The following is a 231,685-nucleotide window of genomic DNA, read 5'->3' on the forward strand; positions in this document are numbered from 1 at the left end:
TTCCCACCCACAACAGGGTTTTATGATGGCATTAAACTCAATGTTCCCAGCACCTCTGGGAGTGCAGGACCTGCTCAGAAGGGTTATTTCAGCCTGAAGGGCAGATTTACCACAAACAAATCCTAAGGGAGAAGCAGCCGTGGGGTTTTTGCACCTTCTGCCAAGAAATGCCAGGGCCTCCAGCATGAGAGGGGCACAACTTGTTCCTTCCTCTCTCTTTTCTCTTTCTTAGGAAATTAAAAATAATGGGGGTAGATGCCTCTTGGCTTAATCCTATCCCACCAGAGCAGATTCAATTAGCAGCTTCCCTGAGTGGCAGAGGTGTGATTTACTCCCAGAATGGGATGTATTAAGATGCAGGGCAGCAGGAAGTTCCCATCTGCCCCCCAACCAAATTCCCCAAGCATTCCCACACTGAGGATCAGATAAGCTCTCCCGTTTCCCTTCCTCATTAATGGGTTTGGGAGGTGCAGCCTGTGGTTTTGTTAAAGAAGCCTTGAGGACACGTTCACCTGGGAGAGCTCACACCAGATTCCTTTCTTCACACATCCATGGGATGCTCTCCTCATCCAAAACCATGTCAGTACCCACCAGCTGGGCACAAGGAGCTTTACACCCTGAGCTGGCAGCTGCTGCTGACACTAAAACCACCCCAAAACACCCCAGGCCCAAAGGGAATTCCCATGACAGAGATGGGCAGCTGAAGCCTTAACAGGTCCTGTATGAAAACAGCACCGTGCCCCATATGAGGGGGTTCAGGCCTCTCAGAGGACCCAAAACTCAGCTGTTCCCTTTCCATCCACATCCCATCCTCCTGATGCCCAGAGATGGGAGCTGCTCCCTTTCCACAGCACATCCCAGAGCTGAGTGCTCAGTGTGGCACTCCTGCTGCATCCAGGAGGAGAGAACGATGCTCCACCATGAAGCTCCACACCACTCACACCAAGCCCCCTGCATCCCACAATTCCCATTTGATTCCCCTTTAAAGGGGCTGTAATGCAGCGTGTATTTATACTTCAAAACAGCTTGTTTGTGTAATTGCCAAAAAAATGTTAAAAAAAAAGAAAAAAAAAGACACAAAACAGCCCTGCTACAATGACTAATTAGCTCGCTCCTGCCTCGTCCCCTGTAAACAAATGTATTTGTAACCAATTTGCAAGCACTTTGCATAAGGGGCCCAGAACACTCGTGCCTGTTTGATGCATTTTGACATTAATTTGATAATAGCAGCTTAACAAGGAATCCAGGCTCCCCAGCTATAAATATGCTGCTTTTCCACTTCCTTTTATCTGCACAGTGAAATAATGTTTTTCCCCCTGCTGCAATAACCACCATCCAACCCTTTCATGAATGCCCTTTATGTCCTTTAGCATTTTCAAGGCTGCTTTGCTTTTTTTTTTTTTTTTTTTCCTCCTGCTGGAGAAAGTAAAAGGGTTTTATTAGTTGTATTTTTAATTCCTGTTCATTGGTGGGGGAAGGAGAAGAGAAGACAGTAATGGTGCTCTGATAATGTAGCTTCCAGGAGACAGGGAGGAGAGAGTTATTTGTTCAGAAATACTGTTCCATCTATTTGTGCTTCCTAGGAAGAAGAAAGCTCATCCTTTTCCTTCTCTTCTCCACTTGCCATGGCTCTCTCTTGCCTTCACCACCACACCAAAAACCAAATTCAAGCACTGTGAAATGGGAATGGGACCCTGGAGTCCACTCTGGAGGCAACCAAAAAGCACATAAAGAGCTGGATCATAGGGCTACAGTTCATCCATGCCCTGACTCCATCACTCCTCCTCTCCTGATCCTCCCCAAGACTTTCCACCTCTCCCCAAGGTCAGAACCTCACTCACACACTGGATCTCCCTTGTGCAAGGCAGGAATCCTCCAGCTCTGCCCCATCTGCCAGCCCCTGGGAGAGGCCAGCTCTGGGGCTGGGAAGCACCAAGATCAAAATTAGCACCTTGGGAATTGTCAGCTGCATCCTGTGGCCACAGACATCCTTCACCTCTGGGAGTTGAAGTAATCTCTCTCCTCCACACTCCCTCCTCCCCTGCCTCCACGATGGTGCCAGGGATGCACAAACTGCTCCCAAATTGACCTGGGGGTGAAGCTGCACTTGGAGCACAGATCCAGAGGACCTTTCCTCCTGCCATCCCATTCCTGGAGACCTCCCAGAGAATGTCTCAGCAGTGGAAGAACCATGGCTGTGCAGGGGAGGGCAAACCCAGAAACACTCTGAGACATCTGAGCAGAAAATCTCTCCCTGTGCCAAGTTGAGCTCTGCACCCTCAGCATTCCCACACCTCCACTCCAGTTCTCCTGCCTGGAAACTGAGTCAGGTCCCTCCTTGCCAAGAGATAAGCTGGCAGAGGACATGAGAGCAGTACCAAAAGGGAAGAGGGATGCTCTGCACAGGCTATCCCTGGGTTTCCTCCCACCAGTGTTTCATAGTGACCACAGCTCTTCCAGCCATTTCCCCTGAGTCCTCCCCTGGGATCATGAATTCCAAAACCCCACAGCAAGTCCCAGCAATAAGATGGAGGCTTAGCAGAGTCCAAAAGCACATTCTTTCCTCAGCCTCCTCCCTCCTTATCTCCTTCCTCCCTCCCCCCAAAGCACATTTAGATAAATGTTATTGGAACAGTAAAATCTATAACTTAAACACAAGCACGGGAGGGATGGAAGGAGGGTCTGCACTCCATGCCTGGGTGAGCAGATCTGCCAGAACAGAAAAACAGAGGACAGCCCACGATCTCCTCTGGGAATAAAACTTTGGATCACTGCAGGCAGAGATCCCAGCACAGAGGCTCTCCTACAGTCCCACAAGTCCTGCAGACTCACTCACCTTTTAAAACTGATGACACCCCAGTTCTGAGGCTTTTCTCTACTTCACCTACCTGGGGTGAGTTGACTTAAGCACATGAGTACATGAGCTGCACCGTTTTGCACCAAGCTGCTCCTCCTGTGTGTTTATTTTGTGCATTTTCTTAACTCAAAGAAGGTGCTGAAGCTTGGCTTCTCTGCGAACCACCATCCCTGGGAACAGCAACACAGAGACAGCTCAACAGGGTGCACATTTTCTTGAGCATTGATCACACAGACGAGCCCAGCACATCCATCCCACTCCCCTCCAATCCTCAGTGTGGGTGGCAGTGCCCTTTCAGCCACCACTGCAGAGCTCCAGGATCCAGGGAGCAGAGGTGGCTGCCAGGGCAGAAGTGCTGCTGCCAAGGAAGGTTAATGCCTGAGTTTCCTTTACCACGAGCAGCCCATCCTGCCCACTCCAACATCTCAGCTTCCCCTTCCTGCAGCATCAACCAGCCCAGCCCAGCTAAATCCATGCAGTCATGGTGCCAATGATGGCATTTTGGCCATCCCAATTCACATTTCTCCAAGCACCTGATTTTAGCCCTTGGCTTCACACAGAGCAGTGGTGCAGGTCCTGTCTGCTGTCCAGGGGCTGGAGCTGTCAGAGCAAGGTGTGGGTGGTGGCTGAGGATTGCTCAGAGAAAGGGATCTTCCCCGAGCCACTGTGAGTCACTTACCCAGGGATAATGGTTACAGAATCCCAGAATAGCTCAGGTTGGAAGGGACCTCAAAGCTCATCTCATTCCAACCCTGCTGCCATGAGCAGGGAACCTTCCACTGGACCAGGCTGCTCCAGTCCCAACCAACCTGGTACTGAACGTTCTGTCCCACCTCAGCACAGCTCAGCAGTCAGATGTGCAGAGATCCAAGGAGGAGAAGCATTTCCCAAATACAGAGTAGCTCCTTCTTCAGCTGAGCCCACAGCCACAAACACCACAGAACAGCATCCCCAAACCCAGGAGAAGAGGGCTGTAATCCCAAAGTGCTCATCCCAGCATCCCAGTGACACTCCACAGCTCCCAGTGCAGCCTGGGGCGGCACCTAGGCACAGCCCTGCCCACACACACCTTACCTGGCACTCCCCATCAGAGGGAGTTGGGCTTTGGGCTCCACATCGAGAGGGAAGCAGGAGGCAAGAAGACAGAGCTGGTTCCAAATGTTCCACTCTTTATTTGAAGTTTTACATGCCACCAGCGTACATGAAAGTTGCACATTCAGAACTGGACTCACTACGAGGACAAAGGGCCAGATGCAAACACAAGTGTCAAACGAGCGCACGGGCGGAGGAGCCCCAACCCAGGAGCCTGCAGGGATCTGTGACCAGGCTGTCACCCTGATGGCACTTGGGATGTCAGAGATGAACCTCCAGTTTTAGTACCACCTCCCTTTGCCATCCCCAGAGCTGTGAGCTGGGTCTTCTCTCCTGGTGTGGCACCGTTCCCTTTCAAGGAGCTAAACAAGAATTTTTGGTAACATCTCTACCAGAATTGAGGGTGTTTGGAGACCAACTGCCCATTTAATGCTTTCCTGAATTCCCCTTTCTATCAATGCTCGCAGTTTTTACAAGGAGAAACAATTTCCACCCCCTGCTTAGAGGGAGAGACGACAGAAATAGGGACTCTTACACTGACATTTTATTTTCAAAGAAAGTTTTGATAGAAAAACATTTTCCCCAGCAGCCTTGGGCAGGGAGTTGCAGCTTCCACTTCAAAGGACAAACTTCAAAAACAAATCCAGTGTCCTAATGGTTTTGTGCTACATTACTTAATTGTCATACAGCTAATTAGCAATGCCTGATTTCACATTCTCTGTACATAGATGAAGTTCACAAAAGAAGGGGCTACTTAAAAGAATAAATAAAACAAGGCACCAGGCAGCCAGGCTCCGACAACATTAACATAAAATGTTACACTTTACTATTTAAAAACTGAAATAAAACCCCCATCATGATTAAACCTATATTGATCTGCCTTCCTTCAGATCTCAGAGCTTTGGATCTCTGCAAGGAAGGGGGGAGAACACAACATGGCAAGCGGGGGCTTAGCCTGTGCCTCTGTGTATGTATTTCACCAGCGTGCAGCAGAGATCTTTAAAATTCTAATTATTTCCCTATCACCAAGTAAGATGGGGATCAATAGATGGTACAGACTGACCCCTTTCCTCCAGTGTCAGGGGGAAATTAAAAAAAAAGAAAGGGGAGGGCGAGCTGAGAGCGTCAGAGGTCAATGCCACAAAACAATAGATATTGATGTCTCCATTCATTTCAAACAGCGGAAAGGTCAATGCCTCCCTTGCTTCATGTTTTATGGCTGAAATCCTGCTGCTAACAGCAACAATGTTAGTAGTCAGACCTCATCCATCCTTTTTTATTATTATGATTATTTCTAACCAGGTTAGCCATTTTGAAAATTTGACGAAAGCTGGGAGCAGCAGTGGGGGGCTGGGTAGGAGGAGAAGAGGGGAAGCTGCCCTGGAAATTAATGGAAGAGATGGTTTCCATTAGTTTTCAAGTCTCCCTGTCCCCCTACCTGTGCCCCAGTTTGTCCCTCACTGCCCCCTAAAAAATGAAAAGGGCCTGAGGCAACATCCCTTCACTATTAATCATTATTCCCTGTACAACATCCCAATTGGTTTCTATGGAAATGATTCTCCTGCTGGAGTACCCTGGCTGCCTGTGCATCTCAAAGAGGCAGGAGAGCTGCAGTGGAAGGAGATTGGGCTCTGCAGCACCCAGCACAGCTCCTGCGCTGCTCTCCCAGCTTTGGAGACTCTGCTGGGACCAGCCAAGAGGGAATTGCATCCCCCTCAGACAGGTGAAACAACCCTCCTGCACTGGTTCACTCCACCAGTGGGAAAGTCCCAAATTTCTACAGCCCTATCCTACAACAGCACTGCTGGAAGGAAGCACCCAGCACCTCACAGGGATGGTCCCACACACCTGCCCATTGTCCCACAGCTCTGAACATCCATGTGAGGGGACAGGTCCTGCTCTGCTCCCTGGGACCCCACACTCCTGACAGAGGAGGAGGCAGTGATAGGAATTAAACCCCAGTGAGTGGGGCTGTGGCTCTGCTGCTCTCAGTGCACACCAGCCCCAGGTCTGCCCTCTGCTACCCTGTGAGCAATACCTCACCTGGAGGGGAGGGTTCAGCACCTGGGGAGCCTCCTCTCCTTCCACAAGCGAGCAAACTGGCCAAGCCTCAGGATGTGTGTCTGGCTTCCAGAGTGAGATCCATGACTCCATCCTGCCCTGCCTCCTCTCATTCCCATCTTCTCCTTCTCCCTGACAGAGAAGTGACCACAGTCAGAGCTCTCCTGAAGAAGAGACAGTCACCACACAGCCCCTTCTCCTAACAGAGCAGTGGATACACTGCCATTTCCTAAAGAGACCATGAAATCAGCCTTGCAAACAGCTGAAGAAGCAGTCCTTTAACCTACCCTCCTAAGAAACCCATGGGAACACAGATGACTTAGCCCCTCTGAACTCCTCACACCAGGGTCACTCCAGACCCTCCCAACCTGCAGGAACCAAATGCCACTTTGCCAAACAAGACTTTAGACATGAGCAGAGCAGCAATCTACATCGAGTTTTACACAAGAACAGAACTGTCCCAGAATATCCATCTCCCACAGAACCATGGACACTTTAGGGGTGGTCAAAGCAAAGATTTCTGCTGCAGTTCCCAAAGATTGGAGGTCTGCTTTGGAAGGCAGCAAGGAACAGGCCAGCAGGGGCTGGGATCCTGCAGAGGCACTCCCTGCAAGAAGGGCACCTTCTGGAATTGAATTCATTTGTTTTAGACTACGGACAGCAGCATCAGCAGGCTCAGAGATCACCTCCTTAAATGCTCACAGATAGCAGGAGGGAGATTTCTGGAGAGATGGGGACAAAGAAAAGGAGGGGGGATTTCATATTAAATAAAATCCAGGAGCAGAACACCCCTCTCTCTGCTCCTCTCTCTTCCTCTACAGCTGCCTGCCTGAGTGCTGAGTGGGCTCCGAGTCCCATGCACTGCTCTGCTCAGAACATATGGAGCTGTGTTTAATAGCCCAGCTCTGCCAATTGGGTACTATTAGGGTGGGTTCTTTTCCCAGTGTAAATGTTGCAGAATATAAATTGTAATTAACACCGATGCCAAAATAGCACTTAGAGAAAATAAGCACATTATTAACATCTGGTGAATCCTGCCTGGAGTGCAAAAGCAGCGGAAATTCTCACTCACCATAAGAGGATTTGGAGTAGAGATATCAAGCACTGGCCCGGAGTTGGGGAGCTGGGGGTGGAAGGAGATTTTAGCTCTTTATTACTGTTTGGGATGCTACCTTTATCACCTGGGGGTGACCCTTCTTAGCCCTGCTTACAACTGGCAGCATCATCAGGACTTGTGACCCACTTGCATGAATACAGATGCCCAAACATCATACCCCTGGCAAGAGAATAACAGCAGTATAAAACATCCCTGGCTGCTGCTCCCATCCAGCAGCACACCAGGCAGGTGGATATGGATGTGCCAAGCCAAGTGTACAGCATGTTCCACCAGGTGATTGCAACCCCAAGAGCAAAGGTTTCACACCAGAATCAAGCAGCAGCTGGTTTCTGCACACCACTGTCCCCCAGTCCAGGTTTTCCAGCGGAACAGGAAGAGGTGAGCTGGCAGCACTGCCAAGCTCCTGCTGATGCCACAGCTGTTTATGCAGGGGAAGTCCCCGCTGAGGGTGGGAATGGCCTCACTCAACCAAACATCAGGATTCCTTCACAGGACTGAACAGGTTCCCTAAGGCATCAGAGAGCTGCCACCACACCCTCCACCTTCCCTCTGCCCTGAGGCCAGTGGCACAAGCAGGACAAAGCAACTTTGCCAGTGCTTCCCACAAGGAGGAGAAAGCAACTTTGCAAACACCCTCTGCCCAGTCCTGCTAGTTATCCCGGGAAAAAACACGGACAGAAACCAGGCAGAGCTGAAGTGTCCTGAACTGGACAGAACAGCAGCTCGTGCTCCTGCCAAAAAGCACATCTGATGTGCTGAAGAGAGGGAGAGAAGAGAGGGGATTCAAACGGGAGTAATATGACAAGAGGTAGAAAGAACGACCTCAGGGGGGAGAGGGGGAGGGAAAACAGTGGCAGGAGCAGGGCAGCAGCTCCTCACACTCAGCTGCATGGAGCTGAAGCTGAGGCAGAGCCTCCAACACTCCAGGAGTGCTCACAGCTCAGCTGCAGCATTCCCAGGGGAGCTGGCCTCAAATTCCTGCTGCCAGCTGCACTCCAGAGACTGTGCTGGCTCCCTGTCCTCAGAGGGGAAGGATGAGAGCCTCAGGAAAGACAGCAAACCACCAGGGTTGGTCTCAGCAAGGCACAGACCTGTGCTAGCAGAGCCTGACACTTACCTGCTCTTTACTGTAACCTCTATGAGCACAAGGGTTGTCACAGCCTGGCTCAAGATTTACACCTGTGGGACACAATTCCAGGCAGGCTCACACGTGGCTGATTGGAAAGCAAGGACAGAGAGTCCTCCAAGGCTGGGAGATGCATTTTGTTCTCAAATCTATCCCATCAGACCAGGCTTCCTACTAACACTGAGGGCAGAAGAGCATTTGGGAGAGGGCATCTTGAGTAGGAAATGCTGACAAGGAGATGGACACATCATCTTTGGACGACTCTGGGCCTCCCCAGAAAAGCAGAGCTCAACACATTCGGGATTTGGGTGAAGTTAGACAGCTCTGGTCAGCAGCTGCTTTGCAGAAGACAGACCTGGTATGCTACCAAGGAAAATTCTGCCACCCAGACTTGTAGCTCCAGGAATTTGTAACTTGGCTTTTGGTACAGCTGTCTGATGCTTTTAAAAGTGCTCAGTAAATAAGGCAATATGAAAGTGATCCAGACCACTACTGATGCCTGAGGAAGTTCTGTGGAGCAGAGAAGCTGACTGAAATCACACTGTGAAAATACTTCATAACATCTCTAAAATTAGCATGAGCTCAAGGCATGGGATATAAGGACAGAACCGGAACACTATATTCCCATCTACACTGCAAGACAGACTGCATATAAATCAGATCTGAGCCTCAACTTATTCACTGTAGGCACCATCTACCCTAGGACAAGGTTTTCTAGAAGAGATGAGAACTTCTTCCACAAGACCAACGGAAACAGCACCAGCAGGAACATACCATGGTCAAGGTGTTAATGACCTTAATTTGTTATTAAAAAATAAAGAGTCCTTGTGGTACTTCTCAGTCAAAAAAACACCCTTTAAATATCTGTGACTGCATGTGTGTGACTACAAATGCCTATTTGTAACATAGAAAAGATGTGATGCACTTCAATTGAGCAACACATTTTTGTGCCTCTGAGCTGGCCTAGGCTTTCTACTTTGCCAAAAACAGACTGAAGCAAAGAATGATTTCCATCAAAACCACAAAGCACACTGCCAACGTACACAGGGGCCCTTGGGACAGACACCAGGGGACACAGGGGAAAGAGCATTGTTAAGTCAGTTTCTCTTACCTTTAACTTCAATAAAATAACAAAAACGATTCATATTAACCGCAAGGAAACACTCATCAGATTCCACAAGCCTTTGAGACAGGATTTTCAGATGCAAGCAATATCCAATAGATGTTTCCCCACTGTAAAGAACCAGCTTTTTTTATTTTGAAATTGCACCTGGTTGAAGTGATTGTACAGCATCCAGTGAGGTGGCCAGGAGTCAAGGATGGGAAATCCAGGCCAACAAGAAGCTGCTCCATGGGTTCACACTGACTTGTCCTTTCCACGCTGTGGCAGTCACCACCACAAATTGGGAGGTTCCTCAGCCACTCTGCTTTTAAACAAGGTAATTTCATCCAAGTGCCTCATGGGGACATCTCTGATGACCTCTGTCAAGTCCTCGTGAAGCAGAGGGAAAATGACGACGTTTAATGCAGGGCGTTCTGCCTGGAAACTAAATCAGACACAGGTGATTAGCCAAGGAAAAATACCAGTTCTCCAGTGCAAGGGAAGGGGATGGCCTGGGCATCAATCATGCAGGATGGGGGCAAGGAAGGAGGAGGCAGGAGGGGCAGCTGGAGCTCCAGGTCTCCCACTCTTCCCTCACTGTGTCAGCAGGGAGCTCAGGCTGGGTTTGCACCCCTTTGCAGTGAGTCTGCTAAGCTGGCACAAGCCCAAATTGCACCTAAAATCGGGAGGAAGAGGTTTTTAAAAAATTAATAAAAAATAAATCAAGACAGGTAGGTATTCTTAGAGGATCAGAGATCCCAAGAGCTCTGCCCAAGCTGGGCAAGGTGCTCAGCGATAACAATTTAAACCACCTGCAAACCAGAGGCAAGTTGCAGAGCCATTAGGAAAATCAGGCCAGAGCAATGTCAGGCATTCCCTCGGGGCTGAGCCTGGGATTATCACTTCAGGCTGGGTTGTTCTGCATGCAGAGTCTACACTCTGCAATTAGAGCATAGGCAAGTTTAGAAAGCTCAGATGTGCAGATAAGCATTTAAGTGTGCTCACACTCACACACTGCAGCCTTCTTTTCAATCCAGGCTGCAAAGCAAAGGAAGAGATTTGCACAAGTCAAAGCCATTAAACAATGTAGAAAGAACCGTACAGAAAAAGCCCAAGTGCCCACCAGCAAGTACTTTACATGACAGCAACCTGTGAGGAAGAGAAATGGTGTCATTCAGTGCAATGTAACAAGAGTTCAGTCTTTTAAAGCTGGGGGGGGGGGTAAAACTGCAGCATAATTACCCTTAAGAGTTACACCTTAAGATGAAAAAGATTTGTGACTCTTAGTCCTGTGCCACCAAGGTGTTTCCTCGGAAGGGTGTGGCAAAGAATAGTTCATTATCACTCACGAGGAGGCAGAGTCACACTGGCAGCACCAGTCCCTGGAGGCTGAACCAAGCTGTGTTGGGCCCAAAGAAAAGCTCTCCGCTCGACAAACTTAGACAGGTGTGTGCCTGGAAGATTCCCAGCTCATCTCTAGCTCTGAAATGGCCAGATTTCTGTCACACACTGAGGAAGGGTTGGAGATCCAGCTGCTGGAAACAGACATGAAAATCCCAGGTAGCAATACAGCCAGCTGAAGAAAGCAACACGAGAGACTGGCATTTCCTGGGAGACAGAGAGGACATTTCCATCCACAAACGATTTGGAGTAGAGCTGCCAAAAACACAGCAGAGAAACTTCTATTCCCAGGCTAGCTGCTCAGTCTTGGTGGGTCGAATTAATTTGCCTGAACCTAAGTAGCTGCAGGAATAAGAATTTCCAGCAACAGAACTACCTGGGGCAATTTTATATCTCTCTGCATCACAGACCTGCCCTTCATGCCTCATGCCTAAGGGCTGGCAGAAAAGGACACGGCTCCCTGAGTAGATCTGGGGACTTGTGTCAGAGCTGTGCAGCTTCTTACTTCCACAGCACTGCCCTCAAGAAATCAACCAGCAAATAACTGCTGATCTGGGAGGCAGCTGGTAAAGTCTGCAGTGAAATCACATAAAATACAGCCAAATGTCTCTTTGATAGTCCCTGCTCTGCCTCAGCTCTTCGTGTTTCTTATCCAACGCCACAGTCCTGCAGAGAAAATCATGTTAATAGACCAAGTTTACTGAAGTCCAGCAAAGGAAGAAACTGCCATCTCCCCAAGGGAAAGAAACTGCTTCCTTCTTTGTATATAGACTCTCCCAAATTGGACCTGAGTGCTGCCTTCTCACCATGTACAAAACTGTAGTTTATAAGCAGCCTTTACATGTAGCTATAAAAACAAGAACCCAGACAAGTTTACATGATGAACTGCCACCGAGACAAGTGAAAAACCCCAACGCAGTAAGTGTCCCTCCTAAAGAGGCTGGGCTTATACCAGGGGTTTGAACTTGATCTTAAAATAAGAGAAAAAAAAGAAAGCTTTGTGATTTTCTCCCCCCCCCCCAACAGGAAACTGTATGTTACTGCAAACCTTGTAAATTCCATACCCCAGCAAGTTGACGCCGGAGAATTCTTTCCATGTACAATTTGCGTGATTTAAGGAAAAAAAAACCAATCAAATGCACATGGTTCACTATTATTCTCAGTTAAATGTGCGTGCAAAGCCTCTCCTTTAACTGCCTGTTAAAAAACACCCTGATTTTAACGAGCAGCTGTCATAATGTTAAACTGGGATTAGCAGTTCCCAAAAGCAGCCTCCCTCTGCAATCTATGCTCCTTTAGTCCTTCCCCGGAAGGCAATTCCTTTCTTCATACACCTGTCCAGGTGGGCTAGATTAAGTGAGAGGCACTTAGAGCACTGCTTCGAAAGGCCCCAGGCATGGGGAGGAGATAACAAGAAGGGGAAGAGAGTGAGTTAATGAGTTGCAGAACAGCTCCTGTAATCTTCTTGAGGGTTCTTTCCTCATTCCACACCTGGATGGACTTCAAACTCCATCCACCTCTGCAAACGCATGGCTTGTAAAATTAAAACCCGAAGGACAGAGAAGGATGTTGACCCAGGGAGACAAAAGAGCTGCAGTTTCAGACATGAAGCCCTGTTTTTTTTGGTTTGGGTTTTGGTTTTTGTTTTTTTTTCTCAAGGGAAAAAAGCCAAGGATATGCTTGCCTGCTCTCTCCTACAAAACCTCCAGACTAAACTCATCATTATTAATTAAATGAAAGCAAGTTTTCTAGGCAACTGACTAGCAGCCCCTTCAAAACAGATCCTTTAATCAGAAACAACCACTGGGATAACAAAGAAAACACCCCCCTCTTCTCCCCCTCCATGTATATTTTCAGCATAACCTCTGGTCCAGCAGAATCAACACCTAACCACCAAACCAACCACCACCCAGCAAGAATTTCCACAAGGAGGTTTCTGAAGTGTCCTCATGTGGATGTGGACACAGAGCAGACCTGGCCTCAGCAGCTGGTTGGAATCATCCACAGAGCTGGGAAACAAATGATGAAGCACACCCTGTGTCACAAATTCCTCCTGGCATCAGCATCTCTCTGCTCTTAGATCTTGAACTGGTTGTATGTGGATGAAAGGGTTAATGATGCTTTGCTATTTGTCTCCAGAATTCTCCCAGAACAGGTGTGGACTGAGCTCAGTAAGGTTATTTTCAAGTGAACAGCTTGGTAAATAGCCTAACACTACACTCTCAATTACTTCCAACCACCGTGGCAGGATCCAATATGTAGGTCAGGGACAAAGTCAAAAAGAAAGAGAAGAAGTCTAAAGCAAGGCTGCACTTTGATCAGATTTCCTCGATTTTAGCAAGACAAAAGAGACCCTCCCTGGAATGCAGTTATCTCCTGGCAAACATTGACATGCCTCTCCAGAGAGGACAGTGAGTCCACAGGAGATTCCACCTGCTGATAGATCCAAAGGGTAGCCCAAAGCCATGGGGAATCTCCCCAGCCAGGCTGGGAAAGATGGATTTCACCCACCCCCCTGCAACTCCCTGCACCACAGAGACTGGAAGGTGACAGCTCTCTGCATTAGGGGCTGCTCAAACCTCCTTTACTTGTCAGGAAAGGATAAGGCATTATCTAGGGCTGAAGAATGTTCTTCCCCTTGAGATTTCCACAGAAACCCAAGGAAAGTCCTAATCCAAACGAGACATTTCAGCACATCCCACTTCACAGAGGCTGGCAAGCAGGACCCAGGGCACGCAAGGAAGGATAATTAAACACTGCCAACAAAAGCAGCACACAGCAGATGAAGTGAGGAAATACAGTGTATCAGGAATGGATCAAGGGCAGATCTCTGACCTCCACAAACCAGGCTGAGCTTATGGAAAAAGAAGCTCTAGAGAAGGAGAGGAAGGAAGGGAATGAGGAGAAGTTTGATTTGGGGGAACAGAGCACAGCAGGGACAGAGTAGATGTGGACTCTGGTTGGCACAACCCTCACAAATGCAAACCAGCCTCTGCTGCAGTCACACATCTTCTCCCCTCTCCGTTCTGACCTTCCCCACAGGCTGATGAGCTGTTTGGAGAGGCACAAGTTTCTAAAGAGCAGAAGTTTCAGACCAACTCACTTTCTGCCCTGTATGCAGCTTTCTCACCTACACGCACAAAGCCCTGTTAATCCTCTGCCAGGCACAGCCTGTTTTTACTGGAAGACTTGCTCACACCTTGAAGTTCAAGTGTGGCATCTGTCTTGAAAGCTTCAGCCAGCATACCTGAGCCAGCCTGGAAACTCCCTTCCTGCAGCATGGCACAGTGGAATGGAGGAAGTGCCAGGGCAAGCTGGAGCAGCTGGCAGCAGCATGACCCAACACACACACACTCACACTTTTCTCATCTTCTCAGGGATGGCCAGGCAAACACTTAAGATTTGTTCCACTGGCCGTGCCCTGACCTCAGTACAAGGGAGCTGAAAATCTCTCCCTGTTTACAGTGACTGCCAAAGAAACTTCTGCAGGAGCATCCTCCAAAAAAGATTTGGCCTCACCAAAGAAAATGTAGGTGGGATTCTCCCAGGCCCCTTCCCCTGGGAGCAGGGAGAACCTCTGTCTCCCACTCATACCCCAGGAGCCTCTCAGGGAGGTCCACACCCTCCCCACACTGACTCTAAAGCAGATCCATTCCCTAGTGCCATTCTCCCTTCCAGCCCTGCCAGAGCACCAGTGCCAAGCAGACTTTATTTCCAAACCTCAGAAATGGACTTGAAAAGCTCCCAAGGAAAGATGTTCAGATTCCTCTGGTTGCTCTTAACTCCACACAATGAGATATTTTTGCTATAAAGCGTTTTCCTTTAGGAGTATCTTCCATCCCTTCATGTCTACATAGACAAACCAACATTCTCCCACAGCTGCTGATTTTTGCACACTGAGTCCCATCACTGCAGTCTCCAACCTGAGACCAAGGGGTGTAGATGGGACTCTGGAAATCACTCACACACATCACTGCCAACTCTCCCATTATCCTGAATGCAGCTTCTTCATTTGCCACTGCATTGAGCCACAGGGAAGGAGCAATAACACATCAGACTCATCCCGAGCCGAGGCAAATTACATCTCTCTGCTGTGGTTTCCCTGTAAGGCATGAATGGCACTCTGCTACTTCTCCTGTGAGCTGAGGTTTGTATCAAACACGCCTGCAGACTGAGGTTCCTATGTTATTTTGCCAGCTGAACTCTGCATCACTCAAATGTGACCGGACAATTAGAGGGGGAGGGAATAAGAACCCAAAGAGCGATGCCAGAGCGCCCAGGACACGTCCTAGGGGAGTGCTCTGCCAGAGCAAGCTGAAAGTTATTTCCTAATCTCTTCCACAAATTAAAAAGCTACTGCAATAACTGCTCAATTAGATTTATTTTACTATGGAAATGCTTTAAAGCTGCAGTTAATGCTTCCGTTCAGCCTTTTACACCCTCATGAAGAGAAAGCACGACAGTGCTATTCCAATATTATTTCTCAGCCAAGAGAGAGAGGACAATCCTTGAAAGTTATTTCATGCACAAACCAATCTGCCTGCTGAGGAAGGTTTCAGAACTGAATTCCTTTCAAAACACATGAGCTGGCAGTTAGAACGAGGCATTTGGGTCAGCCACAGGAATGCATTTAAAGAAGGGGGTTTGTGAGTACCCCCAAAAAAAGATAAATTAGTATGGCAAACTGGGGATGGTCCCACAAGCCCTGTTGGCTTGTAAAGTATTTAAACCCACCCATAAACAACATCCCTGGTAGAAGCAAAGGTGTCTGGGCCACACCTCATGAATTCAACCTTCGCCAAGCCCGCCAAGGAATCCTTGGGCAACGCAATCTGACAAGGATGCAGTTTGTTATTCAGTCTGTGACAGAATGATTCAGGGGTTTCCAAGAGCAGGAAATGAAACAGACAATGAAAGCTTGAGCAGGATGCTAATGATTCACTACACCAGCCTGGTGATACATTAAGTCCTCTGCAATCCCACTTGTGCGAGGCTGGAGCCCTCGGCATGCTGGGGCTGGCAGGGTGGGATCAGCAGCCACTGCCAGCAGCTCTGGGGCCAGGAAAGCCAGCAGCAGACAGGGACTTCTTCAGGGTCAGAAGGAAGAGAAGGTGCTGAAGGGATGCAAAACCAGCTCGAAAATCTTGAATAAGCCCTAGGTGCTCACAGCAGCTTTTTGCAGTGTCAGTAGGACTGCAGCGGTCAGGTGGGCAGCACAAGATCGGCTGAATTCAAAGATGATCTTGCAATCACCTACTGCCCCTAGAGCCCCCTCCAACCCCTCTAAGAATAAAAGGGATTTTATGAGCCTGAGACCACAATGAGAATCCAGGTGAGCAGAATGCTGCAGGGATATCCAGGGCAAGGGGGATTACTTAGCCCTGAGGTGAGCAAAAAACTCATCTGTGATAACTCAGTCCTGTGCTAAATGCCAGGAGAGGGACTGGCTCGTTCAGCAGTTTCCAATACTCCATTTCAGCCCTGTGCTCCCACCTGGAAGCCCTGTTTCTGCAACTGAATCCCAGGAGGCTGCTTCATCCCTTCAGCAAGCTCACAGCCACACAGGGCCACTGGAATCAGCAGTTTAAGAAAAAGGGAAGATCCAGCCAAGAGTTTCACGTTAAAAAAGGACAATAACAAGCATGGGGAAATTTAGGTAATGCTACAGAAGACTGAACAAGAAGATCTAATTTAGGCTGAAAGCTCTTCCTAGAAAGTGGCAGGAATCTTATAAGGAAAATCACTTCAAACCAAGCAGTGCTCATACCTGACACAGGCACAAGGCTGGGTAAGTTTGTGTTTCTCTTCCTCTGAGTTTGGATTCCCAGAAAAGTGAGAATGTCCTAAATGAGAAAAATTCTCTGCACTTTCCAGCACTGGTTAACCCAAGAGTGACCTGAGTCACAGAATCACAGAATTGTTTAGGGTGGAAAAGCCCATTCACCATCTCCCAACTGCTCTCAGACTCCAGGAGTTTACAGCAGCCCTTTTGGGAGATGTGAACAGCTGAGCCCAGCTGCCCACCCAGCACCCCAAACACACTCCAGCTGCACCATGGTTTTTCCCTTGGATTCATTTCTATAAATCACAGCTCACCTCTACACCTTGACACTTTCCCCCTTCTTTATAAAGAATCCCTAATGACGCCATGTTCTCAGAGGTTTTTTGTTTTGCTTTGGGGGTTTTGTTTGTTTGTTTTAATTTTATTGTAGCTTTCTTGACCTTTTTCCAAGGTGTTTTTCCAAGGACTTTTCACTGGCTAGTATTGTCTGGTGTTGTAGAGTCCTTGAAATCACTACAATGATAGGAGCTATCTAAACACTTCAGCTAAAACCGACAAAATTCTAAAGGCACACAGTGGAAAATAAAAATCTGTCCTTGAAGCCAAGGGGATATTTGCCCAAGCATTTCCCATCCCCTCTTCCAGCCTGTTTTCTGATGGCAAGGAAAGCACCAGGAAAGCAACTTCTCCTGCACGACTGTGAAGTGCCTGCTAACCCCATGTAGCTGTGCAAGCCTGAAGTCATCCAAATTCCTTGCCCGCAGGATTTTTGGGGCAGAGACATACCAGCATATAAATACGATTATTTAGCATGCAGCCCGTTGGTAAATGGTGGGACCTTCCATGGGTCACAGCTCCATCTACTGACTCTTCCACAAAATAACACTGTGGAAAAGACTGGGAAAGCTCCTGGAAGGCTCAATCCCTTGGACCTGCCTTGGGACACACGGGTCTGTGCAGGAATTTAGAAACAATCCCAGCACGGCAGCTCAGCCCAAAATGGCAAAGCAAATTTACCTTTTCTGCAAAGAAGTCCTGGCACAGCAGCAAGTCTGGGGTCACACCTGAACCTCCAACCACAGGGCCTCAAATTGTGGTATTTCAGTGTTTGTGGAATTAGTGCTGCAGTGGTTTGAACAGAAGAGTTATTTAAACAGGGATAACACGTGCTTGGAGCTGAGTGCTCCAGCAAAGTTTGGGTCCAAGCATTAAATGGAAAACATTGTGTTCATTGGGTCTGCTGCTATCTGAAGTGTGGCAGCAGCTGAGCACCATGTGATGGGGGGAAAAAAAAAAGTCAATTTACACAGAAACTGAGACTAGACCAACGTCACATGTGAAACCTGCGGAAGATCAGGGAAGTGGATATGGATCACTCGAGCCACATCTCCTGCTCTAACCACTACGCCCTTCTTATGTGCAGAGCATCTCCCTGAACCATAAAGGAGCTCCCCCCTCCCATCCACACTGAAGGAAAAAGAATAAAGAAAAACACTGCAATGATTTATCTGCCCAGAGGGAAACAATCTTTACAGTCTTCTCTACAGCTCAGAGGAGACCTTGCCCTTGCAAGCCTCCTGTTTGCTGATGAGGCTCCAGATGAGCCCTGCTCTGCTTATTGTGTTTCATTGCAAAAGAGCCAGAACTGAATCAGAGGCTTTTAATGACTCAAATACACGAATCAGTTTGTCCCAAATAGCAGCAAACTTCAACCAGAAACTGCTCACCAGAAAGCTGGACACCACAGGGTCTGGTTCAAAGCTGTCACAAGACTAAGAGACATGAGAACAACCTCTCTTTTCAGGCCAGTGGAACAGAAATATATAACACTAACCTCCTTTTCCAGTAAAAAGGGACAGTTTGAGAAAAAGTTCAGGCTTTAAGCCATTGCTGTGATGCAGCAGATTTAATTCCCAAGCTCCCATCACCACACCCTGTATATTCACCATCTTCCACTACAATTCCACAGCTGAAACCAGTCTGTCCTCCCCAGATAGGTTCTGGCTTCTTCTGTTGCCCAAACCCTCCTGTGCCCCCACACTTGAAAAAGGACTGCCCTGCACTATATTGCATTTTCAAGCCCTCTCAGCTCTACCTCCTGCAGCAAACTCCTGATACATGGCCAGCCCTGGGTCCTTCCCATTCCCACTCACATTTCTTCTCTGTTTTAGATGCATTGGGAGAAGGTGAACCACTTTGGCCCCATTTTGCTGTTTAAAACTACCTCTTGTCCTAAAAAACCACCATTACCACAGCCCTAAAACAGGAACTCTGACCCTCAGTAGGACCTGAAGAATATGGATCAATTGTCCCAGCTCAAGAAAGGGAGCAAACAAAGGCTCGAGGTCCCTTCTCTCACCTCCTCCCTCCCACCCACTCCCCATGTAACACACAGAGCATCCACACACATTCCAAACAAATGGAAAAAAAAATAAGCATAAATCCCCTCATTTCATTCTGGCACAAGGATAGATAACTTCCAACTTGCTGCCTGGTGTAAAACTTGGATTAAAGAGACACCAGCTGCACACTCTCAGAGGAAGCCATGCTGTGTGAATTGGAGCCATACCCACGGGTTTAAGCTCACACCCAGATTTTACTGCACATCTCTCTGCCTTGGAGTAGCAGACAAAATGCAGTCAAGAGCAAGTCAATTCCTGACCCCATCCCAAGGCACATTTGTGCAAGGATGAGAATGGAATTGCTGGAGAAGTCACGTGGTTAAAGACTCGCTGATGGCTCATGGAAGACTCCAGGCTTTGCTTACACATCATTTTCTGTATTTTGTTTCTTCCATTTGATTACTAGAGACAGTTGCATGAGAACAGGATCTTTGTTGCTTAGGAGAGCATCTGCTCCCACTGCTTATCCTCCTCCTGAAGTCATAATCTTACATGACATCAAAATCGTTTCCAGAGCCACCAATTACAATGTCACAGAGGATTATGACTTCAGGTGTAGAATCTGCAGAAGGAGCAGATGCTCTCTTCAGCAGAAAATAACCCCAAAACCCAACCTTCAAAAAACCCTGTTTTCATACAAGTGTCTCTATTAATATAATACAAAAGAAGAAAATAAGTTTGACAGCCAGAACTGTAGCTAAATATAAAAATAGTTTTTAACATTTCCACCAGGCATCAGCTGCTCTTTAGAAAGTTCCCAGGGTTTAGATTATAAAGAGGTAGAAAATGTAGTGAGAATCAGTCCACGACAGAGAAAAAGAGGGAGAAAAGACTGCAGAATGGTCTATTTCTGCTCAATAGGTGGACGCTAAAATTTTGGGCAGCACTGCAGCAGCACCTCAGAAGGGAGGGAAAATAAAAAATGGGAACTGCAGATTTCTGGTTCTTTCCAAGGATCCCCAAAGCACAACTTAAATCAACCCAGTAATGCTTTTACAGATATGAAGCCCTGTGTAAAACAAACTCAAAGAATCCTTGTCACATCACAAGGAATTTACTCAAATGTTTCCAACAGTCCCCATCCCAGAAGGACACAGAGGCTTTCAGAGGCAGGAACAATCTCAGGAGCAGTTTGGTAGGGAGCTAATATAGTCACAGCCTTCTCTGGATTTGATCCATGGAAACAAGCCAAGTGTAATAAGTTAGTTTGAAGCTGGAGGAAGGCTGGGGGAGAGGAGCACCTTTCAGGATGCACTAATAACGCCGTGTGATTTGAAATTTTTATTAGAGCTTAACAGGGCACAGCAACAGTAGGTGACAAAGAAAACAGGCTGAAGGTGGGGAAATAGCCTCATAGAAAAAAAAAAGATAATAATGGAAAGTCTGCTGCATGGGAAATATTTTGTAAGATGACTGCCATTATTAGAAGATTTCCAAATGCCAAGCGTAATTAAAAGCTCTCTTTTCAAATGCAGTTCACGGCTCACACACAAACGTTTCCCACCACGTGAGCCTCAGAACGCTGCAAGGGGCCAAGCAAAATGCATTTAAGAACTGCCAAACGTGCAAAGGCAGTTTGTACCGATTCTCCCCCCTCAAGCACCCTCCGAAGAAAAAACCCTTCACGACAACCCTTTAAAGGCTTTGAATTGCGCTGCCAGGGGATTATCAGTAAGTGACATTTACAAGTGATTAGAGGACAGAGAATTATCTTAGTCACTTGTGGGAAAGGAGGAAAGCTTCAAGGTCAAATCTCTCAGTACTTAAATGTCGGCAGATGTTTTGTTTACACAAAAAGTGTCATTTGATTTATGATGGAGCTCTGCATCCAGAACTTCAACTCGGCCAGCAGAACTGCAGAGAACATGGGTGGGAATGGAATCAAGAATTCATATAATACCTTCAAATATTTCACTGATTCACTCTTATTAAAGTAAGAGGCTGGCTCATGTGCCAAACAGTTACACATTACCTATCAGCTCCTTGGAACAAGAGCTCCAAGCCATATAAACCTTGGCAGGCCAGGGAACGGAGATAAATCTCCAAGAGCTCCAGAAATCCCACATCCACCCTTTTCCGCACTCACCTCCGGACAATGGACTGCTGGAGATTTTTGCAAACGGTAAGAGACTCTCCCATAAACATGTGGCACATGATGACCTCAAGGCAGCTGGCCATGAATGACATCACTGCGTCAGACTGCAGAGTCCCACTCCGGGAGACGATGCAAAGCCGCTGGAGAGAGGAGCAGTGACTCAGTGCCTGGAAGAACTGGGCACCCGCACAGAAGTAGGGCTGTTCCAGCCTGCAGGAATAAACAAAAACAACTCAATGGGCAATTCATGCCTGGGATGCTCTCAGACAAGAGGGAAAGACACAGCACATTCACGGGGGGCTGGCAAATGGACCCTCCAGTCCTGAAGGACAAGGGCACAAATAGGCAGGAAAGCCCTAAACTGCATCATTTTGGTGCTCACAGGGAGTGACCTTGGAGTAACCCTGGTTTTGCAAGCTTCCCACAAAGTATGGTGGGTAAGACAAGCAGCAGATCCGTTCTGATCTTAAAAGCACGGCCTGGCTTCTGTACCTGACTTCCACCGAGCACTGGAGCAGTCTGCTCCAGTGTACAAACACTGCCCAAACTGGTCATATCTTCAGTTTCCTCCCTGGGGAGAAGCAGGCATGAAAAATACACAGTGCACATAGGCTGATGCAGAACTGGGGCCAACACAGCGACCACAACCAGCCCTGGCAAAGGACCAAAGCTACTGCTCTCCCACAGGAACAACAACCATCATCAACCCAACCTTTACCTTAAACACCTGGCTCAGGGAAGAGAGACAGCACCCTCTGTCACGGTGATCCAAGAGGACAATAAAATGACCCAGTGAAGCCATACCTGGCCAACAAGAGGTCTGTGTTTTACCCAGCAGCATAAGTGGGTGACTCCCTCACAGAAGCCAGCCTGCAGGGAGCTGAACCTGCTTGAGGCCTGTGCCACCAGGACAGTTCATCTGCTTAGTGCAGATTTATTACCAGGCTTCAGAGCACTTGGGAATCTCAGTCATTGGGTCAGGAAAGCCAAGAGCTCCAGGAAGGTTAATCCAGGAGGTGATAACAAGCTGTCGGGCCCAACCTGCTCTGGGTAATCTCTGCACAGGCTTTGTAGTATGCAGGGGTATCTCAGCAACTTAATCCTGTTAATTGATAAATTCTGTTTCAGTCTCAGCTTAAAACTGCTGTCAGGTGGCATTGCCTGAAGAGATCCTAAGAGCATATCTACACTTTGGGTAATAAGTTAAAATTCGTATCAAGAGAATGGGCTGCCTCTTCAATTTTTCAACATCATTACTGGGGCACTGTAAATTTAGGACAAAAAGCACAGAATCTGCAGGATCCAGGTTTCCAGGTGAATCTCTGGGATGCACCAGCCACACCTGCAATGCCGCCCTGCACTCGCTAGATGGCAATGTTGCTTTGGAATAGCCCCTTAAACGTGTTCCTCAGCCTGGAAAACTGGGAAGGGAAAAAAAGGGCGGAAACAGCAGGGAATTAGTCAAAGCAAAAGGAAACTACGTTATCAAGAGGAAGTGCTAATTTCTAAAACCATCTTAAGCCAATATAAAACCTTAGACTTTACTCAGGGAAGAAGAGTGACAGCTTCCACCCAAATGAGTACAAGGAGAGAGCCCTGATGCAGCCTTCATCCCAGGCTCTGTGCTGCCTCCCATCTCTATCGCTCTTGGCCTCCATTTCAAAGCCTCAGGAAGCTACAGGGCCTCGGATGAGCAAAGCAGCATTGCACAACCCAACCTCCTTCCCCAGCCCTCAGCTCCTCCACGGCTATTTACTCTCCTCAAGGTTAAAGACACATTCACATAACCCAAGACCTTGAGCAACTGAATTCCCAACAGCTGCCACCCCTTGGATGAGACCAGCACACTCCTCTCCCATTATAAATGGAAAGTGGTGGAAAATGAAAACCCTCCTGAGATGTTTCAGCCCCCCTGGCTCCCCTCACTAGTGCAGTGGATCAGGGACAGGCACACAAACACCAGTCTCAGGTGATGAGCAGTAATTTCAGCCACAATAACTGTGACCTTGCTGTCTCAACTGCACAGCACTTTGGAGCTTTGTGAACAAAGGGGGACAATGGGACTGACAGGTTCTGCAGTTTCACTGAAAGAGGCTGATTTTGGGAAAAAAAAAAAGAAAAAAGAAAAAAACCCATTTCCCTAAAGTGATAATGTTTGTGTTCATATGGACTAGTGCAAGGAAACCATCACACTTTCACAAGCACATTTTGGCTACCATGAAGCTCCTTTGTGCACTCTTCAGGATCAGACCCTTGGTAGGGTCCTTAAAAGCCTATCAGGAGAGAAACACCAACAGGATAAACTCTAAATCTGGAATGTTTTCGGTACATTATAAAGAAAACAAATTAAAAAATAAAGAGGCAAGATTTTCATACAAACCCAAGGCAGACAAATAGCTCATTGAGAAACCCAAAGAAAACTCTACATTATCTAGACAGTGTAGGAGTCTCTTCCTTCCTGGAAATTTAAGAAGTGTGCATGTACACAAAGCCAAAAAATCAGCAAAGGCACGCAGTATTTAACCAGCCCTGACAAGCTGCTAGCTCCCAAATAAGCAGCATGCACTTTTCCTTATCTTAAAGGAAGGCAGTCCCAGCACTTTTTGCTTCTGAAACACTGGTTAAAGGGCATATCCTGAGCCCTCAAGGACAACATGCAATGCCTTCCCATCCTCCACAAGTCAGGAAGGAAAATACTCAGTTTTCAAGGCATTGCTTGTACTCTGGACCGGAACACTTTTAATAGTAGCCACAATAAACCACACACCACATTTCTGGAGATCCACAAACAAAATGGGAGATGTTCAAGGGCAGCCCCTCACCTGAGATCTCTCAAACACTTGCAGTGTTTCAGCATGTCCATGAGAGCAGACATATAGACCACCTTGCCCATCATGCCCAGGTTGGCCAAGGAAAGAGTCCGCAGGTGCTGGCACTGCAGCCCAATGTTGACGAGCCCAGAGCCTGTGAGAATATTTGGCAGCTGTGCTAAGGTGAGGCTCTGCAGGTAAGTCAATTGGCTAATGGCAGCCACCTCTGAATCCCCCACGCTCTGTGCCCGGACACAGGGAGGCAACGAGTTCCGAATTGCTGGCTCGTTGCGGGGCATGGCAGAGGAGAAACTGGACCCAATTATCTCCAAGGTTTCCAAAAATCTGAGGCTTCCCATCAGAGCCCAAAACACTGAAGACTCGATCTTCTGATTTGTCTGGTCCCCTAAGTTCCTTGGATATGTCTGTACCCCAATGCGAACTTTCCTTCCAAATGTTTGGGGCACTAAATTAGGTGTGGTGGGAGGCTTCTCCACGCTTGCACCAACATCTGTGATGGAGCAAACTGGTAGTGCTAATGAGAGCAGGTGCTTTAGCCTGGAGAGGAGCTGGCACAGATGGTTCCCTATGCTTTCAGAGCTGTGATGGTGAGCTGCAGAGAGGTTCAGGTGTCTCAGGTTGCAGCAAGACACTACCAGGCTTTCCAAAATGCTGCTGTCGATGTCATCTTCTGCTTTCCGAAACAAGGACTCTGGGGCCAGGCAGTGAACGCAGCCACTGAGGTTCAAACTGGTCAGGCTTTTAAGATCCTTCCCACCATTAATGACCCTCTGGATGAGGTGCCCGCCAGATAAGGTGCATCGGCTAAAGCTGAAGTAGAAAGGGTTGTTGAACTTCAAGTGTTGCAGGAGCCCAGAGCCGTTAATCCAGGCTTTGGGCAGCTGTAAAGCATCCAGACGTACATTTCGGGCCATGGAGTCCAGGAGGTTTTTGGTGGCTCCCGTCTCTGCAAAGCTGCCGGGGGCAGAGATGAGGAAGGCGTGGAGGTTCTCAGGTGTCCGATCACTCAGTACTGCCAAGTACAGCCTCACCACCTCCTGATTGACATAGCCAGGAGCCAGCCTGGCGTAGAAGATGCGGAGGTTCTGGTAATGGGGCACGTTGCTCTCGCCCACCATCAGCTGCCCAGAGAGCATAAACCCCTCCCGCGAGCGATCGAGGATCTCAAAGTAGAGCAGCAGTTTCTCAAGGCTGGTGCAGCACGGCACGACCCCGTAGGAGGGTGTGTAAAGAGTTTGCTTCAGCTCCGAGACGCGGCTGAGGGTGGCTTTGCACTCACTGCTCAGCTGGCTGGCATCAAAGCCCGGGTTCACGTCGATGGCCAGGGAGCGCAGGTGCTGCAGCGAGGAGAGCATCTTGGAGAGCCGCAGGGAGGTGATGTGGCACCCGGACAGGTTCAGCTTCACCAGGTTCTTGCACCGTGTTACGTGGTCGATCGTGGAGCTGGGCAGCCAGTAGCACCCAGCCATGTTCAGCTGGTAGATCTCCTTTCCAATGTCCCTCATCAGCTGCTTCACTTTGTCTTTGTTTACCTGCACCCAAACAAAAGCACATTCAGTGACAGATACGGCACTGGTGGGCACTGACTCAGTTTCCCAGCTGGAGGTGGGGATAAGAGTGGCTGGGACCTGGATTATGTGGCTCATCCAAAAGTTTGGGGATGGCAGCACAGCCTAAGAATTACCACACTGCTGGCAGCTCAGTCTGCCATGCTTTGGACTCTGGGGATTACACTTCCTTTTGCTTCTGCAGTTCTGCATTACAGACTGCTCAGCAGCTGAGTGGGGAAGGGAAAACCACTTCAGTTTTCTACCAGCAAAGCTATTTCAGCAGAACTGGCTATGTGAAGAAACTCAAACTGAAAGAAGAATTCTTCTTCATTCTTCTTCATTCAGCTTCCTCTTTTAGAAATGAGCATAGGGTGCTTTCCTCTGCTGCACTGGCTGATACAGTTCTCACTGAATACATCACCCCTCCTTCCCAAGCTTTATTGTTGTTATAACATGCACACAATTTCTGCATTTGCTGACTGCATGCCTGACAGCAACCTGCACGAGATTTTTTTTTTGCACAACAACACGGAAAACCTATTTTGGGAAAATGGTAACTTTATGGTCATGTTTACTTTCATTTTTGCGGCCAGAAATATGGAGAAGTTAAGCTTTCACTGACAGTATTTTATATAACTAAGGGAGCACAAAGCTGTTCTAACAAAGCATACTGGAAAATAAATGCTTTTATGAAACAGCTTGCTGTGTATTTGATTTCAGAGTTCAGGAGCAGTCTATTTATGCATACACATTGAAAAGTTCCACTTCTTGGCATTGTTTTTCAGAAATCAGATTTGTCTTCACAGCTAACAGAAGAAGCAAGCTACTCTCCCCACCTTATAGTCCTTCTGAAGCAGGACTGTATGTGTTAGACTCTTGTCAAGGCAAAGTGTTGCAAGTTTCCTGCAGGTTCTCCTGACATTGAGGACCAGGTCTGTGCAAGGGACATAGCTGAGGATGTGCAGAAGGATTTCATCTGAGAATTCCATCAAGTTGACTCCATTGCTTTCCTCCTCACTCTCCTCACTTACGACCTCCTGATGGAAAAGAAAAAGAGGAAAAAGAAAAGGAGAATATGGAGGTAGTGCAAGACTTCACATGAAATCATGCTACTTTCACTTGATCTTTCACCATTGGTGAACATTTCCATTCATTCTACTTACTTTGCAACTGGCAAAGCGACTGTCCATGATCTTTTCCTAAATATAACACAGCAATCTCTTTCTACATCCTTCCTCCAAGCGCCACCCGTTTCAATAACCTTTGGAGTTACATAACCATGCATATATACATATAGACACGGCTATATATATCTGTTTATACATACAGACACACACCAACACTGCAGCCCAACATCACCGCCAGCTCTTGTGCAACACACTCACACCTTAACGGCGAAACCAGAGCCCAAACCGGCACTAACGCCAGGGCAGCTCCCTGCTGAGGGCAGCGGGGCTGCTCCGCCTCACACCCCCGTGAGCCCCCCGGACACACCCGGCGAGGGCGATTCCAGCGCCCTCCGTGCCCCCGAGCCCGGCTGCCGCCCTGAGGGCTCCGGGCTCCCGCAGCCCCGCAGCAGCCGCCGTTACCGGCGCCCCGAGGGGCCGCTGCCGAGGGGAAGCGCGGGGCGAGCTGAGTCCCACAAGCCCCCACTCACCTCTCCGCAGCGCAACATGGCGGCGGCCGCACGGTCCCGCCGCAGCCGCAGCCGCCGCCGCCGCCACCGCCTGGCCGGGCCCCGCTCGCAGCGGCCGCGTCCCGGGCTCGCTCCCGCCGGCCCGGCCGCTTCACGGCTCTTCCGGCGCGGCCATGACCCGGTTCCGCGGCAGCGCCCGCCCCACGCCGCCATCTTGAGCGCGGCGCGGCCGCGGCGCGGCGCCATCTTGAGGGCGGCGCCGCCATGGTGGGAGTGGCGGGGCCGGGGAGTCGGAGAGCACCGGGATCGATCGCGGTGGAAAACGGCTCTGAGTTCATCGAGTCTGATCTATCACCGAACACCACCGTGTCAACAGAGCAGAGCACTGAGTGCCATGTCCAGGCTTTCTTTAAGATCTCCGGGGATGGTGACCACCACCCACGCAGGCACCCCCATGTAGTATCTGACAAACCTTCCGGGGAAGAAATACTTCCTGATGTCCAACCTGACCCTCCCATGGCACAGTTTAACACCATTTCCTCTCATCCTGACCATTGCTCCCTGGGAGCAGAGCCCGACCCCATCTCACTACAACCTCCTGTCAGAGAGTTGTGCAGAGCCAGAAGGTCCCCCCTGATCGTCCTTTTCTCCAGGCTGAGCTCCCCCAGCTTCCTCAGCTGCTCCTGGTGCTCAAGACCCTTCCTCAGCCCCATTCCCTTCTCTGGACACGGTTCAGTGCCTCCATGGCCTTCTGGGATTGAGGCACCTGGAGCAGGACAGAGCGCTCGAGGTGTGACCTCTCCAGTTGTGAGTACAGGGGCAGAATCACTGCTACCGGACACACTATAGGATACTAGAATGGTTTGGGTTGGAACTTAAAAGATTGTCTTGTTCCACCCCCTGCCATGGACAGGGACACCTTCCACTGTCCCAGGTTGCTTCAAGCCCTATCCAGCCTGGCCTTGGCCATTTCCAGGGATGGAGTAGCCACAGTTTCTCTGGGCACCTGTGCCAGGGCCTCCCCACCCTCATGGCAAAGAATTTCTTCCCAATATCACCATCCTACCCCTCACTGATATGCAGAGGGCCATGCAGAATCAACCAGGGCTGCTGTGACTGCTGCTGTGACCACAGCCATCGCACACGGCCATGTCCAAGGGGAGCAGCTGGCTCCAGTAGAGTAGCTCCACATAGCTCCTATCCCAAACCTCAAGTACAGACAGGACCAGAGCGCTGGAATTTCCAGTTACGTGTATGCTTCAGGAATTTTGTTCATAGAAAATGTGTTTTAAAGATGACCCATAAAGGAAGATTAATAAGTTGCTATTTTCTTCCTGCTTGATTGTTGCCATTTAAGGCCGTGAATTACATTAAGGGTAAATTGGGGGTTTCACTTAGAAATAGCAAGTGCCTCAAGTCTTGATTATGTATTTTGCTTCTAGGTTTGTGAGAGAGCTCTGGAGTCAAAGAGGAAAACCATTTTTAGCTCTTAGATGAGAGAGAGCCTCTGCAGAGGATCTGTACCTGCTTTGTTTGTCATGTGTTTCACTTAAATAAAAGGTAATCACAAATTAAATCCGGAGGCCTTTCAGTCAAGACCGACTTGTTTGACATCTGGGAAAAACACCAACCTACCATATTTGCAGTCACCAGGGAAAGCAGAGACCAGGGTGGAGGAGACCTGCATTTCCAATGCAAATGATAAATAAAACCAGTGAGTCCCAAAGGCAGAGGGAAGGCCCTGCCCAGAGAGCCAGGGTGGCTGCTGCAGCCGGTGTTTAGAGTGGCCGTGGGTTCCCTCCAGCCCTGGGGTGTACAGCGACCACAGAGCAGCTGACAGCCCCGAATAAGGACTGGGAACAGAGGGTGGAACTGAGGAGAAACGAGGCTTTGTAAGAGGAGCTGCATTTGGACTTGTGATCCACCAAATAAATGAGCAGTGTGTTGGTGCAGATCAGACACAGAGGTTGAACATGAGGCAGAAATGAGCAGTAAAGAAGGAAGGAGTTGAACATCTACACTGAACTCTGGCATTTCTCTTCATGGCCCCGGGAGGTGGCCCGACAGTGATAGAGGAAACCCTCCTTGCTGTGCCTCACTTCAGGAATGCTCTTCATGTGGGTAGACTTTGGTCATCATACAACCAATACACATTTTCCTAGCCCAAACAAGGCAAGGCAATATCATACTGTCCCAGTCCAGAAAGGCAAACAAATTAATCCCACTATCAAGGTATTTTAAAACAAAATGTCTTAACATTCAAGGCCAGTCTGTCCTGGGGATTTTGTGGTTTTTTTCTCTGAAAAGGCTTGTCTCAGTTCTCTCCTCTGATTCTTCTTAAGATTGATACACCCTGAACATCTTTTTGTCAGATTGACTAAAGCACAGCAGGGCTGTAGCAGCCACAGCACTTGGTATGCTTGGGTGGATTGCTAGCTCCACTGCTGGAAGTGATTCTCAATCCCTGATATGGTTTAATACTGTAAGGCCTGCTAAAGTGGATTACAGATGGGTATAATGCACGTCAGGGCAGGCTCCAGGTCAGCAGTCCTGCAAAGAACGACTTCAGAGACCAAGGCTGCTCCTCTGAGCACGGCCAATACCACAGACCCATCACTGAACAGGTACCTTGGAATGGCCATTTTCTAAGGCTAGTGCTTTGCATCCTCCAAGGGGACCTCTGCAAGGAGGCCACTTTAGTTTGAATGCTCTGAGATTCCCTGGGATTTTTCCACACAGCCAGCTGGCACCTCTCCTGGAGGAGCACATGCTCACTAACGAGAGAACAGGACCCTCCTCATCCAAGGACCGTTTCTGGTCAACTGTCCCTGACACAGCTGAGAGACAATGAGGCCCTTCAGGGCTAAATCCCAAGAGCTTCAACCATCTCCTTTGCCAAGGACATCACTAATTCCCGGCGGTGGCTTGATTCCATAAGCAGCTCAGTGAGGTGACTTTCCAGGTCATCAGCTAATTGCAGGTGAAGTGCCAGCGACTGTCTCCAGCAGGAGGGAAAGTTGGGAACTCTGAGGGAAGAAAGGGTGTAAAACATGTTTGCTCAGCTCTCTAGAGCTGAGCCATCTCTCCTGGGGCAGCTACAGGGAAGTAGGAAAGGGCTGGATGTCTTGGAAGGATCTGGAGCCAAGTTCCTCTGCAGCCTGAGGAGTCCTGGAACATCACCATGGCTGAGCCAGACAGGGGGACACACTCAGCCTGGCCTGTGGGTGGACTTATTAAAGCTTCTGGTCTCCCCACATCCCCTGGCTATTTGTGTGCTAGAGAAGAGGAGGAGATAGATCACTGATTACTCCCCACACAACTTCTCCTTTGAGTCTAACAAAGCCAGGACATGGCTCCTCTACTGCCCTCCCTGACAGGCCTCTCGGCATTTCCCCACCTCTGTGAAACAGTGAGGGGTGAATAGAGCCCTGTGAAAGTCCATGGCAGAGAAACTGTGCTTTAAAAATCCCCTCTTTTCCAGCACTCTACATTCTTGAGAGGAAACAGCTCTGGGCTCCCCCGTGCTCACTGGAGATGGGAGCAGTGAGTAATGCTTGCAGTTGTCCCTGCCCGGTACTGCATTCTTTTCTCCAGCATGTAATGGCCCAGAGGAGGGATAAAGGGAGCCTTGCTGGAGCAGCCTGCAGCATGGCTGTGCACACCATGGCCTCACTCTGGACAGGCACCAGGAAGGGCTGTGGAAGGCTCAGCCTCATTTTACTGGGGGGCTGGTTACCCAAAACAGCAAGTGAAATGGGAAGAAAGGAGAAAAAGCCCTGCCAAGTGTTAACTAACAGCATACCGCCGTTGGCTGTGGAGCCAAAATCATCAAAATCATGAAAATCATCCCGACTGCCCTGTGTCCAGCAGCTCTGCACCAGTCTGCCTGTGCCCACACCTCTGCTCACCTGAGCTGCTCTCAGCCCCAAGCATTTTGCTGCTCACTGGTTTCTCACCACCACCAGTTTCTTTTATTCTTTGTGTTTCAGTACATTTTCCCACAGTGATCAGTGACCATTTCAGAAGAGGCTGAAGAAAGGCACCCCATTTCCCTATTGCTGTCATCTCTTCTTGGCTGCTGGCCTTTTTCCTACCCCACTCCCACCAACTCCCTCCCCAGGAGCTGCCATTGCCTCTTCCTCACCCCATTTCCCCAGGTTATAAGCTCAGTTTGGGCCTTACTCCAACCAGTTTCACCTCCTCTCCTGCAAACTGGTGCTTCCAGTACTCATCAGCTCAGCCCACCATCTGCACCTCCAGCCCTGCCAGGCTCCCACAGCACCCAGGAGGGATCCTGGGGAGATGAAGGGCAGAAACCGGCAGGTCCACCCTGAGTAGAGTACGATGCCAGAGCAGGAGCAGGCCAGGCAGAGGATTAAAGAGGAACTAGAGCCTGTTCCCTGCCTTTCATCTGCTGCGAGCATGACACAATCACAGACATTAGCTCTTCAAAGGCAGGCGAGGGTGGCAGAGCCTTGGGAAGCTTCACTCTTGAATAGGCTCCCAGGTCTGGTCTCCCAGAGCTGGCAGCAGTGTTACCTGGCTCAGCTTTTCCTGGTTCCTGACCCAGTAGCCTCAGTCTTCTGTCTCTTTTCCACAAATGTGACTCCAGCTCTGGGGACTTGTGGACATCACTGTACCCAACAGGGTTCCAGCTTTGAGGATCACCCCGTTATCTTCCACAAAGCCAGCAAAGTTGATCAAACAAGGCTGAAGCTTCACAGCGGGGTTGGAAGCTCAAAGGATGGGTAGAGTCAGTAAGCCCAAAACCTTCCTGGCAAAGGCTGGGCTGGAGGCAGGTACCACCACTGGAGTTGTGTCACTCACCCTGCCAAAGCTTCCTCCTTCCTCCCTGCACCTTGTTCCCAGCCCCACCCATGTAACACTCCAGTAGCCCGGCTCTCTGAAGTAAATTTTTTCCACTTCACAGGACTTTCTCTTGCTTTCACCTGAAAGCTGCTCCACACCCAGCCAGCACACTGCCAGGGTATGAGTCTCTGGCCTGAACCCACGCCTCCCTCCCAGGGCAAAGTGGGAGCAGGACAGGCAAGCTCTGATACCTGGAGCAGGGAGAGGTAAGGACATTGCCCCATACAGAGCTGCAGACTAGTCAAAGGAATCTTGGTGGAGGGAGAAGGCAGCTGCTTTGGCTTTTTTATGGGATCAGCACACCTCACTTGCTTCCATCAGTCCAGCATGAGACATAAAACACTGAAGAGGGAGACACACACACAGAGCAACATTTGGGAAGGTGCAGGTGACTTCCCCAGTAAGCCCAGCTCCTCCAGCAGCTCCCTGTTGCACACGCTGGCAGTATCTGGAAAACTCCAGCCCACAGCAACCTTGGAGACCCACAGGTTTGGCAGGCTCAGTTCTACCCCTCTCATATCACCCAGAGCCATCTGCCTTATGCCCTAAAGCACCAGCATCCCCCCAGCCTGATAGCAGAGCTATGCAGCCTGGCAGGGTGAGATCCCAGCAGGGAGCAACTGTCAAAAAATGGCATGAGAAGAAAGAAAAAGAACAACCAACACCAGTCAAGCCTCTATGGTGTGCACTTTTATTTCAACTGGTCTTAAGTCAGTGTACAGGTAGCCCCTCCCTCCCCCACATACTGGCACCACTTCTAGACCCTGTGGGGGACTGTAAAGCCTTCATTCACATCTATCACTGGGGAACACAGGCTGCTTGCTTGACAAATCGAAGAGTAAAAGGATCAAGTGTGTTTTGTTTTTAAGGCGGCAAGATACAAAAAGACACTTGTCGGGTTACATAATTTACAGACAAGCAATTATAACCTAACACCAGCTGTAACTGGTGGACTCCCTCCGAGCTGGGCTTTGCCTTCACAGAGGCGAGTAACTTCCTGTAACAATGCATTATAATATTTGGAATGACTATTAAAAAAACCAAAAAAATGTACAATCAAAGTCCTCAGATGCATTGTAGAACTTTGGGGGCGTTCGCTCCGACATGTTTCATTTTAAGACTGCTGCTGACACCTTCACCGTTCCAGTTTTTTAATCCTGAGTCAAGCGCCAAAAAAAAAACAAATAAAGCCATGCCAATCTCGTCTTGTTTTATGCGCATTTATGGGTTTTGTTTCATCACAAGGGTGTGGGTGTTGGAAACAGTCCGGTTTAGAAGCATTTGCGGTGGACAATGGAGGGTCCGGATTCATCGTACTCCTGCTTGCTGATCCACATCTGCTGGAAGGTGGACAGGGAGGCCAGGATGGAGCCCCCGATCCAGACAGAGTATTTGCGCTCAGGTGGGGCAATGATCTGCAGGGAAGAGGAGCAACCAGTCAGACACAGCATCATGCTACGCTCACAGCCCACGCACAGCCCTGCAACATGGGGCTGCCTAATTCCCTTATCTAACCTTGGCCAAGATACCATGAAGTCTAAACAGGATCAAGACACAGCCTCACACACCCACCTCCCTCCTCCTCTGCAGTCAGTCTTTAATCCCATTATTCACGCAGTTGGGTGGGTGCCACCCCATCCAGCCCAAGGCCATTAAGGCTGTTACCAGACAGACATGGTTTGTGTCTTTTGCAGCACGACTCCAGCATACCATCCTCCACGTATGCTGCATATTTCAGCCCAACAGTGGTGGTGAGATGTTCCCAACTCCATCCTACCTTGATTTTCATTGTGCTGGGTGCCAGGGCTGTGATCTCCTTCTGCATCCTGTCAGCAATGCCAGGGTACATTGTGGTACCACCAGACAGCACTGTGTTGGCATACAGGTCCTTACGGATATCCACATCACACTTCATGATGGAGTTAAAGGTAGTTTCATGGATACCACAGGACTCCATACCTGTGAAGAAACAGAAGTTTCAAGTCAACAAGAGCTCAGACAAAGTCAAGGAAGCCTAAGAAGATACTACAGGCAACCAAGAGACCAGCAGTCCTTTTAGCAGGAAGGCACTACAGAGCCACGGCTGGGACAGACTCAACCTGGCTCTACTGACTCAAGTTCCTCAAGCAGCCTTAAGCTGTGTAGGACGTGAGGCTGACTGGTGAGAAGCACAAGCCTTGCTACAGACCAGCAGTAAAAACATGGTACATCACTGCCATGGTCTCCAGGTCACCCTTCACAGAAGGAACATTAAGGGGCAACAGAGTATCCTAGAAAAGCTTGACTTACCCAGGAAAGATGGCTGGAACAGGGCCTCAGGGCACCTGAACCTCTCATTGCCAATGGTGATGACCTGGCCATCAGGGAGTTCATAGCTCTTCTCCAGGGAAGAGCTAGAGGCAGCTGTGGCCATCTCCTGCTCGAAATCCAGGGCGACATAGCACAGCTTCTCCTTGATGTCACGCACGATTTCCCTCTCGGCCGTGGTGGTGAAGCTGTAGCCTCTCTCTGTCAGGATCTTCATGAGGTAGTCCGTCAGGTCACGGCCAGCCAGATCCAGACGGAGGATGGCATGGGGGAGGGCATAGCCTTCGTAGATGGGCACAGTGTGGGTAACACCATCACCAGAGTCCATCACAATACCAGTGGTACGACCAGAGGCATACAGGGACAGCACAGCCTGGATGGCTACATACATGGCTGGGGTGTTGAAGGTCTCAAACATGATCTAGGAAGAGAAAAGGAGGGGTTGAGTCAACAGCAAAACACAGGGTTCTTGCTACACACCTATACCAAGTCCATGCAAATGGTCTTACTTTTGCCCCTAGATAAGAGGCATCTCTACACTTCCCCTCAAAGTCCATGCTTATCTCACCTGGTCTCCACCCACACCTGCCAGATCAGAGCCTGAGCAGGGACACCACTGCTACAGACCCATCCACATATCACAGCAAGGAACAAACAAATGCCAAGTAAGCTATAGTACAGTCACTCAAGGGCTGTAAATAGATTAGTGTGCCTAGTCAGAAACAGCAGTTAGACAAGTTGCTAGTTCAGTCTCAGAGAAAGCCAGCTTAGAAGAGCAAACAAAACCTGTCAAGATCCAGCAAAGAGGAGACTCAGGTCAGGAAAGGAAAACCCTGTAAAGATGGCAAAAAGGGAGAATAGTGGTGAAGAAGGAGAGGACAACATGGAAGAGGAGAGCTGGCCCACAGCCATTATTTGCTGTAGCTCCAAGCTGCAAAGTTCTACACACCTGTGTCATCTTCTCTCTGTTGGCTTTGGGGTTCAGGGGAGCCTCTGTGAGCAGCACAGGGTGCTCCTCAGGGGCTACTCTCAGCTCGTTGTAGAAAGTGTGATGCCAGATCTTCTCCATGTCATCCCAGTTGGTGACAATACCGTGTTCAATGGGGTACTTCAGGGTCAGGATACCTCTTTTGCTCTGGGCTTCATCACCAACGTAGCTGTCTTTCTGACCCATACCAACCATCACACCCTGCAGAACAAAGACCATGTGGTAAGTACAGCTGAAGAGTGCATAACTCCCTTTTACTCAAAGCTAAGCCTCCAATTATTGTCCCTCTGCTGTCACCTATCAGGAAAGACATTCACTCAGCTGCTCTGACACACACTGCACAAAGGCTCTGCAAGAGGCTGGATTCCCCACCAGCTGTGCTGCAGTGCACAGGCCTCTCAAGGTACAAAGAAAAATAAAAGAGCTTCTTGCCACCTCAACTCCTCTCTTTTGTTAGACAACAAGCACAACCAGCCACCTACCTGATGTCTGGGGCGACCCACGATGGATGGGAAGACAGCACGGGGAGCATCGTCCCCGGCGAAACCAGCCTTGCACATACCGGAACCATTGTCAACAACGAGCGCGGCAATATCGTCATCCATGGCTAGCTGCGGGAGGAGAGGAGAGAAGGAGACATGAGCATCCCCACTCACACGGCGAGCCCCGTCCCGCGGCGGCAGACGGGAAGGGAAGGCGATGGCGGGAAGCGCAGGCGATGCCGCCAAGGCCTTCCCCACCCATTTCCTTCCTGCCGGCGCCGCTCCGCTTCGCCCGGCGCCCGCTAGAGGGGGCGACGCCTCCCAGATTTCGGCACTGCGCGGATTTGGGACAAAGGAAGTCCCTGCGCCCTCTCGCATTATTACCATAAAAGGCAATGGATGGAGCGCGCCGCGCCTCGCCCGCCACCGGCTGTCGGGGGGACGGCGGCGGCCACTCCCCGGAGCGGGCGGGCGTGGCCGCCACACCCCAGCGCCCCGCCGCGTCCCGCCCAGCGGGGCTCGATGCCTCCGCACAGCCCCGCCGGTCACGCCCGGTGCCCCACCTTGAGCCGGCCAGAGGGGCTCAACACCTCCGCACAGCCCCGCCGGTCACGCCCGGTGCTCTCTTCAGAGCCCCGCCATGTGCCAGTCAGCGCGGCTTGACGCGCCCACCCAGCCTAAGGGGTTACACCCGGTGGTCGCCGTGTGCCAGGCACCGCCAGCGGGATGCGACCCCTCTGCACAGCCCCCAAAGCCTCAGCCGGCTTCTACAAGGAGCCGCAGCAGGACAAGCGCTGGCCACCACGCCCAGTTCACTAGTCAAGCGTGACCGGGGCTCTGCCCCACCAACCGGCAGCACCACAGGCAGGATTAGAGCCAGCGTCTTATGCAATTACCGCCCGCCCAGGCTCAGCCCCGGCCGCGCCGGTGTAATCCGGTGGCGGGGGGGGGGGGGGGCGGCAGCAGCTGCTGCACATGTGCCGCCCCACACGGGCAGCCTGGGAAGTGTAGTTGGAGCGGGCAGCCCGTCTGCACCTGCGCCCCGGGCACACGGGGGGGTCCCCCCTGCGCCCCCCAACCCCGCATTGTTCCGATCCAAAGCCTCGCCCCATGTAGGGGTGCCGCCCCCTCCCCGCCAGCAACAGCCACCACGATTATTCGTATGTGCGAGGCGGGGGCGCCGCGCCCCTCCTCACGGGGGACAACGCCCCCGGGCCCCGACCCCGGCACGGGCGGCTCCGCGGAATAGACAAAGCCCCGCGCCCCCCGTCCGCGCCGCCGCTCCCGGGACACATCAGCCGAGCCGCTCGCTCCCCCCGTCCGCACCAGCAATCCTCTTACGGGGCAGATTAGCCCCACGGGTGGCAGGGGCGCGACCCCCCTCCGCAAGCATCACCCCGAAACCGGCCTTAAACCGCGACCTGCGTCTTATCCTTTAAAACGCGGCAGCGCGCTACGGCGCCGCCACCCCGCCAGCGCACAAAGGGCGCGCCATGTCCCAACAACTCCGATCACACCGAGATTCATAATAACACCGCCTCGTTACTGTTCTCGTTAATATTATTACTGTCCTATCCCCCATTGTCGCGGTGCCGCTCTCACCTTTGGGGAGTTGGCGCGGTCGGAGCCGGGGCGGGCGCGAGGCGGCGGCGGGAGCGGGGCGCGCGCGCAGTGAGAGCAGGCAGAGCTCGCGGCGGCTCCCGCCCGCCGCCCGCGCGCGCTTTATATCGGGCCGCCGCCGCCACCGCCTCGCCATAAAAGGAAACTTTCGGAATGCGCCGCTCCGATTGGCCAGGTCTGACCACGCCCCCCAAGCCTCGCCCCGCCCCGCCGCCCCGACACGGGGGAAAATATTGGGGTGAGGGGGTAGCGAACGGGGCTGAGGCGGGGTGCGGCCCCCGCTGTCCCTGCGCTGCCCCGGGGACCGGGCCCTACTCGCGCCCGCCGCGCTCCGCGGCGCTGTGCTGCCTCCGTGCAGCCCCCCCACGCTAGCCCTCACACAAAGCCCCGCGGGTGGGGGTCCCGGCCCGTTCGCCCCCCCGTGTCTGTGGGAGCCGGGCGGATGCAGCCCCCGAAGGAAGGGGGTGCGCGGGGGCAGCGCGGTGTGGGGTCCCGGGGGTGCTGCTCGGCCCGCCTGCGGCGCTGCCCGGCGCGGGGCACGTGGAGCGCCCGTCACCTGCACCCCTGGGCCGGGCGGGCACCGGTGACCCCGGCCGGGAGCGGGACGAGCGGGACGCAGGGCCAAGTTCACTGCTGATGTCAGCAAGCGGCGGCGACAGGCTCCTGCCGGCCGCCACCAGGCCCTCGGCCCTTGGACCCGCCCGGGCAACCGGGAACGCCGCCGGCGCCACTGGGCACTGTTAATGTCCGTGTGCCTACGGTGGCAGCGGGACCGGGGAGAAGGGAACGCTCCGCTGGCTCTGGCTCAGGCATCGAGTCAAGCACGGGACCCTGGTCCTTGCTCTCCATCCTGCCCGTGCTGGCAGGGCACACCACGGGAGCAGTGGTTTGGTCAGATTTGAGCAATATTTGTTTCTATTCTCTGCTCCAAACCTTGCTGGAGTAGGAGACGTGGCTGCTCCAGTCCAGGCTGCCTTTCTGCAATTGCCTTCTTGCCTGTGACCATCCGACACTGGTCGGGAATAAAGGGGAGGGCAGTGGCCACAGAGCAGCCGGCAGCAGCAACCAGAGGGCTTTGCGTCTCCAGAGTATTGTGCGAATACAGGCTGATTAATCAAGTTAATTAAGCAGTCCTGTAGGTAAAGTAGCAGCAGCCACTCGCAATCTGTTGCCGGCTGGAAGCACAGAGACTTCAGCGTGGGGACCTTGGATGTGTAATCTCAGCCGCTTAAAAACTGTAGTGACAGGTAAAAAAAAAATTCTCTGGGAGAAAAAGGCTCAAAATGCCTGTTCTCCATGGAATACCCCTTGTCCAGCATCATAGAGGCCGGAGTCAGGCCTGCAGTCTAGGTCTTGCAGGCCACACCAGCAAGCTCTTTGTCATCAGGGAGCTGCAGAGATCACAGTGAGGATGAGGATGGGGCTCCCTCCCCAAGCTGCCCATATGGGTGTCACTGGAGGGGACCCAGGCATTATTCCACCCCCTTCATTACTCCTGCTGTGGGATGAACAAAGGAGGAGAGCAGCAGGAGGAACCTGCAAAAGCTTGTTGAGATGGAGATTTGCAATTACCTAGGGGGATGGGAGGCAGCGGGACACCAGGCATGAATGGGAATACAAGAGAAACCCTTTTCCTTTGGATGGCATCCCCTTCCCCAGGAGTGCCTTGTCCTGGTGAAGGTGCCCCAAAATTCAACACCACGGGTGCACTCAGGTGGGTGCTTTGGAGGGGGTGTTACAGAGGGGCAGGAGACCTGTAGGATCTTCTGGGCCACCCCAGGGCCATGCCTCATCCCACAGGGCAGAGGTGGCAATGGTGTGCTGCCAGGCCACTTTGGGACCAGGCCATCCCCACCGTGTGGAGATGGCCACAGTGATGGATGTGTCCTGCCAGGACACTTTGGGATTATGCCATCCCCTCCTCGCTGGAGATGGCCACAGTAATAAAGAAGGGATAGCCCAGGAGAGTCCCCACAGGAAGCCCTCAGTGGAAGGGGACCCAGCCTTGGGTTCCTGCAGGGCCAAGCTGGAGCAGAGCTGCCTTTGCCTGGTCATTCCTCTGTCACCTCGATGTGGATCGTGCAAGATCTCTCTCTCGCAGCTTCCCTGGCAGTAAAATGGGAGTCATGGCTGTTAATTACCTGCCTCGTGGGGAATTAATTAATGTTTGCATTCCACTTTGAAAAGGCTGATTATTAATTAGAAGATTATACGTCAAATAAGGGGAGCCACAAGGCATTGGTAGAGCTGATGGCCCTCGTGGCTGGGAAGTGTGGTCCACCAATGTGCTGATAAAGCAGGAAAAACTCCAACAGTACCACTGGGGCGATGGGTTTGGGATGGGGAACATCAGGTCAGGGCCAGGTGGAGAGGCCACCAGGGCTCATGGGGGTCTTGGGCAGATGGATGGGGCATGTGAGAGATGGGTGGGATGCTGTGCTCTGCTGCATCCCTGTGAGCAGGCTGGGTGGAGCCAGGCTGGGGAGCCACGATGGGAGACAGCCCATTAGGCAGGGAGGGAACTGCCAGGCAATTACTCTTGATTATTGGACTGAATCAGAAGGCAATCAATCTGCCAGCATCCTGAGGGCAGCAGCACCGGCCTCGTGTCTCCTGGCTTTAGGGGCAACGAGGTCTGGCCTCAGTAGGATGGCAGGATGTGGCCTCCAGCACATGGCTGGGTGCCACCACTTCCTCCCAGGCTGAAGACACCTTGACAGCAAAGCCACCAGCCAGTCACCATATTCACCACTGTGTGAGGGGCCTGGCCACCTCCCTAGCCATGGCTGGGGCTCTCTTCCCATCTCTTCTGGGATGTTGCAAAAGCTGAGAGGAAAGAAAGGGGAACCAAGCAAAAAGCTCCCTGGCTGTTGGGTTTACCTTGGGGCAGACATCACAAGCTCCCAAGTTCCCATGTTTTGCTTCATCGCTCCCTGCTCGTCCTTGATTCCTGGCTCACACCGACTCTGGACAAAACTATCTGAGGGAGGATCCTCCTGCCCTTCACCAGCTGATATGGATGGGCTTGAATTGCTGCACTTGTGGGACAATGTGTGAGCTCTGCTTTTCCCTTGCTGCTCCCAGCCCTTCCCCTAGTGCAGCAGCCCTGTGCCCATGCAGGGATGGCATCTGCCACGCTTTTGGGGAGAGGAGGGTCAAAGGGGGGAAATATTCCTGGGGAATTTTTGGACTGGAGTTTCAGCTTGGATTTCTGCACGTTCCCTTCAGTGCCAGCTCTTCCATCTCTCTGCCATGTGCTCAGGCCTCCCTTCTCTCCCTCCTGCTGTTGTGACAATGAGAAGAGAGGTAGAAACTTCTGAGACCACCACAGTCTCTTTGAATCACCCTCACACAAAAATCATGGATGTTTTTTGAAGCACTGCCTTTCCCTTCCCTTCCTGCTCCCCAAGGGGAAGAAGGAAAGGTGCTGACCACATCCCCTGTTTCACAGACACAGGGACCATCTCAGCACCTTCCTCTTTCAATTTTCTCCTTGCAGCATCAGCTGTAACGGGAATTTGCCGGAGGTAAAATCTAAGCAGGAACCCCAGGCCCTTCAGTCCCTTTGGAGATGTTTGGGGGCCTCACTGCAGCCCCCACCTCTCCCTTTATGGGAACATATTCAGCATTAAACCTGAAGCAAAACAGCCCCTGACATTTTCCTGGCTCGCTGCGTCGCATCCCTGATGCCAGCTCATCCCTGACAAGCTGCAGACTCGACTCTCCCCCTTTAAGCATCATTCTCCACTCCCATACACCCCTCCCCGAGGTTTCTGCTCCTTTGTATTGATCCTTGAGCTCTCTCTGATCTATCAGTCCTTTTCCAGAGAGACAGCCTTTCCCTTCACAGGCCTCCATGTGCAAGGTGTTCTCCCCTGATCTGCTGCATCCGCATAGACGGGCTAACAATGCATTGAGCATCCCTCCCATTCACAAGGAATGAAAATCATTACATTGTATCATGCTGCAAAACTGTATAAATCCCCCATTTTCCATTTTCAAGGCACAGACAAACAATCTGTGCCAGGGTTTGCCGAGGCTGTTGGAAAGGGCCCAGCCCTGCCCAGGTAGCCAAGGTGCTGGCAGGGCACACATGCCTGGTTTACAGCCTGCTGTCCCTGATAAGTGGACTTTGCTGGAGGGGTTGAAGATTTTTCTCCACCTATTTCTCCAGCCCTGCCTGTCCTTGCTGCCCCCAGCCTTTTCTCAGTGCCCCCATGCCTTCCCCAGCCCTTTCATTGTGTATCCCTGAGCTGATCCTGTGCCAGCATTCCCAGATCCTGATGCTGACCCCAGGGTTTCCCAGCTCACACAGGCAGCAGGAGGCCAAGGTGTCATTCCCAGCCTCGTGAGCAGTCAGGTCAGCATCCATCAGCCAGTGCCCAGGCTGGCACCCTCTGCCCATGCCCATCCTGGTGCCCCACAGCTCTGCCACCCTCTCACCCTCCCTGGGCTGTGCTGGCCTGGCCAGAGCAGAGCAAAGCCCTTCCTTCCCCCACTGGTTAAACGTGCTGCCAGGGCTGTTTTGGTTGACCTTGATAGACACAGCCTTTGAGGCCCGAGCGTGGAATTGTTTTCAGCCCAAGGTCATTCGGCAGCACAGCGCGATTACACCGGCACAGCCAGAGCCTGGGGCCATGCCGGCCGGGCTCCCAGCTCAGCCCTGCCCTGGGCATCTCTGGAGTCCACTTCTTCCCCAGCAACGGGACAGGTGTAAGCTAAATCCTGTGCTGGAGCTTCCCTGCAGAGACAGAGAATGGTGGAGCAGCCCTCCAGCCAGGCTTGGCATCAGTTTCAGGGGATGTTTCCTCCAGCTAAAAACAGAAGGGGAAGAGAAAAAGCTGATTCTCCCTGGGTTTTTTCTGCCTGTCTCAGCTCTCTGGCCCCACTCACGCCTCCCCCATGCTATTAAGCGACCCCAACCCCTTGGTTGTGATGCACCTCCAAGGGGGATCCTTCCTCCAAGGATGCTCCCTGGGGTTCAGTTACCTGTCTTGGCAAAAGCCTCCCGCAGGTGTTACATGGCACTATGCCGAGCCATACGGTGCATTTTCAACTGCTTCTTAATTACTTTGAGAATTGATTTTTCTTGGTCTCTCATGATAAAGGCAGGGGAGCAGCTGGATGGAGTTTTCTGCTCGTACAGTACCTAGGAAATGAAACAGATCCTGAGCTACCCAAGCATGCTGGGAAATTCGCTTTGATCTTTGCCAGGCTAATGGCACTTTCCATCTAGGGGCTTTGAGCCTTTGACAGAGGTGACCTCTCCTACCTTGGAGAGAGTGGGAATAATGCTGCCTTTGTTTCGTGTCAGAGAAACAGAGGCAGGGAGAGCAGGCCATTGCCCTCAGCCAGGGTGACTCTCCTGCCCATGCCAGGTGATGTAAAGCACTTGTGACTCTGCAGATAATTTGGGGCATAAGCCCCCTTTTACTCCAGCAGCAAGTCATGGGGGTCTGGCCACTGTGCTGGTGCTGCTGTGGGTGCACCCAAAGGTGGGGATCCCCCCTCCAGTGAACCCAGAGCTGCACCAGCTCCCATCCCTGCAGGCACAGGGATGCTCAGGGAATGAATGGGCGAGGCAGGGTTTGCCCATTCCTAGAAGGAGGGATGCAGAGGAACCCAGGAACTGCTCTGGGCCCTGTCCCAGCCCCATCCCTGCCCGGGCTGGCCCCCGGCTCTGTTTGCACAGCCGGTGCCGAGCCGTGACGCAAGCAGCTCTCCCCGGGGGGAGGAGTGGGACCGGCTCTAGTCAATGCCCCATCCACTCCTTCGGGTTTAAATAAACCTTCAGGGGTGATTCAGCACTTACACAGCACTCAGCCCTTTCACAGAGCCACCAGAACTGAAGTTCAGTGACGGTCCATCTCCCCCCACCTTGGAGAGCAGGTGCATGGGAGGACAGCCAGGCAGCTTTTGGCTGGTGCCAGGCTTGTTTGTGGTCCACGTGGCTGGGGCACAGTGGGGTGATGCCATTCACGATGGGCTGGCAGTGGGGACGGAGGGAGCACAGGCTTTCTGCAGGGTGGTGCTTCTTCCAACCAGCCCCTCTGGTCCAGCTCACATTGAAATCTGCAGCAAACCTGGGAACAAGCCAGCAAGTTTGCAAATATATCATCCTTCTGATATCATCCTGAGTCCACTCACACACAGACTGGGCGTGGGAGGAAAGCACCACCACAAAGCCCAGATGCAGAGGCACCGAGCCCCCCTGCATTTCATTTCCCTCCCAGCCCATTGCCCCCAAAGTTTCCATTCCTCACTCCAGACAGTATTTCCACATGTGCTTTGTTTGGCTCATTTCACACATTCCTGCTGGCAGGTGATAAGATCTCAGGAGAAAGGCAAACCAAAGCCCTGGGTGCCAGGCACTGGCTGTCACTCCCCTGACTCATTAAGGTACCCTGCTCCCTCCTCACCTGCTCTGATCTGGGAGCTCACATCCATCTTCATTCCACCAGAGGTGGACTTTGGGGTGAGAAATTGTGGTGGGACTCGGGTAGCTGTGTGAGTTGTCGGGTTCCCTCCAGCTCCTGAGAAGGACTGCAGAGCTCTGCTCTCTCAGGTGCCTGTGCCACCCTGGGATGCCCACTCTGCTGTCCCATGTGGGTGATGTGTGCCTGGGTAGGCACTGAGCCCCCCTCTGGAGCAGCAGAGGTGTTATCAGCTCTGAGAATATTTGAAAAATGCACTTGAATGCCATTAGAACCTCGAGTACCTGCAGGTGGCACTTACTGGAGCAATGCCACAGCCCTGGGGACTGCCTGGCCCAGGTGTCCCCAAGGCACCCTTTGCTGGTATGAGCAGGGTGGGGTACGAACACACCTCTCCCTCCTCCAGCCTTTCACAATAAATGGGGTTAAATCTTCCCCATTCCTGCTCTCTTCCCTTCCCCATGCCAGAGGCAGAGCAGTGTGGGGTTGCAGAGGTGGCTTCCAGAGCTCCTCCTCTGCTGGAGCACAGAGACGCCAAGTGGGTACAGAGGCCACCAGGGCCTGGTGGAGCTCAGATGGACACAAAGAATGGCCACTGTCTTTAGGGTTTCTCAGCCCAAAGAAGAGGCAAGGAAGCATGCAGAAAAAAAAAAAAAAACAGGGAGTGATTTTCCTATGGGGCTTTGCAAGAACCCTTTTGGTTCCCAGATCACTGCCCAAGGCTGTGAGAGGACTGCACAGCACATCTCATTCTCTGGGAACCCTTGCTCATGTTTTGCAAGAGCTTGGGGTAGATGGGGACAAGCAAGAGGAAGAAAAAAAGCAAGCAGCTGTGGTGACAGGAATGAGGAAGCCCAGAGTGCAGGGCAGCTCCAGCCCCAGCACAGCCTGGGCTCAGTCCTGGAAGGGCCAAGGGTGTCCCAGCTCCACCCTGGCACTGCTCAGCTCGGGTCCCTCACTCAGAGCTGGATCAGTCGGACCAGAGCCTTGTGCTTGGGACCTGTCACCTCTGGGACCAGGAAAGGTTTTGTCCTGCCCATCTAAGACCCGGCACATCGCTCCACAGATGAACCCACACCCCCTCCCTTGGCTCTTCTGTCTGCCATGGAGAGCAGTGAAAGAAAACATGGCACAAAGGGATGGGGAGATAGTGAGGGGTCTCCCTCCCCTCCCAGAGGAGCCACATCTCCCTGGGCACACATTGTAATGAACAGCGAGTGGCCCAGGGACCGTCCCAGGCAGCTCTCGGCACAGCCCAGCCTGAGGAAATCAGCCTTAAATGGCAAAACCTGGCCCTGTCTGCGGTAACCAGCTGGAGCAAGAGGCAGAGAAACCGGAAACCAGAGAGCAGCTGAGGCCCTCCGCTCCCCTCCACGGCTTTGTAACCTAAATTCACCAGGAATATACCTTAGAAATTATCTCCTCCCTCCTCTGCCCTGTACAAGTGCTGGGGGTGCCCTCCTATGGGATGGGTGCCCCAGCTCATCCTGCACCCCAATCCTGAGGCAGGCACAGGGAGAGAAAAGTTCTCTGTATTCCCTCTCCCTTGTGCATCAGCTCAAGGAACAATGAGGGACAGGAGCCCCCTCCCCAACCTCCCATTGTTACTTTTGTAGGTTAACTCCCAGCAGATTCCAGGGCACAAATTCCTTCCAAGAGAACTCTCTGTGCTCAGCAGTGAAAACATTTCTGAGCTCTCCCAGTCTCCATGTGCTGGGATAGAGGGAACTTGGATGCTCACTCCTCAGGGGGATTTTGAGGTACCTTTCAGGCCCAGCTGCTGTAAAGGAGAGCCTTGGATCTGCTGGTAATCTGATGTTCTTTTTTTGGGCTGTGGGCAAGGAGGATCTCACAGTGCAGGATGAGCCCACCAGTAGCATGAATTTCTTCCCATAAATCACCAGTCTCACTTAATGAGCCCTGCACTGGTGCCTGGTATATTGGGAGCTCCCAATATTTGCTTTGGCTGGGTTGTTGGCCAACCCACTTTTTTGGGATGAATTTATTCTTTTCACTTGGCCCAATCACATCCTGATAGCTAGCAGGCAGTGGGCTGTCAGCAAGCTGCTCCTGGCTAATGCTGGGGTGGAGCACAAGGTCCTTCACCCAGCAGCTGCCATGGATGGGACAGAGCCTGGAAAGCTGAGACTTGCTGCATTACCATTTCCCAGCACGTTTCTCCAGGAGCACTCTGCCAGCAGCCTCATTAGCTGGGACATCTCATTAAAGCAACCATCCTTGAGGGAATTGGCTGGCACACAGGAGCACTGGGATTGGCGTGGCCCTTTTCCTCCCCACCTTCAGTCAGGAGAGAGGATGGAGTGCTGGGAGAAGCCCCATCCATTGGGATACTCACAGCAGCTTCCCTGGCTGCCAGGGAAAACTGCAAAAGGAAAGAGTCAGAGGGAGAAATCTGCACAGCTCAGAAAGGAATCAGCTCAGCAAAGTCACAGTTATTTAAAAACCCCACAGACAGTCAGAGCTCCCATTGAGCCTGGGGAGAAGGAGGCTTTCTCCTGTGCCAGGACCGGTTTCCCAGCTCGCCAGCCCAGTGGGAATGAGGCTCTGCCTGCCAGCCCCGCTGTGTCACAAGGTCCCCACCCTGGCTGGCCAGGGGACAGGGAGTTGCAGCACCTACAGCCCCTGGACTGGAGAAGCATGGAAATAGCCAGGAAACTGGCTCTGGGTGGATTTAATCCCATCTGATTTCCTCTTATGTGAGCTTTTTCCAAGTCTTCTGACATTGTTTCCACTCCTAAATAAATACCTTCCCAGCCTGGGATATGCTCTTCTTCATCAAACAGGGAAGGACCAACCTCTTCATCTCCCTCTGCTCCAAAAGTCCCAAGCTTAAGGCAAATAGAACACAACCATCCTTGGGTGGAGATGTAAATCCCACAATTCAAAGATCAATTTTAAACAACAAAATGGGGTTGTGGGACACCAACAGAGCTGTCAATCCCTGCAACCATCCAGGGTGGTTGATTGTCACCATTAAAGGTCATGCTGCCACCACCACCTGGCATCACTGCATCACTTCCAAGCTGCTTCCCACTGCTCAATCTTCCATAAAAATCACATAAAATCAGGGTCCAGGGACTAAGATACCACAGTCTGCATGAAAAGAGTTTCCTCACCTCTAACCCACTTCTTTGCCACTATCAGTCCAGCCCAGGATTTCTGCCATTGCCCACAGAGGACAAAGTGGTCCCTTCCTCCACACCTTGCCTAGTTGTGTCTCCTGCAACTTCCTTTCTCCAGCCAGATAAAGAGAAGTAGAGATTTCCTACAACCCAAGCAGTGCAGCTGCTCAGCATGTCCTAGGGCAGGGGAGGCTTTCCCCAGCCCATCCCAGCTGGCTCTGCAGCCCAGGTCTCCCAGCCACCCTCACCCTACCTTATTTATAATACTTCACAACTGGGGGGGGGCTGAGCATGAGCAGCTCAGTGAGGAGAAGAAAAAGATTTAAAAGGACTTTAAACCACTTCAGCCTAACTTTTTCAAGCCCTAAAGAAGCCCAACCCCCCTCAGCATGAGCCCTTGCTCCTAGGGGGATGTCATTGTCCCACCAATGCAGGCAGCAGAACCAACTCACAAGGAAAAAAATAAAAAAAGGACTCCAAGCCCCTTCTCCATGGTTTTATTTTTCTGCCAGCAGCTGCCAGGAGGAGTCATGCTGCTCAAGGAGGTCAGAGGGTATTTTTTCCCCACGGATTGCCTTGACCAGGGTTGCATGAGCCCTGCCCTGCAGCCAAGCCCAGCTGCCGCAGCCGCAGCCGGGCCGGGCGCCCGGGGGCTGCGGGGACCGGCCCGTCCCCGTCCTGTCCCCGCCACGCCGTTCCCACAGCCCTACCTTCGAAGGTTTCACCTTCTCCAGGCAGAGCACTGCTAATGACAAGTGAAGGATGCTGCCACACCTGCACCAAACCATTTTTGGAAGGACACCTGGGGAAGAAATGTTTCCCATGTCGCTGCTCTGTAATTAGCATTAATTACCAGGGCTTGTGAAACCTCTTCCCCATTTAGTCCAGGCAGCATCTGACGGAAACTGTGGGAATCCTACACGGCTGAGTCAGCCACGAGCAGGGGAGGGTCGATGGGCCCCCACAGGGTGCAGGGATGAGGCCCCAGGGTCCCTCCCTTGGCCCCTCAGCCCATGGGGACAGAGTTTTGGCCAGGGGGCTGCAGGCCTGGTTAAAACACCAAAAACCAGCTGATATTCATTCATCTCAGCCTTCCCCACAAGGTGCCACTGTCCTTCCCCAGCCAGGGGACAACCTGGGACATGTCAGAGCTCAGGGGGGCTTGCATGTACTGCCCTTTAAAGCATGGCAGAGTGGGAGGATCCCCAGCAGCACATTTCCTCGGGTATTTGCCTCTCCCTCAGCTCGCTGCTGTCAGCAACACCCCAAGGTGTTATTATAGACTGGGGAAAATCCACCCCAAAAACCTAACCCCAAGCAGCCACTTTGTCACCACCCAATGGCAGAGTACTGATGTCTGAGCAATTCCTTCTGTTTTTTTTTTTTTTTTTTTTTTAATAATATTAATGATTAGAATGAGTCAGGATGTTTCATCATCTGAAGTGGCTTCGGAGTCATCTCACCCTGCCCCAGTGACTCCTCAGAGCCTGGGGCTAGGGACACATCCAGCCACCCCAGGGTGGGGTGCAGCTGCTGCAGCCTCACCCCCAAACTGGCAGATTTTGGCTTCAAAACAAAATGATAAAACAAGAAGAAAAAAAAAAAAAATCCTCCTTAGCTGCAGGGCCTGTTTTCTGCTTGCAGCACCTCAGGGTGCTCCAGCGTCCAGGGGGGACAGGTGACCCCAGCCACCACCCTACCCTAGGTGGGGGTCCCAGTGGTAGTGGGCATCACCATGGGGATCCCAGGGCAACGCCCAGGTGCCCAGGTGACCCTGGACTTTCCACACACCATCGTTGCTGTGACCTCCAGGGGTGCTCACAGCTCCCAGCACCACGTGGGACCCCTGTCCCTCCCCAGGGACCCGGGCGTCCCCTCGCCCTCCCACTTGACCTAACCTCCTGTCCATAAATGGAGAGGTTTGAGAGCTGTCCCCGGGGTGGAAGAGGAGGAGAAAAAAGGAGAATAATGCCAAGAATGCAGGACACAGCTGAGGAGCCCAGTCCCAGCCCCTCGACACGGGCTGGGGGCTGTGGGACAGCCAGCCTGGGTGCTGAGGCAGCCTGGCCAAAGCCAGTCCTGTCCCTGCAAGCCACCCCACTACAGTCACTGCAAAGGTGCTATTTTTGTTTCTCTTTCTCTGCTTTTCTCACCAGCTGGGGACTTTCCAAGGCTGGGCTGTCCCGTTTCCATCTCAGCACCATGGAGCAGCTCTGAGGTGCAGAGCTGTGCCCCCACACCCCAGAAATGTCCCTTTGCAGCAATGTGTCACCTTGCTACAGCATGTCCCCCAGCAGACGATGTCCCCACCCCTGCGGCAGTGTCCCCTTCCAGCGAGGTGTCCCCCTGCAGGGACACATCCCCTTTCACCTCTCTCTTCACTCCATCACCTGTGGGAAAGCCACACTGAGATGCAGGGTGGCCCCAGAGCGGGTGGCACGGAGGGTGCCAGCAGCCACACGCCCCGGCTGGCACCGCGGGCCGGGCCTCCGCTGGGAGCCAGAGCCCAGTGCCTTAAAATAGAAAGTGAAAACATTCGGGTGCCCCGTCCGGATGGGAGAGGGGGGCCCACCCCTGCCTCTACCAGCCGAGCGCCGCCCCAACGCCCCACGACCCACCCTGCTCGCCAGCCACCCTTTCCCCAGCCCGGCAGTGCCCATCCCCAAGGTCAGGGTGGATCCCTTCGGGTTCTCTCGGAGAATTGCTCCAGCGGCTCGCTCAAATCCTCCATAAAAGGAAAAACAGCCAGCAGGTAGCACTGCCAAACTTAGTCATCCCCAGTCCGGAGCTCGCAGCTCCGTCAGCAGCAATTTCCTCTCCGCGCTCCGCTCTGCGCGGGGGGGACGGGGAGGAGCGGCCGTGCCTCGGCCAGGACCGTGCCCAGAGCTCCGGGCTTGGCCCAGGGCTGCTGCCGGACACGCTGCGCTGGGCAGATGCTGCCGTGCTCCCAGCCAAGAGCCAGGGGGGAAATGCACACGGTGGGAAAAAGAAAATTTGGCGCCCGGTGCAGCAGTACCATTGTTGGTCAGGCAGCAAAATCTCATTTTCTGCAAAGAATTTGTTCCTGAGCACAGATGTGTGGATGTACCTGGGAGCACCTTGAATTGGGTGGGTAAAACCTGTTTGCTGCCCGTGGGACAGGGACCACAGAGCCTATCACTGACCTAAGGGACCTGCAGCCCCTCCAGAACACAGGGTCTGGGTGCTGGTCCCATCCTTGATGGCTCCAAGGGTGACCTGTGAGCAGGACATGGGACATCCCTGAGTTCTCTCCATGGCACCTCCTCCAGCCCCGGCTCTGCCTCGATTTCCCCACAGAGGAAGTAGGGCTGACTGCCTGCTCTGCCCCAGGGTGCTTTATTGAGCTTGAGTGACCAGGGCTCCTCATCCCTGCAGGATTGCCCACAGTATGGCACAGTCACCCTGGACTGCGTCACAGGCAGAAACGCCCTGGGGTCTGAGGAAGTGACATCTTCTGCTATTGCCCCAGGAGACAGCCTCGGTGTTGGTTCAGGTGGCTGTGTCACCTACAGATCCCTGTCACCTCACCATGGGGACACAGCAGCACTGCGAGGTTTGAAGCCCTCTCTGGACCAAGGAGGGGAATCAGACTGGTGGCATGCCCACTGCACAAAAGGGTGGGGTAAACACCTCAAAACACTCTCACAGGGAGGCTCTGCACAGCTGGCACCAGGGTTTTGCAGACAGGCTGGCTGCTCCAGTAAATGATTCACCCCAGCAATAAAGGACTGGAAATGTTCTGGTGACATCTCTCAGCACCAAGGCGTGTGCAGGGCCATGGGGTGTGCAGTGTCCCCAGGGCTGAAGGGAGTGACAGGTCTGTGTGGGGGCCAGGTGCTCTCCAAGTCACAAAGAAAGGTTGAGATGGATGATGCTGAGAGGGTCATGTGGGGTCTCTTGTCCCTGCGCTGGGCACCACGATGTGGGTCAGGCTGTGATGGAGTGACTGGTTACACCAGCACTTTGTCAGCTCAGTGCAAGGTGAACCAGCCTGAATGGACAAGCTGGAGTCTGCTGTGAGCAGCACCGAGCCTGTAGCTTCACCAGCAGGGATCTGGTAGCACCGGGGCACCCATTTCCCCGTGCTGTAGTGCCCACTCCCACCCTAACCTCAAATCCTGCAGCACCTACTGCCAGACAGAGCTCTGGCTCGTGTTCCCAAGCAACGCCCGAAACAAGCGACCCGTCCGCGGACAGACAGAACATCCAGAAGGGGCCCAGCCGCACTGAGGGGCGGCCGGAGAGCCCCCACCCTCGCTCCCTCGGCGCTTTGTTCGTCTCCACGCCGTCCGTCCTTGCGCGGATTGCCGGCGCCGCCCGTCCCGCCGCAGCTGGGTGGTGCTGTTGGGATGCGCACTGCCGCGGCGCGCCGGGGGCGCGCACCGGGACCGCGCACCGGGGAACAGAGCGCGCGCGATCGCGCACGCCGGGACGCGCGGCGCACAAGGGATCGTGCGCGCTGCACTCAGGACCGTGGGCACCAAGGTGCATGCTGCACGTGGAGTCATGCATGCCAAGATGCACAGAGCGCACGGGATCATGAATGCCAGGATGCACAGAGTGCATGGGATCGTGCACACCATACACAGGAGCACATGCACCGAGATGCACCCTGTGCACCGAAATGCATCCTGCACTTGGGATCTTGCACACCAATGCATGTGGTGCACACAGAATCGTGCACACCAATGCATGTGGTGCATACAGAATCGTGCACACAGAATCGTGGGCACTGAGATGCATGTTGCATGTGGAGTCATGCATGCCAGGATGCACAGAGCGCGTAGGATCATAAATGCCAGGATGCACAGAGTGTGTGGGATCATAAATGCCAGGATGCACAGAGCACACGGGATCATGCACACAACACACAGGAGCATGCACACCAAGGTGCACCCTGCACGTGGGATCGTGCACACCAATGCCTGTGCTGCACACAGGATCGTGCATGCTGCACATGAGAACATGCACATCGAGGTGCCACATTCATGCATGTGGGGTCACTGTGCCAAGATCCACATGCTCCATATGGGATCGTGCTCATGGCACACAAGGCCATGCATGGTGAGGTGCACCGGCTGCATGTGGGGCCATGGATGAGCCACACACTGGGATCACACACGCTGCTGCATGCAGGTTCATGCACGCCAGGATCTGTACTGGATGTGGGATCATGCATGCTGAGATGCACATGACTGACATGTGATCTCACACACACACACACACACACACCGAGGGTGCAGACTGTGCACAGACACTCCAGTGTGATCCTAACACACCTGAAATCACAGCCCAACACACACACTGCATGGGATTGCACACAGCAGCACACCTACTGCACGAGGAATTGCATGAATGACACATGGAGTTGCACACACCAACACGGCCTGTGGGGTCGCACACGCGTGCACACCCCACATGGGATGGGGCACACCGAGGTGCACCCTGCCCGTGGCATTGAACATGGCAAAATGCAGCTGTGCATGGCCTGGTTCAGCAACCTGTGTGTCACACAAGGAATTGCACACAACAACACGGCAGTGCACACAGCCTGCACACGGATTGCTCCTGCCAACACACACAGCACAAGGAGTCATGGGCTGCTGTGGATTGTCCACTGACCAAGGCCCCCCACCAAAGGCCTTCCCTCACCCCGCAGAGCCGCAGCCACCCCTGTCACTCCCAGGGACCCTCAGGGTGGCTCTACACAGTGCCTGCCCCAGGCTGCCCAGTGTCCAGCCCAGTTTTGGGCACACACCCTGGTCCAGGGGCTGCTCTGCTCCCCGGGACCCCAACCTCACCTCAGTGGGGTGTTCTCCTTCACCCTCCATTTCCAGCTGGGAATGGCTGTATGTAACTCCATCTGGGGGATGGCAGGAGGGGCTGGGGAGGGGGCTACCAGCACCTTCACCACAGGGAGGCAGAGCCCCCCCAGCCCCAGCTGCCCACAGCCCAGGGCCCCCCTGCCCGCAGCGCCGGCCGGATGCCCGGAGCAGGGCCCCTGTGCCGAGGTTTTGGGTTTCAGAGCCACCCCCTGCCTGCATTCCTGCCTTCCCAGGGCCTCTCAGAGCCAGCCTGGCCAGAGCCCCCCAGCCTGATCCCTCCTTGTGGCCATTTGCCCACAGACAAAGCCAGCCTGTCAGCACTGGGGAGGGAAGGGAGCTGTGGGACCGTGGGGATGGGGGGGTCAAAAGCCCCCCCAGCTCTCACTGGCACTGCTTTCACACCTGCAGACACCAGGTTTCCTGAGCTGGAGGTCAGATCCAGCCCCTCTTTGCAGAGGACACAGCAAATAATGAAATTTGTGCCCAATGGAATTACCCTCAACTCATCAAAGGGCTCCTGATTTTGGGACTCCCCCCCCCCCCCCCCCAGCCACCACTTCTTGCAGATGCCACAGGAAGAACATCTTCAACTTTTAGCCCAGATGTGGTTTCCCACAAACCAGATGGCAAACACAGCTGGACTCCCCCTGCCTCAGTTTCTCCATGTGCAGAGCTCCCTCCAGCCCCCCTACAAGGATGCACAGGAAGCCCAGACACTGAGGAGAGATGGGGTTCTGCTAACCCCTTCTGACCATGGGGTTCTGCTCCTGGGAGACTTTGCAATTCCATGAGAAAATGCAATGAGGACCAGGATATCATGTCAGCTGGGGACTCAGCTCAGTTTCTTTCTCTGCTTTCCACATCTCAGCCCAGTGGTTCAGTTACAGTCCCATTCCCTTCTGCATCCAAAAAATCCAAAAGGACTCCAGTGCCCCAGACCAGCAGCCACAGGAATCAAGGAGGGCCAGGTGGGAGGTGCAGGGCTAATCCCCAAAGGCCCCGTTCCTAATCCTGACTAATGGACTCTTTTCACTATTGACAAAGGAGTTATCCATCTGGAAGGGGATCTCTGGGCCCAGGAAGGCACAGCTGGTGGAGCCAGGGCTGGGCAGGGGGCGTCTGACCCCTCCCCCCAGCCCCAAACCGCTGCTTCCAGCCCCTTCCCTGGCCAAAATCCCTCCTCCCCCCTGCAGGTGAGGGCACAGCTCTGCTGCCCCACTGCATCCCACCCCACAATGCCCCAATACCACCACCAAGGAGTCAAACAACCCCCTCACCTCCTCTCCAAGTCACAGGCTGTAAAAGGCCCCTGCCCCTCTCAGCCCTTTATAGGGATCCCCCGGGGCATCCCAGCTGGCTCCTATTACTGCTCCTATTACCAATACCTCATCCTTGAAGAGATGCCCCCCTGACCTGGGGGTGTTGGGGGCAAATCCCCTGGTCCCTCTGTTTCTCTCCAGGCTGAGCTTCAGCCCCCTGACCCCACCAGGGGGGATTTGTGCACCTGTGGGTGCTGCACCAGCATCCTGCCATGTCCATGTCCCCCTGCATGCTGTGGGAAGCTGGGGAGATGGCAAACACAAAACCAGGAGCTGTCACCTCCTCCTCACCCCCCACCCACACTGGCTTGATCAGAGTCTGCTTGTCCCCGTTCCTGACATCCCCCTGCTGCTCTCTGACTCATTTCCAAGCTCTTCCATCCCTCTTCTGTCCTCTTTGGGATGCACCCTGCTCCATCTCAGGGTGAGGATGGGACAGCTCTGTGGTGTTGTGTCCTGCCAGAGGAGAGGATCTCCATCCCAGCAATGCCCTGACCAGCTTTGGGGATGCTGCAGATCCAGAGAGCAGCTGTGCCCTGGGAACGCAGGCAGTGAATGCCTGAACCTGCCCTGATGTCCCTTCCTCTGCCCACCAAACCCTCCAGCAGCCTGGGCGAGGCCCCGAGCAGAGGCAGCATCGGACACAGAGCTGGGCTGCAGTGGGAAACGTGGACGAGGCACGGCCGGGTGAGGAAATGCGAGCAGAGCGGAGCTGCTGTCGCTGCTGAGTCACCTGCTCCGCCCCGCGCTGCCAGCGCCCGGGCCGGGCTATTTTGGAGCTGCGTGGGAGCCGCTGGTAACACACTTTTCTTCTTCCCTGCAAACTCCTCTCTGCTGACTCTGCGCTGCAGCAGGGAATTAAACGTGGGGACAGGTAACAGGGCTGGCACTGGGATCTTCCTCTGGGCCTCCTGCTTGGAGTCTCATGGCTGCAAAACCCCCAGGGCTCTCCCTTGCTCCGCTTGCAGACTGGGCAAATTTTCCTCTTTCCTGTTTGTTTTTTTTTTTTTTTTTTTTTTTAAAGGCTGGCAAAGATCCCCTGGTAATGGATTATTTTGTCCCACAGATGCCCTGTGTCTCTCGTGTCCTGCTCCTGGGCACTTGCACAGGATTACAAGAGCCTGGTGTCCCAGCAGAGCCCCCGGGGACCCGGCAGGGCACTGGCTCCAGGACAAAGAGCATCGTCCCCACCACAGAGGTTAATCACTGCTACACAAAAGGTCTTTTAAGCTTTCCTAATAAAATTCCTTCTCCTGCTGGATGAACCAGCTCCAGCCTCCACCCCACCTCCGCAGGGTCCTTGGGGGAGACAGAGGAAGGAGCAGGTTTTCACTTTAGTTCCTGGTAATGTAAAAACCACACCAGAAAACACCAGAACATGAGCTGGGGCGGGAAGAGAGGGACGAATTCCCAGTGCAGACTGTCCGTGTGCACTCATCCACTTCCTTCCTCCATTTGCTGGTGTCCAACATCCAAACTGCTTGAAACAAGGAGCTTCAAGCTCTTCCATCCCTTTTTGCTCTCTGGATGCAATTAAATTATGCTAAGGGGATAAATCCAGCTAATAGAGCTGAGCAAGCCACATGACCAGTGCCGTGACTGATCCTGATGTCCAGGAAACACAGGAGCATGGCTGAGCCCCCATCATACTGCACCACTGTCCCTTGCTTCCTGAGCAAACCCCTTTGGGGCAGCATCCCATGGGAAAACATCCCTGGAGCACGATCTGCCTCCCTGAGCCCCTCTCTGAGGGCTGCTCTTTGTTTCCCCTGGTGCTGCTGCTTTTTTTTTAAAATACAGCCTAATACAATTTTAATGAGGCTGGGGCGCCTGCCAACTGTCGGGAGGGCCATCAGAGAACCTCTGCTGAGCTGGCTGGTGGCATATGGCAGTGAGGCTGGGCACCCTGGGGTGTCCCTGTGGCCCCCAGCAGCAGCAAGGGACAATTGGGGACCTGGGGAAATGCAGCTTCCAGCCAGGATTTTGTCTGCACCTGGGACTTGTTCCCAGCCCTGGTCCAGTGGTCTTTGATCTCCTGGTGGTTTTGGCAGAGCTTTTTATCTCACTGGAGGACAGCTTGGTGGCTGCACAAGGTCATCTCATCCTGCCTCATTGTCACCAGCTCTGTCCCACGTGGGATGGAGGTGGCTGGAGAGGTGGTGACCACCAACACTGCATCCCCAATCTCTGCTGAGCCCCTCCAGGGGGTGAGTGGGCATCTGCATTGTGGGGGGACTTCCCAGGCCAGCCTTGGCCATCTCACAGACACTGCCACCACCACTGGGACATCAGCACCCCCAGATGGGCTCCTGTGTGCCATGGACCCTGAACAGTGTGTGGGTGTCCCAGGGAAAGCACCTGGCTTGTGTCCACTGTGCTGGGGGGTGAAAAACACCAGCAGCCCTCTCACAGTGAGCCCCCAAATTTGCTCCATCAAAGAAGAGCAAGGAGGGCTCAGGCCAGGCTGGAATCCTTGAATCCACAGGACAGATGTGATCCAAAGGAGGGACCTGGGACACCAGCTTCAGACAGTCTGTGACACAACTGTGCCCGAGGCTCTGTGTGCTTTGGAGGGCAGGATGGGGCTGGACACAGCTCAAACCATCCCTGGCTGCTGTGCCTGGGGCTGGAGCTGCTGCCTCCACGCTGCCCCTTGGCCTGAGGACATCCCTCTCTGCCCTGGGATGTCCCCACTGCCCTCCTGGGGACACAGGGCTGGATCAACCCACTGCAGGCTCAGCCTCTTCAGCAGACACTGCTGTGCACTGCACTTGCTGTCTCTGTCCCCTCCGAGCCCCCGTGCATCCCACCCTCCCTGCAGAGTCCGGCTCTGCCCTCCCAACATCACAGGCTCCTGTGAAAATCCCCGACTGCTCCCAAACGGAGCCGGGCTGCCACAAGAACTGTCCAGGCAAGCATGAAAATCCGGGGGCGTTTCTGTGCCTGAGGCAGGCAGGACAGGGGTCACTCCAAGACCGGGGCTCCTTTTCTCCTGGCTTTTCTCTTTTGGGATCTCTTTGAGGTCCCACAGCCCCTCCGGGGGACTCACCCCAGAGAGCCCTGTCGCGGATGCCGTGTGCCAGGATTGGATGTCCTGCAGGGCCGGCGGTGGGAGGGCTGGGGGATGACCTCAGAAGCGTTTAGTCACGGTGCCTCTCGCAAAGAGGATGAGAAATGCAAAGCACAGAGGGAAACCCAGCAGGCGTGGATGCCCTCGGGAGATGGGCTGTGGCTGCTGCACCCCCAGGTCAGGGGGGCACTGGGCACTCCTTGGCACCACAGCCACGTGTGGGGAGGTTTCAGACTGTGTTTAGGGCTCTCCCACCCCCCAGGAGCAGGGGGTGCAGGCAGGGTGGGTCAGGCAGGATGGGTGCTGCTCTGGAGGGACAGGATCTGCTGAGCCAGGCAGTGCCATCCATCCACACAGTGCCACCATCCACCAGTGTCACCCATCCATGCCACAGTGCTGGGTGGTGGGGAGAAAACAGGGTGGGTTTTTCTTTCTCTGCATAATTGCCTTTTTTTTTTTTTTTTTTTTTTTCTTTTTGAGTAGGAGAAAAGCTGTTTCTTCCCTGGCCTCATCACCATCTGCCCGTGGCGGCCGGGGAAGGCAGAGCCCAGCAGCTGTGGGTCTGGGCAGCTGCTCAGCCTCATGGCCAGCTCTTAATGCAGGGGGGCTCACAGCCAGAGCAGCAAAAGGGATTTGCTGGGCAAACATGGATCTGCCTCACTGCAGCTCAGGGGGGACCTGTTTCCAGCCCAGACAAGAGCCTGTGGGCTTGGCTCTGGTTGGCAACGGTCTGTCTGGACTTGCAGGGCTGGGCAGCAAGGATGAGCACAGGGCAGGTCTGGCCCAGACTTCCAGGAAAACAAACCCCATCCCAGCCTGGCAGGTTTGCCCTGGAGGGATTGTGCCAGTGACCTCCGGGCAAGGCGGGCGGTGCTGGCCTGGGGTGGAGCAGTGGCCCTAACCAGTACAGCCAGTGCAGAACCAGTGGAGCCTGAAGGGCCTTGGGAGGTGGGGTGGGATGCCATCCTGCCTGGGTTGGATGAGCCTGGGGGAATTCTTTGTGCCAGCCCTGAGCACCAATGTTGTGCCCTCTCACCCATGGCCACGCTCAGCTCTTCACTTGTCCTGCTCCATCTGTCCTTCCCATCTTCCCTCTTTGTCCAATTTTCTGGTTCTGCACATCCCTCCAGCCAGCTCCCCCCTGTAAGTGCACGGCTGTGCCTGAGCCAGCTTCAAATCAACCCCTGCAGCTGCACTCCCACTTAGTGGTTTGTGTCCCTGTTACAGACACAAGAAATGTCCCTGTCCCCCAGGTGCAGTGGGCAGCAGCCTTGGGCAGCACAGACAACCCTCCCCAGGCTGGATTCTTCCCATCTCCAGGTCAGCCCAGCTGGAAGTGCCACCATTACATGCACAGCAACACTGCCCACCCACCCCCTGAGAAACTGCCTCAAAATGCTCCCCTGTGCAGGAGTGCCACTGTTTTTCCTCTGGATTTGCTGTGGCAGCTCAGCTCCCCAGGGCCAGGGTGCTCCAGCCTCACTGGTGCCTGGCACAGGGTGCTGGGATGGCTCTGAGATGGCAGGAGGCCACAGCATCCGTCACACTGCTCCCCATCTGCCCCACACCCTTGTGACATGGCCAGCAGCCCAGGAGGGACAGAGGGGAGCAGAGGGGGCTCTCACATTGTCTTGGAGTGGGATGGGGATGTGCAATCAGAGGGATTCTTGCAGTGCAGGACAGAGACTTGCAGTTCAAGTGGGTGTTGTGCAGTGCAAGGGGTGTTATCATAATGGGGAGGGTCCTGCGATGCTTAGGGGGTCTTGCAAAGTGTGGGACCCTGCAGTTCAAGGAGGAGTCTTGTTTTACAGTGAGGGTCCTTCTGTGTGTGTGTTTGGGGGTCCTTCAATTTGAGGGGCTCCTGCCCGGAAGGGACTTTCCACGCTAACCTTGTGCTGGAGGAGGAGATCCTGCAGTTCATGGATGCTTCTGAAATGCAGAGAAAGGTCTTGGGGTCTTCCAGCTTATGGGGACATCTTACACTTCAAGGGGGCTCTTGATGTTCTTGGAGCAGTCTTGCCATGGATTGAGGACTGGCATTGTGTGGGGCTCCCGAACTGCAGGGAGGGCTCTTGCCATGCACTGGGGGCTGTCCCACAGTTCAAGGAGGCTCCTGAAGTGCATGGAACGATCCCGTCAAACACTGGGGGTCCTACAGCGTGGGAGGATCCTGCAGTCCATGGGGGCTTTTGTCACGCAGGGCAGGGTCTCTGCATGCCGGGGAGTCCGCAGGAGGAGGCGGGGACGCTGTCCTGGGACTCGAGGGGGCTCCCGCTGCTCCTGGCTGGGTCCGGCCCTGCCCGGGGCCCCGCGGCCGTGCGGGGGGCGGGCGGGGGTCGCGGCGGGGCGGCCCCGGCGGGCGGGGGGTGCGGGAGGCGGCGCCGCCGCCCGGCGCTATAAAGGCGGCGGCGTCGGGGCGGGCGCGGCGGCGGCTCTCGGTGTCGTTCGCTCGGTGTCGTTCGCTCGGTGTCGGTCGGCGGCGGGAGCAGGATGACGGCGAACGGGACGGCGGAGCCAGTGCAGATCCAGTTCGGGCTGATCAATTGCAGCAACCGGTACCTGACGGCGGAGGCGTTCGGGTTCAAGGTGAACGCCTCGGCCGCCAGCATGAAGAAGAAGCAGATCTGGACGCTGGAGCAGGACGGGGAGGACTCCAGCGCCGTCCTGCTCAAGAGCCACCTGGGCCGGTACCTGGCGGCCGACAAGGACGGGCGGGTGAGCTGCGACAGCGAGGAGCCGGGCCCCGACTGCCGGTTCCTGGTGCTGGCCCACGGCGACGGGCGGTGGTCGCTGCAGTCCGAGCCCCACCGCCGCTTCTTCGGCGGCACCGAGGACCGCCTGTCCTGCTTCGCCCCCGCCGTCTCTGCCGCCGAGAAGTGGAGCGTTCACCTGGCCATGCACCCCCAGGCCAACCTCTACAGCCTGGCCCGCAAGCGCTACGCGCACCTGGGGCCCCGCCGCGACGAGCTGGCCGTGGACCGCGACGTGCCCTGGGGCGTGGATGCGCTCATCACCCTCCTGTTCGTGGATCAGCGGTACAGCCTGCAGAGCTGCGACCACCGCCTGCTCCGCAGCGACGGCCGCCTGGTCCCCGCCGCCGAGCCCGGCACCGCCTTCACGCTGGAATTCCGCTGCGGAAAGGTGGCCTTCCGAGACGGGGAGGGCCGCTACCTGGCCCCCTCGGGGCCCAGCGGCACCCTCAAGGCGGGCAAGAGCGCCAAGGTGGGCAAGGACGAGCTCTTCGCCCTGGAGCAGAGCTGCCCGCAGGTCGTGCTGAGAGCCGGCAACGATAGGAATGTCTCCACCCGGCAAGGTACGAGGGGATGGGGGCTGCGGGTGGGGGGAACGGGATACCTCGGCCGTCCCAGGGCTGTAACCGCCTCGGGGAGCACTCCTGCATCCCTCGGGAATCGCCTGCCCCGAGCAGCCCCCTGGATCCCTCCGGCATCACTTTCCCTGCATCACCTCAGAATCGCCACCTCGGAGTGCCCCCCGCAGCACTGCGCCCCCGGCCCCCAACATCCGCTGCTTTCCTCAGCTGCCACCCCACAGGGTGCCCCCCCGCATCCCTCTGCCATGGCCTCCCTAATGGCGTCTTCCCCCGGCTCAAGCCCCTTCTCACACCCCTCCCCTGAAGCCACCGTCTCCCCCGGGCACCCCCTGCACCCCTCAGCATGGTTGCCCGCGGTCCCTCCCCCAAACCCCCATCACGATCCCCCTGCATCCCTCCCACATCCCTTCCCCTTCCCCCTCCCGCATCCCTCCAGCATCGCCTGCCCGGGGCCCCCCATCCCTCCGGCACCCCCATCCCCGCACCATCGCCCCCGCAGGGAGCCCGTGGGGGCAGGGGTGGCGAGGGGCCTGCCTTGGGGTGCAGGGATGGACAGAGAGGGGGCCTGGGAGGGTGTGGATGGAGCCTTCCCTCGCCGTGAAGGAGGCAGGGCTGCATCCCTCGCCTTCCTTCCTTTGGAGCTCATTGTTCGCCCAACAAAGCCTCCACCAATCTCCCCCTCCCCGAGCACGGCTGAGCCATTTGCCCAGAGGAGCAGGGAGGCTGCGAGTCCCCCCGGGGGCTCTGGTTGTCCCAAGGGGGGGCTGGAATTCCCATGGGTGGGGGGCTGGGAAGCAGCGTTACATAAAGGGCTTTGCCTAAAGTCCCGCATCCCCCCTCACAAAGGCCGCCGTCCCTCCGCGCCCGCCGCACCGCCCCCGTCCCCTCCGCTCGCCGGCGGGGCCACGGTGCCACCCACCCGCCTCGGGTGCCACCCGCCTCGGGGACCCGCTCGCATTCGGAGCTCCCCGGGCACGTGGCCGCCCGCGAGTGCCCACCGGGCATCCCGGCTCCGCAGCCAGGGCTCCGTGCTGGAAAATGGGGGGTCCCCGCTCTGCGGTGCTGGGGGTCCCGCTCTGCGGTGCCGGGGTCCCGGTGTGTGCCCTGGGTGCCCCGGGGCTCATCCCCGCCGCGCCAGGTCAGGCCGGCGCACGCCGGGTGTGGGATGGGTGCGAGCATGCAGCAAAGCCTGGAGGAACAGCGGGGAATTTTTTGGTGTGTATATGTTGTATTTCAAGGCTGCTGCTTAACCCTGATCCGTGCCTGGGCAGCTCCGTGCGGGGAGCTCCATGCTTTGCTCCCGTCCGAGGGCAAATCCTGCGAAGTAACCCATTAAAATTAATAATAAAATCTGCCGAGATGGGCAATGGGGATTGTTTTCCCAGGCACGGGGATTCGGGGAAGAGGAGGAGAGGATGGCGGTGGCGGGAGGATGGCGGGAGGCTGCCGCAGCGCCGTGGGGGAAGGGCTGCTGCAGCCCTTTGTCACCAGAGATGGGGAAACCAGATGTGGGGGGAGAGGCGAGGCATGGAGCGGTGGCGGTGGGGGACCCGTGGTGGCGGGAGACCCCATGGAGCGGGTGGGAATGCTGCTGGCCGACCCTCCGGCTTTGTCTGATTCGGAAGGGATGGGGGAGCGGGAAGGGGGGGAACAAATCTCCCCAGCAACAGAGGGCCCTGGGCTGTGCCCGGCCCCTTTCCAAGCAAAATACAGCGGGAAGGGCCGCGCTGGGGCTGCACATCCTCGCTCCGGTCCGTTTTGGCTGCAGAAGCCGTTTCCACACGGTTTGTCCTTCCCGATGGCAGTGAAAGGCTGTGAGCCGCCGCTTTCTAGGGCTCATCCTCCTCCCATTGTGAAAGCGCCGTGTCCCAAAGGTTACCGAGGAGGCAGCAGAAACAGCCGTCGGAGGAAGCCGTTTCCAGACAGCCCTTTCCCCCGCCGAGCTGATAAGCGCCGTGCTGCTGGCAGATGCTCCCATGGCCACTGGGGATGGGGGTTGTGGGATGCAGGCTGGGAATGACTGCAGCTCGGCACAGCCTGGCGGGAAAAAGGAGCTTATTCCTGTGTGGAGTCAAGGAGGGAATAGGGATGGCAGTGGTTGTCCCCCTTCTGCCCCATGGGAGGAGCAGGGAGGGGTCCATGGGGCTCTTCTGTGGTTCCCTTGGCTTGGATCCAGCTTTGGAACAGTGTTGTCCCACCAGTGCCAAGTCAGCTCCTGGCCTGGCATCTCCTCCCTGTCCCGGGGATTGCCAGCATCCCCTGCACCCCGGGGACCACGACACAAACGCCCCGGGGCAGCAGGGGATGGGTGCCAGCCCTGCCTCTGCTCCGGGGCAGGCGCTGGGGCTGTCCCTGGTCCCCCTCTCCTGCCTCCAGCCCCAGTAGGATCCCCGGGCTCCCCGAGAGTTCCCATCTCCCGTTTGCACCTCAAAGCGAGCGGAGCTGCCGGCGGCGAGCAGCCTCCTCCCGCTCAATGGCTCCTTTCTAGCCCGGCTGCGGCAACAAAGGGCGCTTTGTGGGCGCGGGGGTCCCGGGGCAGAGGCTGCCTCTGCTCCTCCCCGCTGGTCCCCTGCCACCCCCTGCCCGGCCGAGGTGTGCCCCTGCCCCCAGCCCCGTGGGCGAGAGGGTGGGCTGCTGGGAGTGAGGAATTCCAGGAAACGGGATCTGGGGATCTGGGGAGGAGGGCGAGCGAGCCTGGACGTGCCGTGTTGGCAGCGGGGAGCTCTGCCCCGGGGCCAGGAGCCCTCCCGGCCTGGGCTGAGCTGGATTTCCCCCTCCAGTTCATCTGGGTGCCTCGGCAAGGCGGGAAGATGCGGCTCCAGGGCAGGGGGCACGCAGGCTTGGATGTAACTTTTCATCTGGAGATGCCAAGTGGCCTGTTGACACTTGGGGGATACCACAAAGCCACAGGAAATCCACAGGGAAGGAGGGGTGGGTTTTTCCGGAAATTCATGTTTCACCCCTACCCGTGACCCCTTTGCAGAGCTGCACCCTCAGCAGAGGAGCTGCCGGCTCCCCGTGCTCCAGGCTGCTGGATTTAGACAAAAACCCGTTTGGATTTCTGCAGGGGTGCAGTGTAAGCCCAGCTGAAGGGCAGGGAGGGGCAGGAGCAGTCTCTGGGCACGTGTGTGGGTGCAGCTGGGTGGAGGTGCCAGAGCCCACAGGGAGCCCAGCCCAGCCCTGACCTGTGCTGGGCACAGCATCCCAGTCCCATCCTGAAATCCTGCCCTGAGGGCCTGGGGGCTCTGCAGGGTGCTGGCCCTGGGTTGTGGAGCAATCCAAGCATCCTGGGCTCGGTATTTTTACCTATAACCGGTGTTTCCAGCTGTAACCCTGGGGTTTTTGAAAGGAGTTGGAGGATGGGAAAGGTGCTCCTCCCCATGAAGCTCATCCCACTGGCTCTCAGTAGCATCCCAGCACGGCTCACGGGAGATGCTCTGTGTGAGTTGAGTGCAGAGGGAAACTTTCCTGCCTGCCCTGAATGGCCCCCACGCTGGGTCTGCAGTCCTCATGGTGTGGAGGCCACCAGAGCTACAACAAAGTCTGGTCCTTCAGAGAGAGAAGCCTGGCTCTGCAGGAGGGGCAGGGAGGTGTGTGCCTGCTCTGGGATGGCCACAGGGCTCCTGCTACATCCACAGTCCTGGCTGGAGACCAGCGAGGGCTCTGCAAACCCACGAGCCTGGGGGACTGGGGAGCCCTTTCCTGCTCTCTGAGCACCCCAAGCCCAGGGACTCAGCATTAGGAAGCCCTGGGGTGACAACATGCCTCAGCCTTCCCAACATTCTCCCCAACATCCCTGCTGCACACAGAGCCCAAGGACATCCCACACCAGGAATTTTGGGGTGTGCAGGCATACCTGCCCCTCCGTGTGCTCACCCCCTCCTGCCTCCAGCTGTAATTAGCAGCTTCATCAAGGTCAGGAAGAGCAGCGGCAGCTCCAGACTGTAAATTTACCAGGAGCGTTAATTAATCCGTGATTGCAGTGGGAGTGGCCCTGGGCTGCCACAGCAGGGGGGTGGCTGAGGGGACAGCCTGTCCTCCCCACGGGGACACGGGGACATCTCTGAGGGAGCCACCACGGTCCTGCAGCCTCACACAGAGCCCGTGCTTCCTGCAGTCCCCCCAGCCCCCGCCCCAGCCCCAGCGCATTCCTTTGTGCTGAGTCGCTGTAACCCAACCCCTCGCTGCTTTTGGGGAGGGGGCGTGAGAGACCCTCCTGCTGCTTCCAGGCAGTGGGGAAAGCCAAAGCTCCCAAAGCTCTGTGCACGGAGAGTGTGGAAAATGGGCTGGCAGTGGGGTGGGGGAGGCAGTGTGTGCCCTGTGCTCCGTGCCAGGGGGCTCTGGGGACAGGGAGCAGGGTTTGGAGGCTCCTGGCACTCCCTGTCCTGTCTCCAGCCCGCCCAGTCCTGCTCTGTGGCACACAGCATCCCCTGACTCTGCCCAGCCTGGTCCCTGCAGGTCAGTGAGTTCTTCCCAGAAAAGTCAGGGAGGGGAAGCACCACTCCCCCTCCTTCCCCCCAAACCACAGGGACCCACAGCTCTCACAAGTCTGGGGGGCCCAGGGGTGCTGCCAGCCTTGAGGGATGGGCTGTGTCCCCCGGGGTCACCTCCCCACAGCCAAAGCTCTCTGTGAGCCCCTGCAGAGCCCCTCTCTCTCCATTTTACTGCTCTGGATTGGGGCTGGAGCAGGGGATGCAAAATCAAAACCAAATGTTCCCACAACTGCCGGCTCAGCCCCCGGCAGTGCTGGGAGGAGGCGACTGTGGGATGGCTCTGGGAGCCGAGGACGTGGCCAGTGGAGCTGGGCTGGTGGCCATCAGCACCCACTGCCCCCTGCCTTGCCCAAATACCCTGGGGAGCAAAGCACCAGGGTGGCTGTGTGTCCATCAGGAGAGTCGTGGAATCAGAATGGTTGGGTTGGGAGGGATCTTTGGCAGGGACACCTCCCCCTAGACTGGGCTGTTCCAAGCCCCATCCACCCTGACACTGAACACTTCCAGGGATGGGAGCTGCAGAAGGTGCTGGAGGGTGCCTGGTGAGAGGGGGGGTGCTGTGAGCAGGTGGAAACTGTAGGTCAGTTGGGATGTGGGAGATAAGATTATTATCAAAAAAGTGGAGCCTTCAAAGCCTGATCCCTTTGGGAACAGAGCCTGATCCCTTTGGGAAAGGTGGGTGATGGATATGCAAAGCAGAGGCTGCTGCTGGGTGTTGGGATGGGGCCTGGTTGGAGACATGGACAGGTGATGTGGAGCCCCAGGGAGCTGTGTCTGCAGGACAGTTGGGTGCAGCTGGTGGGACCTCCTGGTGGCTTCCCAGAGCAGTGGGGCCACCAAGACTGCAGCCCCTGGAGCCCTTCCAGTGACTGTGAAATCCCAGCAGCCCAGAAACCGGGATCCATCATGGAGGTGTGAGGGGCTGAACACGTGGCCAGCCCCCAGCTCCCTCAGCTGCTCCTCATCAGACTTGTGCTCCTTCCCCAGCTCTGTTCCCCTTCTCCGGACATGCTCCAGCACCTCCATGTCTACTTTAGGGATAGGACCAGAACTAGACAGAATGTGCACTCCAGCCCTGTGCACCCCTTTGCAGCAGGGAGGGATGCAGGTGTGTTTGGCCCTGGAAAATTCATCCAGCTCCACTAAACTCCCATTTCACTAAGCTCAGTAGTGGGGCTGAGCTCTGCAGCCCAGCTCCCTCCCAAACCCAGCACAGAGCTCGGCCATTGGCTTTGGCTACAGCTTGTGGCTCGCATCCCCAAAGTGTTTTTAGGCTGAAATCCACCAAGCTGGAGAGCTCTGGAGCACTTTTGGCCCTGCTAGCCCTGACTAAGCAGGTTTGCTCGGGCTCAGAGGATGCACACATGGCTGGCGGTGGCCCAGGGCTGTGGCTGGTGGCCCCAGGACCAGCTGCATCCTCCTCTGCATGGAAATGCTGTCTCTGGCCCCTTGGGCACAGGGAAGAGCCATCCAGAGCTGGGGACAGGCTGGTGCTGATGATTTTGGAGTCAGGGAAAGGCTTGGCTGCCCTAGGGCTTTCCTGAGCCTCCTGTCCCTGCACGCCTCAGTGACCCGGTGGGATGTGACAATTGTGGATGAAAAACGTTGTCATGGTCCTTAAACACGCCATGAGCTGGGATTCATGGGTGCCACAGCAGCCTCTGCTAATGGCCTGAGGAACCTGGCTGTCACCTTTGGGAAAAACTGCAGCCCTTTCCCTTATAAAACATTATCTACGTTGGTCTTTGCTTGGTTGTGATGGAGCTGCTGGGTCAGGAGGGGAAGCTCACGGCTGCCCACCCCTCGTTTAAGACCTTAACACCAAATAACCAAATGAAAACCTGGATTTGAACCCCAAATGCCAGAGGGGAGGTCTGTGTGGGGGATTTGGGAGCCACCAAAGCTCACCCAGGAAGCGGGAGCCCCTCTCAGTTGGGTTTCCTGGGCTGCCCTGCACCTGGACCTGCTGGAGGGGGGGTTGTGGTCCCACCCCCCAACTCCGTCTGTCTCTGGTCTGTAGGGATGGACCTTTCAGCCAACCAGGATGAGGAGGGTGACCAGGAGACCTACCAGCTGGAGATCAACAAGGACACCAAGAAATGCGCCTTCCGCACCTACACCGGGAAGTACTGGACCCTCACCTCCAACGGGGGCATCCAGTCCACAGCCTCCACAAAGTGAGTCCCCTGCCCCCCGCAGCTCAGGGCCCTGCCTGGGCTTCAGAGCACCCTCTGCACCTTCCAGGGGAATTCAAGGGGGTTTTCCAGCTTGGGTGCTCATCCCAAACACTTCCCAGCAGAGGCAGTGCATTTTGGGAAAGCCAGGGATGGGTCGGGGCTTGCCGCCCACGATGCTCTGGAAGTCCCTGGGGCCACATAATCCTTCCTGGCCGTCTGGGGCTGTCGAAATGTTTGCCCTGCAGTTCAACCCTGAGAGCCAGGCGGGAAGCCCAGAAGTGCCTTTGGCTGCCTGCCTGCCTCCTGCCCCCGGGGCGAGGGCTTCCCAGCGGGATGGCCACCACAACACAGCTCATCCTGCACAAACAGATCGAACCAGGCTCTCCTGATCCAGCCGTGGCCCTTTCCAAGCCAGCAGGGGGGCGGTGGCAGCGTCCCCCTCCATCACACCCCCCTGACCATCCTCTCTGCCCCACAGGAATGCGAGCTGCTATTTTGACATCGAGTGGTGCGACAAACGCATCACCCTGAAAGCTGCCAATGGCAAGTATGTGACAGCGAAGAAGAACGGGCAGCTGGCAGCCTCCATGGAGACAGCAGGTAAGGGACCCTTGGGGACCCCTCACCGGGGCAGCAGGGGATGGAAAAAGTCCCCCCAGAGCCGGGCTCTTCTTCCAAGTGATGCTCAGGCAATAAGTTCTCTTAGTGGCTGTTTGACGTGCTGGGAGAGGGGTGGGTGAGAAATGGGTGAGGACAGAGCCCTTGCTCCTCCCCGCTGGCTGCCAGCTTTGGGGTCTGGCTCTGTGCCCCCGTGGCTGCTCTCACAGCCCCTGTCCCCTCGGCGCAGGCGAGACGGAGCATTTCGTGATGAAGCTGATCAACAGGCCCATCATCGTGCTGCGCGGCGAGCACGGCTTCATCGGCTGCCGCAAGGTCACCGGCACGCTGGACTCCAACCGCTCCTCCTACGACGTCTTCCAGCTGGAGTTCAATGACGGCGCCTACAACATCAAGGGTGAGTCCCCAGGGTACCCCAGGGCTGGGCATGGTGGCCTTTGGGGTCCCAGTGGTGGCTCATGAGGCCACCGTGTCCCCTCTCCTGCAGATACCACTGGGAAGTACTGGATGGTGGGGAACGAGTCGTCCGTCACCAGCAGCAGCGACACCCCCGTGGACTTCTTTTTTGAGTTCTGCGACTATAACAAAGTGGCCATCAAAATCAATGGCAAATACCTGAAGGGCGACCACGCCGGGGTGCTCAAGGCATCGGCCGACACCATCGACGCCTCCACCCTCTGGGAATATTAATGCACTTTAGGGTACCTCCCATTGCCAACTTCTCTTTCCCTTCCTGTCCTCTTTTCCTTTGGGTTCTGTTTCTCCTCTCTGTAACAGGATTTTCAGACTGGCTTGCCCTTCCCTCCTGCCATAGAGTTGGTGCGTTATGTGGGAGGTGGCTCTCCGTAAATCCCTGTAAGAACTGGAAAAGTGGTGGGGCTGCCTGCCTATAGCTTTGTAGAAGGGTCTGTCTCTATCCCCCCATCCCTGCCTCCCTCCAGGTTTGCTGGGCTTGGAAATGGTCGTATCCCCCTTCTGGGCCTGAGCATCACCTTAGGTAGTTGATTTTCCTCTCCTCAATTAAAAAAAGGGAATAAGATCACCTCTGTGCTCGCTTCTGCCATATCAGCACTGGCACAGCCTCAGACTGTGCTGCCAGTGTCCCCTGGAGCATCCCTCCTCCTGTCCTGCCCTGCTCCAGTCAGGGGTGGAGCGATGGTGCTGGGCTCAGCTGGCTCAGCTGGCTGGTCCCAGCAGCTTCTCTCCCCTCCTGGATTTCGGGGCAGGTTTATCCCCAGCTGAGCTGTAAGAGGTGACCTTACATATCACAGCATCCCTGGGGATGGGGCTGGCATGTGCCAGCACATCCCTGTGGAAGGGCCAGCAAGCTGTCCCTCCCCAAACACCTGGAAATGATTCTTTAGGGTGATCCTGTCTGGAAAGCCTCAGCCTTTCATCTCATGGAGCCCAGTGCTCCTGTCCCTCCACCCCTCCTTGTGCTTCTGGCTCCGGAGGAGCATCCCAGACCCTGATGGTGGGTCCAGCCTGCCCGGAGGCTGGTCCTGCTGCTGTGCCTGGAGGGGAGGGCGTGGGGGACACAGAGCCAGCCCGTGCCAGGGTGGGGGCTTCATCCAGCCCATCTCCAGTGGGCTTTGGTCCCAGCAGGAGCCAGGCTGGCCAACGTGATCTCCCGGGGCAGTGGCTGGAAGCATAAACTGCAGATTTTGGTTTACAGAATAGAAAAGTTCCTTAGCAAACTTTGCACAGTGATATTTGCTCAGTACCTTTGATGTTGTTTTTTTCTCTCTCATAAAATACTGGAACAGTGAAGCGAATCACTGAACACCTAATGCTTCCTAATTAGGAAGTGCCCGCTCCTGTGGGCACCCCGAGGGGGCAGCTCCTGGTCCCACCACCCCCAGGGCACCTGGGCTGGGCTCTCATGAATTGCAACCCTACTGGAAAAGGAAAAAAGAAAAAAAAGACCAAAACAGTATTTTTGTTAGTCTCTATTTATATATGCTCTCCATGGCACTGTGTGACCAGCTGTTGTCTGTACTAGGTCTGCATTAGAGTTTAACGCTGTCTGTAAGGGTGATGCTGCGTGTTCCTTAGGGTGTTGAAAGGCACTTTATCCTTTGGGGCCTTCCCAGGGCCGGTATCTGCTCCCTACAAACACACCAAGGAGCCTTTTCCCGCGTGGGCCCCCTCTGCAGAGGGGGAGTGCTGGTCCCACCCCACACCAAGGGTGCTCTCGGCATCGCTGCCGTGCCAAACCAGGGCCGGTCCCTACTGCCGGAGGCCAGGCAGGGGCTCGTCAGCCTTAAAGCCATGAGGAGGGACTCCCCTCCACAGGAGCTTGGTGCTAAATTCAGCTGGGAGAGCGAGTGGCTGTCCCCAGGCAGGGGGACAGCTCCGGGCTGGGGTCCCTCGCGGGCGCAGGGGATCCCGGCTGGGGCTCTACCTCGGCTCTGCGCTCACATCCCGGGGCTGCCGCGCCCCCCGGCACCACGTGTCCCCCCAGGGACACGCTGCCCCTCGAAGGACCGAGTGTCTTGAAGCCCTGTGTGACCCTGTGACTTGACACACACTCTCGCTGGCCTTCACCCCCTCCCCGTGTCACCTCCTCCCCATCCCGTCACGCTCCCACCCGTGTCATTCCTGCTCCGGCTTCTCCCGTGTGACTCTAGGTCAAACATCTCTCCTGTCTCCTCTTATCGGGTGTCGTGACTCTCTGAAAACATCTCACTCTGAAAATTTAAGTTTTGGGTTTGTTTGTTTTTTTTATTATTATTATTTTTTGTAAGTGCCATTTGTATAACTTAAAAAAATAGCTTCAAATGGAGAAAGATGAATTAAAAAATAAAACCTGCATTCGGATTCAACCTGGTGTGTGGTCTGTTGGGGCTGGCAAGAGCCTGAGTGTGGAGATTTGGGGTGGTGGAGCCTTTGTCTGATGGGTTGAGCTGGTTCTAGAGAGTTCTAGAGGAGATGGTGGGAAGGGAAGGGTGACTAAGAGGCTCTGAAGAGGTGTAAAGCCTAAGCCAGCTGGAGGCTGGGTCACCTCTGCAGATGCTCAGAGCCTGAAGCCACTGAGCCCAGGAGCATCTGGGGATGGGTGACCCATGGATGGGTCAGGATCACCTCATCTGTAAACCAGCTCTGCTCCCTCACAGCCAGGAGCAAAGCTGTGCCCCCACAGAGCTGCTTCTCTTGATTCAGCTGTTTCCCCTCCCTCGGATGGCCCAGATGGGAGGGAAGAGCACTGGGATGGGGCATTTGGGTGTGTGGTTGGGTGGGGGTCAGCAATCAGCCTCCTTTACTCAGGGATGTGGAAAGAGGCAAGCTAAAGGACTGAAGAGGGAAAGGGAGCCCGGACCAAGCCACATCCTGGAGCCAAAGGAGCCAGGATGTGCCCCCAGCTGAAAGCAGCCCTGAAACTCAACCAACAGCACCTCCAGCACCTGCACAGAGAGCAGCCAGAGCTTCCCTGCCCATCACCACCACAGCCTGGCTGGGCACCCACTGGCTCCTGTTTGCCTTGGAAAATGTAAAACTGATTGGAAAAAGCAAAGTTTGGGATGGGGGGCTGCCCAGCTCCCCCCAGGCACACACCCCATGGGGACAGGGGGATGGCATTGCCTAGAGGGACCTTCACCATCAGATCGTGGAGTGAGCCCTGCAAGGGCCAAAGGAAGGAAGGAAGGATGTGCAGTCCTGACCATAAACAGGGAGAAATCAGGGCAGTGCAGGAAATGCTGAGCAGCTCTGATGGCCACACTCAGCCTCACTGTGACATCTGTGTGTGCACAGACCTGCCTGTGACACCAGACTGTGACACCCAGCCAGGGGAGCAGGCAGCTCTGCCACTGGGTGCCCACCCAGGGCAGGGGCTCTGGAGCTGCAGGAAGGACTCTCCCCCTTCCCCTCTGCCCAGCTGCCAGCACACATTTCCTTTTTTCCCCTCAAGGCTGGATTCTGCACTTACCATCACTCACCACCACTCCAGCAAGAGGGGAAATCCCCTCAGCCTCCCACCCATCCTGGTTTCCATTTAAAGGAGCGACTGGAAACCATTTTCTATCCCATCCAGTTTTTCCTTGGGAGCACATGGAACAGGTTCAGCTGTTCCAGGAGGGTCAGTTGGGTTTTGCCTTACGACCTGGGGAGTTTCCACTGGCACAGGCTGGGATCTGGCCCCACTCCCTGGCATTGTCCCAGCACCAGGCTGGCACAGGCAGGATGGGAGGACAAGGTCGTGGCTGTAAGAAAAGCACACAGGTGAAAAGCCAGAGTGCACAAATTTATTTACAAAAATTCAAATTACAATATAATACAGGAACTTTTTACACACAGAATATTAGAACTGTTTACTACCAGAATGTAAAGAAAAATATTTTTTGGTTTTTTTCTCCTTTTTTTTTTTTAATAAACCACCTATTTATTTTCAGCTATTGTTATACAAAGTTGCAGAACATGCACATCTTTACAAGTCTTATTTTCTTTTAATACAACGTTTTGCTAAGTGCAAATACTAAGTTTCTCTCTCCACCTTTAAGGCAAGTAAATGGGACACTGCAATTAGCTGTAAGAAGTACCTGTTATGGGATCAGCCTGGGCACAGTAACCTCCTTGTTGCCTTCAAAACCTTTAAACAAGTTGTTCCAAAGACTGTGGGACAAGAGGGAAAGTGGGATGCAGGAGTTAGAAACCAGCTCAAGGCTGGATTGGGTGGCTCAGTAAGTTTTGGGCTTTTTCTTTCCTTTTAAAAATAAATCAACACAGATTCAGAAACAGCTTGAGATCTCCTGGGTTAGAGGGGAGAAGCAGCCACGTGCTTGGGCTGCAAGTTTTTGGTGCAATGGGTGTTTCCTTGGGGAGAGGGGTAGTGCTGGGTGTGCTGGGCATGGTGTACCTGCACATCACAGACCAGGCACTGATTTATCCTCTCCTGGACACAAATAAGCCCTTGGCTTTGGCAGGGGACCCAGGGAACCCTCTCTTCCCTCTGTATCCTCCAGGCTCCTCCAGGACCATGCAGCTGTGCCAGGGCAGCAGTGACCCTGATGGATCACAGCCACCAACCTCCCTGTGCCACCTCTGCTGACACCTCTCCAGCCCCTCTGCTCCACATCCACACTTCCCTCTGCCAAGGCTCAGTTCTCCATGCCCACCCACCCCTGCACATGCACCAAAACATGGCACTGCACCACCAGTTTTTGCTGGATGACCATCTTATCTCCTTCTTAGTTTGGGCCACACCTGCACCCACCAGGAAGGGCAAATGCCTTCGAGGGCCTGGAGGGCTCATCCAGACCAGCCCTTGAGCCCATAAACCTCAGCTATCAAGCAAACAGGATTCCCTTTCCATGAGGAAAGCCACCACTGCTTCTTGTGCCCTGGGTCTGTTTTCTCAGCAGCTGCTGTGACAAAGCTCTCCCTCCCAAGCCCAACAGGATTCCTGCTCCTGGCTGCTGCAGGAATCAGTCGTGCAAGGCAGGATTTAAACCTGGCCAAAGCCCAGCTGAGCAGCAAGTGACAGAGCTCCTGCAGCCCCCACACCCCTGCCAGGAATAAACAAATTCAAAATAGAAGATTCCAGCAGCAAGGGAACAGCAGTTGGTTATTAATGCTAGAGAGGCCACGGCACGGAGGAGCCAGAGAGCTCCACAGGGAATGTTTGACCCACAGGCAATGGGAAAAGCACTCAGCTCCAAAAGGCAGGGAAGTCCTCCTGTCTGGGAGACCTTCCTGGGGAGAACAGTCCCCAAATGCTGTCCCAGGCCCCTGTCCAGGACCATCCCACTGACAGCCTGTGCCCCCTGCACACCCGAGGGGATCCAGGCTCCTGGAGTGCTGCCCGTGGGGCTTTGGCAGAAGCTGTGAGGTGGAGACAGGGAATTTTACCTGAAAAAACAAAGAAACCCACAAAACACCTGGATGCTGAAATACAGGGGGGAATGACAGGAGGGGAAATGCACCCAGAGAGTTCCCAGCAGGACAGAACAGGATGAAGGCCAGAACAAAACATTTGGAGAACAGCACAAATGGGCTGCTAAAAGCCAGCCCAACATTCCTGGGAAGAGGATTTTTTTCCACTCCAACCATTTTCTTTTCTAGATGGGGCCTGTACCAGGCAGCACAGCCAAGGGATGTGGAGAAAGGGCTTCGTGCCACCTCCTCCCACAGCCCAGCACTGCACCCCCCACTTCTCACAAGGAAGTTTTGCTTTTCCCTCACTTTCTAAGCCCAGCAATACTCAGGTTTAACTTTTAACACACTTTTCCAACGCCAATTAAGCTGACACAGACATTTTCATGAGTTATTGGTGCTGTGGAAGCAGCCAGTTTCCTGCAGCATGAGGCTCCAGCTGCCCATTGGGTTGTGAGGGTTTGGGTACAGGAGCTCCCAACTCGTGGCAGCTACAGGGAACATTCCCAATTTTCCTACCACAGGACACATCACTGCCTACACGTCTCCCTGGGTGTCTCCCAGGCAGTTGTTGCAATAAAGGGCACAGCTTTGGCTCCAGGTGCTCCCACAGCTGCCTGAGCACTGCTGCCAGAGGCTGGGGGAGGTTTGGGATGCCAGATGAGAACAGCCAAGCAAAGGCCACGTTTCAGAAGTTGAGGGGCACACACCTTTAGGGGGAAAAACTGAGCCCTTCAAAAGGGGCAAGTTCAGTCCAGCCAAAGATTTGGGTGCCCAAATCTCTTGCCACTTCCTAACAGCCCCAAAGAGAACATGGCAGTGGGCTTCCTGCCAAGACCTGAGCAGTGGGACAGCTGCTGCCACCCCTTGCTCTGCTTGGAGAGTGAGGCACACTAAAATGCTACATTGACTTGCTTTTGAACAATTTATTTCTGCTGGGAGGTGCCAGCAGGATACAGGGATGCTGGAGAACACAGGAACCCCAGCCCTGAGCCTCAGCACAGGCAGGAGGCTGGGGCAGCTGCCTGCTGTTACCTCACTCCTGAAGGTCTTATGCTTACTCAGGTGCCAAGTGTCTCCTCCCTTCCTCCAAGGCTGACTTTGCTGCTCTGGCCAGCAGGAAGGCAGGATTTTGGGAAATTCCCCAAGGAACAGCTGTATCCCTGTGTTCTACAAAGTCTCACTTTCCCTCCCAACAGCTGCCTGAACAGGCTTTGTCAGAACAGAACATCTGGATGCCCAGCTCCAGGGTGGGGGGAATTCCACCCCTGGGAAATGTAGCACCAAACCCTGTCGCAGCACAGGTTGAAACGTTGGATTGCAAAGGTTTGGAGAAGCCCTAGAGAGGGTGCAGCACAGGGACAGAGCCCCCTGGCTGCTGGCTAGACCCCAGAGAGGCTGGAGTGGAGAGGGGATGACATTATGGGGTGGCTTTGCCCTGTGGTGACCCTGCCAAGTGCTGGGGGGGCAGGTCAGAAGCGGTGCCGGGGCTGAGGCCCAAAGTGCATTGGCAGGTTGTGCTCCAGCTGCACGTTGATCTGGGGGAAGTCAAAGTTCACCCTCATGTTGGGCAGGGGGGGCACGTAGGGAGCGGGGATGGGGCCGATGTTGAGGGGGATGTTGTTGTACAGGGGTCTCACGGGGGGCAGGGGGAACGGGGGGTGCACGAAGGGGTACGGGGGCATCCGGGGCTGGTGGAAGTTCTGAGGCACCGGCCTGGGGATGACCTCGATCCTCTGGATTTTCTCCACGGGCTTCTCCACGGGAGGGCCGATGCGCTTGAAGCTGTTCTCTGCAGGGGCAGGAGAGCAAAGAGCAGTCACCCCACCCTGAGCTCATCACCCCACCCTGAGCTCGTCACCCCACCCTGAGCTCGTCACCCCACCCTGAGCTCATCACCCCACCCTGAGCTCATCACCCCACCACCACCAGCAGCCCCATTCCAAGCACACTGCACAGCATCACTGCTGGCCCCTTGCTCCAGGAGCTCTCCAGCCCGGCTCCTTTCACCAGCACCAGCCCACAAAGGGGGAACGTGTCCTGCTGTGGGATCTGGGGCAGCCCCTGTGCCCCCCAACACCACAGCTCAGAGGTTTTGCTGCCCCTCAGCTGCTTTGCCAAGCAGAGACGTCCACAACACCGGTGCCACATGAGAGCTGGACACAAATCTTGTGCTTGCTCACAATCCCAGCAAAAGTCTGCAGGCAACAGCACTTTAAAAAGAGACAGAACCCAGTGCAGGTCCAGAGACCCATCAGTAGCTCTGTGCTGTCCCATCATCCATCCTCAGCCTGATCCCAACAGTGACTTACCCCCATTCTTCTTCCTTTGCTCCTCTTCGGCCTCCTTCTGAATCTCATGAATTATCTTCTCATCATCTTCCTAGAAATCAAGGAATACCAAGAATCAGTGGGAGAATTCCTGCTGCAGCAGCTTTCTGTTCTCTCAATGCTGCTTTTCTTTTCAGCACATTTTCATGGGGAAAACCAAAACAGATTCATTTGGCTGAATTGTCCTCGTTTGGGGCTGGCCTAGATTGACCCAAAAGCAAAGCTGTGATGGGGGAACTGCAGCAGCACAAAGAACCTGCACTCTGTGGAGTATGACCAAGATGCTTGGATCAGCTTTCCAGGGAGATCAGCACTAAAATTCATTGACTTGATGGAAACCAGAGAACAGCGACCCAGCTCCACCCCTCTGAAGAGCTGTTAATCTTTTTAATGGCAATAGTCTATTAAATATTTACATTATCCTAGCACTTGTAGAGTTTTTGGCCCAACAGCTGGAATTAACACAACTTAAATCCTGGCTCTAGTAGCTAAATGGTGCCATTTAGATCTTATCTGTAACTCTAGGAAGGGCATAAATCGAAATATGTCTCTTTAATGTCTGTCTAGAGGTTATAGCAAGAATATTCAGGGCTGCTGCTCACTGAGAAGACAAGAACAAGCCAGAAATTGAATTTGTCCTGCTGCCTCTCATCACCTTAAGCTCTCTTAACTCAAAGGAGCATCAGAGAGATCCAACGATGCAATGAAGCCTCAGGTGAGTTTCTGCATGTCTGTGGGGATGAAACCAAACCTGGAGATTTCAGGGAGAGCAGCCAAAGCTCCAGGACAGGGTTTGGAACCCTGAGCCCCAAGTACTCCACAAAGCACAAGGCTCTGCTTGTTTTAGTCACCCTAATTTCAGTACTGCCAAAGCACATAAATTTCTTCCTGAAAACTCTTAACGTGAAAAATATCCCTTATTTTGAAGAGTGCTCTGGAACTAAATCCAAAATATGCTTCGTGCATGCAGCTACACTGAGATGATTTTAAGCTTCCCAGTCCCCAGCCGACAGTCCTGCACATGTACAGCCTGGGAAGCTGGTGGAGAAATCCCCTCCTCCACCACCAGATAAGGTTTCCCTGGGAGACTGAAGTTATCTTAATGTGCAGAAAGCCAAAAACTCAATACTTCCCTCCCTCTTATTATTCTGTGAGTCAATGGTTAAAAATTAAGACTTTCCAGGACTTGCCTTTTTTTTTTTTTTTTTTTTTTTTTCCCAAGCAGCCTGCTTGCATGGGCTGTTAATTCCAGCCTATCTATCTCCACAAAAGCTGCTGAAGAAAGGCTCTTCTGAGCCTATATGGAATGCCTAACTGCCCCCCAGATATCAGTATTCCTGGCTGGAAAACCACCTGGGCATGCTCCACAGGCAGCCAAACATCCCCTGCTCTTTAGCTGCCCCAGCAGCACTCTCAAAGCTTGGTTTCAAGCTTTAAGACTTGATTTTTTTCCCCTTCTCAGACTATATTTTGCAATGCTGTTGAAAATGGACACAGCCACCACTCCCACTTTATTGCCACTTACTGGAGAAGATGCACCTGAAGGTTTATGTGACAAGAAATATATTTCAAGCTCAGCTGAGCAAGATCACCCAGTATCTCCTTTCCTCACACAAAAGATAAACCTTACCTTAAAGCCCAGAAATGTGTCCTTTAACTTAAAAAAAAAAAAGCTTTTACTTTAGTTTAAGTCTGTGATTACAGAGTAAACTCTTCCCTGGGAGGGTGGGCAGGCCCTGGCACAGGCTGCCCAGAGAAGCTGTGGCTGCCCCATCCCTGGAAGTGCCCAAGGCCAGGTTGGACAGAGCTTGGAGCCAGCTGGGACAGGGGAAGGTGTCCCTGTCCATGGCAGGAGAGGGAACAAGATGAGCTTTGAAGTCCTTTCCAACAAAAATCTATGGTTAATCCTGTGAAGTGGTGCTTCCCCTTCCTGTCAGCACCCCTGATGCTGCAGCTCTGGTCAGTCCTGCACACAAAGACAACTTTACCAGACCCTTCTGCAGGCAGGGCTGCTCCAGCCTCCCAGTTTAAACTGCAGCTGACCTCCCTCTGGGGGGGCTGGACACATCCATCTGCCCCAGGGCTGGAGCCAGCTGCACTGGCCCAAGGTGCTGCTGGATTTGATTACTGCAGCTCCCAGAGCTCCTGGGAACAGGGAACAGCAAACCCATCTGCCAGACCTCCAAACTGACCCCAGAGCTCTCCAGGACAACATAAAACACATCCCCCAAAGTGCAGCAGGCACAGACCCCCACTCAGCTCCATCCCCTCGGGGGTTTCAAGAGGGACAGAGCTCACAGCACACCCTGGGTGCAAAAACCTGCCAGGAACAGGCCAGGATCAGGATGACGAGTTCCTGACTAGTTCTGAAACCACAAATCACAGCAGAGCCACAACAAACCCCATCTCCAAGAACAGAACTTATCAGCCCTGTTGCTTCTCTGCTGATAAAAGTGTATTTTCCCACTGGAAGGTTAAGAAGTGCTTACACTTAATCTCACATACCAAGACTTAGCTTGGAATTTTTTTTTTTTTTTGCACCACTATTTCTGAAAGACTGGTACCCATTAATATCAAAAGAACAAAAAAAAAAAAAAAAACCCCACTACTGCACATTAAGAGGCTGACATTAAATTTGGCAAGTGATGAACACACAGCCTTGTTCAATACCTGCAGTATTTAGGAAAGATCCACATCCCAGATGGAACAAAAGAATTGATGATATGTAAACAGCAAGATAATTTTAGGATGTTCTGAAAGAAAGCTGATGCCACAAGTTCTGCCTAATACATATTGTGCAGGTCAGAATTAAAAAAAAAAAACAACCAACAAACAAGTCCTGGTGCTATTTTAGTGAATCTTGCAAAACACTTCTAATTCTTTGGAAGCAAAGGCTGTTTTTTAATACCACAGTAATTAGAAAGATGACAGATTAATCGAGGGGTAAAGCACCCACACCAAAAATTAAGATTTCATTAGCACACTTATGGCTGGTTTTGTGGTGAGAAACCTTTTAACATCACATGGGGTGGAGGCTGCAGAAGGATTTCAAAAGCTTCTTGTGTCCATTTCCCTGAGCGGGTTCAAGTCCCCTAATAAAGGATTAGATTATAATTTTAATGGCCTGTTCACAGGCTCTGTGGATTGAAGGCATTTATCTTGTCAAGTTAACAGTCATCTTCCTGTCAGCTGCCTTGCCTACAGCAAGACAAAAAAGAAAAAAAGAAATAAAGAAGGAAAAAGGAAAAAAGCAACCTCCACTCCAAACCCTGGGAGGAGGGGGTCTCAGCACTGGGCAGGTCTTTTGAGCAAAGATGTAACTTGGCTTTTCTGCCAGAGAGGAAATGCAGGGCAATGCTACAGGGGCCCTTCCCTACACTCTGCTGCATCACGGGAGAAGGGAGGCGGCCGAGAGGAAAATGCAAAGGATCTCTGAGATGCATCCACCCTTTTTATCTGCAGAAAGCAGCCATGGTCATTAGCAGGAGCTGTGTTTTCAAGTGCCAACACAGCACCAAGCTTTACCCCAAACCCAGCAGTAGGATGCTCTGAGCATCCCATGCTGTAGGCAAGGAAAACAAATGCTCATCCCTGGCCAGTGTGGGAACCTGCCCCTGCCATCCCCCACCTGGGAAAGGCTCTCAGCATGGCATGGAGGAAGATTTTCCTTTCAGCCCTCTGCCATTGAATCCAGGGAATGCAGGGAGCACGGAGCCAATCACAGCAGAAGGGATGGCTCGGCCTGTGGATGGATTAGCAGGAGCAGGGCTGGGTTGCTAAGAGAGGCACCTTTTCATGGCAGGGAGGCCTGATACAACAATGCTGCTGCACAGGAGCTTCACCCAGCATCCACACAGGGCCCTGCCACAAGCAGAAAGAGCTGCTGGAGAAACAAACTGCCCTTGGGAATGAGAAAATACAGCAGCAAAGGAGATAAAAGCTCAGCAAGTCACACAGAGACAACCTCCCCCCAAATAAAACCTCCTCTGCCCAGAACAAAAGTGCCAAGCAGGGAGCTTTTGAAAGCTCTGTTTTTATCTCCTGTGCTTCTCGTTATCTTTAATTATTAAGTGTCACCGGGAAGCGGCTGCCGCCTCCTGAAAAGAGGGAAAACAAGAGTCCTGGTGCCTATTTCTGGGCTCTGCAACTCCTCCCCTACTTTAGAAAGTGCTTCAGCACCACTGCCTCCCCCTTTCTGCCTCTTTACTGCTTTCTTTTTTCCACGTACGTGTGGCCGCAGCCGTTCCTAATAAACTTGAAATGATTTTTCACGACGGAGGCTTCCAAAGGACTGAGGGGTTTTGTTTCAAATCATTCCCAGATCAGCTGCGGAGAGCCTGAGCAAGAACAGGCCCGGGCTGTCTCTGGGTGCTCCTCCATGCAGCAGGAAGCAGGGATAAAAGCAGCCTGTGCTCTAAGTGGAACAGGGCATCCGCAGCACTGCAGGAAAAGGGGGGCCACCGTGGGGACCAAGCACACGCCGGCCTTCAAGAAATGCAGAGTTATTTTAGCAACAGGCATTCCATATCTTTGTGTGAATTCCCCTGGATTAACCATATGCTTATGATTGAGGCATTTTATAGCAGTTAAAAAAACCCCAAACCCACCACAAACTCCACATCCTAAATTTAGGGGAGCTTCCCTTACCCCTCCCCTTCCAAATCCTAAAGGCAGCACTGTGCACTTCATGCATTTCCTTGATGCATTTGAAGTTTTACAGAGTCTTCTCTCAACATTATCTTTTTATAACACCAGAAGGGGGGATAATTGCAAACACCTCATGATGATTAGTCTTTCTGCTTTGAACTTTAACAATGAGCCTTTGGGAGGGTTTTAAGAGTTTACTGAAAACATCTTAAAACTTTAAAGCCAAAAAAAGCCTCTGTGAAATATTACTGAGAGCCCAAAGATGAGTATTAAATTCAAAATAATATGTTTGAGAGCAGAACCTGGTTTACCAGAATGCATTAATCCCACTGCATCCCAGGATTTGTAAAAACTGGATGAAATGCACACAAGCAGCCTTAGGTTTGCTACAGATATTTAGAAATCAGGGCAAACACAGCCCCTGCATCCCAGAGCCAATTTGTAAAACCATAAAGTGTTCTGAGCTGGGAGGGATCCACAAAGATCATCAAGTCCAACTTGTGGCTCTGCACAGGACACCCAACAATCCCCCCTGTGCCTGGTGTTGTCCAAATGCTCCTGGACCTCTGGCAGCCTTGGGGCTGTGACCATTCCCTGGGGAGCCTCTCCAGTGCCCCAGCACCCTCTGTGGGAAGAACCTTCCCTTGATATCCAACCTAACCCTCCCTGACACAGCTCCAGATGTTCCCCTGGGTCCTGTCCCTGCTCACAGGGAGCAGAGATTGGAGCTGCCCCTCAGGAGGAGCTGCAGCCCCCACAGTCAATCTCCCCTCAGTCTCCTCCAGCTGAACAAAGCAAATAGCCTGAACCACTCCTCAGACAGCTTCCCCTCAAGGCCATGCACCATCTCTCCTCTGGATGCTTTCTAACAGCTTTATTCCCACTGCTCCCTCCTGAGCTCTGTCTCTGGCAATGTTGCATCAGCCTCTCCTGCAGAGCAGAGCCCCACATGGATTGGGGGACACCAGGACTTTTGGCCAAGCAGCTTCCTGGGAAGGGCTCCTGGCACCTCCTACAGGGGTGCAGGGCAGCAGTTAGCTCCAGAAGAAATGCAGGGATTAAACAATTCCTGCCTGGCCCCCCTGGAAGCTGCTCACCACAGCAGGACTGCAGCTTGTCTCAGAGCCAGCAAATATTGCACCAATACTTTTAAATCAGACTCCAGCCTGATTACAGCTTAGGGACAACATTTTAACTAACCTTTAATTATGGGAAATTTTGAAGCCTCTGCTTTACTCTCTCAAGATCATTTGAGACAAAGACTAACAGATGCTGCCATTCCTAGAGGACTGCCTTTAATTTGTTTTTAACCCAAGCTAATGAATAGGTTTACTTATACTTTCACAAGAATTGTTTCAGACTGGGAAAACATTAAACATTTGGAAAAGAACAAAGGTTCCCTATTTCCAAGAAACCTGAATTTTGCTGTAAATAATAGGGATTTAGACTCAAACCAGATCTTTCAAAGCCATGCCTTGGACGGACGTTATCCCTGGCAAAGGACAGAACACTCCTGATGCAATGGTCTTTTGCTCTTTCAAATCTGCATGTCAAGACTCAAGTTCCATTTTCCTCTTTACATCTACCAGGCTAATTCCTGTTTCCATGTCCCATTTGAGAGCACAGATCACCCTGGAGGGGTTGGGTTGGTGTCCCTAAGCCCCTTATGAGGAAGGACCATGCACACAGGTACCCACCATCATTGCAGCTTCAAGCCAACAGCTGAGTTTTGTGTTACTCTTTGCACTGCAGCAAGGACAGTCACCCAGCTTCACCTCCCCAGCCCACCAGCACTCCATCATCCAAAAAAGAATTAAATAATAAAAGAGCAGGCAGTGCCAGCTCTATGCTGACAGTGGGAAATTTTTCTTTGCCACAACATTGGTTAATTAGAGAGGTGGAAAGGGACTGGTGACAGTGGCCTCTTTGTGCTGCTTATTTATTTATTTATTTGAAAGTACAGTACGAGCTTTTTTGAGAGGCCTCATGTTTTCTCTGGCTCTGAACAAATGCCATCCCCCAGCACAATCAGCAGCCTGGCAGGAACAAGGAATGCCAGCGCTGCCGAGCCCCAAATCGCATCCTGCTGGAAAAGGAGTGGGACAGCAATCCCAGAAACTCAGAACCAGGTGTCAGAAACACTCCAGGGGTGCCTGCAAGGAGGTGGCTGTGTGTAGTTGAACAGCTCACATTGACAGGATAATTCAGGGAATAAAAGCAGGCAAGCAAAAGACTTGGAAGCTTGTGCTAGTTGTGACATTGCTGGGAGATCCCCAAGAGCCTGGAGGTAGAAAGGAGAGATTTAGATTGGTTTTTCCCTGACTGTGCAGATGCAGGATTGTGCACATTCCCTGCAGACAGGGGGGCTGGGAACAGCCTGGAAAGCTGCAGAAACCCAAGACAAAGAACCATTAGGAAAAAGGAAGTTCAGGCGAGCCCTGGGAAGGCAGATCCACATTCACATTGCTCTACGGCTTTGCTAAAATCAGGAAATTCAACTCCTGCTCCTTCCAACATTCCTGGATTTACAGTATTGAAGAACTCTATTTACAGAGACTTACTTGCTGCAGCAAGTTTTCCCAAGCCTGTCACAGATAGGAGCTGTATTAAATTACTAGAGCTTCTTTCACAGCTCACTCCATGCCTCAGCTCTCCCTCTGCAGCTGTTGACAACAGCTCTGAGAATGGACCCAACTACAACTCTGGGCTTGCAGGCACTTTTCTGATGGGTCCATCTCTGTGACAAGATTCACAGCCAGCAGCAAAATACCACAGTTCTCCTTGCCTCCAAAAGCTAAGCCATGCCATCTCAGCTGCAAAAGTAGGAGTGAGTCCCAATAATCCCAAAGCTGGCTACTGTGCCTGGTGCCAGCACTTGCCCCCCACCAGCCTCGCTCTCCAGAACAGCACTCAGTGCACTGCCAGCCAAAGCCCTCATGTGAAAGGAACTGATTTTCCTTAAAGCAACATCAGCTCCTTCCAAGCTGTGGTCAGATGTGACTGTGCTGTTGCAGGATGCCAGTGTGGTGTTTTAGCTGCCCTGGGAAAGGTAGAAGTCATGCTGACTAAAACTATTTTCCCCCAGTGGAATGTGTGTATTGCAAAGCTCCGGTGTGGATGGTGATTGAAACTGGGGTAAGAATCATTCACAAAAATCCTTTGTTACTTACTGTGGGGTCTGTCCAGAGGGAGCACTTGGCACAGTCCTGGCAGGGTGCCCCAGGAGAGCGGGGGTGCTGGCAGAAGTGGTCGTAGCCGTTGATGGCAGCCCGGCAGAGGTAGCACATCTGGGCGCCGCAGCGGCACGACATGCGGTTACAGCCCTCCGACTTAATCAGGCCAGTCCCACACTTGTGGCACTTCCTAATCCGGGCAGCTGTCATCTTCTCCTCTCTGCAAGAGCAGGGAGAATTAGCAAAGGGGTGTTCGCACTCACCAGCCTGTGATAAAATGACTTTTACACTATCCCAGCGAGGCTTTAACCCCCTCCTCTTTGCTCCGATTCCATCCCCAACTCTGCTGCTGTTCCAAGGAGGTCTGGGCTCAGCTCCACTTGGAGCCAGACCACGACAACTCAAGAACAAAATAAGAGAAAAAAAGTCAATCACTGACTGCATGCTGCAGCCCTGATCCTGGTTTCCACGAGAGCCAAAGCACCAGCCTCTGGCTTGGGAGGAATTTGAGATGCAAGTTCAAGGGCCAAAGGGCACATGGATGCTTGAGTTGGCTGAAGGAAAACACAGCCAAGGAGATAAAGTTCAGGAAAAGCAAACATTTGGCTGTCACCTCTAGCTTTTATGTTTGCCTGTTGCTCTGGCTACAAAGTTGCCATGACCATGTATTTCTCTTCCAAGCCCGGCTGCTATGCTCCAGATTCACTTAGTGCTTGTTAAATTTAAATCAGTAACTGAAAAATAATCACATTTCCCCACAGAGGTGTCATCTTTTCTCTAAGATTCCCTACATACATTTTGCAGAGGTTATTGCTTTAGGTTTAAGAAATGGGTTTTCATCTAACAGAGCACAAGTGGGAATCCAGGACAAAGCTCAATCCTTGTTCCCAAGGGACACCCTGGCAGTGACACACACTCCAGCACGGGCTCAGCTCACAGCAAGACTATTTTGGCACAGAAATGAAGAAAGGCTCGGTCATTTAATTAAAAGACTTCAGAATATAAATTATCATCCTGAGGGCCCATTTTCTGACCGCTGGAGATCACGTTACACTTTAATTCACAACCTAGAAGTGAAATTTGATGACAGCAGAGCAAAGCCAGTGTGTTTGCATGGAGGGAAGCACAATTCTTCTGACACTGGGGAAGGATCATCCTTAGCCAGGCATCTCCACCCAGCTGCTTCAGTGCATCTGCAAAGTTAACAAATGTTTGGGAGATGGCAGGGAGGTATTTTTGAGGACTACAGCACAGCCCCACAAACTCTTCCATCAGCACAACCAGAGGAGCAGGGAATGGTGAGGTGGGAACTTCCCAGCCCTGCAGACACCCAAGGTTCCTACAGAGTCATAGCCAGCATGACCTGCACCCAGGCATGTGGGGATGTGCTAAGAATAGGCACAAAAATCCAACTTGAGAGTGACTTTCCTTGGAGCTGCAGCTGCTCTTCCCTCCACCACTCAACAGGATGCTGTCAAAGCAGATTTTTTTTTGGAAACTTGGAGCAAGGCAGGAAGTTTAGCCTGAACTCCAGCTGGGCTTCCCTTTCCTTATGCAGGGCTTCAAAAGGAAGTTTTTATTGTATCAGGCAGTTAGACTCATCTATCCACAGACACAATCTGGTTTTGAAACTGTTTTTTTTCCTTATTAAGGGACATGACAACTCGTTCCTCCTCCCTCTCATCCCACTTTCCTACAGGGAAGGGACCAGCAGGGAAAAAAAGTCATATCAAAACTGTAAAGATTTTCTTCTGAATTAGGGACTGTGGGATGAGCAAGCAAGAGTCATTCAAATCCCAGTGGTGGAGCTTTCCAACCTCTACTCAAGCCAGACAGACTAAATCAGAGAGGAAGGGATTGGGCAATGTGGGCAAGTCCCACTTGGCTGCACCAGACATTTAGCTCCATGGATGAAAATTCCCTCGTTTCCTGAAGGCAGAGGATTTTGTCATTTACTGCAGATAAGAGAGAAATCAAACTGCAAAAGATTTTAGGGTAACAGTCAGGATTTACATCTGCATATTTCAAAATGTGACTGCACTTTGTAACAATTCCTACAAACTGGTTAGAAACAGGCAAAAGCTTCTGGAGGAAAACACATCCTCTCCCACAAAGCAGCAGCTGAGCAAACAGTGCAGTCTCCACTCCAGATTTTCAAAGGGTAGTAATGACCTACTGTGACTCAATCCACTCCTCTGCCTCCACACACCACCTCCCTTCTCCCCCAGCAATGCTAATGGGGGTTTCTCACCTTGGAGAAGGACCAGGTGCCAGCCTGCAGACACTGGGCCAGCCAGAGGAGCAGGCTGGGCTGGTGACAACTTTCCCACGTTCTCAAATTACCAGCTGGATCTGCTGCCAAGTATCTTTCACAGACAGAAATCCCATCCTGGGAGCTGTCTGACCCCTCAGCTCTGCCATCCCCAGGACCTTCCTGGAGAAGGCAGTGACAGCCAGCAGAAACTGAGGGACAGTGTCCTGTGATTCCCAGGTCATCCACCTCCCTGTTTTCCCCTGGCTGTGGAGTCTCACTTACATGGATGTCCTGTATTTGATGTCATCCTTCTCAGCCAGCTGCTCACAGGTGAGATTCATGTGCTCCTTCCACAGCCCCTGGCACTTCCGACATGTCTCCTGAGGAGGATAACAAACATTAAAGGGAGGGAAAAAACCACCCAGCACACCACTAACAGTTTCAAGAACTGTAAAAATTCCCCCATCGAGCTGCAGGTTCTCAGGTGAGGGTGGGCTGGCAGGATGGCACAGTGGTCTGCAGGTTTGACCTCCATAGGAGACCAAAGGCCACAGATAATGGGAGCCAAAGGTCTTTCCAAGGCACAAGAAAATAGATATAAAATAAACCCATAAATCCTAATCATCTAAAACTCATGGGACAGCTACCAGGCTCACCAGTCACAACCCAGAGGAGACTGCAGAGGTAAAAATGTGGTGCCAAAGGACATCAAGTTCATCTGTTTCCTGACCAAATCCTCCACCTTAATATAAACTGCTTCTAATTCCACCATTGATGGAAACTCTGCAGTTACATCAAAACCTCAGCTTCACCAGGCACACAAACAAACATATATATTGTTTTGCAAAATCTCACAAAATAAATTATTAAACAGCTGGAAAACACAGAATGTGGACAAACATCCATAAAACCGAAGTGGAAGATGAACAAATATTTACAAACTCAACCAGAATAGCTGGACTAAACTTAGAGCAAGTGGCTGAACCCTCTTTAGTAGCAAGGCTCTAATCCAGGACTGGTAAAGTTGCAAGGAGCAGGATTGCTGTGGAAGCACAATTGGGAAAGAAGCTTGGATCCAGCACTGGGGACAGAGCTGATTTTTTTCAGTTGGCTGGCCAAAGAAAACAATTTTGTTTTGGGTCAAACAAGAGATTTTCCTTTAATTTGAGGAAGATTAAAAAACATCCAGATCAGACTTGAAAAAAAATACATGTTTTATGATCCAACTGTTTCATCTTCAGGATGGCTGGGACTTGGACTCTTAGATCCAACCTTCCCCCTGGCAGGAAAACCCATCTGGCTATGCAGCATCCCCTTCCCCTGCACACCAGAAAAGGTCCCAAAAGAGCTTTGCCCAGCCCTGGTCTCACTACCACCAAAATACAACCACTGCAGAGACAGATCTTACTTGATTGCATTTACCTTCATTTTATTTTAATGAAGAAATTGGACCTTTATGTGAGATATGAAAGAAGAAAATCCTTCAAGACACACGTAGGCAGCAACACTCTTTTGATCGTGAATCAGACAAACAGGATGAAGGCCAAAGCTTCCAAGGAAGCCACCCTAGGAGGGGGGGATGCAAAATGGGGCCTTGTTTGTATCTGTGCTCGCTGGGAGATGCCCAACTGCTCGTGCTTTCATCTGGGGAATGAAAGGCTCCTGGGCCTGGCTGCTGCGCCGGACGCGTTTGCAGACAGCGGGGTGAGGGCTGCAGCAGCGTGTGACTGCATCCCAAAAGCCAGCAGAGCATTTTGTGATCACTCACCTTGCAAATGCACCCCTTGGCAGGCAGGCACTGGTTTTAAGGGGCAGTAAATGCCTCGGGTTCTATTGATTCTCATGAATCATTCATCACACCCTGTGTTTTCCTGCTAAAGCTGTTAAAACAGGCACCATTTTGTGTGCATTTTTGGCAGGCCACATCTGGCTGTTGGCAGCACAGGAGGATCAGACTGGGAGCTGTTCACATACCTCCATGAGGACCCACCTTCCCCTTTATTCCCAACACCTGGCCACATGCCATTCCAAGATCAAAAGTGCCTTAGGTTGCTTTTTTTTAATGTACACCAAGGGTTAAAAAGAGCCTTTGGAGCCCTGTTACACAGAACTGCTTCCACATGCCAGCAACAGAGATTTAACAGCTTTTTGCCAGGAGGGCTGGCACATTTTCCAGCCAGGAGCCTGCTATTCCCAATTACTTAACTCCAGGAGCCTCCTCTGCTGCCCAAACGATGCCCTTCAGAAGCAGATGGTGCCACTTAGACCCTCATCCCAAGTCATTCCCTTCCACTCCTACCTCCAGCCTGGTGGCTATTGGAAACAACGCTCTCCCTGGAGCCCAGGCTGCTGTTGTTTGCCAAACAGTTGTCTCCTGCACTCAGGAAAAGGGATTTCTGTGCAGGCAAGGAGAAAGGGAAGAGGCATGGCTGTGTAGATTCCTGGGATGGCTCCACAGGAGGTATCCGGTTCCCCGTGTGACTGCAGCTCAGCGGGTCCCTCCACAGCTGTGCACATTCCTGGGATCCCTCCCAAGTTGTGCTGTCCTCAAGGAGCTGCAAACCCACAGGCAGCTGGGCCTGTGCCAATGCACCCCATAAAGGGGACAGTCCTGTGGCTTCCCAACTCCCGAGTGTCACCTGGCGCTGCCTCTGACTGAGCAACGTCCTCTCCATGGGAGGCTTGGGAATATGCACCACACACGTGTCATTAGCAGAACCTGTTGTGATTTTCCCCCTTATTCTACCCAAAAACAATGGCACATTGTTTGATCCCTTCACACAGAACTGGGGAGGAAGCCCGTGGTTCAGATAACAGCTACTGCTCCAGTACCACAACTGAGATCACAGCCTTCCCCAAGAAAAGTGACCTTCTTTAACTTCTACTGAGTCAAACCCGACCCACTTGGCTGGTGAGGGTTTTGCACATCTCACACAATGACATTTCTGAACTCTACAGTTTCCTCTAAGTGTTCTTTTACTTCAGAACCATCCCTTTGTTTGATAATGGAAGATACTCTCCCATTACCATATTAATTAACCTAAACATGCAGTGGAACAGCTGATTTTTTTGCAACCAACCTAGATTATTTCCATGGGAAGAGCAGCACAAGGCACCAAGACTGGCTACAGCAATATAAGGCACCACCTAAACCCAGAAAGAGGGAACAAGTCCTTCCCTGTCCTGAAATCATCTACTCCAAGTGTAGTGGCCAAAAAGCAACTCAGTCCACCAAAATAAAGATCCTTCCTAACTTCAGCACTTGGTCCCTTAGCAAACCCTGCTGTACTCAGGTAGGGACACTTGTGTTTTAGCTTTAACAGCACTTCAGCTGAATGCATCATTTCTGGATGCTGTGAGTTCCATGTTATCTCCTGCCTTCTCCCAGCCCACTCCTCCTCACAGGCAGGTACAGCTAAGGCAGCTCACGCTTCAGGTGCTGAAGAAGTTTTGGCATTAGGAAACGGCTCCAAACCAGGCATGGAGACAGGAGAGTAAGAATCTGCTGCCTGTTACATCTGCCCTGGCTTGGCAGGCAGCCTGGGACAGTCCATTACTGCTGTGCTGGCTGAGGGAGGATGTGATGGAGAGGGTGTTTAATCTCACCCTGTAATCTCCTCACTGTACATCTGTTAGAGGCAGTGGCTCTGCTTCCTCCTGCTGCCCGCCAGGAAGCAGCCGGGATTAACACAAACATGTTTGGGTTCAGGAGGATCCTTTGTTCCCAGGGTCAGTGGTGGATGTGCAGCTTTCTGTGCTCAGGGCCAGCCTGGCCAAGGGTGGACATATTGCTTTCAGTGTGGGCAGCACAACCCTTCAACGCCCTTGTTAATTGTCCCAGCACCTAATGAAGGTGGTAGGGAATGTTTTGTATGAATTTACCACCTTCCTCAGCACTTCTGCTGGTACATCCAATGGATGCTACAGTTTTAAACACAGCCTAGACTTTCTTCCCCTCACCCTATCATCAACTAAAAATAACTCTCTAAAGTCCATCCCACTCATCACGGGGGGCAAAAATCCCAAGTAATCAACTTTTCCTTGCCAGTCTCCACATTCTCTTGGCCACAGTCAGCAACACAAATGACTTTTCCCGATTGCAACCTAAAGAAATGCCACATGGACAAAAACATCAGATGATCCACCCCGATCCCAGCCCGCCTGCCCACGGCATTCCCGCCTGCGCCATAGGAGTTTACTCGGAGCCATTTACTGACTGAGCAAAACGCAGAGAGGGTGGGGGAAACTCCACTTAAACAACAACAGGCAACAGCCCCGGCTGTCGTCACCGCCCTCCGCTCCCAGTGGTGGCTCTGAGCTCCCCTCAGCTCTCCATATGCTGGGTAATTAAATCCTTGTGTGATTCCCTGCATCCCCCAGGAAGGGCGAGGTGCACGCTCCAGCGGACTCTGCCCGTGGCACACGTGGGGTGTTGGCAGGAGGGAGGTGAGGCAGCCTGGGACAGAGCCCCAGTGATTGATTTGCTGCTTCCTCCTGCTCTCGGACATGCAATAGCACAGGCTGACCCCAAACAGGCTGAGCTTTACCCAAAAGCAGATGTGAATGCAAGTGCCTCAGAACAGCACCTCAGGGCCAGTTCGTACTGTGCTGCTTTAATTAAGGAGCTGCAATTACCAAGCAGATGAGTTAATGGGAAAGCAGAGAACCACAGAGCCTTCCTCCCCACAAACTCACTGTCCATAAAGCTGCACCAACCTTGACTGAAAATTGATGCAGAAGTGGCTAAATGAATACAACCTTTAAGCATGGATAAGCTCTCATGAACACACTCCTTCAGGGCTGTTTCTGGGATTTCCTATATGTTAAGCTGGGATAAGAGGCTATAATCCAGCCCAAGACAATCCATCTGGGTAAGAGACCCCTCTTTAGAGATGTACAAACACCCAGCACACGGAGGAGGGGTGACCCCAGGGAAGGCTCCTTCCAGCATGGATTGCTGGGGCAATATTCTGGTCCTGGAGCCACACACAACAGGCACGGTGGGCAGCAGGTACCAACCCCATACACAGAATCCAGGCAGGGTGCAGAAAGGAACGCCATGCCTTGGATGGGTGATGCAGCAAGGGGCAGGCAGGACAGGAGCTCCGTGGGTTTGGAGCTCCCCCGGGAGCACGGCTGTTCCCCAGGCAGCGCTGCCCCTCAGTGGTGGCTGCTCACACGGCAGGGACAGAGAGCAGGAAGGGAAACTGCGAAAAACAAACGGAGTTCTCCTCTCCTGAGCACGGCCAGGAGCCGTTCTGTGAGGGACAAGGTCACAGGGAGACATAAAGCAACGGCACAAGCTTGGACTAGGCTGTAAGAATGTGCTGTGGCATAAAAATACAGACCTAAAGAAAGAGTGACTGGGAATTAAAAACTGGATAAAGAAAACATGCATTTATACCCAAAACCCACCAAGAACCATAGAACAGAATCACAGAATTATTAAGATTGGAAAAGATCTCCTTTGAGTCCAGTCTTTAAGAAGGGTGGTTAAAGCTTTTCTATAGCCATATATTAAATCCCATTACAAAAAATCATGACCCAAACCAATGTCTTCTGTTTGGCCTGTTCTTGTTAAATTGAGCATATTTTTAGTCCCACCCCATCTCTAAGATACTGGAGACACTCAATGCCCTTTTCCTTCCAGGCTGGTTCCCAGGAAGGTTTGGGTTGTCTGTGTCAGAATCCCAGAACCAGAAACGTGTGGTAACTCCCCCCTCTTGCCTAAGTCAGACTAATTCATACCTGTAATTCAGAAGTTTCTGAAACACACAGACCAAACCAAAATAAACTTTTTCCCTCCTCAGAGCTTGACTTTAAAAGGCCAGAACAGCTGCTAGTGTGGATGAATTGGTTTAGAGACCTATGAAGCAAAAATATCTGCAGCTTCACACAAGAAGTGCTGCTCAGCATCACTGACCCTGTGGCTGGCCAGAGGTGGAAATAGCACGAGCACAAGAAACTGCTCCTTGATCTCACACTCAGGGTAACCTGAGTATGAGAAACAGCTGTTTCATGGAGAAAGGTCATATTTAATTTGAACTTGAACAAAACTTTTTTTTTTTTTCATTCTCTGGAATGTTTATAAAGAAGTATGATTGTTTCAAAGCTACTTTCTCTCAAGCTCCAGGGCTCTAAGAAATACATCAAAAGGTACAGGCAGCAGGTTGGCTGCAGAAAAGAGCACTGGAGTATTTGCATCACACATCCATCACACCAGGATGCCTTCCCCTGAGCTGAGGAACAAGTGTTTCTCACAAGGACAAGCTCTCCTCACCAAAATTATGTGGGTTTTTTTTTCAAAAGCTAGTTCCCAACCCTGAGCAAGTTGGTATCACATGGAGCACCTCTCCAGATCAGCACATGGAAAATTCTGGATACAGGGTGGACTGTGACAGACTCAGAGGTGGTCACCCACCAACCTGAGTGCACCTGCAGTGCAGGCAGAGGAGAACACTGCTTGGCCACTTTAGAAAGGCAGGTTAAATACATCCTGGGACCTCACACCAACTTTGTTGGCTAAATCACTGTACCTGAGGTCATATCACTCCTTCCCAGGGAAAAAGTTGAGAGAAACTCAGCACATGCTACTGGAAACACATCTGTAGCTGTCAAGCCCAGCTTTGAGATCTGTTGGACTGATTGCAGATAACAGCTACTGCCTTCCCAGCCAAGGTAAATAATTAAATACCAGCAGAGGAGTTCAAAGCCTCAGCAGCTGCCCCTCCTGCCCTCCCCCAGAGCAATTCCTGCACTCGATCCAGCAGAGCAGATCCAGGAGGTTATCCATGTAATCCTCTGCACAACCTCACAGAAAAGGGGATGCTGCTTCCAATAGCTGCAACACTAAGTGATGAAATCTGATTGTGGAGCTGGTGGAAACAATAGAGACCTTGGGAGAGGCACAGATTTAGAGTTCAAGACAAGCAGCTTGATTTTTAAAGGATAACTCCGGAAGGTCACGCCAGGGGTTGCACCCAAGGATGCCAAGAAGGTGCAGGCTGACAAAAGGAAGGTATCTTATTTGCAGAGGTACCTGCTAACGATGCATTGTGAGACTGAGAGGAGGAACAATTACTGAAGTTAATTTTGAAACTTCCCTCTTACACCACCACATGATAAACAAATTAATTCCCCCATCACCAGGCCCCAGACACAACCCCCTTCCCTTTGGGAGGCAGAACCTGGAGAGAGCCTCTTCCAGACCCATCCTATTTTTCCCCTTGGTTTTCTCTCCCCCTAGAGTTTCTCAGATTTTTTTTATAACACAAAAAGACCAGCAAGAGGAACTCTGTTAGAGATGCCCTCTTCTCCATCAAAAATTGCAAGGAGACCCAGGTTTATGTAACACACCTACAACCCTTTTTAAGGAGTCTCTGCAATATAGCAATTTTGATGGTAATTTAGCAGCATTAACACACCTTGTTTTCAATTAAGAACATTTTTAACTGCAATCTCTACCTACAACAGAAGTTCACACTCCAGATCATCACAACACCAGCAAGGGGTAGGGGAAGGTGAACTGATGCTGGTAAACAGCTTTGTTCTGGGTACGAGTCCACCCTCAGAAATTGGGCAAGCACAGCTTGTGTTGACTGGGAAATGAAACCCAAACGAGAGGAAACCCTTAAAGTAAGGTGCTCCTAGCTTTAAACAGGTCAGACTAAAGAAAAAAATCAACAAAAAAATGTTGGGGAATGAGCAAGGATCGACAAAATAGAAATTAAAGGGATTATTGGCCTTCTTGAAAACTCAGAAATTCAGATGATTTACTGCTTTAATGCCTGTGTGCTTCAGTTACTTCTTACCTGCTGCTCCCCACATGAGCACTGTGCAGACAAGACACATTTGCAGCCCTGAACTGAGCCACAGGGCAGCCAGCCCTGTAACTGTAATATTTATAGCAACAATATTTACCACAGAGGTATGAAAATGGCCCTGTGAACCGCTAACCTTCACCTTGCACCTTCACCACTGTGACACTGAGTCACCTGCAGCTCATTTGCTGGGTTTAAAAAAGGCAGTAGAGAACAGAACCCAGGCCCTGCAGCAGCCTGCTGAAACTGCTAAAAAAGCCAAAATGACTGAGAAGTGCTACATGGTGAAAGAGTTCACACCTGAACTCCAGTGCAGAAATGCACTGGATTTCCTCCTGCAGCATAAAACCTATTATTTTGTACAGGTATCTGGATAACAAAACCAAAATATATCAAGCAGAGAAGTATACAACAAAATAAAGCAAAAAACTAATCAGGGAAATAGATGTACTGGCAACTTACTGATTCCTCTTCCAGAGCCCCTGAGTGATGTTCTCATTCCTTCCTGTACTTAGAGCACCCACCAGCTGAGCCTGGGTTTCTGTTTGCTGCACAAGTAGTGAAAAAACCCTCAAACCCACAATTTGTGGGTGTTTTTTAAAGTTCTGCTAAGGTTATTTGGCCCTGCATGATACAATGTGCCTTCCCAAGGCTGCAGGGAGCAGAGGGACACTGGGAAGGACCCACCAGCCCCACAAGGAGTAGGGCAGAGAGGACAGAGCCACCTAAGGCCATGGAGCCAAGTGGCTGCTGACCCCAGACCAGCCTAATCTTGACCAAAGCCGATCAAGCTGCCTTAACTCCCGTGGGGGGACGGGCAGGTTACTGGAGCAGGGCTGCAATGTCCTGCCAAACGAGGGTAATTCAGGACACGTTCTGTCTTCTAAGTAGAAAAATTGTTTAACCTGTAATTTAATTTTCAGCTAAGTCATATAATCCCTTTCAATTCATTTTTTTATTAGTCACGGAAAAGACGCGGGGCTTGGAAATGCTTTGGAGTAAGAGAAAAACCACCTCAGATCTGCAGACATTGAAGCTAAGCTGAGTTAGCAACTCCAAAGGGAGCCTCTGCACCTGCAGCAGCTCTCAACAGCAGCTGCTAATGCAGCAAGACAAGCTGAGTTCCACACAGCCACGTGAGAACAGGCAGGAGGCCGGGAAAAAGAGGCCAGGAAGAACAACTGGAACCCCTGCATGGTTTGTGGGGTTCCAGAGCTGTGTGGGACACAGCCCTAGACAGCAGGAGGGAGACTGGAACAGCACCCTGCAACACTGGAGTTGTGAAATCCCAAGTGAAGAGTTCCCTTTCTGCCATGCTCACAAAAGCCCATCGGAAAGACCGGTTCCCTCTTCCCCTGCACGAGCACATGAGTTTAATTAAGCACGCTGTTCAACCATTTACATGGCATGACTTGCCTACAAACCAGAGATGTTGCAAGCCTGTTATCTGTAAAAGCAGAAAAAACCCTCAATCCCCCCCAAAAGCACAAGTCACCTCATCTCCAGGGATCTGTTTGAGGCCCAGCTCATTCCCAAGCAGCAGCAGTAATTTCTGCCATGACCCAACTACGACAGCAAAACAAACTGGAACATTTCATGTTGTACTGCTGATGACAATTTGGTTTTGAGGGGAGAATCCCAGCTGGTTCAGGAGAAGGAAAGCCACCCTAACACCCCAGGCCACAGAGGAATGATGCTCCTGGTGCAGGATGGGGGTCCACTGGTCGCCTTTACCACACACAAACCATCTCCCTCCCCCTACACTGATACAGAAGGAAAAAATACAAGAACTGCAAGTACAGAGAGCTTTGGCAGAGCTGGATGTAAGTAAGGATCAAAACTGGTGTTGTGGGGTTACATTATCCAAAGGGTGGATTATTAAACTATGCTGCACATGCAGTTCCCCTGAAAGGATTAAGTCCAACACCCTCACAGGGGTAAGAGCCACAGACAAGAAGGTAGAGGGTGGGATACCAAAGATTAAATCAACCCTTTTGGCAGCACAAGTGAGGTATTTGGACACAGACCGGTTTCAGCCATTTCCCCAGCCCCAGAGCAACTTCCAGATCCTGTTCCCATTTTCCCAGGATGTCTATTGTAAAGACAAGGAGAGGAAGGAAAAAAGGAAAAAGCACAATCACAAACACACCACCATTAAAAGAGAGTTGAAGAATATGCGGATGCTACTGAAAACCACTTCCAAAGTGGTTCCCCAGCACGTGGGGAAGTGTTTAGCTCCTGCTGACCAGTCAGTGACCCTGGGGAACAGGCTTTCCATGGCAGCAAACCCTACTGTCACCCACCAAGGAATGGAAACACCTTTCTTCAAGAGAGAAATCCCAACAGTACCTCTGCAACTGGACACTGTGATGTAGTGAGGGTGGCTGGAATGAAACAATCCCAGGAGCATCATGAGAGACTCTCCTAACTAGCTACTGTCTTTTTTCGTCCTAATTTCAGAGCTCAAGTGCCACATAAGAACCAAAAATAAAGTGTCAGCCAATAGGTTTTGCATGGAAGAAACATGAGCTGTACCACTTAAAAAAGCAGCAGTTTAACCCAGTGCCAAATGAGCCATTTGCATTAACCTCGTGAAACAGGATATGAAGCACTTTTAGAAAGAAACAGGAGATTGACTTTATTAGAAATACACTTTAAAGGTTCAAATTCATCAAACCATTTGTAGCCAGGGATGATTTGTAAAAGACATTATTGGCTGACAAAGCTGGCTTTTGGCTGTCCAAGCCATCAGCAATTACCACCCAGAGGGACATTACCTGTTCTCAGCTAATGAGTGACACCAGTGCCAAACATCAGGCACGGACATTAACTGGGGTAGAAAATGGCTCTTTAGGGTTCAGGAAGAAAACTATTCTGAGACATCCATAAGCAGCCAAGACATTTCACTTGGTGTAAAGGAGATTGTAGAGAAGAAGTGTGTATTGTTCTCCTACGCTTATCTAGACTCAATCAAAGTTATCTAAATTTAATCAGACATGAAAACCATTGTGGGTTTGGACCAGATCAACCTCTCCCCATGAAATTAAGGAGAGTCACAATTCCTAATTGCTGTCTTAAGCAACAAGACTGAAAATCTATGGCACCCTTCAAACAAACAAACCCATCACCTCAGGGTCGATGTTGTAACTTGGTTTATTTTAGCCTAGAATTTACTATGTTGCAAATTCCATCCCCACCCATCAGGCTCTGGTTAGACCAGCCCCTTCCTCCTGCCCGACTTCTCGCTTCCACTTCTGACCCAGGATTTTATTGCAAAGGGAAACCAGGGTTATTGGCCATAAAAGGAAAAGACCCATCTATCACATTTCTGCAGAGGGGAGTCAACCAAGAGGAACTTGAGTGACTTCCTAAAAACTCCGGAAGCAGCAGAGGCCACTGCCATGGCCCCTTATAAGGATTAAAGGGCTTTTCTCCCGCTTCCGTCAGGGATGCACGTGGGCACCAGCACCAGACAGAGCAGCAGCACAGATGTCTCATTCTGAAGGAAGACAAAAGGGAAGGGAAAGAAAAAAAAGCAGCAGCAAGCAGGCAGGTTTAGGGAGTTCTGCCCCAGGCTCCCCTGCTCTGCAAGGGCACTGCAGATGCAGCCTTTCCCTTGGTGACCCAATATGCTCCTTTCCATGCAATCCTGCTGATGGATCTGCTGGAATTAACAAGCTGAAAATCTCATTTACATCAAGAATGCATTTGGCCTTTTAGTTGTGGCATGTTTATGTTTGCCTAACAAACCTCTATGTTCCTTCCATCAGATATTATTCTGAATTCCTAGCCTCAACTATGGGCATGCTCCATCCAAAAATAGGGGGAGTCAGAAGTTATTTCATTCACAAACACTAACTTTGCTTTTTTTTTTTTTATGAAAAAGCATTCTTTTACATTTATACCACTATCCACAGCCACACTTAAACTCACTTAACACACAGATGAAGGTGAGATGCTCCTGCACTGACAATCATCAGCAGCACACTGAACCTTGTATCTCAGATATATCTACAAGAAAAGCTGACAGGACAATTTCATTTTTGTTTCACTTTCAGAATCACATGAAACAATGCAGCAGTTTTGGGTGGAAACCACAAAACTGATTATGAGCCCAGAAGTAAAAGTTAACCTGAGCTTGTTTGTCAGGTCTTAACAGCACAATGGTGCTTGGGGAGAAAGGTCAGTGTGATGCTCACAGGGCATCTTAAAATCCAAAACATCACTTATTAGGGTTTTTTGGGGGGGAGGTTTTTATTTCTGAGGAAACAACAGAGTTGGAGATTCATAATTTTAGGGTAAGCCAAGGAATCCCTGCTTTGTAGCTGCAGTGGCTCCAAGTCTCCTCCTTACAGTGGGTCCCACATGTATGAATGGTGCCTCCCCCATTGCCAGCACCAACCTCTTAAACAAAGAGTTCCAGTCAGAAGGGAATCAAACACACAAGATGATCTCTTCCCCTTTACACAGAAGAAAATACTGCTCTGATCCACACCAGACCTTAGAACAAAGAGCTTCACTCTGGGCAGTCTCCCACTGATCTCCAGGAAGTCCCACTAGTAGAGCATATTCCAGTATTTATCTCCAATTTCATTTCTCCATATTCAGGTACATAAGCTGAACCTTTGGTGACACATTCTACAACCCAGCACCTTTGTGAAAGGGTTTGGTGTGATAAGTTAATGCTGCCCAGCAGCCAGAGAAACACCCTCAACCCTCTCCCCTTTTTTAACACATAAACACCATTGCTTGACTTCCCAGGAGCACAAAGAGAATATATTATAACAGGAAGCACAAAAACTTCACTTTTTGGTTTTGACCACTAACCTAGAACCTCTCCCTTGGAAGAGCAGCTTTCCAGGAGTAGCATGAAAAACATCCTGGCTTACAGCAGTCTCATTATAGGACAGGAGAATGTTCCCCCTCCACAAGTCACAATAAACCACCAAAATAAATACAGGACAGCAAGGCCTCACCCAGCTCCAGGCTGCAAGCTTTCTTTGGGTGTATTGTTTAAAACAGTCTTATTAAATCTGATCTTCACTACCTACTGTTGGACCACTGGGGTCCCAGTGCTAAACCTGAGGCTGATGTTCCTTTGCTAGCAAATCAGTGGCCTGTGTTACTTATCCAACAACTTCCAGTGCCAATTTATTTTATAAAGCAAGACCCTCAGCAGAGATCTTACTCAGAGAAAAAAAAAAGAAATAAGAAAAATGCCCCAAGCAGGTATAACATCGATTTATAACATCTGACTTTACTGTTCTCGAATGCAAAACCCCACAAGCCCTTTTTGACACGAGGCTCCTAAAAATAACTCATCCTTAAAAAAGTCCAGTTATTTTTATACAGTCACAAGAATCACTGGATTGCTTCTAATTATCCCATCCTTCCTGGGAATGTCTATTTGTGCTCAACACAACTGGCTGTGACACCAGTGGAATCATAACACATCCTGAATTACAGGCAGCTGGGTAAGTTTAGTTTCACCTTGTGAATAGCTTTGAGAGAGTGACAGTTAAAAAAAGACCATTTTACTGTGATCTTTGGAGCATGTGTTAAAAAGGTGCCAGTTCAAAGTAGAAACAGATCTTACACTGGCCAAGACTAAAAACAAAACCTGCCTGTAACAAGGATTCACAGCAGGATTAGAAATGTTCCACCTAAAGAGGATCAGCAGGCAGATTCCTAAAAAGCCCCTAGAGCAGGACTTGTCTACTGGACTCCTCTGTCTTTCCTGTAAATACATCCTTACTGCCTCTGGCCTCCAGGGCACTCTGACTTTGCTCCAGAGTGTAACACACAGGAATCTGCTCGAGGCACCACAGAAATATGGACAGCTGTCCATCTGCAGCATGCCCAGCCATTCCAGCTGGACCCTTGTGGTAACCAGGCTGTCACTGCAAGGCCCCAGAGCCTCCCATGGTGCAGGCAGCACTCAGCTGTTACTGGAACTCATTACTGCACATCCAAATATTTGCAAGGAAAACTTGCTAGATGCTTATTCATAGGAGGCCTGGCTCCTGCCTGATTTTCTTAATGCTCCTCCACACCCTGAGGGGAAGAACATTTCCAGAATTAGTATCTACAGCCCCATCTTCTTCTCCCAAGCTGCATCTCAAAACTAGAACTCACACCATATCTTTCTGCTATTATTTAACACTATTTCCCCCTCCCTCACACCATCTTCCTGCTATTGTTTCACACTATTTTTTTTTTCTCCTTTAAAAACGTGATGCTTTTATCTGAAGAGTCATCCGTTGCAATTTGTATTGCCATGGCAACAGGACTCCCTCCCCTGCCCAAAGCCCATCCCCAGGCTCATTGTGCTCATTACCAGCCTGGCAGGCAGCACCCTGCATACAGATGAACCTCTCAACGTGGGCTGCTCTCCCTGCAGCTGGACTGACACAGCTCCTGCTATGGGTTATGGTTGCACCACAAGAAAGGAAAGAGTCTTCCTAAGTCTAATTTCCTCTATTGAAAGAAATAAGCTTTACTCAAGGCACTTCTGTACTAGGAACATTTTTGTTTTGCTGGTTAAAATGAAGAGATCCAGGTTCATGACCTGAGCAGTGCAATAGAAAAGAATATTTAGAGCAGGTGTAAGAGGGCTTTGCTAAGGCAGCTTGGACATACTGATAAAGAAAAAGGGGAAGATCTCTCCACAAAGGAACACAGCCAAGAACAGGGCTCTGGAGCCCTCTTATGGCAGCTCACTCTCAGCTCCTCAGAGCAGAATTCCACACACACCTCCCAGTGTCTGTAAGGACAAGGATGCAATGCCATTAAGACAGGGTGAGAAAGAACACCTGGCTTTGAGCACACAAATGTATTTTAAAATCCCACACTTCCTGCTCCTTCAGTGGTCCTGCTAAATGTGCAAAGACTGGACAAGCCCCACATTTAATGTGGGACAGAAGACACTGAGACCAATCTCCTCCACAGCTAAAGTGCTGCTTCAGCAACAGAAACATGCAAGGAAAAAATCAAATTCACTGCTCCAGTGCTAACAACTGCTCCATGGGGATGTCAGGCTGACTAATGCCACGCAGGAAGGCCAGACTGGTTTCTTACCAACACTTTCTTCACTTCTCCAAGCCAATAAGTTCTGACAGAGCCACAGAGTTCAGCTCCAAAATCCCTGCCCAGCAGCCACTCAGGGAGCACATAGTGAGGAGGGGGCTCACCTAAAGATGGGAAGAGCAGAGCTGCTGGGCTCTGAAGGGGTTACAGAGATTCAACAGCAGGGAAATATTTATGGAGAAAAGATGCTGAGCTGTGCATGTTTTCCAGGCTGGAGATGGTTTTAATTTACCTCTTGCAAAGGCTGTGATTATTTGCTGCTGGTTTTTGTTGAAAGCAGCTATTCGAGGCTCACCTACTCCCTCTGGTGTCACAGCTCTGCAGCTGAGCCAGAACAAAACACCCCCTAAACTCACACAAACTACAAGGAATCCTGCTTTTTTTCCCCTCTAGAAAAGAGGAAGCCATATTTATAAGCATTAGTGATTACCCTTCCCAGGCACAAAGCAGTCTTTGACTATAGCACACTAAGGACAGTACAGACCTCTCCTAGAGCTTAGAGCTACAGCCAGGAGTAGATCTTTTTTCCCAGTTCCTCCTTCAGAGGCTGGTCTCTGCCTGACTTGAGCTCAACTGCAGCATCCACCACGCTTCTCACTAGATTTTCCTATAGTTCTGGTCAGCACTGACATGCCTGTGCTAAAGTATTAGCTTAGATATTTTTATGAGACATTTTAAAACCAGGGAAGTATCCTCAGCCTTACAAGACTGGAGCCAGGCACCCAATCCTCCTGGGACTAGCTGTACACTGCAGGAGGAAGCTGCATCTCACCAGCCCTCTCATAGCACTCCATGAACTCCAGGAACCTGCACAACCCCATGGACAAAAGGGATCCAGGTCTCACCATGGTTCAAAACTCCCACCTCCCAGCCAGTGCTGCTTCCCCAGGCTTTTCCCTGATGCCACCCTGCTGCGTGGCTCTTCTGCTTCTTTCTTCTCAGCCTGCTCCTCCTCTTCTTTGTCTTTATGTTTCTTGTGCTTTCTTTCACTGCTGAGCTGCCATACAATGCTGCTATAGCACAGAGGAGAACAAACACAGCTCCTTATCCTTTTTCATTTGTAGCTGCTTCTCTCTCCATTCCACCTGGGAATCTTGCATCCTTTCCTGCATTGTCTGCCCCATGCCTCTTCCCCAAGCTGGCAGGAGCTTACCCAGCCTGGCAGAATCCCTCCTCAGCCCACATGAACAAGGTTTCCAAGCTCTCCTCATAAAGCATCTGCTCCACATTCTCTGATTAATACATACCTTGAAGGGAACCATAAATATTTGCCTGGATTTTCTGTTAATCTTGCTCTGACATAGCTATTAGGATTACTGGAGTGTGGGTTGATAAGCAATGGGGTGAGTGCTGGAGTGTTTCGGGAGATGACAGCAACATCTTGCTGTATTTCACTGATGTGGATGCCTTGGTGACCTGCACTAATCCACTTGGAAAATTACTATGAGAGAACAAAGAGTCTTAAAATATGAAGCTGAGGAAGGTGGAGTGCTGCAAAGAGAAGTTTATTTCCAGACCAGCCTTTTCTAAATATATGCATAAACATCTGTATTCAGTGCTAAGTGGAGAATCACAAACAGAAATGAGAAGAGAATAACCCAGGACCTCCCCACACACCCACATCCACAAGCATTGGTCCAGCAGGAAAAATCCAGGAGCCCCAATTTACAGCATAACCTTTCTCTCAGTGCACACACACAAGAACAACTACCCTCAGCCTGAACAGCCATTTAACAAAGCACCACACAAAAACAAAGGCTGTTTTGCAGAGTTCAGGTCAAAAGCAGAAATTTGGATGCAATGATGACCGACAGCACATTTCACACAGACCTCTTACTCCTGAATATTAAAATGCTGCTTAGTTCCTTCACCAGCATAATTAGCATGACCCAATGTAGGGTCAGTAGAAGTCCACCTAGACCTGTGCTCTTTGGAGGGCAAAGAGGAAGCTCCTTATGGACAGGGCAGGAATGCTGCTCCTCACACTGCTCCCCATGGGCCGGGGACAGTCTGCACTTGATCTAATAGCTCTCTCTAAATTATTCTTTGAATTTGCCTTTGAATCACACATGTTCTGAGGTTGTCTCTCCCCTGGCAGCACTAATTAACACACCACAGGATTCCCTGAAGTGTCACCTACTGAATCCAGGCTCCCATTCCCTGCAGTCCCTCAGCTCCATGGCTCTCAGTCAGCCACATGTTCACACCTAGGCTGGCTCAGCCTGGCCAATCTAGCTGGATCACAGCTGGAAATGGTGGGGCTGCAGACTAATGATGTTACAGCAATAGATTTCAACTCAGAATGAGCCAAAAGTGACCTTTAAATTGGGTGTCCTATAAAAGCATCTATTCCTTTTATTCCAGTTACAACTAAGTCTAAAGTCCTCCCCTTCCCCCTTCTCAGTCAGGATCTCCATCTTGATCCAAAAGCTCCAAGATGACTCAAAGCACAGGTTTTCAGCCAGCTCTGCCTTTTAGACATTTAATACTAACTTTTAATACTATCTTCTCATTATCTGCTACATTTAAAATGTTACACACATCTCTGGAGGTGTACCCTGACAGACTCATCAAGTGATCTCAACATTTCTCCTCAGAGACTTAGCTTTAACATCTTACTGTCTGTAAGGCAGATTTCTAGACTGCAGAGAATAATTTTAAACTCCTTCTAAGGGTCTTCTACCTTCCTGTCATTCTTGACTAAGAAGCAGAACAAAACACTTGGTGTCACTGATGCCATAATATAAAGAAAATGTGATCTGACTCCACATGCCCAACGTGTAAGTCCAAGGACTGCAACAACTTTCCTGGTAATTGGCACTGCTTGCTTTCACTTTTCCATAGTGATGAGGTACTTCAGAAAAATGATCCAGTCCAAATTTTTGGGATAGCATGTCATCAAACCCACAGAGAGCAGCAAGAAGGTTCACTGATACTGCAAAGGCACTCTGAGCAGCAAGCAATCTGGAGTAACACACGCAAGCAGATCACGGGGATTTTGCATATTCCTGACAAGCAGCTGTAATGATTCCATGTGGGAGACAAGTCAGAGGACTGTCAGAGGAGCTCAGTCTGCTTTGGTATGGCTGTACAGTTGCACAACTCATTACACACAAGAACAGTCCACCCAATGCACTGAGTAAATGCCTTTTAGTTTTACATAACCAAATCAGCCAGGCCAGCCTTTCCCCCACACCCTGGAGCTCCCCAGTGCCTCTGGGCTGTCTCACAGGCAAGGGGAAAATGAGAGAATGGGTGTCCAGGAACAGCAGGAGAGTGTTTATGTGCAGGCACACACAGCACCCACACTAAAACCAACACTCACTTTTGCAGATACTTCCTGGGCACTGAAGATGGCAGAGATCCCATTTCCCTAGGAAAAAAAAGCTGAAGAATAACCCCAGATTTCAGAGTAACAATTGATCAGTGTCTTAGCCATGGCAACTTGCCACCTATAAACGGATGCAGGCGAGGGATAACATGTCTCTTATTCAGCAGCTACTTCATTCCCATTTAACTTTCAGAGCTCACAGGAGGGAACAGAAAAACCAACAGCTACAGCTAATGCACAGCAGCTCTTGCCTCATCAGGGCATCTCATTCCTGCTCACAGCTGGACCTTGAGGCTGCCCCTTGCAGTGACAGATTGGAGCCAAGTGCTGTGTGAGAGCACTGCTACACACACGGCTCTTCCCAAGAATTTCCCCCAGAAGGAACCACCTTTGTTGGGATTGAGATATCTCATTTATACCACGGGTTTTAATTTATCTCCTTATAAGTAAGGAGGTAAGGCATAGAAAAGTCATTGCAAATGTCACAGCAATACCTGAGAGTTCATGTGTCACAAAAGGGAGCTGATCCACGTGTTTGGTGAGGACCCAGGGCTTCTGCCTGGTCCTCAGGGGATTTCCTGCATTTTTCCATTGTTTTTATTCATTTGCACACCTTGAGTTCACCATAGAGCTTGGATCAGGAAAGGGAAAGGAAACACATCACAGAATGGCTTGGGTTGGAAGAGACCTTAAAGCTCCTCTTGTTCCTCCCCTGCCATGGGCAGGGACACCTTCCACCTTCCACTGTCCCAGGCTGCACCAAGCCCCATCCAGCCTGGCCTTGTAGGGATGAAATCCACAACTTCTCTGGGCAAATATAATTACACCCAGGACACTGCAGTGCTTGGTTTTTTATATCAGGGGTCAGCCTGGACTAGGTAAAGGATGCTTTGCTCTCAGAGACCAGCTCAAACCAGCTGTGTTAAGTCTCCTGTGCAGAACACAGTTTAGTCTGGCAGATGGAGATGCTAAGTGAGACTCATTAATCTGTTAGCACTTTCACCCACCCACCGAAGTCCCAGTGGTCTGAAGTCATGGTTTTCTGACAAATCCAGAAATCTATAGCTTGTACAACAGCTGCAACCAGAATAAAGTTCCAAGAAGAAAAAAATGTTTCATTAAACTGCATGGGTAGGTAGGTCAAAATTATTCAAAGGATCTCAGAGTATAAGAAATTTATGTCTGAAAGTATCTGCATGCTAGTTTGTGGTACAAAAGTGGAAAAGGCAACTAATAACTCCTGCAAAGCACCTGTTCTTCATTCTGCCCACCTGAAACACCACAAAGGCTTAAAGCTTCAGGACAACAAAACCCTTCAAAACAGAAGCTTCTCTTAAAAAACACCCCAGTTGTTACCTGCAGACAGAAAAGCTACAAAAGCAGCTCTTGCTCACATAACCCCATCTCATTATCCTCTACCCCAGACACAGAACAGTGAAGACCAAGGCTCTAAGCACAACAAAGTTGGCAAGCCATGCTCAGGGCTGCCTGGTGCTGTGCCTATCTCCATATCTAGAAAGGTTCAATGCCCTCATTCCAGGAGGCCAAGAAAAACTAAATATAGTAGCAGGCTACCAGCAAACACCCAACCTGGCACAGCTTCCAGCTACCTGAAAAATCCATCCCTCTCTCCACAGGCTGCTCCGATAGCTGCGATCCTTTCCCTTCTTTGGGGACAACGCGCTGCAAGGAGGCACTTTCAGGTTTTACTTACATGGATAATTGCACAAACTAAGGGATGGAGGTAATGCCATAACAGCACTGATACCTCTCACTCAGGGGGATCATCTGGCTCTTTCAGATTGGGGATTTTTATTAAGCCTGACATCCGCTCACAAATAGGAGGGAGCATCCTCCCCTCACGTGTCAGGAGCCAAGTCCTCATACAGCAACTGCCTCTAACAGCAGAGACACCATCCAAGAGCATCTGTTTTGTTTCAACCTCTGCCCTTAAAGGAGGACCCTGAAAGGAAAAATCCAAACCCTTTAAGCTGGTTTTGTTGGTGTGTATGAGGTTTTCAATCAGAAAAAGCCTCGGGGAGAGCTGCTCACCTCTTGGCTTTTGAATGGCATCACGGATGTTGTGTTTCAAGCTGCAACCCTGAAGACAGACCCCAATTTTGACCAGGCTTTGAGATTTAGCTTAAAGGCATGCATGCTCCCTACACAAAAAAAATGAGGTCAAAGAAGCTTCTTTTGAAAAAATAAATAGAGCAATAAAGCATTCTTTCAGATTGGCTTCACAGGGGATAAATCACTGAACAAATACAGCCATCTTATCTTGTTGGCAAATGGCACATTACAGCATCCAGCTTCACGGGAAATGCGCTGCTTGGTCGGAGAGCAAACTGATTTCTCATTGTCTTGGAAAATGCTGCTCTTTACTTTTTACAAGACTCGTTTGTTTTTAAAAAAACCACATGATCTCTAAGCAGTGCCAAGCCTGCTTTGCCTCCTGATGCCTCAGGACTTCCTAGCAACCTCCCAGCAGAAACACGATCCATCTCCTCTGACCACGAGGACAACTTGTTTAAAATGGTATCCCAACAATATCCTGGCTGCCCTCCTGGCATTCCCCACATGGACGGGATGCAGCAACCACAGGATTCCATGAACAATGGAGTGAAGCAGGTGAGGCACGCAGGGTCCTCACAGTACATGGAGGTAAAGCTTTCCCCAAACCTTCCATTTTTAGCCTCTTTGTGCCTTCTAAAATCAAACACGGACACTAAGGACACCCAGTGAGGAATAAGAGCTTATGGGTAGATACAGAACCACCCCAGGCTGTGGCATCCAGCAACAGCAATGCCTGTTCAGCATTTTGGCACTGATTTATGACAAGTGTACTTGCCTTTCCATTAGCCACAGCTCTCTCAGTTGACCCCTGGGCTCGGAGAGGCAGCCTCAACATTAAACTCCCATCAGCTTTCAGTCCCGCTGACCTCATCCCCAAAACTCGCTGCCATGTTTTACATCAGCGGGGCCGACACATTCCATTAATGCTCCCCTGGCTCGGGGAAACATCTGCTCTGTTTACCCTGCTAGCAGCACAGAGACCACTTAAAGCATCGCCTTTGCTCCCCCAGCCCACTGCGGGAGGAGCGGCCGCGCACGGGACGGGCCCTGGAGCTCCCGACCCCCGGAGCTCCAACCTGGCCATTCCTTATTCACCAGGGCAGAGGGCACTCACACCGTCAGGGCACAGGCACAGGAGAGGTGCTGGGTAGCAGCAAAGAGGTGGATTCCTCCAGGCCAGAAGTGCAATTCTGAGAGGGGAATTCGTGCTGACCCTAGCTGAAGATGAGCAGATCCTTAGAAATAAGGATGGGTGAAAGAATGTCAGGAAATGATTAAATTTTTTTAACCCAAATGGTTTTACAGACTGAGGCAAAGATTTAATGGATATGGATGGTTAATGGTCCATCTCAATCAAATGTGCACTTCTAGGGCCACCCTCACATCCCTCCAGCTCCATGACCTGGGCAGGAGTCCCTGCAGGGTGCTTTGTCCCACAGCATCAGGGAGGGACAGGATATCTCCCCAAAAGCAAAGCACAGTTCATCCAAAACAATCCCCCCAAAAGCACTGCAGGAAGCATCACAAACACCATAGCTTAGCTGCAGCCTTTACTTACATGGCTCTCCCACATTCTGGGAGAGCCCAACAGCTCTGAAATACCTGTTCAGGCAGGGGATGCTTATCTATCAGTACTACATGCTGGAGGCTTAGGGCAAGTCTCCACCAGATCAAGGGGGATGTTACTACATATTTTCTCAAGGATTTCTGACAGTTAAGACCTCCAAAAGGCAAACCCCAAACACTTGCTGCTGCTGTTGTTCCAGTGTTAGGTGTGCATTAAATTAACCCCTGATGTCCTCTGCTGCTGCTGAAGCATCCTTTACTATTAACCACCCAGTCAAGGCTATAGCTGCTAACAAGCCCATTAGGACACAAAAATGTACAGCAGCCTTGGAATATCCAACAGCAACTGCCACAACAGAGGCCTAGCACACAACATACAGGGCATTCAGCAAGGGACATCAGCCTTTGGTATAATGAAGTCAGGAACAGGTTTTTCCTATCACTGATTATCTCAACAGTCCACAAATCCACTGCATTTTAGATTGTTGCCTTGCCCTTGGACAGAGCTTGGACTATGAACTCACACAAAGAGACCCTGACACTCACAGAAGGCTTAGACCACTATTCCAATACCCCTATAAACCAGCAACAAACCCTCAAACCACCCTTTTAAATTTTTTTAATTTTGAAACTGCCCACTAATGAAGGCTGGCTTGACTGGGGCTGTGCCATGCAATTCTGTTGACTTAACCCCACCAATCCTGAATGAGATGACAGGTATTGGGGAGGGAAAAGAATAAAAACTGTATTTGCTCTTGATCTGCAATACATAATGGAAGAGTAACACAATCTGCACAAACACTCCCTGTTTTTCAGCTCAGCCTCGGTGTCCAAAGTATCAGCAGGTCACAGCTTTGCCAAATCTACCACAAAGCTGAAACACTGACTTTAGGATTTTTATCTAGTCCCCTTTCAACCAAAAGGATGAAAATTCAGTCAAAGAGGAAGAAGTTGGCACTGAATGAGACAAATCAAATTGTCCCTTTCCGGTTCCTTAATTCACATGTTAGGGGACAACCACAGCTGGGAATTTCAATCTCTGGAGCAATTAAAGAAAATTAAATTCAGGGAATGAGGCCTTATGCACTCAAAGCTTCATTAACCCTCTTGCCTTTTAATTAAATACGTGCACATGAAATTTTGGACAGAGTACTTGCCTCACTGACAATGCTCAATTTTAGCGGCAAATCAGTACTTGCCTTTTTTAAAAAAAAAAGTACACTGGGCTTGTAAACTCCAGACCTCTCCAGCTTCACAATGGCTTTATTAAATACAGTAGAAATTACTGCCTATCACCAGCTCCCACTTCATGGGAATGTCTGCTCTCCCTCAAATGCACCAGCAAAGCTCTGCTCTGGGCTTGCTTCAAGATAACAGCCCCACCAACACCACGGATAAAACACGAGCCTGGATTTAAGAGCCCTACACTTATTACCAGCAGTAAGAGAAATAAAGTTGGTGAGCTACAGCAGGATGGGTTTTACAGCCCACGGAGTAGAGATTAGAGCAGGCAGCCTCTCTTTTAAATACTGCTCATCCTTACAAAAGGCTCAGGCAGGCGCCAAAGGCGGTGTGTGACGAGGACAGTTTAACGGATCATCTTTGAAAGGGGATATTGTCAAGTCTGCCCAGCCTAAATATCGAGCTGGCTTTGTGTGAGTTACCATCTGACTTGTGAGGGAGTCACGCTGCTCCTGCGCTGGCCTCCCGCCTTCCTGGGATTGTCAGTGAAGCAAATTCGAGCTCATGGAGATGCCTGGCAGGGACCAAGCCCCAACTGCTTTGATGCTTCCCCACATCCATCCAGAAGAGGGGCCCCCACCTGATGCACGGGCAGGCGGTCACATTTTGGGACCAGCAGAAGGAGAGGGAAGACACACATGGTCCCTTTGTTGTCTCCAAGAGACTTCTTGGGAATCTGCCACCAGACATTTCACCCAGAGATGTGCTCTCATCACTAGCAACCAAGTTATGCCTCTGGGAGGGATCAGCCTTCAGTTTGTCCATTTTCTTTGTAAGCATGTTTTTGGGAGAGGGACTTGTCATTTGCCAGCACACTCTGATCACTTCTGGGTTTGTAGTTTACTGCTGACCGATGCATTTCAGCTGTTGTGACTATTCAAAGACGATGGCGTGCGTTTAGAGATGACCTTCTCTGACTGTCACTTACCATAAGAGTCGACACATTTTACACTCGGTGACACTCCCATCTTCACACGTGCCCCCCTCTCAAGGGGAAAGCTAACACAACAGACAACTGTTCACACCAGGTCTCCAAGGGATGCCAGATTCCCAAGCGGATGCTTTGCCCAATTGAGTGAAGAGGCACAGCTCCATTAACCAGAAGCAAGCAATTCCTCATGCCCAATATTCACAGGTTAATTGCTGCATCCCTAAAATAATGTTCTGGTTTAATAGCAGCTGTATTCTCTCACATGGAGCAGAGTGAGCTGTTTGCTGCTGTGGGATGCCCTTGGTGCTACCAAGGACAATCTGAACGCACCGAGCATGACAGGCTCTCGCTGAATGCAAAAATAAACGCAGCCACTTTGCTTCCTCAGCCTTTGACACCAACAGGGGAAGGGGCTTCCTGCTACAGCAATGAGGCACATGTGAATTTTGTGATGCTTGAAGTGCTGCCAGGCAGAACACAACCCATCACTCCAATTCTCTGCTGCTGGAAATTACAGGTCCATTAACCCTTCTCTGTGCGTGAGATGCTTCTCCCAACTGCACACAGCAAATAAGCAAAGAGGATGTGCATTGTAAGTGTGCACAGGTGTGCTCCAGGGTAAAGGAGGCATTTCCAATGCAAACCTGCCCATACACACAGTTCCTCTCCAGTTCTGATGCTATCATTTTATGATGACAACATTTCCTGACCCAGTTTCTATCTTGCTCCCCATTCCTCTGGTACAAGTAGTAATTAGTAATGTCAGTGCTCTGGCTGAGTTGCTACAGTCCATTAATAATGCAAGAGTAGTAACAGAGAGAGAGCAGAAGAAAGAGGCTTGAAGGTTAAAAGCAATAAGAGAATGCATTTTGGGGGACATTGGAAGGGGAGAGGAGAAGAGGAGGAGAATTGCTGGCCTACTGAGATTATAAACCATACACTTCAAAACACATCATTCCTTTCAGGTGGAAGTGGTGGGTGAGTCAGTCATGGCTAATAAGAGGATAATATGCAAATAGGAATGACACACAGAGGTGATTTTTACTACATTAGAAGTAAACTTGTGTTTCACCTTCCCTTTGCCCCTCCAACCTGCTGCCTCACCACTTGGTGTTCCCATTTCCCCGTTACTCATGTTTCAGAGGTCAGTGGTAACCTGGGATCCCACACATGACACACACTGAAGTTTCCTCTCTGCAGAGAATTTCTGTTGAGACCAGCCTGTACCTGCCCATCTACAGCCAAACCTTTAATGCCACTAATCCATCTGCTCCGGGCACACCTTAACCCCAGGCTCTACTGAAGCTGTTTATGACATGTCCTGTGAACCTAAAATAGAGCTGGGTTTGAACAGGTAACCCAGCATTTCCCCAGGCTTCCAAGGCTTGGGAATCTCCTCTGACTGACAGCAGCTCCCTCGAGAGCAACAGCTTCACCCCCACCTGAAGCACACAATCCTCCCCATGACATTGAATAAAGCTGCTGGGACTGCATCCTCTACTGCATCACCTGGGAACTTGGTTTTTTCCTTTTATGTTCTCCTTTTCCTGCTATGCCCAGCATAGAACCAAAGCAATAAAGGAGCCTGTAGGTTTGGTGATGATTCTTTGACTGTTCCTATTGCTGAATGAGAACTCACATGAAGAGTGAAAGGGCTGAAGTGTCTCTGCATGCCAGGAAGGTGGCTGGTTTGGAGCTGACTCTGCTCCAACACTGAAAAGCAGGGATCTTCTACAGGAAGATTTTTAAGACAACTGAACTCATTCTGAAAGGTCTCCTGTCCTGTTTGGCATTTACAGCTTCCTACATGGTACCAGGCCTCTTTTGAGTGATGATGTACAAAGCAACACATGTGCTCTTTCCACTACCTGAAGTCACACACGTCACTCCCTCTTGAAATATATATTTCAAAAAATCAAGCTAATCAATGTTATAATTTAACTGCAGCACAGCTCATCTGACACTTGAGAACTACTCCAAAGTCCTCCAGCACAAAGGGCTTGGATGACTACCCAGAAAGCATAAAAACCCAGCAGGCTCATTGAGATTAACTCAGAAGAATGGCAAAGGAAGGGGAAAAAAAAGGAAAGATCAGCTTCAGAACTGCATGGTGGTTTGGGCCTTTCAAGTATCACTTCCTCTGTGGAGAGGAAGTGAGAGAAGCTGGAGGTTCTCAGATACAAACAGCTTCCCCTCCACAACAATGACAGAAAAGGATGGGTGCTTTTAAAAAGAAAAAAAAAAGAAAAAAAAGAAAAAAGAAAAGCAGGCCAGCCCTGAACACACTGTGACCAAATTAGGAAACAAACTCCACTGACAGCCTCCAGAATGGCCATCATCTGCAGCAGCCTTGTGTTAGCTCAGGAAGTCTGATGACTGTGTCATCTGCTGAAATCTGTTTATGTGCAAACAGAAAGGAGAAGCAAAACACCTCCCCACACTCCCTGCACCAGGTTAGGCCATCCCAAGGAGTCATCAGTGCCCAGACTCGATGCTATTCCAAACCTCTGCTGCTGACTCACGCCCCTCCAAAGATAACTCTGTCCTGGAAGCACTAAGGTACAGCAAAATTAGGTGCATGGGGTTTTTTAAGTGCATTTTTTAAGTGGTTAGCTGTGGCAGATGAAGCTGAGGCTAGAGATCAGTGATTACTACGACAGGAATGTGAGGGGGAGGAAAGAGAAGGAAGATACAGCTTCTTGAGTAAGGTCAGAACAATGTTTTTAATTTGCCTTGGGAACAGCCTTTTTCCATCCCCTCCAACATCCATTTCCACTGCAGCAGCAAAATGATAACCCTGCTGCAACACTCTGAAATACACCAGGCAGGGTTTTAACCTTAAACTGCTGTGAAAGGACCTGCACTGAGCTCACAGCAGTCCCAGAACAATTGGTGGCACTGCTACCCTGCTGTGGGGACACACAAGTGACTGAGCAAAGTTGCTTCACTGTTTAAAAATAAAATAAAAAAGAAAAAAAAAATGAGGGAATCTGAGCACTTTGGTCCATACAGAGATTTAGGGTTTCTCCCTGAGGTTAGGTTGACCATGTTACATTACTGCCACTCTTGTCTGCATGAGACAGAAGAAAACCCTCTTGTCCCTTTCATTTTCAAAGGGTTTGAGGAGGAAATGGCAAAGCTGCCAGCTCATCTCAGCCTGCAGCAGGTCTCAGCCTCAGCACAACTACAGCTTTCAGGGGCCTTCCAGCTCCAGGAGTCTGGCTATGGCCACTCTGCCAATTCTCCACATTCAAGGGAGCCAACAGTCTTTCACAACCCACTCAGGGTGTTCTTATCCAATTCCTCATGGAATCCATCACCTATCTCCAAAGACAGTCACCATAAATCAGAACTGACCATCACAGGTGTGCTGTTTCTCTCAGTGTTCCCTTGGCCTAAATAGTTGCAGGCTCCCTTTGCCCAGGGACAAAAGGCTAAACAAGATGTTGAAGCTTAAATTTCCATCTCCACATGAAGATTTTATTTTATTTCTTCTGAACCTTTAGGTTTATTACTTCTGAACCTTTCCCCAGCAAAGGACAAAGCTATGAATGGAAGGTAGCACTGCTCCCTCGTATGAACCTGGCACAGAGGCACTCACTGGTCAGTGAACAGCCTTTTCAACTGGCTTTTCACTGACTGGATATTGCTGTACAAGGCAGAAAGCAAGCTTTTTTTACAAGGAGTAAGCTTTGCTGCTCCAAATTGCACTGACTTACACAGTTCATTTTTAAAGGGACTAGCCTGAGTTCCTGCTTTCAGCAGCTTTCCCTCCCACCCCTCTGCAAGAGACAGATACCCCATTTAATCTGACCTCTTTCCTCAGGTCCATTTCCAGGCTGGGCCTCACCCTCTCCTCCTGTCAGACTCATTTATCAAGTGAAGCATTTCCACATACCACTGCATAAATAGACTTGACCTTGTTAAAGCAGCAGCAGCACCTGAGCTCCCACTGATGGAGTCTCTCCACCCCACCACAGCAATTAACCCAGCCCACTCCTGCCCTCTTTCCAGGTGGGGTATTCTCAAAGCTTCTACAGCCCTTTCCTATGTGTCTCAAAGGGTGACAAGCTGGCAAGCAGTGATTTGGAGTGATCATTGTGCCTTCTTCTCTGGAAAGGGGAATTTAGGACCAACTTACTGCTGGCACCGTTTAATTCTGGCAACTGCTCCTGTCCATTCCAAGCACACAGCAAAAATCATGGTGTAAGACACTACCCCCAGCCCGTGGCCTTCCCTTGTTCCCCTTGCAGTTTCCTCCCAGGATAAGCAGCTTGCCCAGCATAAATCTGGGGATGAGAAGATCTCCCAACTCTCAGCACTCCCCAGGCAACTCTGACCCTCCCCACCTCGATGGCACAGCCCACGTGGTTCAGCGCACGTGCCCGTCCTCCACGGGACTGTACTTTTAAGGTTTGCTGTACCACAAACTCTCTCCTGTTATCTATCTCCCTTTAGAACCTGGCAATAAAACCTAGTGGGGTGTTATCTGCTGCCTACAATCACCTCAACCCCACCTTCGACCTTGGTCCCTCCCTCTGGCCCATCCCTGTGCGGAGATAGGGAAGGAGGCGCGCTCCGATAGCATCGCGCTCGCCCTGCCTGTGGCTCGGCACCGGCACCGCGGCTGCAGCCGAGCCTCAATGTCCTTTTATGGAAGAAAAATGAAAATCGCCTGCCCAGCCGTGGAGAGCCTGAGCTGGGCTGAGCCGAGCTGACAGACGGAAACTCGCCATTTGTTGTGGTTTTGGCACCCAGAACGCCCGGAGAGTTCCCATGTGCACTGCAAGTTTAAAAAGGGCGCAGTGGAGAGCTCCAGAGCAGGAGGTGTTGGGGATGCAGTGCTCAGGAGGAAGGTGGCAGAGCCATGAAGAGATGGCTTAGAGAATTCTGCTGACATGGACACCTGGGAGACAGGTCTCCAGATCCAAGCAGACACAGGCATGAATGCTCCATTCCCAAGCCTGATCCCTGGAAGTGTTCAAGGCCAAGACAGAGCCCTAAGCAACCTGCTCTAGTGGAAAATGTCCCTGGCCATGGTGGGAGAGGGGGCTGAGAATGAATGGTCTTTAAGGGTCCTTTCAACCCAAACCATTCTGTAGTTCTATGAAGACATGTAACAAGGTCATCCTCACCACACTTCCCTCTCTTCCTTGTCCCAGCAAATTTTCTTAAAAGACACAGGAGGATGGGAATTTAAACAAAGGAGCTGGGACTTGAGGTCATTGTCACCAAGAAGAAATTAGCAAAGGGTCTGCCACAACAAATGCCACCTTCGGCTCTGCTCTGTACTAAAGCTGTGGGGCTAAGCTCCAAGTAACAATCAAATCCAAATAAACAGGCTCAAAAAAAAACATACGGATAATAGCAATAAGAATGTCTGAACAGAGAATGAGATGGGGCCACGGGACTTTCAAAATGTTTGCTCTGCTGTCAGGAAGCTGAATGAGACAGCAGACTTCAACAGCTGGGAAAACATGTTGCAAAACATGGAGAATTAAGTAATTCTCCATATGTATATCCTACTCTGAGGCATTCTGGACAAGCTCAATTTCTCCAACCAGGACAATCTTTTTTTCCATGTTGCACACGCACCCTGCCAGCTACAAATCCTGATACAGTTTAAGCCTAAATCCACAGCACATCTGGAGTCGGGCAGGGCAGCTCTGGGCAGCATGGCCCAGCCTTTAGCACAGAAGTAATGGGCCCTGTGGTATGTGTTGGATGACATCCTTGGACAGCTGTGTCATCCTGAACATATCCCCTGCTGCTGGGTGCTGGATTACACAAACAGTTCCCCCTACACTCCATAAAACACTCCTAAGCAGTGTTACCCACCTCTGAACCACAAGCAGCTGCATGTGCCTTGCTGTACCAGGTACAGAGATCACAGGTGTCACAGTATCACCCTCACCTCCTTCTGCAAATTTAGGTCTTGTTGATCAAGCAGTAATTTATTTCAGCAAGACCCCTCCTCTCAGAGCCATGCAAACCACTCAGTGCGACTCACACTCATTATGGGTGCTGGTGGTGCCCTGCTAAGAGTGGCTGTGTTCAGGCACAGCTCGGTGCAAGTTTAAACCTGCCTCACTTCCAGCAGAAAATGAAGGCTTAAAGCAGCTGGGTGCATCTGTTCCTAGCCAGCACCTCCAAATCAATCCCAAGACATGGAACAGCTTAATAAGGCGTGCCCTAAAACACAGAGTCTCAGTGCTGCTAATTAAAACAACATGAGGATTGCTGGTGACCAGAGAGCCTAAGCTGAAGATGAAAGGCCAAAGAGGAGAAATTTTATCCATCTGAGATAGGCACATCAATGCTCAAGGCAGTCCCCAAACACACTGTGGATGCACAGGCCAAGGACAATGCCATCCCACACTATGCAGCCACATGCCATCACCACTTACACCCAGCCAGCACTGACCCAGACAACTGGGTACCATAAAGCAATTAAAATTCCATGCTGTGAAAAGGAGTTTTAAGGAAAACTCTTGGAAATGCAAGTCCCTGCAATGTGGCCTGGCTATGAAAGGAGTGCTGGGGGTTTCAAGCTCTCCGCTGCTCCGTGCATGCATTATTTCCATGGCAACAGCAGCTTTCAGCTCCCCATCTCTTGCTGGCTGAAAGCCCTGCAGTGCTTTGTGCTGAGACTGCAAAGAAGGGAAACCATCTCCCTCTCCCACAACACGGCGCCAGGGCCGGCAGCAGCAGCTGGGAACAAAAGCCTTGTCTTCAGCATTGTGGGGTCTTGGGAGGAGGGAGGCTGAGCAGAGAGGATGGACTTCCTTTTCTGGTGGAAAATAGCATTTCCCCCACCATGCAGAAGTGCACCCTCACCTCCCAGTGCTGCACAACTCAACCAGCAACATGTGCCTTTCCTTGTTTTACCACAGGTGCCAGTTTTGGGTTGCTCTGTAGTGCTGGGAGGAGGAATGTGCATCGTTGGAGCTGAGAAATTTGAGTGCTGCTTCCATGCAGGGATCCCTCCAAGATGGAGGACTGGAAAACCCTCCTGTTACCAAGAAGCCTGGCTCCATGTGCAGTCAGAAGCCTATTACAGAGCAAAACCTCAATACTCAGCCAAACCTGAGTGAAAGCTGCCTCTGCCCCAGCACCAGCTCAGACTGCACACACACAGAATGCATTGTAGGGTGGCTTGGAGATAAGTGGTCTTTTTCCTTGGCTAACTAAGCTTTTCCTCCACCCTGCTATTTGTCATATTAGGATTCTAGCCCTGGCCACCTAACCAGGAGCCAAACTTGACGCCACACAGCTGGAGCCACAGTGGCCCTGGCAGATGGTGCCAGCTCATCTGCATGCTCCCCGTGCAGCTGGGCACTCACAGGAGGCAGGGCAGCTCCGCCTGTTGCTCAAGCTACAATTAGCCACATTTTGGCCCCTGCAAGGTGCAAATAACTGGAACTACAGGTGAGTTGCACAGGCAGTGACCTGGGTAGAGCTCTTACTGTTGAGCCCAGCATACAGACACAGAGCCAAAGTGAAGGCTTGCAGCTGGTTCACATCACTTGCTTTACAACCTATCCATAGCTGGCCCAAATATGAATGAACCTCCCTGCAAGATTTAATGGAGACCCCGAGGGTATCAACACAAACTCCCAAAGCCAGACAAAGGATCCAGGTGATGGAGCACAGTGATACAACAGGTCCACCATCTGGTCCTCCTCTCCCTACCCTCAAAGAGCTCTGAGATTTTGGGAGAGACATTTTGACCTTCCCCTTTCTACATTTCCCCTTGCTTTAGGTTCAGCTATGTGAGCGCAGTCCTTCCAACCCGAGAGGGACTCCTTCCAGGATCAGTCATCACCACCAGCAAGTCTGCCAGAGGCACTGCTAGCAAAGCCAATGCATCCTCTCCAAGCTCTGTGGAGTTCCCTAGATTAGCCCTTTCCTCCCTTAGGGCAACCATTTCCTGCAAGCAAGAGCATTAACTGAAATTCTTCATTCTGGAGAGAGAGGAGATAGCAGGAATATGAAGAACCACTGCAGCTGATGCTGAGCCACCACATCCTGCTATTCAAATTCCTCACCCTCGACTTCAAATCCTGAAGTCGTTAAAGACTTCTAAGAAGAGCACAAAGCTACTCAGCAGATTTTCAGCTAATGAATCAACACAAGCTGTCCAGGAAACCAGAAATCCAGCCCACTGGAATGCTGTAACCCCAGGGAGGGGGGGAACAGGCAGTACACTAGGAAGGAAATGAAACAGTGAAGCAGTAGGAAAGGAACATTTCAGCACTGATCCCTCTTACCATGGTTACTCTGCTGCATTGCACGTTTCAGGGAAAAAGCAACTTCAATTCATTTTGCCCATTGAAGGGTTCATGTTTTTCAAGCACAAATTCTGTTTTTTAGTGCTGACACATGTACATTTTGAAAACAGCTTGGCTTTTGCAAAAACAGTTAGAAAAAAATTGAGATTTAAACGTGAATCAACATTGCCACCTAGTGCCTAGCAAACCTCCTTGCCCCAACACCAGGACATTCCTTTCCCCATTGTGAAAGGTAGATGTTAACATATTTCATAAACAGCTCTCCCCCCCACAAAGTAAGTTCAATTTTCACACCAGAGCTCAGTGCTGGCAACTTCAATTTCTCCAGACAGCAGAATTTAACTGTCTATTAGGCTTTTTTAGCCAACACCTGTCAAGAAAAGACAGGACACTTCCTCTATCAACAGTGCCCTGAAATTCACCTGTCCAGGCACCCAATTTTATAGAAGATCAGTAGGATCCAGCAAACACTTGGCTGCCCTATGCAGTCACACGAGATACTGCTACCAGGAAGGGTGAACTGTCCTCCCAGCTCTCCTGCCCAACACTCCAGAAGAGACCAAATATGAAGTAAGCCCCAATTACCTTTCTGCAGCGGGGATTGGGGCAGCTGAACCGCTTCACGTCGCTGTCCAGTAGAGCTGGGAAGTTACAGAAGGGACACCTGTAGCCCAAAACAAGATGCCATTAATGCAGAATGCCAAACATAGCTTTGCTGAAAGCTGATTTAGTCAAATAGCTGCATGGAAGTTGCTAAGGCTGCCAACCCATTGCCTGTTGCCAGGATGTGCTGACTATTGCCTTTTTGCTCATATTTCTTCAATCACTTCCCCGTTTGCAATCAAAATATTATATGCTCAGCACTGCTTTTGACCATGTAATTTAGTGGATCAGCACAGAGTTGGCAAGCAAGTCTTGGGGGAGACAAGTCTATTGAATTTTAATCTGCTCCTAGTCAAAGGCAGAACAAAAACAGACCTGGGAAGGCAGAAGACTGAATTTATAATCCAGCTCTTTAAAAGCCACCTATCTCAGAGTCAGCACAAACATAGAGTTCCAGGGAACAATTTTCCACAGCAGTAAGTGCAGCACTCTCTGTGGGACACTCACCTGACGAGCTCATCTGCACAGGCAGCAGCCACCTCCTCCTCAGCCTTCCGCTCGTAGTATTTGCAGAGGATGTTCTCTGGAAGCACCTTCTCCAGCTCACTGGTGGGGAAGGAACATGTGCAACTGCCTTCCATGCAGCTGAGCTCTGACTGGGTTTGGAAAGAGGGCTCAGGTTCAGTATGACATTAGCAAAGAGCAACTCAGGATCCAGAACATTTCCAAGCAAATCGGTGCAGAGCCTTGCTCAGACAGAGCAAGAGCTGAGGTCAGCAGATCTCAGAATGACTTGGGTTTTGGGACTTTAAAAATCAACCCGTTCTAAATCCCTGTCATGGGCAGGGACAGCTTCCACTATCCCAGCTTGCTCCAAGCCTTCTCCAGCTTGGTTGGCCTGGAACACTTCCAGGGATGGGGCATCTGCAACTTCTCTGAGTAACCTATGCCAGTGCCCCATAACAAAAAATTTTTCCCAATATCTCATCTAAATCCACCCAAGATGACTGCCAGAGAATGGGTTCACTACAGAAAGAATAAGCCTAATTAAACAAATCAGGCCCCAATCAAGCACTGGGCAGGAAGATGCTGCTGCCAGCAAGGATCACAATTCACTCCAAGTTCACTGTGACCATATATCAGCCCGTTATTATTGTTCAGTCTCTGCTGAGAACCAGCACTCACACACTACATTCTTTTCAATAAAGTCATATAAAATATAGCTGCCAGTTTATACATTTACATGAAATGGATCCCAGAGTACAACAGCATCCCACAGTTTGAGCATCATATCCTGAGGCAAAGGAGCAGACACACTTCAGAGCAGGTTAATGACTTGTTTATAACTCAGCTAAGTACAAGGATAATTGCTAGCTAAATCAGAGACTAAGGAGGTTAGTAGTACCATAGAGGAACCAACCCCCCAATTAAGTTGGGATCACAGTGATATTATGAAGGACAAACACTCTTAGGTAGAAGGAGACAGGCCAAGTCAGAGATAATTGTTCTCTGTGCAGATACCACTGGTTTATTTAGTAGAAAATAAAAACCAAACAAGTTATTGTTTTACTATGAGCACTGTATAAAGTTTTCCTAACAATCAAATTGCTAAGCATAGAGAAAAAAAAAAAAAAAAAGGAGGTTAGTAACCCTGAAATCCTGAGCAAAGATTACATTGTGAAGTTGTTGGCTTCACTAATGGCAAGACTGACTTGGATTTCAGGACACCATTCCATTCAAGTATTTCCTGGGAAGTGCAGTTACATCTGTTTTAAGTAACAGCGCCACACAAACAGCAATGTCATCTCCCAACAGCAATTACCCATTTCCCCCTTGTCCAGTTGTGAAATCCTTACCTTCCCAGAGCCAAAAACTGCCTCCTGAGCATATTTAATTAGGCACTCCTTGCAGAACAAGTGACCATCTGCACACTGAGTCAACTCTTCAAAGGCAAACTCCCCGTAGCAGCAGCGGCACTCGATCATCTGCCCATCCTGCAGCCACCAGAGGAATCAGTATCAAAACATCAACAGCTATAGCAACACACACACACAACTGCAAGCCAGAAAAAACTGCCAGCATTAATGCTAAAAAACAGCTACAGATATACACCATTCCATTAGATATCTTATTTGGTGGTCCAAACTCCCTAAGTGCAATTAGAAACTCAGTTTTAAGTCACTTTGTGTCTACGTGTCCTGCTTGACAGGTTCCAAAGAGCTACAGAACATGCAGTGATTAATAATTCTTAGCTCACAGCAGAGCAGCATTTTGGGTTTGGGAAGCTGCAGTCACAGGGAAGCAGCTTGAGTGTACACTCCACTTTCATGGGGAAAACTAAGAATCAGATCTGTTACCCTCTAAAGGAACACTTACTATTTGCCTGGGCAGACCCTGTCTTGGCCTCTTAACTGTGGAGGTGGAGAAGTTTGCCACTGCTAAAAAGTATAAGTATAGCCCACTTTTCCATGTTTGAAAAGGGAATGCACATTGAAACCAAAATGTAATGCACAGCCGCTGAACTGTTTTCTACATTTTCTCTGAAGCAGAAGAGCTGATTTTCAGGTTTTTAAAGAATTCTTCCTGCAAATGAGGAAGGCCTTCTCACTGGCCAAGCTCCAACAACAGTGGATCTGTTTGAAACAGCCATAAAGAATGAAAGCAAACCTGATGCTATTCTGTTGCAATGTTTGTTCTGAGCAGTGAAGATACAAGCTGAATTACTACAGATCATTACATGCATCAATACTGTCTTGCTGGCCTCAGCTCCTGTCTACCTTTCCTAAAAGCCAGCCAACAAATATTACACAGGTTTTGCCAGCTCAGCAAAAGCAGCAGAGGGAAATGCAGCTTCAGAAAAGCTCCATTCCAGAGCTTAAAGTATCTGTGAAGAAGGAAGTGCAAAACAGTGTCTGTGCACAAGCTGAATTCAACTTAGAACATTATAGATACTGACCTTCTGATACTGCTCCTCGTTCATCTGCAGAGCCAGGAGGAAGTCTGCATGCTGCAAGAGACATGTGCATCTGTATTTACAGAATGGATAAAGCAATTTTCCAAACTCTCCACTCATTTACATTATCTCAGGACTCACAAACCACCATAAAAGGCTCTCTGTCTGCTTGTAACATCACTCAGCCCATCCCTCCAATCCATTAAGCTATTTATGATTCAGCTAAAACAGATGGGAGAAGCAAAGGCAGCAAGAACAAAGAACCAAATTCTGTCTTGTGGGGTTCAGGTTTCCATGGGCAGAGATGATCTCACCCAATGGGCCCCTCCAGAGAACATGAGCTTTTTGTTTCAAAGGAGACCTTATCCATCTGCCTAAGAGACAAGGATCTTTAAGAAGCTACTTTAGAAAGGACTGTGGGTGCAGAGCTGTGAGTTCACTCTTTCCTCAGCCTAGGAGAGGAAGACAACACAGCAGTGGGTGTTGCAGGTTCTGCTTCAAAAGACCCAGTTCTCAGCACAGGACAAACCCTTCTGGAGCCACAGGACTGCCAGCCTGGGGAGGGCAGAGTGAGTGGACACACTGCCTTGGGCCTGGCCATTACTCACCACCAACACTGAGCTGCAATTACATGCCCTAAAGCAGCAGAGAAGCCTGCTATCAGTTAGAGGAAAGAGTTAATTAGTAGAGTTTTCACCACTTCATAGCAAACTCTCCCCTCCAGAAAGGTGTTTGCACAAGCAGCAGCTGCATATTTAAGTAAAAATGAAATTCTGTGCTTGGCTTCTTTCCTTTATAATGGAGTTTCTTGGAAAGAGACATATGTGTAACAGGTAGGGAAGGGGAAAACAGAGTTATTCAATACTTGGTTCACTGTTTGAGTTTCTGTAGGAGACAGATTTTTCATGTTTAGGGCCAAAACTTCAACAGTTGTTGCAGATTTGCACATGATCAAAGCAGCTCCCATCACTCACCTCTGCCATCTCTTTCACTTTCTGCTCATAGAACTCCTGCTCCAGCAGCACTGGGGGCAGAAGGGAGAGCCTGTCATAGGTCCTCCAGTGCCGTCTCTTGTTCTCCAGGAAGAACATGCGCTTCTCAATTTTCACATCCCCTGAAGCAGAGTTAAAGGCTCAATAAAAAGGGATAAAGCAGCCAGAACAAAGCTTAAATCCTTCCTCCTGCATACACCACCAGCTGCAGACTTTCAGCAGCTCACACAGGACTTTACCAAGCAGAGGTGCTAATGAGGAGCATCTCCAAAACAGATACCACTGACAGAAACTCAGCTCTTTTGGGACCACATCTCCTTTCAAGAGTTGCTTTCAGCTGCAAGCCAGTTCTGCTTACAATAATGATGCAGAGAGCACAACACACACAGCTTGGCATTTACCTTGCTCAAATTTGAAGTCTATATAGGAATATTGATTCATTTCTTTCCTCCTTTTTCGTTTCCCGCTGGTTTCGGGAGACAGCTCCTGCCACTTTTTGATAGCATCTGAAAAGGCCTGGAAAACAACATACAGCCTCTAATCCTGTGCCTGGAAGAAAGCAGGAGCACTTAATTCAAGCTGAAGCACTGTACAAACATGGGCATAGGACTGATCCAAAACTAGAAAGCCAAACACTCCAAAGAGAGGCAAATTCACATCTTTCCTCTGCTCACCTTGTTGCTTTATGTACTCAAAGTAATTATTCTATAAAAACAAAACAGGTGAATGATACTTCATAACAGCTCAGCTGTTAATATCAAAGTGGGCACCAGCTGTATTAAACAGAGTTGGTTTGGCTTCTTTTTTTGTTGCTGGGTTTGGCTTCTTGTTTAAAAAGGTGAGGTTCAAATACTCAGTGCTCAATCAGTCAAGAGAACAGACAAGTTTGTTTTAGTCAAGTCCTGGAACAGTAGAGAAACAAGCTCAAGCAAAGGCATATCAGAGGAGCCAATCTAAGTCAAAAACTTGAACCCACACTGACATTCAGTTTGCTGATACTTCAAACAAATGTCTTTGTATCTCCATGACAGTGAAGTTCTTCTATAAGGAATACAGGACTCATGCCACAAGTCATAATAAGACAAAGCAGGACAGTGATACTCAGGCTGCTTCTTAATTCCATGAAGAGAGCAGCAGCAGTTAAATGTTTTAAGATTTAACTAAATGCCAGGGTTTTATTGGCAATTATACTGCACTTCAGTGGCGACATACAGGAACACTTCCCAGTTTAATGCATCACCCACCATGAGGCAGCTCATGTTTCCCCAGCTCTCCTATTAAGGAAAGTAAAAACTTCCTGCAGCATTCTGTCTGGCCAATAAATTTTGAAAATCTCTACTAAATGGATTAAAACTTCTTAAAAGGAAAGGAAGATTATTATAAAACCCATAACCACACAGCAGCAGATGGTACAGTAAGGCCAAAGCCATCACAGTGATCTCTGCAGCCATGGGAGATAAGCCCAGGAAAGAAAACAGACTTGAACTGGAGCACCTTTCGTGTGATTGCATAGTGCCCCTTGAGCTCGTGCAGGGCCCACTTGATGTCCTGGCTGCTCAGCATTTTGAAGTCTGCCATAAGGAGATCAGCTGCCTGAATAAAGCACCTCTGGTCAAGAGGGGCAAGTTTGGAAAAGTCAAAGTAGTCCACTTTAGGCACCTAAGGAGAAAATGAAAAAGATTACAAGGCTGCTATAAATACACCCAGGAATGTCAAAAATGGCTCTCTCAGTGATCAGGGCATTCTGCAAGACCACCCAAAATTCAGAGTATGTGGCACTCAACTCTGAGCACCTTAGCACAGTGTGGGTGCAAAGCCTACTGGCCCAGGCACCTCTGCAGGTGACCTGCACAAGGTAAAATGTAGTTTAAAACCATGGTGTGTGGCTGCCTGAGACAACAAAAAGAAATATTTAGAAAAGTTGTTCACTCCTCATCATGAACAATTTATCAGCTTGAGGTAGAGAAACACTTCCAACAGTAGAAAGAGGTATTCAACATCTCTCCCAGGCCACACAACACCCTCAGAGTGTAGCTCAGAGAGAATTTTTTGTTAAATGGATGGTTTAAAACACAAATTTAAGCATCTGTAGGGAGATTTGCAGTTAGGAGGCTGCAAGGCAATGCCTAAAGGCCTCACAAGAGAGACCTAAGGGCCAAGGCTACTTCATGTGACAGAATGATTGTGGAATTCTTGTCTCAGTTATCAGAATGAACACTTGAGATGGAGCAGTGACAGGTAGGCAGGGCAGAGGGGCTTGCTGGAGGCAACGGAGCAGACACTGTGCAGCTCTGGCACAGCCAAACAGGAAAAGGCTTGGAAGTCATCTTGCAAGCAACTAATTATTGCTATTTAACACTGCCTTACACATACCCAGAGGCCTCCTGTGAAAGCCAGGCTCAGTCAAGCACTCTGCAAACACACACTAATCAAAGCAGACATCCCAAGGTCCACTCAGGCTGAACAGACTGCCCAGAGGCAGCAGGAGATGTGGATACTCTCACTTGCCTTTGTCTCATCTTGGCTGGCAAGCAGGCTGCTGCTGGGGTTTAAAACCACTCTGCCTTCCTTCTTTGGGTAATCTGGATTTTCCAGAAGAAAGTTACAAAGTCTGAAAAGATAAATATAGTTACTTCAGGATTGGGGAGCTCAGGTTCATTTCTCATTTGTCCAGTTTTTAGTATTGGATAATTATGAGGTCACAGTCAAAGCCTGCCCTGTAAGGACCATGGGTGGTCCTGTACTAGAGCAAACTGCAACTAAATGACTGAGAATTAAATGAAAAATAATCAGCTGCGTGGCTGCAGAAGGTAAAGCAAAAAGGTTTGTCTTTCAATAATTAAGTTAACATACATGAAACTTGTATGGACGAGCTACTAATCACCTATGGAAAAAAATAGCACAAAAATCCCTACAAAGGGTCATGTATTCCTCAACAAACTACTACAGATTCAAACTTGAATCAAAGCCTCCATTCTCAATCTACCTTCACATTAAAGCAGCCAGAGCAACCTGCTTTAGTGGAAGATGTCCCTAACCATGGAAGAGGGGCTGGAACTAGGTGATCTTTAATGGCCTTTCCAACCCAAACTATTCTGTGATTCCATGATTAAAGCAGAGACAAAATGAAGTTTAAGATGTGTATCTCCATGGAATACAAACTCTGAATACAAGTTTCATTGTAACAAAGCTTGCAATCACACCAGCATTACCCAAATTCCACTAGAAACTGGTCTGGTGAGAACAGCACTTAGAAAATAACCACTAAAATTGCTGAAATTTTGCCTAATGGCCTGTAAATGCAGCATATGTGAGGTCCTACCACAAACAGTCATAACTGTCAGGTAACTGTAGTTTAACTGATTATTTTACCTTAGAAAAGACTCAGCAAGGGGTTTTCAAATGCCCCATTGGTGGAGAACCACAAACAGTTCAGAAACCCTTCTGAAAGGGCAGCCTGAATCAGGCTCCCACAGCTTTTTCTAAACCCTCACCAAGCAGCTGTGCTGGCTGGGGCAAGTAACACAAGCTGTTCCTCAGTTTCCCCAGCTGCAGAATAGGAACCTTCTGAAAAGAGCCAGGACAAGCAATTAACATTTGTAAAACTATTGGAATGAGAAGGTGCTAGGCTGCAGCAAAGACATAATTGCAGCTAATTTACATTCCTGATGTCAGAAATCAGTCCCTAATTAAGAAATCTGAACTGGCTTGAAGCATTAACCCACTATCAAGGCACGATTACTTTAGCTCTGCTTTCACATTCAAAGCAGGGGCATTTCTTTTTGTTTAATCAGGTATTGACATATTGAGCCAGAAGCTTTTGACTGAGTGTGAATGCTCCTGCACACAAAAGCTGAATAGATGATACCCTGCTAAGAGGGGCTCCCACATCTTATCTTTCACATCAGCTGAAAGTTTTAAGAAGATCATTTCAGGGAAAACAACAAATATCTTGGCACTGAGCATTTAATAGCTTCCAGCTCCCACCTCCTGCCATCCCTTTGGTAAAAGATAACTGTTTTAATCCAACAAAACAGAAACTTCAAGGAGCTCAGATCGTGGCTCTAACGAAAGGGTTTCAGCTGGGGCACGGCCAGGGTACATTTGAACTCTCCTGTATGTTGCCATTTCAACGCTGAGGATTTTGGGGGATGTTGACCTCCAGTGTGTGACAATTAGTTAAGTGGGTCCTGCTGCACAGCACACCCACACTCATGGCACTGTTCATTAATATCTGCACCACAGGACACAGAGCTGGTTAAAAGCCTCACCCCTGCCCAAAACCACTCACCCTTAGTTATTATATTTCAAGCCTGATTCAGCTTGACACACCATAGAGATCAAAAAGACCCTGCCAGCAAGGCTGACCAGTGCTTTGACCCATTTGTTCTCACACAAAAGCTGCAGTGACAACTCAAAAGATGGTTTGGTTAAAGGAATAAAAATATGGAGAAGAAATCTTTATCATCCAGTAAGTGGGTAATGCACCGCTGAGCAGGCACTGTAGCTGGCCTACAGGGAAGCCTGGAAGCACCTTTTCATCTCCCTGGGTCTGTGGCACACAATGGGAGAGAAGAGATTTCGGGAGCAAAAAGGGAAGGAACACATTAAGACTGACAGAAGCCAATAGTGGGATTTAATTCCATCAGGCTTTGCTAAATCCCCCCAGGACACAAACTCGAGTTTTTTTTCACACAATCTGGGAGGGTCCTGCAGCCAGATGCACACCTTCAACAGCCCAACTGCCCCAAGGAATGGCTCTGCTTGTCTTCTATGTTCCCACCACAACCATCCACCGGGAGGTGCACCCAGTCCACGGTGTGGGCACCCCAAAGCTGCTCCACCACTGCAGGGAAAGCACTTCTGAAAGACCAGAAAGAAGTTCTAGTCTGTTGACTTTCTAACCAAGAAGCCCTACTTGGGAGATACAACTTCACAGCACAGGCAGCACAGCAGAATAGGAAATCTGTGCCCAATGATGGCATCACCCTTAGTTCCTCACCAGTTAACTTACTTATGGCCCAATGACTAATTCTAAGCCTCACACACTTAAATGCTGCTTAATTAGTGCCCTAGCTGGAAAGGGCATTGGGTTTATACAAATGAATACTCTGGCAACCAACACCTATTCCTCATTCTTGGATCACCCAGTAACCAGTCTGGACATGCTGGAGATAACAGAGACAGCTGCAGAGGGAGAAAGAGAGGCCACCAAGCATCAGACACCAGTCACAAGTGATTTACTTCAAATCAGCTCCCCTCAGTGCTGCTGGTGCCAGCACACGCAATCCTTCACTCCCCAGCTCTACCCAGAAGGGCAGGGAGATGATGCAACTCAGCAGGAAGGTTAATCACTTTTTTAAACTTTGGACTCTAACTTGACTCCCAGAAATCTCCAGCATGATGAACATTAAGGTATTCCTGAGCTGTTAATGCAATTTGGAAAGCAAGTCCTCACATTCTTTTCTTCTCCTTTTATTTATTTTCTTGCTCATGTTTCTGCTCAGTTTGATCAAAATCAGTCCCTCATCAGATCTCTAGAACCAATCCTACCGGCCCTTAAATGTGTTTGCTCTGTTCTATCCCCAAAATGCAATGTGAAAGAATTCAAACAGTACCCCTGCTACTTGAGCAAGTAAATGGGATAAAAGCCAACATCATGACACCAAATAATGGACTCCAAGCCAGTGTCAGCTTTACCTAGAAAAGTCCAAAAACCAGTGAAATGAAGGAGGGCATGCCTTCCTCCAACTCAAAACTCACCAACCCATCTCCATACTGTGTTTTATAGCAGTTACCTTAACACCTTAATCCTGACACTCACTTTAAGAGCCCTAGTAATAGGTAAGACAAAAGCATCTTTAAGTAAATTATCTTAAAAACAGAGAAGCTACAGCACAACAGAACTAGAAAGGACTTAGAAACAGCTCATTTAGAAGAACAAACAAAAAGAATCTGTGCTCTGTGGCACTACCAAGGCAGTGCTGAAGGCCCAGCCTGGATGTGCTCTAAAGCAGCATCCCTGGCAGGTGGGGACATGGGAGAGTGCTGCAGTTGTATGACACACTCTGGTTCTTGCCTCTGCACTTACACATTTAAGTCATAGCAGTTCTTGAGGAGGATTAATTCTTCAATATATTCCTTCTTCACATCTGGGAATCTTGCTTCCTACAGTAGGAAAAGGTAAAGGTTATGTAGGTATTAGAGAAGCTGTGTAACACACATAGCACCCAGGACAGGGATTTATATGTAATTAATCAACAAAATCCTGAGACTTGGGGCAAAATGCTCAAGAGATCATTTATAGCCATCCAGCCTTGTTCCACAGGATAACTGCTAACAGCTCTTTCTCAAAGGAAGAGTGAGGGTAGGGATGTGAAAGGCCAAGAGCACCTGACCTAAGGAGAGATTCAGGCTCCATAGGAATGAACTTCAACCCAAGCAAAGGGAGTATTTACCTTCAGCATGACCAGCAAGGAACTCCAGATTATGTGCTGAAATACAACATTCCAAAGCAAAAGGAAATAAACTAACAACATGTACACCCACCCAATGAACCCAGACACACCAGCAATGAGACCAGAACAGAAAACAAACCTTTGGTGGCATTTCTGTGAAGGCTCTCCCAGTGTTTGCTGCTCTCTCTGGGGTTTCTGTACAGCTACTGCTACCATGTGGTATTTTGCTTTCCAAGACTGGACTGACACCGCAAGAATAGCCTCTTACCCATCTCAAAAGCACTGATCAATGAGGTTGTGGAAAGAACTGAATTTTGTTAGACTGATACTTAAAAAAATATACTCCTCAACTCCAGTTTTCCCAAGTAGAATTAGATATGGGATGTGGAGGGAAGACTTAGAAGGGATGGGGTGGTGGTAGAAGATACAGACACATAAGAATCTGCCTGTTTGCAAGAAAAAATATTCAACAAGCCCTCCCTAGCAATCAAGGGGAGGAGTGTGCAAACATCACACACATGAATCACCGTATTTTTATTTAGCTTTATTTATCATATATACACCATGCTGCCCAAGCTGCTGAATATACCAAAGGATAAGGAGTGTCCTTCTTGGTGGCTGTTGTCATAGCCAGTGTCCCTCATGCTAAGCTTCACACATGGAGCATGTGGAGTTTTCATGCACAAGTCCTCATGGTGCTTATCCAGTTACTCCTTGGTGCTGCTGCTTGAAAATCCACACTGCAAGGGCAACCCTTACCCTTGGCCACCATGGTGGCATTAACATGAGCATGGACCACACTCTGGTGGGAGAGGCAGCTGAAAGCAGTCCTGGCTCTCAGCCAAGTGCCCCTAAAACTTCTCTACTCCACCCTGTATCCCCCTGGCACTGTTTAGTGTCCCAGCTTTGCTCATTTAGTTTTATATCCAATCCTAAACCAGCTCTACAGTGTTGGGTTAGGAAAGAACCAGATAAAACCAGATCAGATCCAAGAGGGTCTTTCAGGGAACAGACAGATTATTTCACATTAAATGAAAGTCTTCCAAGACAGTTCATCACATGCTCCTCACCTGGTGCATGGCTGAGTCTCAGCCAAAGCAAAGAGGATTTGCAGCTGTGCGTTCCGAGCATGTGAGACTCCACACACCTTGAAAAACCTGTCTGAAAACACCATGCACACAGGAGGCAGAGGAGCCCTGGGAATACTTACTGTCTCTCTGATGAGCAGCGCAGTGAGGTCCTGCTCCTGCCCAGCAGCTCCCTGCTCTGGCACGTCCCCCGAGCCAAGCTGGTGCGAGCCCTGAGCGGGGAAGGCGGGCCCTGGCTGCTCGTTGTCTCTCCCTGCCTGCTGAGCCGATTCCTCGGGGGGATGTGCCGGCTGCGGGGAGGCAGGGCCAGGAATGCCGTCCTGCTGCGGCTCGGGCCGGGGGAAGGCTGGCCCTGGAGCCTTCCCTCCGTAGGCCTGCAGAGATGCCGGGTTTGCCTCTGGCTGCCCTTGCTGAGGAGCGCGGCCGTGCACTACAGCCCGGGGCTCATCTTCCGGCGGTGGGAAGGGCCAGGGCTCCAGCTGGCCCTTCTCCTGCATCTCCCCCTGCTCCGTGGTACTTTTAGCATCTGTTCCTTCAAGTTTCTGCTCTGGCTTCAAGTTCTTTCCTTGCCATTCCCGAGCTTCCATCCTTTCCTCCTGTTGAGGTGGAAGGTCTGCATTCTCCAGACTAATGATTTCTGTGTTCTCAGCAGGCTGTGGATGCATCTTGATCACTGGCAGCAAACTTGGGCCAGGCTCCTGGCTACCTGTAAGTTCAGATCTGGGGCCATGCAGCTCAGATGGTCCTGGCTGCTGCAAGGCAACATCCACACTCTCACCCCTGCTTGGTCCAGCATTGCCCTCCACCATGAGGTTATTCACTTCTCCCTCACAGGGCAGAGCTGAATGCTGAAGGTCTGTGCTCAAAGGCTCCACAGCAATTTTGGATCCTCCTTCTCCCACAGTGTCTGCACCCTGCCATGGAGCAGCAGGTCTGATGACATTGGGACGCAGAGGCTGCTGATGCTTTGGGGTCTGAAAAGGACATAACAACAGAAAGTAGAAATTCTTGTCTGTGTGTCAAATCCTTGCTCCAGATACTTCTGCATCTAAGAAAACTTCTGATGGCAAACTGATAAACAGTCTGTTCAGCAAGATGTTTAATAAAGCACAGAACTGCAACCCACACATCTGTGTCATCAGCCTGTCCCCAGGTGCTATGAGAATCTTCAGCAGAACTGGGGATGCCCAGGACTTTCAAATTGGAATAATTTCCTAAGCTCACCTCAGTACTCACTCCCCTTCCAGTAAAACAGTCTGGGAAGGAAGAACTAACTGATGACATATTTGTGTTCTCACCAATTTATTTAAACAAGCAGGAACCAAGGCTCCAAATATTAATCTCTGGCCTTGTTCTTGCCTCTGGCAGACCGACTGCTGTATGCCAACAGAGCCTGAGTGTTCTCTGCTGCTGTTTTCAACTAAGAAGCAGAAAGGTCAGCTTTGCAACCCATTTCCTCAGTGCTTCTGGTTAATTTAACAGGAAAGTGGAATATATTCTTATTATAAGACAGATATGAAATGCTGCAAAAATATCAGTGCCAACATGAATGCAAATAGTATAGAGGAATATAAAGCAAGGTCTGAAAACATTTATGGAAGATCAAGTCCTCTTGCAAAGCACTCCACCTTGCTGGATTCAAACAGACAACTTTATGGGAGCTACAACCTTCATCAAGTAGAACTTAAACTACACAATGCAGTTCCACAGTCTGGGTCTCCCCTCCTGTGCCCAAAATATGACTAAATTAAGAGAGCAAAATGCCCTCATTTCCCTGTTCTTTCAGACATCCTAAGTAGATTGCTGTAACCAGGCAGGACTCAGAGGAATGCATCAGGTTTGGCACAAGACTTGGCTATACAGGCCATGAATACAGCACAGCAATGAAAAATTACCTCTGCTAAGATGACTATATCATCATCATCATCATCTTCCTCAGTCTGCTGCTTTTCTGGTATTTCTAGAAACAAAGGCAAATCTTCATCTGAGGAGTCTGATATCGTGATAAGACTTTCATCTCTGTGGTTTATCCAGTCTGCAGAACAGTAAGTAAAGTTGAAGTCAGCTGCTGGCTCAAGGTAAATAAATAGAATTACAGGGTACATGTAGCACTGAAACATCTGAGAAAGCAATTTTCCCGTTTGCACTGCAGGAAGAAGCATTCAGAGGTCACCAATTCTTCTGCAAGGCATTGTAACAGCCAGTCCTGCATCCCTCAGCCTCCAGCAAAACACCTGCACAGCTTCAGCTCATCACAACAGCACTGCAGGGGCAGCCACTGACACTCACAAAGAATCTTCTACCCTGAACTCCAGCACAAGTCAAGCTGCTGCAAGAGTTATTACAAACAAGGCATGTAGGGAATATTTCTTCAGAGAAATCCTGAACTTTGAGTATCTCAGGGATATTGCATTTTCTTTGTTAAAATGCAGTGCAATCTAGCAGAGAGATAAGGGTCTTTGTGCAATTCAGCCCCTTCTGAAAGAGAGACTTTTGCAGGAGTACCTTATGCAGGACCAAGATAAGGGCTGTGGCTGTGGGTGCAGAAGATACCCTGCTAGTAATGACAACCTTGTGCCTCAAGGTTTATCAAGAATGGAATATAGATGCTACACAACAGCTGCTGGAACACAGGAGAGAGATTCAAGGCAGAAATAGAGGGTTTCTGTACTGCACAGAGAACACACAACTATGCTTTCCCTAAAATCTGACATGTTTTGGCTTATTTTTTAGCATGAGTGTTCATTTATCACCTTTCAGGCATACAGAGAAAGCCTCACTTTAAATTCCACCCTTGAGGGAATGGGTGCCAATGCACACAGCCCTATGAGAGCATAAATTTAGGGTCAGCCTGTCTCCTGTGGGGTTCTCAGAAGGATAGATCCTCCTTGGATCTGCTGAAACACCACTACACAGTGTTCCCAAGAAGTCAGCAATATCCCTTGAGGCAGTACAACATGAGAAAGACAAGAGCCAAATATTTTGCATGCCTGCATAATATGAAAGAGTTTCTGTAGGTGGCTAAGTCAGTGTAACAGAGTAGTGTGTGACGTGACAGAACAGACCTCCAGCAGTTCCCAGGAAGTTCAGTGTCTGTGAATCCTGCTGCTCAGGAGAGTTTCACAAGAGTGTTTTGGAACAGGCACACATCAGTACTCACCTTTCCCTCTGTGATTGCTGAAGCTGTTCAAGTTAATCACTTCTTCATTCCCACCTCTCTCTGCCATTTTAAACAGCTGCACCCCAGAGTGTCAATGCCCCAGCATGGCAGTCAGGCTCACATGAGGAACTGGAAGATAAAAGGGAGTCAGGCAAACTCAGATTCAGCCTTAAGGGCTTTTTTCAAGATTTAGCTGCTAGGGGTTCTCCTGGCTCTCCCAGCAGTCTCTCCACATGAGTATTTTTCTGTACCCCTCCTCTCAGGACCCGAAGGAGACATGTCTGTTATCTTGTGTTCCAACAATTAAGACAGTGGACTGAAAAGTGCAATTAGGCCAGAGAAGTCTCTCTGGAGGAGCTATGCAATCACAGAAAAGGAGCAGAGATGCAGTTCTACCCAAGCAGGACTCAAACCCTCCCAGTATGTGGACCTTCTCTTGTTTTCAACCAAAATCCAATGCACCAACCCACACAGTGCTGTTTCTGCCACCATCAATTGGTGAGAGGGGCAAAATCCCCTAGCCTGAGCTGTCCCAGGGCATCCCCACCTGCACCTCACACCCCACAGATGATGACACTACAACCATCCCTGTCACACTTAATGCCAGGGAAGTCACACACAGCCTGGAGGGGAACAGCCAACAGGGACAGCACCATCCCAGCCTGAATTCCCTGAGTGCTGCCAAGCTGAGGCACAACTTCAGAGCCACCAGAGATGCTCCAAACTCATTTCCACAACCCCCTCATTCCTAGTGTGTCAGAAGGAAGCTGCACCCTGGGCAGAGCAATGTCAGTGTGTGGTTTGTGCCTGCACTGTGAAACAGCACAGGAACATTCCAGAGAACACTTCCTTACCACCATCTGCTATTTTATAGAAGAGATTCTCCTGATTTACAGCAAGGGTTTGGTACAAATTCCAGGAAACACCATCTGCTCTCACACCAAAAGGAGAGCATGACAGGAATCAGGTTCCCTCACAGGACTTGGCTTTTTGAAGCTAAGCTTTGCTACCCCCACCTGCTCTCAGAGAGGCACAATGAATTGGCCAGAGGCTCCCAAACAGGATTAGGGGGCCAGAGGAATCATTGCAAACCAAACAGGAGGTTTCCATTTTATGCTCTCTCAGCTTATAGCTCTTCATTCCCACTCTCACAGAGAGGCTGAACATACAGGAACTCCAAGCACAATTTGATCACTGAAAGGAGAAAGGAGGGTTTTTTCCTTTTATTGGAAAGTATTCATCTCCTCACTGCAGCACAGAGGAATCTGTACTATTAAATATTTACTGATGCATAAGCTGGAAGAAAATGGTGGGTCTGCTATAAAATCCTGTTTGCTAGTACACAAGAGCAGTATAAATTTCCCCTCAGTAATTCTACTGAACTTCCTCTGCAGGGAACAGGATTTGCAGCTAGGACAGTAAAATGAAGAAATGAATTCAGATGCACAAGATACAATAATAAAAATTAAAATGTATAATTTAGCACTTATAAAAGCCCAGCAGCACAGGCTTAGTGCCTGAGGGAACCTTCTTCAGAGGAAACCTCCAGCATAAAGATTTCAAGGCTTGCCTACAAACATCCACATTTACCTGACCCTTGATCTGGTGATGGTCCAATTTTGAGTGGGAAATTGGATGAGGGAACAGCAAGAGGCCTCTTCTAACCAGCATTACCACAAATATGCAGCTGCCCTGTATTTGAGCCCTGATACCTCAACAGCACATCCTAATTCCAATAAGCAGCTCCAATGTTATCATGGGCACACTGGTGCTTTGAAAATACCTGAAAAGCAAAATTTTGGGGGTATTTCCACTAGATTCTTCATCATCTGTCTTATAAGGAGAAATAAATCTTTATTTGCCAGAGTGGCATGAAAGTACTGTTCCCCCATCACAGGTAGGAGCTGGAGCTGCAGCTCAGGGGCTGGCTTGCTGTAAGTGCAAACTCTGGCCTTTGTAAAAGGTCACATCCACATTATTACAGTTGTCTTTTCCCTGGTACTTGTGCATAGAAATCACCTAGCCCTGCATAGCACTTTTCCATCCTTAGCTGCCTGACTCCTTTAGCAAACAAAATCAATTCACTTCTTGTCATTTAAAAGGTGGAGAAACAGAAGCAGGGGTAGGCCCAGTGTGGCCAAGGTCACCAAGCAAACACAGCAAAGGATCACTCTGAGACTGGCTGGGAGGAACAAGGACATTTGTGAGAGCCACAAACCAGCCCTAGCAGCATCAAGTGGTGCAGACAGGGGCTGGACAGGTGTCTGCTCAGATCTGCTCCGAGCAAAGCTGAGTGGCTGGATATTTCTCCCCTCCAGGGACTCGTGGTGCATTAGCAGGGCTGGCTGCTTCACTGGGAAGTGACACTGCAAATGCTCAGCACAACACAGCCACAAAAATAATAATAATAATAAAAAAAATCTTCCCCCAAATAGCTCAAATGGTGCTTTGTCCAATGCTGGCTAAACCCCAGCTGTTCAGATCCATGAATGATGGATAAGCCACAAGACTAAGGTCATATTTCCTATGGGCCACTCTGGCTCCTGTAAGAGGAACTTGCACATTTCTACCTTCAGCAGCAAGAAAGAGGTACAGGGAATAATCTGAAATTAAATTTGGGATAAAAAACTATCTGCACTTCCATACAAGAAAGTGTGCACACACCACCAATATGGTTTAAAAGCAGGAATATAATAAATAGCATTAACTGTAAAACAGAGTCAAGGCAACAACAACAACAAAAAAAAAGCCAAGGCTGGAAAGAACTGGCAATTCTTCCTACTTCAAAACAGACTGAATAAAACCCCAGCAGCTTAATAAAGTACTGCTTTGAGGGTAAAAGCCAAGCTTCCACCAAGAGCTAGCAATTCATTTTGTCAATACTCAATACAGAGCTGAAGTTTAAACAAATATCCATAAGCATGGGCCAGTTCCATCTAGTGGCATGAATAAGAAGTTTATTCATGTTTATAGCACCAGGCCGCCAAGAATGCGAAGCAACAAGATCAAAGCCACCCTGGGGTCTTGCCCTACATAAACAATAATAAAAAAGCAAGGAAGACAGATGGAAAGAAGCTATTCCACACTACCTCAGTGATTTCAGAGCCTATTTATAGGCAAAGGATAAGGCTACCTATAAGGAGGCTCTAACATGCCCATCAGCTTTCCTGCAGTACAGTCAAGGACAGGAAACTTGAATTGTTTTAACAGCAAAGCAGTCAGGGAAACACTTTCCAAACTTTTTCATTTTTCTTCTTTTCTTAAAAGGCTCCCACCTGCACCATAGCACATCAAGCTGGATTTGGGACTTGAATCCCTAAAGCAGTATTCAGGTGACACAAAATTCTCATCATGACTTCTAAGACACCCACTGACTGTGCAGGGAGGACCCACCACACTGAAGACGTGGTCCCACCCAATTTCACCTCTGTGTTACACTGTAACTCAGTCACAGAATATCCTGAGTTGGAAGGGACCCACAAGGATCAGAGCCCAGCTCCTGGCCCTGCACAGACACCCCAACAATCCCACCCTGTGCCTGAGAGTGTTGTCCAAACCCTCCTGGAGCTCAGGCAGCCTTGGGGCTGGGACCATTCCCTGGGGAGCCGGTTCAGTGCCCCAGCACCCTCTGACACAGCACACCCCAGTTGTTTCACTGTGCAGACAATAAAATCCTCCCCATTATGTTTCTTCCTACAGTGAATTCAGAGAACACATTAACAGAACAGCTACTGGGAAAAGCAGAGCCCACCAGGGACTTGGGTTTAACAGTTCTCTGAAGTGACAAGACCTCAGACTGACAGCTGAGGTCACAGGGACTTCCTGGACAAGCTCCTCAAACATGCAAAAATATCATCCACAAAACCACTGCTTCCAACCACTACTATGAGGTAAGGGATCAGCTGCTATGAGGTGAAGCAGGTCTCAGGAGCACACAGAATGCTTACACAAGGATTTCCAAAACCCATTCAAAATCCTTTTAAACACCACATGACATATTTTTAGCTTAACCTAAAAATAGCCCCCATGGGTGCTGTGCATATATTTAATCTCCTGGTATATGAAGGCGTTTCTGGACTGCAGTAACTGGAGCAGAACTCAAATCTGCTCCCTCCACCCCACATTTGTGCTGTGATGAGCATCTTCAGATGGTGCTGGAATTTAAACTGACAGTCAAGGGGAGAGCCCCCCTTCTCAACACAGTGTAATGTATTTTTCCCCCCCACTTACAGCATTTGAAATCTTGAAACTCCCACATATCCAAGATGGGACTAGGCTCAAAGTGCTCTTGTCTGGCTGCAGCTCAAGGCAACAGGACTAGACAGAAAGCAGGGGAGGTAGGAACTGAGATCCCAACGAACAGGGGGGAGGAAAAAAAAAAAAAGAGCAACTTGAAAGAGATGTCAGCAACATCAAATCACTGTTTTAGCCTCTCCCCTTCACAGAACACCACTGTTGCTCACCTACACTGACAGAAGAGCATCAACTCCTACTTTGTGCCTGTGGGCAGTAAACGTGTCTGCTGGTAGCCTGTGAGCAAGGTGAATTTCTGGCTTATTTCAAGCTGCTAAAACAAGCTACTTAAATAATGCAGGGCTTGTGACAACCACCAAAATGAAAAGCTAAAAATTCAGTCTTTAAAAATAAAAAAATAAAAGAAAGCACAACAGAAGGGAAATAAACCAGCCTGACTTACTGTCAAGCATTTCACCAAAACATTTCAAAGGGTTCACCATTTGCTGGGGGCTGCTCCTTGTAACAGGCACTGAGCAAAAGCAGGCAGAGTTTAGCAGTGGTTGATCGTGTTAAGCAGCATCATCCCAACTGAAAATTAGAAATCCCCTGATCATAAGCCCAACAAGAACTGCTGGGCACAAACAAATCCTATTTGCTATGCACAGGGCAGCTACTGCCACTGCCTCATACCCTGCAAAGGGACAGAGCCAGAGGTCAACACGTGGGGCTGCAGCAGGGCCTCTGCCAGCAGGTTTGCTCAGTTCCAAGCCTGGGGAAAGTGGAAAAAGCATTGATTTCAGCCCAAAAGCCTTACCCTGGCCTCTGAAGGCAGGAGTGTGTGGGCAGTGGCTCACAGGAAAGACCAGCTGGTTTCAGCAGCACAATCTGCTACAGGTATTGGCTAAAAGCTCCTCTCAGGAGCACAGACCAGGGGTAGACTTAGACAAGAGCATCCACACAGCTCTGCCACCAACTGATGGACCTGTAGCATGTGCTGAGGAGAAACAACAAACCTGAAGATCATTTAATAACAACTGGCTGGTGAGTTATAAAGTATTCCCCAAGTGTTTCCCACACTAGCAGCTGGCTTGGTTTACCACAGGATTTTAAACACATACACTCTGAGAAGGGGAAGACAGGATTCCTGAGATGTGAGAAAAATAAAGGAACAGAAATTGAAATGAACAATAAAAAGAGCCAGGTAAAATTTCTAGGGCAGAAAGCCACAGAACTGGTTTAACCACACCAAAACATAGTATATGTATTTTGTGGCAAGTAAATGAAACCTGAATGCTCACCTCCTCCTGACAGACAAGACACCCAACACACACAGTTCAGTATCCCAGCAGAGCAGCCACTATTTCCAAAATTTCCAAAACCACACCAGCCTCTAACTGGCTCCAGCAGCTCCAGGACAGATCATGAATGAAGATGGAAATGAGGAATGAATATGGCAGGAATCACAGCTTCCAGTTAATTCCCAAAAGTTCCCTGTTCCTCACCCTCTCTTACCCAAGGAGAAAAGCACTGAAGGGAGTGATGCCTCTCCTCCCAGGCTCACCACTGGTAACTGCAGAGTCAAGAGTGTGACCAAGAGCACACCAGGAGATGCTCCAAAAAGAGAGGCTACAGATTAACACAGGACAGGCTACATCTGTGTCACAGCTCCAGGCTAATGAAAATTGCTTACTCAGGGGCAATCAAGAGAGCAGATATTTAGGAATTACTTGGCTTAAAATCCCCAACTAGATTTTTCCCCATTTTCTAAGCCCATTCAGGACTTACAGAAAACATCTTGGCTGTCTGTACATCACAAGACTTCTCATCAACCTTACTTGCAGTTCATTTCATCAAGGCCATAGTATCATAATTATTAATCATAATTGTTTGAAGTACCCAATCACCATTTTTATCTGAAACACAAAGTACAAGAGGAAGGGAATGTACCCAGTTTTACCTAATTCACTAACAGCTGGCCATATACATTGGCACCAGTTTTCCTTCCCAAACCTGCAAAATATTTGCATTTCCCTAGCAAATACCTGCTCTGTGAGCAACTCCCTAAAATGTAAGTCTGTTTTGAAACAGCTGCCTTCATTTTCCAAAACTGGGCAACACAAATGAAAGTTTCCCATTCCTTTGAGCTATTCCCTAATGATTGGCATCAAGGTCAACTTGTGGACACTTCAGTGCCTTCCCACAACCCCCATCAGTCCCTCTGGCAAAAAAAAGTGCTCCATATCACCCTGAGCAGCACGAGGCTCCTCATTCTGATGCATGTAAAAACCCACTCTCTGCACAAGAGGTAGAAATCTTTGAATCAGTCATTCTCCCTCCCCTTGGTCGAGTCTTGAAAAAAAAAGTTAAATTGACAAATTCTAATTGTAAAGGAGAGTTAATGCCTTGACCTTGAGCAGCTCATTTTAAGAGTGAAGTGAAAAATCAAGGTTTTGAGGGAGAAGGAGGCGTTCCTGGAGTTAGTTCCTGTAATGGGCAGTACTCTGCCTGCCTCAGACTCCTGGCATGTGCAAGATCATCCAGTGTAATGCCCTGAATCCAAAACCTCCCTCCCACATCACAAACACAGGTGCCAGCTTGGCATTTCACGTTGATGCAACAATTCAGACACCAGCAGGCCCTCACTTGGCTACAGACCTACACACAAACCCAGCCTTGCTCTGCTCACAGCTTATCTCCTAAACAATCATTTAAAAGAACTCATTTGCTCTGATTTTGTGCTTTAAGGGTGGGGATGAATGGAAGAGCATGTGAAACCATGTGATTTGCAGTTCTGCTGCTGCTAGAGTGAGTTTTACTTCCAGTTTCCTTTCCCTGAACTCACAGCCAGGGGCTGCTTTGATCAGCACCACGATTCAGTCACTGTGGGTTTAAAGAGCTGGACTCCACAAACCCCAGGTGCTGCACACATCTGCCACAGCTCCACACAGCATTAATTGCAGCTGCCTTCTCTTCTCCATAAACCCAGCAGCCACACAGAAAAGAGCAGGAGAAATGCCCTGTGAGCCCCAGGATATATAGCAGAGTGCTCCTCTCTTACTTGTACTTCACAGATCCCTCCAGGAGAAAGGACAGAGCATTTCCTCTCCAAATCCTCAGTAGTTTTCCTACCTTTTTTCTTTTCTTTTTCAAGGCATCCTGAATGCCACTTTAAAGAGCTTAACAGAACAAAGAAATCCAAGTGCAACCTTTTAAGTAGTTATTTAACAAGCTGGATGAATGTCTTCAGGAGCATTCAGGTTCCCATCCTAGCACTGTTTTCACTGGAGAGGAAACAGAAATAAAGGATTTAATATTGCTGGGACAGGCAGTGGCACTGACATTCACACTGATGAGCAGCCTGCTCAGCTCACAGCCCTGTCTGCAGGGCCACTGAGAGCAGGGAGGACCAGGCTGCACTCAACCAGCAAACTGCTGTGAAAAGCAGCAGTGAGGGCTAAGTAGACCAAAACCAAAAGGGCTGGAAAGCACAGTCAGGTTCAGTTCTAGTGGCAGCCAGAGGACCTGAAAACCACAAGGAACTGATAGACTCTGTTGGCATCCTGGATGCTGAGCAGCTGCCCATCAGACCCACTCAGGAAACCACCTAAGCTGCACTTGGGAAGCTGTGCTCAAAAAAATAAAATTACAAGCATAATGCACCACCAATATAAAATGTGGAAGGGGGTATTTTTGTATTTCATTTTAAATGTGACCTGAACTTATCACAAAAAACTTTGCTTTCAAGCACAGCACATCTCACCTCATTCTCAAAGCTGCTGACAACATAAAAGCTGAGATTTGACCTTGAGGTGGCCCACAGGGAAAAAAACCTGATTTACTGCAGCAGCCCACCTTGGCAAAAAGAAGGTCTCTGTCAATCTGCACAGCACTTTCAGAACTATTGACTTAAAAGCCTGCCACCAACCCTTCCAGGTGTCAAACATCCCAGAGTGAGTGACTTCCAAAAAAAATGACTTCACAGGTCACATATTCTGGTTACAGCAGCCATGCCCTTTTTTAGGGCCACATTAAGCATCTGCACTTGCCAGAGCTCCAAAGGTCAGCAGCCAGAAGCTGTGGCTTCATGTTCAGAAGGGTTTCACTTCAATACCTGTTAAGGATAGACATGTTCCCATACCACAGCTTGTTTCCTCCCTTCACACTGAGCTCCTCCACCATCTCTTACAGCTTTGAAAGGAAATGCCCTGGAAAACATTTTTGTAGGATTCAGATCAGATACCCTCCACATATCCAGCATGGTGGAACTGGGAAAACAGAATTAAGGTGGTAAAATAAACTGCAAGAAGGGGGAAGATCTGAAACTGCAGCTTAAGCTGATACAGCCACAGCCTATCCCTACCACTCAAATTACATGTGCTCCTACTGCAAGGTCAGGCACTTGGAAAGATGCTTTTACACAATCAATTAAGGGTTTAAATATACACAAAAGCCAGTTTAGAGCCAGACTGGGCCAACAGACCAAGCTCACAGTGATAAGTCTTAAATGGCCTTACCTACTCAGAGTAAAATACCAACAGAAACCCTGAAAGACAGGTGTCAACACCTGAGCAACAAATCCATGCTCTGCACCAATTTCTGCTGGAAAGAGTGAAAAATAAGCTGCCTCTTGCACCCATCAACTGCTGCAGAAGGAGCATTGTCACAGAAGAACTGCAACTGTCTCCTTACTGCTCCAGCACCACAGAAGACCACTTATCAAAAGATTTTCCAGACAGCCAGCAACAGCCTTTGTAAAACTGGGTTTAGTTTTGTTTACAGCCACGTGTAGCCTTGCAGCCAATTCCAGCCCAGCAAGCTCTCAGCAGTGAAAACCCAGGGCAGCCTTCCAGGCTCATGACAGTTGTCCAGCCTGACTTCATCCACGTCATGTGGCAGTGGCCACTGTGGAGTCTGAGTATGTTAAAATAGCAGAAAAGCAAAGAGGCTGTATTTGAGGTAAGTACCACTGTATCAGAACAGAAAACAGTGAAATTAGATGGTGGCTGGATTTAGAGGTGCTCCATATCCAGCATGAATCCCTTCTGAGACTACTAAAGTTCACAAATGAATGAATGATGAGCTAAAAAGCGAGAAAAGAAGAGCTGCATGTTAACTCCCCAGGTCCACAGTCCTGTAGATGAACAAGACTGTACCACCCATTAATCCCAAGGCAAACCAACATTTCACAGACACAGGACTACAAAAAGCACCACAGGCCACAGCCAGGGGGTTACACAGGCTGCACTCAGGAGCAGTTGCTAAGGACAGATTGTTTCAGGCAGTGAATCCTGTGCCCACCCTTGGTCAACACACTCGTGTCCAACACCGGGTGAGTCCTCACAGCAGAACAGAAATTCTCTTCCTGGGTGTTGCACTATCAGACAGATTATTTAACTACCTGGGCTGGAGGATCAGTAAAAACAGCCACAAATTGCTAAATAAACACAAACACGTTGAGCTGAGGAGCACTCTCCAGACACTGTGTCCAAGGCAGAGGTGCTGCCAGCCGTTGTGAGCTGATTTGTGCTAGTCCTGGCAGATCCAGGGGCACCTCCCAGTTGATACACAATGAAGCTCCACTACAAAAGGATTCTGCTTTAACAATCTACAAGGAACTATTTACATTAGCCAAGTTACTGTTCCCAGGTCTTGCTCATCCGTAGCTGGAAATCCCAGCAGCACAGCAGGCATTAAATGCCCTACCCTGCTGGTTTCCTGAAAGGAAAAAAAGAGCTGCTTTTCCTGCCTCCCCATTTTGCTGCTGCTGTCATCTCCCTCAAATTGCATTTCAGCACATGACAGCAGAGCAGGGAGAGGAGGAAAGTCCTCAGCAGCATTGTGGCTGTGCTGCAGGCAGCTTGTCAGCACTGCTGTCCCTTCCCTCTGCCAAGCCCCTGAAATGTGTTTGCCCAACAGAGCTTGTACTTGCCAGGGGTATATGGGCTAGTGCTCCTTCCAAGACTGGCCTTCAAGCAAAAATTATCTGCAAGAAGCATCAGGGAGAGGTTTTCCTTCCATCACACGAAAACACATCATGTCTTTGGGATGGGATTTGGAAGTGGAAGTATAAATCTGTTCCTTGCTCTGCTTTTGCAAGGGCTGCAAAAAGCCAACCCTGCCTGCTTTCCTCCAAGGAATAACAGGAGCAGTGCCCACAGCTTGGTAAGAGCATGTCAATCTGGATAAAGCAGTACAGAAGCCTTGTGCAAGGAGTACTTTGGACAAAACATATTACTTGAGGCCATTTTTCATTCTTATATTCACTCAAAAAGAGATTCCAGTTAGTGCAGAACTCGACCACCTTGTACTGCAGAGCAGCATCACGTGATGCTTCTACAGATCCCATCCAAATGTTTCTCTGAATAATGCAAACAGTAGCTTGGCCTCCTTGCAAGGGAAAGCAGGCTGAGGGAGCAACACCACGCTTGGCCTCCAAGGCCAACTGAAAACATTTCAGGTCACCTTGCCACCCACAAACACTCCCAGTTTTATTTCAGCTCATCAACTTCACTTCTCATTACAAGGGGCAACCACAGCCTCCAAAACTCACCCTGGGAGCAGCTGGGCACCACCAGCATCAGCACAGGAGTGGGGCACCCTAAGGCCAGAGAGGAAGCCACACGTTTAATTTAAATTCCTGCTGACCTGGGTCAGGAACACTGCAAGGTGATGGTGTGGCTCGGGGTAGCAGCTGCCCCACGGTGAAATCCTTCCCTAAAGCCCAATGCTTTTTCCACTTAATCAGGCACTGACAGTTCCCCTCATGTACACAGGCAGGGAACCACAGCAGGGCTGGTAATTAGGAAAGAGGTGCCATTCAGAAGGAATATCATTTCCCATCCTCAGGAATTAAGCTTTCTCAAGGATTGTTATAAATTTAAAACCACTGCAAGCCCTTAAGCACTGACCCAGAGGAAAAACATCACTCCCGAGATAGTCCAAAATAAACTTGAAATTCTATAAAAGTGACATGAAGGCTGGTGAGAATGAGATTATCCCAGCTCAGTGAGACACTCCTTATTATCTCTCATCTAACTGCTTTGACAAGGATAACTTACTCGAGCCACCAGGACACTGCTAAGTAGCTTTTTTCCCCCACCCTCTTTTCCTGTTTTCTCTGCCCCTCCCGAATTTCCCACATCTCCCACTTCCAGTAACCTCCTTAAAAACAAAACTACTCTGGAATAATGTTGGCCAGCACATTATTCAGGCTCCATTTCAAACACAGGAACACCCAGCCTGTACACAAATGACCTTATCTCCTGGGAGACAGCTGCTGTCCCCAGGCAGCTGTGTGTTTCACACCTTCTGCTGTATTTAAAAAGGCACCTGTCCCACTGGGATTGGTCTTACTGAGAGTAATCCCAGTTACACGAAGCAGCTTGAAACCCCACCATCACTTCAGTGCACACACAGGCTTTGGAGACTATTAATGCCTCGTCTTTAAGCAGTTACAATGATGTCCAAATTCAATAATTTAAAGGGAATCTTAAAATATCTCCGGATCAAATCCATCTGCAAAAAAACAAAAAAACCAAAAAAACAACTCCAAACTTTCAATGAGAGGAATAAGTGGTGCAGTTCTGACTGTCCCAGAAAGAATGCAGCCAGTGGCAAGCCCCAACACCCAGCACTGCTGGCGCTCAGACACAGTCAACCACTCACAATGGCTTTAGAAAGATATAAATAAAAATAAGACACCCATTCCAAATTAATGAATGGGAGCTTCTTCCAGCAGGCACTAAACAACACCCGAAGGGCTCCACCTCTCTTGCACTTGGGTTTGTGCTACTCCAGGTTGCTAATCAGCTCCTGGCCCCTGGGATACGCTTCCTGTCTCTCTCCAGCTGCTGCTGGAACTGTGTGTTTGCCCCACCTATTCTTGCCACAGGACTTTTCAGTGATTTGTGTCCAATTTCAAAGCACAAGCCTCGCCAGCAGCAGGAACGCCCACTGCATTCTCAGGCAGACAAAGCACTGGTCTACCCCGGAATTTGGATTTCCGAGGCAGCTCCTGAAACTCCAGGCCAGGAACAGGCTGCCAGCACCCTGCTGGAATCCAGACTGTACCTTATCACCAGTAACACGTGCCCCAAGTGTCCTTCTAGGAACGGCTGGTCCTGCCCTGACTGCCTGCAGCCAGGCCAACCAGAAGGAAAACATCCTAGGAAGCAAGAAAAAGAGATGGACGACAGCCTGTTACCACAATGCAGCACCTCAAAGCAGGCTGAATGTCCAGAGATCTTCAGGAAATCTGTCTGAGTCCCTTCCCAAGTCTTGGTTCCAGGCACAAACTCCTGTCAAGATGATTGTTTATTAACATCCAGTCACACCACCAAGACACCCAGCACATGAAATCTATTAACGTGTTTACAATTGCAGAAAGCCTGATGTAAGGCAGTGGAATTTTTGCACTGCATTCATCCTAGAAATTAAAAGCACATATTAAAGCTGTAAATTCCAGAGTTTTGGAATTAAAAGCTGTGCCTGGAATCCTCCTAGTCCTGAACATGGTTTGAGCTGCACAGGCCCTGTACCTGTTCAGGGATGTACCAGAAGCTGCTCAAGATTTGGATCTGCAGAATGATGGGTCTCAGATTTCCTGCCTCACCTTCCAAACAGGTTGCTGGAGGAAAAACCCTCATGCCACCCTCTCTAAAAGCAGGAGAGGCCATGTTAGCTGAGCATGCAAAGGCCAGTCTAGATGCCTGATGGGGGACACCTGCCTCTCCCTCCACCGCTACCACTGCAAACTTGCAAGAGCTCTAAAGTGCATCAGGTGGGAGAGCAGAAATTGCTAAGAAAGAGGAATCAACCTCAACAGAGACAGAACAGAGAAGCAGAGATCTGCCCATAGGTCTCAGGGACTGGCTGTGCCTCTTGGCCACTAAGGCACCCTCTAGAACTGCTGCCTGAAGTAATGCTGTTCCATAGGGAAAGAAACACAAGAGGGAATACTCTGAAAAGCACACGGACATGGAGCTTTAGTCCCTCAGCACCATGCCTGATTTATGGAAACAAAAGTGCACAGCAGCAATATCAGCTCTTCTCTTTCAAAGCACAAGAGGTCTCAGGACAGTGACCAAACCATAAGAAACTGAACAGAAACATCAACAACTAAACTTATTTGTATGAAAACTGTTATAAGCATCTGTCAGTAAGATTCTAAAGTAAGGTATTAGAGGACACTCAGAGACAACACTCCAGGTCAAAAAGCACAGGTGAGATGAAAGGAAAAACTCCCCGGGCTGGGCTGGCAGGTGCAAGCAGCCGTAATCCACCCAGGGCTCCAGCCAGCACAGCTGCAAAGCCGGGGATCCATGGGATGACTCTTTAAGCCAATCTACACTTTGCCCACCCCAAAGCACTGCCCCGGGCGAGCTCACACTCCTCTCTTCACACACATGCCTGAGTTCCCCACAGCTCTTCAGCCTCAGAAGACTTGGGTGGGATCCCAACCTGCCTCTGGGGGAACAAGGTCAGCTCCAGGGGCAGAAAAACTCATTACATAAACGCAGTGTACATTAACACTTCCAGGCTGTGCTCTACCACGGCTGGCTGGCACTTGGATCAATAGAGAAGGGAAAAAAGAGGAGGAAGAGGAGTATCTCTTACACTGATCCCTCAGCTCCGAGGACAGCTGTGTTTGGGGTTTCTCTCCTGCAGCAGCTCCCACAGCAGATACCTGAAATGTCGATATGTCCCAACAGCACCGACTGCTCCCACACTGAACAGGGGTCAGAAGAGAAATATCTTTTATCCTCCTCTGCCCACCAGCTCCGGCGCCGGGTTATCCCCGACTCCAAACCCCCGGCCCGGGGGACCGGCACAGCCGTAAGGAGCCCCCGGGAGCAGCGCCTGTCCCCGGGTGTCCCTCGGGGCTGCGGGGGGACACAGGGGCGGTGAAGGGACACCCTGGCCCCGGGAAGGGGGAGAAGGGACCGGCCCTGAGGGGATGGAGGGCGGAGGGAAAGGACCCAGTCCTGAGGGGAGCTGGAGGGGGAGGGGGTGTCCCCGATCCTGAGGGAGAGCGAGGAGGAAGGACTCGGCCCTAAATTAACCGTGGAGGGGGACGGGAGGACAGACACGGGAACGACGACGCGGGGGACCTGTCCCTGAAGGGAAGCGCTGGGGGGGAACGACCCGTCCCTGACGAGAAGAGAGGGAAGAGGAACGGTCGGAACGGACACCGGGCCCTGAGGGGACGGGGGGAGAGGGGAGAGAACGACCCGTCCCCGAGGACAGGCCCCTGCCGGGAGCAGCGCCCGACCCCGCAGCGAGGGGTCCAGCGAGGCCCAGGGACGTCCCGGGGCGGCCCCTCTGTCCGTCGGGCGGCAGGGCTGCCCCGGCACTCACCGGCTCTGCGGGACAGAGGGGTCAACCCGGCACTCACCGGCCCCGCCGCCCCTCCGGCCCCGCTTCATTTAACCGCCGCTCCCGCCGCTTCCGCCCGGCCCGCGCCACGTGACCGCACCGCCCCGCACCATAGAGACACAGCGAGGGAGAGACAGAGCGGCGCGCGGGGACGGGCGGCGCGAGCGGGCCCGGCCCGGCGAACCTACCATAGAGAGAGGGGGCGGCCGGCCAGCGCCGCGCCACGCCCCCTGCCGGGCGGGCGGCGCTCCCGGGGGAGGGGGCGTGGCCAGGGCCGCACGTGTGTGCGGGGCGGGGCCCGGGGGGCAGAACTGAACTTTTTGGGGCTCAGCAATGGGGAAGGGGGGGCAGAACTGAACTTTTTGGGGGGCTCGGCAATGGGGAGGGGTGGCAGAACTGAACTTTTTGGGGCTCAGCAATGGGGAAGGGGGACAGAACTGAACTTTTTGGGGGCTCGGCAACGGGGAGGGGGGACAGAACTGAACTTTTTGGGGGCTCGGCAATGGGGAGGGGGGACAGAACTGAACTTTTTGGGGGCTCAGCAATGGGGAGGGGGGACAGAACTGAACTTTTTGGGGGGCTCAGCAATGGGGAGGGGGGACAGAACTGAACTTTTTGGGGGCTCGGCAATGGGGAGGGGGGACAGAACTGAACTTTTTGGGGGCTCAGCAATGGGGAGGGGGGACAGAACTGAACTTTTTGGGGGGCTCAGCAATGGGGAGGGGGTTCCGGGACCTTCCCATCTCCCGAAGCTCTGGGTGTTCCTGGAGGCCAAGCGAGTGGCAGGGAACCCCCCCACCCCAGGACACCGCGTTTGCAGCCGGGGATGTCCTGCAGGAAGAGGAGAAAATGGAACTTGAGGGATTGAAGTGACTTGCCGAGCTGCCGGAAAAGGAGACAGCCGATTCGCTGGGCCCCGCATGTTCCTAAGAGAACTGGGAACGTTTTAATTGCGTTTTCAAGAGGTTCACGTCGTAGAGAAGTCGTGGAGCAGCCCCTCTGCAGCACAGCCCGCCCACTGGAGCAGGTTACAGGGATCCTCCTCTCTCTTAGCACCAAAAGGAAAGCAGAAATCAGGAAAACTTAACAAAAAGTATTTATTAAAGAAAACAGTGGCGTCAGTGTGTGACAGAGCACTGAAGGACTGACACGATTTCCTGCTCCACATAATAAAATCGTTCAGTCCCTGCCGCTGGCTGACATGATGGGTGGGCCGCAGCATTTGTTCATACTGTGAAATTACTCCAAAAAATAAAAAGCATTTTATTTGTACTCCCTTCTTTTTTACTTATTTATTAAACCAGATTATGGCCCATCTTTCAGCTTCAGGGAGGGAAGGCACTGCTGCAGCACACACCAACGCTGAGCACCCTCCTCGGACTTGCTCCGGTCCTTCTCCACTTGCAAAGCAGCAGTAATTAGGGGAAAAAAAAAAAAACAAACAGGAAAGCAAGTATTCATCAACATCAGTGAATCTTTCTCCAGCTTTCATTAATGGGGAGATAATTTCTTTCTGCGAACTGAGGTTTTGAAAAAGTATCCGGACAAATAATGAGATAAGAAGGGAAAAAGATTAAGGTGAATTAAAGAAACAAAGTATTCTCCCTGCAGAGGAGGACTTTCATCTGGGCAGTCAATCGATCTGTTAAATCCGTTGCATTTCGATACCTTGTCCCCTCTTTTCCTCTGATTCCCACAAATATTTTAACGAACAAAACAGTAGCTACCAAGAGTTTAAAGTTGTGAGTTTATTGCATATGTAACAAAAATGAACATGACCTCCTGGGTCCAGCCTACTATACAATCACTGTTTATTCCAGCTGGTTCCATAACCACATTAAATAGAACTAGTATTTCCTTAAATACTTTGATTTAGACATAAAATGAAACATTAGTGTACAACTTCCACAAAATAAATCTGCAATAAAAACAGTGGGAAGAATAACAAGGATAGCAGCAATACTTAAACATGACATTACAAAATAATAAATTAAAAAAATACATTATAAAGTGGTTGAGGAACAACAACAACAACAACAACAAAAAAATGAACATATTAAAACCAGATCCATACTGTGTTTCTGGGAATTTGCTGTGCCACACGGCCCCAAACCTGGGCACTGGCTCCAGAGGGCCTGGTGGCTGATCAGTAATTTACAAAATCTGTTGGATTTTACAACCACCTCGACTTGAACTGAGGACAAACTGCTGAGCTGACGGCACCGTCTGGAGCTTGGAGCAGCCTTTTTGGAGCAGGGTCTTGTCTAACATAATGCCCAAGAGAACACTCACACCCAGCTATCCAACAGTCTGCTTTCTTCCTGCTGGAACACACGAGCAGAGTGGTGGTTTCCTACATCCCTGAGCGTAGAGTAGAGGCTGAGGAGCAGTACCAGGGCACGGCTGCTGCAGCAGAGGGGTTTGCATGGCACAGCAATGACACACGCACTGTGCCTCATCTTCCCTTCGGGTCACATCCAAGAGTATCAGCTGGAACGTGGAATGGCAACACCAACACGGGACTCGATGGTTTTCTTTGGGCAAGTTTGAGAAGTAACAACCAAGTTCAAGTGCTGGCAGACCGAGTGGGAATGGACACACAAATTCAGACAGCTGAGGTTATCCCAGACCTCTGAGAGCCACTGCCTCAAGCCGTGCTAACTCCTGTTGGCATTTTGTCCTTCCCTGGCCTTGGAAGAAGGCACAGGAAGAACAACCCATGGCTCCAAAGCCATTCTGCCTCACATCTTGCTGTTCCTCCATCCACCCAACCAGCTTTAAGGCCTGCCTCAAATGCATGTACAGAACAAGACAAAAAATGTCTTTGTCGTCACTGAAGTGGCACAAAATTGCAAAGACAACACGACGGGAGAGATGGTGAAGCTGCTGAAGAGAACTGAAATAATTCAAAAGACAGTGCCCTATTCTCCTTACTGTCAGCACGGAGGAGGTACCTTGACAAGGGCTTTTAAATACAGCAAAAAACAGACGGACTTTTCCAAACAACAATCCTTGCCTATTCTTATTTTGTGCATTCAATAAAACACTGACCTAGCAAAGACATTAGGAACTATCTTATGTCAACTGGGTCGTTGACATAAAGCTACTTGACCTATAGATCTCCAAATCAGGGGCTTTTCCCTCCACCTCACTTGGTTTGTACTGAGCCAGCTGTGCTGCAGGTGTGACAGGATTTTTCCTAGGGGTGGGCTTTAGTATCTGGGTTTTTGGGGGTTTTTTACATTTCTTTTAGTGAAAAATCCACATGAGACTGCATGCAAAGCTTTTGGGCAATAATCCGTTTTGCATTTTTCCTATCTGACTGGTTATTGCACATTCAAACGTACTGAAAGGATTAAACACACTCTATGAACAGGTTTGACTTCAAAGCAATTTGGAAAACCCAGGGTTGTGGGGACTCTGCTACTCAGCCTGGGACTGCAGGGATGCTGTCTGCCAACTGTTGCACATCCCAACAACCAGAACTGCAGAAACTGGTCTCCAAGTGCCAAAAGATCCCTACACAACAGGGGGCTGAACATGCCTCTCCTGTACAGTCCTGCAGGATGAGCATCTTTAGCCACCCTGTGCAAATCTCACAATATGGTACAATTTTACACCTCCGATGCCACCCCTGACAACAAATCACAAGAATTATGGTCAATGGCAAAAAGAAAACCACAAACAAACAAAACAGAGAAAGATGCCAGGTTTTGACAAGTGTCTACTTTCTGTCCTATCACAGTTTAAAGCTATTACCAAATGCAATTAAATAAAAAACCAAAATAGAAGTATTCCAGTAGACATCTCCTAAGGACAGTCTCTTACCCACAGCTGAATTTCAATGCACTATTCCATTAATGTAACATCTGTTAAGTGGTTCAGTCATGAATCTCTCTAAAAATCAGGCTTGCCAAAGAAAAAAATCCTATACAAGCAAGTCTGCTTAAGTTCAAACATGTTTGATAGATAACTGGGTCTCTCTGAAGCCATGTTATTTGTTAAAATACTGTCACATCTTGGTGTGCCAACTGGAAAAATGTTAGTGATTCAGTGTCTTAGGCTACAATGTAAGATGTAACCAAAAGTATGTATTCTATCACAATCTGTTAAAACCAAGTGGGGCAGTGCTCTTTATCTCTTCCATGACACATCCCTGGTAACTCCCTCTGGGAGAATTATCTTCTGGTAAAGAGCCATTGAGCCTCAATGCACGACTGACAAAATCACATCACCCATTGTGAGATGCCCCACCCAGGGGGAGGAACCAAGCATTCCTACCTGGATAGAATCTGAGATTTGGAACACCACAGCAGCCCTTACCTACTGCATTCCCAGAGGACAAGAGCTACATATCCACCACTGGAGACCTTCAGAGGAAGACCAGACCCTTCTACAGGATCATTGTTTCACCAGAACCACATCTATCACTTCATCAGGACTGCAGCCACCACTAACTCGGGCTGCCACCACCACCCTGACCAACAGGGTGTCAGGTCCTAGCCTGTCACTTTAAGCCAGTGTTTCTGTATTATTGCCTTGTTATATATACTAGTAAAGAGCCATTATTCCTATTTCTCATATCTTTGCCTGAAAGCCTCTTGATTTCAAAATTATAATAATTTGGAGGGAAGGGGTTTACATCTTCCATTACAAGGGAGGCTCCTCCCTTCCTTAGCAGACACCTGTGTTTCAAATCAAGACATTCAGGTATTGGATTTGCTTTTGTTTCCCCTGTGTTAGAGAACAAACCTTTTAATATTAGTTTCAGATATTGGAAAAAATAGCCTTATGGCTCTCTGGAGAAATTTTCATCCGTACGTAACTGAAGTCATAAATTGTTCCAATAGCTTTCTGTAACATTTAGAATGTATTCACTTTACAGCTCCCCTTTCACCTCAATCTCCAAATAAACCTTTCCCAAGGCCAAAAAATTTGAAGCAGGAGTTTGTTCTGTTAACTTGACTTTTAGTGATTTCCATGTGAGTCTTAGAATTTAAAATCACACAAACACATCTTGGGTAAAACAGTGGCACAGAAATCACAGCTTTGGGATTGAATGGATTTTTATCCTCTGTCTCCTCCTCACAAGGCTTCTCTGCAAGATACTTACATATGAACAAATGATGGAAAGCAATTCTGCTGGAGGAAAGAATTGTTTTCACGTGCAAAACAATTAGATTTCAGCCAGGACAACCAAACAGAAATCATACAATACCGTTTAAGCTGTCCCAGATTCCTTCACTTTTCTTAAGGTGAGCCACAGCTTCCACTGGGAGCTTCCTGCTAAGGCAGAACTTGGATTTCTTTCCCTTTCAGTTAAGTGTTCATATGGAGGTATTTTCTGCTAGAAGTTTTCTTTTTAAACAGATGTTTAAAATGTGCAATGCAAATTCTGCTGCCAGTCAGACACTCTGCACCTGCTGGATTCTACAAAGGCTCAACCTTGATTTAAGACAGACTAACCAGGTGCACCTACAGTTTAAAGTCCTCAACAAATTAAGCTCGTTCTCAAATACACTTTGATTCTCCTATTAAAAAAGCCCCACAGGTCGCTGACCCTATCACAATATGTGTTACAAATCTAGCAGAATATCCTGTGTAACCAAAGCCAAATGCTGAATTTGGCTGCATTTCATTTCAGGGGGGACAGAAGAAGAGGGAAGGGGTTATTGTAACAAAGGGGAGAAAATAGAGTTGGGAACCACCAAGAAAAGCCCCGACCCTCCCCCCCAAATCCACCAGCGACCTAAGGGAAACAGCCTCATCTCTAAGTTGTCAGAGTTCAGATGTTTCAGACAGCTTAGCAGGAAGTTCACAGCAAGCTTCTTCTAGCTTTTGATTTGGTGGTCCATGAGCTAGCATCTGTTTCCTTTGGTTGCTTTTTCATTCCACAGCAAACCCACACGTCTCTTCCACAGCTGTCAACAGCTTCTCATAAAGCTTCTCGTATGACTCATAAGGCGGAATGTCGATCCGGTTAAAGCTGCAGGGAAAGTAACAAAACACTGATGGATCTGAAGTGCTTATTGGGGGAAAAATGTAAAGAGGCTACATACAGATAGAAATTGTAAAAACTCTCAGCTGTCTCAGAGGCCAAAGGAGACAAGATGAAAACCAGCTATTTCTACAGCAGGAATGCACAGCTTAATAGGGCAGCGTTTGGGATGAGGAGGAGGAAGGGGCAGATGCAGGAGACTTGCAAAGAAAAAGCAACACATCAGGCAAGCCCACTCCCTGCCCTGCCTGCACAGAGTCTGCTGCTGCTGACACCATTTCCTGTCTCTGATGGAGTGAGATTTCCGTGCAAGGGCTCAGGCTATGCCTATACTGCAGCAACAGCATGAGCTTCCAACATTGAACATCTGACAACACTCCTTTGTAATAAAGAAATAAAGAAATAAACTTACAAACGTCTCACTACCCGGAATTATCACCTCTGGAATAAATGAAAACCACAGATAGTATAGAAAACAAGCTTCAAGAAAGGCAAATTATTTTGCTGGCTGCAGAGTACAGATATATCTAAGCTAACAGAGCACTCTTGGAGTCACTCATGTGTACCACATGCCTAACCCCTGCCCAGGACAGAGATGACTATTTTAAATCAAGACAAAGGGAGGGGAAGCAGAATGTTTCCATCTTACCAAGTGTGAGCTTTTGGAAGGTTGTCTGTGTTTGCATCTATTAAATGGATGGTAAACAGTCTGGGTCCTGCAGCGCCTGTAGAACCTTAGACAGACATTCTAGTTAATGCACTTCAACAAAGCACCATTCACACACACACACTTTGCAGCATATAAAAAAGGCAAGAGAGGAAATTACAGCTCCAGCTGCAAGCCTAAGTATGTTCTAGGCTAAATCTGTAGAGATATTTGCAGCTGATGAAGGGATGGCAGAAGAGATAGGGCTGTTTGTGACAATCATTTTACAGACTGGTATTTTGAAAAGCTGCTAAATTTGGTATTAATGAAGCTGCACCACCAAAAATGAAAATACTTAAGTGCATGAAGGTTTTCCTTGTAAAATAGAGCTAGTATTTTAATTTTGAACATCAATTTACTGTCAGCCAACAAATGGAATGTGATCAGGAGATCAGAACAGCCAAGGACACTGCCACATTTTTGATAAAAACCTGCAATTTTCAGAAATTTGCTTTAAAGCCTAATGGTTTGTTGCTGAACACTGAGGGGAATACAATTCTCACATGAAAAAGTTCTTTAGTCAGCCATATATCCCTGTGCATATTTCCACGGAATGATTTGAACCTCAGAGCACAGAGCTGCAGGAGACTGACGAGCCAAAATTGACAGCAGTCAAAGCACTGCACAGTAACAGATTCACCAGCTTCCATCACTATCAGCAACAGCCAAAGTGTTCAGCAGCAGCTGAGCTGCTGACAAATGTAAAACAGCTCTCAAGCTCTGAAGTTTGCAAGTGCTTGACTTATCCAGTAATATGCTGATATTTTTACAAGGGGCCTGTAAGTACCACACCACTTTTATCCCTTTCTCCAACCACAGATTAACTCAGCCTCCACATCAGTCACCTTGTAAAGCCTTGAAACCTTGAAGTGGGACACGCGTTGAGCCCGTCACAAACTGCAGCAGCCTTGCCCTTCTTTCCTCATCAAATGTTTCCACTGCTTGCCAGAACCACTTGACAATGTTGCTGTCAGCCATGCAGTGCTTTAGGCGGGTGTTGGACTTCCAGTCATTCAGGTCTATCTTATCCAGGCCTCCTATGATCAGCTGTTAAAAGATTAGGAAGCGCTTTAAAGCCCAGAGTAATTTCAGGTTTGCAGTAATAAAACACATCCAACCACGTCACAAAGCCTGGCATTGTTAAGGTGCTTCACCCACCTTTTTGGTGCAAGGTAGCCTTCCAAACCAGTACAGAACTGGCAGCAAATCTCTCCAGTTTGACTGCAGTGAAACTGACCCCAAGCAGTGCTTCACCAGCATTAGAATGTTCACAAGCAACTAAGAGTCAGCAGCCCATGCAAAATTTGCTTTATTAAATCTGTGCTCCCTGGAAGGTACAGCCTGTCTTTATGAGAGCACAGCACTGATTTGGAATAAGGCTGTGGCACAGCATCATTGTCCTGCTGCAGGATTGTCCTAGAGGTGCCAATGGAATCCTGCTCAGCCTGTGGGAACATCTGAGTTGCTTTGTTGCTCTACAACAAACGAGTGAAACTTTTCATCTGTTTTTTGACACCATTTGTGACAATCTCTGACACAGACCAGACATATCACTTCAATCTCTTTTCCACATGACACCAGGCTGCAAAAAGGAAGTTGCTGCTGGCCATGCATTTAACCACCTCCTCTGGCAACAACAAATAAATAACACAGAGCAAACTTCACTCCTGAAAACAAAACGTGTGTTGTATTTTAAATTTCCCGTAATATTCCACAGTAAGGATCCCATTGCTGAGAGGTGCCCTTTAGCAGCTGCCTTGTGCCACCAAGACAGCATCCACTTACACCTGCTCACATCATTAGGGGAGTTGTGACTGTTCTGATGTGGAGAGTATTGAAATATTTAATAGATTTTTAATCTATCTTTTTAAGCAAATGGAATGCAAGAACTTTGTGGGATTAACCAAAATGCATGACTGACTAGCACAAAATGCTTTCTAAACCACAAATGATGAATATTCCACAGGTTGTCTTATTTTTTGTAGGAAGCAAAACCAGAGGATAAATCACTGTAACAGGAACTCTTTTAAGAAGTAGCTTTCTGCATCTCAGGATTTGATAGGAAAACAAATTAATTTCTTTTCTATATGCTCAACTCTTCTACTTCTGCAAACCAATTCCTGTGTGCAAACAGAAACAGCCATGCATGAAAAGTTACTGGACAAAACAGGTTCTGGGGTAAATAACATGTCTGGTCTTGCCAGCAATTCTTCAAACTTGCAGTGTTTCCTCCTTCTCAGACCACCTGCCTTGAGCATTAGTCCTTGGATAGAAACCATGGTGTATTTGTCTTTCCCTGTTTAAGTAGCCCTCTCAATAATATCAACCCAAAGAATGTCTAGAATAAACCTAAGAGGGTTTGGTTAAACAAATACTCAGCTTTCTGGTACATAGAATGGAGTAAGTTTTGTGGTTTGTTTGTTTTATGTTTGTTTTTAAATCAGTGCTTGACTGTGGATCAAACAAATTACAGAACAATAATCCATGTGGATAAAACATACCTCAAGTTCTTTCTGGTCAAAAGGCTTAAGGAGATGTTGAGGAATAAGTTCATTAAAACCTTTCTGCAGAGCCAGGAACTGTGCCTCTATTCCTCTCATGAACCGCCAGTTCACATACAACCTGTGGGGGAGGAAGGAAGAAGTCAGGGCTGATGAGCTGGACAGCACTGGGATTTTCTCAGCAGACTTGGAAAATGCTCATTTTACAGAGAACCTTGTTTTATTACACACATTTTGTATTATGAAATTAGTGCTTATCCATTCCTTTTCCCATCATCAACTAATAATTGCACCATCAATGGAAAAACCAAAATACCATTCAGAACTTCATCTCCCCAGGTCTTCCAGTGAAAACATCTGTGTCATTTATGACTCAGGAGTTCCCACCCAAAATACTTACTTCCCTTGTCTCACTACATACAAAAATTCTGTTTACTACCCTCTTCCCACTCCATTTGCAGGACATATTTCTGTTTGCAATACCTGACATATTCCTTCTTGTTCTCTTCTGTCACTGGAATATTCCTGCCATTTGGTTTGAGTTCATGCTGTAAAATCCTCCCGAAGGCGTTGTGCTCCACACAGAACGTGTGGTCCAGGACTGGTGTGATATCGTTCTCTCTGCCAATGCACAGAGGGAAAACTCAGCATTTTTGGCATTTTGCTAACTCTCAGTGGTGATGCTGACAGTTACTTGAACACCTAGGTAGTCCTCGGGCTAAATCTTAGTTACCACCTGCATTTCACACACTAGAGGAATATTGTCACCATCATCAATTTCTGTATGGTTCAGTGCATGTTGAAGTGCCTGATCAGATATGGGATATTCATCTAATTCTAACAGAACTCAGGATACTGGATAAAACCCTATATACAGAAATACACACACACACATATATATATATATATATACACCCAGCAAGAATCTGATCTGCTGCCACATATCTGAAGCACAAAAGAGATCACACACAGAGGACTTCATCATCAATACCTTCTTTAAATACAAAATTCAAAACAGCTTCTTTTAGGAAAAGAAATTAAGATAATGCAAAGCAGTTCCAAAGAGTCCCAAAGCTACTCTGAATGCTGGATTTGTTCTGTAAGCATGCAGAAGCCCAAATTACTTCCATTTATTTTCATTTTAATCAGAGTTGGCTTTCTTTTGAAGAAGGCTGTACTTCCACTCAGACCTCTGTCCTGAGTTTGGATTTTGATAGTGATATTCTACCATAACCAGGCCACTTTTAATGATTTGCTATCTACTTTATTGCAAGGAGAGTTTTCAATGAGAACTTTCCCTCAAGTACCTTTGGTATATTAAGAACAGTTCAATGACTTTGTGCAGACAGACACCATAAAAAGATTTTTGCAAACTCTTTGTCTAAAGCATCTCACAATTGCCAACAAACTCTACCCCATTTTCTCTACAGTGAGATGATTGCTAAATTCAGTACTTACAAGATCCAGACTAAACTTTTGTGTAATTCTGGGTCAACAGATTCCAGGTCGGAGAGCTGGATGGGCTTCCCCAGCAGCTGCTTGTAAAAGGGAACTGTGAACCCCCCGTTGATATAGTGTCCATGGAACACAGCCAGACCCATTATCCGACCAACAAAATGGAAATAAGACAAATGGTCCTGCAGGGAGAGAGGAGAATCAGGCTTGGGAAGACACTGACATCTTGTGGCACTCTTGGTGGTTTGTTCTGTGTGAGTTACCTGCAGCCCTCTGGGCATGAGCAACCACCACTTTTCCTCACAACATAACCAAAACCAAAGCATTTAATGATTAAAAACCTTGAAGAAATCTCTGTGCATTACCTGATTAATAAATTGGATTCAAGTCTCTAGACCTCTCAAAGGGAAAAACTTGGAAAAAGGAAATCCCTGTGAAAACTCCAGAATCCAAGAAGATGAGGATTCCAAACAAGTTAGTTTATTCTTTATTTAGCCATCCAAATGTATCTAGTCTTGAGGAAGCAGTGTACTTGTTTCCTTCATTTCTTTCATGTTCCTTTTAAACTAACTTTTGAAAGCTGAGGTGTAAGACCTATGGTTAACATTCTTCCAATCTACCTCCCTCATCTTCCAGTGCAAATGTCAGGAAATGTCATGTCAGGAAGAATTCCCTCTACTAATACAGAACTGCTGCTCCATTTAGGGTCTGCATCAATACAAATCCTCCAGTAAGAGAGAAAGCAAGCACAGGAGGGTAGTGAGAAAGGGCAAGCAAGGGATACATCCCTGAAAGTCATGGGGTGGCACTTCTGGGAATGTAATGCTGTGTGCACAACCAGCTGTGCTCACAGTGAAAATGAATTTCATCTGTTTTGTCTTCTCAGAGTCACTGTGCAAACCAATCAGTACTGAGGAGTCTCAGAGAAATCAGATATTTATCAAAGGCCGTCATGCTTTTAATTTCTGAACAAAACCCCTCTGCTTCTTACTGTTTAAATATAAGACATTAACACCTTCTTATTCCAATTTATCCTGCAGTTTAGACTCTTCCTGTGAAAGAACAGCTGTAAGAAACTGCAGAGGGCATCTCTTAAAGTAGGAATATTGCTGAGAAATTACTACTTACAGGATTGATAGAAGAGTCTGGATTGATTTGCAGCATGTAAATATTATCTGTGGAGTACTGGAAGAGTCCATAGTAGGGATTCAACATTTCATGGCACAGTAAATACAACCACTCTCTGTCAAGAAAAACAACAAAAAAAACCAACAACAAATTTAGAAGAGTACAACCTGCACTTAAGTTTTAGACAACACAATTATTGTGATTGATCAGTCATGGAATGCTTATTTCAAAATCAGATCCTCTTTTGCTGCCCTCCATTTGTAGACCAAAAGGGTGTGATTAAAACCCCACAATGTTCTACTCCACTCAGGGCAGACTTGGTTTAGTTTAGAAGCATTGAAGGGATTAACATCAATTAAAGAAGCTACAGCAAGCTGTTAGACAATGCCATCAACTAATTGAGTATGAACAGGCCACACTTCCAAAAAAATCCTGCCTTTATACAGAGTTCAGCTCTTTGGAGCCCATGAGATCTGCTTCCCTGCAACCTGGGCAGTATAAGGAAATATTTTAAAAAATCTGTTGATTAGAATCAGCTTAATTGCTGGGGATCTTCAGAAAAGCTGTTCTTCTGCCAGCTTGGTGACTGCTTTCAGCAGAGGCCAGAAGGGACAGAGACCAAGTGCATTAAAAGGAGGGGCTGGGTAAATTGGCTCACCTCAGTAACACACAAGGACAGGAGCAGATCTAAAGCTATTTCTGACCTCCCAAGTCACCATGACAAAAACTCCTGTGCTGTTAAATTTGGACACCCTTCCCAGGTCCAAAATATTCAGAGAAAACTATCAATTGCAATGCTTAGAAGTGGAGCTGTACTGATCTGGAAGAGTCAGTTGCAACTAATGGGCAATTATGAAAGGCATCAGGGTAACAGGATGTCAACAGTGGAGACACCCAAGGTTGCCTCGGGTAAGGCAGCTCAGAATGTTCCAGCTTCTTTCCTTTGTCCAGGGATTGATCACTGAAAGACACCTAAGTGGGCAGCTTCCGTGGATTTGAGAAATTTCTCTGTGAATTTACACAACTCTGAGCCACCAGGTGAGCGTTTTTTCAGCGATGCTAAATCAGCTCCTGAATTTCAGATCTGATGTGACCACAGGGAGTTATTGTCATTTTTAAGAGGGAGGCAAGTCCTCGCTGAAATTTTAGCTTTTGTTTAGGATTAGTTCATCTCCACTCCTGCTCCAACAGATCAGAGAACTCTCCTGAATGCAGCTGAGAAATAACAAAAAGGAACCCTCCTGCAATCCATTTGTGGGAAATCAGAGAGGTGTGTTTAACAAAACCATTCCTGTGATCTGGATCTGACTTCAGGGTCTATACACTCCCTGAGAGACCTCACAATTTGAGCTGATCACACTTTCATAACTTGCAGTGGGACAAGTGTTAAATCACAAGCTTCTACTTTCCAATGTACCGTGTAAAGAGTGAAGCTACAGCCACTGTCTATAAACTAGACCACAAATAATTCACACATGACAGTAACAGGTGACTTGAAAGGGGATGGTAGCAACCACAGGGCACTTAAATGGCAACTTTACAGTTAAGAGCTGTCAGAAAAGCCCCCAAATCTCACCTTGCTACTCCTCCATAGTCCAGGCCCTCCTCTCCTCGGAATTTCACCATAAGCCTCTTTTTCAAGTCCTTTGGCCTCATCTTCATTATCTGACGATAGGATTCCTGTATGTGCATTTGTACAATTAGCTATTTTATTTCCTTCCTATAATTAAGTCTATTAGGATTTCTCTAATACCATAATTAAGATTTCTGCATTTCTGTAATACACAGATTGTTACTGAACGACAGAAAACATTACTCTGAGCGCTAACCTGAAGAAGATTTCAATGACAACTGGGTAATGTGGTGGGTGCTTGTGAAGCAAAGCTGTAATATTCAGTGATCAGCTTTACTTAACTCTTCAGTGACAAAAACTGCTGTTAGCAGTAAAAGAAAAATCAAATACCTCAAATATTTCCTCTCTGGATACTTCAATGCGACAGTGGCCAGCCTGAGGTTGCTGAAGAGAGAGCTCATGTCTAAGAACTTTCAACTTTTGTACCAAGTCTCTTTCATATCTCTGTGCAGGCAACTCCTCACCCTCTTCCAATGACCCCTCATTTGGAGCTGGTAGAGGCTGCTGGCTGGGCTCTTTTAGCTGGCATTGATGGCTTGGAGAAAAAAAGGACAATATTTAGTCTGGACACACAACAATAAGAAATATGTAAAACAATGATGGAAGAAATTATTAAGCTTCTCTTAGAGGAACATGGAGTGGAATGTGTATTCAGCTGGATACTTCTGTACCATCTTTACATTAAATTCAGGGATGTAAGGAACAAAGACACTTAAAGAGTTTCAGCATTTTTGAACTGTTCTTATATGGCAAAGCACTGTAGAAGGCTCTGGAGCATGATTGCTGATTGAGCAGTAATTAAAGTTTGTGTAGTATTCTCCCACATGGAGAGAACCTTCTGGAGTGCAACATGGAAACAGATCTCTAATGGAACAAAAACCACCTTTATAAAGGGAACTGTCTAACAACTACAACTGATTTTATTCTAGCTTCAAGCAGAATGAGGCTGATGATTCCTGACACAGTAAAAATACTGCATCTGTGGTTTTTAAGAGAGAAAAATACACTTGTCCCAAATAGTTGCAGCTTCATACATTCAACTGTTCTTACCCATCAATGCTTCATTTGGGTTGTAGAGCAATTCTTTCTTAGATGCAGAGATTCCCTGGCTGGCTTCAAGCACAGGAAAAAGTCTGGCCTTGGGCACAAGCAGCACTGCCAGGCTGCTCCAAGGGTCAGTTCCACAACAGTTCAGCTGCCTTTCCATGATGAGAACCTGAGCTTTCCAAATCCTGCTAAACCCACACTGGCTGTGCACAGCACCCATTGAGCAGACTCCAGCTGGCTTTATACTCCCATTGTCTGGAGCTCAAGGGAGCATGAAGTTAGTCCAGATCCAGAACAGCCAGCACAGAGCTGGAACTGCTCATCCAGACAGACATGAGCTGCTGGGGAACCCCTGGCAGACTCTCTACCCCACACCCCAGCAATTCCAGAACTGTGCAGAGCAGAGTAAAAACCCTTCTGAACAGCCTCAGCAAAAAATTTAGATAAAACCAGCACTGAGAACCAACACTTGGACCCTGACTACAGCACTGGCTGCATCTGTTCCCTAATTATCATTCAGGGTTTCAGCCCCTCCTGACTCCCAGACCTGACAGGAATTATTTATCAGGCAAAGCTCTTACTTCATGATGTGATGTAGTCGTGGATCTGTGAATTGTGTGGTTCTGTTGTTATGATCTACAAAATATATTCTTCCTGAAACTGTACTTCTGACTTCCCAGCCTGGAGGCAAAGGTCCCAGTTCATCACAATTCACACTGTTAAGGTCTCTAAAGTGAAAAACAAACAAGATGTTAATGCACATTTGAAGTTAAGCAACCAAATACCAAGATCACTTAAAAAATTAAAATCACTTCTTTAATTAGTTTAAGGTTAGAATCCTGACTATTTGACGGAAAAACCACTGAGAGTAATTCTTTTAACACATTCACTCATCCCTTTCATCATGGATAAATTTCAGGTATCACTCTACGTGCTGCTAAAGGCAGTCACTCACTTCCAGGCAGTGTTTGAATTCAATATATAAAATGTATTTATACCTAAAAAGATGGAAAATACCTAAAGCTCCAGCCAGCTAACTGAGGAAAACACCAAGAGTGGCAAGAAAAGGAAGGAAGGAAACATGAAGATTTTTTTTAGGTAGAAAACCTATTGTTAAGTAAAGTATTCTTTAAACAGCTGGCATGGATTCAGGGTTGAAGACACCACTCCATGCAATTCCTCACCTAAATCTAACCATGCAACATTTGTATAAATGAGTTAATTGGGAGGCTTTGGAAAGGTAGAAATGCTTTGAACACTGAAGGTGCCTTAGTGTCACAGTGAGTATAAGCCAAGGGGACACACAGGCAGACAGACAAGCCCTTGTTAGGCTCCTTAAAGGAGATTATGGCTGGGACCATTTGCTGAGATCAGCTGTGCATCTCAAAGTCCTGCAGAGATCTGATTACAGCAAGTTTTAACCTACAGCTCTGCCCCATGCCAAGGTTAGGTTCTTGCACCACAAGCTGGTAGCACAAAAGTCACCTTGAACTAGAATAGGTGTGACCTGTGACTCACAAGACACTGCTGTGTCCACTTCCACTGCTGCTCCTGAAACCCTGGCTCAAGGATTTGGGGAGAGGAGCAGCAGCACCTTCCATTAGGGTGACCAGCATCACTTGAAGAAGACACAAGGCTTTGAGCACACAAGCCTGACCTGACTGACACAAATGACTGTCATTTCTTCTTCCAACAATACCAGCTAATCTAAAATCATCTATTTTCTCTCTCTCTCAGCTTAGTTTTTCATTTCCTTCCATACACTGAGCTTTTATCACCACTTCTGCCTGCACTACTTTGTATCATTTTTCTAATATCCTGTACCACATTCCTCTATTATCCAGGCAGTGCAGCAGCTGAGAGTTACAAACCTCACTCTTGAATCTGGTGTGCAGGTGGCCCATGAAACAGCCCAGATTCAGAGCTGCTCAGGAAGAGCACCAGACCTTACTCACAAAGACCTGGATTAACTGCAGGTTAAGGTTTAAAGAGGCTTTACTAAATGAATCATGTGAAGGATTCAAATTTTCTAGCTGCAAATTACTGGCCTAAAGCATAAATACCTCAAACCATTTCAAGTTTAAAGATAACAAGTAATCCCTCATTCAGTTATACAGAAGTGAGCACTAATAAAACAAAAATTACAAGTTGAATATTCAAGAAACAATTATTTTAAGAAAGAAGTCAGTTTTTTCTTCAATTTGCAGTCCAAACTGCTCTCATACAAAAAAAAAAGTAGGTAAGATTCAGAACTTTGTAGCTTCACCAAAAACAACCACATCAACATAGTAGAAAGAATTTGTCACACAGGAATTCCTGAAGGGCTACACATTTTTTTGCCTTTTGTTTTACATGATTCACAATTAAATAATTCTTTCAAAAAGAGTAATCCTTAATGTTTGGTGAAAAGGTAACTAGAAACATCCCAAACAATTCCTCTGCTGGGAGCTCTCCCTTTAAATTCAGACAGGCCATTTAATAGATTTTTTTTCTCTTATAAATCCAGCATCCTGCCACACAAGTACACACCAAACCCCCCTGATTTTTAACTATAAATCCATACCTTGGTATCCTTGGGTCGTGCCACGTGCTCACTCCAGTCTGTGTGTGCAAAAAATAAACCTGTCCCTGTACCGTTGTTCTTTGCTCTATAAAAAAGGAAGGAAGATTATTCTAAATTACAAATCTTAAAAAAAACATTAAACTAAAAGACATTAGGATATTTTCCTCCTAAGATAAAGTACTGGAGCCATCACACTGATCTCTTGCAGCACGGACTGTTTTGTCCTTGACAAATTTACTCTGACTACACATTTCAACATTCTTTTGAAACTCACAGATCCATGCACCAGCATGTTTTAGTTTGTATTTTTAGGGTTAGATTTTGAGACAATCCAAACCCCCAAACTAGATTTCTCTACTCCTAGATTTGGTGTGCTCTTTTCTGAGGTTTAAATTCTCCTTAATCCCATCCTTCCTAATCTTCTGTACTATTGGTTTCCTTGTTGCTTTTGTATATTTTCCCAGTCTTTTCTCAAATGTGGGCTCAAACCTACACAACATGCCAAGGGGGAAGGAAAAAATAGCATTACTGCTCTAGTTTAAAGAGCTCTTTCCATTCGCTCTCCCTAGATACACAGCCAAGATTAGCAGTGAATTTTCTGTAACAGCATCATACCACAACCTCATGTTTAATTTACCATCAACCCCTCAGTGTATCCTGGCGTAGCCAACTGCTAATTAGCCAATCTCAAACTCCCATCTGCACTTAGTTCCTTTTCCAAAAGGCAGAATGAGACGCACGTGGACGCTGCTTGTTCCAACAGGCGAAACCCTCGATGCATCAAAAGGGAAGAAAATCTTGCTGACGTCTTTGGATGAAAGAAAGCCTTTTGTGGGACACTCACCGTAGCCTTCAGGTAGCTCAGGTGACTGGTGGCCGTGGGGCCTGTTCTGAGGTGTCTGGACGTGAGCTCTGACCTCGGGGGTGCGGAGCCGCTGGGCCTGCAGCCTCTGCTCCTGGCTGGGAGACTCGAGGAAGCGGCAGCCGCCCCCTCCGGCCGCTCCCGTCGTGTCTGTGTAGGGCGCCGGCTCCTCCATGAAGCAGCTCAGCGGCCTCCCCGGCCCGGAATCTTCATAAACCGTTCTGAAAATGGGGAAACTTCAGGAGTTTCCATCACAAGAGAAGTGAATGCAGAAATAACTGTTTCTCTCTCCCCACAGCTTCAAGTACTGCAGCTTTTAACCCAAGAGGTGCCATTTTCTTAAGGTTTTTATACCTAAATTTCTCAGCACTGGTAACAAAACAAATTAAGTCTTACCAAGTTTAGCCTAAATAACCTTACTGCCTGATACACATTCCCAGAAAATGTACTAGTCACACTGATACTTAAGTTTCTAATGTTAGTTACAGTCTTTCCACACACAGAGCATTTTTCTAATTAAGTGAAAAGAAAACAATCCTTACCCTTCATTCTCCAAAAGCCCTCTGCAGTCTACTACAGAACCTCCCGTGCCTATTCTGTCCCGTGTTTGTAAACTGACTGAAAGAAGAAAACACAAACTTGGGTCAATAAAAGAAAAACTGCATTCTTAAAAACAGCAAAAAGCAAAAAAACCCACATTTACACAGGGACAAATATTAAGGAAAGCTCTATCCTACGCGCAAGAACACATCACTTACCAAAATTCCCTCCATTCTCTTAAAGCATTAGTAATTTTTTAAAAAGCAGAAGAGAAACCAGAGGGTCATCCCCTCAAAACTTGAGTTTATTTCTGTAATTATCAAACATGTGAAGTTCTACATCTGGGTTTCATGAGGATCTAGAAAGGGAAGTTGGAAAAAACTGCTCACCACTAGATGTCATCTTAGGGTGAGAATTTGGAGTTTGCCAAATATATTTATATATCACTGAAAAGCTGGGGTTGGTTGGGGGCAGTAAAACGTGGGGTAAATTTGCTGTAAAATGAGCACAGCCTTGTTGAAATTTGGAAATGGCTTGCATGAGTCAAAGGTATCAAACCAGCAACTTGTAAAATGTCTTTTAACTCCTCCAGATCGTTTTTAACACCGAAGATTCCCCCTGCCTGTCACCTTGCCCAAATGCATCATCTCACAGTGACATTCACCCTTCCAGAGATGCAGCAGAAGCCTTGCCTGATGCATTCCCTTTTTTTAATGTTGTTTCCCATCATCAACTGAGAGGAAACAAACTCCTGCATAGAAGTGTAATGAAAATTTTCTGGTTATGTAATTTAATCCCAGTAAAATAAGAAAAACCAGCACAGAACAGGCACAGAAGCAGTGACTAGAGGAGTTTTTCCCCATGGATATTTACCAAGCAGATGGAATTTAGCTGGGATCATTCTTACCCACTATTTGGCCTCGGACAGCATCGGTGTCTGTGGGGTTGAGTTTGCATAGATCCAAACGCTGGTCTGCAAAGGAGAATTGGAAAAATCAACCCTGGGAAGGGCTGGGTGGGAACACCATTCACTACTCAGAACAAGGTGTGGGGAGTTCTTGGTCACACCAGGGAGGAATTGCTCTTACATCCAGTATCTTTTAGCCTGCTGATGGCATTGGAGAGGAGTCGGACACACCCCAGGAAGCCAGCTCCCTGTTTCTTATGGATTTTTTTATGGTTCCATACACTGATGGTTATGGAATCTGTTTTCCCAACGTATCTAGAAAGATACATATTAAAAGAGTAATTTTAGAAATAATAACCTCTTTTTACTCCACAGAAGTGATGCTGTAATTGGTACAAATTCTGACACATTTTAGTACATCGGTCATGCCTCTTTATTAGAAGTACACAAATGCTTATGCCCAAAATGCTGTTATTAATGAATTACTGCACAGTGATTTCACACAGCATGGGAAATTGATATTGCTGCAGCATGAATTTAACTACAGCCAGCCTCATTAAAAGCTAAACAACAAGTCGATTAACGTACAAAACTGCAGAATTTATGGTTCTAATAATTTGAAGAAAATAAATCATTCCAACAAGGACAATTTTCTGTAAAAGCTGGATGGCACTGCTCCAGGAGAGCTCACTAAGCCCCTGTGCTGTGTACCTGTCACACAAATAACTCCAAATTCAAACACCTAAAAGCAAAGTACCACTCCTTTATTAATAAGGATTTTCTTCTTGAAAAAAAATCAGTCCCTGAGAGGGCAGGGTTAGATGGGATATTGGGAAGAAATTCTTCCCTGTGTGGGTGCTGAGGCCCTGGCACAGGTTGTAAAGAGAAGCTGTGGCTGTTCCATCCCTGGAAGAGTCCAAGGCCAGGCTGGGAGCAACCTGATCTAGTGGAAGGTGTCCCTGACCATGGCAGAGGGTGGAACTGGATGATCTTCAGGGTCCCTTCCAACCAAATTGTTCTGAGATTCTATGAAATGTGACTCTTCTTGCTAACACAAAATGAAGTTGCAGTGCCAACCCTGCACTATTTATTCACTAGACAAATCTCTGGGATACTGTTTACTTATGACCTTACAACCAACTCACAGATCATAATGCTGGTTCCACTTGGGGTCCAACGTGTTCTTCACAGTGTCAGTGGAATGGCACTGACCTGACCCATCCACAACTATTTTAGCAAATGGGTCAGGAAGTCCTGTGGAAAGGAAAAGGTGCTGTTAAACACAGCCCTTTGTTTTGCTGCTTCCAAGACAATGCCATTAGAGGCTCCCCCCTCAAGAAAGGACAGTTGCCATTATCCTGAAAGAATTTTAGTAAATCCTGTGTTTGAGGATGCTCCCCCAGCACAGAGCTGTGAGCAGCAGCCTGCCTGTGGTTCCATCAGTCAGACTTCCAGCTGGAATTTGTGAGCCCTCAGTGTTTCTAACCTTGAAGTGCACACAATCTACAACCCAGAGTAACGTGCACTCCTGTAGTAATGCAGTGCATATGATGAGCCTCCACAGTAATGCACCATCTCCAGATAAATCTGATTAATCCAGAGCAGAAAGTTACACAATTAGGACATACTTACTGAAGAAATCTTTCTTTGCGAGATTCTTGGCACATAATACTGCAAAACAAAAAAGCAGATAAAGAAATCTTAAATCCATGGAAAAAAAGCTTTCTGGTAATCACATCAGCTAAAATAATACCTGATAATAAATCATAAAAAACCACCTAAATATTAAATGTGAGCATTGTTTTCTTTATCCGGGATTGGAATATTTACATATAAATTTGGCTTTATATTTGCTGCTTTAATTCTATTGTTACAACACACAGAAGATTTAATGAACATCCCTTTGCATTAAAACCTCATCATTTTCTTTACTGCATGCTTACACAAATACTAAATCAGATTTTTGTTGTTGTTTTAGAATCCATCCATTTTAGAACAAGGGCTAAACATTTTCTGAACAAAGACCAGTTCTGGGATTCCTGGAAGAGATCTCTTCACTAAGTGCCATCAAATGCAGTGCAGCCTCCTGCTCCTTGCACACCAAGTGTGGGTACATGGTGAAACAAAGCATGGCAGGGATTCTGCAACAGCAGAACCAATCTGTAAACACACAAAGGTTTGGGGAGAAGCATGTCAGGGCCTCACTCAGGTGAAAAATAAATATACTGGAAAGGAAAAAAATCTGCATCAAGATGTTTTCCTTTGAAAGGGCCACAAATGAGACATCGTTTCCCTCTCTCCAATTCCACTCACCAGCACAGCAGTTTAAGAAAAAATTACATCAGGAAACTCACATCAATCTCCATTTCTACCAGGTCTATTACCAGCTACAAGTCTAATTTTGCTTTTCCATAAGGACTGCTCAGTAGGATCTCAGCAATCCAAGTTGTTTAGTATCCATTAAACTCTTCTAACAGGCCAGGAAAAACAACTCCAGAGCCAAAGAGGAAAATATTGGAGCTCAACTTATCTCAAACTAAGATCCAAGAAAGGAAGGTAACTATAAAAGACCTAATTACTGCTGAGGGAGTCTCTTTCCCCAGTGGGAAAAAAAGAAATCTTTCAGCATGAGAATGAAGGCTCAGAAGATAATCAATGGGCAATTCCCCAGGTATGGACCATTTCCCCTTCTCATCTCCATCTCCCCTTCTTCCTGAATTACCCTCAGTCTCACTGTAATTCTACACTGGGGAAAGGGAAGGTGCAAAGGAACAAATACTTTATTTATTTATTTTTATATACTTCTACTAGAATTCCACCTCTCAGCTCCAGAGAGACATTCCCTACATAACACAGGCAGCAGAGAAAAAACTGCCTCACCTCACATGTCAAGCAAACAGACCAAAGAAATCCACTATTTAACCCAGAAGCTCATGGAAAAAAATACACAAATCCTCCCTCTTAGTAATAATTAAAGCAGCCACACCAGGAAAGTATTTTTAGAAGGGATTAAAAATTACTTATTTCTGACACTGGTAAGCTATAATCAGAGAAAGCTTCTCTTGCATTTTTTTTTTTTTACACAACTGACCAAAAAGAGAAGTATGCCAGACTCTGGCAATTCAATTTGAAGCAACACAGGGTTAGAGAATCACCATCCACTGCCTGTGGAAGCACGACAGAACAACCTTTAATTTCCTTTTCCTGTTGAGAGTGTTTCAGAGGAAAAACTACTCAAGAAAGAGAGACTAAGTACAAGTGAAATAAGAACTTTAGCATGCTAGTACCAGCCAAAAAGAATGCTGTGAGATTTTTAAAATTAACTCGACTTTGCCATCCCCAGTTTTAAGAATTATTTATTGAGCTGGAGAAGGATGACATCTGTAACTTTCTGCATATGGTTTGTCCATGTAATTATTACCTTTATTCCATATTTCAGGTGTGCTTTCAAAACAGCAGCATAAATTTCTAAAGCTATTATTGAAGAATTATATTTTTCATGTAACTCTTTTCCCTCTGCCCCAGCCGTTCAGTCTACAGTAGATGAGCACAGCTGCCAATTTTCCACTCACAGCCTGTGAAACCCTCAATTTTCGGTTGCAAAAATTATTACTCTTTCTTGTAAGAAAAATATTGGCACAAAAGCTAATAGCTGAAATAAACCTTTATGAAGCAATCCCCAGAATCAGGCTGCCCGAGATGGACCATTGGCTCTGTTCCACTATTTGCATGTTAAACCCACTAGAGCAAAAAATATTTGCAAGAGCTGTATCACTTAAAAGCCACAGATTTCTAAATTCCAGTAAAAAAACAGGTGGCAAAGGTCAGCAACGGGAGACTTGGATGTGAAACTGTGCCAGCAGCAGAGCAGACAGCCCCTCCCTGCTGTGCAAAGCTGGGACTGGGCCACATTTCCTTCTTAAACACATCATCTCCAACCTGATGGCTGCTACTTCAAGCCCCAAAATCATGGACTCTGGTAGGTTTAGCTACAAAGGCTTAAAATGTTATTAATTTTATCCCTGATTCAGAAAGGGTTTTGGAGAATGAGACAGACCCTGAGCTCTTTGCCCAGGTCTTGCCCAAATCCTCTCTTTGCCCATTTTCTCAAGTGCTTTTTCTTCTAGCTTTTCTTTCTTTTAAACAAGAAAAGTTCTGGGCTTGTCAGCAGGAGTGATCTCCCTGCATTTGTTGCAACACTACAAAAGGTACTAATTCTCCTGACTTGGGTATTTACATTCTGCCTCCTCAAAGTCAACCAACTTGTTTCAGCCTGACACAGGATTTGTTTATGCTCCGCTCAGGACTGTTGCACAGCTCTGAAAAACTTCTTTTTTTTAATACAACAGAATCCCAAACAACACCGAAACAATGTCTCTACATCTAGATTATAATATTTATAAAGGGATGGGAATGTTTTTTTAAGTACCTGACATTATTGAGATAATTTCAAAGGCCAAATTAGCCAGCTGGGTGAAGTGTTAGTGTGAAAGCATATTTGGCAGGAGGTGAAGAAAGGATGAGCCTTAGACAAAGTCAGTATTCACCCTGGGGATGTAACTTGAGTGAGCTGAGAGGTTCCTCTGCCAGGCCCTGGCTGTCCACCCTGCCTCCAAACAGAAATGAATCATCTGCTGTGGTTCAGGAGGTGCTGCAGGAGCAGGACTGGTACAGTGAGGAGAGCACGGAGTGGCACCAGTGTCTGAACAACCCAGCTGAGAATTGCATCAGAAAGCTGCTAATTCACCCTGAGACACCATCCTGCAGCAAGAGCAGCACTTGCAGGGAGGCACAGAAAAACAGTCTGGGAGAGGAACCATTTCAAACATTCCCAAGTAAACAGAGCCTGACTCTGCATCAGCACCAGATTTATTCCCATACACAACAGAATGTCTCAGTTTGGAAGAGACCCATCATGATCACAGAGTACAACTCCCAACACACCCCATCCCAGTGCACGCTGCTAAGATGTTACAAGTGTTTCCAGCTGCACAGTGTACAAAGGACACAGTTTCCTGGGGGGAAAAGTAAAGTAAATAAGGCAAGTGATGAAAATATTCCATAGGCCCAGCCTGTACCAATGCAAAACAGCAGGCAAATGTGCACCTGGGATTGCATTCATTCACACTTTGCAAGTTAAAGGTAGGAGCCTCCATGCTCAAATTAAGGACCTTTACATGTGGATATGATCTGAGTTAACCACGGCCTTCAACTCAGTATCCAAGTTAATTCTGGAGACAAGACAAACCAGCAGTATGTCCACATCTTGCTTAGGAAAGGTGGGGAGAGGTCACAGTGAACCACGCTGGCAAATACCACTTTCAGCCATCTCTGGCCTTCCCTTGGATATTTCAGGTTAATTATTTATGCTTGTACAAACAGGCAGCCAGATTCCAGGATATATTCGTTTTACTTTGTGACAGAAGATAAACACAGGCCAGCAGGCTGATGGTGTAGAAAGGACTTCACTCAATATTTCCTTCTGTATAGACCATCTTTAATCATAGAGATATGCAGCATAATCATTACAGGCACCACAGGCTGGTTGGTTTGTTGTAAGATAGAAGCAAAGAAGAACAATGAGGCTTTGGAATAGAAAGTAATAAAGATCTTGACATAAAATGAAACTAAAGTTACTGCACACAATTGGAAAATGAAAAAGGTTGCAAAGCAGGTTAAATTTGAGACATCCAAGTAATGGAAATATCTCTGCTAATGCTTCAAAGTCTGTGTAGGTTTTGACTTGTGAACTTGGTAGCCTGTGTTGGAGGTGCCCCAGCAGGACAGTCCCCTGTGTGTGCCAGCTCACAGCCTGGTTTCCACAGCAGAAATCCCATTCTGAAGAACAGTTTTGGGAAGGCTGCATGGCAAAAATAACGTACATGAAGTGGAAAAAAGCCTCCCCCAAAAAAGGAGAAAAAAAGCAAACATCAGCTATTCACCACATGCTGCTCCAACACCCTAAAACTCATGGCCCACAATTAAAATCTTTGCTGAATCTCTTATGTGAAATCACGTCTCGTCCAAACAGTTCTGTGGATTTTGTGGAAAATACTCTGAATACCACAAGCCACCCCTTCTGAACTGCCCTGAGGAATGACTCTGCTTACAGTTGTGTTCTCTGCACATAACCTGAAATGAGACTTCACTGCAGATAAGGTCTGCTTTTATTTCTACTACCAGACAACCCGTGAAGGTTTCACATGTCTGTTTTTTTTGAGGATGACAATAATTTATATGTGGATGGGCACAAAAAATGGTTTTATGGGAAAGGAAAGATGGCTGAAGTGTGTAAAAATGCAGTTCTCTACAGCTAGCCACATCACTGAACTGAAATACACCACTTTACTCACAAATTGCACTTTAAATTGTCACCACAAAGGCCAAGGTTTCTATTCTAGTCATTTTTTTGTTTGCTTTAGGAATACTTTTGGTCTTTCTCTTTGTCTGCTCGAGACTGAAATGCACAAATCCAGACTGCTTTAACTTCTCAGTAACCGAACCCGAACCGCTGCAGCGCCGGCGAGCACGAAGAGATAAACAAACCCACAGCCTTCCTTACATTTCCCAAATAAGCCAATTAGCTGTATGGAACTAATTTCATCCTGACATGCACCCTGAGTGGCCTTCACTAACGATCTCAGCACTGTGGTGCCAATGAGATTTTCAATCTGAAACACAAACCAACCAAAAACCCCTGAGACCCCTCCGACTTCAGGCCCTGCATTCATGCCCTGACACTGGAAGGCTCTGCCTGAACTCATGCTAAACCAGACCCTGACTACCAGATTAAAGCAAGGCTTCATTATAAAACCCTCAATTCTCAAAGAGTCGCTAGAGTTGATACACGAACCCTTTTTGTGGCCCTTTTGTGTAGGCTGCAGTAAAAATCAAAGCCTCTTTTCAAGGCATGATCTCCTCGTGGGTTGGAACTTGGCTTCGTGTAGCCAGTTGTAAACACTAGACAACTTTGAAGAGATCTTCAAAAAACCACACACCCAGAAAAAGCCATTTTTATTAGTCCATTAACATGTCATTAAAGTATCTACTTAGTCAGGAATCAAAATTCCATCCTACCTAAGCAGAAACCAGTCACGAATGAGAGGCAGTTCTCCTACTGCAAAAAAAAAAAAAACAAACAAAAAAAAACTAAGTTGACAAAACACAAGAGCTTCATCTCTGCTCCTAAGAATTGCTCAAACTGAAAAATTCTCCAACAATAAGTCTTCACACACAACCAGCAAGGCTGACTTAACCCTCAATAATATAAATCATTGAAAAACCCAGCACAGGGCTATTGGAAGAACAAGACTCATTAAATTCCCTTTTAACTGAGACTGTGTGCAGTACAAGACCAGTAAAGCAAGTTTAAAAATTAACTGACTGAGATGTAAAACTGGAGAAACACTGAAGAGTTATGGAATCAGCTGAAGAACTTTGCAGGAATAAGAAAGGGAGATCAATAGGAAGCTGAATTAATGTTGATGTACAGAATCTGAGAAAGGCACACAAATCAGAAGTGGGAATAAGCTTATCAATTATTCTTCATACCAACTTTTCTCTCTCTTCTTCCCTCTTGCTCACCCCCAACAAATACCTGAGATAAAGGTTACCTCTCAGATTAAATCTTTCATTAAATCCCAGCTATTGCTCAGTTTTCTTATGGCTTTTCAATGCCTCCCTCTAATCCAGGCCAAGAGCATTGTCACACTATCCACAGAGCTGCCCATTTCCTAGACAGACATAAACCCCAAATATCCCTGAATGCATGAGTCTTACAGACACACCCTCAGCTCTGAAAGCAGAAGCTGCCCATGGGGTTTATCTGGCCCATGTGCCACTCAAATTGTACTTCAATGGGTGCTTTTTCTTTTAAATGTTATTTTTTAGGGCAAACCTTTTGCAGACTGCTGTTTCATCAGCTAATTGTTCTTCTTGGCCCTGCAGTGGTTGCTCAGATGTGGGAAATAGAGCCAAAGATGCTGGGGCAAGAGTGAGACCCTAACTGATGACACCTCCTCTGTCACCAAGATGTCCTTGAAGCTCTGTCTTCCATCATATCTCTTCCACTTTCTCTTTTCTGTCCCCAAACATGTCCAAAGTACAACCAGTTTCTGTGAGAACTGGAATTTAAGAGCTAAGTCAGTTATTACCATCACCATTTTACAGCCATTCCCAAGAACAGCCATCATTTACACAGCTTTACCAGGAAATATGTTAACAGAACATAATGTGATTTATACCCACTGTATGGTTTCTGAAACTCAGTCATCCACCCCCACCAATCATTCAGCCAGGACCACAGCCAAGTGGGACAATAATTTTGTAAGGAGAGAGCTCCCAAATTCAGTCAAGATTCCACAAAGTCTCCTGATTCCCTGAAAACAAAGGATACACTCAGGCTTCAGCTACAGCATCAGCTTCTGTATACATTAGTAAGACATAGGAATATCTGTAAAAGCCTCAAAATTGCTGTTAAAACCACACATATGCTGTTCTCAGGGCAAATACAACTTCTTAGCTGAGAGCTAAACAAAACAATTTCAATGGAAAAAAATCCTGCTGGAAATACAAAATGGACTTTTCATTTACTCCACACTTCACTGTGAAAGTTACAGTTACTGGGATCAACACAGCTCTGGAATTCTTCCCTTATTCAATCTTTTGCATCTCTAACCACGTGCACTTGCAGTGAATAATTCATATTTCCAAGCAAGTGGTGTCTATCCAGACAGACTTATCTGCACGCCTTGCACATTCTTCTTGTGCTCACACTTTGGATCAGACACAATGTGAGCTGTGCAACATCATCACCAAATGAAGCTAAAAACACACCAGGAAACTATGTGGCTCAATTCCCTTAAATTGCATTAAAACTAAGGAATAAATCCATGCTGAAATCTCAATACTTTGCTGTTACAGTTACCCAAGCAGCACAAAAGCATCTGGAAAAAAATTCCTAAAGCATGAAAAACATGTTCCTCCACCCACATGCACTCATAACTCAGATTCCAAACTGAATTTTACTAAGATGGCCAAAAATATTTTGTACTTTCAACACCAAGGAGGTTTCAAAGCATCCTTTTCAAATCCCTAAAAATGTCAGCACCTCACAAGACCCTGTTCTCATCCCAACATGGTTCACAACAGGTCCCAGGCAAAGTGGGGGATTGAATCCAGCTCAACCCAGCCCTAATCCCAGAGTCCCAGTAACTAAAGGTCCTTTCTAGAAATCCTAGCCAAATGTTCAGATATATGAATTTGTTTCTCTGGAAAATGTGAGGTGAACAACATTAAATGAAAAATCAAATACAGAAAAGAAACCCTGAATGCTTTAGATATTGCTGAGGCATAAATGAGGTATGAAATAGCTGACACTCCTGCAGCAGAGAACAGTGCCTGTGCTCAGTCAGCATTTCAGGGAGGTGTGTTTCATTTAAGGTGTCTCTGATCTTCACTTTCAGAAGTTCAAGGTATAAAACCTTGAACACCTTATTTTCATTACCAAAAAGAAGCCTAGAAGGACTCTCCTGTGCAGCTGATCATTTGCTTACTAATTCAGTACATAAAAGGCTTTTCCAATAAATATTATTTTCACTATAAAAGAAAGAAATTTAGATTCTCCTTCTTCCCAGATATTCTCTCTGGGGCTACCCAGACCACTACCACCACTGCAGGTTTTATAAGCAGTTTGTGAGATTCAAGTTACAGGTATGTTTCTGCACTAACAGCAGCTTTTCTTCCCCCAAAAAACACCATCCAATTAATGGACTTCGAGCTTTTACAAGCCATTCATTTCCTAATTCCGTGAGGAAAACCTGCACAACTGCTCTCTGCTGCTTTATAAAGGGAGAGAAAGTGCAGAACAAGAGATCAAAACCAGAAGCAACACATTTGCGGGTACTTAACTGAGCACTGCAATCAGGAGAATGCACAGGACTCACACCAACTAAACCAGACCCAGCCCTGGGGTCCCGTCCACGGAGCAAAAAACATTTGAAATGTCAGGAACACAACGCACAACTTTTCTGCCTTCTAAGCCAGTACTATCTCCAGCTCAGTATATAGATATTGCCTTGCCTCAGAATAGCTGCTTGTTATGCAGAAAGCAGAAAGGAGTCTGACCTGCTGCTGCAGAACACGTGAAACCTGTGAAAGGAGAAACCTTGGTACAGAAAATCTTGGCAGAGTTGGAGTAGATACAGCCAAGCAACAGTTCAATAGAAACACTGAATTTTTGTCAAATAGCAAAAGGTCTACAACTTCCAAGCTAAAATGAAGCAGATTTCTCAGTTTAAAACTAAAACATATGTTTTGTATCTCCAAAGAGTGGCTGGTATTTACATTCTTTCACATACAGGTAGTGTCAGTATTTCAACAAAGAAATTTGAATGTTAAGCACTATTGTAAAGGAGGAAAAAAATGTAATTTAACACATTCTCAATCTCAATTTAAAACTGAGATTTGTTTTTCCAGACAAAACCAGTATTTGACTTCTTTGATATCTTACTGCAATTAAATAAGGTATAAAATCAACTTTACAGGAACAAAAGTTTCCAGTTGGGGTATATAATAAACAGTACAAAATTAATGTCTGGTTTTCATCAAGTGCTAAGTAGATTGCTCAAAAGCAAGAACATTGTTATTCAAAAAATTGATGGTGTTATGTGTAAGTTGTAAACTATGTCAACTATTAGTTCATCCCATGGGGCTTAAATGTATCAGTAAAAGAGCTGTAGTTAAACAATCCACATGGAACACTGCCTTAGTGCTCAGTATGCAGCTTTGGCTCTGGACTGCTCAACTCAGTGCTGAACTGAAGCTTCCTTGTGAACCAAGAGCAGGAAGCTGGCAAGAGAATCACTTCAGTGCCCCAGGAAGCTGCTGATGTTGAGATAAACTTCCAGCTAAATGAAGGGGGAAAAAAATCCCTGTTTTAAAAACATGGAAAATACAAACCAACAAATATTGCCAGAGTAATTTTTAGAAGTTCATAAATAAAAGTATAAAAACACTGATGACCACTGTGGTTACAATGTTCAAGAATCCACATTTCCTCATTCGTATGGAAACAGTGAATGAAGAATTTTCAATACAGAAATTCCACAGGACAATCTGGCTTACAGGCTACTATGTACATAAAGAGATGAAACCTCAGAACAATGCACAGGGCTTAACTTATTTCAGTATAACCAAGACTCACTTTGAATTTCTTTAATAACTGGAAATCTTGTAACAAGCAGTTGCTCAAAATCTATTGCAAAGAACAACACTTACCAAGCACCTCTTCTGGCACTACTAGCTTCAGTAACTGCCACCAGGAGAAATTCCAGCAGGTACTGGATGACTTTTCAAGAGGCACAGTCAATACCCCAAATTTTTTTTTCAAAGTAAATGAAAAGCATTCTTTCTTTCAAGTAAGGCATCAGCACCATATCACTGCTTTACCACCACATACCTCACGTTAGCAAATGCCTCAGAAACTTTCCCTGATTTCCAGCACATCTTGCTGTTTTCCATACTTGGATTTTAACTGAGGTATGCCGAGTGCTTTTTGGCATGTTTGGATAGAAACATAAAAAGCCTCAAGTCTTGTCATGTAAAGCTTTTCAAAGCCATGGGCCTTGCTGCCAAAGAAACTTTTTCGTGCTCTTACAGCTTTTGCCTTCCTTATTCTCAGACCTGCTGTTTGCTTTGCAGTCAGGATGGTAACAAACACATGAACTGGAGCAGCCCTTTCTGACCTGACCCTGAGTGAGCTCTGACTTAAAAATCAGGGCAGTGAAAGTCCATATTCAGGGAAGAGTTAGGGAGCACAAAAGCCCAGAGCCATGAGTCCATTTTGTTCTAGGCTACTTAGAGTGGCCAGCCAAAAACTGAACCAGCTGGAATTCATTCCCAAGCACTTCTTTCTTCCCAGAGCTCCCTGGGCTGTCGTTATCAACCTGAGGATAACAAACATATGGATCATCAAGATGGAGTTGGTGCTGGAAAGAAGTGGCAGAGCCTAATGGCCCATAATAAAGGAAGTCCTGATCCTAACTTGGATCTTAGTACTGAGGTATAAAGGCTTTTAATGTCTTAGGGGGAAAACTGCCCACACTAGATGGAATTAAACATTCCACTGACTTCTCTTCTTGATGGTTTCCTTGTTACCCGCTCTTGCACACATCTATTTTTGTCTTCATTACCATTCCATATTCAAATTATATCTGTCAGATTCCAGAGGATTCAAGAGGCATGTGCAAAAAAAGGGGAAAATGACACCCTGACCATCCAGGTAAAATTTTAAAAAATAATTCAGGCTGATTAAGTGCTGAGCTACAAAATGGAACAATTGCTTTAATTTCCTATACAAAAGCTAAAATGAAGGTAGCAAGTTTAAAAACAGGAAGAGAGAAGAAAAATTGTGTTCGCCCAAATTAAATTCTTGGCATCCTTTCTCATTTTGAATCAGGTACATTAGCTGTTTTACAATATTGCTTTTAATTCCTGGAATTTTTTTCAATCTGCAGTAGCTTGCTTTGTGATTATTCTGCCTGTTATAATCCCTTCCAACATCTGCCCAAGAGGCTACAAATCGCTCTCCACTGTCTTCATGTCTATTTCTTCATTTGTTCAGAGAACTCAGCTCCAACTCTCCTTGTTTACAAATGAGAAACCCAAGGCAGCCCCAATCACTTGTGTTTCTGGAGGGCACTGATGCTAAAAGGTGAGCAGCCACCTGGACACCTGCCAGGGAGTCAGCTCGTCTGGGCTTATTAGCCTGGGCCTTGTGCCAGCCCTGCTGAGCCTGGGGAGGGACGTGGGGAGGTGACAGTGGTGGCACTGGGGAAAGAGGGGGACTGCAAGTGGATGTGAAGGAATAAGGAAGCTGTGGCAGAGGTGAAGGAGAACGGGACAAAAACAAGGCTTGTTCCAAAAAAAGCCTGCAGAGGTATTACAGAGGTATTAATAGCTTTGTGAAGCCAAATTTTTACCATTCATTCACCTACTTTTGTTCTTTTATTAACCCCAGGACTGAATTATTGTTTTCTTCTACAGGACAATTGTCCAGCTGCAGGGAAAACATCCCTAAGCAACAAACTTTCCAAGGAATTAGTATGAAAGCTTTTACATAGAGGAACAAAATCTGATTTAATAACCAGTTCCATTTAGAAACTACAATGAGAGAATGCTGTGTAAGAGACATTTTCAGTGCTGCCATTATTACAGGATAAGTCTTGTCCACATGAAGCACGTAGACACACTCCTTCCAATCTACCTAATCACCTATTAGTCACACAAGTGGCAAGTCCCTAAAAACACTTTGGCCCAGGCCATGCAAACGCTGGATGAACTGAGTTACATCAGTTCTCATCTGATTTCCTGGCAGTGAGCTGCACGTGACTGCTGCTGTGCCCGAGGAAATGTGGGTCAATCCGTGCGCGTCCCGGTGCTGAACGTGCACGCTCTCGAGGGACACACAGCTCTGTGACTCAGGAGCACCAGGCTGGCAGGAAGGAATTAGTGATGCTCAGTGCTGGGGAGTTCACACAGCACTGCCCATCCTCTGGAATGGGATCTCATAGTACTCCAGAACTCCCTCAGCAAAATGCTCCTCCAAAACGTTCAAATGATGGAGAAGGCTGTCAGGCACATGGCATGACAGCAGCCACTAAAGGAAGCTACTTCCTTCAGAAGTGATTAATCACCCGTGGTGTTTGGTGTAAACACCCAGATCTCACAGCCTTGTCTCTCAGCTGAGCAGCAGTGAGATGGACAATCCAACACTGCTGCTGCTTTGGAGCTGGGGGCTGGAGCAGGATTCCTCCCAGGCCATGCTCTGGCTGGATGTGGTTAACCAATAACCTCATGGCAGCACCCCCTTCTTCCAAACCTGATCTCCAATTAGTACCAAAGTTCAGTGGATCCCTGTTATATCTGTGTTATCACTCTCTTACACAAGCAAAGCCACACTCTTCACTTGAGGTATTTTAAGCGAAATGTCTCATTCTTGCATGACCTAAGGGAGGCACCAAACTGGGAGCTGAATGGCACCAAACAGGACTCTATGAAAAGAAGGCTTTTATTCCAAATAAAGCTTGTATCAGCCTGTGTTATTCCCTTGTTCTAATCATATAGGCCAGCATCTATTTAAACTGCCAAGCTAATGACTTCAAATTTGATCAATAGTCTCTGTTTATTCAGCCAAGTGCTACTGACAGTCACCAGGGATGAACAACAAAACAAACACACTGGTCAGAGCCAATCCCTGGTTGAGCAAGAAAATCCAATCCGTGGTGGCAAACACCCTTCAATTGGATGGGGAGCTGGGGAGGGAGGCCTGTTGCCCACAGACCCAGACACAACCCCTCTGTGCCCACAGAACATTTATCCACATTATTCTGCTAACAGCCAGCTCGTGAGCTGAGTGAATTCAAGCAGAATTAACATCAGAGTGGTTCCAACTCTTATCGTGTGCCATTGTAGCCATGCTAAAATATTTCCATTTGTGGTCAGATTAAACATGGCAGGACATGACAACAATAAGAGGATGTCACTAAGCCTTTGGACCATAAGCAGTGACTTCTCTCATTGTCACCTTATCCACTACAGAAGGAAATTTCCTTTGGAGAAGCTTCAAGAAAGACTGGAATCATCTTCTTGAAAGCAGGACAAAAAAGTCCTTGACTGAATCTCCAGCCAAAGGATGCTAGGAATGTTTTAGTTACAGACTGGCTGCAGAGAGCAAAATAAAAATAGAGTTTAGAATGAAAACAGAAGCATTCTAGCACAGATTTTTCTTTCAAAATAAATAAACACTTTCATTGCAAAATCAGTTTCCCAATAGTGGCTTAACAACAATATATGTGGACCTTCCTCCCACTGGCAATTTTTATTAACAACTTTTAAGCTCCTCACTAAAGAAACCTCCCTTTCAAATCCCAACTGAATCTGCAGTCATAAAGACTGGGATCTGGGTGAAAATGCATTATTCTGATCAGGATGTTTGGTCACAATTTTTTCAACATTATATATTCATCACTTTGCCTATCAACAGCACCTGTTTGCCATTTTCCTTGTACAAAATGTCAGTGTCCATTACATCAATAAATTACAATCCCACTACTGCTCTGAGACACTTTGATCAAAGGTATTACATAAATAAACTGGATCTTGAAAGAAAAAATACGATGCCTCTTCCTATTCAATCTTAATGCATGTTCAGATATTCAGACACAGGATTTTATACAAGTGACACCACTTGGTTCCAGGACCCCGCAAAAAAACACATGAAGAAAGATCTCTTGAACAAAAAGTTCTTTATCAAACTACTATATTAGCACATCCAAAGCCCAGAACTTAGCATCTAAAAAACCCAGTACATGAGGATAGCTGGTTCACTCAAAGCCTAAGACATTTGCTTTCCAGTTTAAATTGATTAAATAGATTGAATACATTACATTTCGCATGGATGGTTAACAGTGCTAATATTCCAGACAAAATGAAATGCTGTATGAGGAAATTTCTCACTAGGGCTACCTCCCCCTGGATATATTCCTTGCTCTCACAGTAATTTAGTATAATGGAGCCCTAACAATTTCACTGAACAGGATTACCAAAACAGCTCTTCACAGTTCATGGCACAGAAGCTCCCAGAAATACCTATTTCTTCACTACCTTCTCCACACAGGGAATGCACTTGAAAAACAGGCTGACACTTGCTTTGTGGGAATCATAAAACAATATAATGTTGGTTGCTTTGTTTTTATGAAGAAGGTACTTCTTGTTTATCAAATAGTCAAGATATTAAAAGGCAGCCTTTTATTTGCATTCATATCACAGAGGGCTCGCACACCTTGGAATCGGATATTGTCCAAGCACTGAATGACAAACTACTGATAAACCCAAACCAGCAAATTTTAATAAAAAATTTCCACAAGAGAAAAACCTTTAAACACCATTTCACTCCTTACTCCAATAAGCTATGTGGCACTAATTTGAAGTGATAGTGCTGTTCTTTTAATTAAAAAATGCCAGTAGGAGGTTGATGCAGTGGCTGGTGCTGGAAGCGACGTGCTCACAGGGTGCAGCTGAAGCTTTTTGTGAGGAATTAAGGCACAGTTTCAGCTGGGTGAAAAGGCAAAACAAAACCCCTAAATCCAAACAAACATATAGGGAGTGTTATTACAGGTGCTTGATCAAGTCATCTGGATGTTTGTCTCAGAGAATGTTAAATTCTGGGGGAAAAAGAAGCCAACAAAAACCCCAAACTCTCACCATAGTTCATGAATCTTGGTTCACCTATAGGTGTGTGGGACTTAATTCAAGTATGCCCCTCCCCTTCCTACCTCAGAGCTCCTCTCACTTTCCCAGGTTGCTCCTTCCACATCTCCTGTGCACTGGGCTGGGACCAGGACCACTCTGCCAGACCATGGGAGGGTGGATTTGCTCTCCCAAGCTCCTCATCTCCATGAGTCTTGAGCCCTTGTCTGCTTAATAGCTTTGCTTTTATCAAATTTGACTGAAGCCAGATGAAAAGCCAAAAATTAGTTAGAGGAGAATGACAGGTGAGATCCCTTTTCAGACTGGTAATTTTTCAGTCTGGAAAAAAAGATTAAGCTTGTCCTGTAAGTTTATCCATCAGCCTGATGGTCAAATAAGGCAGCACTTTGTCCTGAAAAGCGTAGACAGCTTCCACATTCCAGGTTTCACTGCTGATTTGTGAAACACCAAAAGGCTAAAAAACTGATTAATCTACAAGAAATCCTCACAGAAATATTTGCTGGATCATTTCCCCCTCGGTCTTGCAACATCTTAATTCCAACAGCCCAGAAGAGGCCAGCAACCACATCCAGGGCATAAAAGAAGAGCTTTACACTGGCATCTGGGAGCACGACAATCCTTAAAACCAGCGGCTGCTCCTCCTGATGCAGCCTCCCTGGGGAAGGAACATCCCAGAAAGAAGCAGGACATTTTGCCTTTACTTGGCATATGGAGCAGCAAAGAGAAGTCAGTTTATCCACAAGCTTCTGGTATATTTACTCACCACTCCTACAATGACTATTTCAATCACGTTTACACTACCAGCATCATCTCAAACATCACAGATAAATCTGTTTTCTTCGGCTGTTTCAAAGTCTGTTTTCTCTTTGCACACTTGCAGGATTTACATCCTAAGGCAATGAGAAAAAAACCTGTTACTACTTTCCAACTGGGCTTTATTTTCTTTCCCCCCCCACCCCTTTCTATCAAAAATAGCTCTCATCTACGTTCTAGTTCAATTTGGAAGTAGCACATGCAGACTTGATAAGCATCCTGCAAAGGAAATGCCTTGAATTGCAGACTACTTACAACATATTTTCCCAAGCAACTTTTTATAAATCCCATTTGATGGCTGGTTTGCTAATTTCTATTGAAGCTTATCAAAACATTATTTGTAATAAGTCAAATTACTTCTGTGATTGCACAAATAAAAAAAAATTACAAAAGAAATGACTGTGACCAAAAGTCCAAGCCAAGCTGCTGGGTTATACTGAAGTGCTATTATCTTGTTACCAGACCGACCTGGAACTCCAAGGAGGTATTTCATTTTAAACTGAAGAACACCACACAGAAAAGCACCTATGTATATGTTTCTTCTGTTTGCCAAAGTCTCCTTCTAGAGCTGGTGACAGCACAATTATTGGAGCTGATTCCATCACCCTCAGCAGATCCAGGGGCTGCAGACCAGTGTCAGGCTGCCCGACTGTCTCACATAGAGCTCGATAAATGAGCACAGACACATTAATTAATAAATCTTGAAAGAAGTCTATTAACATTAAATTCCCTAAAATTCTTGGAAATAAGGAATAAAAGATGTAGGTGTTCCTATTATGCACGTTAGCTGTACACATAGCATACTATTTTTAGTTAATTATTGCCCAATATGCAGAAGTCACTCTTATAAAGAGCCAGACAGTTATTCCTACACCCTGGGCTTTTCCAGAGGTAAATTTAATGTTGGATTACTGAATGAATGATGGGATCTCTGGGAAAAGATGCAGAGATTTACATCTGACTATGGTTACATCACAGAACTTGGTTATATCACACACTTACCAAGTTGTATAAAGTCATTAAAGCCTGAGTTCAGCACTGAAGCCCTTCTCTGACTCCAGAACATTCAGAGGCTCATGGACCATGCTGAGTTTCACAGCTGAACCACTCTCTGGCACCTTCTGCCTTCCCTAACTTCACTTCTTTCTTTTAACCTCATCTCACCTTATTTCACCACACATCTGTGCAAGGGGGACCTCAGCAGAAGTATTTTCACTGTGGTTAAAAACAATTTCAGGGGTGGGTTAAATGCATCAGCCGATCACAGCACAAAAAAGCTTTACATAAGGGATAGCTGGGAGATGAAAAATTAGATACACAGCAATTCCCTGCCAATTCCATAACCCACAACATTTCAGGCATTTTTTTTTTTTTTTCACTAAGCCATTTCTGCTCTCTCTGATCTGCTCAGTAGGGTATTTACAGACACATGAGATATGAACATGCCCACTGCAGCACTTAATGTGGCCATTACCTGTCTGCAGATGTTTTTAAGAAAGAGATATGAGAGACACTGCTCGGAATTCCTTGGAATAGAAAGCACTGAAGTAAGTATCACTTCAAGAGCCCAGAAAATTCACCCAATTTCTCTTTCAAAGGCTGACATCAGACCTTTAGCTTACGCTCACACACTCAACTGCTAACCCAAAGCTTACCAAATGTAATGGATTCTCTTCCCATTAACATTAAAGGAGCAACAAAGAGGAATCTGCTAATTAGACTTACGCTTGTAAAATATGATATTTTAATTCTGAATTAAAGTGAAGTTCCCACATGCTTATAAAAATGTCTGCACATGGGAAAGGAACCAAAACACATCAGCTACAATGACAAAGAACACAGATTCCCTGGGAAATGCATCAATCACTGCAAGTCTAAATCAAATTGAAATCCTTCATTTTTCTAAATTCTGCACTTGTGTAGTCTAAAAATTTTGTTATAGCAACAATATAATTCATATACTCAGTTCATTTTCAGTCTGGAATTTTGTTTTTTTTTTTTCCTTTTTGCTCTTCAGGAAAACAGAGCACATGTATTTCTAAAGATGTTTCCTTTCCAATAAGCTTTTTGGGTCATACAGCCCATGTACTAGAGAATGTGAAAACACTGACCACAGGGATTGAGTTTTCTGCCACAATGTCCGGTTGGCTTTGGAGGTGCAACACAGCCCAAATCTGGCATGTGAGGAAGAAAGGTCAGGGCCATGAAAAAAGAAAGTCTGGACTGATGTGAGGAGTTGCCAAAATAAATAAATTATTTTCCAGTAGAAATAAGAAAGGCAACTATCTTCAGTGTTTTAACCTTTATTTTAGGAGAAAAATACAAGGGGAGCTTTTAATATTGTCCTGGGAACATCATGAAGACAAATTAGAAGCCCAGAATTTCACACATGCAAATTTAATTTGCTATTTTGTGATGAAAATAAGATATGGAAACTTTAAATTGATAAAGACATACCATTTTATTTTAGTCTAATTATTAGAGGAAATAGGCAGATATTTAAGGAAGCCAAAACTGTAAATATATTAAAAGGTCAACAAAAATGCTATTTTTTCCTAATTCACTCATCCAAAAATGCCATGTTACTCCAAATAATGAAATGTATCTACAAAGATCTCCTCAACTTAAGGAAAAAAGATTGAATCCTACCAAAAATATTTCTTTCCCTGCTACTGGTTACCCATGAAAGCAAACATTCCTGCAAGAGAAGGATAATAGTAGGTTACCTATTAAAGAAAAAGAAACAAATTTTATTTTCTTCAGCAGACCTTCTTCATAATGAGTTGGGAAAGAAACATCCACCATTCAAAAAAACCAACCACAGGTAAAACTGCACATTAGTGAGGACATTCAGGGACACTCAGCACTCCTGGAGTACAACAGGCAGCGTCCTGGTCAATAATCCTTGAAGTCAGTAGTGTGGTTTAACACTGCCCTTCATTCCTAAACTGCTGTACAGCCTCAGGAATCAGGACCCCAAGTGTAAAATGGGAAGCTGGTACAAAGTCCAATTCCACAGGATTTTCCATCATTTCTTACAGTTTAGGATTATGAGCTTAACCCATTTGAGCTGCTCCATCACACAAGGGCCAGGCAGGGCCGGTGCTCACCAGAGCTGCTGCTGTGCCAAGGACAATTCCCTCCAGCTGTGGTGAGGTGAGCACAGCTGGAACAGCTGCCTGCAGCATGGCGAGCTCACTGCAGGGATTGTGCATTATTTTTCCATTACTCCCAAACAATAATGGATTGTTTTACCCACAAACAAACCTTCCATTTAAATACTTTCTGTTAAATTGTATTAGTATGCAGAATAGTGCCCATATCCTCCAAAAAAAACCCAGGGAAGAGGATTTTTCCGGGGGAGGGGAAGACAAGTAAAGCAGGCTCTGCCAGCTTTATCTATCTATGCTGGGAATTGGGTAGCCTTGGGGATTTTTGCCTGCTGTGCTTAGTGTCCCTGACAACAAGCCAGTTTGAATTTTGGCCTTTAACTTGACAAAAATGACTTACTGAAGAGGAAGGCATCAAGCTATTACAGCCCTGTGGAGAGATTCTTTCTGAAACAGCATGGATGCTTACTCTGCCAATTCAACTAGAGCATCATCAGATTTATCATCCTACACCCCCAAATATTCACCATGTAGCTGCCAGTTCATAAGAGAGTATGACAAAGAAAAAGTTCCATCATTTCTGCTATGCTCTCCAATTATATTTTATGACTTTCCCAGACATGGAAAACTGTAAAATGTCCCCAGGGATCCCCTCTCATAAATTACTGAATTTCCCCTTAAACACATGTGAAACAAAGTTTAAAAACAAGTAGCATCTTAATGTTATTTGACCTACTGCCTCACTTAGCAAACATACGCAGCTTTCTTCTGTTATTACATTAATACTTACATAAATAATTTTAAATTGAGATATACACACTTTCTGCATGGTTTACAAAATCACTAATGTATCTTCTGATTTTCTCTCCCAAAAACTTCCAACACATGACTTGCACACACCTGAGCTCTTCAACGTTCAGCAGCTTAGTCTGAATCCTAGAGCTAGACTTACACAGAAAGCTGAATTTGCACTGAAGCAGCTGAAGTGCGAGCACAGGTTTTCTTCCGCCAGCTTTCTCATGGCAGGTGACAAATTTTTGGCAATGAGGGTCAGCAGACCAGGAAGGAGATAACATCTTGAATTAGTGCAGCAGTATTGCAGGAACTCACTTGTAAGCACCTGAAACATCACAGTGTCAAAGCAGCAGCTTCCTCACCACCAGCCATAATAAAGTGCTCCATGTCAGCAACCCGCAGGCTTAACTGCAGCCTGCCAACAGACATGGCAGAGAATGTGAGATGATATCCAGGTGAAAAAAGCTAGAAGTGGCTCAACTGTAGTGCTGTCCTCACAGAGGGATGGCAAAGCATCAAGGACCATAGTAAGACCTCAGTGAAGACATTCCCTAAAAGCTGATCACATCCCAACACAATGGTTGTCAACCTCGAGACTCAAGATTGCATTGACTCCTCTCTGCTCTGACAACTGCTGGTACAGGAAAGAACAAACCATTTGCAGTAACAGTTTATTTCACTCTGGAGGAATAAATCAGCATCTGCTTCCATGAAAAACACGAAAAATATCAAAGCTTTCAGTGATATTCCAGACTTTAGTCCTTCTCACTTTGACTATTTCCAGAGGAATAATAATAGACAAATGTAACAACAACAAAACTTAGGGGAAAAGATGGCAGATGGAACATCTCTTCCAGCCTTTTTTTTAAAATTTTTTCCTCACTCAAGTCTTACATTAATTGATCTGCTGGGTACATACCTAAACTTCACACCCAACTGATTTATCCACATCTTATCCAAACCATTCTGCTCTATCCCGCTGCCTCCACCAAGGCAGCCCAAGCCAACATGACAGTGAGCAGTTGACTCAAGAACCATAAATAGTAGCGAGTAATCCAACCAGATTAATCCAGCTCTAAGCATGGCAACTCCACTGGCTTCAAGGTGGGCAGTAATCCAGGTAAACCTCCAAAAACCACACACATGGATGGTATTTCCATGAGGTACTTCTCCATTCTGTGACCTGTCAAGCAAATCTCCAGCCAGCTCAGGAAAAACTGAGGGGGCTCGCTGATCTTTATTTACAATGGCAATTTTAGCAGCCTTGGAGCTGCTGGCAGTAAAGTTCCTCTACCCAGCGCACAGAAAATCGTGGTATAAGAGCAACCTCCTCACTGAGAAATTCAACACTGCTTGTATTTCCCTGGAACTGATGATTAATTTTGAAACACAAACAGAAAGGATGATGCTACAAAATCTTAGAAATGTGAAAAAGCTGTTTCAAGAAAAGGATGAGAAAACTGTTCTTAAGACTGGTGGGCAGTATGGAATAAAAAAGAAATCATGAACTGCACAACTACATCCCAAATTGCATTTCTTTATATGAAGACACTCAATTTGACAAAAGAAAGTTTCAAGTCAGGAATAAAGTAGTTATTGTTTCTACTTTCCCCGCCTGAGGGGGATATTCAAACAAACTCCTTTTGGTGATTTAATTTACTTCCACCAGGACAATGGTGCTGGCACAGCTTTGACTTACTGGGAGAAGTAAAAAAGGAGACTTGCTCCCCATAGCCTGCCCAGAGGAAAAGGCTGCTCTTTGGATTCCCACTTTGGCAGCCCAAAAATGTCAGCTGGCCAACTGCAAAGACTGTGCTCTCCACTTCCTCCCGTGAAAGCAAAATTTTATGTTCCTTAATGTCCTCAGAGTTACACGGCCTGAGCCTCTTTGCCATTCCTATCCACAGGGCTCTGAACAGCCACGAATTTACCTTCACAAAAACGCTGCTGCATCCCAAGGCAAACGGGGAAGGGAGGCAGAGGGAGATGAAGCGCCTCACTCGGCATCACACAGGAAATGCACGGCCCAGCTCCGCACGGAGCTCCAGCCCCGCGCTCCAGTCGCAGCCGGGGCCCCGCTCCCAGCACACTGGGGAAGAGAAAATCCTCACAAGAAGAAAAGAACGAGACACAGACTCCTACACACTCCCAGATTACCACACTAAATAAATTTGGAGCTACCCAACTGCTGCTTCCCACCGTGTCCTCCATGGCACAAAGCTGGCTCGATATTAAATACCAACTGCCAGGGAGGCTGGGATGAGCAGCCAGCTCTTCCTGCCTTCCTGCCCCAGCACTCTTCACCTGGAACCAGTGGTCCTGGTGCCCAACCATAAAACTACAGCCAGCCCATGATGTATTCACCATGTCTGATTCAGAGATCCCTACACAGATATTCACTGTTCCTGAACACGGGACAGGAAAGTGTCCAGGTCACCAGTATTAGTGTTGCTATTGATCAGTCAGTTAACTCTGCTGCACTGCTCGATACATTAGTCATGAAAGGGAAGTAAAACATCCTGACATTTGGGACACGCTTTAGTCTGTGTCTTTGTTACAATCCTAAGTGAACATTGCTCTAATGACAACATAATGTTTTATCTTCTCCTTGGAGTCACTGTATTTTTTTATGGATTCCTTGAATTACAAATGCAGAAAGTCCCAAAGCCACCCATTCACCAGCTACCAACTGGCCAGACTTTGTGGCTGGGGTTTCCCTGAACTGGCTGACTACACTGAGCTGGAAATGTGTGCAGGATACTCATCTGTGTCACTTCTTCCCTCTTCCCCTTTCTTTGCCACTGCTAAGCAAAACCACCTTCCTTACAGGAATCAGATTTGTCACCTACAAATCCCCTCTGGCTTTCTCACCTCATAGCAACCACCTGCTTCATCATTGTCTTCCTCACTCCTCCCTGATGCTTCTGACACTGCACTTTCTAACCCTTCACACCTGGGAGGATTCTCACCTACACCTGCCTTCCCAAACTGCCACCACGAGCAGCAAATACTCCCAGGCCAGGTCCTCCAAGGAGGAACTGAGGACTCTGAACCACAGTGAAGTGCTTGGAGGAAACTATTTGGGATCCTCCAGTTACACCAACTCTGGCCTCTGTGCTAAAGAAACTGTTTTGCCATCAGTCCTAAACACGGCCATCCAACCAGCTAGGAAGTGATCCTTAAAGTTTAACTTCCCTCAGTTCCACAATGGCCCCAGAAGCCAGCCAGCTTTTAACACCTCAGCTGAGGCTCTGCTGAAAAAGCCAGAACCAATGAAACCAGAACTGAACTTGCAGCTTTTTTTGGTAAAGTTCCATGTTTAATCCATTTCTTCATGGCCTTTCCAGTTCCATCTGCAACCTTTGCCTACAAGCTCCCTGGACCAGGGTGTCTGCCACACCCAGCACCACGAGACTGCAGCTTTCACTGGTGCTTGTGGGTTACAGAAGTGTGAGCAAGGCGTGTGTGAGCCCTGGAGATGATGAACCCTTTGGAACTTCCCCAGGGAGCAGCAGCAAACAAAGGTTTCAGAGAAGCACAAGGGTAAAAAAGGGACACATGCTCCATGAAGGTTCCCTGGCCTGTGGATTGTGTTCCTCCTTGACCCAGCAGACCCTGAGCATATTTGGCAAGGACATGCACTCACAGGATCACTTCATTTTTCCATCCTTGTGCTGGCAATTCCCCCACTGCTGCACTTCCCTGATGACTGCATGGATAGGAAGAGACCACAGATTTAACAGGAAGTTTTCTCTTACTCTGCCTAGAACTGTTCCAAGGGATGAGAGACAAGGCCAGAATATCTCTGGCTCTTGCATCACCCACTGGGGTAAAGGCTTTAGTGGAAAGCAGAGGACAACCTGAGATATGACAGGAGATTAGCATATTTGAGATCCACAGGCCACCAAGTCATTTTAACCTGTCATGCAACTCAGTGTTACATTGAGGTTTTTAGTATTTCTGCACAGGGTGCATTATTTGCCATTTTACTTCATTACAATGTGCATCAGGCTAGGACTGACATCATTCTGCATAAGCTGGGAGATCACTTCTGCTAATCATCAGCAGATTGAGAACTTTTGCTTATATTCACAAAAATAACCCCAACACCCTGCTACCACAAATACCTTTACAATAGGTGAGGAAAAAATTATGTCTTTAGAAAAATCACAGGAGGCTCAACCACTGTTCCCTTGCCATTCACCCAGTGACACTCACAGGCATACTAAGTGGTATTTACACTGCTATTTTCAGTACTGCAAAACTTCAATGGTGCCTAATCACAGGAAACACAATGCAGGTAGTAAATCATAACAAACGAGGTCCTCTGTCTTGATTTAAATGTGCTCAAATCTCCCAAGAGCCAAGGAGATGAGAAAACAACAGCCAGGCTGGCTGCAGCTATTTGAAACAGGTAAGTCAGCACCCAAGTCCCAGCCAAGAACTCAGCATTGCCCAACGATTCCAGAGCTAAACCTCTCCCAGAGCAATTTATTTGTTGATTAAATACAGCAGTTTTTGTCACATCACCCAGGTTTCCTGCTTGTAAAAACAGAAGATGTGTTTGAGCAAGCAGGAGATTTTTTCAATACAGTTAAAAAATGGGGAGTAAGAAAAAATAAATCTACCAAGTTGCTCAATAAACTGAAACTTCAGTCTGTTCCAGGAAACATTCCCAGCTCAGAGAGAAGACTAGTGTATGCTAAAAGTAAAAAAGCATTTTGCTGCAGTATTCAGCCTTTAAAATTAAACCCAACAGCTTCTCTCTGTTATTTAAATGATCTCCTCCAGCTCAGAAGGGCTATGACCATGGCCTAAGTTACTTAACTCACATTTTTATTGACTGACTTGCATAAAAATAAGCCACATTAAGGACTGAGCTGACATTTGGTATACATCACCACAAAACTCATTTCAGATCAAACATCATTCATACAACCTAAAAATATTTCCAGCCTTCTCCCATCCAAGAAAAGGATTTTCAGATTTACATTATCCTCACAAACTTTGGTCTTCTGAAGCACAAGCAGTGCAGAATCAAAGGATTAAAAGAACACCAGGATTTTTATTTTCTGATGATCTGCCTCTGAGTGTGTTATGTGCCAGGAGCAAGTTAACCTGTAACTGCAGTTTCACCAGCACTGTTTTCTCATTATTTGCCAATGTTTTATGCACCCACACAGAGAAGATCCTCTCCAGGAATCAGTTCTGGTCACCCAGAGCAGCACTGTGGCTTCTCCAGCCCAAGTGACCTCCAAGCATCCACTTGTTGCCTTTGAAAGAATGGATTGGATCTTATTTTTTAATAATTCACACAGCAGTCTCAACAAGCAGGAACTGTGTCTCTTCCCATTAAAGAAGCAGGCTCGGCATCGACCAGAGCAGCTTCCAAAAGACTTAATCCAAATCTTTCAGGGTGAAACATAAATTGGTTTATCCATCCATGAACCCTCCAGAGGCCTTGCACAGAGGCAGGACAGACACAGCTCTGGGTGTCACCCCCTGCACAGGGAAGGAACTTCCAAAGTTGAATGCCACGATGTGCCAGGTGAGAACAACTTGAGAGGAAGGAGGGAAAATTAAAAAAACACGCTAAAAAAAGCCCAGCTAAAAGCAACTAAATGGGTATTTTCTCATTAGCAACTGAGTTATCCTCCTTGGCACACAGGAGGTTGGGGGGGTTGTTAATTAAAGTGAAGTAAGGCAAATTATGAAAGGCTTTGCTGAAAGCCAGTCTGTGGGAGAGGTGGCCCTGAGAATCCTGCTGGGAAATGGGGAGAGGAGACCCCATGGAGGGGTAGCTTGGTCTGGAGGGGTGGAAGGGGGAGCACAGGGATACCCCATGGGAGAGGGAACAGGGGAACCCCTGGGAAAGGGCTGGAACGGGGGAAAGGTGTCACAAGGATGCCCACAGACAGGGAAGGTGCAGAAGAGACCCCAGGAAGGGGCTGAGAGGAGGGCAGGGATGTCACAGGGACCCCCCACACTGGGAGGGTGCAGAAGAGACCCCACAAATGGGCAGAATGCAGGGGAGAGTTATCAACAGGGACTCCCCAGTGGGAAGAGTGCAGAAGGGACCCCGTTTAGGGTCAGGGTGCCGGAGGGGGTGGTGAGTGTCACCTTCCATGGGGGAGGATGCAGGAAAGACCCCAGGAAGGAGAAGCGTGCCCTGACCCGCTGGAGAACGAGGGGGACAAAACAGTGACAAAACCCCCCGCCCTCCTCAAATTTATGTCACCCCAAGGGGGCTCAAGCACCCCACGCCGGAGGGGCGGGAAAAAATATAAATACACAAAAGCGCAGTGAGGCTCCGCCGGGCCACAGCGGTAGAAGCGGAACAGAAAAACGGCGAATAAAAGTTAAGCAAGGCTGGAGCTCGGGCCCGGCCGCCCCTCCCCTCACAGCCAGGCCGGGGAGGGGGCGAAGGCGCCAGGGGAGGGGAGGGGACCCCGGGCCCAGCCGTGGATGTGCGGCCACACACACACGGTGCCGCCGCCGCCCCGTTACCTGTGAGGCGGATCTTGATGCTGGATCCGTTCCGGCGGGTACCGGGATTCGACATCGCGCCTGGAGGAGGAGGAGGAGGAGAACGAGGAGGCGGCGGCGGCGGCGCCGAGCTCAACCGGCGGCTCCGCGCGACCCCGCCATGCGAGCCCGCCCGCTCCTCACGATGCCGGGAATGCCCGGGCGCGCGTTCCGGCGGCCACTGCAGGTTCGGCGCCCTCAGCCCCTTCCCCAGCCGCCGCCTCAGCCGCCGCCGCCGACGCGCCCGCCCGGCCCGGCCCGGCCGCGGAGAACCGTGGCCACGCCCCCGCCACGCCCCCGCGCACGGCGGAGGGCGGTGACGTCAGCGCGCAGGGCGGCGTGGCCGCGTCCGGACGCCATGAGGAGAAGGTCGGAGCGGGGAAGGTCGGAGTGCGGCGCATGCGCGTGAGCGGTCCGGGGGAGCGCCCCCTGGCGACGGGAGAGAGTGAGGGGCAATGGGGGAATGGAGGGAATAGGAATGGGATAGGGGAATAGGAATGGGGGAAAAGGAATGGAAGGAAGAGGAGTGGGATGGGGGAATGGGGTAAAGGAATGGGATAGAGGCAATGGGGGAATAGAAGTGAATAGTGGGAAATAGGGGAATAGAGCAGAATAGGAGCAGGGTGTGGGAAATAAGGGAGAATGGGGATGCCTGAGGAGTGGCATGGGGGGAATTGAGGTGGAATGGGGGGAAAAGGGGCAATAGAGGCACCTGGGGGTGAATAGGTGATCTCAGGGGTGATGTGCAGGGCAGCGTGAGGGTGACAGGGGTGCCTGGGGTTGGCATGGGGTGAACAGGGGCTCTCATGGAGGATGTACAGGGGGATGTGGAAGGAGCACAGGTGTGCCTGCAGCTAGCACAGGAATGTAAAGGGCTCTCAATATGGGGCAAACACCACTACAGGCAGTGGCAGTGCCTGTTCCATCTCCAGAAATGGAGCAGCACCTTCCCACTGTCTACAACTCCCCGATGGGGAATGGACTCTCCTCGCAGGTGACAACACAAAGGAAACAGCCCCAGGCTGTGGCAGGGTTAGATATTAGGAAAGATTTCCTTACTGCTGGAGCACTGACAGGTGCCCAGAGGGGGCACTAAAGGGGCAGTGGGCTGGTAGAAGTCAGTGGGTGATCTTGGAAGTCTTTTCCAGCCTCAATGATCCTCCACCTGCTCCTCTGGGGCCAGGACAGGGGAGGTTTTAATCAGAAAAACTACTTTTTTTTATGCAGCAATAGATTGAGCTGCCCTGAGGAAGCACAGCAGCATCTCCCCTTCTCTGGTGGCCCTGACTGCCCCATCCCATCCCACTGGGAGGAGGGGATGGCTCCACTGCCCCAGAGCTGAAATTGCCCTGCTGGCTGCTGCCTGTGCCAGGCAGGGGAGGGCAGCTCCCCCGGGCCAGGCAAGGGCAAGCAGCTGCCTGCAGGTCGCTCACACACCCACACAGAGCCTTGGTGATCCTGCAGGCACTGGGCCCAGCTCTCCAGCTGCCAGGGGAGACAGCAGGCACATCCCAACACTCTTAAAAAGAGAGGCACATTGTCCTGGTCCCTGCCTTCAGGACAATATCTTGTTAAGTTACAAACTCGAGGATGGAAAGGAGCAGCTCTGGGCCCATGGCTCTGTGTAACACCACCCACCACAGATTTATGTCCAGCACATGCAGGAAAAAGAATTCAAGAGATTTCCTATTTCTCTTTTTATCAGAGCATCAGCAAAGAGCAACTGTAAGGGGCAGCCCTGCCTGGCCACAAGATAAACCAACTGGGATGGCCCCAGCTCTGTGTCTCTGGTGGCAGTTCAGCTTCCTCACATTCCTTTTACCCAGGGAACTGTGGCCATTCCCAGTGCCCCATCAGCCCTGGCAGCACTGGGAAGCCCACAGAGCCCCAGCCCTGGTTCAGGTGCATGTTCAGGCAGTGCTGTATCATGTTTTAAAGTCCATAGTTCTGGATGTAAGAAGCACTTGGCATTTCATCAGATCCCAGTATTTGAATATTAAATAAGTGATACTCAACACATAACTGAGGCTGCCCAGCTCCTCCCAGACAACACATTCACTACCAACTCCCTTTTCCCTGGGTGGCCTGCAGGAGAAATGCATAAATCCTCTGATGAACAGATCGAGGGAAGAGGAAGAATCTCTGTTTCCTCAAGAGGAGATTTTCCCTCCAGATTAAGCTGCCTGTCACATCACCTCCCACTGCACCTGAGGCAGCAGAGCCCTGAGCCCACCCAGGGTCAATCTGAAGAGCCACAAAGCAGGGAGGGAAAGCTGCTCCCTCATCCTGCCTTCAGCAAAGCCTTTGAGGTGCTTAAAGCCCTGGGGAGCAAAGGATTGGGGCAGGGTCTGCTGGGAACCATCAGCACTGCAAGGATGGAGCAGTAGCCAGGAGCTTGGTGAGAGCCCACAGCACAAAACCTTTGTGCCCTGGACTCTGCTGGAAACCACACTTGGAGGGCTTGGAGAGAAGGAGAGCAAGAGCCAGGGACACACCATGGAAACCTGAAATTCAGGTCCTTGGAATGAAAGGGCAGAGGCAGATCGATGGGCTCCAGGCTGGTGGATGGCACCAGGGAAGCTGCAGCAGAGGTGAATCATTGCCCCTGCACTGCCTCCAACTGCTTCCCTTCCAAAGGAGCAGCATTTACTCAGCAGCTCCCACATCCACACTCAACTCTTCCAGGTAAAATAACACAGCAAGGCCACTGAGCCACCTGGCCCTGGCTCAGCTCCTTTCCCACAGCAATGATGGTGCATACAGAAGGGTGAAACACCTCTCAAACAGCTGCTCAGAGCTACTTCAGCCACTCCAAGTCAAGCCTAGGAGTTTCAGCACAAGGATTTGGTGGCAGGATGCTGCTCTCCTGCAGTTTAATGTACTTAGAAGAAAGATTCCACCCAGAAAACCTGCCCAGGGACTCCAACATACTCCTTCAAGGTCTTGAGATACTATTGGGAAAAAAGCTATGTCATTTGCAACAGCAGCTTAAAGAAGGGGGGAAATAATTAAAGGCAAAAAGGTACAAAGCCAAAAGTGCAATTTATTGACAAGTTTCAGAAGTAAAAAGGCTCAGCATCTCTGCTCCTCATGGTTTGGATGTCTGAGCTCTTCCAAGGTACCTCCACCCACCAGTTTAGAGCTGTGTCATGCTTCGTCTTCAGAAGTGGAAGTCTTGCTGCTCTACTGAGAAATCATAGAGCCCATCTTGGCCAGTCTGGGGCTCCAGGCTTATATTCTCCTAGGAGGAAAATAATAGAAATCACTTTTACAGCAACTCTGTTTTAGTCTTGTTTTAAAAATCCTGTTAAGTTCAGCTTGACTGAAACAGAACTCCTGGAGACCAGGCCAAGCCTTCCTGCTCCTTGCAGCACCCTGAAGCTGCAGTGTCCCTGCAGCCCACACACAAAAGCAGCCAAGCCTTTGGGCTCAGACTCCAAAAGCAAAAGGAAATAAAAGTGGCTGCAGTGGTAGGCTCACTGAAATTAAATGGCCTGCTTGGAACAGCAACAAGCCAGGATTGCTCAGGAAGATGCTCCCCTGGCCTCCAGCCCCTCCAGCCAGAGCTGGTGTGGAGAATTTCCTCCACACCCTCTCACAAGGACACCCCACAGACCCTGCTCTGGCAAAGGACTAAACCAGACCTCTGCCCCCTGCTGCAGCTCACACCCAAACTGAGCCACAGTTCCAAGGTCTGCCAGACCTCTAAGCCTCTTCCCTGATGTTCTCCCATCTGCAAGTCTAAGGCTAGGACCAAACATGGCATCTGTGACAGTCATTGGACCCTTGCAGCTCCTAGCTGGTGTCCTATCCTCTTTTTCCACAGATTCCTTACCATGAGAAGGGTCAAGTAATCCAAATGCAACCTGAGCACTGTTATCAGCTGAGTAGGAGGCTGCCATTCATAGCAACAAGCCAGCTCAGCTCTGAAGGAGGAAACTTCTCCACATTTGGTATTCATATCAGTAACTGCAGTAACTCCAGCTGATGCCAGTTTAAATTCCAGCAGCAAGATGCTATCAAGGCATCCATGTCTGTTGTCCAACTCATTGGCTGACAACTCAGAGCTTTTACAGACCTTTAAAAACAGCTGGAAGAAGCTGCAAGGACTACTCTGGTCATGTGGAAGTCTACTCTAAAAACCTTTTCCTGTATCCTTAAACTCTGTCCTTCATTCCAGTGTGTAATAACTTCACATTTTCAGCTGAGAAATAGCAAGGGCTCACATACCTCACCAGCAAAGTATTTCTCTATGATGTCCAGGGCAGCTCTGTAGACCATGTCATTCTCATGGTTCTGCAAGTCCTCAATTTTCTCCAGACCATCGAGTTCTTCCACCAGCAGGCACAACTTCTCTGTCTCCCCCAGCTTCTCAGCTGCCTGTAACATTGGAAAGTCAGGTAGGAAAACAGAACATCAGTAACAGGTCTGAGATGGTCTTTTCTGTAATTACAACTCTGATCTACAAGTCAAAGGCTCACAGTCCCTGAATTTATGGTCCCTTCCTGGTACCAGGGATGTGCCTGTGGAATACCAGGGGCTGCCAGCCAAACTAGGGAACAGGGGATGAAGAGCAGCACTTTGAGAACTTCATCTTGCCAAGCCCTTTAGATAACATGAAGTCTCTCTTACTCCAAAAATCAACAGTCATTGTTCTAACCACACAACGTGAACATTTGGCTCACTCCTTGCTGCTCTTTGGGAGAAGAAAGTCAAAAGATGAGACCTTATCAGGAAGAGATTAAAAAGGCAACCAGGATGAGATCTCACCAGGAAGAGATTTGAAATGGTGTCCAGGATGATCAGGATGGTTTTGCTGTCTTTGACCAAAAGCAGGTTGAGCAGAGGTTTGAGGACCCCGGAACGGACAAGCTCCACCACCTGATCCACTGTTGCTCCAGTTGTGAAGTTGGCCACTACCCACACAGCCTCCTTCTGAGCCTTGAAATCACCCTGGAAAAGCAGCACAGCAAAGGCATTCCCTAGCTTTAGTATCCTCTAGGATGAGTGTGAGGCCAGGATAACCATTTCCCTTATATGCAGCTTTCCCAGCCCCTTTGGGTGATGCATGGACACCTGGCAGAGGTGCCAAGGGCAGCTCCAGGATGTGTTCCCATGCAGGTGTGCCAACAAATTGGGATGCTCTACAGCTCTGGAACAGCCTGCTCAGGTGGCTCTGGGGTCAAGCGCTTCACAAATGAGCCATCCCAGGCCTCCTGAACCCACATCCCTCCCTCAGCAGCCCCGTGCTCATCTCTCACCTTGTCGAGCACCTCCACCAAAGGTGGCAATAGCCCACAGGTGATGATCTGTTGGACCTGGTGGGAAGGCCCTGCTGCAATGTTGCTGAGAGTCCATGCTGCTTCCTTCTGGATCACTGGCTTGCTGTGCCTCAGCAGCCGGGGCAGGACAGTCAGGACACCAGCATCAATGGCTTCCTGGGTCTGCTGGTCTGTGCCTGTGACCACATTCCCTATGGCACGGAGAGCTGGAGTCTAGACAGAGATTAGAGGAGATGAGGAGAGTCCTCACCTAGAGGGATACATGTCAGAAAGCCCAGCAAGATCCCTCCCTAAGCGCTTGATCCGTCACACAAGGAGAGCATTGTGGGTGATGGCTTTTTATTTACAGCCCTGTCACCCCTCATTTGCTCTAAGCAGCTTTAGAGCCTCCAGCCCCAGCCAGCAGAGCAAGCAGTGGCTTGACAAGCAGGCAGTCAGCTCCACGGGCTGAGGGGACAGCACACCACAGCTGCCACAAGGAACAAGGGCACATGCCCTCCCTCTCCTCAGACCTTTCTACATTAAGGGACCACAGGGTGGAGATTCTGATTGTTCCCTACCATAACAATCAAATCTGGGCTGTCCATGAGTTCCACAAGCCTTGGGAGAATCCCTGTCTCCACCACAACTTGGATGCGATCATTGCAGCCATCAGTCAGGTAGGAAACAGCCCAGCAGGAGTCAGAGATGACATCCTTGTCCTCGTGCTGCAGGAGGATGACAAGGACTGGCAGAATCTTCTGCACAGCATCCAAGGGAGGGCAGGGGTTCTTGTTCCTGCACAGGTTTGACAGTGTCCAGGTGATGTTCCTCAGGAACCCAATCTGAAACACAAGGCAGGTGTAAGAGCCTCACTGCCCCCAAGAGCCTCTCAGTTGGTGTTAGCTTGTGAAGGTTCTCACACACCAGAGACAGAACAGTGGGGCAGGAACCATCATAGGAGGGCTGAGACAAACCACAGAGCAGCAGCAGGAAGCTTGAAGGGCAAGTTCAGCCCTTCCACATGCATATGCAAGCCTGCCTTGCACCAGTTTCATCTTATTCCTAGCCTGAGATAGGCCAGGATGGAAGAGATCACATTGACTTGGAGTGTCTGCTTGGCACCCCCAGCTTTGTGCATAGGCAGGGCCATGAAAGCAGTTTAGAGCAGGGTCTTAATCAATTACACAAACAGTTTGCTGTCTACATGGCAGACAGTGGACTCACCCATCACCCAAGGGATTAAGAGGTGTTAAATCAAGAAAATGGAAGGTTATTTACTGGAGTTGCAGGTGACACCAGAGCCAGCAAGGGAGGAATCACATCACGAGCAATAAGAGCATCCCTGTAGATAGGGCCATCCCCTGGACAGATAAAAAGGGTTGGTCACTGCATCTGCCCAAGTGACAAGACAGTCAACATCAAACAGCAATCAGACCTGCAGGGCCAGGGCTGCATAACCCACCAGCCACACACCACTAGGCATTTCCAGGTGGGAAGGATTTACTGGGCAGACTGGAGCACCAGCAGGCCAGCCAGGCAAGACCCTTTCTGTTCTCCCTATGGTGACATTAGAGGGTTAAACCACCCCAGCAGGACAGAGTCTTGCCCTTGGCTTTGGCCAAAATCCTCTTGCAGAGCCAACACAGGATCTCAAAGGCTGCCTGGCAACACTAAGGGGATGAAGGGTTATGGGGGTCAATAGGGGCAGCAGCTCAGAGACCAAGCTGCAGGGAGAAGAGCCCCAATGCTTCATGTCCCCAGCAGAATCACAGAATATTCCAAGCTGGAAGGGGCCCAAAAGGACCATCGAGTCCCTGGCTCAGTCAGGGACCCCTAAATGCCCCCCCAGTCTCCTCACCTGCAATGTTGCCCAGGGCCCACACAGCCTGCTCGCTGATGTGCATGTGTGGGGAGGACAGCAGGGAGATGAAGGCTGGGATGGCCCCTCCCTCCACCACAGCCCTGGTGTGCTCCGAGGTGCCAGAGGCAATGTTGGTCAGTGCCCAGGCTGCCTCAAACTGCAGGGCAGCATTGTCAGCACGGCCCAGGAATTCCACCATCCTGGGGATGATCCCCAGCTCGATGATCTGATTGATGGGGGGGTCCTTGTGCTTGGACAGAAGTCTCCTGTGAGAGAGGACACAGCACAACCAGCCATGAGGAACCCTGAGTGGTGCCACCACAGCCCATAGCCCTGTGGTCCTTTGTGTCCCCACCCTTGTGGGGACAGTCCTGCTCAGCACTGACCCTTTACAGAGCCAGGCTCTCCAGTCCTTGTCCTGCCCAAGCATTTGGCACTTGATTTCTTGTGGGATCCAAAATAACTCCTGGCACAGCACAGGCACAGGAAGGGGTGGCACAGCCAGCCCCTTGGTTGGGTTCATACAGGACTGTGAGCCAAGCACAGCACAGAAGCCACAGAACAGGCATCAGCTGAGATTCCCATGGGCAGTTTGGGTTACCAGGCTCCTTCTCCCTTTGCCATCTCTCTAGAGAGCTCCTCAAACAGGAACTTGCAGCCTTCTGGCCCCAGCACAGCTCTAGCAGCTGGGCACATACCTGGTGGCCTGGGTGGCAAGCAGCTGCAGCTGGGTGTCTTCCCCATTCACAGCTTGCAGGATCTCCTCCAAGGAGGGCTGAATAATCTGTGTCACAGGGAGTGATTCAGAGTCAGCCAGGGAGCTGGGACTCCCTCTGGTTTAATCTCAGCAGTCAATCAGCTGTCTAGACCCAGCTCAGTCACCACTTCATATCTAAGCAGTGTCTATTCTTTATGCAACACAGTTTCGAGATGAGGCAGAGGAAGGCAATCCACAAAAGCCTTCAAGGCAACTAATGCTTGTAATCAAGCAGTGAAAGAGTCACTGACACCATAATGGGCTGCGAGCTCAGTAATTACCCCTGGCTGTGCAGGGAGGCAGACAGGAGCAGCTCCCAGCGAGCCAGAACACCAGCCTGTTCTACCTGCCATCAAGGGAGGCCAGCAGGACATCATCACCATGAAAATTGCACAGACAAAGACCAGGCAGTCTGAAACACTCCCCAGCACTGGGCATGGAGATCAGGAATGGCACCAGCTACTTAAATCATGTCACCCCAGCTGGAATTGATAGTGGCCCAAGTAGGGGAGGATGCCCACTGCACTGATCCTACCCAGTTAAAGAGCACCTAGCACTCACCACCTCAGCTGCTCTGTCTTGTCCCAGAGAGGGATTCTCCTCCTTCACATTAATGGAAATGTTTCTGCGCTTCAGGATCTGCTCGTCCTTCTTGGCCTTTCTCAGCTCAACGCTCACCTCCACCCTCTGCCTCCGCAGGGTCTGGGGGGAAGAAGAACAGCATCCCACTCATATCTGCATAGCCCCATTCCCCAGGGAGTTCATCCCTGCAGCCCTCTGCCCCATGTTTCCCACAGCATCTCCTCACTGTGGTCTGGAGGGTGATGTAGAAGTTGGGACAGAGGAAGGCTCTCCCTCGGTGCCTCCCAAGGACATGGGCTGCTGGATGAACAAGCAACCAGTGGGTGTTTTTAAAAGTAGATTTTCTGAACCTGAAAGGCAAATCCTCATCTCCTCTACTGGCTTAAATCAAGCTGACAGATCCTGCATCTGACATCCCATACCAGCCCCAACTCTGCAGGGATAACTGCTGTGGAGATCTCAGCAGCCTGGGGCTGAGCCATCTCCCTTCCTCAGCCACACACCCAAAACTCACCTCCCCCTTGCCTGTGCCTCCATGCTCCTTGCAGCCCAGCCAGCCCCACACCACATCCCAAAAGCCACCCAAACATGCCAGCAGAAGGTATCCAGAGCCATTCCCCATTCCCTCACAAGGTAGATTGGGGGCCATGGACCTTGAGAAGCCCCTCCATCAGCTCCTGCCAACAGTGGGCTCTGCTGGGGTCCAAAATGTTGGCACAGACAGAGGTATACTCACAGTTTCATCCTTGCCCTTGTTCTTGAACAACTTCCTGTGCTGGCTGTGCTTCCTGACTGGCATCTTGGCAGAGTTGAGAGAGGTGCTGGAACCCTCACGTGCTCTTGGGGGTCAGCACAGAGCAGGGTCAGGTCACAGCTGCCCAGAACCATCCCCTGCCAGCCACTGAGGGGGCTGGGACCCTCCACTCCCACCAGCAGCCTGGGCCACACATTTCCACCCCACACTTCCAGCAAGGGAGACACTGGAGATGCCCTGCCCCAAGCAGGGCTTGGTAGCATCCTCACACACTGCAGCTGAGCCACTGAACTAAATACAAGCACAAACTACCACTTAATATCAGGCTACAAAAATTACAGCTGCTGCAATCCCAGGAGGAAGCCAGACACAGACACCCCATGGTGACAGGAACACCTCCTTCCTCCAGCCCTCATCCTGGGGCTTTTACATTTACTGGGACACACAAGCCTGGCAAAGCCTCTTTGCTCCAAAGGGGGCAGCTCAAGGTCTGATTTAAGGATACACAGCCACATCTAAGCCTCTCTCACTCCACCACAGAGCCCAGTCTGGCTTCCTCCACCTGCACACCGACTAGGAAAGGCCCACAGTCTCATGCAGGGACACAAAGTGACCAAGTTCAGCTGATAAAAAAAAAGTTCTGGAAACTCAGCCACTATTACAGGCTGCCAGAGGAACATCATGAAATTGGGACCGGTCAAAATCAGCTTTTGTCAGGAAAACAAAGCTTCCAGCCAGCGTTAAGGGAGATGTTTTCAGAGCAGACACCATCATGGGACCCCTAAACCCAGGCTGGGCATCAACACACTCAGGGGCTGATCCCACACAGATGGTGCCTCCTCCCCTCCAGGCTTACAGCCAACACCTGCAGCTCAGAGCACCTTCCAGGGACACCCTCACACTACCCTTTTAAGTTCAAGGTTTTGGTGTTTTTCTCATTCTGTCTCCCTGTTTCCTGTCCCAGTAACCAAGGCCAGGCACCAGCAGCATCAGCTCCTCTCCCATGCACCCAGCTGCAGAGCTCCTCCAGCTTCTAGAATGGCCAGGCTGAGCCACCCTTTGGCTCAATCCACCATCCCCCACAACCTTAATCCAAATCAAACATCAAGGTCTGCACCAGCCTCCCCTCCCCTGTTCCCCAAACCCCCCAGAAAGCCTCTTCTTTCGGGGGAAGCTTTCTCCACCCCATCCCAGCAGAAGGGCAGCACAGGCCACCCACTGACCCCAACCAAGCCCCAAACAGCCAGGAACCTCATAGTGGGGTACAAGAGACTAAACAACAACCCAGCACCCAAAAGGGGAAGTACAGAGGAAAAACATCCCACTTACTTTAACTGTGCCTCATACCCCACCACCCTCAGGTGCCTCTTTTATTCCCCCCATGGGGCCACACACCCCCAGTGCCCCTCCATGATTGGCTCTCCCCAGGACAGCCCCCGTTATCTGCACCTGCTCCCTCACCTGGATGCACCTGGAGGATGGATGGATGGATGGATGGATGGATGGATGGATGGATGGATGGATGGATGGATGGATGGATGGATGGATGGATGGATGGATGGATGGATGGAGGCTGTCTGTCTTCCTGTCTGGGCCACCACACAACCCCCAGATCCCCTCCCTGCATTTATGCTTTGCCAGCTTTGGTCTTGTTTTTGGCCAAGGCCCTTTGTGGGGGATGCCAGCCTGCACCTGTACAGTGTCCTGGGCTGTGGGGGACAGTTTGGGCTCTGCCACCCCATCACTGTCAAGGCACAGGCAATCTGGGGTGACACTTTTTTTGTCTGGGTAGCTTGGGGGTGGTGCTGCAGGCCAGGAGAGCACCTCCTCCAGTCAGAGGAGCCCAGGACCAGGGAGCCAGGCAGAATCAGCTGCACAGAGGTTGCAAGTGAGCCAAGACAGGATTAAGCAACTTGGAGCATCATCAGGCACTGAGCTGCTGGCTGGCACAGCGGGGAGGTGGCAAGGAGAGAAACCCAGCAAGAGCCCATTATCTCCATGAGTCCTTTAGCTTTTGGCCAGGAGCTGCTGGGCAGCTCACAAAGTGCTGTGTTCTGTGCCCATGACAGTCTCCATCAGTCAGGAGATATTTTCATTTTTGGAGCCCTGGCTCCAGTCCTGCTCTTGTTGCTCTGGCCAACAGGACAGCAGCTCCCTGACCCCCAAATAACCACTGCAGCAGGGCTTGGCTGCAGCACTGTGGGCACTTCTGGGGACTCTGAGGTGCTGAAGACATCCTGGCTTGGCAGCCCCTCCACACCATCACCCATTTTAGCAAAGCCTCAAAAAACCCTCTTGGTGTGTGCAGGGGTGCCAGCCTGGTCCTGCTGATGGGGAAGGGAGGAGCAGTGTTTCCCAAATAGGTAGAGAAAACAGCAATTAAAATATTTAATTAAAACCTGACTTTAAATTACTTGACATCTTTTTGTATGAGAGAGATGGGGAACAAGGACACTCAGAGCTGCAGGAAGGTGATGCTGGGATGCAGGTGGGAACTGTACCCCCCACACACCTGGAGGGGGTCTACAGTTTCCAGCTGTGCACACAGAGCCATTCCAATCCAAATGATAGGAATTCAGGGAACAACTAGTACTGCCCAGCATGGAAATACCTATGGAGACACACTGTGCAACACCCTGGCTGCTCAAAGTCCTGGATTCAAGTCCTGGGGTCACACCAATTCTGCATTTCAAAGCAAATAAAAAGAGTTGTACACAGCCTTATGTGGAAGGTGAGAGGGGAGGTTTGAGAAAAGACCTTCAGATAAATCAGTTGTTTGTAGGCATTAAAAAGCCAGTTGTGCTAATCCTGGCTGCTGTGATTTTAAGCTTCAAGTGCCACTGGTTGCATTATCTTGTTTCTTGGCTGCTTGAGACAGGAAAATTACATTTCAATTGCTTTTTAATTCAACTTAATCTGGTGCAAAAGTTAGCGTGCACCCTCTAATTTTGTTTTCTGAGCGGTTTGTTTCCACTAATTCCTAATCAGCCAACACTAAATCAAAACAGGCCTGGCTCAAGCTGAAATAGATGAGTCCCCACAACCTTGCCAAGCAATTTAATTAAATTGGCTTAAAATCACACCCCAAGGTAAGTGGGGGCAGCCTCCTGCACAGGCCAGCCCCCAGCTCTTGGTCCCCTGCCTGCAGAGCTCCCACCCAAGGTGCTGCAGGTTGTGAATGTGAAACAAGGCTGGGAGAAGTTTGTGGTTATCCCAAGCTGCTCTTTTTCTCCCTGCTCCTTCCATTCTCTCTCCAGCTGCCAAGCACAATCAGCCCCATCCTATTCAGTTCCCTGTCACTTCCAGCACACAGGGGGAGAGGATGGGGAGAGAAAAACACGTGTGATGGATGAACATCCCTCTGCTTGTCCTTCACTCTGGTCCCTGATGTCACGAGAGGTGGCACTGCCACGCATTTGACCTCAGGAGCTGGCTGAGGATGAGGGGGGTGGATTTGAACCTGTGCTGAGGACACAGAGAGATCAATATTTTCCAAATGGGGAAGGGAACAACCACTGGAGGAAAGAAAAGTTTTGGGTTTCAGCATAATAAGAAAGTATCACAGCTAATGGAGAGGAAAGGAGATAAAACCCTAAATCTACATGACAGTGTCTCCTGAGCTCAGCCTTGTGTGCTCAAGCTGAAAATCCACATTGTGACAGGTATGAGAAGCTGTGGTTCCAGTGCAGGGGTTTTTTGAGGCTGGGGAGCCTGTTCAGTGCCTGACCACCCTCTGGGGGAAGAACCTTTCTTTGATATCCAGCCTAAGTCTCCCTGACACAGCTTCATGCCTTCATGGATGTGCAGCATTCCTAAGTGTGGCAGGGATGGAGCCTGGAAATTCCTCCTTGTTCAGTTGGGATCCATCTCCCTGGCAGACAATCCATGAGGGAGGCAGTGCTAACTCCACAGGCTGCCCTGGTCCCTCCTGGGGTGGCAGGAGCTGGGCAGCTTGTGACTCCCCAGCAGCAGCCACCAGTTTCTTGTCAGAGCTATTGTTGGTGCCGCCACCTCGGGCAGAGCTGGGCTTGGAGCTGCTTTGTGCCAGGCACGGAACAGGCACGGAATAATGACAGCCCCATCTGCTACAGTCTGGCTAATCAGGACATGCAGAAGGTGGGAGAAGGGATTTATTGTTATCTCTGCCTTGCTGCTGAGCTGGAGGCAAAGCTGAGCACTGCAGCTGGATTTTTTGAGGCTGAAGGTTCAGTTTGTGGTTTCCTTTAATTTATTGGAGCAGCCTCAAAAATGTGGTCCTGCTTTTCTACCCCTGTTCCTCTGCAGCCAGGGAGCAATGGGCACGTGTCAGTTCAGAGAATCATGAAATTGTTTGGGTTGGAAAGGACCCTCATCTCCTTCCAATCCCCTGCCATGGGCAGGGACATCTTCCACTATCCCAGGGTGCTCCAAGCCCCATCCAGCCTGGCCTTGGGCACTTCCAGGGATCCAGGGGCAGCCACAGCTTCTCTGGGCAACCCGTGCCAGGGCCTCCCCACCCTCACAGGGAAAAATTCCTTCCCAATATCCCACCCAACCCGCCCTCTGGCAGTGGGAAGCCATTCCCCCTTGTCCTGTCCCTCCATCCCTTGTCCAAAGTCCCTTTCCAGCTCTCTTGGAGCCCCTTTAGGCACTGGAAGGGGCTCTCAGCTCTCCCTGGAGTCTTATCTTCTCCAGGCTGAGCAGCTCTGTCAGCCTATCTCTATGGGAGAGAAAAGAAGGAGGAGGCAAAAGAGGAGGAGGAAAGAAGTATGGTTTTCCATCATTTCAGTTGAAAGAGCTCCTCCTGTGGCTGTGGGATTCTGTGGTGCTTTTCAAGGCAAAGTCTTCTTCAGGTCCTCTTCCCAGCCAAGAAATGGGATCACTCTGAAATGTAGGCACTGAAAACCAAAAAGGAAATGAATCATATTGACATTGTACAGAAGAAATCTATATTTGTTGATAAAAAGGCCTGGGAGAGTTGGGAATTCCCTGTGAATCAAGGGAAAGATGATTTGTGTGCAGGAAGACAGCTTGTGGATAACACCAACTGATTGTCCCATCAGCTGGGCTGGGAGCTCCTGCTGAGCTATCAGAGCATTGGGCAGGAGAACAGCAGCAGGGCTGAGGGAGTCATGGGAGCTCATTCCCACTTTCCAAAGGCAGCTGTTTGTGTCCATTTGGCTCCACTGTAAGTGGATGCCCCAGAAAACCAGGACAGCCCTGGAGCCTGTAACTCCACACCAGGCTGAACGTGAAGGAACTAATTTTAACTTCTGAGCATCCTCCTTTCTGCCAGCCACAGAGGGATTAGAGTAACAGTTTTTGAAATTATTTAAAAATAACATCAGACTTAATCAGAGTTATTTATTAAATCCATTATCCTCTGTCAGTTATGGGACACTGATTCAGCTGCAGAAACTATAATCACCTATGGCCAAAATCTTGGGGTTTTTTTCTTTAGCAGAGCCCAGTAATAATTATTCCTTTGGTCCCTGACTCTGCAACTCAAGGAACTGAAACAGAGAAATCTATAGTGCATTTGGGGATGAGGCCCAATGGAGTGATGAAGAAACCTTGGGATTAATCAAAAACCCACATAATTTTGTATAAATCATGCATGGCCTTGCTCCACAGCACCTACCAGGAGAAAGGCCAAGGTTCTCTCCAAAGGACTGGAGTGCCTTGTAAATCATGCAGGAAAGAGAAACTCCATGATAACACCAGGAAATCCATATAAATCATGGGGTCTTGAGCCTCTGGATGCCTCTTTGCTGTCAGGGAGTCCATGTGCAGCTTAATTAGAGGAGGGGATGAGTTTTCCTGCTGCCAGACGCTGCTCACCTTGCTCCAGCGCCTCCAATTATCCCAGCTGAGGACAGCATTTCAACAGAAATTAGTGTCTTTGTTCAAAATGTGTATTTAGGGGCTTTCCTTTGAAAGCCATGCTTAGGAAATGCTAAAAAGAGGATTGGACATGCATATTTCACCTGATCCAAGAGCTGCAGGTAATTTTTGCTAAGCCCAGAGGTGATGCTCTTCTCTGTTGCAACTGCTTCATATCTCACACACACTGATTTGGGAATGAGCTTTTGGGGAACACCCCTGGTAATTCCATCTCCTTGTGCCACCTCCTTCTGGCCACACCACTGCTGTCCTGGAAATGTGACAGTGTAACAAATTGTATGTAAAAATTTAAACCAAATTTTGCATGACCCACAAGTGTCCTGGGCTGATCCCACAGCGTGGGCAGCAGAGAGGGGGATTCTGAACCTCAGCTGCACTTTCTGAGACCCCACTTGGGACAGTACTTCCAGCTCTGGGGTGTCCCTCATCACAAGGATGAGGAGCTGCTGGAGTGAGCCCAGAGCTGCTCCAAGGGCTGCTCTGGACCCAGGCTGGGAAAGCTGGGGGCATTCACCTGGAAAGGAGAAGACTCCAGGGAGAGCTAAGAGCCCCTTCCAGTGCCTAAAGGGGCTCCAAGAGAGCTGGAAAGGGACTTTGGACAAGGGATGGAGGGACAGGACTCAGGGAATGGCATCCCACTGCCAGAGCACAATTCCTTGGGAAGGAATTTTTCCCTGTGAGGGTGGGGAGGCCCTGGCACAGGTTGCCCAGAGAAGCTGTGGCTGCCCCTGGATCCCTGGAAGTGCCCAAGGCCAGGCTGGATGGGGCTTGGAGCACCCTGGAATAGTGGAAGGTGTCCCTGCCCATGGCAGGGGATTGGAATGAGATGAGCTTTAGGTGTCCTTCCAACCAAACCATTCCATGATTCTCTGATTCTTTAATTCCTTGCATTGAGTGCTACAGCTGAAAATGTACCACTGAAAAGTTGAATAGCAGAAAGATAGACTTGAACTTTGCTTTCCTGTGTGCATCCTTCCCTGAAGCTTTTGATTACAATGCACAGACTGTCTCCTGCAGGATCTGTGACTCACTGAGCACCTGGTGGGATTTGAAAGGCCTTGGCATTGTCCCCATCAGACCCTCTGTGCCCCATGAGCAGTGATCTGCCCTTGTTTGGTTAGAGCCTGCTTGTCTCTGTAGAGACAGCATCCCTGCAGCCCTCACAGGAATACACTGATCCTCCCCAAGCAAGCACAGACAACAGCTGAGAATGAGGTTGCAGCTTTCATTATTTTCTAAATGACTAATAAATGCAAAAACTTCTTGCAGTCTCCTGAGGCAGATCTTTATATAACCCTGTGATCCTTCAGCGGGGCTTTCTGGTCTGGATTCCATTCCTCCCCAAACCACCAGAGATCAGCTTGCTTCTGGTGCTGAAATGCAACCCCAAAATGCAGCATCCAAGCTGAGTTCCTTGTTATTCCAAAGCTTATCAGAACAGCACAAAGGCTGAGGCTCTATAACAAGCAGTCATAAATGGTTTTGTACTCCCTGTTCCTCATCTTGTCCTCCTCCATTAACACTCTCCTTTTTAATTTGGAATGTCACTGTGGACACCTGGGCTGCTGTGTTTAGCCTGGGATCCCTGGCAGCACTGAGGAAGAGACAAGAGCCTTTCTTGTGTGTGATCTGTATTGGATAGGTGGAATGCAGGTAAGGTACATGCAGGAAATTCTTCCTGTGAGGGTGGTGAGGCCCTGGCACAGGGTGCCCAGAGAAGCTGTGGCTGCCCCATCCCTGGAAGTGTCCAAGGCTAGGTTGGACAGGACTTGGAGCACCCTGGGATAGTGGAAGGTGTCCCTGCCCATGACAGGGGGTGGAACAAGATGAGCTTTAAGATCCTTCCAACCCAAACCATTCTGAGCTCCTACATGGGCTGACCTGCCTTTATCTGAAGGCCATTTTCCAACCTGAAACAGAATTATGCTCCACATCCCTTCAGGCAAGAGGGCTGGACTCTCAGTCTCACTTTAACATGATGAAGGAATCTGTGTCAGGGCAAGAAACTGAGCCCACACCAAAGGCAAACATCCTGCTTAGCAGACAACTCCCTGCACAAGCCGTGGTCTGCAGGGCTTGCTGTGCTCTGCTATCGGGACACGTCACTCCACAATCTCCCCTCTGTTCTCTGAGGGAACCTTCCAACCCCCTCCCAGATAATGCAATCATAAGGGGACATGGCTGGGGAAGCAGCTGCAGCCCAGCCCAGGCTGTCCCAGCAGGTTTTGAGGGTGGTGATGTGCTGGAGCAGAGCGTGGCCAGTGAGATACAGGACAGGGCCTGGGCTGTGGACACGGCTACAGCACGTCATTGAACTCAGCAAGAGGCACCCTTGGGAGCAGAAAGCAGCTTGGCTGAGTCCTGGCCCTTGTTGATGTGTCTGTGAGCTGAGTGAGCCAGCAGCTGTTTCAGGTTTACCATTCTGCCTTGGATCACTGCATGGAGAGATCCAATAGCTGTCTTTGCAGCTCTCTCCTCCTGTGTGGTTAAAACATTTATTTTTTCGAGTTACACATGAGCAAACAGGTCAGAACCCATTACTTATTTGAGGCATTTCACATTCTTCTCTAAGATGTTGGGTTGAGAACTGTTTACAATCTCCATTCACAGATTCAAGGTTTGAAGTAATTACCTAAAAAAACCCAGAAAATATGTCTTGCTCCAGAGAGATTCCTGAGGAGTTAATCACAGTTCTCAGCATTCAGGACTCTGGCTGGCCATGGTTTCTGTGGTATTATTCTGCTCCTGACGGGACATGCTGAGTTCCTAGAATCAGATTTTCAGGGTGAATAGTCAGTTACAAATTCAAGAGGTGGGTGTAACACGAACTCTCTAATTTTCACCTCAAAGCAGTTGTTTATCTGAATCTTCCTGCTTGGAAACTCAATCCCAAGCGTGTTCACCCACAACACCCACAATGGCAATCCTGGCACGGGAACCACATCCCAAACACTCCAGCTGAGGCAAATATAGCAGAGAAATACTTGGGGCTGATACAGGAGCTGTTGTCTTTCATGTCTTTCAGGGCAGCTCATACCCACTGAGTGACTGAAACATGCAGGATGCTAACACAACAACAGCTTTATCCTCCCTGCTTGGAGCAAACACACAGGGCTTATTCATCATAAACATGGGGCACAAAAATGATTTTAAAATAAAACTTCAGTTCCATCACCAGTGTGGCTGTTCCTGCCAAGGGTTCAGCCTGAGGTTTGCCTGTCAAAGATCAGGTCTGATGAAATCTGCTGTTCCACCTTGGCAAGAAAATATAGCCAAGGATGTGACTTTGCACGGAAGTTTATTTAGATGATCTTTCTATTTCAGCCTCTTGTCCCCTACCCCCCAGCAGCTGAGTTTATAGAACACCCTACAAGGCAAGACAAGAAGAAATTGCCACAAAACAAAGCATTATTTGATGTCTCCTGATGGATTAAAGCTTCCCAATCAGACTCCCAGCATTATCACCCCCCTGGACTTACAGATAAGGAATGTGTTGTCTCTTTTAAAATGTAATTTCTGGTTCAGTCCCTTTGGGCAGCTCTGGAAGAGCCTGGCCAGCCCTTGCAAACACACACCTTCCAGGACCTTGGGTTTAACCTGCTGTGTGTGGTGTCTGGGAAGAGGTGTGAGTTGGAGAGCAGGAAGGGCCACATGGCAGCAATAGGAGGCAGAGGCAGAGAGAAAAAAGGATATTGTCTGCAGGTGTATGGGAGCCCATCTGGGTTTATATTCACTGTTTTATATCAGGTAGACTTGAATTCACAGGTATTTTAGCCATAAGTTTATTAAATTCCATGTGATCTTGAGGAAATGAAATCTCAGAGTTTTAACTCACCCCCAGCTGTTGGCATGGCCTTACCCCTTCCTTGACTGCTGGGTCTACATTTACACCTTTTTAAAGGGTCACTCCTTCTGGCTTCAGACTGAAAGGTCAGAACAAAATAGACTTTTTGTAGGTAGATTTTCTGCCAGAAAATGGGCTGACACTGGGTGGACAGCCCTGAAGGTGTAAGTTGATGTCATGTCCTGCCTCAGTTTCCCCAGCTGTGAAGGGATGAGGTACAAAGAATTTAAAGTTTCAGAAGAGTCTGAGCCCTACACCCAAGAAACTCTATTTGGTGCAAGTAGGAGCTGTTTTGTGCCATACACTTATTTTCTGTAGGTATTTGGTTTAACATTTCATTGATCTGTTCCAGGGACCACTGTTAGTCCCTGTGTTTCAGGGAGGTGATGGATTAAGTGCAGACCTGAGCCAGGGCTCAAATATACATTGCAAATCCAGGCATCTCAAACCAGCCAGCCTACAGATTTAGCTGTGTAGATTGAGAGGGGAAATGACTGCTGAGCTGTTACATTCCTTATCTCTGCCTGATCAAAGAGGAAATGGACAGAGGAAATTTCTCCTTCCTGCTTTGCAGATGAAATTCACCCCAGAGCAGCAGATTGCAGCTGAGGGTGTCACACCAGGACCTTTCAGAGCTGGGAAACTGGTTTCCAAGGGCACAGCCCTGCTGCCTTGGAGTCCTTGCACACATATATTTTTAGCCCATCAAGGTTTTCAGGAGGATGATGGGGAAATGAGATCACCAGGACAGCCAGGGCCACTGCTGCCTCCAGTGCCAAGCTGTCCTGACTGCAGCCCGAGCAGTGGCCTCTAAACCAGACCCTGGTGGCCACAAGTCCCCTGCCCAGCCCAGGGGCTTCTCCCTCTGTGCCCTCCTGACTCCTGAGCCGGCTGAGTCACCAGGCTGGCGCCCAGCATTGCTCGGGGCTGCAGAGGTGGGACAGGAGCAGCCCTCGGCCTGGGCAGTGAGTCCCTGCTGCCAAGGAAAGCCACAGCCCAGCCCCTGCTCCCTTTAATCATGGGAATGATGAAATCAGCCTCGCCTCTGCAGGGAGCAGCAGCTGAGCAGGTAGGGCTGGTCCCCAGGGGCACATCTTTGGCTGCTGGACACGGACACAGTGCTCACCATCAGCTGGTGCAGATGTGTGGGTGGGGAAGGAAAACTGCCTGGAGTGTGGGACACAGTCTGCTCCCAGCAAGGAACACGTCCCAAAAAATGCAAAGCCTTGGGACATGAGTCACGCCCTTGAACGCCCCTGCTCCCTCCTCTGGAATGGCTTTGCCACAACTCAGGTTGTGACAAGAGTGAAAACCACCATGGGCCATGGGAAATGGATGTGCTGTGGACTCTCCTGGTAGTTTTTGATGGCTGAGGGCAGGAGCTGATGAACCAGGTCCTCCCTTTTGGTTTCCTCTGAGCCCCCATCCAAAAACTGCCCTCACCAGAACTGGTCTAACAGTTTTCAGGAAAAAAAAAGATTGGAGAAAAGCTCCCTGTTCTCATCCATAGGCAGGTTCCCAGTGGCCTGGGCCTAGTAAGGAAGGCCAAAGAGAAAGTGGGAATATTCTCCCTATTTTTTTCCAGTCAATCTCTTGTTTCTGACCCCTCTTAGGAGCTACCCACTCATATTTGGGATCTCCCTTCTGCTGCAGGTTCCTATTGGACTGGAGGGTATCACTGGTGTGAAGAGGACACCACCACAGGACATTCCATGTTTCTTCAATCTGCCTTTCAACAACGTGGGAAACACTGCTATCCTCTTTTCCTTCTGGTTTTACCTTCTGCCCAAAAGAGAAGCCAAAATGACTGATGGCTATAAGGAAGAGGGTGTGGATGATACTCACCCCATGTAGCTCCTGACTCTGCCTGAAAAAGAGAAACTTGAGGCCATGAACAAGCCCTGGGACAGATTTTTCCTCCTGGGTGGGGAGAAAGGCTTTCCTTGTTAAAAGCAAATGGCAAAACACCAGAATATTTGAGTTCTCTGTGTTGCTTTGCCTTCTCACATTAATTCCTTGCATTTCTTTTTGCCCATTCATAAACCAGGGGGGAATCTTGATCTGTGACTGCAATGAATCCACACTCACACAGAGCTCTGGGGGCTCCCAGGTGGTCTGGAAATGGGAATAAATAGCAGTGGGAGGAATAATCACAGTGTTTGCAGAGAGCGTGGAGATTCCTGAGAGAACAGTGCTGTAGAGCAGCCTCGGGGATCCTCAGCCAGGTGGGATTTCCCAGCACTTTATTTCCTGCCACCTGCACAACCAAAGCACAGTAAAAAGTGTTTTATCTGGGTAAAATATTGTGAAGAGCAGGTTTTTCAAATAAGGAAGGAGATATGAGCATCAATAATCAGGGAGAAAAGCCTGGTCTTTTTTGTCATGATAGCAATGAGGAAAGTTGTTTGTCATCAACTAGAAAGAATTTCACCATATTGATGGCACCTCTCCTCTCTCCTCTCTCCTCTTTCCTCTCCATTTCCTTTTCCTTCTTTGTTCTTATTTTTCTTTTTCATGTCCCCTCAGACCCTGCTGTGGGGGTCAGTAAAACAATTCTGAATTTAAAGTCACGAATAGCAGCGACATTTGGCCATGCACAGAAATCCTGTTATTCAAGCCTTGTGGGATTCCTTTGGTGGTTTCCTATTCCTCCTTCCAGCTTCCTCATTGCCAGACCTCTGCATTGTCAAGTCCCAGCTTGTCCCTGCGCGCCTGTTTCCTCCTCCTCAACTTCTCCCTCCAGGCTCTCCCTATCCCACACGCATTCCTAGCCTGTCTTATGCTGCCCTCTATCCTTGGAATAACCTTCCTCCTACTCCAAGCAACAAACCTCATTTCTCTTTCCCAGCTTCCTGCCTGCAGATCCCCAGTGCTGCCCCACCATTCCCTGTGGGTGTCTCAGTCCTGGGATACCCCAAACCCTCTTTCCTAGAACTAAACCCCACAGCCCATTTTGCATTTGGTGCTCCTTCTTGGAGATGGGATTAGCCAGACTGTCCCAAATCCACATCTGGACCCCCGTGGAAAGTCTCTGGCAGGGCTGAACCTGAATGGAATTCCTGCTCACACCGGGAATTGAGCTTTTTGTGGGAGCTGACTGACAGAAAATCGATTGCCTGGGGTGTTTGGATGGTGAGGGGTCATTGTGCTCAAAGATTTCTGCACAGAGCATCCGGCTGGCTTTTGCAGGAATCCCTGGAAGATCAAGTCATCCAGATGAATCCTCTTCTGGAGACCCTTAATAATGCTAAAAATAGGAGGAAGAACAATTCCTTCCATTTGTAAGTAGCAGTCTTTCACTGGTAGGTCACTGTAGATCATAAAAAGATCTTCCCTCAGAAAAAAAATAAAACCAAAACTATCTTAAAATGCTTCCTCTAGCATTAATTTATATTTGCTAACACTTCCCACTGAGCATTATTGGTTCCTATTTTCTTGAACTGAGTTTGTCACTTTCATTTTGCCTTCCTATTTTTATATGTCAAATTAAAAAATAGATTTGAACAACCCCTCAAATCAATGCCCTTTCAACTGATCACTGCTGCAAAGATTCAAAATGCAGATTATTTTTAATTTTACAGATTTCTTCCAGATTATTTTGCAGATTTTCTGCAGTTTAATTTTGGAGTTCTCAGTGAACATGTAAAACATTGGAAATTTCAACTGAAGCCTCACTCCTGTTTCTGTGTGCTACATACTTCTGCCATATGCTGCAGAGAAAGGAGGATTTCTTTAAGCTCTAATACAGAATCTAAGAAGAAAGACAGTTTTTTATAGATCTGATCTTTGAAAAGATTAAATTTCCTCTCACTGACTTTCAAATTTGCCCCTACAGGCAATGCTGTCTGTCCCTGATGAACACTCAGAACCTCTCAGCTACTTTCTGTTTTCCTACAGATATTGCAATCTTGATTAACAGACTCATCTTTTATTTTCTCATCCAAGGCAAATTTATCTGAATTGACTGTGGTGGCACAGGGAGGCTGGCTGGGGCTAACACTGGGAGTTGTAAGTAAGCAGATAATTCTCCATATTAACTTTGCTTTGGATTTTTTCTTGTGTTGAATGGACCCTGTTTTGATTAAATCAGACACGAGCAAATCTGAAATGAATTCTGTGAACTGGAGGGATCTGCACTGCTGTAAATGAAACCAAACTCTGCCTCTTCTTTTACAGTGAAATTACATGTTTTAGATGATGACAAATTTATTTCCTCTTTCTTTACTTGCCTGTGAGACTCTGTGCACACAAAAAGGACACAATGCCTCCCCCAAAGCTGTACATTTTTCACTCCATGATTATATTGCAACCATTACTAACACTCATCAGCACAAAACTGTAATTGCCCTGCAACCAAGTCCCTAAAAATAGCTCTGCAGGGAAGGTGCATTGTTCTGTGCTTGCACACGTGCATCCAACACTAAATTGAGAGCCACAAATCTCAGCTCTCAAGGTGAAAAGACCCCACCACGTTTCCTGACTAAAGCCCTTCAACACACAGAAAAAGGAGAGAGGAAACATATGGACCAGCCATTCTTTAATGTGGGATTGTCTGCATCCCTCTGACTTTCAACTCATCCCAGATTTGCATCACACCCAGCAACCATATGTTGGATTTGCCTCTGTGGACAGTTCAAGGCCAAGGCAAGTTGAGGTTGTTTCCTGGCAGCTTTCAGCCTCCTCCTGCCTGGCATGGCCAGACCTTTGCTGGGCAGGTCCATGGTCCTCCTGCACCTTGGCTGGAGCTCTGTGGGCAGAAGGGATTACAAAGCAAAGATTGACAGGAAAATTGTCATTGACATCCATAGGGCTGTGGCTTTTCAATCTCTGGCTGCTGGATACATCTGGGATACATACATATATATATATGTTCCCCTCTGGGTTCCATGTCTGGAGAAGTCATGTATCATTTCTCAAGAATGAGCCAAGAGATACCATAATTTCTTCCTTGAACTTATTGGTACAGCACTTTGTGTGTGTTATTCACTGCCTTTAATGCTCACATCCCTGCCCAATCCTCTGTTTCTAGGATTAAAAGCCTACCCACCAGAACTGTTCTTGGTCAGAGATTGAAATAAATTCTCTGCAGTGGGGGGTTCCTAATTATCCAGGAAGAAGAGGATTGCAAGTGACTTTTCCTTAGGCAGGCCAGAGTGAGAAAGGAAAGCTGTCTTCCCTTATCTTGATCAATGAATGGTGAGGTCCCCCTTGATCTGGCAGGGCTGCCATGAAGGTAAAAATTATCATTTTCAAACTGAAGTGTTGAGTTGCTTCGTGCTAATTGCTTGAATCTCCTCAGGACAGGGAAGACAGCCAGGACAAGCTTTTCAATACTCTTGAAAAGGTTTGGGTGCTCAATCCCACTTACTTCAACACGGCTGCTATGTCAAAATCTCCTGGGCAGCCTGAGCAACTTGTCTCACTAAGAGCTTTTTTTTTTTTTTTTGTGAAACACTCAAAACATGCTCAGGAATTGAAACCTAGGAGAAGATTCAGTCTCCAGTCCAAGACCTGCTTGTTATGCCTTGTTTGGACTGATTGTGTAATTACCTCTTGGTCTGCCTCTTGCTGCAGAAACTTCTGCTTGTGTTCAATCCTAATTTTTAGCATTGCATCAAGGTGTGATCACAGCAAAAAACCACAGATGGTGGGGAAGAGCCACTTCTCACTGGAAGCCTGAAGGAACATCAGTGAAAGTGAAAATACAGCAAACAGGATGCTCCCCCTTGGCCTGAGCTTCCTGTAGGGATAAAATTCAGCTTCTTCAACCTGAGGATAAATAAGCAACTGAGGAGCAGCTGGGCCAGCCTGAAGATTTATTCAATTGCCTGTGAGCTGAAGCCTGAAGATAAAATATCAGCTCCAGAGCAAATGAGCAGCATGTAGGAGTGTCTGGTTAACATTCAGTGGCCTGGGGTTTGCAGGACTTCAGATGAGCTGTAACAGGGTTTGTTTGAAGCCTGAAAACTGACAGATCTGAAAGCTGTGGCAGAGACCACAGGTTAAAACCTGCTCATTTCGCATACACGTGTAATCTCAAGGAGCAGCTTTTGTGAGGAGAAGACTTGACCCTTTGTCTAGTTTTGACACATATTTTCCTTTTTAAGATAATTTTGAAGAGTATCTGTTGCTGAGCAGAGCTTATTGGGAATATCTGCTGGCTTCTGAGACTATTATTATAAGCAGGACTTGAGCTACAGCGAGATCAAACAGTCTCCAGCTGCTGAACTTCCAGTGCCCTTTCCAGCAGCTGTTGGTATTTTACAGCTCCCAGGATTTACACATTGCAAACAAGCCTTTTGTACAAAGCAGATATGATTTTCATAGTCCACAAAGACAGGCAGTTCCAAATCATGGCTCACAAGTAACACACTGCAAGATCCTCTGGTGTGTTTGGAGCTGTGCACTCTCCCTGCTCTGGGCAGGATGGGAGAGCAAAGCACAGTGCTGGTCTGATGGGACCTGGCTGCTCAAATCTCAGTGGGATGGAAAATTATTTTAGATGTTTGACACCATGGCCTGGCTTCCAGCTTATGGTGCAGATTAAGAATTCACTTGTGGGAGTCTGTGTCCCTTCTGTCCTTTGATGTCCTGGGCTCTGGTCCAGAAGAAGAGACTTCTGACTTGGGATGTCATGGATAAATTCAAGCAGAAGCCAAGGAGGAGCAGGCAGAGGTGGACAACATGGACCTGGCTTGAGATCTCACACTTGGTGACACAAACCAGGGCAAAGCCGGTGTGCTGTGAGCTCAGCCAGTTCACTGAGATTGGAAAAGCTGCTAAAACCAGACTCTTGTTTCTGGGGAATATAGAATGACCTTAAACAACATGGTGATTTTTTAAAAAAATGAACAGATGTGCTGTTCAGAGTCAGAGCTGGCATGCACAGCTGCCACAGGGCAGCAGGCCTAGCAGATGGCTGAGCTGTCAGCTAAGGACTTGATCCTGCTTTGTCCAACAGCTCTGCCTTGCCAGTGAGTTTGGAGCCATGGTGGAGCACAGGCACAGACCTTCCAGAGCTTACAGGAGCCCAGGGACAGCACACCTTGTTTGAGGTATCATTGCTCTGCTCCAGCCAGCCAGCCCTGCTGAACAGTGTGTGTGTGTGTGTGAAGGGATGGAGCTGAGAGCTGCTTCCCTTCTGTCCTTCCCAGTTTGTTCCCAGCAGGGCTGATCTGCAACTACTTTGCTGAGTATGCAGCAAGGGAATGGGGACAATGAGGGATTTCCTTCCTGTTACTTAGATTAACATGTTCACCTTCCCTCCAACACTGGCTGACAAAGTTACTCAGCTGCAGTCTGGAGAGTTCCAGTGGGGTCACCACCAGGCCCAGGGGAAAAGGAGGGAACAAGCTGGAGTGGAAAAGCATCCTCTCAGCATCATAGTGCCAGAATGGAGGATTTGGCCATCAAAGGCTGCCACTGTAACACCTCTGGGCCAATCACCCAACCTCCTCAAGCCCAAGGGAGGAGAAGGGGAGCATCAGCACAGCCCGTGCAGAGCAGTTCTGTCTCTGCCATGCCCCTTCTCTAACCCTGTGTAAGCTGGAACGTGCTCTCAGCAAAGTCAGAGATGAGCCCAAGCCTTCTGTATGAACAGATCACCCCAAACTTCCAAGGGTTTTTAATGTACAGCAAGAAAAGTACAAGCTTGAACCAAATTAATGTGTGCCTGTTGCCATAAAGGCAGAGGTGGCTCTGCCATACAGAAATGTGCATCTCAGAAATCCTTTCCAGTGACAATTAGTTGAAAATACTGATTATGCAAATGTCTGACCTGTGATGCCACAGTTGGGCATTTTAATGCACAAAGAACAGCAAGGCTGTTCCATGACTGCCCATCAGGTTGCCACTGGCTTTGATTAAAAATATAATCCTTACAGAAATTCTGAAAAGAACAAACCCCCTAAAAATTCATGGCTTGTTTCTAGTAACACAGAGCTATAGGAAAGCTACCTAAAAGGCACATCAACCAAAGATTAAATTAAGATTTGCTTCCCTTGCTTGCATGTTGCTGAAGAGCCAGAGCCCTGCAGCTCACTGCAGCCTGTCTTGCCTTTCCTGGTGGCTGTGCCTCGCCTCTCTGCTGTGCTGTCACACAGCCATGCTAATGCTTAGCAGCAGGAACAGTATTTAAGCATATTATCAAACTCCACCAGTTATTCATATACTCCACTGCACAGACACACTGACAGAACATGATCAGAGCATGAATCACAGGCCCTTTGGTCTATCTTTTTTACACTCAGCAACTATTCCTTTTCTTTGCTACCAAGTAGGTTTCTGAAGGTGACATTTGACTGTGCCAAAATATGTTCTGATTGTGCTTGGTTATAGCAGCCTATAAGCCACATTGTCCTCTCTGTCAGTGTATCAAAGGATGAGCCCAAAAGGTAAAAATATAATCTCTCCACAACATGCTTTCCTTTGGCAGTGCTGCAGAATCATTCATTCAGGGCAAATGGGTTTTCCATGGAAAGGAACCCCTGTGAGGACTGAGACTCTAAGGATTGCTTCAATGCTATTCCTACACCAGCATTAACTCATTTTCTTTCCCTGTACCCATAGAGAGGATTTCTGCCTCTCTCTGCACAAGTTAACAATCATAAATCTGCTTTCTCATGCACTACCAGGCTGTTCTCTTGCTGTATCTGAACTGATCACGCCTTTCCTCCCCTGCTCCTTTCCAGGTGTGACACAGCATCACAGGGTGGTAACAGAAGAACAAGGATTCCACCAAGCAGTGGTGGATTTGCTTCAGAGATCCAGCGTAGAGTCCTGCTCTGTATCCTCCTTAAAGCAGAAGAGGCTGCAGGTAGAGTGAACATCAGGGTACAATCAATTGTGTCAGCTCCATGTGTCAGCACACAAATGTCCCCGCTTCTGGTCCCCAGTGCTTCCCCATCGCTCTTTTGTGGAAAGGACAAAGCCTGTTCCTGTAACACTCCCTTCATCCAGGTAACAGCCTGTGTCTGCTCGTGTCCTTCTCTTCCCTACTGAAAGACAATCTTGCTCTGACCTTGAAATTTCTGCCCCTCCAGCACGAGAGGCAGACGGTGCGTGCCGCGTTCGGGAAGGCACCACGAGCGCTGCTCCAGAAACATTCCTGCACAGATGGAAGCATGAGTGCAGTCCTGGATTAATGACAGGCTACAAAATCTCCCCCTGGCAGTCAGTGGCCTTCTGCTGCCCAGACAAATGTCAGGTTTCGATCAACCAGAAAAACCCGCTGCCTACCAGGGCTGTCATCAGCTCAGCCCAGCACTCTGCTGTTGAGAGGTGAATGGGAGAGATGGGGAAACTGCTTTGCAGATTTTGAGCTAGGAAATGGACAGGGTTGCATCTTACATCTACTCCCTGCTTGTGGAACTCCATCTTGGGCTTTGCTAAACTGATAAAGCAGCACCAACATAAAAGGGGAGACTGACTCTTGAGATGCAGTCCAGCACCTAGAGGATGTGATGTTTCTTTCTGAGGCTGCTGTCACAGCACTTCCAGTAGCTCTCAGGAGTGCTAGAAACAGGACAGGAAAGCTCCAGAGAATTCTGTTAATATTTTGCCTTGAAAGTCACAAATGAAGATGGGAAATGCATTACAGGAGAAGTTTTGTGTTACTTTTCTGCGTATCCAAAGCTAAAGCCAGTTGTTATGGGGCAATGATTCCAGCTGGGAAATGCAAATGATTTTAAAAACCAGAAGGTTTTCTTGGTAACTCCTGTTAGCTCTTTCACTCCACTCCTCTTTGTCTCATTCCAGGGGCAGCTGGACTAACTGAGGGTTGCTTTGCACAGCAAGCACATCCCTGCATTTCACCCACTGCATTGCTCCAAATGGATTCAAACAGTCTGTACAGCAATCCTCAGGCAAAGCACACAGTGCCTCCTGCACAAGCTGGGGCTGGCTGAGCAGATCCTCTTTCAGGAATGAAAGAGTTTGGTAATCCCTTCACAGGTTGCCTTGTGCCCAGGGGAATGTCAGGCTGAGAGACACTTCCAAGCATCAGGGCCAGAGACAGGATGTCTAATAAACCTCTCATTTTGTGAGAGAAGCACAAAGAATTAGAAAATACATGACCAGGAACTAGACAAATTGGCACAGATTTTATTGGCCTGTATTGCCTCCTGTGACTCTTATTTTTCTTGTTTTTCTTTTTTTTTTTTTTTTTTTTTTGGCAGGATAACCACCGAAGCAGGGAGTTGCAGAAGGGGAAGAGCAACATGAGTTTTCACCTATGACTTATATAATAAAGTGGAAGGGCAAGTAATGGAAAGGAGTGAACAGCAAACAAATGTGCTATGAATAGGCAGTTACTTGTGCTGTTTGAATTCCAACACCATTACTGAATGCACATCTTCCACTTGCAGATGTCAGAGCTCTGCATCCTGTGCAGGAATCCTGTCCCTGATGGAAAATCACAGAGGTAGTGGCTAGAAATGGCTGCTTCCATTGCTTCTGCTTCTTCCAAGAACTTTCACAGGTAGGAATATCCACAGGCTTCCTTACAGCTATATTTCTGTGCCTGTGGGGCTGGCAAGATACACTAAAGAAGATCTTAAGCAATGATGAGGATTCTTCACTGCTGCTAAGTTCTTCTATCATTATACCTGTCTTTCCATGTTAGATACCAAAACCTGAATCCCAGCTTCACTCTAGGGTTTGTGGACAATAAGAAGACACCAGAGTTGCTGCTTGCTCTCCTGACCTGGGGGAAAAGGAGTGCAGATTGGATATAAAAAGGTTCCATTTACTCCAACCAAACTGGGCTGACTAAACTGATGGCAGTTATGACTCAGGATGGCTTTGGTGTAGATAGAGCTGCAGAGTTTGAGTTTCTACAGCAACCCACTTCCTCATGCATATAATATTCTCTCTTACACACGCTCCTGAAACTGACTTTTAATCAGACAGTTCAGTTAATAAAATGCAAATGAAGTGCACCTTCAGCTCTGCGATAAATCTCACTTGCTTTTTACTATTCCTTAGTCAGGCAAAAATCCTACTAACTGATCATTTATCCAATTTAAAACTGGAAAGTAAAATGTAGAGAGATTGTTGTAGTCATCTAATATTAGCAGCATGCATCATTAATTTTGCACATATGTTTTTGTCATAACATAATGAAAGTAGCTATTGTAACAGCCACGCAGAAGGGAGCATTCTGTTCTTTCCAAGAACCTAAAATCTGCATTTCCCAACTTTTATAATAATTACACAATAGTCATCCCTCATCCAACCTACTCTATCCTTAGATTTCAACTTATGGATGGAGATCACTGCCTCAATATTACTTTCAAGCCAACAGCTGCAAGATTACTACTATTATTTTTCATTACTACTCTAACTATTAAATGCATCTCCTGTCACAGTATGGCACAAGGTGTATTTTGGTTTCATCAAGGACAAAAATTCCACCAGTTGTTTCTAAGTCTCACATGTTCTGTTTGCCACAGGCCTGGCCTGATGGCGATTCAGAGGAATGGCCACAAGTTTCTGCAGCCGCTTTTCTGGGAGATATTAAACATTAGGGTGAGGAAAATAAACTGAGGTTGTCCTGTTCTGCAGAATTAAACAGTGGCAATTACAGGCACTGAGAACCTTGGGATGTCTGGGCAGGAAAGATAAGAGCTGGGAGAAAAAATAACAGCCATGTTCAGTTAGAGACACTGAGAAAGTCAGTGACTTTCTTGTTAATTATTGATAGGGCAAGGGGCCCGAATAATTTCTTTCCAAATCAATGCCAGAAAAGTTAGTAAATGGAGAAAATCCTGAAATCTGAGTCTATGCCTACTGCCTCTAGGGAGTGGAAAGAGAATGTCTTCAAAATTCAAGGCCTGGATTTCCCACTTCTTAAACCAGCACAAACCAGAGGAGGGTGAGCGTATGAGCATGGGAATACAAGATTTCACTATTCATTAACATTTAAAAGCTGAAACAAAGATATTTGGTTCACTTCTCTCAAGCAGGACCACTCAGCCATCACAAAGGGGCAGTTCCAGCTCAGAGTCTCTTCACTTAGGCCCAGGATGGACAAATCAATTGGGTTTCTGGTAAGATGGGAAAGAAAGTGCTGACCAAGATATACAAGATTAAGTGAAACAAACAAACAAAAAAATTAAAGCCAATTTTCTACATATGGTTGAACCAAAATCTGCCTTTTTATCTGGGTACACTTCCCAAATACACTTTTATTGGTACCTTCCCAGCTCCAGTGTGAGCCAAATGAGGCTAAGTCACAGGCTTAGAAAGTAAAAGCTTTCAAAGGGGTCTGGTCCCATTTGGACTGGTATGAATCTAGATCATGATAAGAATCATTCTGCATTTATATCAGTTCAGAATTTGGCATACAGTCCTGACTTCTGTGCTGGCACACAGATCTACTCCTGTGCTCCATAACAACCTTTTCCAGGAGCTGTATTACTCACACCAGAGATATGAAACTGCACTAAACAGGCATTTCAGGAAACACCAGGCCTCCCACTGGTATGCAAAGCTCTCTAGGATCTGATAATAAAATGACCACCTCAGGGCTTTCAGGAGCCATTAGAATAGAAATGGCTTTTTTGGGGAGCCTCATTGCTTGAACTCCATAATTCCAGGTGAAGCTGCTGCTGAATGTGGCTCAGCAGGAGGAGGAAATGTAACTGAAGGGATAGGAGGTGAGAAGAATCATGTCAAAGATTCTCTCCCAGAGATTTGGGAGCTCAGAGAAGACACAAAAGAGCAGAGGGGCTGACAAGCCACCCTCAGCCAGGAGAAGGATGACCTCTCCACCCAACTGCAGGGAATGGTAAAAGGCTCAGGATTCATCGAGGCAGGGCATCAGCTCCCTCAGGTGACTCATAAGAGGCTCCTTTTCAGAATTTGGAATGAATAAAGAGCACATGGGGATGATGCATGAGCTTCACAGGCAGCCTGACTGTAACTCAAATAAAGACTGAAAAGCCTCCTGGTTAAAGCAAAGGAGCTGCTGTCACAATTTCTGTCCCTGGTCCACCACTGATAGTCAGTACAAGCCACAGCAAGTTGGGGTGGCATCTTTTTGAAGTGCAAACTCTTTTTTAGGAACCTGTGTGTGTACAAACAGAGGTTTTGATGCTTAACTTACAGAAGCTGTGGCCTGAGTCACAGAGATCAACTGTAACACAACCATGTTAAAAGAATCTTATTAGCAGCCTTTCACAGGATGAACACTGGATTCCCACCCCTTCATTAGGAGCAAGAGAACTTGTTGGATGGCCCAAAGGGTGAAATGAAGGATGGGCCTCCTGAGGCAGCTCCTGGATGTGAAGGAGCTGACAGGAGGGCCAGCAGGTGGATACTGGAGGATTAGCTCAGCCATTTGAATTGGCACTTGGAAGGGCTGGAGGGTACCCTGGCTAAAACACAGAAGTAGAAGTGGGTATGACACATAACTAGGGGCTTTTTCTGCCTTATTCTTCAGGGAAATGAACCCAGCCAACCATTACAGCTCTTCCACTCAGAGCACCTTTTGGGATGCTCAGATTTACTCAGCTCATCTCCCCCACGGTTTCTTATATTGTCTTCTAGCATCTCATACAACCTGGGATGGATTTAATTATTCACTTCACCCTCCCACCTGATAGCAATAGTCATTCCACAGGAATTTTTTGGGATCTCTCTACATAAAGACATTGTATTTCCTTGACATTCTTTATTAATTAGACCCACTTTTACATAATGATGCTGGTAGGCCTCTGCTTATAACACATCTCCCTCTGCAGCCATGAAACTCCTTTCCATCCAGCCTTGGGGAATGCTTCTCCCTCTCTTGCACCTGAATTGTTTTTTATTTAATGTAATTGGAGAAGTTTTAAATCTGCACCAGAGCAGCCATGTGGCTGGCTGCTGCTTCTTCTGAAGTCAGTGTTAACTTCCACAGGATGTTAAACTCACAGATGCCTCATATGCCTTAGAATTTATTAACTGAATCTCAGATTCCTTCTAAAGAAGCACAAGTTTCCAGTGACATTTTGTCCTGCTGCTGCTAACGGCTTGTGTGATCCACAAAAACCTTTTCCTGTCTGCAGGCATTAGACCACGGGGTTCAAACTTAGATCTCTCTGCTCAGAATGACTCAGTCACTAAATGCCAAAAGGAGAAGAGGGCTTTGGAGGGAGTTCACCAGGCAGAAATAACTGTTTCATTTTTCTTTATTCTCTCCCATTCTCATTCTCCTGGTGTGGGGAAAGGAAAAAACCCCCATTGTCTGCTTGGTTCAATGCTGTGAGACTCCAGCATGCTGCACAAACAGGAAGGGGCTGTGTTTTTCTAGGTATTAACACAGTGAAGTGTTGCCAACTTGTGCCACTGCCCAAAAGAGCTGTGTGAATTCTGAGGGTGAGCAGGATGCTCTGGGAGAGCCACTGCTGGACTGAGCTCCTGTGGCCCCATTGAAAACCACACATGGAGCTCAGGCTGCTCTCTGGAAGCACCTCAGATGAATTCTTCGGGTTTTCAGTCTGTTGCCAGGGCAGGGTTTAGCTTCTCACCCAACTCTGTGCACTAGCTTTGGCTTCTCCCTTCTTGGAAAACTGCAAGATGAGGAGAACAAGGCGAGGAGAACAAAGTGAAGCACCTGCCCAAGAACAGCAGCCAACCTGCCACTCGGATACCTGAGGTGCAGTTGCCATGGTCTCTATTTTAGAAGACCCTCTTTGCTTTGGTTTCAACATGTTGAGCCTTTTTGATAAACTGATAAACATCATCTATATGTTTGCTGTGGCTGCCCCATCCCTGGAATGTTCAAGGCCAGCTTGGATGGGGCTTGAAGCAACCTGGGATAGTGGAAGGTGTCCTTGCCCATGGCAGAGAGGTGGAATGGGATGGTCTTTAAGTCCCTTTCAACCCAATCATTTCATGATCCTATGATTTTTAGGCTTGTGACAAAGTATTTTTTCACATTTATTCTCCTTTTTTCAACTAGCTGGAGGACAACTCTGAAGAAGAAAAGAAAATCCATGGCAAGACGAAAAAGGCTCATCCTAAATCAGAGCATGACCTCAAAACGACAACTGCCAACCTCAAGGAGATGAAATGAGCAAAACTTGAAAGATGTTCTAAGGAATTTTCATGGCTTAATGTGTCAGTTGGAGTGGAATTTCCCAGGGTACAAAATCCTACTGGATGCAGTTGTGCTATGTCACAGCTCTGACACCATCAGCTACTGCTGAAAAGTCCCTTGACCATAAAGTCACTGGCAAAATCCACAGTCACCCCACATCTCTTCAGCATCAATCCAATGACAAGCACAAGTACAGTTCACTAATTCAGGCAGGCAGAATCAGAAATGCAAGATTTTGTTTCCTAAGTCTTTCTCTGACTCATTGTCTGATATTTGTAATTCATCTTCCACATTCACCCACATATAAAGTGTGTATAATCACCGGGAAGTTATGAGGCTTAAATGATTCATGTTTATGTAAGGCCTTCTGATCCTCAGACAAAAACTGTTTTAGAATTGCAAAATATTATCACAAATTAGAACTTTATTTTAGTGTCACTATTGACTACTTCAGTAAATGGTCTGCCAGCACTGCTCTGAGAAACCTCCCCTTAGAAATTAACTTCCTGGAATACAAATATCCAACTCTATATTATCCAAACCACTAATTTACCTAGTTAATGAGCTAAGTAGCAAAGGCAATGTGTACAATCATTAATACATACTGCAAGCTTTGCTAATTCAAATTCTCCACAGGGAATACAAGATCCTTGTGCTTCAGAGCAAGGCTGCCGGGACACTTAAGTGACAGAAGAAAAATTAAGTATTTTAGTTCTTCAGAGCTGCAAACAGGCTCAGCTTCCCAGGCTGCTTGAGCCTCTCTGTGCAAACCTGTTAATGATGGGGTAAGAGGAGCTTCCACATAGGAAAAAGGGACTTAAGTGCCCTGCCAGTCCCATCAAAGAGACAGGACATTAAATCTCAGCTGTTCACTATAGAGCGGAAACACTAATTTGGCTTAATTCATTTGCTGTAATGTCCTACCTTTGCCACCCCTTAATAAGCAGCTTGTGAAGCTTTGATTTTTGATAAGACTGAGTTGGCACGAAAGATTAATACAGCCCTTTAAACCTACCCTGTTAAAATGGAGTCTGGATCCCATCTCTCTTTAAACCTTAAATAACAGAACCAGCTGAGATCCAGTATTTATTTTTCCCCAGGCAGATGCTGATGTTTTTTCTACAGCAGATTCTGACTTCTCTATGAGCTTGTGAAACCCCTGGGCTTGGAAACATTTGCCTTTTAGTTTCCAGTGACTGAACAGTTCAGCCAGCTCTGAATCCAGCTTGTCTTGTGTATTATCCACTCACTGGAAACTCCACTGTGAAGTCTGGGGAACTGTGTGCTCACTGCAGATCTCCTGCCATGCTGCTCTGACCAGGAGAAAGGTGATGTGTTCCAGGATCCTCCTCAGGAAGTCAGCAAAGATGTCTGGGAGATTTTTCCATGGACTCTACTGCCCTCCAAGGCACTGTCCCTCTCACTCTGGAAGGAAAGGTGGTAAATCAAACCAGAAATGAGGCCACAGTTCACAGGATGTGCAGTGTTACCATTCTGAATTCAAATATTTATTTCATCCAAGTATTTCAGTGTTCAAATATTTAACTGAACACTCAGCATTTCAACAAAAACATGACACAAAGACCTAGATTGCAGCTATTTCTATGAACAAGCCTCTATTCCCCTCAAGTCAGCTTGATTATATTCCTGAAGGCCAAATTCCAACATCATACAGGAAGCCAACCATGCTGCAGATAACATCAGCTGTCTGCTGAGACACCTGGCCAGACATTCCTGCTTTCTTGGCTCAGTATTCTCAGCCATAGATCTCTCCCTAGAAATAAACTCCAGTTGAGCTGACAACCACAAAGAGAAGGGAGTGAAGAAATTAAGATTCTTGTTCATATTCCCACAAATTCCTCTCACATCTCCTGCTCACAGACACTGCTGTGCCCCTATGTGTACTCCAGTCACTCAGACAGTGAAGAGCTGGAAGAAGACCTGGAAGCTGAGGCTATATTTGAATAGAATGCTCTGAACATGTTCTAATTACTAATACAAATTGATAGCATCAATAATAAGGAACATTTCCATTTTAATTCACTTTAGAAATGTGAGCTGATTCATTCTCACCCATATCAGGAGATAGGTCCATGTTGTCAGGCACCTTGCAAGAGGGAAAACAGGTAGAGGAGCTTGTCCAGTGGCACAGAAAGCAGCAAGGTCAGCTCAAGCAGGGCAGGGCCACAGGAAGAACAGCTGCCATGGCTGGGATAGCAGAGCTCATGGAGATGCCCCAGAGTGAAAGCAAAGCTGGAGATGGACAAACAGCTCATGAAGGCAGAAATGGATAGGCTCAGTGTAAGCCTGGAATCTCTGCAGAAATCCAGGGGGAGAGGCCAGCAGGGAATTCCTTACCAAACCAATGCAGCCACAGGTGCAGCCATGAGTGCAAAGCAGAATCCAGCTCTCCAGTGGGAGCTGCTGATGCCAGGAAGCAGCTGTTGGCAGCTGATGCTGAACATTGCCCATCCTGGCTGATGGAGCAGGCATCCCCCTGACATAGGTCAGGGCACTCTGCACTCCCCCAGGCTGCTACAGTCATCCCAGAGCAATTACCAACTGGAATAAACTG

General features: G+C 48.6%; 7 protein-coding genes across 19 annotated transcripts; 2 read left to right on the plus strand and 5 right to left on the minus strand.

The window, feature by feature from the left end:
- Nucleotides 1–4,006: 4,006 nt before the first annotated feature.
- On the minus strand, nucleotides 4,007–27,196 carry FBXL18 (F-box and leucine rich repeat protein 18). Its single transcript, XM_059861239.1, has 5 exons — nucleotides 27,074–27,196; nucleotides 26,253–26,453; nucleotides 23,858–25,398; nucleotides 21,027–21,245; nucleotides 4,007–9,800 (listed from the first exon to the last, which is right to left on the minus strand). Exons 1-5 carry the CDS (start codon nucleotides 27,089–27,091, stop codon nucleotides 9,644–9,646), a joined length of 2,136 nt encoding a protein of 711 aa, XP_059717222.1. The 5' UTR covers nucleotides 27,092–27,196; the 3' UTR covers nucleotides 4,007–9,643.
- A 5,393-nt stretch (nucleotides 27,197–32,589) lies between these two features.
- On the minus strand, nucleotides 32,590–37,405 carry ACTB (actin beta). The gene is made up of 6 exons (XM_059861219.1): nucleotides 37,301–37,405; nucleotides 35,699–35,827; nucleotides 35,178–35,417; nucleotides 34,211–34,649; nucleotides 33,699–33,880; nucleotides 32,590–33,336 (listed from the first exon to the last, which is right to left on the minus strand). The coding sequence occupies exons 2-6, from the start codon at nucleotides 35,819–35,821 to the stop codon at nucleotides 33,193–33,195; spliced, it is 1,128 nt and encodes a 375-aa protein (XP_059717202.1). The 5' UTR covers nucleotides 35,822–35,827; nucleotides 37,301–37,405; the 3' UTR covers nucleotides 32,590–33,192.
- Nucleotides 36,094–37,137, plus strand: LOC132335493 (WAS/WASL-interacting protein family member 2-like). The gene has a single exon (XM_059862075.1). It carries the CDS (start codon nucleotides 36,094–36,096, stop codon nucleotides 37,135–37,137), a length of 1,044 nt encoding a protein of 347 aa, XP_059718058.1.
- A 22,128-nt stretch (nucleotides 37,406–59,533) lies between the features above and the next one.
- On the plus strand, nucleotides 59,534–70,574 carry FSCN1 (fascin actin-bundling protein 1). Its single transcript, XM_059861684.1, has 5 exons — nucleotides 59,534–60,443; nucleotides 66,975–67,131; nucleotides 67,610–67,731; nucleotides 67,979–68,146; nucleotides 68,237–70,574. The coding sequence occupies exons 1-5, from the start codon at nucleotides 59,621–59,623 to the stop codon at nucleotides 68,437–68,439; spliced, it is 1,473 nt and encodes a 490-aa protein (XP_059717667.1). The 5' UTR covers nucleotides 59,534–59,620; the 3' UTR covers nucleotides 68,440–70,574.
- A 1,405-nt stretch (nucleotides 70,575–71,979) lies between these two features.
- RNF216 (ring finger protein 216) lies at nucleotides 71,980–148,376 on the minus strand. Of its 10 annotated transcripts, none has more exons than XM_059861244.1 (19): nucleotides 148,214–148,362; nucleotides 147,473–147,584; nucleotides 145,928–146,021; nucleotides 133,622–133,750; nucleotides 132,357–132,496; nucleotides 130,584–131,435; nucleotides 129,007–129,083; nucleotides 125,424–125,526; nucleotides 124,410–124,574; nucleotides 123,317–123,431; nucleotides 122,898–123,037; nucleotides 121,927–121,977; nucleotides 120,827–120,964; nucleotides 119,478–119,626; nucleotides 118,953–119,031; nucleotides 86,307–86,404; nucleotides 83,768–83,990; nucleotides 75,933–76,002; nucleotides 71,980–75,412 (listed from the first exon to the last, which is right to left on the minus strand). In XM_059861244.1, exons 4-19 carry the CDS (start codon nucleotides 133,686–133,688, stop codon nucleotides 75,093–75,095), a joined length of 2,787 nt encoding a protein of 928 aa, XP_059717227.1. In that variant the 5' UTR covers nucleotides 133,689–133,750; nucleotides 145,928–146,021; nucleotides 147,473–147,584; nucleotides 148,214–148,362; the 3' UTR covers nucleotides 71,980–75,092. The 10 variants fall into 10 exon arrangements, with proteins under 10 accessions (XP_059717227.1, XP_059717226.1, XP_059717231.1 ...); XM_059861243.1 differs by lacking the exon at nucleotides 145,928–146,021 and adding an exon at nucleotides 146,074–146,154; XM_059861248.1 differs by having other exon boundaries at nucleotides 148,251–148,355.
- A 1,588-nt stretch (nucleotides 148,377–149,964) lies between these two features.
- Nucleotides 149,965–195,329, minus strand: SMURF1 (SMAD specific E3 ubiquitin protein ligase 1). 4 transcript variants are annotated; one of them, XM_059861288.1, is made up of 18 exons: nucleotides 195,066–195,329; nucleotides 169,204–169,242; nucleotides 168,717–168,825; nucleotides 167,753–167,886; nucleotides 167,572–167,637; nucleotides 166,667–166,742; nucleotides 166,107–166,360; nucleotides 165,263–165,347; nucleotides 163,281–163,427; nucleotides 161,983–162,187; nucleotides 161,596–161,699; nucleotides 160,020–160,134; nucleotides 158,895–159,073; nucleotides 157,920–158,057; nucleotides 157,437–157,557; nucleotides 155,781–155,982; nucleotides 154,879–154,954; nucleotides 149,965–154,217 (listed from the first exon to the last, which is right to left on the minus strand). In XM_059861288.1, the coding sequence occupies exons 1-18, from the start codon at nucleotides 195,118–195,120 to the stop codon at nucleotides 154,118–154,120; spliced, it is 2,205 nt and encodes a 734-aa protein (XP_059717271.1). In that variant the 5' UTR covers nucleotides 195,121–195,329; the 3' UTR covers nucleotides 149,965–154,117. The 4 variants fall into 4 exon arrangements, with proteins under 4 accessions (XP_059717271.1, XP_059717270.1, XP_059717273.1 ...); XM_059861287.1 differs by having other exon boundaries at nucleotides 154,879–154,963; XM_059861290.1 differs by having other exon boundaries at nucleotides 166,107–166,345; nucleotides 195,066–195,328.
- Nucleotides 195,330–198,106: 2,777 nt separating this feature from the next.
- Nucleotides 198,107–204,604, minus strand: KPNA7 (karyopherin subunit alpha 7). Its single transcript, XM_059861455.1, has 10 exons — nucleotides 204,284–204,604; nucleotides 203,527–203,667; nucleotides 202,907–202,992; nucleotides 202,206–202,474; nucleotides 201,626–201,708; nucleotides 200,926–201,189; nucleotides 200,345–200,578; nucleotides 199,854–200,036; nucleotides 199,314–199,463; nucleotides 198,107–198,324 (listed from the first exon to the last, which is right to left on the minus strand). The coding sequence occupies exons 1-10, from the start codon at nucleotides 204,344–204,346 to the stop codon at nucleotides 198,244–198,246; spliced, it is 1,554 nt and encodes a 517-aa protein (XP_059717438.1). The 5' UTR covers nucleotides 204,347–204,604; the 3' UTR covers nucleotides 198,107–198,243.
- Between the last annotated feature and the right edge of the window lie 27,081 nt (nucleotides 204,605–231,685).

This window comes from Haemorhous mexicanus, chromosome 17 (genome assembly GCF_027477595.1).
Source record: "Haemorhous mexicanus isolate bHaeMex1 chromosome 17, bHaeMex1.pri, whole genome shotgun sequence".
NCBI lineage: Eukaryota > Metazoa > Chordata > Aves > Passeriformes > Fringillidae > Haemorhous > Haemorhous mexicanus.

Excerpts from the sequence above, each read along its gene's own strand:
- RNF216 (XM_059861246.1), bottom strand. The coding sequence starts at position 133,688 with ATGGCAGAGAGAGGTGGGAATGAAGAAGTGATTAACTTGAACAGCTTC. Across the intron at positions 123,038-123,316 it reads AGACTTCAAATTTGAGCAAG|GGGATGTGAAAATTGAGAAG; the intron begins GTAAATGCCAAG and ends ACTCTGCTTCAG. Across the intron at positions 119,627-120,826 it reads CAGTTTTTGGCTCTGGGAAG|TCAGAGCTCAGCTGCATGGA; the intron begins GTAAGGATTTCA and ends TTCCAAACCCAG.
- SMURF1 (XM_059861287.1), bottom strand. The coding sequence starts at position 195,120 with ATGTCGAATCCCGGTACCCGCCGGAACGGATCCAGCATCAAGATCCGC. Across the intron at positions 165,348-166,106 it reads TGAGCTACCTGAAGGCTACG|AGCAAAGAACAACGGTACAG; the intron begins GTGAGTGTCCCA and ends CCTTTTTTATAG. Across the intron at positions 154,964-155,780 it reads AGGTTTCAAGGCTTTACAAG|GTTCTACAGGCGCTGCAGGA; the intron begins GTGACTGATGTG and ends TGTCTGTCTAAG.
- FBXL18 (XM_059861239.1), bottom strand. Across the intron at positions 25,399-26,252 it reads TGCTTCAGAAGGACTATAAG|GTAAACAAAGACAAAGTGAA; the intron begins GTGGGGAGAGTA and ends GTTTGGGTGCAG. Across the intron at positions 9,801-21,026 it reads CAGCAGTCCATTGTCCGGAG|TTTCCAGGCAGAACGCCCTG; the intron begins GTGAGTGCGGAA and ends TGTCTGATTTAG.
- ACTB (XM_059861219.1), bottom strand. The coding sequence starts at position 35,821 with ATGGATGACGATATTGCCGCGCTCGTTGTTGACAATGGTTCCGGTATG. Across the intron at positions 35,418-35,698 it reads TGGGTCGCCCCAGACATCAG|GGTGTGATGGTTGGTATGGG; the intron begins GTAGGTGGCTGG and ends TTTGTTCTGCAG. Across the intron at positions 33,881-34,210 it reads GTTCCAGCCATCTTTCCTGG|GTATGGAGTCCTGTGGTATC; the intron begins GTAAGTCAAGCT and ends GTTTCTTCACAG.
- FSCN1 (XM_059861684.1), top strand. The coding sequence starts at position 59,621 with ATGACGGCGAACGGGACGGCGGAGCCAGTGCAGATCCAGTTCGGGCTG. Across the intron at positions 67,132-67,609 it reads CAGTCCACAGCCTCCACAAA|GAATGCGAGCTGCTATTTTG; the intron begins GTGAGTCCCCTG and ends TCTGCCCCACAG. Across the intron at positions 68,147-68,236 it reads CGGCGCCTACAACATCAAGG|ATACCACTGGGAAGTACTGG; the intron begins GTGAGTCCCCAG and ends CCTCTCCTGCAG.
- LOC132335493 (XM_059862075.1), top strand. The coding sequence starts at position 36,094 with ATGGATGGAGCGCGCCGCGCCTCGCCCGCCACCGGCTGTCGGGGGGAC.
- KPNA7 (XM_059861455.1), bottom strand. The coding sequence starts at position 204,346 with ATGCCAGTCAGGAAGCACAGCCAGCACAGGAAGTTGTTCAAGAACAAG. Across the intron at positions 200,037-200,344 it reads TGGTGGAGGTGCTCGACAAG|GGTGATTTCAAGGCTCAGAA; the intron begins GTGAGAGATGAG and ends CTGCTTTTCCAG. Across the intron at positions 198,325-199,313 it reads AGAAATACTTTGCTGGTGAG|GAGAATATAAGCCTGGAGCC; the intron begins GTATGTGAGCCC and ends TTTTCCTCCTAG.